Raw genomic sequence first — 288358 nt, forward strand, 5'->3', positions numbered from 1 at the left:
AGGTGGTAACTGAACAAGTGGTTTCCTGCTCAAGCTCTGCCCAGAGAGAGAGAGAGAGAGAGAGAGAGAGAGAGAGAGAGAGAGAGAGAGAGAGACGAAGGACAACAGATCAGGAGGGGAGAACGAGAGAGAGGGGCGAATCAAAAACGTGGATCACAAACGCAGGATTAATTTCTCGGTAGAGCTGCACGACGCCACCTCCTTCAGTACAATCACAAGGTGGCCTTGTCCCTCCTGCTCCCTTACCGTCGACGTCGAGGACGACCTCAGGGCTCATCCTTCGTCATACAAGTCCCACTTCTCTCTCTCCCCCCCTTGATCCAATCTCCTCTGTTAACAGAGGCTATTGATCCTCAGGGAGTCACACGTCACGGCAATATGACCTCCGCCTGTTAACAGATACAGGGAGATATCAGGGGCGATAAGGTATCAGTCCTGCCGAGGCCTAGGGTTAGGAAGGATACGGTGCTAAGCTGGTGGCGTCGCGCGAGCCCAAGGCCCAACAGGTGACGCGTCCCTGCGGGCAGGGTCTACTAAATATAGATCGCATGTGGCTACGTAATCACGTACTGGATTACGTAAATGACCTGATAATCACACACACACACACACACACACACACACACACACACACACGAAGTTACGTCATCAGAACCTCCTGCTGATATTCACCACACAGTCCACTAGGGCGGCTCCAAATGGTGCCCCTCGAGGACATGACGCAGCTGGTGGACAGAACGCAGAGCAGACGGTGCTGCGTCGGGCGCCGGGTGATGGCAATATCTCTAGGTCAGGACCAAATGATGTAACCACTGCGCAGTTTTCTGGCACACATCCTCGTCTCGTATTTCTGACGTAGTTAATAACTATCTTCTTTTTAAAGCTATTACTTCATAGCTTGTGATATCTTCATAAACAGTTTGAATTGTTTATAGATAGAGTTAATGGTATAGGCAAAGGGAATGAACAACTATATAGAAGTGTGAGACGAAACTTATAGAATAAAGTATCCTTAAAGGATTGTGTGAAATCGATGAACCAGTTGCGGTCTGAGGGATAAATGTTTAAGGGTTTAAGATACTGGCAGTGAGTGGAGACGAGAAATGTTTTAGGATTTAAGGTACTGGCAGTAAGTGGAGACGAAAAGTGCCCTACTGAGGATTTTAAGTGACTGAAAGAGCTGAGTTTAAGGGAACGGTAGACTAGGGTTTAAGGGAACGTTACCCTTAGGGTCTAGTTTCAAGTGTGAGTTTTAGTACCTCAAATATGAGGTCTTAGGTTCCCTCAAGTATGAGGTCTTAGGTTGCCTCAAGTATGAGGTCTTAGGCTCCCTCTAGTATGAGGTCTCAGGGAGTACAATGCTCCATTTTCTATCATGCATTTCTGAAGCTATGTTGTTGATCTTCGACCTTGGATGAGGAGGCAAAAAAAAAAAAAAAAGAAAATCAGGAAGTGAAAAAGATATATTTTTGGGCGAAACTGTTTCACTCTGAATTCTTTTTTTCTCGAAAATTTCTGCGCTTAAACAGGCGAAGTAATTCCAAAAATGACAGTGTTGCCCTTTTTTATATGATTCCTTGGATGCAATGGCAGTTTGCGTAGTTGGAATGAGTTAAAAAAAAATTTTCTTCTGGCACCCGGCCATTTCCCGTGTGTGTGTGTGTGTGTGTGTGTGTGTGTGTCCCATTTCTAAACACAGGAAAAGCTTTCTTCTCAGTTTTCTCATTGAAGAAGACTATGCAGTGTGTAACGTTTGGAGAACAGCGTCAACTAAGTGTATAATAACTCCTCCATCGAGAGAGAGAGAGAGAGAGAGAGAGAGAGAGAGAGAGAGAGAGAGATACATTTTTGAGCCCGAAACCATATAGATATCCCATGCGAATCTACAGACACCATTTGATCCTATTGGGAATAGCTCATGATTCGCTCTGAACCAGAGAGTTTGGTGGCCAATTAATCTGAACTATGTCTTAAGGGACGCACACTGTTCGAACTGGGGTAAGGCCAATATTCTAATAACGATAAATGATATCTTTATCTTTATTAAAGACAGACAACCCTCGATGGGGTCGTGACAAAGCCCCTGGAGTAAACAAAAACAGGATGGGATTTACCGGAACGTGTGTGTGGGTGTGTGTGTGTGTGGGTGTGTGTGTGTTGGTGTGTGTGGGTGTGTGTGTGTGTGGCTATGAGTACTGGGTGTCCTGCAGGCCGGCTCTCGCTCGGGAGGATCCGCTCCCGGCTGCGAGGGAAGTGAAGCCCAAGGAGAAACAAAAAAAAAGGACGTCCTTGCTTTGTGTCCTTTGATGGAATGATATTACGTGACTTATGATGTGGAAGCCATGATATGGTCGACTCTCCTTGTGTGTGAATGTGTGGTAATTTACATACATTACATCTTCACTTTCGTTACTTTCTATCTTAACTTTCGTTGTTGTGGTTAACATTATCCAGTGTGTCTTCTTCATTGCAGTACGGACGCTCCTCTGGATGCCGGAGTTAACAAGAGGAGGTTCGCTACAAGCCAGGTGTTTCGTCCTTAGATCACGAACTCCAGTATCAGTAAGTATCAGTAACATTATCAGCATCAGTATCAGTAATAAGTAACAGTATCAGTAACATTATCAGTATGAGTCTCATTCAGTATCATTATCAGTACCAGTATCGGTATCAGTAGCATTACCAGTATCAGTAACATTACCAGTATCAGTACCAGTATCAGTATCAGTAACATTACCAGTATCAGTACCAGTATCAGTATCAGTACCAGGATCAGTATCAGTAACGTTATCAGTCTCAGTATCAGTAACATTACCAGTATCAGTACCAGTATCAGTAACATTACCAGTATAAGTATCAGTATCAGTAACATTACCAGTATCAGTACCAGTATCAGTAAGTATCCACTTACATTTACATCAGGTGTTGTATGGTCCCCGTGCATCATCATATCCACATACAGATGTCATATTAGCCTCTCCCTCCACCCTCCTTATTGGCTCTGACTCTTGGTTGTTTTTAAGTACCTTGCCTGAGTCTCTTCTTCTAAGATCATCCCTCAGTGTCGCGTCAAAGATCCCCTGGTCTGTCTTTCTCTGGTGTCTTTCCCATGAATATCATTTCTTTTTCTCCTTCCTTTCCCATCCAGTCTCTATCTTTTCGTCTTTTGCATTTGTTTGTTTATATAATTCTTGAAGTTACCTCCACCAAAAATCGGTGAGTCTGAGTACAAAAATGGACACTGTGAAATGGTATTGGCACAAATGTTCTTACCAAATCTCATAGATTGACTCGTTTAATGTTTGACTATTCCCCTAAGGTCACAGGTCGCCTAGGTCATATCGTAATGATGTTTACGATGATTGGGTCAAATGTGTACGAGAGTCGTTTGGGTCCACACACTTCCGAAACATTTAAGACTTCCTTTGACTTCCTCTGTGTGTGTGTGTGTGTGTGTGTGTGTGTGTGTGTGTGTGTGTTGATGGGGATATTGCCACAGTCATTCTTCTGTCAGCGTATTCAACTCATCTAGTAATGCTCAGGCAAACTCAACTTCTCATATGAGGGAGGGAAAGTTCATTTAAAAAGTTCGCGTAGCTGACCATGACGCATTCATGGGCCGGCTAAGGCCGAATCCGCATATGTTCGAATCCTGGTCAAGGCAATCGGTCCACAGTCAAGCCAGCCGTTCATCCTTCTGTAGGGGCTGGTTGATGAACTGGGTGTACAGTCATTCCCAATCTATCAAAAGATCGCTAGTTTTATAAACGTGCTAAACGAACACAAGGGGAAAAATGACCCTACAATAATTCTATACCTATCATTGGCTATGGAGACATAGCCAAGCTATAGACACTTAAAAAACACCAAAAAAAAAACCTTTTTTTGTCATTAAGAATATGTGAGCATCCGTAATAGACTCCGAACCCAAAACCTGTTCTCTTTATGACCCCTCAAAGTGTCGGTTCGAGTCCCACCGCTGACCCGTCTGAACCTTTCATTACAGTAATCATTTGTTTCCGCGTCGTGGTCCACGGCTCCGCTTGTACTGCCGGGGTCAGGATGTAGATGTGAGGGGATGTGGGTGCGTGTGTGTACGTGAGAAGGAAAGTGTGTGCATAGATACGTGTGTGTGTGTTTGTGTGTATGGGTATCTGTGTGTGTAATGATATCAGTAATGATGATAATGATAATAGTAATGATAATGATAATAATAATGATATGATGATAATAATGATAATAATGATAATGATAATAATGATGATAATAATAATGATAATAATGATAATAATAATGAAATAATAATAATAATAATAATAATAATAATAATAATAATAATAATAATAATGATAATAATAATAATAATGATAATAATGATGATAACGAATGGAGTAGACTAGACCAAGAAATACTCAATGCAGACAAACTACACCAGTTGAAGAAGGTTGTATGATAGTTGCCAACGTTCAAGAGACGAGGTCTCTACGAGTGTAAACCTCCCTTACCCGTACGGTACAAGCAGGTAATTACAGGCGTGTGTGTGGAGGGTCGTCGTGCCTCAGTCTCCTACACCTCCCAGCCCTGCCAGAGGGTGTATTAACGAATCAGTTAGTCAGGGTAACTCCACATCACGTGTATTACACTGTGACGAGAACACAGACACACACACACACGCGTTGATAACACACTGGTACCAGAAGTTGGTGATGAAGCCCATTTGGGAGGTGGTCTTGCCCCTCAACCTAAATGCGTTGATGACACTGGCTGGTTTGGAGGGAGAGGGGGTGCAGGTGATGAGAGGAAATGACCTTTCGTGACCTCTTTCTATCTCCCCCCCGGGGCAATACCCGTGCGGTGCCCCTCCATCCAACTAAACGCTTGAAGGGGAGGGGGATGGGGAGGGAAGATTACGTGGAGGGGTTCTGCAGTAGAGGGGTTGAGATGGGAATGGATGGTCGGGTTAGGGGGTGTGGGTTGAACAAGGGAAGGCAGCAGTGGAGGGTAAGATTATGGGGAAGTGGAAATGGGATGGAGGGGTGAGGTGAGGTGAGGGAGGGAGGATGAAGCTTATGGAAGGGTAGTTATAGATGGTGTGTGGAATGGGCTGTGGAAAAGGTTAAGAACCACGGACTCAAGCAGCGGGTCGAGTTATGGAGCGGTGGTAGGTGTGTGTGTGTGTGTGTATGTGTGTGTGTGTGTGTGTGTGTAGTGAGGTGTGGGGAGGGAAGGATTGCTGGGAGCTTATTGCCGTTGGTTGACACCCTCACAGCGGCAGAGGTCGGTAGTTTGAAGTAAGGAGGAGGCACAGAGGTAGGAGTGGAACTCGAGCAAAGGTTGGAGTGAGACTCAGGCAAAGGTGGAGTAGGAGCTCAGGCAAAGGAGGAGTAGGAGCTCAGGCAAAGGTGGAGTAGGAGTTCAGGCAAAGGTGGAGTAGGAGACTCAGGCAAAGGTGGAGTAGGAGCTCAGGCAAAGGTGGAGTAGGAGCTCAGGCAAAGGTGGAGTAGGAGCTCAGGCAAGGGTGGAGTGGGACTCACGCGAAGAACAGACTCAGGTGATACACGCTTGACTCGACTCGACTCGACTCATGCAGAGCCCATCGCTGGCCCCCAGCCAGGAAGGGAAGCTACCCGGGCACGAGGGCAATTAGGAAATAGATGGTGGATAAAATAGAAAATGGGCGGGAGGACTAACAGAAAAAGGGTGGTGGGGGGATGATGATCAATGAAAAAGAAAAAAAAAGACTTGGGCGTCGAACGGTCAGTGTTGGAGGGGATTTAGGGGCGTGGTGGAGGAGGAAAGTGAATCCTGAGGTAATGGCATGGGTGATGATTCCCTAAAGAGTTGTTAAGTAGCCTCGTTAGAGTGGAAATGGAGTACGTCGTACGCTAAATGACCAGCGCTAAGGTCAAAGTACCGCATGAATAAAAACTACAAAGCGAATTTGGCCTATAACATGGAAGAAGTTTCTCTCTCTCTCTCTCTCTCTCTCTCTCTCTCTCTCTCTCTCTCTCTCTCTCTCTCTCTCTGAACAGCCAGGCATAAAGTCTTGCTTGACACGTTTGCCTCGTCGTAACAGCATATCATCCTCGCTCGACTTCCATCATCATCATCATCCATTCAGAAACACACGCAAGGGGGTTTCGAATCTTGATAGCAAAACCACCAGGGCAAGGTTTAGGAATGAGTTAGTGGTTGCCTCAGTTGGGGGGTGTACACACACACACACACACACACACACACACACACACACACTCCTCATCTGTGGATGCCATTGGTCGCGTGTCAACATCGTCTTCCTGGTCTAGGGTTCAACCTCACTTGGATTTTAGACTGCCTTCGATTCTCGCAGTACGAGACGCTTTTTTTTTTCTAGCATTTCGGTCGTGAACTTAGTTTTCCGTGGGTCAATATGGTATTGTGTTTTCTCTTTAAGTGTCATATTTGATAAGATTCATGTTCTTTGCTGGTCGTTGTCGACATAATAGGGGTCTATCGTTTTTTTTTTTTAAGCCTATATTCGGATATCTACTTTAAATACCTTACAGATTACACACATCATTTTAAGAGCATTGATTCCACTTTCTCTTTCGTTTCAATCATTAAGGAGAAAACAGAAGAAGTCAGCCAAACACATTGCTGTACAAACTCGTCTTGTCCGGAGGAACAATGGAATTGAAAAAAGAATTGGAGTTGTCAGAATTAGCGTCCTTTTTCCTCCTCGCTTGCAAAGGGAGACGTATGTGTGCACATTCACAGTAAATCACCCTTCTCCCTTTGTTCTGTCGTAGCCTTCACAATGAACTTCATACAGCTCATCTAGTGTAGGGGAAAATCCTCAGTCTTGCATTACCTGGAGGGCGAATTATAACAGGCAGTCTCTCTCTCTCTCTCTCTCCTCCAGCTGCTGCGACAAGAGAAGCTCCTGCCAAGACAAATTAATCTCCCTGATGGTATGTCTTTCCCTGTAGAAGGTCTGTCGTCCTCAGGAGTCGCCAGGTTCTCTTCTTCAGAAGGGTTAGCAGGCGTGACTAACTGTGGGAAAATGCCTTGTCGAGCAGGCTTCGAGGAAACACCAGCTGAATATGGTGCGACTTGGTGACGATGGGTGGCTGAACAACGACACTGGATGTGGTAGTAGCTTCGTATGACGTGTGTTAGAGACGGTAATGAGTGATGATGATGAGTGGCAGTGGTTGACGAAGTTAACGTTAAGGAACGCTGGGAGTGGTGGCTCAGTAGTGAGTTAATGGTTTGTGTTCAGTAGAAGCTGTAGGTGTTTGAGGCTGATGAGCAACCAGTACGTGGTCGTGTTGGTACCAGTAGCGACGGTGGGTGTTGCTTGATAATATGGTCGTCACAGCTGACGTGGTTCTCGGTACACAAGGGGATGGATTGTAGTGGTTTCTGTAGCGGTAATCCTGAAGGTGTGGACGAAGTTACGATGGACGTTAGGCTGGGAAGCCTTTGTGTACAGTGTTGCGGTCTTGATCAACACTTCGAGCCAGCGTTGGTTGGCTAAATCCTACTATTACTACTATTGCTACTACTACTACTATAACCATGTTCCTACTACTACTACTACTATTACTACTACTACTACTACTACTACGACTGCTACTGCTACTGCTACTACTACTACTCAGCCATTATCATGGTACCACCCAGCACCAGCAGGAGCGAGTGGTGACCGTCCATGCTTCCCCTGCGACAGGAAGTGGCCCTGGGGGAGTGCCAGTGTATCTGCCCGTCACCCGCCACGCTAGTCAGCAGGGTCACAGAGTGGTCACCTACTTCCCCTCCTCTACAATCCCTCACCCTTTTCCCACCCCCTAGTACACTCCCCTTCTTCTTCCTGCCTCCCTCCCTCCCAGGCACCTAGTGACCTGTGGATGACCAGGAAGTTGTTTGTTGTGGGAGGCGACCTGTGTGGCTAAGAAGCCCCCTTGCCTGGGTTCTGGGAGCCAGTCACTTGGATTCTGGATCTTGTTGTATATATATATATAAAGTATAGTAATATCCATATATTTAACTTCCAGAGTTTAGTCTCAATATCTCGAGGTTTATACTTGCAGTATAACAACTCAATGCACCATATATTAACAGTCATCAGGAAACATTGCAAGTCTTTCTCGCTCAGTCTTAAGAGAACACAGTCGCTGGTGCAGTGTGTGAGTGTGTGTGTGTGTGTGTGTGTGTGTGTGTGTGTGTGTGTGTGTGTGTGAGTGTGTGTGAAGCCCTGTGAAGACGTGCATCAGTTTGAGTCACTGTGTGTACGCAGACGCGCCCCTCGTCTAGCACGGTGCACGAGTGAGTGATTGGAAGTTAGTCATGAAGATATGATGAGTAAGTGTTATGGTGTGGATATGTGTGTGTGTGTGTGTGTGTGTGTGTGTGTGTGTGTGTCACTAGCCAAGTGGGTTGGTTAAGCGTCCTGTCCAAAACTAAGGTTGGCGGAGTGGAGTGAAGGAGGGGATACTTTACGACGGTCATGGGCGTCGTCCTCGTCGTCGTAAACAGATACACAGCAACGTAAACTGTTACGTCTTCCCGCACCTCTCCATCGTTGCTTAAGTGATACTCGCGTCTCCTCACCCCCTTCCTGTGGTCGCATCTCTTCACCTTGTCTCCCATTACTTCTCTTCCTTCAGTGTTATCATTCTCTCCCAACTCGCTGTCTCATTCTTCCTACCCTCCCTCTCTTCTTTGTCTCTGGTTCAGCGTTGCAAAGAGAGAGAGAACAAAAGAGCAAAAGCTTGCTATAGAGAAGAGCTCAGCTCAACAGAGGAAGCAACAGATCGTCTTTATGAAAACAATAGAGAGGTTAAGACAAAGACAAATTAATATCTCGACAGAAAAACAAAAGAAAGGCGACTGAAGGAAAACAGCGCAAAGTATTAGAAACAACAGATACTTATCCAAAGCAACAGAGCGCAAACACAACTTTAACAAAGACAACTTCTAACAACCATACATACCTCTGAACAACAACAACAACACACCTTGAACAACAACAGGATTACAAATTAATGAAAACAACTTCATTCTCAGAATCAGTTTACTTGGCTCAAGGGACGGGAACACGCCTCGCAAAGAGAAGAAACACACGTAGATAAAAACAACAGTGCAACTCGATTACAAAAATGAAAGGAGAGCAAACTTCGACAGAAACAAAAGCTTATCATGCCAAAGACAAAGTCTACCACGGTCATAGGAAGAGGACTTCCCCCTAGTAAACAAAAGATCACCTCCAGTGGGAAAACAACACCTTGGCAAAAGCGGTGAATCATCTCGCCAAAACAATAGCGTACCTTGCATGTAAGATGTCGTACTTGCCCTTGGCATAATTACTCTCGGACTTGTGGGTGGCGTGGGTGTAGGGTGGCTGGGGTCGAGTGGCGTGAGCGGCTGGGTGTGAGTGGTTAGGGGAGGAGTGTTTCACGTCTCGTCCTCTGTCTCCTGTTGGTCGCATATCACATCGGAATCTTAGAGGACCTCCCTTCGCTGATGATCCTTCGTCGGGGCGTCCGTATGACATAGGTACGAACTTAATACTGGCTTTGGAACACACAATACTCCCTCAGCGTAAGCTGGCAACCTCCTACAGGTAATTAGGGGTCCAGAGGATCTGTGCGTGTGCTGGCTTGGCTTCCTTCCGTCTGATACCGCCAGTCAGTCCCTTGCGAGCGTATCGGTCACGCCCGTAACCTCCCTCACTGCCCTCCTGACGTCCCCAGCTACCACCAGCCCACATCATAGCCTCTTCCTCCTCCTAGTATTATAAGGCCGACTGTAATGACAATCAATATGAGCTGCTGTCGGGGCGTCGTGTGTCCACACTTTACAAAGGTTCTGCAAATTATTTTCCTTTATTTTGGGTTTTTAGGATGGAAGGAAATTGGATGGGAATTTGGACATGGGGAGATATGGTAGATAGAGGATATAGAAGCATAGTGTAGGTTTTACTGAACTGTTTGACTCAGTGGTTTGTTGGATGCGTTTAGAGAGAGAAAAAAATGAACTGGGTTCGGTATTGTTTTCGGAACAAGTATTGCTTTGGGTGTTATAGACTGCACGACACTTGGTGCTGTGAGTTATGTTATGTTGTGTGTGTGTGTGTGTGGGTAGATGAGCGAATGACACATGGCCTCCAGTGACTGAAACACATTTCACTGAGGCACCAACAGAACAGACGGGCAACTGTACTGAAAGATCTTTCACCACAGCAGGCCTCTGTCATGAGCTATGGGTGTCTCTCACGATACACACTGCCGTATAGACAAAAGACCCGGGGTCTTTCAAGGTCAACAGTTGATGTAGGACCACTGAAGGGTTAGGTTGAGATCCGTCTTGCACTGGCTGACTGGAGGAGGTGGTGAACAAGAGAAAGAACAATAGGATGTTAAAGTCGATCTGATTTCATGAAGGGAGACTTTGTACACGATTGTGATCAAGGTAACCCTCCTATGGATATCTCATTTATGTGAAATGGAAAATAGATTTTAGAAATATAAACAGAGCGATGCTCTCCTCGGCGCCCCGTCTATATAGGGTGACTAACGAAACAGGTATCACAGCTCAGCACCTGAGGTAGACCACAGCTCAGCACACAGCGGGAGGGGACGCCATAACATTGCTTCCTCAGGCACTTCTTGGGGTGTTTGCCTTTGCCACCTCGCTGAGGACGGCTGGACTCCGCCACACGTGCACCTGCTGAGTACAGATGGTTCTAAGGAACGAGAGCACTTGGCTTACGAGGAATCTTGCCTTCATGCTGTACATTTTCCTTTCGTTTTCATCTTTTCTTTCGTCTTTGATTTTTTGGTTTTTTTTTCCCAAAATGTTGATTTTTGTTGGCGCTTCGTTTGCTTTTGTGTTATTTGTTCTGTTTCTTGATTTTTTTCTGTTCTTGTTATTTTTTGGTTTTTATGTCCATGTTCTTCGTTGTTATCCAAATGGTCTTCCTCTTCTTGTTTTTTTGTTGGTAATAATGCTCTAGTTCTTGCATTTATTATTGTAATTGTTAAAGTTCTTGTCTTTGTTTTGTTCATATCAGTGTTCTTGTTTTTTGCTTTTGCCATTTCCTTCCATGTTGTTGCTGTTTTTGTCTTTTGTAGTTATTTATGTTCATCTCTACCGTAATTATTTTTCTTGTACGTTTTGTTTTTGTTCGTTCTTTGCTTGGTCTTGTTTTTATTTTATACCTCTTGTACTAACATTCATCTTCTATCCCATCTCATTTTCTCCTTCATTCATCTAATCATTTTTCGTTCACGTATTCATTCCTTTCTCCTTCAGTCTTCTGTATTTCTGTTCCTCTCGTCTGCAGGCCACACCCTCAAAGAAGCACTATGGCCACAGCAGTCTTCGCTGTGTCGTCTTCTCGTAGGGTCTCTCCGCCACAGACGACGCAGTGTTTGTCGATGTTATCCAACCTTCCCTCTTGGGTTTGAGCTACGGACACAGCATGAGCGATACCTTATTACTTCTGTTTCGTCTTTCTGTCTACCGAGCGACCAAATGATCAAGTGCCACTGGATCTTTGGGGCTGAGGACACTCAGGTGTATTACTGTAGGTGTACCAGAAGGTATACGGCAAGTGGGAGGTGGAGGAGGATGAGTGTGAGGGAGGGTAAGTGGAATGCCACGGTGGTACGAGCAAGTGAGAGGGGTGGAAAAACGTGAGGAATGTGTATGTATATACTGATGATGCAGCCGTCATGCATCTGTGAGGCGGCGGAAAGAGAAGATAATAGGCGAGCAAAAACCGAAAACGTAAGAGTGTGAAGTAATAGTATTGCTCGGTATTTTTTAATAGATTTTTTCTAGTGCTTTCATCACGCTCTCACGTAGCCTACGCTTCTTAAGACAGAAAAAAAAACTAATCTTTATAGCCTCTCTCTTCATATGACAAGATATTTTTTTTTTCACTTCATAGCCCCTCTCTTCATTTGACAGATTTTTTCTTTTCGCAGATGGAATGAGTTTTTATCCCCTCTTTTGTACTTGTTCAACAAACTTAAGGCAACATTCTATTAAGCGTTCAGACGAGTTCGTTAAAATCATTTTCGACAGACTCATAAAGCTAACCCATCCAGAGGGGCGAAGACTGAGCGGTACTCTGTAAAGGTGAGGAATATTGGGGTCATTAGTGTGTTACACCTCAGCTGTTAACTTCAGATTTATTACCAATGAAAGTAGAAAGAAAATAATTAAGAAGAAAAAAAAAGGGGGGGGGGGTCAGATATTGGCCACTTAAACCACCTCAAGTCGCTTGTAAATCTTACCCTCCTTCTAACTCGACAAAAAAAAAAAATCAATTTTTTTTCCCTCCATCCAGGTAAAGATGGACGAGGTAAGGTAAGGTAGGTCTCAGCAAACCCATGAGGGAGAGGAAATCATATATTCTTACTCTTTATCTCAAATATTTCCTCGTTCTGCTTCGTGGATCACTAAGATAATATAGGAACATTACGTCACATTTCAACCAGTGTTGTCAGGTGATAGTGACAGACTTTTTAACTGACTGTTTCTTAGACAGTGCGCCTTCTGGGGCAGGGATGACCTCAGTGTAGTATGAGTGGTTTGGGAATGTCTTAGGAGTAAAGTCAGGGGTTGGTGAGAGGACAAGAGCAAAGGAAGGAGTAGTACTACTCCTGAAGCAGAGGTTGTGGGAGTATGTGATAGAGTGTAAGAAAGTAAACTCTAGATTGATATATACTGGTGGCAGCGAGACACTGCAGGGGATGTGACACTGTCCTCAGTGCATTGCAGGAGCTTGTTGGCAGTAGAGACACTGCAGGGGAGGGACACTGACCTTAGTGCATTGCAGGGGCTTGTTGGCAGTAGAGACACTGCAGGGGAGGGACACTGACCTTAGTGCATTGCAGGGGCTTGTTGGCAGTAGAGACACTGCAGGGGAGGGACACTGACCTTAGTGCATTGCAGGGGCTTGTTGGCAGTAGAGACACTGCAGGGGAGGGGACACTGTACTCAGTGCATTGCAGGGGCTTGTTGGCAGTAGAGACACTGTAGGGGAGAGGACACTGTCCTCAGTGCATTGCAGGGGCTTATTGGCAGTAGAGACACTGCAGGGGAGGGACACTGACCTCAGTGCATTGCAGGGGCTTAGTGGCAGTAGAGACACTGCAGGGGAGGGACACTGACCTCAGTGCACTGCAGTGGCTTGGTGGCAACTGAGACGCCGCTGGGGAGCACTGACTCAAGTTACGAGTGAGGGGCAGTCTGGGGGCTATGCTTGATGTCATCATGATTCATTTGTCTGGTGGAGTGCCTGACTGTTTGTTGAGCCCGTCTGCCTTCATCGTCTCAATACATGTGTGTGTGTGTGTGTGTGTGTGTGTGTGTGTGTGTGTGTGTGTGTGTGTGTGTTTGATCATAATAACGTTATTAATGCTAATTGCTATTAACGGTTCACTGAATTAAGTGCAGCTAAAGACTGATAAATGTAGAGAAAATGCACACAGTATAAACATTAGCGATGTAAAACGAGTGCAAGGGTTAGATAGAGAGTCTGTGAACACACACACACACACACACACACACACACACACACACAGTGGGCTGACAGTGTACTTGTTAAGGGTGTTCAAAAGTGCATGCAGTGGGTCTGTTCCTGTAGTGGTCTGTTCGAACTGATATGAGCTTGATGAAGTTGTGTTAACGAACTGCTACTAGGTAAACAAGGGATGATGAAGTAATGTATATATGTGATTTTGTGTATGTGTTTGTGTGTGTGTCCATGTGCCTGTCTATCTCTCTATAAACCATTATTATCAATTCTTTCTCATTGATAAGTCTATCACACAGTACAAGCTCTCAAAGAGCTTGTTCGATTCAGCTCCCTTAAGTATAGCCATAGATAGTCAGATGTCATCTGTTTTTCTGTGCTTTTCAATTTGGCGCCCAGCTAGCGTGAGGAGTGAGTGCATCCGGCACTACACCGACACCCAGGCCTTGGTGAGGAGGGCGTGTGTAAGCCACTGGTCTGAAATGACACCGCTCTCGGAACTCTGACTCACAAGCTCGAGTGGGTTGACTTCATCTGTCAGACCTGTGAGAGCTGTGTATCTAAGGCAAAGAAGGCTGCTCTGTGCTGTGTGCTTGAAATACGAAAGTGTTCACTTTTATATTTGTATATCTGTCCTCTGTCTCTCTCTCTCTTTATATTTCTTTCTTTTCTTTCAAACTATTCGCCATTTCCCGCGTTAGCGAGGTAGCGGTAAGAACAGAGGGCTGGGCCTTTGAGGGAATATCCTCACCTGGCCCCCTTCTCTGTTCCTTCTTTTGGAAAATCAAGAAAAAAAGAGAGGGGAGGATTCCAGCCACCCGCTCCCTCCCCTTTTAGTCGCCTTCTACGACACGCAGGGAATACGTGGGAAGTATTCTTTCTCCCCTGTCCCCAGGGATATATATATATATATATATATATATATATATATATATATATATATATATATATATATATATATATATATATATATATATGGTGACTCTAAACTTGTTAAAAAAGGTCAAATCTTTCCTGGTGATTTACTTCAACGACCATTTAAGGTAAAATACAACTGCCTTTTCCTCCATTTCGAACCATCTTCCGTATAATTACCGGCTAGTTAACTCATCTCAAACACACCCCGTGGAGCCCTACCCCCGCGAGGCCCCAGGTCCGACATCACAAATTACATGACAAATATCGGTGGAGGCGCCCCATTCACACCGATGGGTAGCAAGTACCCAGCCTCTTGTCCCCGATACCTACCGATCTCCGTCCCGATACTTGCTGATCTTTTCCCCCGATACTGTCTATTAGAGGAGGAAGCGAGCAAGATGTGGTAAGAGATAAGAACAGATAAAAGGCGTGTAGGCCTACCAAAACCCGCTCCCCTGGTAAAGAAAACTGGAGGATTCCTCCGAAGTGGCTTCTCTTTGTCTGAGACCCGCTCTCTTGTTTGCGGCCTCGGTTATCAGAGCTGGGGGAATTAGAAGGCTATTCTACCTATTATTGTTCGCCTGTTTTAGGATTTTTCTCTCTCGTTTTGAGAATTCTTTTCTCAAGGTAGTCGCCGCTGATGTGGAGGGTCGCCGCTGGTGTAGAGGGTCGGTTGTAGTAGTTCGGGCGATTTTCGAGGGTGAGGGAGGTGGAGTCGCGTATTTCGTTTGAAGTGGTAGGTGGTAGGGGGCGTTGTCGTCGTCGTCGTCTTTGGCGATCGTCTGCTCCTCTTTCGTTCTCTGATGGGAAGAAATATCTCTCTGCGAACGGTGGAGATGTACTCGTTCTCTGGAATTTTTTTTCTTTAAAGGGAGACTTGCTATGGAGCAGGAACATTCCCTTACTTATTTTCTACAGACACGTTACTTACGTAATCACATGCTTTTTCGAAATGCCCCGCCTACCGAAATGTACAAATGATTATATTTTTGGAAGAAAATCCCAATAGGGCTTTACGACAGAACAGCAATTTTGTACTCACTATAACTCACCTGTCCACACATACACATACACACTGCGTCACAGACCGTGGTTCACACAAGGCCCCGCCAGGGTTCGAATCCAGCGTGCGACAGTTGGTCCACAGTCAACCCAGCTGTTCATTCGTCCCACGGGGTTGGTCGATGAATGAGTACTTGGCTTAGGCTACTGTGTGTGTGTGTGTGTGTGTGTGTGTGTGTGTGTGTGTGTGTGTGTGAATAATGGCAGGGTACACGTACGTGGACAAAATGTGTAAAACTCCTTCCATCCAGAGTTTGTTAACCATATATTGATATTCTTCCGGTGGTTACGAAAGAAGATCCACATAAACAATGAAGAAAACCCATTTCACATGTGAATCGAAGTTCTGGAGATTCTTCCATAGTTTGCTTTCGTTGTGGACGAAGACATTGACATCTTGTATGTCTGCAGACATTGCACTTACGGCATTAAGACAACGTCCAAGACATCAGTGAACCTCTAGGAAGCGAATGTACTTGTGACATCTCAGTTCATAGGCAAATATCAAGATCGAGTTGGTCTTCATACCCTCCGCAAGACGGATGGGATGGTCTTCGTCACTGACCACTACTCAGACGTCGTGCAAGAAGCGTCACAGTAGGTTGCTGGCTGGTCAGAGTGATGGTCTTCGTCACTGACCACTACTCAGGCGTCGTGCAAGAAGCGGCACAATAGGTTGCTGGCTGGTCAGAGTGAAGGAGCCTGGAGGATGTTCCTTTCAAGAAACACATACAGAAATAAGCGAAAGTTAACCGGTCCTTATGGGCTACCAGTACTACGTGACCTTCCTGCTGGAGGAACAAGGGTTCCTATCACTGTGCCAGAACGGTGCTTGGATAATGGAGACGCGAAGGAGGCTCTCCATGACGATAGGGAGCGAGTTGGTCGCTTGTTGCTCTGGTAGACTGTAGATAGAACTGCAAAGTATTCTGATCGTAGACTCAACGGGAACATCTAATGATGTTAAAAGGACCATAAAGTAATAAAAGGACTCCCAGTCTACCACCACGTCAATAGAGTAATAAAAGAACTATATGTATACTCCCAATCTACAACCATGTCAATAAAGTAATAAAAGAACTATATGTATACTCCCAATCTACAACCACGTCAATAAATTACATTTCTTCAGCAGACTTCTGTCACCTACAACCACAATATCATCTCACCTCGTCTTCAGCAAGAGGCAGTAAAAACCCCCTTCCTCAGACTCCCGTATAGAGGGAATGCCTACCTACCACCCACCGCTAATTACTCTCTTCCTCTAAGCCTACCTCTCGCGACACTAAAATCCCAACCTCTCATATATTAACCAAGTCAGTGCGATCATATAGGCCGATAAAAAGCTATTACTGTCCGAGGTACGAGGAGATGATAGGGAAGATAAGCCTTCTGCTCTGGGACAGATGAGGCATCTAAAGTTACCCAAGCGGATCGGCGGGAGGTCCTCAAGCTCCGTCTACCTGGATTCTTCTCCGCTATAGAAAACGGCGAGTGGGTTTTTTACCATGATGATGGATAGAGAGATCGATCGATAAGAGACTGTGTAGTGTAGGACGCTACAGGAGGAATGTTAAATATTCATCGGTAGGTAAGGTTACACATTCAGTAGGACTCACGCATGTGTTAGTTGTTATGCATCATATCTTAAGGGGGGCGAGATTGACAGGTATTTTAAGGTTGTTATGTGGAAGATCATCTATCAATCGATGAGGCGTTTCAGAAGCGTCCTTTAATGTGGATTAGTCTGCAGACGAAGGGATAGATCGCGTATAGATGATTGGCACATTAAGATAGATTGTTATAGCCTCTTGCTTGACACCAGTTATTGAAAGGGGAGAGGACGGGTTCGACGCTTATTGTGACAGGTCATGGTGCTGCTCAGGTCTATGGAAGTGGCCCCAAGTAGCGAGGAAGAGCAAACAGAGGTGAGGAACACCTCGCGAGCAAGCAGGACCTTCCGTCTGGAATTGCCTCTCAGGATACATCACCTGACCTGGCTTACCTAGATGATGAAGTCCTTATCACAGGTGATGAATATGAGGCCACATGAAGGAAATGCAATGCTTCTAAGGTCTATGCTTTCAATATACTTTTAGGGGTTCTGTCTTGATGTGATCAAATACGTATGACACTCATTCTGCGAAAGCACGAGGAAAGAAGATCATCTTATGAACCTGCATCTAATGGCTGGATAATTGTGCAAGTCTACAGCTGATATTAAGCTGATTTAAATCACTTTCATTCTGCTCGAGATCAAAGCAAAGAGTGAGATGAATAGTCATAGAGATGAAGGCTAGTGCTGCCACTCCCACGAGCCATTCTCTTTAGCAAAGAAAACGTCTATACCATGTTTGGTAACCATCATACTGGGCAGCTTTTTAGTATGACTTTGAATGTCCCTCGTGAAGATAATACCACCATTAATTCATTCCCTGAAGCAAACCTGACGACGTACAAGTGCAATATATCGTAGGATAACATTCCATCACAGAACCACATATTAAGGCTCGAAGCTTTGAAAATCTATGGTTTCCGATGGCGTTGAAGATAAAGTCTAATTACAAGGGTAAGGCCGAAGATGCTAGCCTTCGGGGAAAAGAAAATCACCAGGTTGTTGCCATGAATTAATCAATGATTAATGAGATGTGTTTCATGGATTTCTGGAAGACGACTGAGGATTGCTTGATATTATTGATGCTTGGGTAATTGGTTCTTTATAATGATGGTATTTTGGGGGTGGGGGGGTTTCTAGTGTATCTACGAACATTTCCTTTTGCCACCCGGAACGTGTATGGAGAAGGAAGACTGCGTATGAAGCTGTCAGTAGAGGGCAAGAGGAAAAGAGGAAGAGGAAGGGATGGAGAAAGAGGAGGTGCCACGAGAACAGAAGGAGAGAGAGAGAGAGAGAGAGAGAGAGAGAGAGAGAGAGAGAGAGAGAGAGAGAGAGAGAGAGCTCAGGGGTGATAGGGAGGCAAGAGATGGAGGGAAGTGGAGGGAGGTGGGTGAGGAGGAGGAGGAGGAGAGTGAAGGCATCACGCCTCAAGCAGAAGCAAGAGACCATTAACAGCGTCACACGTCCGTCCCACCGGGCCATAATGACAGTCCACGTAACTACCTGCACGAGACCCCTCGGACGACAGCCGCCCCGAAGCCTCTCCGATGACCTCGAAAAGAAGATTTCCCGCAGGGAGGACCAGCGCTACACTCACCGTGTCCACCCACTCTTGTGTCTCGCCTGGTACTCTGGTTATCATTTCTTCATCAGGTCTTATCGGGAGACAGAATCTTATAATGGCTGGTGGTCTGTTAACAGGTATGGCGTGATCGGGGACCCAGGTCCTGACCATCTACCATATGGCGAACCTTGGATGACCATTGGACGCCCTATGTCCAACAGGAGGCATTACTAGAGAAGCACCAAGGCTTGGTCGTGAGAGGGATGTGGTCTTAACATCTGGAAATCCTGTTAGGATCACACCCACTCGTGGCTCATCTATTGTGAGGGTTATTTTATAGCCTTATACCCTAAAAAATAACTATAAGACCAGGGTTATAGGAATACCATAACCCTGGAAAGATACTAAATGTTATAATTTCAACTAAAAAGTTATATACCAGATTGGTGATGAGGCAAGTCACAAATGGTCGGTCCATGACCCATGTTCTTCAGGCACGTGAGTCGCCTGGGGCAGCCTTGGGTACCCCAGCTGCTACCATGCCTCCGTTGGACAGACGCCGGTACGAGTCCCAAGCTCCCGTCTTATAGACCGCCCGTCTGGAGGAAACTTACACCAAGAAATTGCCCAGTGACGCCAAGAAACTGTCTAGCGATCTCTCTGACTATGATCATCGGATGTCGTCTCATAAGCGATCTCTCAGACCATATAAGACTATATAGTCATTGTGTGTCGTCTCATGAGCGATCTCTCTATGATCATCGGATGTCGTCGCATAAGCGATCTCTCTGACCATATAAGACTATATAGTCATTGTGTGTCGTCTCATGAGCGATCTCTCTGACTGTATAAGACTGTGTGATCATCGGGTGTCGTCTCATAATTTTAGCAAAGCGGTTATCAAACACGCCTCTGACGGTGCTTAGGACATTTCCTTAGCATACAACACGGGCGAAGTGCCAAGAGCTCACACGAGCTAGGAGGCAATATGCACATCACGAAATGCCTCCGTACGAAGGACAACTACGACAGTATTGCGATGGTCACTGTCGGCTTCCTCAGCACGTTAGCTGAGTCATTACTAACGTGGTTGATTTCATTATCCCGCGACCTGGAGCCTGGTGTCTCATCCCAGCCCGGGATAACCTTGGGATGAGACAGCAAGTGGTCACTGGGTCTGTGAGCAGTGGACATTTCGGGACTCTCTATATCCCCTTTTGCACCACCGTAGCAGCAAAAAGAACTCAGAATCGGTCACAGCCTTTTCAAGATGCTCACTCGTACCCTCTCCTTCCTGCACTTTGCGCTCCAAATTTATCCCTAAACATCAGTTCAACGCGAAAACTCTAAACTGAGTCGAATCTTGATTTTATAGTATCATTTAAAGGAGAACATGTACAGAATATACCATCCAGAATTTCCTGATATAGAGATGTATTCTGGAGCTTCCAAAGGCTGACACCACGTCCCATCTGAACGGCTCTGGCATGACCCTAGTGGTACGTGCACTGCTGCTAGCGAACCGCCACTGCTCAAGTGCACACGAAAATGAGGGAAAGGCAGAGGCTTAAATGGTACACCCGACCAAGATTTCGAAGGTCCACCGCCGCTCCTCAAGACGCAGCCATAGGAGCAGCGCACACGTTAATAGATCCTTAAATAACTCCAACGAGCAGCTGGCGAGGGAAGGCAAGGAGGGAGGAGTGACCCCCGAGGGCTCGACCAGCCGCCCTGACGCACCAGACGCTCGCCACGCTCAAGGGAATGATAGTACTCGGAGAAATGGAGAGGGACAGACGGTAGACAGGGGAGCGCCCCGGGCAGACAGGCCAGGCTCGTACGGAACAGACGACCGCTAACGGTCTGTGTGTGTGTGTGTGTGAGTGGGGACGGACGGGTGGAAGGCTCACATGAAAGGTCGTATAGAAATGACTGATAATGAATTTTCTTTGTAAAAAAAGAATGTGAATGGAATGGGGATTTTTATGAGGAACTGGCTCGCTTGGGCAGGTCTATCCGACGGTGCATCAGGGCAGTTCAAGGTGTGGATGGTTCTTCCATTGTTGGTCTGTACCAGAGCGTCCTACCATGTGGATATATTATCGTATGTAAGAAGCTATCGTAAGAATGAAGGGGAGTTTAGGGCGCATGTTTCAACCGCGAATCCCTCTACAAACAGTGATTTTAAACGACCTCCCCCATCAGCAAGGGCGTTACTTATACTACAGAGAACATTGGATCTCTTTTCCAACATATGCTCGAAGATGGCTTCTGTGTCCTATCGTGAAATATGAATATAACACGTAAGGAATTTGATTCCTCTTTAATCCCATTGGGTCATAAGCTCATCGGCTGTACGGAGATGGAACAGGAGATCGCCAGATCGCGTAGACGTGCACTAGAAAAATTCGCCCGATCATGGAGACGCTTTACTCATCGATACAAGCTGGGGTGTACAAAGTATTCGACCCTGGAAAAGTATATATCAATCCTTGGTAATGTCACACTTCAGAGGAATGCACTGGAGAGGAGTAGCTTAGCTTAAAACCATCACAGAAAGGGACTGCGTATCATACACTTTAAAGGTATACTTAACTCATAGATCACCGAACGTATCTGAGCGTCTCGAACAGCTCCTGTACACACACTAGCGTTCCTCATTTTCGAAACTGGGGGATGAGACGGGAGGGGGGACGACGTGACGTCTCATTCAGTGAGTCACGTCATAATCGGTCACAGCACCGTGATCATTCTACCCAGCGAACGGAGTAATGTTCTTCGTGGAAAGTATTGACGACCAGTCATCTCAACGCCTTTCATGGTGTTGAGCGTGTGTGTGTGTGTGGGGGGGGAGACACGCGCTACGCATCCACACCTCAGTCCTCGAAGTTGGAGTGATGAAAGAACTAGCAGTACAAGGACTCGTTTGTTTTCCATCTAGAGATAATTTCCTTGTTATCACCACGAAGGAAGGGTGTCAGAGATGTCAAAATAGGCTGTCAAAGGACGGGAGAAGTATCTCCATACCAGCAAAAAGTATATAACGTGGAAGGATACTTTAAGGTCGAATGTCGAATATATAACAGAGGCTTAATGTTGGAGGGGTACGTCAGAGACGCTCAGCGCTGTGATAACTGACACGTCAGATGCAAATCGTCAAATAATTGCAAGGCGACGGAGGGAAAGTACCAAGTATACGAGGCAAGACTTGACTACACTGAGATGATTCAGACTCTCCCATGTGACGGTCGCGGGAGGTTGGAGAGGCGTACGAGGGAAAGGTCTTATATTATATAGTGTAACATGGAGACATATGGCTGCGTCTGGGAAGGGTCGTGGCATACGACTGCACGAGATTCGTTGAAGAGAAGGATGATCATAGGAAAATGAAGCCCGAACGTAAAAATTTAATATGACGTTAAACCTGAGATGTCTGAAACCCTTTTTATCTCTATATCTCCAAGCAATGATTATTTAGATAGGTCTGTAAAGAAGAGTTATGAAGTGTTTGTTTTCCTTTAGCGTCTGTATTTCATTGTTTCTCATCGGTCGACATGATAACGTTCTGTTCGATATAACGAATAATAATCCTCACTCTGAAACACTTCAATATGACCCAACTGCAGACTAAGAAATATTATGGTATCCGTAAATCTATCACATTAGCCTCTTAAATAAGTAGAATGGTCGATATGGGACAAAATAAACATCATAATAGATTAATTTTTGACATGGCATTTTGTCAAGGTAAACATTATGACACCCATCCCACACAGGCTAACACACAGGGAAAGTTCTTTAGCCATAAGAGAATATATAAGAAGGTTTTACATTATACATGAGTACACATTACAAATTCTGAGACTATGACAGATATTTTTACATTATACATGAGTACACATTACAAATTCTGAGACTATGACAGATATTTGGCGAAGTCTATCATTGTTCGTTCTCCTCCCGACATCACTCTACAATCAGAGGGCATAATGGCACAGAAAGGGTCATTCTTGAAATTGTTTTGGGTGTCCTCAAACCCAGCAATCAACGCACGTTTTCGTTGTCCGCAGACCCAAACACGGGTCCAAGATGCCCATAGGGTCAACCATGAGGCCAGGTTGCTTAGAGGACCAGGTAATGTGGCTAAATTGTCCAAGAGGCCCAAAATTTGGAAGCCTGCAGAACCGTATTGGAAGCCAGGATGACCACAACACGAAACAGGAGGCTAGGATGCCCACAGAACCAAACAGAAGGCTAGGATACCCACAGGACCAAACAGGAGGCTAGGATGCCTACAGGAGCAAACAGGAGGCCATGATGCCTACAGGACCAAACAGGAAGCTAGGATGCCCACAGGATCAAACAGGAAGCTAGGATGCCCACAGGATCAAAAGGAGGCTAGGATGCCCACAGGATCAAACAGGAGGCCATGATGCCTACAGGAGCAAACAGGAGGCCACGCTGATATGGGCTGACTGTGATAGCCGAAGGGTGGTGTACAAGGGCGTAAGATCCTGCTGGGCGAGTGTGCGGTAAGTGTGGTGTCGGCGGCTGAGAGGTGTGGTTTTGGAAGGGTGGGTTCCCCAAGGTGATGTATTGTCCACTGGAGCCCACGCGGTCGCCTCTGACTTGTGAGAGGTAGTTAGTAGCTGGGCACAGACCTTTTTTTCTTCTTCTCTCCTCTCGATTTCTTCTTCTTCTTCTTCTTCTTCTTCTTCTTCTTCTTCTTCTTCTTCTTCTTCTTCTTCTTCTTCGTGTCTTCAGAGGCGTGACGTGTTACTGCTGAAATGGCTTGAGAATTACGTACCCTCGAAGTGGGGATGTTTAGGTATGACTTGGTAGTGACTGCAAGACTTGATTACTCGATCACCTGAATGTAGGTTCAGAGCACCGACCTTAACCTCAGGAGCCTTACAGAGCGTTGAACACACACACACACACACACACACACACACACACACACACACAGGACGGAGAACACGTGCGCGGACCCAAACTACATCCCTATTGTCGTGCTTCTTCAGCCGCTCCTTCAGCTTGTTAGAGGCCTCTCAATGGCGGATAATTGGACAGTGTTAACAATCGTATTCTGCCGCCGAGGAGAACCGGCGAACGTTTGGGCTTAGAGTCAATATATTTTCGTTGGGGATCAGACGGTGGTTCTATAACAGATGCTGAACAGGAGGTCTGTCCGTCGTGTGTGAGTGTGTAATGTGACTTTGGACAGTTGCAATTGTTGCTCCGCATTGTTATCAGTATGACTTTCTCTGTCTTTAGGATGACTTTTGTTTCACTTAGCCTATCTCAAGAAGACGAACTACAGTGTGGATGTAGTTGAAGCATCGAAACGTAAATGGGGAAAAAGACTTTGGTGTCAAAATCTTCCATGACCCAACAGCCAGATAAACATCGCGCCGAAGCGGTAAGAATAAATGCAAAGGAAATTCAGTGGCATTGGAATTCACCCCTGATTAGATTAAACACTTTATAATTCACTGGTGCGTCCCCACGTGGAGTATTGCGTTCAGCTGGATCGCTCGACATGGAAAGAAGAAAAAAAAGACAGACTGGAGGCAGTACATCGGTGAGCTACCAAGACGATTCCAGGAGTGAGAAATATTTGCTGCTAGAGCCGTCTGGAAGGCCAAACCATGCGTAGATTATGTAACAGAAGGATCGATCACACAGGTGTTGTGATACAGGTATTGGAAAGTGTTGGAAGCCTCGAAAACCTTCATCTCAGTGGATACTGAAGGTTAGATTTGTCGGATTTTATCCCTCGTTGTACCTCAATTCTATCAACAGGATTTGATTCACTTAAAGGAATTGTTGAAAAGTAACAACACACAGACATAATCTAAAGTGAGCAAGTACTTCACTTCAAGTCTACGACCTCCATCGTTTGTGTGGCCTCCGTAGACGAAAGAATATCTCATGGTGTCAGCTGTCTTATCATCTCTGCTACTCTTGCTGTACGAAACTTTATCTTTCTAATTTCCGCTTTCACAGACAGCCTCGATGGGACCCAGTGATCAAATGCTGTTTGTTTTCCTTCGTACACACGTACTGTGTTTTGTATCGTAAAACATAAGTGATAAAATGTATCGTTTAACCACGAGGGACAAGCCTGCTTTGTTATCTCGTTTATGATCAGTGCCAACCAAACAAATCCCGTAACGGATCTCCGAAGTTCGAAGCGTCTGCTCGAGAATTCGACCCTAAAGAGTGTTATGAAGCACAATACGAAGCTGTATCGAGCACTGTTACACTGAGGAAGTGTCTGGCAAGACCGGGAGCTCTCTCTCTCTCTCTCTCTCTCTCTCTCTCTCTCTCTCTCTCTCTCTCTCTCTCTCTCTCTCTCCAGGGAGCCGTGGGCATGTTGGGTCTGTTCTCCGGTGTTGAGTGTACGTGATATATCTCACACGTCTTCCTCTTCCTCCGCTGACCAACTGAGGATCGCCAGTTTTGTGCTATACTCGAGCGAGATCGCAACGGAACCATTGTGTATGCCGGTGCCACCTGTAGAATAACAGAACCTCTTCGTCAGACGCTTTGCCTAACTGGGATCCTCTTCGTCCTTCGGTAGATTTAGTTCCAATATATATATATATATATATATATATATATATATATATATATATATATATATATATATATATCATATAACATACAAACCTCCAACAGCCAGGATCGAACCCAGGGCCCTCGGCTTAATTGCATGTGCCATGTTATGAAACGTCAGTATAAAAATGTCAGAAAACCGACTGATACCATCATAATTACTCGTTCACACACACACACACACACACACACACACACACACACACACACACACACACACAGAACAAAGTCGTACTGAAAATCATTTCAATTGTATATGATTCGTGTGTAAGGGTTCGCTAAGACTCAACTTGAAACAGGCTCTTATCAGTGACAGCCCATTCTTGGATGTGCCATTCCTGGCACAGGTTGGCCCATGTGTGTGCTCGGGGTGCCATTAACGGCACAGGTCGGCCCATTTGTGTGCTCTGGGTGCCATTAACGGCACAGATAGGTCCGTGTGTGTATGTCTGTGTACGTATGGGCTGCTTTTGGATGGATCCTCGTGCTGCGGACGATGTGGAATGATAGAAATGAACAAACTGTGGGATACTCGAAGGCTGTGTGCTGCGTACGTGAACCAGATGGGAGGGCTGGCGAGGCCTGACCCATCTCTTGGGAGACTCTTGCTTCAGTACTGAGGTGGGCCGCGTCCGGTGCTTCTTAAGTCCACCCTCTGTTTATACTTCCTCAGGGACTGTAGCTCTCGTGTTGGTGATGAAGTGGTGGAGCTCTGGTGTTGGTGATGACTGATGGAGTTCTGGTGTGGGTGATGACTGATGGAGTTCTGGTGTTGGTGATGACTGATGGAGTTATGGTGTTGGTGATGACTGATGGAGTTCTGGTGTTGGCGATGACTGGTGGAGTTCTGGTGTTGGTGATGACTGATGGAGTTCTGGTGTTGGTGATGACTGCTGGAGCTCTGGTGTGGGTGATGACTGTTGGAGACTTCGTCTCTGGTGCGCGTGGTATGTGTTATAGCAGACCAGAACCATTGGCCTCCCCTGATAGCATTATCTTTATTGCCTCAGTCGACATTGCACCGAAATACCTCTCCATACTGACGATCGTCCTGGGAAAAGAGGACAGCAGGGTCTCCTCTCCGGGGATAGGACGTGTTTCACGCAACGGGAATTAGGTTGGAGCATAACTCCATGCATCAGCTTCACTTGAAACGGTGGCGTTTCACATCGCTCTCTAGAATCATTCTAGATCTTTGAGGATGATATCAATTCCTTGTCGTACAGTATCATTACTGAGAGCCATCATCCTCGCATTGTTCTCGATGCTGATTAGCGAGGTTGTGGAAATGTAACACCACAAACAGTAGTCGTAATCATCCTAGATTCCTTTTATGGAGATTAGAATCCTTCTTAAACGTTAGGATTTTGACGCTAGGTGTTTGTGTACGTCGCAACACTTGACTAAAGTCTTATGGAACGTCTTGAAATTACTGTACCCTTACAAAAATTGAGCTCAGCAAGGTAGGACGTTTGGTTTCATGTATTTGGTCGTCAGCCTTTGATCCTTTAACGCTACAATGATGTGAGGTTAAAATGATTCGTAAGAGACCTATATAAAACACTTATAGGTATTTATGTCCCCCTCTGTCAGCCACAAGCTACTCCTGCAAGTGTTTCGGAAGCCGTTGAGGAGGAACTGGTCGGTCGAGAGGCATCGTAGATCAGTTTGGTCATCTTGCCATCAAGTCTTTTAGAGTTCGAGATCTTTTGACACTCCACGTCCAGCACTCACGTCCTGAACCCACATTGAATGGAGGAGGAGCGCTCTAAGGCGTGTTCTTGACGCCAAACCAATTGCACTTGCGATGACCTCATCCTTTATCTAATGCTCATTCATTCACTCAAGGCAACAGTTTCAAAGTTCAATGATCTCTTTTCTGTTGTAGAGGAGTCATAAGTTACCCAACCATATGGAGGATCTGATCGCTTCTGATTGAGTCTATTACTAGTAAAACCTTTTCTTTTTAAGGAAGTATTAAGATGACGCAAATTTGATATATAAAAATCCTCTCGATGATGCTGTACTACGAAAAGTTAACCTATTATAAAAGACGTAAAGTTAATAAATATGGAGCCAAGTAAACAAATTATAACAGGTAGAGTATTTTATTGCGGTACATTTGGATATATATATATTCATATATATATATAAATATGTGTAATTCTTTTAACACTGAATAGTCTATGTACAATCTTATATACATAATTACAGGAAAGTAACATTGAACACATCAAAGACTTACTGTAGTATACGGTACGTGACTCGTAATTAATGAACATACTGATGCAGTGGACGTGCATTCCATTATTCAAAGGTTGAATAATGGATGAACGTAAGACATTAGACATTAACTACAATAACTGGCAAATGAAGCAGAAATTGTACACAAACTCAGCCTCTTCGTAAACAATACAATAGACTGTAATTCCGGGACATTGACGTTGCGTTCGTACTCTCAGAGTGGCTCACAAATGCATCAAATGAGAACATGAAAGGGAAACAGAATGTGTGTGAGTCTTTTCTCACCGTAACTATAGGCGTTCGTACTCTCAGAGTGGCTCACAAATGAATCAAATGAGAACATGAAAGGGAAACAGAATGTGTGTGAGTCTTTTCTCACCGTAACTATAGGCGTTCGTACTCTCAGAGTGGCTCACAAATGCATCAAATGAGAACATGAAAGGGAAACAGAACGTGTGTTAGTCTCTTCTCACTGTATTTATTAACTTACTCACAGGCACTGTGTTACCCAGCCTAGAGTACGACTCACAATGAACTGAATCAGGAAAAGTAGACTCACAAGTCCACCATGTGTCTCCTGAGTGGACTTGTGCTTCATGAGAGTTCGTGATGTTTACAAAGACTTCAATACTGTATAGGTTTTTCTTTGAACACAGTATAGCTACAAATGTCTCAACGCTAAAATTGTGCATGTATTCTAGCACATTATATATATATATATATATATATATATATATATATATATATATATATATATATATATATATATATATATACATATATATATATATATATATATATATATATATATATATATATATGCTAAAAATCGACGCTCTTCTACCTTGAGTAAACTAATCTAAGCAATGCCACGTTTGTATACCTGACTATCACCTTATAACCAAGGAAAGGATATGAACTAGCAGTGGGATACTAGCTGTTAGTGCAAAGGTCAGGCTTAAAACTAGCCCACAAAAAAGTTATGAAAACGTCAGCAATATATTGATAACTATATGTGCCATACAACATGACCTTTCTTCAATCACTTGACTTACATCTCTTCCTTGAATCGTTAAGAGTCAATTAAGGATAAACTTAAGAAATTCTTATACGATGTAGACAAGTATAAGAACTAATTTCGACACTTCATCATTCAAGAGTGATAATAAAAATGATAAAACTAGTTGGAACAAACATTTATATATATTTTTTTTTTATTTAGTTCCTGGTGATGAACGTAATTGTACCACTGACTGTCCTAGCCATACAATGACAGTCACTTAAGAGTGAGAAGAAGTTGTTCTGAGAAGTGACTGGCTGACTTGGTTTATAAATGTCGTGGTTAACTGACCCTTGCACATGAACAGGCAATCCTCGCCAAGACTGGATGCGAAAGCTGGCATGATAATCTAGCGTTCGTGAATGTTAGTCTTTCATCCACACACACAGGGTCCAAAGCCCTTGAGAACCCCACACACTCCACCAACTCACCCCCTCCTCACCGCGGGGCCTGGGGTTCAGAGGGCGTTGTGTGAGAGGGTAAAGCTACTACACACAGCAGCCTCGTTGATGCCACTTGTATGGGTCCTCTATCGAGGTGAGGAGGTTGTGGTGAGGGTAGGGAGAGAAAAAGAGGGACTCCATTCACATATTTTAGCATAAATCTGGCGATCGACACAAGAAAAGAGAGCGTTGTTTGTACTGGTTAGCGTTTCTCATCCTAATTACTAATTGGTTATGACTTAGAGGTTGACTATCATAGAAATCAGAGCACTAGACACCTAGGCTATTTATGAACAGGTCTCGAGAATATATTTGGTGCGCTAATACATATATACGAGAGGCTGAGGGCGACCTGAAGTTGGTCTTGAGAAGGACGCTCGACCTCGCCGTATAAGATGCAGAGGTTGGAGGGACTAGGGGAGGTAATAGATAGGGAATGGGTGAAAAGGAGGATAAAAAAGGGGGGAAGTAGGAATGTTGAATTCCAAGATATTAGCTACCATCTCTATATTCACAAAGTTCCCTACCCTCCGCTCTCTGGGATCAACGCCGTTCCGTAGAAACACGCACCAAGTGGAATAGGAAGCCCCTTGGCAGGTCGGGGCCTGCGCCACGCATAACCCCTCATCAGAGACTCTAGACAATAAGGTGTTAAACTGTCGCCTCTCTTAAAGTGGTGATCATCGGCCTCCCGAAGATAAAGAGAGCTTCCTTCCTCCACCAGCGCGCCGCTCCTGCACGACCATGATGTGTTGTGTAATGGAGCAGCACGGAGGGCTCGTATACCCGGGTCACGATACGCGGGAGGCGGGCCAGGCAGGCAGCGGGAGGAGGGGTTGCAAAGCGAAGGGAAGGGAGGGCGACATTGGACTGGAGGTGAGTGTCGAGTGACGAGTATTCCTCCAGTAGACGAGAGAGAGTATAACAAAGAGACTCTGAGGCTTAGGACGTGAGTCAGGGGTGTGGAAGTAGAGACAACACACAATAACGAAAGAGAGATAATGTTTGTATTGTGTTGACCGCAAGGGGGAGGGATGTCAGAGGGACAAAGGCTGTTGTTATGAGGGATGAAAGGGACTTACTATCCCATGATCCACTGCAATGGGTCACTGGCCCATGATCTACCTATCATGGGTTACTGACCCATGACCTATAGCACCTGCTTTGAGACACTCGTCTCCCCCTAACAATGACCGTAAACTACCTGTAGGTAAACCACCATTTCTCATTCCCTTACCCCCATGCAACTGTAACGCCAGTTAAAACTCTTGAGTCTTCTTCACCTCCACACACCCTTGCCACCGCGCGGAGCAATCAGCCCATCTGCGCCCCGCCTGTGACCTTTAGTTGGGGGAGGGCTGTGCCACCATGACGGGGCGGGGCCGGGGCCGGGTTAGGGTGGGATGGCTTCCCATGACGCCGAGTATACTTAGCGCCCCCTTGTGTACCAGGTCGCCGGAACTCACACTGAAGGAGGAGGAGGAGGAGGAGGACGAGGAACCGTTGTACCTTTTTCCCCCTCCAAGTTCAGGGTCACATATTGTTCAAGGTGGTGCCACCGGTGCCTGACCCGGTGACCTCTGGTGACCCGTGGCACGGAAAAATTCAATGTTTTGCGGGAGTGTTTTTTTCCCCTCCTTGCGCACTTTGGTATATTACGACTTAATTCGTTGTTCACAGTTTCATCTGCGTACAACACAGCACCAGAAAAAAATCACATTTTCTTCTTCAGCACTACGCACGTCCATTGTGAAGCGTATGAGCATCTCATACCTGCGTAAGACGCATCAGAAACCACCCCTTGACTCCTCTCCACAGGGTTCGGTACGAGGAACTAACCTCACTCTGAGCTATGACCTGCAACAAGGGAGAGGGACACATTAGAACACTGAACAGGTGGTGGAAACAAGGGAAACTTTACTCCATCAGCCTAGTGTTCATAGATGTTCATTTTACAATGAATAACGTCGCTCAAACGGCCATATAACCAACAATATAACGAAGGAAACACTGAGGAAGAGAACTTACTCTAATCTTTGGCATCAAAACATCGGCTTCAGTAAACGGGCTCAGATGTAGAAGCAGTTCTCGTAGTTCCGACAACATGTTCTTCTAATCGGTAAAGGAGGTGGACGGGATTCTCCCTTTTGACCTCCACACGTTACCGTGGTGGCTGTGGAGGTGGAGACGGAGGTGGATGTGGATGAACACGTGGTGGTGCTTGTAGCACAATCAGCGGAGGAGCTGGTGTGGTTCTCCGGGGGAGACGATAGCGTCGGCAGGGATTTGCTCTTCGCTGTGGAGGTCGCGGTGTTCAGTATGGTTCTGGGAACCGGCGTAGGAGGCATAGCTGTAGTTTTGGTGACTGAACTTACGGTTGTGATTTTAGTCGTCGGCGGAGTCGGTGGCTTCGAGGTGACGATTGAAGGGATGGGAAGTTCTGCGGTGCCCTTTTTCTCTAATGATTGTACGGCACAAGAGAGAGGAGAGGTCTTCGTGGGCGAGGGCGTTGGGGATGCCATGGGCGAGGACGCTGATGACACTCCCGAAGAAGAGGAGGCATCGGAGCATTCACTGACGTTCGAGGACGAGCTTTCTCTCGAAGACACACTGGAGGTTGACGACATACTACCGTGGGATGAGATGCTGAGAGCTGATGAGACACTGGAGGCTGAGATGAGGCTGCCGATGGTTGTGTTGTGTTCCTCGTGCTCTGACTCGGTGTCAGTGCTCGACTGGTCCAGACTGCGTCGCCACGATAGCTGGAAGGAGAAGAGACGTGAAATGAAGACACCATATCGTCAAATGTCAGATTACTGTCAAGGAATTTCAAGTCTTTCAAGAGAGGATCTTTTCCTAGCTTATATATTTTACTTACTCTGGACTTGAGGCTGAGGGCGTAGTTAACATTGCGGCGGAGGACGAAGGCCATATTGGCCCTGGCCGCCCTGGGCCATTCGCTCTGCACCAGCAGCGGACATTCGTCCGGCTGAAGCGGACGATCGCTGTAGGGGTTCTTGTTAACTTCATGCACCGTGTAGTGTTTGGGGTTGTCCTTATTGCTGTAGCAGTTCAGAAGGAGCTGGACCAACTCCTCTGCCGTGGTGCGGTAGGACACCAGCAGCGACTTGTACTGCGACTGTTGGGAAGAGAAAGGGAGAGGAGCTCTAGTAACAGAGGTGATGGTAATAGAGACTAGGTCTTCGAGTACCAAGGTTTATCATGCTTACATATCAACGTAAAACTGATCAGGTTAATGAATGCCGTCACTCACCCCAGCCATCAAGATCGAGTCGTGTACTCGTAGGAGACCACCCCGTCGCACGCCCACGCTGAAGCGCGCCTCCCCTCGTGGGCGGCACTGCTGTAACTCAGCGGGGCAGGCGTGGTCCTCCAACACAAGCAGGCGCCGGGCAGGGGCGCCGCCCCCGGGGGTTCGCACCACCACTTCCATCGTCAGGAAGAACAAGTTGGGGTCGCGGTGTCGTAATCGGAACTTGGCCAGGAGCATGATGATCAACTGACGACAAGTGGTGGTCGATGACAAGCTCACCGTCTTGTACTCGATGTCGGGCCGTAACGAACGAAGGTACACCTTCACGGGCGTCTGCAGGAGGAGACGAGGAACAAAGTAAGTTAGAGATGCGGACGTAACTTGGTGTATACAACCGACTATACACACAACAGATAGGAAAGATAGCGAGGTTAAGACAGACTGTAAGGTACCTATAGAAGGGTCAGTGTTCCTTTATATACTAGCATTAGAGAAATAGAAGCAGCTGCTATGCAGAGGGATTCATAAGGTTGATGTTGTCAATAACGAGCAGTAAAACAATGTATATAACCATGGTACTTGTGTGTGTGTGTGTGTGTGTGTAAATAGTAGACAAAGCCCCCTCCCCTATCCACTATACCCCAGATCCATGACCCGGCTCGGGGTACCAGCGAGGCTCGGGAACCCAGAGGGGCGTGTTGCGTCTACGGCCCGAGCCCACGCTGCGTCTGCCCCAGTAGCCGCGGGTGGTCGGAGGTCACGCCAGGAATGCCGGGTCACGTGACAAAAAAGTGGAGGTCGGGAAGGTTATTTGGAGGTCGGAGGTCGCGTCGCTCCGGGCACTGCTTCTGGGCACTGGCAGGAGGCAGCAGTGACGGGGAGGGTATGAGGGGTGTGTGGGGGGTTCCCTCCAGTGGCAGGAGGGAGTAGGTAAAGGCAGGAAACAGGGGGAGGAGGAGGAGGAGGAGGGGCGGCGGCGAAGCACGAACTATTTCCCCCAGGTGGGGCAGAACAGGTTCAGGGGCATTTTTCGAAAGCATCGGGGACAAGATGACACTCAGCAGCAGAGGACACTGCTCACTCGTCCTGTCCCAGGCGATCCAGCAAGCTCTCTTCGTGTCCCAACGGGTTCCTGACGCGAAGACATCTGTCGCAGCAGGAGGCAACATCTTTACAGTTTCCCCTCGGTTTGATCTGTACTCCGGTGACGTAAGTCTTTGTGTGCCCGCTATCCTTAATCGTAAGGAACTTATGACTTTATTCTCTTAAGCAGCGGAGGACTAAGAGATTTTGTTCATTATTTAGATGACTTTCATTAGCTTCTACACTCTTCCGATCTGACGTTTACTCGACTTTGAGATTTTCTACTCTGTTGCCTCAAGTCGCACTACACATTGTACTTTATAGACTGGCTGAATGAATTGGCTAAATTGAATAAGATTGAGGAAACCTTATTCTTCATCATGGGTTTCAAATGACTGTTCATATATTTCAATCGCCTGTTGTAGACAGTTTACTGATGGTCTTGACATACGATGCAATCATTTTTACTCGGCTTTTCTAAGTAGATCACATAGTGTACAACTTGTGAGAAAATTCACACAGTGTGCAACTTGTGACATATTTCACATAATGTGCAACTTGTGACACAATTCACATAATGTGCAACTTGTGACACAGTTCACATAGTGTGCAGCATTTAACACAGTTCACACTGTGTAAAGCATGTAACAAAGTTCACACAGTGTGCAGCTTGTAACACAGTTCACATAAGTGTGCGACTTGTAACACAGTTCACATAGTGTGGACTTGTAACACAGTTCACATAGTGTGGAACTTGTAACACAGTTCACATAGTGTACATCATGTAACAAAGTTCACATAGTGTGCAGCTTGTAACACAGTTCATCTACTGTAGGTCAGTCCTTGTCAAGTGTTGGCTTATACCATTTCCTTGTAATGTTAGTCACTGGGGCAAGTCTCTGTACCTTCTGTGCACTCTGGATCGTCTTTAGCGTAGGGTTGCGCGGTATACTCCATGCTCTTGCGGCCAAAAAAAGGAGTTATCTAGTATATCTAGTTATCTAGTCCATAAGTTATCTAGTATATCTAGGTATCTAGATGGTAGTTATCTGGTATATCAGCCCGCACCCCCAAATATGATCCCTACCCTTGTCAATCCTCCAGCTCCCCAGATCAATCTTTGAGGTACCCAACACTCATCCCTCCCCACTGCAAGTCATCCCTGTAACGCTATCCACACCTCACCCGAAGCCGATTCCAGGATTCGAACCCCCTCCCAACACCTGCTACCCAAGCCACCTCAGACCTTACTCCAGCCGCCAGCTCCCCCCAGACACCTACCCGACCCCACCCCACGACATCACCCCCCGAACACCTCAACCTTCCTTCCCTCCCCTCGCCTCCACCACTCCATCTGCCCGCCTTTGTATCCCTTGATTGCCTGATTTTCCGCTGGTGAGTGATTCAGGGTTGTAAGCCCAGCTCTCCCTCCCTCTCTCTCTCTCCCTCTGACATCGCCGCCAACACCATCTGCTGACGACAGGTGGTGAGGTAGGGCCACGCCCGCGTGCCACACGCTGGTGTTGAAGGTCATCAGGCATGCATCACACTCCTCAGAGCCAGTCATAAAGGACCTCAAAACTGTACTGCGTTTGAGAATCGTCTGAATTAACGCCATGATCGCAGTACGTCACCACTTCCTGGTGCAAGTGACAGTACTACGTGTGTGTTTGAGAGAGAGAGAGAGAGAGAGAGAGAGAGAGAGAGAGAGAGAGAGAGAGAGAGAGAGAGAGAGAGAGAGAGAGAGAACCAAATGTGGCTACACTGGCTACCCCCATCCCCGCCAGAAGCGCACCTTTCGCCATAAGGTCAACAGATAGCACGGCTGTGGTCGCCAAAGTCCAGGGTAGTCTGTCCTTACGGGAATAACAGGAAATTTCTTAACAGAAAACGGCCTTTAGGGTCAGCGACACGTCATGATGTATACAACCTCAGCACACAACACTGTCCACCACTTGTATGCATATCACAAACTGGGAGCCACTGCGGAGGGGGGGGGGGGGTGTGGCCCCCTCGCACCTCGTTTTCTTCGAGTGTGCTTATGAGACCGTGAAGACAATCCCCACTGTCTTGTATTTTTCTCATAGGGTCAAAGGTGAAGATTAAGTGACAGATTTCACCTCTTTTCATCCCACTAGGAAAATGGAAGAATGGGTTTAATTACTTGGAAGAGAACTTTAAATTCTTTTTTTCATAAGTAGAGCGAAGAGTAAGATTGTCTCTTTGCTTTCTTGTGGGACGCGGAAACACAACGAGTAGACCTCGGGTCATCGACCAGAATTGCGAGAGAAAGATAAAATATTGACGACACTGTTGGAGTGGAAGAGAAAATGGACGTGGGGATATCTATCTATCTCTCTGCTTACCTCACACACACACACACACACACACACACACACACACATTTCCAAGCTGGGCTAAAGGGTGGGACCTGTGTTCTTAACCAAGAGGAAATCATACCACGAACACCGAGCTAAAGTGGGCGTGAGTGGGTAGGCGTGGGTGAGTGTATGTGCGGGTTTGTTTTCTCAGCGTATGGGTGTGTAGGCATGTGCCTTATTAACATGGGCTTCGGAGCGCGGCTGGATGCGGGTGAGACCTCGGAGAACGAGTGGGCGCGAGTGTATTTACCCATAGACGTTGAGCAGGTTAGTGGGTGCATGTTGTTTCGCTGGTCAGTGTGGGCGGGTGGGTAGGTAAGCGGGCATTGTACCTAATGGGCGTGGACGAGGAACGTGTTTATAATCTCGTGGGCTACGGCAGGTGTGCGAGAGAGAGGAGAAGGTGTTTTATCCAGGTGGGCGAGGTCTGGAAAGTGTCTCACGAGATAAGCTTTGCGCATCTAGCGCGAACTTCTACACTGCTGTAACGAGACATGAAAGATCTTAAGACAAACTGGGTGGAAAGGATATGTGCATCACCCCTCCCACAGTGAAGAGGTGAACCCTTTCTTACAGACTCATCCCCCTCTCACTTACAATGAGAAATCTGCCACAACGGCAGCTTTCACAGAGACGGTCAACCTTTCCTTCGTCGTAAATCAGAATTGAGGTGGTCAAGATGAACGGAGCCGATCACAAGTAGGTTTCAAGAGCCAGAAGCCACGGATGAGGAAAAAATGAAGCAGGAGGGAATATATAGGAATGGCAGGGGTCAGTACTTCATCTGTAACACCTACTCTTCGTGTCTAGCAGTGTGACGTTCCCTTTAGATGTACTGGCATTAGATAAAAGAAATAGATGGTTGAGAAAAAAAAATCAAGTTGGGATGATTTAGGAAGGAAAAAAGAGTTGAGGAATTGAGTAAAAATATAGGTGTTTTCTCATAGTTATTAGGCATGTCTGGTATGCTAACACTGGAGGATATGGTCTATACTACGTCTATCCTGATGGCTGAGGTGAGGTCCATTCAGGACACGGGTGTTGGCGGCTTATACCTTGGGTGTGGCCAGTTTACAATACATCATCACTTCACACAAAACTGAGAATAACACTGATGTACGAGTGGCAGATTTGACTCGGTAAATCAAAGGCTCCGTTTTCGATTGCTCCAGTGCCAAGAAAACGGCAGAAGACATGCGTTAGGCTGAAGACCTAGAGAGGGGATGTGACTTTCAAAACCAAAGTATGAGAGCCTCACCAGTGTCTCCTCTCGACCTGCAACTCAGGGAGGGGCGTGGCAGTTCTCTCTCTCTCTCTCTCTCTCTCTCTCTCTCTCTCTCTCTCTCTCTCTCTCTCTCTCTCTCTCTCTCTCTCTCTACAGCTGGGATTAGTTATGGTCGTAGTGGTCTGTCAGTTCCAGTCTTCCATGACTTTCAACAGTTTCCTCTATTTGGTCACTCCATACAGGGCAACCTGTGAACAGAGTATCTCTCTTTGCTCGAAGCCCATAATCACCTCTCAACATTTCCATGGGATATTCCTCTCAAATCACCCTATGAATGTAGATCTCATTAGGTAACCTGGTCACCACGTCTAACAAGCATTATAGGAAACAAGCCCCTTTAGTTCCGAGGCTGTCCCTTGCCTTTCGCTAGGAGCAGACTGCGAGAGACCAACTCCTGATCGGCCGAGATGTGGGTCTAGGGCGCAGGCGTGGTGCTGGAGGTCTCTGGCGAAAGTTAACTAGAGTGGTGTGTGTGTGTGTGTGTGTGTGTGTGTACAGCGGCCGCTCACGGGGCGGTGGGCCTCACTCGGCTACCAAAACTGTGGGACGTGCCACCTCTTGTTACCTACTGTTGCAGGTGCAAGAGCACTTGAATGTGCTCATCTATGGCCTTTACAATGATTCAACTTGAGTCCAGAAATCTACACAAGAAAAGTACGTGGTTTATTGAGAGGATTGCATGTGACGACAGCTTTTAATCAAGCTTCCCTGGATACAATAGTATTGTGTGAATAAGGTACCTCGTTCAGGTCAGGACAAGTGACTAGAGGGGAGTGTGGTCGTCCCGTATCCGGAGGCCTAATTCTGCTAGGGGAGCGCCGTCAGGAACTGAGATGGTGCTGGTACAGGGCAGGAAACCCATTTACTTAAGCGTAGGGACAACTGACCTCCTTCAATGACCTGTATCTTCCAAGAAGACTCGGTCCTCCAATATTTATCTATCCCGTATAGTCAGTTAACACAGCCTGTTGGGGATGGTACTGTTAAGACACGATTTCCTCATGTCCCCAGTGCTTGAGAACTGGCATTCGTAACCCAAGGGCTCGATTAAGGAGAAGGCCGTTTCATAATGGTTATTCTAGGGGACTGAGACAACTCAACAATTTATATTGGTACCCTCTGGGGTGGGGTGTCGTCAGGAATGGATGAAGGCGAGCAAGTATGAATATGTACATGTATACATATGTGTATGTGAAAGGATGAATCTTTCTTTGTTACCTGGTGCTAACTTGGTAATGTGGGGAACGGAGATAATTGTAGTTTAATGTTCCCATTCTTTAGGGAAAAGGCTAATGAAGGATGGAAGAGCACAGTAACAACATAATGAATAGTTGAATAAAGATGGGGGTAAAAGGGAGAGAGAATGACCAGGAAATATTGGAGATTCATAAAACATGGGGAAGTACACACGTAAAGAAAACTTAAGGAAAATGGAAGGAAAATGGTATGGAGGGACATTTGACAAGGAATACGCGAATGAAAACAACAGTGCGTACGTTGTCCTTATACGTACGCAGTCCATATACGTACGCAGTCCATACGGAAGATTTAATTCAATGCCAAGTTTTGAAAGATGGAAAAGTAACAGGAGTATATGGAACACAGATAGAGCGATTACATTGCTAACATGGCCAGAAAAAAGTCATACAAGAACACATTAAGGAGTGATTGATGAATAGAAAACAGAAGTGTATCACACAAGAAGCACTGTTGAGGTGTGAACAAGCAGTGTTGGAAAGAGTGAACTTCAATGTAGGAAAACCAGTAAAAAATTAGGAAAATAGGGGAAGCTCCTCCTTCGAGGATACGAGAAGGAAAATTTAAACTCTGGCAACTTCGACACTCACCGTCTGCTGCTCGGTGAGGGACGTGGTGGAGGAGCACCTGGACGACAGCCTCCCTGTGGCCAGGGAAGAGAAGCTCAAGGTGGAGTGGAGGCTGATGGTGTCCGGTGAGGGGAAATTCTTGAGGGTCATGCCCCCTTTGAGGGACATGGTGTCCGACAGAGCTTCATCCTTCAGGGACATGGTGTCTGGGGACACGAGGTCGTTGCTGCCCTTGAGGGTCAGCTCGGGCGAGGAAGGGAGGTCACCCTTTAGGCTCATGGTGTCGGGGCTCACACTCGAGCCCCGACAGCTGAGGTCGGAAGACGCTCGACCCAAGGACGAGGTGGACCGGTATGTCACGTGCTTCAACATAGTCGTGATCTGAGGAGAAATAAGGAAAAAACTACGAGTTAAAAATGCTGTCGTGGTTGGGTAATTACGTGGTCTTTAAGGCTATCAACTGCCAGGGTCCATTCACCTTTATCCCCGACTCTAACCAATCCTAAAACACCTCACGATGATCCAGTCACACTTTGAAAAGCCTAACTCATCAATCAACAACGAAGGTCATGAACTTTCAAGTTATAACAGTCTTGAATGCCTCCCTCAGGTGTTCTAACAGTCTTGAACGCCTCCTTCAGGTGTTCTAACAGTCTTGAACGCCTCCTTCAGGTGTTCAAGATAATTCTGAGATCGTATACACTCGTATTCTATGTATATAGCTCATGTTGGCCTGTGACGACCACCCTCTCCATGACAATGCTTCTCCTACAGTGTTCTTCATCTCGAATCTCGTATCATACTTAAAGAGGGAGAGATAAAGATGCTCAGTGAGCTTTGATCCTCCAAATGCAATTCTAACCCATATCATTTAGTCTGGTGACGGGAGTTGCAAGACCTTTGACGCTGACAGATACAGAAGATCAGTGGCATCCTGGCACATAAATGAACACTAACGATAGAAACTGAATCCATTGGAAAAAAAAAAGGAAACAAAAATTCTTCTGGTGCACTTCCTTTATCCTTTTTTTTATTTAAAAGAAATATTAATGGAGTAGAAGTGCAGTCAGACTCTGCATTAATTTGGGTAGAGGAATACAAGAGTATTTTGTGGAAAAGCGAAGGCGCTGGTATGGCCCATGAAACATGTCATGAAATGGATCTTTCAGAGAACAGTCATCAGTGTCACTACTTACTACGTGTGTGAAAATAAGAGTAAACGAAAGAGAAACTTGAAGAGGAACTGGACAGACAGGATGAAGATCGTGGTGCCGACAGATGTAAGGGCGTTGGAAAGACATATTTATGTATTGCAGGAAGAGCAATGGGCGAGAGCTGCAGCTTCGTCTAGTACGCAAGTTCAAGGGAAACTTGCCACAAATGGCGAGTGGAATGTTGCTGAGGTAAAACAAGAGTGTTGAGGAGGAAACATTATAAGTTAGCGAGGACGGCCCCCTCCTGGCTGGCATGACAGGGTAGAAAACACTGAGGATGCATACTCTAGGGAGAGAGAGAGAGAGAGAGAGAGAGAGAGAGAGAGAGAGAGAGTATAACTATGCATTTGGAATGTCTTGCAAGAAGGCATTTCTTGGCCAGTAAGCTACCGAAAAATAGTGCCCCAGTGGAACACCAGGCTTTGAAAACAAAATAGCACTAGTTCAGTCGAAAGGCGCCTCCAATTACAAATCTTGCACATCTAGAGCTTAAAATCCTAAGACATTATCTACCAAGATGAGTATCTAAAACGTGCACCAGACCAATCAGGGAGTGATGGTTACGTAAGCCTATGGTCTGTGGCCTCCAACAACCTGACTGAACACAGGAGCAACACGATAGCTCGATCTCAGGTCGAGCTGTAGAAGTGGAGGACCTCCGGAGGAACCATTGCGAGGTAGGGGTAAAGGGTCACCTTCTACGGTCAGGGTTCTCTGTCTGTCCCTTGTTTTCCCCGTCTGCCGGGGCGATTAAGGTCCTCTTCCTACCCTGCCTGTTGGGAGGACCGACCCACCCCCCGCCTTCCCCGTATACAGGGGACAGGAAAGGTCCCGTGCCTCCCCGCCTATGAGGGCGATCTAAGCCCCCTGTGTCTCCCTGTATACTGGGGCCACCAGGGTCTTCTCGTGTCCTCACTTTCTGAGAACGACCAAGGAAAGACAAATACAGCTTTTCTTCTTTATTATTATTCTCTCTCTCTCTCTCTCTCTCTCTCTCTCTCTCTCTCTCTCTCTCTCTCTCTCTCTCTCTCTCTTACTCCCGATTCAGTTACTATTTATTTGCCTCTCATTTATCGATCTACTTTCCTTATTATACCTTTGCCTGTGTCTATCTGTTACACACAAAAGCACACACGTACACGCCACTATAGGCAGGGACCAAGACAAGATTAATTTTAAAGATGATATTCTACTTATAACTTTTTTCTTCATCATTTACTTAAAATGTAAAACGCTCTAACCAGTCACAAAAACCTGCTTGGTTTGGGGTTAGGATCCCATATAGGAATAAGAAGCCACTACAAAAAATAGATGCATTCATGTATGCAATATGTGTGTGTGTGTGTGTGTGTGTGTGTGTGTGTGTGTGTGTGTGTGTGTGTGTGTGTGTGTGAAAACAGAAAGACAGGTTAACAACAGGTATGAGAATCGGTTTATGTATCCTGTGCACTTCAGTTATCCACATGGCCTTTAGAAGTTCAAGTTAATACTCATGACAACATCACTCACAACAATCCTGAGAAGACAGAATGGAGTCACGAACCAAACTTTCAAATACACTGGGCGAGAACGATCACCCTAAAGCTCTCTCACGATTAACATTACATGACACTTTGCACCTTGATACAAATGACTGTATATACTGTATATACACGCCCACCGCACCAATACAGCCACGGGGTTATATCACCAATATTCACGAGTGTACGTAAACTCACCAGTTTTCATAGCATCACATTACTGATACACACACACACACACGCGCGTCTTGCTGTATCCAAAAAAAGGAGGTGGTGGCTTGGGCACTACATCCACACGATAGATTTCACTGTTCAACTAAATCTTTCACTGTAGGACCCCAGTAAACAGGGGTCCTGGGATGAGTCAGTCACAAACCACACACTGGCTGGGACGCGTACGTTCACCCGCCCAAAGGTCGCAGCGTATACTGAAGCTGACGTTTTCCTTCCCATCCCCGTGGCTTGGTGCGCGGGTCTGAGCAGTTGCCAGAGAGTCGTATACCCAATTTCTAATTAACTCCTCACAGTTCGGGAAGAATGGACGTGACGATCATCGCAAAAGAGACTTTTGATATTAGCTTCAAAGGTGAGGGTTTAGAATTAGAAGGTCACGTCGACTTTGATGGTATTAAAAAGCAATATGAAATGTCTCCATATGAACTATATCTGAGCTCGGTTCCCTACGCACCTCCCGGCTCACTGATTGGCTAAATTCACGAAGTTATGAGCTTGGACGCTTGCTATTGGCTGGCGAATACTATGAACTTCAGAGTTGTAGAAGGAGAATGCAGGAAAATAACACTGATATGAGTATGGGGGGAGGATATCCAACCCGGATTTAGGTGGATTTGATGTGAGGAAACGTAGACAAAAATACGCAGAAAATCTTGCTAATATGTGAGGAACAGTGGCGAGCGTCACTTGTGAACGATACATATATGAATAAAGCCAACGTGGACAATAGTGGAGTTTGGGTCAAGGTACTTTTGAGGTTGAGGACGATGATAAACTTCCTACAAGGTAAAGGACACACACACACACACACACACACACACACACGTCTCATCGTCTGAACTACGTATCACTTCTCATCGGAATTTATTAGAAACTGAATACCACAGTTGTCAGTCCCCCTACCACTCTGGTATAGTGTGTTCGTGTGTCCCCGTCCGTCTACCTACGTCCATCAGGATTGGGAGAAAGGGTTTCCCTCCTGAAAGGCTCCTACACGCATACAACTTACCTTTCAAACACCCCAGTATTTGCTTCAGAACTTCAGCCTCTCTAGACTGCTTTATCAACGCTTTTCTCAAAACTTCAGCATCCATTCCCTCATCTTTACTTGCCGACCTTTCATCTTTCCCTCTCGCACCCTGAGTCTCTCACAAGCCCAAAGAAATTGTACCTATTTTCATATGTTTTCAGCCCCTAACATGATTATCCGAATCTCTGTACACTACCTACCCCCCCAGTTCCCTCGCAAGTCAAGCACTGGTACATTAAACCATACAGCCACCCAACGTCCCCAGCTCTCTTCCATCTTGCTACAGTTCAACACGCCTGTAAACTGCCTCACCCACCTCCCCCTCCCACGATTTTATCTATACAGACACTAAATGTCCACTGTGACGCAACGTATCCTCATCACTCTCCAGTTTCATCTCCCCCTCCCCATACCACTCACTCGTTCCCCTCCCTACTTGTCTTAACACTTGGCCAGCTCTTTATCTACAAGTCCTTGGCTTCCATCAACATCCTTTGTCTATGTGAACCCTGGACACAGTGAAGACTCCCTTCCTGTCAGTCTGCTAGTACCATATATTTCCTAGTTAAAATGATGGCGCTTTAGCTCCCATCCCACAGTTCACCCCACTCCCAACACTCACCAAGACCCAAGTGCTGTACATTTAGAATCATCTTTAACAACTGAAGGGTTTAAAGTTGTTTTTTTATGGTTAGTGGTTTGAACTTGACCTTAATGTCCCCGGCAGTTACGTACTCTAAAACCTAAATATCACAACTATTGTCCCCGTCCATATATTCAGCATAGGTCATTCATTTCAGACTCTCATTGCATGGGTAAAATCCATGTACCTCCTCGCCTTCCTGCTATCCCCAAGACCCTTGCAATAACTTCATCAGTCGCGGGAGCTTAACCGCACCGCATCATTTCCATCGGATGTTACTGAAGATGGAAAGGCTGTCATATCTCTATATACCCAAGGAACCCTTGAGTGAGCCTTATTAACTAGTTCTCTCGTGTGAATCTCACGGCACCCAAGCCTTGAGTTAGATAGCTGACGGCGTAAAGAAACATAAGAAGTGATTCTGATAAGACTCCATGAGGATAAATACGAATGAACGAATGAAATTAGTTATATTAAACAACACAGCATCACGAACTCGTTCTTTTATGAAGGATGATTTCACTGTAGCTTTCCCTTTGGTGTGTCTCATGGTTGGAGTGTCTCTGCAGACTAGGCAGGGAAGGAGTCCACTGCTAACCATCTGGGTCAGGGTGAGTGCTGGACGTCTTATATACGTGACGCACAGAGTAACAGACAACAACATATCAGACCCACTCGACATTATTGATACTCGCTACAACCGTGGGTAGTCATGCTGATTCACTTCACTCGAGGCGTCCTCTACGGGAAAGACATCTCTTGGACGACACTCCGCTCGGAGATTTCCCATCCTTTTGACTCACGTTGAGTCATCACTTTGCTACAGATTCATACGGTGAGGCTGCCACGTCACAGCGACCATCGTCGGCTGCTGCTGCTGCTTCGATCCTCAGATCATCTGATGCTAAGGCAGGCGCCCCCCCCCAGAGGCCATCCGCTGTTGTCATGGTGACCGAAGGGGGTCATCCATTCCCGTAGCGACGACCAAAGAGCCCTCCGCTGTGGCCAAGATGACTAAAGAGACATCCAATGGTGTCGGGATGACCAAGGAGTCATCCATTCCTCTCGCAGCGACCCGGAAGTCATCCGCTGTGGCCAAGATGACTAAAGAGACATCCAGTGGTGTCGGGACGACCAAGGAGTCATCCGTTCCTCTCACATCGACCAGGAAGTCATCCACTTCTGCTGCGACAACCAGGAAAATCATGACCCTCAAGACATCTACCATGACGATCCACGAGCCATTTGCCGCTTTACGAAGATCTTTTACTGCTACCACGACAGTCCACTGCTCACCTATTGCTGCTTCGACGGCCCTGATATCACCTACAAACCAAGTATAATTTCCGTAGTTACCCGTCTTCTATTATCAGGACGATCTAGGAAACATTTACAGCTGTTGCGACGTCAATCCTAAGATAATGACTCTCCAGGAGTTGTCTGGTTCGACCGCAGTGTCTCTTGCTGTCGTGAATATTGGATCAGGAACTGGTTCTACGTTGCCTCTGACTACTCTCTTAACATTTTCCCTTCGAACTGTAAATCAGAATAATTCTAATCAAGTCACTGATCTGAAATCGAGTCAAACCACCAGTCGTGATGGGTGATCACCGATAAATGTAAAATAGAGGAGGTAACAGGACCACGAGCACCTTGAGGGACAAGCATGAAGGAGCTGGTACTCTGGTAAGGGTGAGGGTGACTGATGGATACCATTACCTGTTTGTGGCACGAGAAGGGAGCTTGACACTCGTTGGGCCTGGCCTCTTATCTCATTTCCCTCATTCACATTTCATTTTTGAACAGTGAGAGTCTTATTTACTTCCTCTTGGTTCAACTCGCTCCAAGAGGCCACAACTCTTAATGCTGAAGAATAGCTTCCTCACACGCATGATTTGTTCAGTCGTGCCATCTTGTTAGGAAACTCCTTCTAGTCTTCTGTTCCACGTCAACATCGTCCTTCTTATAGTGTGTGCAGATCGAAGCTTTCCGTCTCTCTCTTCACATCTCACTTTTCCCTCTCTCTTTACCGTGTCTCTCTTCACATCTCACTTTTCCCTCTCTCTTTACATCTCACTCTGTCCATATTTCTGATTGTTAGAAACGTGGATTCCTTTGCACGCTCTTCAGCAGATCTCATTGACTCCTGAGATTAAGAAACCCAACTATTGCGGCCTGTTCCAGCTTTCTAGTTCAAGCGTGGATCAGTCGGCTGGGTTTTTTTTTCGTTCAGTTCCAGGTGGCTGACCAAGTGACCATACCCCGGTATAGGGTTGCTGGGTGGATGGGCATGTGGCATCACTGTTTAAAAAAAAACTCTACGGGATTCAAACAGTTGTATATCATCCGGGAGTAATGATGAAGCTGATGCTTTAGCCACATTTGCACATGGTAAAAAGGTCGTTGAAATAACACTGGGTAGTCTGTCTTAAAACTGTGATTAGAAAGGAACTAACAGTTCCAACTGAAGTAGATAGACGTGTGCCAATAGCCATTGGTAGACCCATTTTCCATCACTATTGAATAATCCAAGAACAACCCATGTATAGTTAGTAGATTACAAGAACTTGTTAGTGCCAAACTATAGTAACAAAGTAGCAGTTTTCCCTTTACGTCTTACCACAGAATCCATTTCCTTCGTTGTCTTGAATCCACCCTGACTTATATCCAATTTCATCATCGCCCAGACCTGTTAACTAACTTAACCTGTAACCTATTGGCCTACACACATGACCATGGGCGATATGCCAATGTCATCAGTTGTGTCTGAAAACTTGAACCTGATGGTATTATCTACTATCGACTGTGACTCGACCTGAGATCTGTTATCTACTATCGACTGTGACTCGACCTGAGATCTGTTATCTACTATCGACTGTGACTCGACCTGAGATCTGTTGTATATATGTAAGATAAAGATATATTACTTTACAGTTCAAAATCTTGCGTGTTCTTTTGATCGGCCGGCAATCAGACCTTCGCCAGTACTTCTGTCCGTATCGTGCGCCTATCAGATGGCCATCAGACGATGGGTCGAGGGGAAGGAAAGGGAGCGAACAGACTACCTCTGTCCTTACGTGGCGGTAGGAACAACCCCGGAACTGTTCACTAAGGGGAGGCCGAAGAGAGGAAGGCAAACGAGAAGGGGCGAGAGTGAGAAAGAGGGGGGGATTTCTGTAGACACGTTCTGCCCCAAGTAGCTCCGATGAGTGGGCTAAGAATGGTAGTGCTGTGCACTCAATCTTGGACGATTAGACTCGCCACTCCCTCACCCTCTCTCTCGAAGAAGGAGGAGGGGGAGGAGAGGGACGGTCGACGAACCAGGACTCGCCTCTAAGTTTAGCTCGTGGTTCAGCTAGAGAGTTACCTGATTTCTGAAGTCTAGATACAATGTAGGGATGACAGTGTACGTGGCATCTACTACCCCTACATGTGTAGGTACAGAGATAGTGTACGTGTTAAGAACTTACAATAATAGCTTAAGAATTGCTTTTGATAAAGGAGGAGGATGTAATAATAACTTTCGTTATTTTTGTTTATTTATTCATAAATGTGGGTATGTGTTTTATATATATGTGTGTGTGTGTGTGTGTTTATATGTATGTGTTCGAGCTGATATTTGCGTATGAATATGTCTGTTTCTGTACGAGTGTAATATGCTTTTAAGTTTAGGTTTATATGTAAGTGAACTTGTAATGAGAGTGTGAATTGATGCTGAAAAAATACGTACAGATACACGATAGGAGGACACTGAATCCCCGGATGTGAACTGTTCTTAGAGGACAGGTTAGTGGGGCTCTTCCTCCACTCCATCCTTGTGGACTTCCTTATCCTCATTCCCCCCTTTGTCTCCATGCCATGATCTGATTCTTTGTCTCCTTCGTCTTTCCTTCTTATTGTCGTCTCCCGTCTAACCCCTCTCTCCCTCTCTCTTCAGCTTCCGTCCGTCTTTACTGCACTTTTCCCCTTCCTCCCAACGCACATCAACACCTCCTTCAGATCGCACCTGATGCTGAACGATCATCAAAACGATACTCATGGCAGAAACATGCAAAGTTTCACTTTGAAATTACCTGGGTGGGCACCAAAGGCCTAGTGTGTGGCTAGGATGATGCCTAAGAGTAAAAGATTTACAGTAGAATACTTGAGCCTCTCTCATTATCAGTCAATGTGTAAATGAAGTTTTTTAGAATGATATTGAAGGTACCAAACTAAGCGCTTGTGTTCTAAGGTACTAGAGGGATGCTTGTTTATTAAGTCACCATCGTGGGTGCCTGTACAGTGAGGTACCACTGTGAGGAACCTCTGTACCGAGGTGCCACTGTGAGGGCCCTGTGTACTGAGGTACCAGTGTGAGGGTCCTGTGTACTGAGGTACCATTGTGAAGGCCCTGTGTATACTGAGGTAGCACTGTGAGGGCCCTGTGTACTGAGGTACCACTGTGAGGGTCCTGTGTATGCTGAGGTAACACTGTGAGGGTCCTGTGTACTGAGGTACCATTGTGAAGGCCCTGTGTATACTGAGGTAACACTGTGAGGGCCTTGTGTTCTGAGGCACTATAGTGAGTGTCTGTGAAATGAGGTCTCACAGGGCGTCTTGTGAACTAAGGTACACCACTGTGGGTGTCTGTGTACTGAGGCACCAGAGGATGGGGTTGCCTATTAACCGAGATACACACTTGAGTGTTTATGTACAGGGGTATACCGTAATGAGTGCCTGGGAACCTACATGTTGACTGAGACTGTGGCGGAACCAGTGACCGTGTTCCCGAGCAGAGAAAGGCACCCTGGCATTTAAACACTCGCCTCAGGTGCCACGATGGCTTACTCTGGCACTGTAGGTGATGATGGGGGAAAGAAAGAAGCACCTCTTCACTCCTAAGACCCGTGCGTGTTTACGTGTCCACACTGTGACACGAGAGAATGGGTTTAAAGGCACCTTCCCTCCCCCGTCATGAGTACCCGTCATGAGTATTACCCGACGACGTAGATTGACGCGGTAAATGCCATAATGAGAGAGGGTCTCTGTGCCGGTGCTGCAAACAGTGGGTGGTGAGAACCTTTGTCAGCAGTTGCATGACTGCCTCACTAATGACCGATGCAAATTTAATTGTCTAATGAAGTAATGATGCTGTAGTAATTAAGTCATTAATCACCCCCCCAAATGTAGTTTGACGTTTTGGCTCGGAATAATAATCTAATAACTTCAGATTTCTTTATTTTTTTTAAGTTCTCTTTGTCGGTCCAGTTCATTAATGAATGTTTAGAGTAATAACATATTCACAGCTAGAGAGATGCAAAGAACTGTCCCATTTACGTAATGTTATACTTGCCAGTTACAAGTCAATGGCAGGATTCAATTCCACACCTCGAGTCGGGAGGATATGAAAGACTCAGCCACGGATAACGTGCAACGATACCTTAATTACACCGTCCCTGTGTAAGTTTAACGATCTTATCCCCGTTGCTCAGACGTATGGGTTATAATGACCAGGGCAACCGTCGACCCACATACATGCTTAAACTAACAAGAACAACGACCTGGAGAAACATCATCTTCCTCGCTTGTATGACAGAGGAACAAGATTGACTTCCTTGTGAGATGCGGAGGGAGCGAAGCCGCGAGCGGCAGTGAGGAGCTGACTTACATATTGGACCAGCGTGTCAGACTGCGTCCCATGGAGCTGGTGGCAATGTTGCGCAGTGCTTACAGCACCGTCCACGATCGTGTGGTATATATTCAGCGAGATGCCTACACTGCCATCGCCAGGAATTTACTTTTGAATTGTTACGTAAAACATTAAGTATCAAGACGACCACAATTCACCAGTGCGAACTGTAGAACTTTAATATTGTTTCTTACATTTGTAGAAATGGACAGGATTTTGCTGGTACGTGATGCATATCAACACCAGTTGGTAATGATATGTCGAAGACATAATCATCAAAACTCGCATTCCTTGCTACAATTTATGATTACCTCATGTCTATTGGGGATATAACGTAGAGTACACTAATTAAACTGCATTTAACGAGGTCCCATTCTGAAGGGATGGTTAGTAAGATTCCAATTAACATGTCACGAGAACTGACACCCTCCCAAGATAACAGTCATTATTTTACATTTATATATACTTAAGATCTGATGAGCTGCTGAGGAACAGTTAGGGTTTTCAAGCAGGCGAAGAACGTGTCTCTTGTCTGAACGAGCTGCGGGTCTTGCGACAGGCGCCAGGGGGCTCTTCACCGCTATTCTGATAATTGTCACTGCTGGTCTATTGTCTGGGGTACTGAGTGTGAACTGTTATAATTCACAGGATCCCCTCACGTTGCCAGGTACGTGTGAAACAGTGGCGCCGCCCCCGCCCCCCTTGGTGGGTGTCCAGAAGCTCCTGTGGGAGATATACACACGAGTCATACTACCCAGTGGACGATGGGATCAGCAAGTGGGTCACTCCCTCATCACGGGTCCCCAAGAATTGGTTTCCACAAGATGGGGAAAAGCTTCAGTCTAGTCCTCCCCACCAGACAGTTTTAAAGTTCGATGCTCCCCACTGAAATGCTCCTGAAGGGAGAGATCCCCACTGTGTAGTATACTTCGCTGGGAAACTTTCCCTTCGGAGGATACTCCACAGGAACACATCCTACCAGACGACTCACCACTGGAGCAATCCCAGTGGCTGTTTTCTCTACGGAAACCCCTGCACCATACAGATCACTGCATAATACTTTTTTCAGTGTATAATTTCCAGTTGCATAGCTGCTAGAGATGTCCTTACAGACCAATTCCTCTCCTCCAAGGACTGTTCCCTTACTATTGTATGCCCGTGTTCACTCATCTCTCTCCCTGGACACTATTACTTCACTCTATTTTCCTCTCGCCTACCTGCCCTCTACAACCTCCTCTCTGAGTCATTAACCTGCAACCTTTTCCTCCATAACCTTACCTCTTTCGTCTATCCTTATTCCTCCTCTTACCATATACTATCCCATATAACTTTTGTATCTTCTGACCTGTGCTGTACCAATTCACTTTACCCCCCTTTTTCAACCATTTGCCTCACCATCCTCTACCCCACTGTACCCTCCTCTCGTCCTATGAACTTAATCAACACCTGTGGTCGAAGCGAAGTCAGCCATCGATGGGCCACACTGGTTGGCAGGGACCTCCTTAAGCCACCGACGCTCCTCAAGTGCATTTAGCACCTACCTGACGCCTCCGTTGCCCCTCAAGATCCTCCTGATAAAGGCCATTGAGTGGATGGCTCGTTGTTCATATAGCCCCTGGGCTGTGAAGGTCTGCATTGTTTGTGGATGGAGTTGGAGGAAGGACAGAGGAGAATGTAAAGGTGGATAAATGAGACGATGAGTGATGGCTGTAAAGCATATAGATAGGATAACGATGGAACGAACCATTTTTACGTAGCGGGGGTGTTCCTTACTTGTGTCGTGAACCCAGGTGTTCTGTGGTGAGGAGAGATAGAGCAGGGAGAACGAAGATGAAGTGAAGAAACATTCGAGGAATACAAATTGGGATTACTGTGTGGCGATGGATTACAGTATAGTGAACTTTGACCTCAACTCAAGCTGATTCATGGATTGATTTTCCCTATTCACTGTTCGTGATGATTATATAGATTATGAGATCATATGAGATCAGTGAAAGATAACTTGCCGGTATGAGAAACATCGAGGGACTGACTTTCATCTGAGGCCGAGTGTTGAGGTGGGGAATATGTGTGGTGGTGGTGGTGGTGGTAGAGGATGTGGTAGTGTCAGCGAAGAACAAAGGACAGAAAGGGACGCCTTTTGTCAGCACAGATTTTGGGTATTGTTATCAGCTACTGTGGTGCTGTAACATGGAGGTTACAGCCAACCCGAAGCTGAGGGCCAATGCTTCACCGTAAGTTTCAAGATCCTGACGAGAGACTGTGGTGTTGACAGATTAGTGCTGGACGGAGAGCGGAAGGGAAGGATGAGACTCAGGAAACAGGAGAGGAAGAGGATGAAGGGATAAAACGATTTAGGAAGTAGGAAGTGACAACCGTGGGGTAAGTATGGGGGAGAGACCTGGTTCCTCGGGGTATGGTGGAGTATGGTGGAGTGTCCGATGGTGATGGTAAGGAGACTGGTAGGAGTGGGAGAGACTTGGCTTGACGGTCTGTTGGTTAGTGATGGGCTGGCGGTCTGCCGGAGATGGGCACGGGTTCCCGGTGATGGTTGTAAATGGATGAGGTTGATAGACGTCGACTGTGGTTGTGGCGGTAGCTCTGTGCTACAGGAGCTAACGGGAATGATGGTGGCAGTAAGGGAGAAAAGAAAGGGCAGGTGGTGGTGGTGGTGAAAGAGGGTGGGTAGGTTGGGGTCGCAACCCTACAATACCTTACCACCCCTCCCTCACCTCCGGATCCGTCGACGACAATAAATAATACGACCACAGTATTTACCAGTTCCATTTCCTTCAGCCCGACCCGTTAATGACCTGTTTACCAGTCCTTCATCATGTACTGACCGGGATTTGACATTGTCTCCTCCTGGGGGAGAGGCACGTCTTTGTGTGCGCACGGTGGCGAACGGGGGACCTGCAGACATTAAATCGAATTCCTTGATAAATTTCACGCAGTCACGATCCGTCGTGTGACCAATTTTCATTCGATGATAGACACCCCCTGGCGGGTAATGTCGCTCATCATTCGCTCTAAAGACAATGGGATTTCCAATGCGTTAATCGCCCTTTATTCGGGGGATTTCCTTCGCGAACTCCTACCCTGTGTCAAAGTGGGGGAGAGAGGGGTGTGTTCGATCCCACATTGTTTAGAGTTCGCCACACGCACACACGGACACACATCCTGTTTACCGTTGACCACTGACGACGGAAAAGGAAACGGATTTGAAATCCCTTGATTGTCTGGTGTTGTAACTATTGGTCTGCACCGTTAGGAACAAAGACTACGACACTCAGTACTCTCAGACATCTATTACTGTCCCCGTGTGTGTGTGTTGCCTCGCCGTCACGGCTCATAATCATATCTCATACCTCGTGGAAGACTCCGGGTATATATTATCTAACTTCATGATCCCATGCAGCTCACGTGAGAATGCCGGTCTTGAATTACTTCGACGTGTGAGAGCAGACGTTACTGAGGGGCCCCAGTGTCGCTCACCTCTTTATATACCGTGATGAGAACAAACCGGTTGCAATGATGAGGGAGGCAGAGAACAAACGAGAGTTACCATGATTAGGAGGGAGAACAAACTTGCAATGATGAGGGAGGGAGAGAACAAACGAGAGTTACCATGATTAGGAGGGAGAACAAACCGGTTGCGATGATGAGGGAGGGAGAGAACAAACAAACTGCTCTCGGAATCACGGAAAGCTTAGAGTCACAACGACCTTTTGGGGTGGAAATTAGGGAGAACCAGATGTATACTGACTTTGCTTGACTTTGCTTTGGCCATGAGTGAGGTTTCTCCAAGGCTCTGATCCTCCCTTCTCAGGGTCTCTCCCTGACATCTCTCCGCTCGTAGCGAATGATCTCTCCCTGACCTAACTTCTTATCATAGGATCTGCCCTTGACTCTGCTTCTCTCATCAGAAGGCATCTCCTTTTGATCTTCATTCTCCAATCACAGAGTCTCTCCTTGACCTAGGTGGTGTCCGTCCCCTACAGGCAGTGCAAGACCTCCCTCCCCTACAGGCAGTGCAAGACCTCCCTCCCCTACAGGCAGTGCAAGACCTCCCTCCCCTACAGGCAATGTATTGCAGTAAACAGGAGCATGTTATTCTGGCCACCGTTATCACCTTAGGGTTCAGAGCTCGACTTCGTTTAGAGATCGTGACAAATAAGTGTGTGTCTCCGGGCCATGCTGACAGATTTGACTTAACTGAGATTCTCATCTGATTTTATCTGTTCCCTTTAATACAAACGACGATTAGGTATGATATAAATGGCATCAACTGAAAGCTGATGGAAATAGATAAAGTCTGGGAATAATCACACACACACACACGCACACGCACACACACACACACACACACACACACACACATACACTTGTATATACACGTACTTTCGAACATAAACATATACACAGCAACCACTTGCACTAGCTTATTCACTCCTACTAGTCTAGCCTCCACATACATAGACTCATCCTCCACATAGTCCACATGCACCGGCCCATCTTCTACATTGCATTAACCCATAATCCACAGAGCACCATCCACTCCTACAGGATGACTCTACCCAAGTCATGGTTCACTTGGCCATACCAACACAGGGCTGGCTGCTCGATCCTCACCTCATGATCAGAGTCCCAGAAATGTTATCCTTGTGACCCTTCTCGCCCCGCCGGGGGCCACATGTGGACAGGAAGTCCCACACCTACTGGGCACGATCCTCCTCCTCCTCCTCCTCCTCCTTCCCTACCACACTGGTATCACCTCTCCCTCAACACCTTCTTTCCCTCCCAACCTCCAGGGCAAAAATACCCCCACAAGTCGGCCGCACAGGTGCACCAGAAGGCGTCGGAAGGGGTTGTAGTCGCTGTGGCAGGGGTGATAAGGGCTCTTCTTTGTTCCCAGGGGAGCACAGCCAGACCAGTGGCCCTGCTCTATATAGCTGAGGTGATGCCTGTGGTCATGCCAGCTGGAATGTATTCACAGGTGCAGTTAAGTTTAATTTCAGGTGATGAAATTCTCATAGATTTTTATGGAGGAGTGGCTGATGTATTGATGCACGATATATATATATATATATTCTTACACATTCGCTATTTCCCACGATAGCGACGTAGCGTTAAGAACAGAGGACTGAGCCTTCTTTTGGAAGTCAAATCTGGAGGGGAGGATTTCCAACCCCACGCTCCCTCCCCTTTCAGTCGCCTTTTACGATCCACAGGGAATACGCGGGAAGTATTCTTTTCCCCTATCCCCAGGGATCTATATATATATATATATATATATATATATATATATATATATATATATATATATATATATATATATATATATATATATGTAAAATTCATACTTCGCTGTTTCCCAGCGACAGCCAGGTAGCGTTAGCAACGGACGACTGGGCCATAGAAGAAATGTATTCACTTAGCTCCTTCCTTTATTCCTTCTTTTGGAATGTAATAATACAGGAGGGTAAGATTCTCCTAGCTTATAGGAACACCTTGTTTGATCTAATAGACTGGATCCACCATCCGTATGTAGCTTTATCATCGCTAGCTAACTGATGTGTCTTGTGACCAATTGGCAGAAGAAAGATTAAGCTTGGATGATGACAAGCTTAGTTTAAGCTTTCCATTTATAGAAAAGTACACATCTGTGATAATCCAAATTGATTATGGTACTCCATCTCTACTGGAATTATGGTATTTATTCCACCTCCAAATTCCCAGGAATAAGAATTATGTGTGGATAAACCTGAAATGGGACAATAATTCTGCTTCAGCCACTCTGGTCACAAATCCCCTAATACGATTAATTTAGTAACGCTTACTGACCTCAGTTTCAGAAATTAATGAAGGTTTTGGGACAATTCATCCAATGAATAAACCTGGCTAAACTCGCCATAGACTCAGCCTCCCCTGCTGGGCCCTCACACTGCCACAGGCAGTCCTGGTTGGAGAAAGGGGACAAGTGGACACTGCGGGTGTCCTAAAGGGTACAAATTAAGGACATTAGGACTCCATGGTCCTCCGGGTTAAGGCGAGGAATAGGTGGGTAAAGTCTGGCTCAGCGGGAGGTAGGGAGGAGATGGCGCTCCAGATGATAGGCTACACTTACCTGAGTTGCCCCTGTCTCTCTCTCTCTCTTCCTGTCTCCCTCCTTCCCTCCCTCCCTCCCTCCCTCCCTCCCTCCCTCCCTCCCTCCCTCCCTCCCTCCTTCCCTCCCTCCCTCCCTTTACCTCCCTCTCTCCCTTCCTCCCTCCCTTCCTTCTCCTATCCTCCCTTTGCCTTCTTCTCTCCCTTCCTCCCCTTGCGTCCAGAGAACGAGGTCTTCGCTGAATTTCCCCTGCGTATTCCCCTGTGGGCCAGAGATCCTCTAACCCCCTCATGTGGTTCGTGGACGAGATGGCGAATCCCTCTACACACCCCCTACCCTTCCGTATGGTCTCTGGGTAGGATGGTAAATCCCTCAACACCTATGTGTCGTCCTTGGTCCAGATGGTGGCTCCATTCCTTCCTCCCACGAGGGATTACTTCTATTTTTTTTTTTCGACACTCGTTAGAATAAAGCTTGTCTTACAGAAAGCTTAGATTAGCGTGTCTACCGAGCTTAAAGCCTTGAAGCGTATCTTTGACGAGATACGTGGAACTGTATCAGATGCGAGATATATATATATATATATATATATATATATATATATATATATATATATATATATATATATATATATATATATAGATAGATAGATAGAGAGATAGATAGATAGATAGATAGATAGATAGATAGATAGATAGATAGATAGATAGATAAATAGATACTGAACAGCTAGACAAAGAAATAAATTCCCCTTCCCTTGCTGGATGCCAAGTTGCCTTTGACCTCCCAAATTCATGGGAATAAATCTAACAAATTGACATCAAACAACAGAAGAAACTCCCCCAACAAACCATCAGCCACACATCACGAAGTGTAGCATTCAACCCTCCTCCACCTTCGAGTAGTTTTGTAAACGTATTCAGAGCTCAGGACAGCGACTTCTGCAGCGTAGGCCACAGGATCGAGTCTCGATCTTGGAACAGGTGTTCGTACATCAATCAAGGAGAGGAACATTATGACTTTCATCTGTGGACTCCATCATCTCCTCCACCTTTTCCTCACATCTTCAATCCTCTTTCTCTTTCCTCCCTTTGTCACCCCCCTCGTCTTTCCCTACTCCCATTTCTATCCACCTTTCTCTCTCTCCCATCCTCCCACTTCCTGATTCTTTTATCAGCCTCTCTCCCTCCGCCAATACCTGTACACACAAGGAAATGTGGAGACTTAAATCATCACACATCCTTGCCATGTATAGCCTATGGTAGGGGATAATGTATTATATATATCAGGGAAAACCAAGGATGTGAACGAATCCCATCTGGCGGTGGGTTTGGGTCGCCATACCACCCAATAAATCACTTTCAACACCTTATTTACCCAGGGCATTAGAAGTATAAAGGGATCTAACCCTACATACACAAGAGGTCAGGTAGAAAGCTAAGCCTTTATATAGGCTTAGGCTTAGGTGGAAAGTATCTATAGTTTTTGTTTATGTTTTTCTCTTGATGCGAAACGAGGAGACGTATTTTTGTTGACTTCGCTATTATTTTCTTGCATTTTCTTTAAGTGTGTGTGTGTGTGTGTGTGTGTGTGTGTGTGTGTGTAGCACCAAGGCAACACGAGGTCAGGGGTCAGAGGGAGGTGATCTTACGTGCCATCACGTTACGCCGCCTCGAGGGAGGGAAAGGGTGCTGGATAGACTCTGTTGGGGGAGGGAGGGAAGGAGGCGCGTCTCACACCGGGAGGAGTGCGGAGGCCAAATGCTAAGGTGATGACCCTGAACTGTACCTGACCCCTAGACTATGACACTTACAGGTCAAGTGCTCTTTTGAGGCGAGATATAAGGTATATATATATATATATATATATATATATATATATATATATATATATATATATATATATATATATATATATATATACGTGCAATAAACTCGAGGAAAGATGAAACACGGTAAGCATATCGTGTCTCATTTACCCTTCGAGATTATCAGCAAATATTAGATTACGCGTATCACTGTGACCCACTGCAATATGTGTGTGTATGTATGTATGTGTGTGTGTGTGTGTGTGTGTGTGTGTGTGTGTGTGTGTGTGTGTGTGTGTATGCTGAAAGATTCTATCACTGGTAAGATTAAGGTTAAAAAAAAAAAGAGAGGAGCTTTGTGAGTAAGCTTGTCTTTCCCTAAGCCAGTCAGTATTTGCATCAGAACTTATTCTCAGTGATGATTGAATCCTTGGACGAATACGTGTATATATAATTCACTTCACACGGAAAGAACACCGATTCAGACAGACCAGAAGAACAGAGAAAAAACATCGCAAAGAAGTCAGAGAAGAACAGCGAAAGAACATCGCAAAAAAGTCAGAGAAGAAGAGCGAAAGAACATCGCAAAAAAAGAATTCAGAGAACTTCTTCTTCTCCCTCAAGAGTTGACCTCAGTCAGTGTTCTTCATTAATCTCCCCCTCTGGCTGTCCGACCATCCATGTCCACTGAGACACAAAAACTCGCCAGACATCTTCCCTTCTAGCAGGAGCAGCTGATGCAGACGGGAGCTGGTCATTCCCGTGTGGCCCCGAAAGAGAAGGGGGGAAAAATGGAATGTGGTTCGCGGGAGTAGAAAGGTCCATTTGGTGATTCCCATGAGACAGGAGGAGTTGTAGCAGCAACAGAAGCATCTCCATCTACCACACATCTTGCCTTGTGCCTCACATACTGGTTTAACCCTCCCCTCGTGACTCGGGAAATGAGGAAGAAAGAAAACGTAACATGTGATGATAAATAGTAAGAAAAAGGAAAAGGGGTGACGACCATGAAGACAATAGTTGTAAGTGCATCAAGAAGTGACTGTGTCACGATTCTTAGATTTAAGAAGCTACTTGTAAAAGAAACTTGAGGAGACAAGGAGGAGAGAAATGAAGAACCTCTAGTTACTGTAAACGAGGAAAGAAAAAGGGAAGAAAGATGATCCCTGTCTTCCGCAAGTGCTGAAGGAGACTGGCGCAGCTCAAGATGGAGACAGAACCAATACACTGCCTTAAACACGGCAGGACGTGAAACTAATCAAGGGAACGCGGAATGAAAAGAATACGACGTGTGCAACACATGAGACAGGCGGGGTTGGTGATGGGAAGGTGGGGCAGTACTTGGAGCCTACTGCACCCACACCAGGTAGCCTATAAGGTCTACAGGCAGGTTATCAGAGATCGAACTGACTACTATGTACTTTCGCCATTGTGAAACACAGTTTTCCACTTGATTTTTCTTTTCAAGTCTTGATATACGTGGAATGATCGCCCAGATGGCGTATCCTTGAAACTGATGGTACCACTGTATATTTCGTCTCCCCAAGTTCATCATCGAACTGCGTAAAAATGGAACTGTAGAACAAATTAGAATAAGTTTTTGAATCTGTGGTTACCTTCCAGTTCTTACGTGCCATTCGCACGTTAGGTCCATCTACAGACTGGTGCCAGTGACTTTAGAGTTGGGACCTCGGTGTAACAAAAGAATAGTGATGGCACATTACACTAAATTGGTTATTTTTATCGAAGTTTAGGGGGTGTCAAAGAGGTACCGGGAACCATCGTGCACCCACAGTGTCAGGATTGTAGACACTCCATCCCTCTTACCATCTCAAAGCATGTACTATAAACCTTTCCTTTATTTTGATCCTATTCCTGACACTCTTTATCAAGATATTTTATTCTTTCTCTTTAGCAATACTCTATTTCTTATCGTAGCTGCTATAACTTGACCCCTTTTGAAAGAGTAGTTATTTTTCTCCATTTTCCCCTCTAAATCTCCTTCTATTCCCCTTTTCATTATATCTTTATCCCCCTCTTTTCTCTCAAGGCCTATCCTCAGTGAGGACATCCCCCCCTTTTCTCTCAAGGCCTATCCTCAGTGAGGACTTTTTTTTACCCTGGCCTGGGAGCCTTCACAAACAAAAAGAACAAAAAAAAAAAAATTAAACTGATTCCATATAGTTGGACTAAGTGTACATAGATACAAGAACTAATGTTCCCACAAGACGTCTTAAGTGGCTTAAACATCATGTTATACACCATTACCTAAGCAATGGCCCCCCAGACCTCCCCATCTCCTGCTGGTGATAAGGATATAGAAAGAAAGTACAACATGAGATAACGTATCACCTCTGCTTCTTCTGATAATGGATGGGGAGAGGAGATGAGTACCACGATACTATCTCTTGCCGATGGAAACATGAGAGAACACACTGTGTCTCTGCTTCTAATAACTGTGGTCAACGAGATGAGCAACATGGTAATAAGTGTGATAAGGGATTCGTGGAATGCCCAGCGGTTGAGGGGTTGGATCTTATACAGGGCGGATCTTAACATGTGTCTTGACATCCGGGAAATGTTGCTTCCCTTAATACCACCCTTGAGTACATGCCAGACCCAGGCATCTGTTAGGGAAGGATGTATTGTATTGTTGGCTCTGCTGGAAAGAAAGAGAGAGAGAAAGAAAATGAGTTCCATTTCGTTGGTTAATTTATATTATGATGAAATCTTTTATTGTTTTTCAGGAAAAGAAACAAACATTGAATTTAGAAAAAATGCACCATCCATTGCTTTGTTAGACCAGTGCATCATTGCTGTGCCAGAAGTAAACCTTGAAATGATAACCCTTTCTGATGATCGTATTGATGATGATATGAACTAGGTGACTAGATCGATGCTTGCACCATGACTATAGCCCAGTTGCACCGTTAGCATGACCCATTTTCACCACTAGTATGAAGCCTTTGCACCACTAGTGTCAGCCAGTTACACCGCTGGTGTGAACCCGTTGCATCACTAGTAACAGCCAATTACACCACTGGGTATAAAACTAGACTGTTCAGCCCTTAGTGGGTCGTGACAACACTGTTGCCCTGTACGGTCCTTATGGATCAGTCTGGTGTTCCTGTTGGATTTTACTTCAGTGGGGGTTGGTTCCTGTTGGATTTTGCTTCAGTGGGGGGTTGATTGGTTCCTGTTGGATTTTGCTTCAGTGGAGGGTTGGTTCCTGTTGGATTTTGCTTCAGTGTGAGGTTGATTGGTTCCTGTTGGATTTTGCTTCAGTGGGAGGTTGGTTCCTGTTTGGGTTTTTACTTTAGTGAGGGGTTGGTTCCTGTTGGATTTTTCTTCAGTGGGGGGTTGGTTGGTTCCTGTTGGATTTTGCTTCAGTGGAGGGTTGGTTCCTGTTGGATTTTGCTTCAGTGGAGGGTTGGTTGATTCCCGTTGGAATTTTGTTTATGCTCTATATCGTTTCAAGCAAGTTTCTATTCACAGAATCTCATGGAACATGTTCACCATTTTGACCTCTTTTTTTCCCCCTTCAGTAATTGTCTTAAGATAATAAGATAACGGAATTATTATCTATTAAGATAACGACATGAAAAAGTAACTGAAATTCATCACTTTCGTATCATATTCATCATCATTGCTCCTGGAAAAGGTGGCTGGAAATCCTGTAAAAAGGTGGCTGGAAATCCTGGAGAAGGTGGCTGGAAATCCTGGAGAAGGTGGCTGGAAATCCTGTAAAAAGGTGGCTGGAAATCCTGGAGAAGGTGGCTGGAAATCCTGTAAAAAGGTGCCTAGAAATCCTGGAAAAGGTGGCTGGAAATCCTGTAAAAAGGTGCCTAGAAATCCTGGAAAAGGTGGCTGGAAATCCTGGAAAAGGTGGCTGGAAATCCTGGAAAAGGTGGCTGGAAATCCTGGATAAGTGGCTGGAAATCCTGGATAAGAGGCTGAAAATCCTGGATGAGTTCGCTGGAAATCGTGGAAAAGGTAAATCCTGGGGAAGTCGCTGGAAATCCTGGAAAAGGTGGCTGGAAACCAAAATTTGTCTGGAATTCAATTCATCCATGCTTGAGGCATTCTGTAATGAATTTTCCAGGTGACACAGGCGTATATATGTGTGTGTTGTGTGTGTGTGTGTGTGTGTGTGTGTGTGTGTGTGTGTGTGTGTGTGTGTGTGTGTGTGGTCTCCTCGTTCTTGCAGCGTTCTCATAATCCCTGAGGCGGATCGATGACTTACAAATGGCGGGTGTAAATCCCAGTCGGATTTCTCGTGGTAATAAGGTTCCTGGGGCGATTATTCCCCCCCTCCTCACTCTCTCTCTCTCTCTCTCTCTCTCTCTCTCTCTCTCTCTCTCTCTCTCTCTCTCTCTCTCTCTCTCTCTCTCTCTCTCTCACGTCAGATCCCTTTGTCAAGAAGAACGTGGCTGGCTGAGTCTTTTGGATTGTTCGAGCGACCAGAGAGAGAGAGAGAGAGAGAGAGAGAGAGGAGCTTACTCGAAGAGAGAGAGAGACAGCAAGATGTGGTGGTGATGCTGTATCGTAACGTATGCTCACAATAACTGGCATCTTGTACAGTGACGAGTTTACGAGAGATGACAGAGAAGTAGGAACTATGAGGCGAATACATGGTCTGTTATGAGAAGGAATGAGACTTATTGGGCAGAGAGATCGATGACCCTGACCTTAGAGTAGGGGGAAGGGTGGGTAAGGTATCTTGTGGGTCATGCTAATTTGGGGCCAGTCGATAGTTGAAGATGATCATCCTAGGTGAGTTTGTACTCCTACTCTTGTCTAACATCCTCTTCTTAGCTTCTAGACGGAAGTCTACAATAGCAGCAGTGTGTACCCTGTTATTTCCAATTAGATATGTGGTAAGTGCCTTATCTATCTACTCTTGTTTATGTCTTGTTTCACGAGTGGGTTAATAGACACTAAAGGAACGACAACAGTTAAGAACGGGTTGCTGGCTGGTAGTTCACACTGCCAGAGTCATAATGACACAGCAGCTGAGCGCTTCCTGGGGTATTAGATGATTCCCTGATACGTACGCCAGCATGGGTTGCAACCTTTTGACTGAGCACGTCTGAGAGCACAATCATAGATCGATCATCTAGTTCGGGGTAACTTTTTTAGACTGCTTGGCGCATGAAACGCCTCTGTTGTGGTGACTACCAGAAGAAGAAGAAGAAGAAGAAGAAGAAGAAGAAGAAGAAGCTTAGTAAATTGCAAGTGCTGGACAAGATCTCTATGAATATATCTAATCATATACGAACCTCGTAATTGTCTCTTCGGATCATCTGCGTCAGTCGCATCCACCACTTTTCAGGGGATGCGTCGCGGGAAGCTATGCGAAGACCCAGTTGGCGAAGGCGACAGCCATCACCCCTGTAGATCACTCGCTCGCTCGATCCTTAGCGACTTGTGTTCCCCCCTCCCAGGAAGACTCCTTTGCAGAAGACAAAACGGAAAATCAAGTGAGCCTTGTAGACTTTCCCCCGAGCGACATCGTACCCTTCTTGACAAGTCTACGTTGACGAATCAGAGACGTTCGTATCCATACCCGAATTCTGATTTGCAGTTGGCGTTCGTCCAGGCCATTTTGCATACCCGATTGTGATGTTAAACCCGTTTCTAACAACTGGATTTATGTTATTATCATAGTCTTAATGGCCTTTATTGTTATTGCTATCATTCGTATTATCTTACTGTCATTATTTTTTTTTTTTTTTTTTTATTATAATTATCTTAAACCGTTCAACCCCACCCAACCATCCTGCCCACCTACCCCCTCCCCTCCCCTCCCATTGTTCCGCTTATGATCCCGCCCCACCTCACCCACCCCACCCACCCACCATCCAGCAGAGCCGCCCGCCCCCCACACAGAGCCCCCCACCACCCACCATCTAGCTCAGCCGCCCACCCTACCCTCCAGGCACTCAGACGCCGTTCACCTCCTCCCCTGTGGTATGTGGGCTGCAGGTGGCAGGAAGAACAGCGTGGGTCCTCCCGCTTCCTGCCCTCCCCTCTCTCTCTCTCTCTCTCTCTCTCTCTCTCTCTCTCTCTCTCTCTCTCTCTCTCTCTCTCTCTCTCTCTCTCTGTGGCGGCAGCGCTTAGTGAGTTCGCATTTCCAGTGGTTGTGGAGTGTCACTCCTTTTCCTGGCTCGCCCACACATAGGGTCCCCCCCCAGCTCTCAGTCCACAAATACATATCAATCCTTAGATATATGTCTTCCTCCACACCAAAACACACACACACACACACACACACACACACACTCGTTATCAGCCCGACAGGAAGAGCGATATGAGATCAGGACACATTCAAAGGGGTCCTAACTCTCCATCTGAACCTTGTACACCTCGCACACCCCGAAGATGCCCTTGTACCGACAGCCTTGTGCTGGTTCTGACAGCTCTACCACACTGACAAGAGAGCTAGATATGTCTGCCATTAGAAAGATCGACACAGTGAATTACCTGAGGCGTTCGTCTTGACGGGAGGGGTACGTGTGTACTGTCCTCATGCAACACAGCGAACACTGTGTGCTGTTTGGTGTATAGTGTTCTTCGTCAGTCGGTGTCTCAAAGGAAGGCAGGTATCCCATTCTGTTCGTATTTCAACGTAGAGTTGATTATATGAATATCTACCACACATTTTGGTAAGATAAGGATGACTAGCTCTCTAACTACCATTAATGTGACTATTATATATATATATATATATATATATATATATATATATATATATATATATATATATATATATATATATATATTTACCCCCGTACACTTGTCTTGCTGGACAGCATCATCACTACGGAAAAATACCTGTATGACAACATTTGCATGGCAGCATTTGCATGATAACACCTGCAGGGCATACACTAACAGACTAACATCTGCTCACAGTGGGAATTCAAAACATCCCATATTTAAACCATTCGCGAATGAATATATGTACAAAGGCATTCGAAACTTAACGGTTCTGTTGTACCCTCCCTCCTGCCTTATGTTTCTCTATGAAGGTCGTGATAGATTAGATTAGATTACTTCACCGTGTTGTCACACATATATTAAATATCTATATATATTTACGTTCCCTTGGCTTTGTATGATGTGTCGCTGACGTCAGATATATAAGCGTCTAGACACTAATGATGTGTCGCTGACGTCAGATATATAAGCGTCTAGACACCAGTGGTCACAGGAACGAAGTAAGGAATGCGATTGCATATTCCGATGATTAAAGATGTTCACATTGCATTTTGGACGTGAGTTGCGCCACTGATCGTCACAAACCCTCAGATTCAAAGCCTTATTGTTTTGGGTGACGCGTACTGTAGGCAAAGCGACGGTTTATAAATACATATTTGTGAAATAAGCTCGATCAAAGTCCCATCAAGGCTGCCAGGGTAAGTTACACGAGGCTTCAATAGTTTCTGTTCGTTTATTAGACCTGTTTCACAAATCATTATGCAATAGAACCCCATATTCTACCTCATTTTTAATACGTTGCTCACTCCAGGGCATACAGGCGTATGTTCGAAACAGGAATTTCACAGTTTTTTTCGTAACAGTAGTTGAGGCTACAAAATACGCTACAAAATATTATACTAATCTCACTCATTAACTAATTAGTTAATGTTAGAATGTAGATGTAAATGTAGAATGACATTGAATTGAAATTTGTTTCAGGTATGAATAGTTTGCAAGAGTGACCCGTATAAATGTTTTCATTTTCTTTTAAGGAGAATTAGAATGTCAGAAAACGTATCAGTGAAGGACCTTGTGAGGGGGGACCTCATCAACGTGTCCGCGGCAGCTAATCTCGCCTTCAATGAACAGGTAAGTAAAACCTTAACCATTAGGGAAATTATTCATGAAATACATGGCTTTATAGTAGATAGTAAATTAAGATAATTACAGAATAACGCGTTTCTGCCGTGTCAGTGATAGAAAGAATTGAGACATGCATCAGTGATAACATCTTAGGGACTGCTCATTAAACACGAGAATGTATCGAAGTCATGTATGGCAAACACTTGACAAACCGTTTGACCAGTTGTTTACTCTGACCTACATAGACAGACGGAGGTTTACAGCAGATCGATGGATGATGGCATCACGTCAGTGGTAAATCCAACAACATTAACACCTTCCTGAAGCCCCACTCATACCTCCCACCCTCCTGAATCCTCTTTTATAACCTTATTACAACAGGATACAACTCGACAACTTCCACACACACCGTCACCTGTCATTATCTCTCTTACCCATACAGGTTAAGGCTCTCATCAAGTCAGGGCGTCAGGTGTACCACTTCGCGTTCGGCCAGTCACCATTCCCTCCTCCGGCGTGCCTGAAGGAGGCGTTGCAGGAGTTCGCCCATGCCCACGAGTACCTCCCCATGGTCGGTAAGTGACAGAGAGAGAGAGAGAGAGAGAGAGAGAGAGAGAGAGAGAGAGAGAGAGAGAGAGAGAGAGAGAGAGACAGAGAGGAGTTAGATCCTATTTTTTTTCAGACGTGTTGCATTCTAAAGTTTTTCCTCTTATTATTTTCTAGCAAGTATATCATCTTACCCCAGGCATCCCGGAGCTGCGCGAGGAGTTGGCGAAGTTCCACGCGCGGTACGACAACCTCTCCCTGAACAGCGACAACTTCGTGGTGGCCCCCGGCAGCAAGATACTGATCTATCTCGTTATGACCATTTTCGCAGGAGGTGAGGCTCTCCATAGCACGTCATTTCACATTAAAAATCATCTCAGCTCCGCGAGAGTCGATGTACGAATCCGACAAGGATGTTCAGGAGTTAGGGAGGAGATAAGGAGTTCGTCTTGGGGGATTTTGAGAGGCCCTTTAACCTATCTTTGTAATGCTAGAAGCAGCTTCACCTGCTCGATGTTATAACTTGTGCCGCGTTTTCGGAGAATATATATATATATATATATATATATATATATATATATATATATATATATATATATATATATATATATATATATATATATTCCTATGAGTCCACGGGGAAAATGAAACACGAAAAGTTCCCAAGTGCACTTTCGTGTAATAATCACATCATCAGGGGAGACACAAGAGAGAAATATAACAGTCAGTTGATATACATCGAAGAGACGAAGCTAGGACGCCATTTGGATATATATATATATCCCCTCGTCAGTATTGGAGGCATGGTTTAATGTACCTTCTTTTTTTCCTCTTCCTTTTTTTTCCTCATTTCTCTCCAGTAATCGTAACTGAGGGACACCGCTCTTAAGGCAGGTGATTGATCTGAAACTGGGCAGTTTATTTCCCCACACCCTGTTAGCCGTTCGCTTTCATTCATTATTCTTCTATTTAAATCTGAAATTGTAATGTTGTCACCATTCATGGGGTGGTGAGTGCTAATGTCAAGTTCTAGTTTTTAATGCAGGTTTTAAAAAGCTTTTTACGAGTTTTTGGAGCGTTAAAAAAAAAAAACGCTTTTACGAGGATCACAAATGGTTGCTTTTGTTTCTTTCAGTCGTCAGCTTAAGCAAAGCATATTTTCGAAGACTTTTTACCTCAGGGGCATGTCACCCACCGCGCTAAAAGAAAACCCGACACTCCTGGGGAAGAGGCTATTATACCTTGGCTACAGTAGCTCGAATTAGAGTAATCTTTAACGTAGGTTTTCTTGGTCAAGTGGAAATCATGTCAAAGAATCCTTCCCCTAACGCGCAGCTGAGTTGGGTCAAGCACTAACAAGGGTATTATCTGAAACTTTATATCTTTTCTATGTAGTAATTTTCTCTGACCTTCTCACCTAGAAAAGTTTGCTTTATCTTGGACCCCAAAATGTATTTTTTTTTTTTGATAATTACGGAAACTTTGAGGAATAAACTGTTCTACTGTGGAATAAACTTGTTTTTAGAATGACATGAGTCGAAGTCATGGACAGATTCTACTTTCGATGTGTGTCACCAGATGTCTCTCTCGTCGTCCCCCTCTCTCAGATATCCTCCTGCCGAGCCCAGCCTGGACTACGTACGTCCCCCAGTCCCGCCTGGCAGGGAAGGAGCCGTGGATCCTGCAGACGCAACAGGCCCAGGGCTGGAAGCTCACGCCGGAGACGCTGGAGGAGGCGGTGGCGGGGAAGGGAGGGTCCTCGTGGAAACTCCTCATCCTCACAAATCCTGGCAACCCAAGTGAGTTATAAATCCCCTTGTAAACACACACACACACACACACACACACACACACACACACACACACACACACACCTACGTGTTTTCCCCAACTTCTACAAAACTCTTCCTTTAAGAAGTATATCTTCTTTGATATATATATATATATATATATATATATATATATATATATATATATATATATATATATATATATATATATATATATAACACCCATTTACCTATCCAACTACCCACTCAATCTTCTATAGAGTTTAAGTAAAAAAGGTGCACGCGCATGAGCGTCGGAAATAGTGTAGTAGAATATAACAGAACCATGTTTATATAAAGAGAAAATATCCGTTTAATACTTTCATTTCCTGGTCTTGTGTTGGTAATTGGTATCTTTTGATTCGAAATACACACGACTGAATATCAGAGCAGTGATCAGGTTTGCCAATCCACTGAAACCATAGTGTATTCTCAGAATCTCTCTCAATCGTACAAACTAGAGAAGATAATGACTGTGTCTGAAAACACATGAGATCAGAATGTCTTCAGGTGGTGATCTGTCGACGAATTCTTATCATTACCTGTGACAGATCTGTTCTCATCATGTATATGGAATTTGATGGTATTATTGGCGTATACAATATGCATTTTGCTCTTTCAACAGGTGGCGCGTGTTACACTGACGAGGAGCTGGAAGCCCTGAGGTATGTGCGTGTTGGGAGGAGCCGTCTGTCTCACAGTACGCTGGGCCGTTGGGATGTTAGGTGCCTCTTGTGTCTAAGTTGACATCAGAAGGCGATGTGTGTGTGTGTGTGTGATGTGGGTCTGTGTACATCAGCTATGTCTGTCCTGGGTGTGTGGTACATGCAGATAACACGGGTCTCTCCAAGATCTGTTCTGTGGACGTCAGTAATGAGTGTCCAAAGTGTGTTCTGTGCACGTCAGTAAAGTCTGTCCAAAGTGTGTTCTGTGCACGTCAATAGAGTTTGTCTGAAGTGTGTTCTGTGCACGTCAGTAGAGTCTGTCCAAAGTGTGTTATGTGCACGTCAGTAGAGTCTATCCAAAGTGTGTTCTGTGCACGTCAGTAGAGACTGTCCAAAGTGTGTTCTGTGCACGTCAGAAAAGTCTGTCCAAAGTGTGTTCTGTGCACGTCAGTAGAGACTGTCCAAAGTGTGTTCTGTGCACGTCAGTAGAGTCTGTCCAAAGTGTGTTCTGTGCACGTCAGTAAAGTCTGTCCAAAGTGTGTTCTGTGCACGTCAGTAGAGATTGTCTGAAGTGTGTTCTTTGCACGTCAGTAGAGTTTGTCTGAAGTGTATTCTGTGCACGTCAGTAGAGTCTGTCCAAAGTGTGTTCTGTGCACGTCAGTAAAGTCTGTCCAAAGTGTGTTCTGTGCACGTCAATAGAGTTTGTCTGAAGTGTGTTCTGTGCACGTCAGTAAAGTCTGTCCAAAGTGTGTTCTGTGCACGTCAGTAGAGTCTATCCAAAGTGTGTTCTGTGCACGTCAGTAGAGTGTGTTCCAGATGTGTGCTGTGTGATATATAAGTCTTGCACGACGTGTTATCTCAGAGTCAGTCCCAAATAATACTTTTGTCAGTCTCAATTTACATCTCCCCTCTCGTAAGTTCGTGTTATACACGTCAGGTGTTGGATGCAGGGTTTCCGTTAATGGCATCTGGTGTGTTGTATCAGCCTCCCGTCCCTATCCACACCTCCCTCTCATCAGGTATAAGACCCACAATTGTTGTGAAAGACAGAAGAAAAAAGAAAAGAATCCTGGTGTATAAAAATCTGTTTGCATCACACTAAGTTTAAGAACCTGTTTGATGCCACTCTTGCATGACCCCAAGTAACTGTCTTTTTCTATTGCATGTATGTAGAGAAGGAAATTGGATAAAAACTTGAGTAGGCTCACTTGTTTGGTTTTCCCATGCGTCTGGCAGCGTGGTGTGTCGACAACGCAGGGTTATCGTACTGAGTGACGAAATCTACGCCCGTCTCACCTTCAGCAGGAGACATGCATCTATGGCGAAGGTAAGTAAGATTGTGCATGTGTGTGTGTGTGTGTGTGTGTGTGTGTGTGTGTGTGTGTGTGTGTGAAAACACATGATACTGTACTATACTAGACGATAGTATAGAAGCTGGATATTTAGGGCAGGAATAAGAAGACTCCTTCAACAAGATAAGAAATTATTTTCGTGAACACTTGAACTCACTTAAAATGGGTAGAAGCTATGGGTAGCGTATACAAGGTCTAGTCATGAGACCACTTCTTATCTTGAGTTACACGTAGATAACAGAGGTGAATTTCATATCTAGAGGTGCTTGCAAGTGATCCTTAAGTCACGAGAGAAGTAAGGGTATGACGAGAAGTGCATCTTCATGCAAAGGGGCTGAGGCAATCCTGTTCTGATACATGGTCGAAAGATGTTCAGCTTAGATTCGAATGAGGTTGTGGGTAATAAGACACAATAAGGTGATGAAGATGGGACTTCATAGAACCAGACCTCAGTACGAAGGTAATGTAGAAGACACTAGCTTAAACTGAGCTTGTATGTGGAGGAGACTCGAGGAGGGTAGCAGCTTGTACTGAGTCTGTATTTGGAAACGACTCGAGGGGTCGAGGCTGTGTCCAATCTCTCTCACCAGAACACCACGTCAGACCAATCATCAAGGAGGCAAAAAGTGTGTTAGGAGGAGATTGTAGGACTGCACTTAATTACGTGGATAAGATGTTCAACAACCTATTTACAATGTATATTAGACCTAAATCAGAGCCTGGTTGTCAGAGTTGGCCATCTCACTAAGATAAATACAAGGAGCTAATAGAGGAAGTCCAAAGGAGGGCAAAGATGATGATATCTGATATATGAAAGTTGAATAACAGGAAGAGATTAGAGGCGATAAATTTGCCCATTGTGAAAAAAGGAAACACGATAACTTTATGATTGTAAGCCAAGTGGATTAATGGAGTTGACAGTCAAGAGTTCTAGGAGGAAGATGTAAAGATAGAGTAACCAGAGATCATGACAAGAATTTAAGTAAGAAAAGAAATGAAGATATATTTTTGTGGTATAAGAACAGCGGATGACTTGGATGAAATGTGTGATAGAACTTTGGATGCTGAATGTATACGAAAGTTTATAAAAAGTTGTATCATAACAGAGAAAGCTGGAGATGGGGTCTCAGGAGTGTAGAAATCTCTCCTTATACTATGCAAATAGGTAGACACACACACACACACACACACACACACACACACACACACACACACACACACACACACACACACACACATAAATCGACGTTGTAAGTTTATGAACAAACTGTAAAGTCACTGAAGATAATAGCTTAAAGTGAAGTTAAATATATATTTAATTTACAACAGAAACAAAAAAGGATCATGAATATAAAATCTGATTACTCATAAACCCTTGAGAGTTGCTTATGAGAAAGTCTTATGTTGTTTGAGAAGTGACGGTAGACCATTCACGGTAGACATGTCTGACCTGCAGTCGTCGTCACGATGCTCATACATACATCCTCCTCCTCCTTCTCCTCCTCCTGCAGCACTACCCTGAGGGAACCATCCTTACCAGCGGCTTCAGCAAGTGTGCGTCAGCGGGCGGCTGGAGACTCGGTTACGCCCACTTTCCGACCGCCCTACGCTCACTGATGGCGGTCGTCATCAGCGCAGCCTCCCACACCTACACCTGCGCCCCGGCCCCCATGCAGTACGCAGTGGCTAAGGTGGGTGGGTGTGAGCTGGGAGTGCGTGCGAGTGTAAGGATTGCGTCGAGAGCGTAGGCTTTAAGGTCGTAGGCGAGTGAGAGCAGGGACAGGGTACTTGGAGAAAGGCAGATTGACTCTGTCCTCTGTGGCTGACGGAGAGAGAGAGAGAGAGAGAGAGAGAGAGAGAGAGAGAGAGAGAGAGAGAGAGAGAGAGAGAGAGAGAGGTTGTCCCATCGTGTTACCTTGGCTGGCAACAAGTTTGCAGCGAGGGAGTTTGGTTAGTGTTGTTAGCAGTAGATTTGAATATCATTCCCCAAACATCTTGAGGGAAATATATTGTGTTTCCTGTGTCTTCCTGTTATTCCCAGTCCTCTCCAGTTAATCATGGTTTCAAGCCTGTTCCTTCAATCTTAGACTTGAGACTTGGTGGGCATGTACTTTACTCAATACGTCAAAATACCTCTCTTTAGATATTTCAAAGGATTTTAAGGGGCTAAAGGTAAATCAGTACCTTAAATTACTTTTCTTGCAGTTACTGTCACTTGAGATGAAACACTGTATACCCATTTCTCTCCAGTGGGAGTAAATCCAACCCAGACCCTCACATGTTCGCCAAACAGAACTACTGTTTTTCTCCTCCTCACATCTAGCCTTACGTAGACCAGACCGCTAACGTGGATATACCTCTCTCTTTCTATCATCACAGGTTCTACGGGAAAACTTCGATGAGTTGGATCAATACATGAGGGACTGTGCCACGGTGTTGGAGGCCGTGGGCAACTACTGCCACAGGTAATGTGTTCTACTCACATGTTGCAAGTTTTGTCAATAAGGCTCACATTGCTGGAATGCCATCGACACTTCATCCCCCCTCCACACCACCTGTTATTTGATCGTTCGGTTGGTGGTTGCTGGTAATTACCATTCCTTCATCAATAGTCGTCTTCTTTGCCGTCCATATTGTACACAAAGTTGAATTTTCCTGTTCTCCCAAAAGCTACACACGGCACTTATTACACCAGTTTGCTTTCGCTGACTAGGAAAATTTCTCGTCACGTTAACCTTAATGCAGAGAAGATACCTTTGAACTTAAAGAGAGAAGAAAAAAAAAAGAATCTTGACTACCAAGTTTCTCATAAGCGTTTTTGAGATTATGACAAAGTCGGTCTGTAGAGGTGACACAGTCTAAGATGACGGGAGGGTTAAGACAGTGAGTCAGTGCATCAAGGGGGAGTCGTGGTATACACGAATTTTGATATGTGATCTCCTGCTTGTCTCATAGCTAAGACGTGTGAGGAGCACATAGCTCTCTGGTCTACCCCTAGAGTGTCTCTCTCTCTCTCTCTCTCTCTCTCTCTCTCTCTCTCTCTCTCTCTCTCTCTCTCTCTCTCTCTCTCTGTCAGTGTGGATCAGGATGTGAGACGGCATTTGAGTCACTAGGCCTCACCGTGTGGTGAAATCAGTACGTACACTAGATACATTGACTATCAAAGCTAAAAGATGTGTACAGTTTTATGGTCGTTTTAGATAAGCGGTAAAGAGGAACCATGTTATCGGAGCCCTGGACGCGATGTTGGTTTGTCTCATGACTTTGATACGCACACAAAAAAAGATTCGATGAAGAAGACTCACATTTCTTGAAGAAAATGTCAATAAGTATTTCTTCGTTATCTGCATCACAGGAACTTGAATGATGCTCTTTCATCAATTACATATGTCAAGGAACATTTTAGCCTAGATCCTGCCAACTTCTTCTTCCCCTTGGTCATCTTCCTCTTCCTCCTCCTCCTCCTCCTCCTCCTCATCCTCCTCCTCATCCTCCTCCTCTTCCTCCTTCTCCTCTTCCTCCTCCTCTTCCCACAAGTGCTCCTCCTCTTCCTCCTCATCCTCCTCCTCATCCTCCTCCTCTTCCTCCTCCTCTTCCCACAAGTGTGACATAACCTGTCATTGTTTTCTGTCGTATTTCACATTCCCAGTAGCGTTCACCTGCTTTTCAGCAGCTCTTCGCTCCTCCAGCTTCACACACGTCTTCAGGGCTTTTCCGCGCACCTTAGTGTATCTCCCCTCACCTTCCTTAACCCTCATTAACAGCGTATTGTATAAAGGAGCGAGTCGGTGATAGAGAAGAGGAAGACGGTATCTCTGTTGGCCTCGACAAGGCAGCCTCACCCTGTCGCATCCTATAATTAAGAGCAGCACACACACACACACACCTGCCCGTCGAGGGCGTCGGGGCAACAGACCCTCCTGATAGCCTCAGCGAACTCATTATTCATCTCTTCTTCCTCGTGAAGTTGTTACATAGACGCTAAGACACGACGCTTGTTATCTTGAACGGGTGATTGCGTTACAGGATTAATGGAATTTTCAGTAATTCTCATTTCATCGATAATCATCGCTTTCATCATCCTGGAAGGTTACATCATCACTTGAATAAGTTTAAAGAAGTTAGTTTAGGATTCCTGAATATTACGTGTGAGTAGATCTTCCCTCTATAGATATTCGTCAGTGATATTCGTGAAGTGAATATCTGCGTCTCGCGGGGTTCGAGATCATCAAGCAATTCTTATCTCCAAATACCTCTGATAGATATTTACTGGGCGAACGTCATGAAACATTCTTCGTATCGTATTTTTTTTTTTGATATTCTGTGTGACATTTCAATGAGACTCCGTAGCTCTGGTCAGGTGTACATATATTACTATCTCTTTTTTCCCCCAAAAAGAACGTCCGCCTGTAGTGATTTTCTTAATATAAGTTCAAGAAACCTGCTTCACCCACTTATCTGGAACCAATGATTACACTGGAAAGATTATGACAGGTCCTGGGTGTCTGGTGAGAGGCTTACACAAGAGTTAAACAGCTTCAGTTGATGTTATTAAGTCTTACGAAAGCATCTCTGATACTTTGATAAATGGAGAAATTATCAACGACATGCAGTAATTTGTGGGTCCGATTTATTTTTTTTCCCCCTCGAGGTCATTTAACTTCTTTAAAGGTTTTCTGTTACAGTCACGAGTTTATATTTCTGTCATATAAACATCTTTATCATATCAACATCTTTGTGTGTGTGTGTGTGTGTGTGTGTGTGTGTGTGTGTGTGTGTGAGTGTGTATGTGTGGGTGTGGAAAGTGAGTGTTCATACCATGCAAAGTGTTAGTTAATGTGATCACACTCCCGGAAGCGTTCGCAGCTGACGGTCGCACACCCACTAATCTCAGAAGGGAACGAGTCCACAGTACCTTATGCCACCCCACACCCAAGATAACCATTACTCTAGGTGATCCCTGAGTACAACAGGTAGTGACTCACTTCAGTTTCCATGGTGTGCCATCTGCTGCTAAGTCCACTCTCAGATATCTAAACCACATCACTTCCTCCAATTTTTCTCCATTCAAACTTACATCCCAATCAACTTGTCCCTCAACCCTCGCTCTTATTCACATTTACTCTCAACTTTCTCCTTTCTTACACTTTTTCCAAACTCTGTCACCAACTTCTGCAGTTTCTCACTTGAATCAGCTACCAGTGCTGTACCATCAGCATACAACATCCAGTTGCAATTTTTCTGTCGTCTCGAGCGCTATCGCTCGTGGTTTCTTTCCTAGGAGCAAAGTTGATGCGTGTTTTGAAGGCTGTGAGGAGGGGACAAGACCATTTGGAAATCATGAAGTGATGACCCACCCTTTAAGAACCGGAGCAGGAATCATGTGAGGAGTTCTCCTTCCATGTTCTTCATCGGTGGAAAGGAAAGGGCAGCATGGCTGGAAAACGAAGAACAGCATCCCCCAGATGTCACACAGGGAGAAGAAGTGAACCCCCGGACATTTACGGTGCCGTCGATAAGGCAAGGTGGTCGTCATGACCGGAGTAGGAAACGTTAGGTGAGGAGAGAGAGAGAGAGAGAGAGAGAGAGAGAGAGAGAGAGAGAGAGAGAGAGAGAGAGAGAGCCGTTTCCCCAAAGAGGACTCTCACGGGTTATTACGCGGTCGTTAGGCTTTTGTCTGTGTCAGGCATACAGACCTGCCTGCCTCACCACCTAGCCTAGGGTATCTAGAAACCCCGGGACCTGAGTGCAAGGCAGGAGTCATATGCGGGATACGGGTGGAGACCAGGTCATGATGGAAGGGGTTACGTGCCACGAGAGAGGGGTACCAGTGAGTGCAGTGGATGATAGGGGATGTCATGAGGGGTTGTTAGCCCTGTGACCTCTTGTGACACACACACACACACACACACACACACACACACACACACACACACACACACACACACACAGATCATCGGCCCGAATCCTAGAGTTAAGCGTCAGTTTCCATATGCCCCTATGTATGGTGAGGAGGGGTTGTATGGTAACTTCAGAGATTCGAAATCTCTTTAAGTACAATCGAGTCTGGCTTCTCATACCCTTTAGGGCCTCCGCCATAACACGGGCCAACTGCGGGCACCTAGCCTGTGGGATGATCACCCAGTGTCCCTGTGAGGGGGACGAGTGTTCGCATAGACCTGTTACTTCATCACCTTCGTCGACTTTAGGTTGGCAGAACCTGCGTATCTCAATGGGCTATACGTGTTGGACCCAGGCGCCCAGAATATATAAGTCGTATAATAACCAGGAAGTAACTTGAGATATAGTGAGTTGATAGATGATTTTGGAGGCGCGTGATCCGTAAGTAGTGTGATTTGACATATATAGGAACCCATTCTGATGCCATATCATCTCTTAAAGATGAATGCTCCATTATTTGCTGTGTATATTCATATGGAGAATATCTGAAGGCTAACCCCATTCGTATGTCATGTTTTCACTTCCATATTAAGAATGGTATAGCATGTTCTTCCCTGAGATCTTTGTGTGTGTTCTTTTGTACGTAATCCCATATATAGCTTGTCGGAGGTCGTGTTTCATATGTCATTTCTGTCATGCACACCCCCCTCCTCTTCGCCTCACCTTCCTTCAGCAACAGTAAAGTCTCGTGTAATCTTTATCTCTGCATCCAGTGAACCAAGTCAGATTATCTCTTATTGAATTATTAGTAAAAAGTCGATACTAATCGTATTGTTCAAGTGAATGTTGGAGGAATGAGCCTAGTTGATATAAAAAGGTAATTGGTTGGTACGTCGCCCAGCTCTTGCAGGCATAAGATCGCCAGTTTGAAAGTCCACAGTTCAGTTTCTTTCACCCTTAACTTCAGGGGGGAAAAATCTTTACCGTGTTGTACCTAAAGGTCATTGGGGCCCACCTCGTTGAAAAATGCAATTTCCATTCTTTCCCTTTGTTTGGCTGGCCGTATTTTTATGATTAAAGATCTTAACTTCAGTTTCCACTTCACCACATTTGGCTACCCATATTTTTTTCGAAGTGATTTGATGTTATTTGCGTAATATTTTTTTCCCTACGTTTCCACTTGGTCACAGTTGATAGGTGAACGGGTTTTTCCTCCCTTTGAATGTGACATTAAACTTATGAAATATTTTCTTGTAAGCCATTCAACTTTCCTTTCCAACCACATTTGGAAGGAGAGTGTAATTCTTTCCTTGGTCATCATGATTGAAGCATTTTTGATTATATATATATATATATATATATATATATATATATATATATATATATATATATATATATATATATATATACCAAATGACGTCCAGGCTACGTTTCTTCGTTGTATATCAACTGACTTATATTTCTTTCTTGTATCTCCCCTGATGATGTGACCATTACACGAAAGTGCACTTGGGAACTTATCGTGTTTGATTTCCCCGTGGATAAAAAAGGAATATACATATATATATATAGATATATATATATATATATAGATTCATGTTCCGTATAGGGACTTGTGTAGTGTGACCCATCTAAGACAGTATTATCTCTATAAATTTCCTTCTTCTCTCCCAGCTGCCAAGTACTGTACTTCCCTGCTTGTCATGTGACATTCCTCTGGTGGAGAAAGGTGAATGGATGCCTTCCTGAGTTATAAAAAAAGACAGGTTCAGTCACTCCACACTCGACAGCTTTCTGAAAAAGGAGATGACGTCCGGAAAGATGAAGCTGTTTCGAGGCTTTGGAGGATCACTGTGGCCTCTCCAGCATGGAACTTACTTTCACTGAGTGTTCGATCCGGTTATTAGAGTATAATTGAAGCAGAGACGTGTATATAGGTATAAGTGCACACGCGCGCAAACAGGATCTTAGATGCGAGCAAAGAGGCAGAGAGGGAGTCGGTACAATTTGTTCTTAGAGTGTTGATGTTTCTTGATGATGTTTCGTCAACACAAAAGGGATTCAGTGTTTTGTAAGTGCGCTTAAGTTATACATTTGCAGCCGAAGAGTAACATTAGAATGAATATAGGTGAATGAAGGTAGAGAGTGCATGTATATAAGCGAGGTGACGTTAGCGTAAGGGGAACAGAAGACGGAACTATAGAGGAAAAATCTTCACTTGGCTCTATCCATTGTTCCTTCTTTTGGAATTTAATACAGGACGGAAGGATTTCTACCTTCCCACAACCGCCCTTAGTCGCCTTCTACTACACACAGGTGATGGATGAAAAGAACGTTCATATCGATCTGTTGGAGGCGAAATGTTATGTAGAAACGAGTGCGTGTGAGCATTCCATGCACGGGGCTCCGTATGACCAGTCCTCACTTCCCGGTGAAGAGGTCAGTGTCTGCTGTATGTGAAGACCGACCTCAGCACTCTCCTCCACGCCTTTGACATTCAGGAACCAGTTCCGTGCGTGCGGCGAAACTCGCCTCTTGCTTTCAGAAATACTTTAAAGCTTTTGCTTGTAAGGTACCTTGGGTGATGAATGTTTATCTAATCTTGGTGAGAAAGTTATCTTCAAACATGTTAGGAGGTAATGGGACGTTGAAAGTATGCATGTGTCTGACAAAGGCTATATCCACTTTCGCCACTTTTGAAAACCTCATATATATATATATATATATATATATATATATATATATATATATATATATATATATATATATATATATATATATATATGATGAGGAGAAAGGTAATGAGGTGAGTGGATGTAGAAAAAGACGATTACAGAGAGAGATCTGACAAAATGACCAAAGTACTGCACACAATGGTAGTCTGTCGCAGCTTTTCACAGTTTGAGCAACACAGATTTGAGCTAACTTCTCCTCATACGAGAGCAGCGTCGGCAGATAAAAGAGGTTGACTCATTAGTCATTATGATTTCGACTTGCTTGTTCAAGATTTGCGACATGACCTCCCATTTGACTGTTAGGCACGAGGCGATTTTGACATCAGAATGATCATTGAATTCCTTCATATTGTACTTCTTGGTGCTGAAAGGCATTCATCAGCTGCAGGTACACTAACCTCAGGTTTATAGAGCAAGTGTCTTTCTCTCTCTCTTTCTCTCTATCTCTTGCACGATTACATGACCAAGTCTTTCACACACCGTCGGGACCTGATTTCATCCCTTCTCCAGCTATGACGAGGTAGATTATACATCTTTTTTTCCACCAGCCTGAATGTGTTAGTTACACACCATCGTCCCGCCCACAGGGAACTAGCCAGCGTGGGCGTGGGTGGCTGCAAAAGCGAGGCAGGGTACTACTTCCTCCCAGACTTTGAGGTGGTGAGGGAGGGCCTGCGTGCTCGGGGACCCGCTAATGGTACTCACATGACACAGTCCATGCTGGAGGAGGCTAATGTAGCGGTAGGTTCTGTGTGCTCCGTGTTGGTAGTGTGTGTGTGTGTGTGTGTGTGTGTGTGTGTGTGTGTGTGTGTGTGTGTGTGTGTGTGTACAATTAATGTTTGTGCGTTACGGGAAGAGAGTCATACTCTCGAATTGGTCTCCGTTTATTAACTTTGTGATTATCTACTTTGTCTTTTCTCTTATGATACACATGTGTACATATTCCTATGAGTCCATGGGGAAAATGAAACACGATAAGTTCCCAGGTGCACTTTCGTGTAATAATCACATCATCAGGGGAGACATGTGTACATGTGTGTATCTCTTTATGTTATAGTGGATGGAGGGAGTGATGCCTGTGGTGCTGTGGTCGATGCGGTGAATGGTGCTGGTTGCGATAGGTGATGAACGATGAGTTGAGTGGTAGATGTTGATGGATGGTATATGTGGCGCCTGGTGTGGCTTTGGCGTGTTGCATGGTGGTGATGTATGGTCACGAGTGGTATTTGTGGTGGATGGATGACACATGTGTTTGGTTGTTATGCATGGTAGGTGGTGACGGATGATGCAGATGCGGGTATCATAGGTGATGGATGAATGAGTAGTCAGCCACTAATGTATTATATCACATCCAGTCCACCTGTTACCAGTCCTTGGGAAGGTGAGGATTTTTCACCCGAGCCGTTTGAATTCATGCCAGTTTAGAACTCAGGGAAACACGACGTCCCAGGATTATCATAAGATAATGCTTTATACTGTTCAGTAGATTGCTTTGTTTTGGAGAAAGTGACGAATATAACTGAGATCTTTACCGATCTATTAAAAGGATAGTTTGAGCTGTATTTATGAGATAGACAGGAGTAGATCTCTCATATCGATTGTTTTTACTGATAGGTGCACTTCGAGCTCATCAGTGTCTTCATCTTAAGTCATTCAGAGCGTCTTGAATGTGGTGTTGTCAGTGATCTAGCCACACAATAATCCTGTGACATCTATAACTCTGATTTAACCTAGTTAATCAAGGGGGAAAATCGGCTTAGGGTAGGGAAGCGTTAGCGCCATTTACATCACTTCTGAGGGAACCCTGCCATCAAATTCTTTCTCTCACATGGTCATAGGAACATGCTTTATATTCACATATATAACTGGCAAATTTGGTTTTGGTTACGTTTCAGGGCGTGAGAGGAAAGTCTCGCAAAACCTTTAGACAGCCACGACTGTGCGAAATAACACATGACAACCTTTTAATGTCAGGTCGAGAGGAGATAATAAGCTCGGATTTAACCCCAAGACCAAACTCGAGAGCTGTTAACTGATCTTACTGATAACATTCCCCAGGGATAAAGGTTGAGAAGGGGGAGGGTGCTCCTCTTCTAGGAAGAGCCCCTGTTACTGTAATGTGTCTTGACCATCCGAAGAATTTAAGACTAACCTTGTTGTCACTTACACTGGAAAGGCTCTCCCTTTTACAGCCTCATTGGTTTAATAATGTTGATGGAAGTCCATAATGGATATATGAGTAAAGTCAGCTTTCCAGGACCGATCACTTGAACCTTTGCATACAGCTCAGTGTTCAAGAACAGGTTTAAATACATTCTTTTTTCTTAGTTTCCTGTCTTCTTTCATTTGAACACTCTGATTTTTACAGGTTTGTAAGAACGTGTCTTTCCTGAAATGCGTGAGTACGTGTATGTATGCCTTGCTAGTATAGCCATGTATACATAAGCACATATTCGTGAATGTCCACAGACTCATAGAGTGACACACATACACACACACACACACACACACACACACACACACACACACACACACACACACACACAGTTATATAAAGAACGTCTTCGTTCACCAGCTGATGTCTGCTCATGACTTCCTCCGACCACTGGAGGAGCTCACTACCCGCTTCTGCTTCGTCTGTTTCGACGGGGCCGAAGCCCTGCGAGCCCTTAAGGATCATCCCTCGCAGGAGAACCTCTCCGACGACTTCCTCCGCCAGCACTGCCTCCCCATCGTCAAAGGCATCCAGAGCCTGAGACAGTGGGTCCTGAAGCACCGTGAGCAGTGAGAGTGGGATGGACGGAGCCCGGCGAGAGAGGAGGAGGAGGTATGGAACAGCTAAGGTTGGGTCAGAGCAGAGGAGGAGGAGGAGGAAGAAGGTTGGTGTAGGAAGTCAAGATGGAGAAGAGTGTGTCCAGGCCAGGGGAACAGGCAGTAGTCTAGATGACTTTTGATTAATCAGTCGGCCTCAAACTACGCTAAATGTCACTACCCATATTATTATCAACATAAAGTCAATAATCAAATTATATATATATATATATATATATATATATATATATATATATATATATATATATATATATATATATATATATATTTCAAACCAGATTTAATTTAGCTTCAGATGGAATGTCCAGAGTGGCCAAAGCCGGAAGCAGATAATATATATCATTGTACCAGAAGGAACCAAGGACCCCAAGTGGGATGTGTGGCAACTACCTCAACGCGCGAAATAGTCGTACCCGAATCTTGCGTACGGATAGACAACACACCGTTTCTTTACCTCACTCGTACAGTATCGAGGTAACTAAATAAGGAAAGTATGTTAGGGGAAGACTGGGAGTTTTTGACTATTGATCCGAATCCAGCAAAGAGCGAACAAACAGGAGGCTGAGTCTGTCTCCAAAGAATGATTATACTTCAAAAGTATGTGTTCTCGTCCCCCTCCTGTTTTCACCGAGTCTTGATGGTCTCAGGGGGAAGAAAAGAGAGGAAAAGATCTCGCCGGAGAACAGGATGACTTTCACTCATCACCTGCCCTTAGCAGCAAAGCAAAAGTCGAAGGAGTTTCACCACCATGGGGGCTGCCGTCAGCAGCAGTAGCCTTGACCCTACTGGACACCTTTGTCAGGGGTGACTGGTGTGCCACGCCACCGTCACTGCATGACCCAGTTTCCGCTCGAGCTGCTACACACACACACACACACACACACACACACACACACACGTATCATTCGGTAGTGCCTTCCGACGCAGAATCACAATGAGATTCACATAACAATAACGCTGTCAATTGGCTCCGTCGTTCGTGAGTAGCGAGAGCGATGCCTCGTTCTCGCGTTCCGGGACCAGACCAGACCAACGAGTCATTGGTGTGAGTCATGTGTGTGTATGTGTGTGTGACATGAGCAGTGAGTGAGTTTTACTCTACCGTGCCAATCTCTTGTCGTGTAAGTGGCTTTATAACGGTGTCAATATTAGCTTTTGCGTTCATGACAGATTCAGGGAAGCCTTTGACACGGGGATGATAGAGACCAGCTTAGATCTTTATGGACGACCTTAGTACGAAGTATAATATCATACCTTCAGGTGCGTGTAGGTACAGTATACTGTATCGTCCCTGTTGTAAAAGAAATAAAAGTAAATACTGATGTGAATAAAAGATGTTTTGGGAAATTCATTTGTTTTCTTTTCAGTTAAATATAAGGCAAAATAATATAGTTAAGGTTATAATATATCGTTATGGCAGGAGTATATCGTTAAGACTAGTATATTGTTGAGTCAGGCGTATATAGTTAGGCAGTAGTATATCTTTAAGGCCATAGTATATCGTTAGGGCCGTAGTATGCCGTTAAGGCAGGAGTATATATCATTAAGTCTTTGGTATATCTTTAAAGGCCAGGGTTTATCTTTTAATCTGAACTACATCGTTCCTGATATGATGTAGTGCTACAGGAAGACGCGAGTTCCTAGTAAAAGTGTCGTGTGCGTAGTGATTCCGTCCGCCAGTTTCGCCCCCACCAGGAAAACAGGAGGATGTTGCTGCTACAAAACATAATGTGTATAAGTGTAAAATTTTTTTCTTCTTCTTCTGCCATGTGAAGCTCTGGTGTCGGGTGAGCCCTCGCTGAAGGGAAGAGGAAGAATGGCATTATCAATACTCCAGGTTCAAGTCTATGAATAGTATCAGTTAGTCTCAGAGAGCACGCTTTCGTAGAATTGGAATTTATAGTACTTTGTTCTCATGGTCAAGTGAGAAGCTTGTGTCATAAACGCACTTATGTGTTACCTGACCTGCAGTATATTCATGGATCGTGGCTGCTATGATTTACTCACGTTTTACCTGACCTGCAGTAAATTCATGGATTGTGGTTGCCATAAATTTACTCATATTTCACCTGACTTGCAGTGAATTTATGGTTCGTGGTTGCTATAAACTTACTCATATTTTACCTGACCTGCAGTAAATTCATGGATCGTGGTTGCTATAGATTTACTCATATTTTACCTGACCTGCAGTGAATTTATGTTTCGTGGCTGCTATAATTTACTCACGTTTTACCTGACCTGCAGTAAATTCATGAATCGTGGCTCCTATAAATTCATTGGGACTTACGACATTACACCTACTGGTGGAGGCAAGTGTAAGAGGGTTTGATCAACCTTATGAGACGGGGATGGAATAGAAATGGTGTCTTTTGTCTTTCTCGATCCCACGTCTGAGGCGTTGCACGAGAGGGTGGAAGAAAAAACAACGTAACCCAAGTCATGATGCTCACGCTCGGCTGGCGCGGCGTTGGTTCATGCACGACCCCCACAACACCGTTCGGTCGTGAGACCCACACAAGCGTATCAATATCCGCATGGCACCTCTGGCCACATTCTGAGCGGGTGTGGGTGTGTGCAAATCTGTGGTTCAGTGCCAGTTCGCGTAGCCGTCTGGAGGGAATGTACAAGCGACGTTTTGCTCTTCAATCTTTGGCTTCATACCGCACCCATGTCATTGTATGTACGAAAATATATATGTATAACGTGATTGGAATGCTTGTTTAGTTCCATATATATAGGAGAGAGAACACACACACACACACACACACACACACACACATATAGCTTTGGCTGAGTTGTCTCAGGGAGATTACAGTCGTCTACCTTTCCTTGCTACTGGAAGTAGTGCAGCCTTTGGCTGTGTCACACCAGGACTCTTCCTATGGAATTTGGCGCAAGGATAATGATGACTGAATGAGATATCATTGGTTCGAATCGTGGTCGCTCAGGCAGCCGTTATTTAAGATAATCATGTCGCATTTTAATTCATGTATGTCTCCTCATTCCCATAACGGGTAAATTCATATATGATTAGATTAGAATCACTTGATCAATATAGCATTTTTTTTCTCAAGAGTTTCTGCGAATAGAACTGAAGGGGGAAAAAAAGTTGTCCTAATTATAATGCCTGATTGCTATTATCTCACTAAACTTCACTCGCTTTCATGTAGATAATCATAACTGAGATATATTAATAGCTTTTGGCAACAGATAAACCAATAAACCGTTCATTATCATAATGATTTCCGTTAGACACACACACACACACACACGAGACACGATCATTTATCTTCATTTTACTTTTTAATGTACGACAGGCAGCGCTGTCTTCATAATGTACGCCTGGCAGCGCTGTCTAGGTCAAACAAGGCAACAAGGCATTCCGTATTTTGCCGCGTAATCTTCCCACAGTTGCTGTGCTGTTGTGCACCGCACACCACCTTCCCCCGTCCTCATAGTCGAAAGCAACAAGTATTGAACTACGACAGGTGATTAAAAGTCTAGCGATGATCATTAGATGTCGATGATTAAATGTTTAACGATAATTATTTGTCCAGTTATTAGTTACGGAGAATTTGAGGGGGGGTAGGCTATGATGGGAAATAGAAGAGAAAGACAAGTGGAATGAAGCACAAGGCATGAAGGAAGGAATGATGATGATGGGGAAGGAAGAGAAAAGAAGGAGGAGGAAGAGGAGAAGGTGGTGGGAGGCGGTGCGTCCGCGCGCGCAGCAGCCATTCGCTCACCAGGTGTTGGTTGGCTCGCTAGCTACGGCCGCGTTGAAGTCTCTCGCGCCAGTTGAGTGGTGGGAGGCGCTGTGGGCGGACCTGCGTTGCAGCACTCACTGCTGTACATTTCCAACGCTCAGCCGCCCGCAACGCTCCAGCCCAGCGCTAGCTTTGGCACCCACCCACCTTCCATTACGAGTGTTAGCTTTCGAGTTTACCGTGAGAAAATAACTGGTAACTTTCCTAGTGAACTTGAGTGACGCGTTTAGACGAGAGATGAATTGCTTCCATACGTTGTGACCGTGTTGGGCTTTGCCCTAGCAACTGTGCATGACGGAAAACAAGTCCTGCAGGATGCTTATTTTCGTATATAAAGCGCCACTAAGTGTGGTGGGTGTGCCTTCTAAGAACGAGTGGAAGCCAGCATGATATAAAGCAACTAGTGATGAACATTTGAAGTTGTCCGAAATAAGGTGACAGAGTTCTAATTTACAACATTAATTATGGTGATGGGAATGTATTAGTAACTCAGACTCGCGTTTTAGTTACGTTCTAGAAAAATTAACGTATTTTTTTTCGTCATTTGTACGAGATAATGCAGGTGAAATATTAGATTTCCACGAGCGAACTGTAGAGGGAATACGTAGAGGATAAAGTGATCACACAGACCAACTATAGGAAAAGATATGTCACTGGAACCATCAACCAGAGGAAAAGAAAGTAGCACGGAACAGTAGAGGAAGTGGAACGTGAGGTTGTGGACGTGTCGGGTAAAAGCTGTCAGCCACCCACCCATCCACCCGGCCTGCCGCTCCCCACCCCCGCCCTCTGGCCGGAAGCACCCGTAATCCATCACTAAGACCCACTGCCAGCCTCCCCACCTCTCCCTCTCCCCAGCAAAGCAGACTGAACACCCCCACCTCTCCATCTCCCCAGCAAAGCAGACAACACATGACGTTATTTTTTCTATCATCTTTCATAAATTATTTTTCATCTTCATAATCAAGATCCGGATATATCTCTTTATGTATAATTTTGCTCTGTTATTTACGACTTAAGATGATAAGAATAAGCCTTAGGTCGACCTTACTCCTCGTGTATTCATTTGAGCTAGAGTAATTCATTATTCAAATACAATTTCAGCAGGTTTTTCAATATCTACCAACATCCTAATACCAAAGATTATCCTCTGAAACCTTTATTCTACTTTTCAAAATTTATCTACAACCTCACACCTCAGATATCTCTTTTGGAATCTATCTCAACATCTTATACCTCAGGTTATCCTCTGGATTATCTATTCTACGTTTCAAAACCTCAGGTTATCCTCTGGATTATCTATTCTACGTTTCAAAACCTCAGGTTATCCTCTGGATTATCTATTCTACGTTTCAAAACCTCAGGTTATCCTCTGAATTATCTATTCTACGTTTCAACACTTATCTACATCCTCAAACCTCAGGTTGGTCTTTGGATTCTTTACTCTACACTCCCACTCTACGAACCTTGGCCACATGTAGCGTTTCACGGTCTAGATCATCTTTTGTTCCACACACGAAGGTGCATCCAGCCATCACCTGCCGCCAGTAATTACTGATGTCCTTCTTCCGCCGGCGGCGCCTCCACCTCGATGTACATGTGTGTGTGTGTGTGTGTGTGTGTGTGTGTGTGTGTGTAGTGGTGGAAGTAGAAGCCCTCCCCTCGCCCGTCTCGCAGCCGCTTCTTTTCACTCCTCATATGTGCGAGTCATCCATCAGATGCACCGTATGTGCCTCCTTTGTTGTATAGTTGATCCTTCGGTGTGCTTCGTCACCTTCCTGTCACTGACGGAGGCGTAGGAGGGGAGTCAAGGTCTACAGGTAATTCTATTCATGACCTCATGGATGGCGTCCGCTCTCTCGCGGGGTGATTCTTCGTAATACTGTCCTACATTTGGCTGTACAATTATCTGAATTATTCATCATTGTCTCGATTAATCACCATCCTCTCGCTATCATTAGTGTAATCATTACCATTACCTTATCCACTTTCGTCCTCTTTATCAATCTTTCCTTCTTGTTTTCCTTACTTCTATATTGATATCAACCGTTATCATCAACCTCAGTCATACACCCTTATCATCACTATCATCATCGTTATCACTTCATCACTATCAGTGGTATCAGCAATTGATTCTTCCTCGTTTTCATCACCATCACTGTAAATTACAATCCTGTATCATTCGATCGAGATGAAACATGACTTTATATATATATATATATATTTTTTTTTCCCGTCAGCGTGATACAGAATGACCAAAAAATCTTCCTTTGCAGGAACATATGTTTATGTGTGCGTGTGTGTGTTTGTGTGAACATGTAACTAACCCGTGAATACCAGTAGACCTTCTCGTGCCATATAGAGTTACTGGAACCGAAGACTTGGAGTCTATGAAGAGGAATTGATTTATCATTGATCGACGATCATTTTTTGATTATACGGGATTATAATCATAATAATTGATCGGTACGATTTGAGGACAAGTTGTACGTAGGGATTAGTGATAATTCTTTGGATGTGCACAGCAAGGACATCTGTTCTCGTATGATAAATGACTTAGATGCCCATATACTCTGTCTGTGCGTTCGACGCTCTGATCTAGAAACAGAAAACGAAGTTGGCATATGTTAGGTGGACTCCTTGAGACAATCGGACACCACAGAGTCAAGGCTGAGGCCACCGCTATATTACGTAAGCGATGACTCCATCTGCAGCCTCCACTAGACGCAAGTGTGGCCAGGGCTTACATGATGCAGATGGGGGTCAAATCCATCCGTGGACAGTAGTATAAAAGAGGAGCAGTACTTTGGGAGTGAGACTCAGAAAAAGGAATATCATTCCTCGAAACTGTCTTGGTCCAATTGGCCGTCCAGCCACGATCACCACCACAATTACCACAACCACCACCACTACTACTACCACAACTACCACCACTACTCCTTCTACCAGTAACAAGTCCTGCTGTCAAGATGATTTCTTCACTGGAAAAGACCGGTAAGTGTGTTTTCAATTTTTATCTTGAGATGGTGTGGCGACTCGATCCTTTTTTCATCTGCTTCTGATCCCATTATATTTGTCTTCCCATCTTCTTTACTTTGACATTTCTTATTGTTTGACTTGTCTCATTTATTGTAAGTTCTTCCTATTCTTCCATTTCTTTGTCTTAATCCGGTTCTCTTTTTTATTAGTTAGTCTTTTGTTTTTTTAAGTTTCTGCTCCGGTGCCTCCTGTTCCCGTCTGGTCTTTTTTTTCCCCAGTTAAAGCCTTTTTTTTTTTTATTTATTTTACAGCTTACAATTACCTGCAATGAATATGCAGATTGAGCACATAACCTTTCACACACACACGCACACACACACACACACACACACACACACACACACACACACACACACACACACACACACACACTGGGAAACACACAAACACATATTTATATTCAATCACCCAAGTGTTCATGCACGAACAGCCACCACACACACACACACACACACACACACACACACACACACACACACACACACACACATACACACACACACACACACTGGGAAACACACAAACACATATTTATATTCAATCACCCAAGTGTTCATGCACGAACAGCCACCCCACACACACACACACACACACACACACACACACACACACACACACACACACACACACACATTGTACTTAGCCTCTCGCTAGAGTTCCAGGAGAAGTACAGAGGTTTATAACCTGTCCGCTGGCAAATATTAGCATCACATTTAAAAACATAAGGAAATGCACGGTAAGCTGTTCACATCGAACAATGACCTAGATTTAGCATATGCCTCTCAGGTTTGGTCACCACATTTTGAGATGAACCAAGAGCTAATAGAGAAGGTCAAAAGGAGGGCATCACAGGTGATTTAAAGCAAGGAGGTTGGGGGGGGGGGGGTAAGAAGCAATAGATTTTTCCACCATGGAAGAGAGAAGAGTAAGGAGTGACTTGATCGCTTTTTTTTTTTATTTTTTTCTCCGGTTTGTTTATGTTTACTGTGAACAGAACTATGAAAGATGCATGGAACAAATATGGCTCATAACACAAAATTAAGCTCTCTCTCTCTCTCTCTCTCTCTCTCTCTCTCTCTCTCTCTCTCTCTCTCTCTCTCTCTCTCTCTCTTTACACATAACACCCCCCACCGCCTCAGCATGTACCCTTCTCTCCCCCTCACAACATACCTGCTTACCTCACTCACACACACACACACACACACACACACACACACACACACACACACACACACACACACACACAGCCTCACACTCTCACAATCTCCTAACTGCCTGTAAATAGGGTGTATACGACTCGTTCACTCGCCGCGTGAGCCGCAAAATACGCCAGAGAGAAATATAGAAAACCCAGGCGGTATATTCACGCCGTCTTTGGCCACCAGGCGGAGATGATGCCTAGCCAACCATCTGACACTCCCAAGGTCTCGAGGGAGCCATTTGCTCTTAATGACAAGGTGCGAGTCTTCCCCTCCATTGCCCGTGGTATGGTCTCGACGGTCTTGTATTTCAGTGTGTGTGTGTGTTTGTGTGTGTGTGTGTGGTGGCGGTTCGTGCATGAACACTTGGCTGATTGAATATAAATATGTGTTTGTGTTTCCCAGTGTGTGTGTGTGTGTGTGTGTGTGTGTGTGTGTGTCTAGGTGTGTGACAGTGTAGATTTAGAAAGAAAGTCATTTTTCAACTGTATTATTTACACGTTGGTGTACATAATGAAGACCAATGCAGCAGGAACTTTGTAATGCGTGAAATATCCCTTGGCTGTCTCTTCAGTTTATGATACGCTCTTAGCCGACCGTAAGGAATCAGGCCGGAATATCATCAAAGCCGATTTTTGTATTTTACAGAACGTGAATAACAACTTTATCTTCATCTTACGATGGGTTGGTTCCTCTTATTTCGATCCCACACTCCTCGTATGTATCCTGTCTCCTTTAAATGATCGTGAACACGCGACATTAGCCTTTATAACACTACGAAATAAGGCTCATAAAACCTCAGTGGTAAAGAGGATCAAGGAGCCTTCAAGGTTACAATGAGTTCCTTATGGAGTTTTGCTCAAGACATTAACATCACGTGCCGGATGGTCACGCACGAAGGTGTCCCAGCTATAAGAATGACCTTTAGTGACTCGGACAACTGAGTCTGTTATTGGTAGATGATGCCTTGGCGTTGCTAGTGACAACGTAGGCATCGTGCTCTGGTGAGAATGTTGGCGGATCTCAGCCGCAATGGGCCGGACACCAACGTAATTTGATGTGAATGACTCAACTACGGATGGTTCATTATGTCTCATTAGGATTTGCGTTGAACAGAGGGATGTTTTGTTTTATGTACATATAATTGTTGTAATTACTGTTGCCTAAAAGACTCGGTGACAGTGGAGACCAGGTGACTGGTGACTCTTTGCAGACCTGGCGACACCTGAGACTAGGCGACCAGTAACTGACTCTCTGCAAACCAGGAGAGACCTGCGACCCGTGACGTAGCCAAGACCTGGAGACACCCGACACCAGGCGATCATTGCGACGGCCGAGGTTCCCACCGTGGCGGCCTAGATATCAGTCACAAATTCGATCCACCTGGAACTGGTTTTCTGATCTGGAAACCCCGTTGAAGTATGAGATTCAAGATTCCATTAAGGTTCTCCGGTGCAAGCAGGTTTTATTCACATTCATATACCACCAATCCCTAACTTATGTAACTCTGTGTTGTAATCAAAGACGACGAACGTATTGAAGAGGTTAAATGGCATTTTTTTTTTTCCTTTTTTTGTCGTATGAGTAAATTTTTTTTTAGAAAAGACTGACTTTCCCTCATAGTTTGAGAACTATCAGTTCTTTGGGCTCGACTGAACTGGTTCAAGCTATCTCATTTTTCTACACCTCCACTAGCTGTTGTCCAGTGTAGTGGTGTATTCCCTCCAATCTTGTGTAATGATACAGACAGTACACTGGGAAAGCAATGTGTATCGCCAGTAATACATAGTGGTACTCTTCGTTAAATGCGTGGATTAAAGACATTAATTGAAGTAGTGTGTGCGTGTATGGCTGTGGGTGTGTAAGACGATGGGTTTTCGGGGATATAGCTGTACACTAATGCTGCTTCCCGGTCCTCAACCTCTCCTGAGTGCTGCAGAAGCCTCGTATTGTTAGAAAAAGGACTCCTAGGGCAGTCCCTACGGCAGGTCTTGAGAAAGCATATATAAGTATAACGTAAATGAGATCACCCCGTAGGACATCTAGTTATCTGTGTCGACTCAGCTTCCATGAAAAAATAATTCTTGCGAAAAACCTGCTTATCCTCGAGGCTACAGATAACCTCCCACCAGAGAAACCTGATGTTCACTCAGTCAAGATGCGATAGATTTCCAGATTGACAAGGCCTTTTAAACCACACATAGGCCATTTGAGACACCCCCTACCCCCAGAATCACTATGGTGGAAAACTGATGGATATTAGACTCAAGGTATTTCGTAAAAGAGATTTTCTATCGTCAAATGAGCCACTGAATAGGAAATGCTGTGCGAGATACTGCTACGCCTGTAGCACGAAGGCATCTGGAAAACGCAAGGGTCTTCAGTTCCCCCCAGACGCTGGGAGGAGTCCCGTTGGTCGTGGAGAGTGTGATGCTCCCGCGTGTGAGAGGGTGGGGGATCCTGTCCTTTGTGGTCGTCTGTCCTCCCACGCCTGGTACTTTTAAACTCATTGAATCCTCCTCCCCTTCCCTTCCTAAAGGACTTGCCGTCCTCGCCCTCCTTTGAAAGAGTCTAGGGTGTTCCTAAGACCCCACATAGTAAGTCGCAAGATTCCCTTACCTTTAGCTTATGCATTGGCAGGTGTGTGTGTGTGTGTGTGTGTGTGTGTGTGTGTGTGTGTGTGTGTGTGTGTGTTTCCTCAGAGCAGATCTTGCGTTCACTAGTGATGGACTGTGGTAGATCGGTCATTGTAAATGGTTCGGCTCCTCAAGTCTTCGTGCTTCACCCCTACCGCTCTCCAGCCTCTGCCCCACAGCCGTGAGCCGTCTTACTGTTGTTTGGCTTTACTGCTCTCGTTTGCTCATTGCGAGTGGCCGATTTTATGCCGTGTGTGTGTGTGTGTGTGTGTGTGTGTGAGTGTGTGTGTGTGTGTGAGTGTAGCCTCAAGGAAAATGAAACACGAGAATTCGAGCACTTTCGTCAGTGATTTACAATTTCAAGGAAACAGTGACAGTGATATATGTACGAATATATATGTATATATATATATATATATATATATATATATATATATATATATATATATATATTATATATATATATATATATGTGTGTGTGTGTGTGTGTGTGTGTTTGCGTCTTTTGTAGGTACAGCATGCATTTCATACAGACAATTAAGTGAATCCTTTAAGTTAAAAGGAAGAATTGATGATCAGTCTATACAACAGACCGTAGGGGATTGGGGGGGGGGGGGGTGGGGGGTTAAGGGAATCCCAGCATTCAATCGTTCAGTTTCACTTAAGAGCGCTCACACCCGCTCATGGATCGGCTAACGCGGCGACGCATTGTGGAACGAACGAAACGAGTTCGTCCAGAGGATTCCGTTGGGCGGTCACTGACTTTTCCCGGGCTTAGGGCGGGAGCCAGAGGAAGCCTGCCCATGTTATCGTACCGAATATACTTTTATTTTTGTAACGCATCGTCTACCCCGTGTCATGCTCTTGGATCTCACACTGGTGTTGAAGGAGGATCAAAATGCCGCTATAAAAGAGACGTTTATGTTCTGTGGGGGAACGCTGAGAGAGATGTAGTTACGTGAGATCGTACCTTATATACATCTATACATATGTATATATGTATCGCTACCTGCCGCTCAAATCCCAGCCGCCCGTATTGTACAGTTAGCGGCGCGCCACAACCTGTGGCCCGCCGCAACCTGCGGCCCGCCGCAACCTGCGGCCCGCGAGATTACAACCTTTCTACCGGGTATGCGGTGGTCTCTAGCTTGAACTAAAGGCTTGCCATCTTCCGTGAATACCTAGCGAGTCTTTCCCCTCCTGCCTCCCTCTTCTTCTTCTTCTTCTTTACCTCCCTAGTCATCTCTCGCGCCGAGCTAATTGAGCGAGACTTTCAGCAATGCGTGCCATCACATTATGTCCCTTGTCACGCGAGCTCAGTGAAGGCTGAAGAGCGAGCTATCTGTACGTGCAAATTATCGCGTTTGTAACTTTTACGCTGGTCCTCCAGCTACTATCGACCCAATAGGATTATGGGTTATACTCGATGCTATTATCTCCCTTAGATGGAGGGTTGTGCCTATAGATACGATCATCTCTAGTATTATCTGAGTGAGACCTATGACTATACTTTAACATCTTCCTTTCTTAATGATTTGTGGCCCAGTGAAATAAGGTATACGCTCGCCTCATCTTACTAAAATGAAAAACGGGGAAACTTGCTACATGACTGAGGGAAACTGTAAACTAGGAAAGACCAATACTTTCCTTTTTTTTGTATTTGTTTAAGTGAGCTTCTTTGACGGGTCGAGATAAAACTGAATGAAGTTTGCACTTTCTTTTCCGTATTCAGAGCAAGTATACAGACGGCACAGTGAGGGGGGGGAAAAAAGCAAAAAAGGATCTTGAAAGTTATTTTAGGACATTCCCTTGGGTGTAGAGAGCAGGCGTTCCACACGACCTAGTTGCATTGGCATTTGTCAGGTCGTCATGTACCCTGTAGGGGATGTAGAAACTCGAACAGAAAAAAAAACTTTCTCGATGTTTTGACGAGAGAGAGGGAGAGAGAGAGAGAGAGAGAGAGAGAGAGAGAGAGAGAGAGAGAGAGAGAGAGAGAGAGAGAGAGAGCTCCGCTTTAATGACCACGAGTGAGAAGCTATTTGATGAGATCCATACACAAAAAAACACACATAGATTAATCCACACGTCCCGCTGTTCTCAATTTATGTTTGGTTTCTCGATTTTTTTTTCCTTCGTCCATTAACCTATAGATGGAGAAGCCTATATCTTTTTCTATATCTTTTTTTCCCCCCTTACGTTGACCTACAGATGGAGTAGTGTATAATCGTTTCTCTTTTTTGTTTTCTTCGTCCATTAACCTACAGTTGGAGTAGTGGAGATATAAGTCCTCATGTTGCCTTTTTTTTTTTTTCAACCCCTTTGCTTGTCTCGTAAAACTCTCTCTCTCTCTCTCTCTCTCTCTCTCTCTCTCTCTCTCTATACATATATATATATATATATATATATATATATATATATATATATATATATATATATATATATATATATATTTATATATCCAGAGCATGTGGCGTTTGTGTCGCTCCTGTGGCATTCTCTACGTTAAGTTTGAATTTGCGTTTGTAAATCTTCAAGAACACGCAGTCACTGTCGAGAAACTATTCTAATCTGACTATTTCTTTATATATATATATATATATATCATTTTACAACACTTAAGTTTGCATTCGGAGAGTTGTGGAGGAGGGTAGGAGTCATGCAAGGGGTTAAAAACAACTAGGTGTGCTTTGAGAGCAACTGGTTACTGGGGGGTAAAAAACACCTTCGTCGAGTGTAGCAAGAAGGTTGCTTAAAGTACTTTGTACCCGTCCCAGCGCTGATGTAAGGCTGTGAAACTTAAAGAGAATGTAGGTCAAGCTAAGTGAACAAAAGATAAAGATATTATGAGAGCAGTAGATGATTTGTGTTGTATATATTTGGAATTTGGTATAATTAGAGACAATGGTACGAGGTCGAGTGGTTCAGTGAGGGAAGTCATACAAAGGGAAATAGATGAAAACTGTTTTGTATGAAGAATTAGAGAGTATGGATGATAGGTGGATGATAGGTACACAGAGGAGAGGAAGACCTCAGGGGAGGTGGATGGGTAGATGTGAGAATTGAATTAGTAAAGGGAAACAATCAGCAACTGCATGCAATAAAATCGCTTTCTGTATGGAAGCTACATGTATGTAGAATTTGGCCTTGACTGATGAAGTGCCTTAGCATGTGCAGCGAAGAAGTAATAAGCATTTCTTGATAGAGGTGTTTAAACCTCTGTGTCCCCCATAAACACACTAGACACTGGGTTGAGAATGTGTGTTAGCGATGTTCCGATGGCTTTACGTACACCCGATCCACCCAGTGAAGAATGGATGATCGAGAGAGGTTTCCCTCCATCTCCTGGGTCGTCTCTGTGAGGCCAAGCCACTGAGCGTGGGTAACTTAGAGGCGGTGGTCGCGTTCACCGCTGAGTGAGGTTACCTCATCCGCAACTACACCGTGGAGAAAAAAAAAGAAGAAAAATAGGGCTGGTTTCAAGGGTACTTGATCCCATCTTAAGAGCTACATATAAAATCTTCCGGGTTGAGTCTTGGTGGTTTTCACCATGAGTTATCAAAGTTCAGACGTTTTCTGAAGCGTTTGATTTGATGTTTGTTTTCGTAATGCTCGCTCCTGAGGAGGGAGGTGATTGAATGGGGGAGGAAGAAGGGTCATAGTTACGACGATTTCACTAATGTCGAATGAGTGAGTGTTCCAGCTGTTCACGGATGTCGATAGAAATTCAAATAATGTTCTCATAACGAACGTTGTAATTACTCTGTTTCATCTTCTTTTTTCTTCTTGCTTTAGGGGAATGGTGACTTCATTCTCCTGTGGGCCAAAGCATCCATATTTCTATATATTTTCTGGATGAGATGGCAACCCTAGCCCCTAACCTGAGCCAGGTACCCATTTAATCGACCAACCCATAGGGATGGATGAACAGCTGAGTTGACTGTGGACCAACTGCCGCAACCAGAATTCGAACTTTTTTTTTGGTGCACCCGACCCTGAGCGACCCCCGTGGATGCAACCCGGTCAGGAACGCTAATCGATACACCACGGAGACCCCAACACATGCAGACATGTTACTGAGAATAACGCAACCTTTACGTGGTATTAATAGTAAGTGAAAATATGACTCTCATACGTAAAGGTCATATTTTTTTGGACCTCAGTTTACCAACGTCTGGCATCTTCCGTATGACTCACGGCTGTATGATCACAGCAGCGTTGTGTTCATTGTCTTGACCGACGTACGCTCCCAGGGGCGTAGTTTGGCAGCTGGTCTTAACTACCTACGCGAGGGTTGAGGTTCGTGTCACACAGATGCTCAAAATCTCAGTGCTACTCTTCTCTGTACGTCAGGACTGATGGAAGGTACGAAGATGCTGTATTGTCAATATCTAGAGAGGCAATGTGGAGACTCGGTTATAGATAAAGAAGGCGATTGGACGACGTGGTAATATGAAGGGGAGAAAGGAATGAATAGAGGATTTAGAGGGAGATAAATGTAATAGAAGTGGTATTTAGGAAATTCAAATGGAATTGAACCCCTTACAGCATAAGAGATGCGACAAGATAATGGAAAAAATTGATTATATTATTTTCTTGCTATGCGTCGGGACATTTTGCCTCAACACAGCAGATGTGTTGTTGTCGCCAGTGATATTAGTGTCACATATAGTCATAAAATAGAATTAATACCCAAATAAAAGACACACAAGAGAAGTCTTTCTTTTGTTTGGCTCATCCATTAACTACAAGAGGTAGACAAAAAGATCTTTTATAGAGTAGCAAAAGTATTCGCTCAGGGATTAAAGAAGTCTGTGGTAAGACATTTTACGGTGAAAGGTACGGGGCTGGGCAGTGACGGGGGATTGATATGCCACACGGCACTGCACCAGTGATTAGCATTCTGCATAGACAGCAACAAGGATGTTTATACAACGTGATCGAGTGGCGGTGATGAGCATTACGCATCACAGTATCGTAGCTACAACGGCATTCGCGCATACACAGCACCTTGACAGGTGGTCAGAATACAGATCTGTAGATGCAAGCGGTCGAATTCATCCCTGTTATCATTATTCATTATCATCGCCTTTATCAGTAACGATGGAGACACGACGATGATAATGATAATTATGATAACCATCGTCTACACCACTACCATTAACTCCACCACCGCCACCACCGCCGCCACCATCATCATCATTGTCTCCATCACCACCACCGCCGCCACCATCATCATCATCGTCTCCATCACCACCACTAACTCCACCACCACCACCGCCTTCATCATCATCATCGTCTCCACCACCACCACTAACTCCACCACCACCTTCGCCGCTGCCACTACCACCACCACCACCCACCACTACCACCACTCGGGCTATCCCTCCACCGTCATGCATAGTCACCACCACAATCACCCACGCCACAACCAGTTTAACAACCCAATCACCACAACTGGAGGCGCTGGTGTCTAAACAGCCACCCGAAGTCTACCACACCACCGACATTGTTAACCACGAGTCTAGAATATGGCTGGGGCGCCCCTGACCGTAATCTACAGTGGTTTCCCCCGAGGGTCCTTGAGGGCCGCCTTTGCAACGCAGGATTAGCATGTTTTGAAGCAGTGTTTTGCAAGGCTTGTGTTCCCCCCGTCTCGTATTACACCTTTGCTGTCGCATTTCTTCCACTTGCTCGACTGCTGGGATCCTGGTTTACTCGTTTGTGTTGAGAGGGGGGTCGTTTCTAGGCACATAAAGACACCTAGTCACACTCTTTCATGTACTCAAGCACGTATAATGCACACACAAGCACATATACACACACCAGACGCAACCTTGTATTCCCATGCATTCACGGTCAGGCTTAGATATAAGTGGCAGAGGATCATTGCTTTCCATCAATTTTTTTTCCAGTCGCCATGGCCAGTAGGGTCTGGGCGGGAGTTGCATTAGAGAGCTGGCGTTGGTGTGCGCGCCTTGCGTAACGGGAATCAGTGGTATCGAGGCCTTCGATCTTCGCTGGGCGTTGTGCACGCCAGGTGTCATCCTTGACTCCTGGAAGGTTGTTTTTGAATATGGTCGGATGGGGAACTGAGTATCTGGTCATGAAAGATTTTTTTTCCTTCTTGGACCAGGTGGAAACTTCGACCTTCAACTGATCTAAGTAGGAAAATACACACCACACATACACACACTCAACACTTCAATGCAGCTTACACAATTTCTTTAAGATATCAATTTCATTTCTAGTGTTATGCATCTCTTCATCCAAAGTGTTTCCACTAAGGAGGTCATCCACTGAGCAGGCAAGACTGGGCTGGGAAAGGATCAGGTGTTGTTAGAAGTGGGACAGGGAATAGCTGGTGTAATCCTCTGACCCCTTCAGGTGTATCATTTCACGATGATTTGGACAATATTACCTTGACCCACTGTGTAAACTCCACTGTGTAAGCCACGGTACGATACACGACAGAACACTGAAGTCATTACGGTATTTATATGTCACTCTGACTCGGAGGAAGGCAAACCATTTTAAATTCAAGTCAGATGATTATCTTCTATATAGGCCAGAACCTTCGAATCCTGAACCTTCGAATCCTGAAACCTTCGAACCTTAAAACTAAGGCCTCCTATGAGGCTGTACAAGAACCATTAGTAACTTTATGAAATCAGTTCGAGACGATATCTTACCCTTATCTTCAACCACTTGTCAACACCGAGCCTTGAAGTTAAATGACTGAGGCGTGGATCCATTGGGTCTACTGTAGGGGTTTTAGCATTTCATGAGACGATATTAAAGTCATTTTGATTCATATCCTGAAAGTACTGAATCTGAAACATTGCTAAAGTTTCATTGCTGAAGGCCCTACGGTTTAAAAAAAAACGTATTAAAACCTCCCCTTTGAAGACGACCCTGAGGCTAAAACCGTGTTATGTTCTCCTATAGAGATAAGCGAAACATCCCAATTAGAGAAAAGAATAGAACAACCATCTCATGATTCCAGTTTGCACTATGTCACGGTTCGTTATGCACCGGCCATTTACGACTCGTTACCGCCCATATGTTTCGCTCAGTATCAAGGATCATAGTTTAATTGTACGGCATCTGTCAGTCAGACGTCACGGTGCGGGGCAATTCAGTGTCAACTGGCCGTTAGAGCACTGAGACAAAGAGGGCGTGAAGAGGAGTCGAGAGAGGGTACTAAATTGGTGGGCTATGGAAACCAGTGTTGCTGATCAGGGACACCAGTCCGCTTGAAACTTTAGGTTTTTTTGTGTGGTTATTTTATTGATATAGGACGGGTTCCACACACACACACACACACAGAGGCGTGATGGATGAATGGATGAGAGTGATTGAGGACGTGGTAAATGTAGACAATAAGTCTAAATTTAAGGAAGTGTATGATAGTATATGATAGTGAAGAATGTTCAAGAGATGAGGTCCTATGAGTATAGAACTCCCTCCCCATACAGTACAAATAGGTAATTACCCACACACACACACACAAACACAAACACACACACACACACACACACACACACACACACACACACACACACACAACGACAAACGCACTAAACTAAGAATGAATAATATTTTTTGAACAAATCTTCACTCAGATCTTTGATAGATCTTTGTAACGTTATTTCTCTTCTTTTTGTGAAAAATCTATCTCGAATATTTTTTAACCAACGCAATACAATCATGATTATCTCTGTTTCCTTCTCTCTCCATCTTTGCACTTTATTCACACGCACTGCATCATCTTCAGTTACTATCTGTTAACTGTTCTTCACGAACTGTATTACCGTAATCTTCGTGACGATGTGTGAAGATAATCACGTGTCTTCACAGAGAGATGTATATAAAATATAATCGTGCGGCTGGCAGAGTAGTGGCTGGCAACCTCTTCTGGCACTAAACATCGCTTCCCCAAACTCTCTACCAGCACATCCGGACGTAGGAATGGCGCCACAGACAGTGGTCGGTAGGCAGATGACTGCTGCCTCATTAATCTTGTGGATGGCGTGTTGGGAATGAGTGAGTGAGGTAGGGTAGGGTAGGTGGGTGAATGGGTGCTGGCGAACGACTGGGCCTCTCTGACTCCTGTGGCGGGTCAGGTACACAATTATATCACTTTCCCACACTCTCTCTCTCTCCCTCCCTCCCTCCCTACTAACCAGATTTTGCTGGTTCAGTCTCTCTCTCTCTCTCTCTCTCACACACACACACACACACACACACACACACACACACAGACGACAGCTAACTATACCGTCAAATGATGTTTGATTCATCCTGCTGACCTGGGCTCAGACAGACGGAGGTGAAAGCGAGTTTGTCAGTTATGCAACCCCAGAACTCCTTTTACGGGGGTAACTCTGCACCTTCAAGGCTGCGCTCCATGAGGGAGCAGGGTGAAGTGGGTTCCTTCGAAGGTCGGGCAGCTAGTCGACAACGACGCTATTCTCCTTTTCCGTCGTCTGCTGATGAAAAGGCCCCTTCGAAGGGCAGTGATTCCCCGCTCTCGCGGTCGAACCTCTACCAAGAGGAGTCAGAAGCTTCGTAATGGAGTCAGAAGCAACGCGATGGCTTCGTAATGGGACGTGTTACAATAACGGTATAATTACGTTCACTGGCACAGAAGAGCTAAAGTTAGAACTAGCATTTATAGCTATTATCTTAAGAGTTAGAATCAGGGTCTGTGTGTGTGTGTGTGTGTGTGTGTACTTGTGTCTCTGTGTGTAAGGCGTATGTATGCGAGTTCACACGTAAATGTACGTTTATGTTAGGGAACCCAAGGCACTTGTTCGTAAGCTGCGTTCGACATGTATCAGTCAGTCATGAGGCTTCGTTCGGGTCCGAATGTCTCGAACAGGTGGCGAGGCTTTGCTTGAGGAAGTGGATCACCGAATCGCACACAGATTCACCTGTCTGGCCAGGAGCAAGTGCAGGTTACGGTGCTCAATGAAGCGGGCATAATCCACTGGCCTCAACCATTAAGTTTTCATTTGATGTAAACAGCAGAATTTCTGTATCAGTGAGGTAACATATATATATATATATATATATATATATATATATATATATATATATATATATATATATATATATATATATATATATATCAATGCTGATGTATGCATTGTGGATATATGTATATATAAATCGATAGATAGATAGATAGGTAGAGATACAGATATATGGATGGATAGATGGATAAGGCTGTGTGGAGCTAGGTGGATGTGTCGGAAATGAAATGTTTTAAGGACAATATGTGGTGTGAGGTGGTTTGATCAATTTAGTAATAAGGGTAAGAGAGAGGTGTGGTAATAAGAAGACTGTGGTTGAGAGAGCTGAAGAGAGTGTGCTGAAATGGTTTGGACATATGGAGAGAATGAGTGAGGAAAGGTTGACAAAGAGGATATATATGTCAGAAGTGGAGGGAATAAGGAGAACAAGGAAGACCCGATTGGAAATGGAAGGATAGAGTGAACAAGATTTTGAGTGATTAGGGCCTGAACGTGCAGTACGTTGAAAGGCATGTACAGGATAGAGTGAATTAGAACGATATGGTATACAGGGGTCGACGTGCTGTGAATGAACTGAACCAGAGCATGTGAAGCGACTCTGTGAACCCATGGAAAGGTCTGTGGGGCCTAGTTGTGCATAGGGAACTGTGGTTTCGGTGTATTACACATGGCACCTAGGGAATGGATGTGAACTGTTGTTGCCTTTCTTCTATTCATGGCGGTAACTCGCTAACGCGGGAAACGGCGAATAACTAGGACTTTATATATATATATATATATACTGTACGTACATATATACCACAGTAGAGTTATTCAGTCTTGCGGTACGACACTCACACCACCTGTGCGTGGGTGGGAGTGTGGTCATTGCTAACGGGAGGGAGGGAGGGAGGGAGGCAAGGTGTGTGTGGAGGAGGTGCAGCCGTCAGCCACGGCGCGCCGGCGAGACCCGCTCGTTCAACAGCCAGGAAGATTTACTGTGGGAGAACGAGATCTGCGTAGTGGTCGTTATGATTGGCGGAAACTAACAGTAAGAGTAACTGAAGGTTAAATTGTTGAATATTGCTTGTGGTTAGGTTCCTGCTACTTTGATAGAGAGACTCGCGTACATAAGATGTCGGTGGATATATATATATATATATATATATATATATATATATATATATTTATTTATTTTATTTATTATACTTTGTCGCTGTCTCCCGCGTTTGCGAGGTAGCGCAAGGAAACAGACGAAAGAAATGGCCCAACCCCCCCTCATACACATGTATATACATATATATATATATATATATGTATATATATATATATATATATATATATATATATATATATATATATATATATATATATATATATATATATATACACACACACACACACACACACACACACACACACACACACTGTTTGGGGAAAACTATTATTATTTTGGAAAACGATCATATATGATGCTCTTTCCCTTCATTCACAGCTATCCAGGTTTCCCTATACAAGCACCTAGGGTGGGTGAGGGCTTGTTTGGTTGGGCAACGTCGGGGGCGAACAGGGAATAGAGGTGGTGGAATGACATAGGTGGATGGAAGGGTCGTTGATAGGATGGAGGAAATGTAGAGAGAGAGGAGATGGAGGAGACAAGACTGGTTGAATGGTATGGTCCAGATGGGACGTGGTGAAGTCTTACACATATTGTGCTAAGACGTTCACAGCTGAATCAGTTTTTTTCCTGGTCACTCACTATACCTAACTCCTTCTCTCCTCCCCACTAGTCCGTCTGGTAACTCATCACCACTACCCCTCTTTAACCTCGCCCGTACCACCCATTCTTATTGATCTAGTCACTCCAGATGACCTTCCTTGGTCACTCAGCAGTGCTGGAGCTCTTCTTAATACCTGTAGGATTACTGTAGGTGGCGACACCGTTCACAGTATACTTCGTGTTGCGGTAGATGAGAGACTCGATCTCCACGATTATTGGTACGGTTTGTGACGACACAGAGCTCAGTGTTGATTAATGTTCCGGTCGCTGACGACGACTCGGGAGTTCCATTTAACTAACGTTACGATGAAGTGATGCCATTGAGCTATATTACTCGCTTTTTTAATTGATTAATACGCCGGTAGACCGAGAGTACAGGAGTCTAATTAATCATTGTAGCGTTACGTCGAGCGATGGATGACACAGGGCCGCCACACACCCCAACCTCATGTTTACCATGACGACCCATTTCCACTGAACCCCAAGGAAGAAACTGGTATATGAAAGCAGTATCGGGGCGGGGGGGTTCACGGTCTAGAAAGCAGAGAGAACAGAAATCGCTGATAGAAATGAACCGCTTCGGGAGGTAAGCTAACGTGCGCATCCAGAATGTTTGAAGTGGATAAGGTTGGTGTGGGAGGAGGAGAGGAGGGGGGAAGCAGCAGCAGCAGCTCCCTCTGTCATACTGATTCACGATTCGATTAATAAGACGAATCACAAGACACCACACACTGGATGTACTCATTGTTCATGCCTGGTCGGCCGGAGTGTGTGTGTGTGTGTGTAACTTCAGCAGGTTTTTTGATGGTGTCTTGCACTAGTTTCAGTATCTTTGAGGGGAACTCAAAGGCACTGAAACACTGAAATATTATTGACGTCTCTTTGATTTGATCAGTGTGGTTTTTCCTCGTTATATTACTAAACTGTCTCGTTTTTCCTTCAGTTATTTTCGTTTCCTGTTTTTCATGAATGTTAAACGTGCGATTACCACACCGTCTCTCAGTTTCTCCTTCGTTTCGTAATTTCGTAAGTGATTTTTGATACTTATCTCTTTCTTGAATGTTTTCGAAGCGTTCCTTGGAGCTGTAGAACAAGCTGGGTGTACTCAAGTCCTTCACTCTACTCAGCGAGTGTTCGTGGACAACTTCGATGGGTATATTCTTAGTATTCTGTGAGTGTGCGTTCTCACTACAGCCCTCGCTGGGTTATGGAGTTGATCATACTACGTTTGAACCTTGTCCTCATTATTTCCATATCAATCAGTCTCTTCCTTATCTACATATACCATTTACTCCTTCGATCCTGATTACTTTATTTCTCAGTTCCATAATTCTACTCATTTATTTAACTGCAGACATCTTTATCGGTAATTGATTTTCTGTTTTGTGTCGTATACGTGACGATAGACCTTGTCTGTCGTATTGATGCCTATACGCCAAGTGTTCTTGGCGTTCTTGGAGGAGCAGTTCCCAGGAGAGAACACACAGTTGGTACGGGGAGTTACGAAATGTCATTTCTTGTCCACCCGTCAGATATCTTCTTTTTTCCCTCCTCACCCCCGGGGGATTAGCCTTGGCTTCTGTGTGGTTCATCACAGCAACAGTGAGGGGTGGAGGAGGGTGGAGAGGTAAGGGGAGGGGTGTGGTGTGAATAGGGAGTGAGGAGTGAGGGTGTAGGAGGAGGAGGAAGGGATGGAGACGAAGAGTCCAGAGTTAGGGTGTAGGAGGAGGAGGAGGAAGGGATGGAGACGAAGAGTCCAGAGTGAGGATGTAGGAGGAGGAGGAGGAGGAAGGGATGGAGACGAAGAGTCCAAAGTTAGGGTGTAGGAGGAGGAGGAGGAAGGGATGGAGACGAAGAGTCCAGAGTGAGGGTGTAGGAGGAGGAGGAGGAGGAAGGGATGGAGACGAAGAGTCCAGAGTGAGGGTGTAGGAGGAGGAGGAGGAAGGTATGGAGGCGGAGTCCAGAGGTCCTCTTGGTACAGACGGGAACGTAGAACAAAGACGTATTCACCTCCTGTCTCTTTTTTTTGTGTGTGTTACCTTTTTTGGGGGACCGATCGAGCGATGGGAAAATACAATAGAAAATGGAACATGATGAAATGATAGAATGATTATGAATGATTATAGGTAATTAACGTGAGGTAACGTGTCTTCTATAGACGTTACTGGCGCGGATGATTATAAATTATTTCCAGCGACTATCATGCCCTCTCGTCTGTGTGATCAGTGTGATGAACGAATGTTCCATGAGCAAGATAAGAACATAGACCTATAATCCATTATGGCTCACTCCAAGAAGGCAATACGCAAGACATGTAGATATAGAAGCAACTGCAGCTGTATTTATTGTGTTCGCACACACACACACACACACACACACACACACACACACACACACACACACACACACACACATATATCTATCTGATTCTCCATTTATCTCATGACACCTTTTATGATTCTTTTTTATTTTTTGCTTCATTTATCATTTTCTTGACTTCCTCTTCTAATGGTGTTAACTTCATATTCTTTTTCTCGATAATTTCCAATAATGTCTCCACACTTTTTGTTCTCTGGTGATTCATCCTTTTTGTCTCTTTATGTTCGTCTTAAAGGGTCTAGTCTCAGTTGCTTGGTCTCGACACTTTCCCCTGTCTGGATCCGTTGCTGATTAGAATCAAATATGAAATTGAGAAACTTTAGCCCACTTGATATTGTGTGGTGTGTTTTCCATCAGGCCTTCCTTAGACTGGCACACTGGTTCAGTTATCTGGACTCATTTCTCTGCTCTCTCTCTCTCTCTCTCTTATGGATCTTTATCATCTTTGTCTCAGACAATGGTAAAGGTCATAAATTATTCCCCCAAAGACTGAATATAATGACAATAATGTAGCTTATTGGCACAGAGAACATTGGAAATCACATTAGTTGCCTTTTGGATATAAGATCTTTTGCTGTCTCTAATCTACCCCCACCGATGCTTCATCATGGTGATTCGTATATACCTTTGCTCCCTCTCTCCTCACGTCAGCAACTCACCATTTCATTGCCTGCGTATCCTTTAAAAGGAACCTCTTAATAGTCTTTCTGTACTGGTGTTGAGAACACTCCTGTGCGTTCTATTTGAAACCTGATATCTTCTACTCCCAGCTGCTATTAAACTCCTATTGGCACATTTAACTTTATATCCCAAAGTTCTGTTAGATTTGTCATTTAGGAGCTCCTTCACTCTCCGCTACCCTCCTTTTCACCCTCTTCTCTTACTCGTACATAACTGGCGTTTGGAAACTGCAGACTTCACGCCAAAATCTTAGAAATATGAATATAGTCAAATCTTTTCTGCATTATTTGCTGATCAGCCGTGTATGTGTGTGTGTGTGTGTGTGTGTGTGTGTGTGTGTGTGTGTGTGTGTGTTTCAACACCCCTTTGGGAGACCCGTGCAGATACCATTTTGAAACCTCGGCCACATGCTGTCACGAACGCCACCGAGATCTTAAGATAACATCGAGCATTTGTAAGTTGCACCTCTTTGTACCGTGTGTCTCGACGTGTGTTGTGAAAGTGTGTGTAGAGTGATAACGCTGACCGTGGAAAAACTGAGGTGAATACTCATGAAACGACACCTTCTTATCTCCCATCTCTCTCGTGGCATGTCATTGTTCGACTCGCTGGCCAATAGTTTGCGTTAGTCATTTTCTTTCTTCATGTTCCTTAAGAAAAACCCCTTCTCTTTGTACGATGGTTGGATTTGAACGATAGCCCACTTCCACCAGCCTCCTCTCCCTTGTGCCCTGGGCTTAGGATACCTATGTGTGGTAAGCTGGCCTCACCACCTCTCGCTGGGGCTCAGAAGGGGAGGAGGAGATTCGTGGATTATTTCATATGAAAGTTATAGTTCATAATTCCTTTGTCAGGTCCCGTTTTCACATATAGCTTCAGTGGTATTCGTTTTGTATCAAATTATCCGATACTTTGATGAAATTTGGCACATTACATTGTCTTCATTGAGACGTCACATTTTGTATTATAAGCTGTCTCACAAACACATCACAAGAGGGATAAAGATATGTCTTGAACTGAAGCAGTAATATGGTAGAAAACGAGGCCAACACACGTATATGTTTTTCATTCTCTACCTTCTAACATCACAACTAGAACTTGCCGTCTACTAGAAACTCAAACTCTATACAAGGTCGAGAATCTTGAGCTAAGAAATAGCTATATATTCTCTTCACGAGTCGGAGATACGCAAGACTTGAACATCTGTCTACGTAGAAACTGGGCGATGCATAAGCATTGGAAACATATGCTTTGACGTCACTCTCCCTAACGTAACCATCTGTTGGAGGTCAGAGATCACAAGAGTCACGCCTCTCACGAGAGAAGGAGATAAAGAGAGAGAGAGGGAAAGAGAGATATTACCAAAGAAGGCGTCTCAGTTAGAGTCACACGCGCCCTGTGAGCTACTGCCGTGGAAGCCCTTGAGAAACGTTCCTTGCTCTGCCAATAGTGGGGACTGGTGAGGTCAGACGGGCATGTACTTGCTGGCTGGTGAGGCCAGGTCACCATAGGGCCTCAGGTATCGAGAGACGGGGGATCGGGGAACCCTACAAGACCCGTAGAGGATCGGAGGTATCAACTGAGAGTCCGCCTCCCCGTTGTACAGCTGTCAGTGATGAAGCCTTTATAACCTGTGGATGACCTAAAGCATCAAGGGAGAACTCCCAGGTACTCCTGGTGACTGGTATGGCTGGCTAGACCTGTCAAGGGCCTCAGGTATCCACAGACAGGTCTAAGGGAAGGTGTCACCGCGAGTGGCGAGCGCCGTTGCTGGCGCCGGCCGTGTGAGCGTGGCGGAAGATTTAGTTACTGGAGGTGGAAATGTGATGGGGGGGAAAGTAGAACCGGAACAGTTTTGTTGCCGAGCGGGGTCACGATGTGAGCAATAGTGGTCATGGAGCAGCAGCAACAGCTGCTACTGCGGCTGCTGCTACTGCTGCTGCAATAACTGTAGAACAAAAAATATAAAAGAAATACAGAAGCAGAAGCAATGATAGTCTTTATGGCGTGGGGGAGAAAGCAGTAGCAGTGGCGACAGCAGGGCTAGAAATGATAGCGTTCGCGGCAGTAAGCGGCAACAGGAAGAACAGAGTGTCGGTAACAGAGGAAGTTGCAGCAACAGAGACAGACGTTCGAAGTATATGATGTAGAGAAGTTGACGCACATAGACACAAGAATAAGAGCAACGCATATCCTGCAGCGAAGCCATTGTTTCTGGAACAATAGTCGATATTTTCTTCTTACACAGGATGTGTTTTTTTTGTGCCCCTTTGTTATGTCACCTCTCTACTCCACCCTCTTATACTGAGCAGACGTATCACATGCTCACCAAGACTGCTCCTCAACACAGCGCCGGGTGCATATCGTCTGTCAACATCAATACTAACTCTACGGAAAATATGCCTCATTACCTCACAGCGACTTCAACCACCCTACTTTATTTCCCACCGAAAAAAAACGCATCATATCTTAAACTCGATCTGTGATTTCTAACGCTGGAGAACTGGGTAACAGATACTATGACGACTATAGGGAGCGTGGTCTACGATTGTGGCGTTCAATCCAAGGTCGATGCATTGTGAGCTGCTGCTATGCACCTGCAGACAAATCCTCAGGCAAGAACACGCCTCATAAGCGTAATAACAGGTCTGGCTCTGGACCGTAATCTCAGAGGTAATTTCTTTCTCAAGGAGGCGTAAAAAGCGCTCTCTAGTCTCACTACAAAAAAAAAAAAAAAAAGGCTCCTGTTCTCTGGGTTCCTTTAGACGGGAGAAGGATGGAATAAATGATGAACTGGAGAAATACAGAGAGAAAGAAGTAATTCCCCTCTGCCTTACGATGGTCTTATGATTTATGTGTGGCCACTGATAGACCAACAACGAACCAGCTGTGGACCACATCCAGGACCACATCACCTCAGGCCGGATGGACCATCCTTGACCCTCTGGAACTCTGAACTCTCAGGGATGTGTTGAGACAGAGAAGTTTGGTGTTTGAGTTTCACTCAGGTAGTGGAGGATATCCACTAGAGCAGTGTGTTCCACTGGATAAAAAGAAAAGAAAATATCTTTCCAGAGGAGGAACTCTTGCCCTGGAATTGTTCAGGTGGGGAATGGGTCCATTAAAGTGATTTTACGTTCAGTTATTTCACCGTTCAAGGATTGGCTCAGCTCGGGAGCTGTTCGGGTAAGGAATGAACTCAGTTCCTGAATGTTCTTCTGAGATTCATATAACTAATCTGTGAGAAAACTGTTCAGCTAACTTAGACAAAGAACAAATCCGTCCTATCATTAGATTGTGTATGGTAATTTGTTCCCCATCCCTCATGATGGATCTGAAATAACACCACTCAGTACAGTAAATATAAATGGCATAACTTTAACTTGTAGTGTTGGAAAAAAAAAAAAAACCCACCCACGATGCGCAAATAGCCAAGTCTACCGCAGAGAAAATGAGAGTTCTGTTTACATCCCGTATGTTGTTTTTACCTCCTATGTGACCAGTCGCTCTGCTTATTGAAGAATGTGGTCCACTCTTATATAGAGGAGTACTGCTTTCATACCTGGTGACATCCCGCTCCTTCATGCTTACTGAGCAAAAGAATCATTAAGTCCAGAGCATACCAACTCAACAACTCTCCCAGATCTGACCTCGAAAGATGTCATTACCCACTTTGCCATACGCTTCTGTGTTAGTTCACTTTTCCCTCCCCGGTTGATATAGGGTAGGTTTCTGGTCCCGACAGCTGACTGGCGTATGTTCTCCAGCCATAAGCTAGACCACGTAATACCCAACAAGCTACTATGTCCCTTGGTTACTGCTTGGCCATTGGTGAGGGGCAGTTGTGGCGAATGTCACTCTAGAAAGCGAAGCTTTGGGTCTCTTTACCTCCCTCCTCCCATCTCATGTCTTTCATCACAATGGCTACCCACTCCTTTGCAAAAGACAAAATACCCTCGTTCTCTACTCTTCTTCAGCTGTTATATTCTGTTTTCTGAAGTCTCCTCTTCTTTAGCCTCTTTCTTGTTTTAATTAAAGCCTTGGTAATGATTTTCTTCCATGACTTGAGCCTCGAAATAAGAATATAGATATCTTAAACCCATGTAATGGACACAGAGTGATACTTCTATCTTCCTTGTTGTCTTAGCAACTCCAGCTCATGAAAGCAGATCTTAATTCTTTTTTTTATCTATTTTTTTCCATTATAAGAAAAACCCACAGGGCAGAAAGCTGAATATAATAATCAAACAAAGCGACGAGTGAGATGTGGCTGGCCATAAAGTTTCGTTCTATCTTCGTGGCCATCTTGAGTACCAGTTCCTCTGTGGTTGTGGAACCTGTTCTCCAGGCATTATGTTAGGATTATACAAAGATCCATGTCGCTTCGATATTCAGTCTCTTATAGAACTAACACCCCGGGGCCACAATCACACAATCTCTGGGCTGTCATTAGACGAATATTGATACAGTGTGTGAAGTGTGTAAATTCCTTTACCGACTATCGAGTAAAACTGGGTGAGTTAGGCGGGCTAGCGTTTGTGAGAATTCAAAAAGGGTTTAAAAGAATATCTGTCGACTCCACATCTATATCATTAAGAGAAATTGATCTAGTGAGAGTCTAGTTTATAGATGACTTCTTCTTCTTCTAACCCACGATATTGCAGTGTGTTATTAACTTTGAGTTCTGCTTATTAAGATCATTAGAAAATCGGATGGTATCACAGTGAGCGAATGTGTATCATTAATAGAGAGTAGGAGATTCGAGAGAAGCATCACTTGCGCCTTGATGAAAATGTGTATATGTGTGTGCGAGTCTACCAAACGCTGCATTAAATGATGTGTGTCTCTTTCCCTCGTTTTCGATATCACTGTCTCGTACATTCTACGTTGGTGAATTACTCTTTGCCTCTCGAGAGTTCACGAACTATCCATTCAACGCTTTGTAGACCATTTTACTCAGTACAAGTTTTTGTAAGTATTCATGATCCTCTTTGTGTGTCATGGCTATATCATCTACGCTTTCCATGTTCATGTAAGATTTAACCATCTGTTCTTCCTTACGCTTTTCGAGTGTTCAGATTCGATTATTCTGTGAGATTACGAATAATGTTCGATAGTAAGTTTATTGCATGCGACATAATCATGTCACCGACCATTAACTAAGTGGGTTTAGAATGGAGGGAGATTTCCTTTTTTTTTTTGCTCTTCGTTTTCTTAAAGATCGTCTCGCGATAGGAGCCAGGCTGGCGTTGTAACAGACCCCGAAATTAAGTAGGAACCACCATATCACCATCCCTCGAGGCTGCTGTTGCTGACGTGCAAGCGGAAAACGTTGATAATAAGACGACTTTTAAGAAGGTTTTGGTCACATAGCAACGGGGCGTCCACCACCTAGCGGCCATTTGTCGAACTGTAACCTCACGGGGAGAGAGAGAGAGAGAGAGAGAGAGAGAGAGAGAGAGAGAGAGAGAGAGAGAGAGAGAGAGAGAGACTTAGGAACAAACAAAAGAAGGCGGGGGCCAGAATGATGACGCGCGCTCTGAGCTGTCGGAACAAAACACAAGAAACAAGAGAATGTTTCGGGGAAACACAAGACAAAAGCCGATTGTTTGGCGTTGAGTGAAAGTCAAGCGGGAATGCCGGCGAACTCCATTAACTGTCCATACTGTTAGATGTTGTTTTTTATGTGTCTGTCATGGCCGAGGGACGCACACAAGGCGAGGCTTCAACCTCAGCCCTTGCGAATGAGGACGCCCTCGACAGCCGTGAGGTTGTTGTGAGGTGAGAGAGAGAGAGAGAGAGAGAGAGAGAGAGAGAGAGAGAGAGAGAGAGAGAGAGAGAGAGAGTATACACATACGTATATTTCGCATGTAAAAGCCTGGTTAATCTTGGTATGGGGGTAAGTAGGAAGAAAAAATATAACAGGAGAGATGGATAACATGTTATCACTCTAGAAATGGAATGAAGAGGATAATTTCAAAAAACTTTAGGTATGTGAAGATGTAGTGTATAGATGCCTTTACAAATAACGGGGTTCTTTCAAGGCTTGTGGAGAATGGCCAAACGCACATGACTCAAACAGCAGGTGAGAGGGAGTGAGGATATGTGACACTGAGGGTAAAGGCATGAAAGATTATAGACCAAGAAAGACATGAAGAGATTGGGTGACTAAGATGGGTAATCAAGGGTCTTACCACACGGGGATTCCAGGTGTATGACTGAGGTTGGTATGCAGCGATCCTTTTGTGTTCGAAGGTGGATGACTGAAGGAGGGTGAGCGACTCAGTGGGCGAAGCGTATTATTGTTAACTTCACCTTCACATAATCTGGTCTTACTCTACTCGCATGGCAGAGTCAAGCTACGTGCCCGTGACCCCACTCGAAGCGAACGGGAAAGAAATTAAACGCAAGACAGAAGAAAAGAAATTAATCGACAGACAACATATCTTGTTGATGGAGACTCTCGTATTCTCAATGGTTCGTTTCCTCCTCCTCCTTTTTTTCTTTCCTCATCGACCTGTCCTCCGCCTCACCACCACCGCTCTGCCTCTCCGTTTCCAAGGGTCAAGACCGTAACGGGGGAGGTGTGGTGTGCATACCTCACTCCCTCCACACTAGGAAGCTCCCCTGACCTGCTGTAAGGCTTCCACCAGGTGCGTTGGGGGTAGGGATACAGGGGGCGGGGGGCTGTTGGTGTGTGTGTGTGTGTGTGTGTGAAGAGAGAGAGAGAGAGAGAGAGAGAGAGAGAGAGAGAGAGAGAGAGAGAGAGAGAGAGAGAGAGAGAGAGAGAGAGAGGACAGCAGTGCGCGAAAGAGAAAACTTAGAAAATGAATGAAAGTTTAAAAGGTTGAAGAGGTCTTCGATAATCCAGTCTTGTAGATGAGGGAGCTCCCATCGTGAGGCACATTCCATCTTTACAATCTACATCTACAAACACCCGAGGACCACTGGTTAATTTCGGGTCTACACACACCCTAGGACCTCTGGTTAATTTCAGGTCTACACACACCCGGGGACCTCTGGTTAATTTCAGGTCTACACACACCCGAGGACCTGTGGTTAATTTCAGGTCTACACACACCCGGGGACCTCTGGTTAATTTCGGGTCTACACACACCCGGGGACCTCTGGTTAATTTCAGGTCTACGCACACCCAGGGACCTCTGGTTAATTTCAGGTCTACACACACCCTAGGACCTCTGGTTAATTTTAGGTCTACACACACCCGGGGACCACTGGTTAATTTCGGGTCTACACACACCCTAGGACCTCTGGTTAATTTCAGGTCTACACACACCCGGGGACCTCTGGTTAATTTCAGGTCTACACACACCCGAGGACCACTGGTTAATTTCAGGTCTACACACACCCGGGGACCTCTGGTTAATTTCTTTATTGCGTTTTCTGTCGTATCCCATTCTCTTTTTTCGCTCGGTATGGCCAGCCATGACCTGGGGCATGTTGTTGCTCATCCAATGCCACTCATCATCAGAAAGCTAAGTTATGATAATTCTCGTCATCCTCATTATTCATTTACATCATTATTCATTGGTTCTCGAGTCACAAGACTGTTTTCGAAGGCATCACGTTTCTGGTTTATCCAAACCGTTCCTAGTACAAATACTGCGTCACAAAAATCATTGGCGTTACAGATATAACAATTGGTGTATACAAGTCGCCTTCGGTACAACCCAGTACAAAAACCAGCCTCATACGTATGGTATGGACACCAACACCGGCACCACCACCTCCACCACAACACTTGCATACTAATCACTCGCTTTAGAAATTCCCCCCAAAGGAGCTGGTGCTTTGTGTCACTTCCATGTTCCCTCCTCACGACTCTCCAATTCCAAGTAGCTCTTGCTGGTCAGACTCTCTGTCATCATTTACTTGGTGTAGGGAATACCAGTGTGTTGTTGATCAGTCTAGCTATTTATTGCCTGCTAGTCATCGCAGCCTATACAGTATCATAGCCACTGCTAAGGTTATATATCTTTTTTTCCTGCAGCCAATAAATTATGTCCTTAAGTATGAATTCTGTTCATATGACGAGTGAGAATGATACACAAACACAAGAAGCTCTTAATAGTATACCTCGTTCGCACTCGATTCTAACATCCCGTATTTATCGCCAATAGATCTCCCACTTGGTGATATTATCGCTAGTCAACGCTGAGAATAATATAACGTAGGTGAATGATATAACGTAGAAGTGTGCAGGGAACCAATTTGAGACACGTGTCTTCAAGCCTTTCACACCCAATACATCTCTCTCTCTCTCGAGTGTCATTCGTATTAGATGGTGTCAGACGCACATTACTGCCACATTCGACAAAGCGATGTTACCGGAGAAGGGAAAGTCACACTGCAGTAAGTTCCTCTGGGTTGGGATAATTGCTACCATTGGTAGAAAGTCACGCCACTCCCCCTTCTAAATGCTTAGAGAGACCCGTTTTCTAAATACTAGGCACCCGTCTGGAGGGCCACCACAATGGGAACGCCAGGAGGCGCCCCAGGATGTGTGAGGAGGTAAACTACTCAGGAATTGAAGAGGAATTAGGCCTCATCATATGGCCAGTCAACTGCTGATTTATCGTTTTATTGCTCTCATTAATCTGTGATGTTTACGTCCGGCTGAAGAATAAGCTCGCCACAAAGTCTGGTGTCGAGACTCAGCAGTGAGATTGTCGAAGTTATAATCGTGTTGGGTAATTGTATCCCTTTAAACGAACACACACACACACACACACACACACACACACACACACACACACACACACACACACACACACACCTACGCTGGATGTCCACTTCGTATATCAATCCAAAACTAGAATATGCTTCGTAGCTTTGTTCATCGCATTTATGAAAGCACAGGACACTAATAGAGGAGGTCAAGAGGAGAGCAGACAAGATAGATAGCACCAGAATTAAGAGAGTTTATTCGCTGTGAGAGTTTAGAGGTTATAGATACGTCCACCGTGGAAGAGAGAAGAGTAAAGGGTGACCTTATCACAACCCTGTGTCTGAAAACCAGGTTAATGTAACTGAGAGTGACCAGTTCTTCTCGTAAGATGCAAAGACAGAATATCCAGAAGCCATAACATGAAATTAAGCGAAAGAAGTGATAGAAAAGATATAGAAAAAGTTCCTTTTATTGTACAGGAATAGTGAATGAACAGAATAAGTTGAGTGATGAAATAGGTAATGCTGACTGTATACATATGTCCAAAAAGGTCGAGCGCTTAGGTTCGAATCCTGGTTGCGGTAGTTGGTCCACAGTCAACCTAGCTGTTCATCCACCCGTAAGGGTTGGTCGATAGAATGAGTACCTGGCTTAGGTTAGGATATATATATATATATATATATATATATATATATATATATATATATATATATATATATATATATATATGTATGTATGTATGTATGTGTATATATATGGCGTTAATGGGATGGCCTTGATCATGGCCTCAGCTCAAGTACTGGGGCCCTACGAGTGTAGAAGTCCCTCCCGTATAGTACAAATAAGCAACCACACACACACACACACACACTTATTATAAGCTAGGATGCGTATATATGTGTCTGTATACGTAAAGGTAAGACCTGGTATTTAATAAGGCTAAGAGGCGAGTGTAATACTCCCTCCTCGTAACACACAAAGAGTAATCACACACGTGCTAGTCAAGGCTGCCATGACCCTTGTGGTCTCCCATGTTCTCCGTCCACCACTGAAGGTGGAGGAGGAGGAGGAGGACTAGGAGGAGGAGGAGAAGAGCGGTGTTCCAGTGGCGTCGTCCCGGATCATCGCCGTAGTAGAGGTGGCATCAGGCAACATACAGCTATTGACCACCTGGCTCACGTGCAAGTCTGGGAGGTCTGGTGGGGTAGGATGACGTCCTCAGAGTCTTAGTTAGCCATTGTCCACATACTCGCTCCGGCCGGGGGAGTTACGCTTTGGCTTAGCACTGGGTGAGGTGAAGTAGCTCTCCAGAGACGGTATGACACGTCCTCGATTGCGTGTATACACACACACACACACACACACACACACACACACACACACACACACACACACACACACACACACACTCGTCCTTAAGCTTGTCTTGATTCATTTTATTCATACCTGGAGTGAGTCCTTCCCTCCCTCCGTAGTTATTAATATTTTTTCTCCACAGCCGTGTGACCATATTGGGGTCTCTCATATGTTCGTATGATAATGTAGGAAATGGATTAGTCTGGATGGTGAGGATGTAAGAAAAAAACAAAACAACAACTGTTGCTTGGGTAAGGCTTTTTATATGACCAGACACCATCCTCATAGTAGGCAACAGTGGGTTGAATCCCCTAACGAAGTCGTCATACGTAAACATACCCCTCCCCCCCAATTCTTATTGTTTCCATCGCGAGAGAACAGAACCACACATCCCCCCCACACACAAACCCTACCCTAAAGATCGAACTGGCAGTAGTTAGCAACGTGGAGAAGAGCTTCAGCAATTTTCCAAATACAGTGTCAAGTCGATAATTCCCTAATGCTATTACCTGAAGCCCCTTGGGTGCTGGTGCCACGACCACAGCCTAGCTTCCTGGCTGGCTGCTCCCTCCCTCCCTCAGTGGTGCCACACGTCAGGCACCGGCTGGTTCTCACTCTGGTTCGGCGTGCGTTGCGAAATCCCCACAGGAGGAGGAGAGGAGAGAAAAAAGAGATAGTTTGATTTTCAACTGTTACTTTGCCCGGCTGCAAGCACGGATTAGGGCTGTCTCCTGTGTGTGCTGTGTGTGTGTGTGTGTGTACACACAGCACCTAGCCCTTGGTGACGGAGAGGATAATTTTACGAGTGGGAGCGAACCGCGCGCTTGACAGATGTAATAGCTACTGAGTCGGATGACCTGATATTGCCCGAGAAGGTGAGGTGTTCTGGTGTGCAAGTGTATGACCCCAGGTGACGAGTCTGGTTCACTTATGGCAGTGTGTGTGTGTGTGTGTGTGTGTGTGTGTGTGTGTGTGTGTGTGTGTGTCAGTTATATCACCAAATTTGCGTCTCGTCTCCATTTGTCTACCAAACCCCAAACGGGAGGATACACAAATGGGTTGGCTGTGAACCTACCACTCTTATCTGGAGATCGAACCCGGGAACGCTCAATAAGTGGGTCGCCCAGCTAACCACGACACGACGGAGGCTCTTGTGTGTGTGTGTGTAATTATTTATTTGCACTGTTCGTGGATTGATTGAGTTCCTCCACTCGTGGAGCTCCATCTCTTGAACTTTCTCCGCTATCATACTTTTTTTTGGGTTTCTGTATACTTTCGGTATTTACCATTTGTGTGTGTGTGTGTGTGTGTGTGTGTGTGTGTGTGTGTGTGTGTGTGTGTGTGTAGCAATTTGTAGTTACCTATTTGCACTGCAGGGGAGGGAGTTCTATTCTCGTAGAGCCTCCAGTATGTAGTGACCTATTTGCACTGTAGGGGAGGGGGTTCTACTCTCGTAGAACCTCATCCTATGAAGTTTCTTTATCATCATACAACATTTTAGATATGGTGTTTGCATTGATATTATTTCCCCCATTCCATTCATCCACCCCTCTTATGCTATGAAAGTACGTATTTACATTATCCTTTTCTTTTTTCATCCAACTATGTCCTCTGGATGTGTCATCCCTTCCCTACATCTTTCAAAAAATAGAAAATTGTTTTTTATCTCCCATACATCCATCTGGTTTAAGGTATGGATGGTCGGCATCAACGACCAGGTATACACGCTTGTCTGTCCTGCACTCTGGAAGGGATGAGTTAATCGACCCTTTTGGTCAAACGAGACGCGAGGGTGTGGTGGAGAGGCAACACCTCACCAGGAAGAATGACTCAGAGTCTCTCTCTCTCTCTCTCTCTCTCTCTCTCTCTCTCTCTCTCTCTCTCTCTCTCTCTCTCTCTCTCTCTCTCTCTTCTCTCTCTCCAAAGTATGTAAGACAATGGCATGACGTCGACAGGGTGATCACTGATGAGAGCCAGATGAAGGAAGGAGGGGCGGCGGAGGGGGAGGTCTATTTTCTCGTAATGAATTTCATGTTTCGTCGCTGACGAGACACTTTCATCCAGTCGATAATGACACGCCCGCTGGACTGATGGGAGAATAAGTGTTGAGGTTGATGGAGAGAAGGGTCCAGACAGTGCTGCTCACCCACATGATCACACACACACACATACACACACACACACACACACACACACACACACACACACACACACACACATAAAATACCAGAAAGCCGCAGAGAGAGAGAGAGAGAGAGAGAGAGAGAGAGAGAGAGAGAGAGAGAGAGAGAGTTGGCACACACTCCGTCGAGAGTTCCCTCTCTGGACAGAAGAAAGATGATCTTGATTGCCTCCAGTTCGACAGGAGAATTAAACCCTATGTCTCATATATTTACCAACTTTTCAGTGCTTGAAGATCTTCGAAAGGTATTCTGGTGTGAGGTATATATATATATATATATATATATATATATATATATATATATATATATATATATATATATATCACTACACGTATAACCCAGGCTGGTAGGAATGTACGTGGTTTTCTCTTCATCTTTTTAAGAGAAAATGCTGAATTTCTGGTCATTCGACACAGGTGTTCTAGTTTTCAAAAGTTATTGACCATTGCTGTGACACTGGTCGGTTCTTATCATCTCATCAAAATTTTGTGCGGGTTTTTCCTGACCAATTTTTTTTTTTGATACTTTGTACCCAAGCGCACACACACACACACACACACACACACACACACACACACACACACACACACACACACACACACACACACACACCTCCATACCCCACTCACCTCCTCAGCAACCTCAGAGATTCGTAAACACTCACAAGCGAAACAGGTGTCGTAAAGCAATCATTTAGTGGCGGGGGCTCGAGCCTGCTGGCTGGTGGCCTGGCTCTACTTACCTACCCACCCATCCACCCACCCACCCACCTACCCACCCACCGACCTAACCGCCCACCCACCCACCCAGCCGCCCAGCTATCGGCCAGTCTCTCAAACTAATGGGATCTGCCAGCTTGGTCGTGACTTGTAAGGCAGCAAGAGAGAGGTTTCGCGCCCGAGAGGTTTACCTCGGGATGTTTTTCTTGAGATCCGTGGCGCGCGCGCGCGCGCGAGAGAGAGAGAGAGGGAGAGAGAGAGAGAGAGAGAGAGAGAGAGAGAGAGAGAGAGAGGCTGGCTGCCTCTTGGTTTGGCACGATAGAGACGATGATGTTATCCTTATGAGACGGGGAGACTGGATGTTAGTGGGTTGGTAACCTGAGGGAGAAGGGAGGGAGGCGGAGGGGGATTTGGCTAGCTTCGTTGGTGGATTGGTGGGGGGGATTAGTTAGCTTCGTTGGTGGATTAGGGGCGATTTGTTAGCCTCCTTGGTGGATTGGGGGGAGGGGATTGGTTAGCTTCCTTGGTGGATTGGGGGATTAGTTAGCTTCGATGGTGGACTGGGGGATTGGTTAGCTTCGTTGGTGGATTGGGGGAATTGGTTAGCTTCGTTGGGGGATTGGGGGATTGGTTAGCTTCGTTGGTAGATTAGGGTTGATTTCTTAGCTTCCTTGGTGGATTAGCGGGATTGGTTAGCTTCGTTGGTGGGTTGGGGGATTGGTTAGCTTCGTTGGTAGATTAGAGGGATTGGTTAGCTTCGTTGGTGGATTGGAGGGATTGGTTAGCTTCGTTGGTGGATTGGAGGGATCGGTCAGCTTCGTCGGTGGATTGGTTATCTGGTTTTTAAAAGACTTATCGACTGTGAAGACTTTATTCGAAGACCACGCACACACTCTCGCTGCTGATGAGGTAACTCTGATGATGAAGAAGGCATGACTGATGTGGTCTCTCTGAAGAGAGCATTTCGACAGTCCTAGCCACATTCGACGTCATTACTGGGAGGCGAGTCTCCCCTTCTCGAATATGGAACGAACACAATCATTGAGGAAGACAGTGATCACGATGAAGGGCGGGTGGGTAGTGACGAGGTGCGTCATCATCATCATCATCATCATCATCATCATCATCATGGGCAATGATCACGGACGGGGAGCGATGAACCTCCATCCCGAACAAGGACGTAGTCAATTCCTATTGTTCAGTTTCCTCTTTTTTGGTTTCATATATATTCGTTCCTCCCTACCGCCCTACGCTGGACCACTGGGGCGTCGCTCACACACACACACACACACACGGTAGCAGCCGTCAGAGTTTCCGGGGTCCGTGACGACACATCCGGTCAATGAATGAACAGCCCTCAGGACCTAGCCCTCAGGACCTAGCCCTTAGGACACAGCCCTCAGGACAAACATTGTCTATCCCACGAACTGCTCACTTGCCTCCTACACTGGGTGATACAGGAGCATCCTATGAACTCAAAGACCTAAGGATAGGTAGTAATGGATACGTAGATGGCTTGGTGGATAGATCTATACATTCATGTCGTATGCGTTGTATAGACACGTAATGAAGCACATATACTGAAAGTTGGTGGAGAGTTAACTGGGTAGATGGGTAGATGATTTGTAAGGTCGTTTAGATATGGGTTAATTGATAAATAGACAGATATAATGAAGAAAGATATATATTATATAGATAGGTCGATAGTAATTTATATATGTTTCCGATTTGCAAACTCAAATACATACGACTAAAGACGCATGGGAGGTACACAGATACATAAGTGCTTACATATATCTCTATATATGCATGCGAACATAGGCACAATCCATATAGGCTTATATACATAAACACACAATTTACATATATTATCACATACATTCATACACTCGTATAAAGATAGGAACATGTAAAAGAGACAAAGTAATGGTTCATGAGCACCGGTTCATGAGCACTGGTTCATGAGCACTGGTTCATGAGCCCTGGCTCATGAGCTATGGTTCATGAGCTCCGAACCACCATGGTTATGCTAAGTTTGTCATAGTATGACGTTGGGCATCGAGCATGGATAGCCACCAAATCTTTTAGAGGGAAAGATGTAACTGGATCAAATGAAAAAAAAAGGACAAATAAAAGGCCTCTTTCACATCACATCACATCACATTGCTTGAAAGAAAACGCAGACATTATTGTAAAATGTCTCGAATAATTCTGGAAACGTTTAGCGACAGCAATAACCTTGATTTGGTAGCGGAATGGTCATTGTCACCGTGGATCGAACAAGCTTTGACAAAGACACGAAGGTAAACGAGGATGTTTCTGGCGAAAACATGAAGTGAGACCCGGTACGCTGGTATTGGAACGTCTTTTCTTACCACTTGTTTTAGGGCATCTCTTTTTACCTTCAGAGGCAGACGAGAGAGTAAATGAGGAGCGCAAATGAAGTGAGAGCTAGAAGAAGAGAGAAGGGATGAGGTACTGGTAAATTGGAAGATAACTGAGATACAGGAAACATAGGAGAGAGAGAGAGAGAGAGAGAGAGAGAGAGAGAGAGAGAGAGAGAGAGAGAGAGAGAGAGTAGATAGTCGAGACGATACAGTAAGACTCAAAGACAGTCAGTTTCAAGAAGCAGCTGGTATTCTGAGAGCCGCAAGACAGTATACGAGGAGCTGGTATAGTCAAAATCACAGGGAGGAACACTAGTAATGAAGAGGCAGTGAGTGTTTGAGGGCCACTGGAAGAGCGTAGAGGAGGCAGGTGGAGAGAACCAGAGATGGTGGGAGTACAAGGAGCTAGAGGAAGGGAGGTCATGAAGGCCAACAGACAGCTCAAGGATTAGAAGATATTGGGTGTGCTGGAGAAACTTCACGGGGCTGCTTAGTACAAATCAGGGTGGCTACTTTTTCTCGGGTTATAACTCTCCTACCAAGGGTGGGTCAGAGTGACCCCCACCAGACCGTTCGGAACAGGTCAGGGTGACCTCCCCAGGCCGCCAGGGTCAAGTTAAGGCGACCCTCCGGGCAATACACGTCATGCTGGCCAAGGCCACAGGAAGAATAATGACACGGGTCTCGCATCGCAACAATGGGGCAGGCGTGGGGGTCTGGTTCACGTGAAGGATAACACGTCAGGGCTGATGGTCATAACACCAGAGGGCGTGGATACCGACCGGTCCATGTGAGGAATGGCGTAAAATGGCAATGACTATGAACCCTGGTTCAAAAACACATACATGTCATTTTACGTACACAAATACATGACTATGAACCCTGGTCAAAAACACATACATGTCATTTTACGTGCACAAATACATGACTATGAACCCTGGTTCAAAAACACATACATGTCATTTTACGTGCACAAATACATGACTATCGCTCCTCATTGCCCAAGAAAACTTTCCTGGTTAGATATAGTTTAACTGCCGCCAGAAAAACTAGTAGTAGTAAACTGAGAAGTACCAAAACGTTGAAAATATAAGGAAATATAAAGCATATGCAGGTCACCTGTACCCACTGGTAGATCAAAGATCATGAATGGGCTTTAGATTGATGTGTTTCAGGAGGACGCCCCGATTGTGTATCAAGGAGACTGAAACCGCTCCAAAACAATAGACAAAAGGATGTTTCTTTTGCATTGCAAGAAAAATAACCCCAATTAGTACACATGTACGAATGGAGCTAAAAGAGTTCGTTTGCGTCATTTCCTTCCTGGTTAGTTCGTCTATCAAATAACTGAATTCCGGGTCTCGTAAAATCTGTGACTCGACCCACATCACTCAAACTGCCGACCCTTTCCGTGTCCTCTGCCCTGGAATCATCATTTTTATTTGTCCCCTCAATGCACGCCCGTGCTCTCACTCCGGGACCATTGGCCTCTCTACAGACATATATGAAGTCTGTTGGGGATGAGAGAGCTTGGGAAGTGAGTCAGTTGTTGTTCGCTGATGATACAGCACTGGTGGCTGATTCATGTGAGAAACTGCAGAAGCTGGTGACTGAGTTTGGTAAAGTGTGTGGAAGAAGAAAGTTAAGAGTAAATGGGAATAAGAGCAAGGTTATTAGGTACAGTAGGGGTGAGGGTCAAGTCAATTGGGAGGTGAGTTTGAATGGAGAAAAACTGGAGGAAGTGAAGTGTTTTAGATATCTGGGAGTGGATCTGTCAGCGGATGGAACCATGGAAGCGGAAGTGGATCATAGGGTGGGGGAGGGGGCGAAAATTTTGGGAGCCTTGAAAAATGTGTGGAAGTCGAGAACATTATCTCGGAAAGCAAAAATGGGTATGTTTGAAGGAATAGTGGTTCCAACAATGTTGTATGGTTGCGAGGCGTGGGCTATGGATAGAGATGTGCGCAGGAGGATGGATGTGCTGGAAATGAGATGTTTGAGGACAATGTGTGGTGTGAGGTGGTTTGATCGAGTAAGTAACGTAAGGGTAAGAGAGATGTGTGGAAATAAAAAGAGCGTGGTTGAGAGAGCAGAAGAGGGTGTTTTGAAATGGTTTGGGCACATGGAGAGAATGAGTGAGGAAAGATTGACCAAGAGGATATATGTGTCGGAGGTGGAGGGAACGAGGAGAAGAGGGAGACCAAATTGGAGGTGGAAAGATGGAGTGAAAAAGATTTTGTGTGATCGGGGCCTGAACATGCAGGAGGGTGAAAGGAGGGCAAGGAATAGAGTGAATTGGAGCCATGTGGTATACAGGGGTTGACGTGCTGTCAGTGGATTGAATCAAGGCATGTGAAGCGTCTGGGGTAAACCATGGAAAGCTGTGTAGGTATGTATATTTGCGTGTGTGGACGTGTGTATGTACATGTGTATGGGGGGGGGGGGGGGTTGGGCCATTTCTTTCGTCTGTTTCCTTGCGCTACCTCGCAAACGCGGGAGACAGCGACAAAGTATAAAAAAAAAAAAAAAAAAAAAATATATATATATATATATATATATATATATATATATATGTATATGTAGATAGATCGATAGATACACTGGCCCATTCCACTGGCCCGGATCTTCGGTAGGACCATCCATCTTTCACACAGTGTATACAAAAGGCACCCTTGCCCGTCCAGGCTAGTGGGTACTACCTCCTCTTTCCCTCCGCCGCCTGTACCCGAGATAGCGTCGAATCCTGATTCACTCAAGGAGGCCTGAAGGGTTTCCAGTGACTCTGCACTCCTGCCTTTACAATGGACGTAGTATGACATGTACTACTCATCTGTTGCAGGATCTTCGAGGCTCTTGTCAGAGGCAGTTTCTTAGACGCTTGTTGGAGATGCCCCCGAAAAACCGGTTGGGTTTTTTTTTTTTCAGAGTCTGCGCTCGTTGGGTACACATTTGGAAATCTGGTTCACAGTTCACATGTATATTTCTTGGGTACATAGTTGGAGAAATTTGGTTTGCAATTACGAATCGTAAAGATCTGCTGAGATGAGGCTTGAATGAATTTTGACAAGGTGTGGTATGCGAGTGTAACAACGAACTTATCTTTTTTTTCGTGGGTCTTGACTATATTTGTCACCATTGCTTTTCTCTTTTCTAGAGAGTTTGAACTTCAGGCTTGATTAACCAATTCTATTTAAACTTAGGTCACTGTTGTTTTGTTTTTTTGGTGCAGCTTCGAGACTGTACTCCAGTCAGCAGGCAGGATAATGATGCATTCCTTTATCACATGAAGTTCTTGGACGATACTGGACTCCCTTTCTGTTCGGTGACGTTGTGTGAACTCTCCAAAGGTGTCTTCATCCGCAGTGTCCTCCCCACATGCAGTCTGGTACACCAACCAACCCAGACCTTGTACACATACAGACTACGTTTATATGGATATATATGTAAACACTGGCTTGCTCTAAACAGACGAAACAGAATGTCTTCCTCAGCATAGATACCCACCATCACCTTCTTAACTTGTACGTGACACACATAAATGCAGTCTTCATCCTTACATTACCCTGACTGATCCACAACTGCCACTCAGCGAGGCACAGGACACTAGGTATCACATAACACACACGAGCCACAGTCACTCCCTCACCACCACAGTCATCAGCACACAGGCCACAGACACACTCAAGGTCCTTAGAGCCCTCACAGGCATCAGCCCCAGGCTAGAAAAGGAGTTTCTGAGAGTCCTCTTTAAAACAAGACATCTGCTCTGTTCTACACCATGCCTCACCGGCCTGGTCCTCCCTCCGCCCTTTCAGATATGAATTTAAAAGATAATTTCAAACTGCACAAAAGTGAGGACTCAAAATAACCTCCGGCAATTAACAAGACCAACAAATGGTGTGAACGTAATCCCAGCTCAAAATGCTCGGCTCCCAATCTTGTGCAAAAGCACTAACACACTCACACCTAAGCCACTCCTTCCACATCCACCCACCTTCATGCAGAGATGAAAATTTAACCCCAGGCTCACACTTCAGCCACGGTTCACTCACACATCCCCCTCACCCTTACCCACCCCAATAACAATCACACTGACAGAACGAACATACACCGGAATGACTTGGTAAACACAAAGCAACTACTTTCCCAACCAAGCTGTAAACCCCATCACCATCAAACGCACACTCATGTGAAAATGCTGTTCCCCAAGACAGGCACGAGTTACACTTTCTCCTTTGCGCTTTGGACACCATCCATCACTTCATTACAAACATCGATTCAACTTAGATCGCGACCCCGTCATGCCCAAGATCCACAATAAAGAGACGGTGTATCTCTTCCTGAATTATCCTGCACTCACCCATCCAGGCAAACACACATCACCACACATCGTGATCTTTTGTTCCATTCTGTTGACGTGGTTTGCTTCCTGAGCGCTGCAATATTCCTATAAGAGGGGTCCTGGTACAGGATATATATGTATATATGTATATATATATATATATATATATATATATATATATATATATATATATATATATATATATATATATGAGTATCACTTGATCGCTGTTTCCAGTGATTTCGAGGTAGTGCCAGGAACCGAAAAAGACACGGCCTCATTCACCCACGTCCACTCTCTACCTGTCACTTATAATACACCGAGACCAGAGCACCTTATTCGAACACAAGTTCTCGCAGATGTTTCCGTCTGAGATCAGAACAGATTCTTACGTTTTCCACATTCACTGAAGCATTCGTTTGTCCTCAGTTCATATGAAGATTTTCTTTTTGCCTTATGAACCCCCGAGAGGCGAGGCGCCGTGCGTTTGGTTCATTAATACTAATCATGGACTGTGACATAGCACATGATCTGGAACATTAGAAAACTTCCCGCTTTCTTTTTTGGCTCGACCCAGAAATGTCAGAGTTAATTCGCAGACGATATTATGTTTTATTTCAGTGTGATGCATCGCTGGATTGTTCATGTCATATGTTCAGTCGTCAGGTGAGGCGAGGTGCGAAACAGATCATCACAGGCGAGGCGCTCATGGTAATGGTGAGGTGAGGTAGAGGATAGAAGTGCGTATGAGGCTTGATGTGGTAGGGGAGTTGTGGAAGCCACCTTAGGTTCCACTCAGCCCCGTTCTTCGTGGTTTATAGAGAATTCCCACAGCCAGAATGTCGTCTCGTTTATCGTCTTCTTCTTCTCCCTGATGTGTTTTTGTTCCTCTCCCTCCCGATGTGTTTTTGTTGAGGGCCTATAGGGGAACAACTAATGACCACCACGGACCTTTTTTTTCTCTCCTTTTTTTTTTTAACCGGGGCGTTTACTATGGCCGTGCCTGTCACAGCTAAGGACTTGTGAATGATGGCCAGTCATTACGGACCCGCTCTTCACTGGAGGCTACCTTACGTACACGAATATCATAGCCAGTGACCGCGTACCCCTTCACTGGAGGCTACCTTACGTACACGAATATCATAGCCAGTGATCGCCTACCCCTTCACTGGAGGCTGCTCATCGGGCATGTATATCATAGCCAGTGGCCACGAACGGCTTCATTGGTGGTTTCCTGTCGTAAGACTGCGCCTCGCATACCATTTAGTGGTGGTATACAGTCCATGATGCTGTGCACCTCCGGTAAATGTGACTTCTCGTAGTGCGCTACCCCGGATGCTGCGTTCTTGTTGTATAGTCCCAGATATTGGTACTCTCCATGGTATATAGTCTTAGATATTTGACTGTGCATGACGTATAGACTTAGATATTGTGACTCTCCATGATATACGGCCCCAGATCTTTAACTCTGCATGACGTATAGACTTAGATTTTGTGACTCTCCATGATGTACGGCCCCAGATCTTTAACTCTGCATGACGTTTAGACTTAGATATTGTGACTCTCCATGATGTACGGCCCCAGATCTTTAACTCTGCATGACGTATAGACTTAGATATTGTGACTCTCCATGATGTATGGCCCCAGATCTTTAACTGTACATGACGTATAGACTCAGATATTGTGACTCTCCACGGTGTATAGTCCCAGATACTGTCTCTCCCCACGGTGCATTGCCCAACCTACTGCAACTGGTGCCTGGTGATGTGTGCCTCGTTCATTGGTGTCGCTGTTACAAAATCGATCTCTTTAGCGCGACCTCACCGCCGCCATGAGAGACTGAACCCGTATCGCCATTGTCTGTTCTGACGTACGATATTCATGTTTATATTACCATATGAGGGTATCCAGCAGGAACAATGTCCTATTTATTTTAATGATTATACTTAGTGACCGTCTCCCGCGTTAGCGAGGTAGCGCAAGGAAACAGACGAAAGAATGGTCCAACCCACCCACATACACATGTATATACATAAACGCCCACACAGGTACATATTCATATTCATACATTTTAACGTATACATATATATACATAGACATATATACATATGTACATATTCATACTTGCTGCATTCATCCATTCTTGTCGCCAATTCCACCACACATGAAATGTCACCCTCCCTTCCCCCCGCGCGCGCGCGAGGTAGCGCTAGGAAAAGACAACAAAGGCCATATTCGTTCACACTCAGTCTTTAGCTGTCATGTGTAATCCATCGAAACCACAGCTCCCTTTCCACATCCAGGCCCCCACAAAACTTTCCATGGTTTACCCCAGAGGCTTCACATGCCCTGGTTCAGTCCACTGACAGCACGTCGACCCTGGTATACCACATCGTTCCTATATATATATATGCACAGCTTTTATTCTGATTATATCTCTAAGATATGAGTGACCTAGAAAACGTGCTGATATATTTTTTTTCCTGGGATGAAACGTGCCATCATTCGCGGCGTCCAACTTGACCATTTCATGAACCGGTTTAATCAAGAGAAATTTGAAGGCTATTTTTTTTGTGTGAGTGACTTAACGCATAGTCTCTCGTCAGCAGTGGCAAGTGCGAGTGGCCAAGTTGCTGGAGAAATCGAACGAAAACGCTTGGAAAACGGTGATGGATTGAGATTGTCATCGACAGGGCAGGAATGAAACGCAAAAAGACGCACGAGACTTGACGAGCTAGTTAGAAAGCAAGCCAGGCCCGAAATCAACAGAGGCTATCCAAGTCTCTGGTGATTAGCCTGAGGTGAGGCGAGATAAGGGAGCAAGAAATGGTGAGGGAGAATTTGCTTTTGGGGGTATGAGGAAGACCTTGTGAACTGGTTCTGACCTAAATTCTATCATATCACTCATCATGCCCGATCTTCTCTTACCTCCCGTAGTGTCCGACATGTTTGGGTTCATTTTCTGTCGTGAATTCTTCATTGGTTAAAGTCAGAGTCGAGTGATAACACTTGATACTCATCTGGGTTGTCGACCAGTCGAGCTTGACATCCTCCGCTAATGGATCACCTGTCAACGCATGACACATGGATCGCCTGTCAACGCATGACACATGGATCGCCTGTCAGCGCATGGCACATGGATCGCCTGTCAACGCATGACACATGGATCGCCTGTCAACGCATGACACATGCATAAGCACCTCCTTCCATGGCTACATGATCGGTTGGCTTGTAGCTCCCTCTGCGTGCCCAGCCGCCTGCGTCGGCCGCTGGGGTCGAAGTCATGACGACTATTTTTTTTCCGGGGTAACACACTGCCTCAGTGTATCTACCCCAAGTCATCTGTCGGTTTCGCGTTTGTGGGTCGATGACCCCCATGCCCTAAGCGTTGGGATAAAACCACACATTACGTATGTTGATCTAATGTATATCTAATCCCAAGAAACTCGACGGAATAAGAGATAATGACACATTTGAGTTCACCACTGAGTTCTCAGAGAGATACGATCTGTGGACGAAGTCTCGGTGCTGTCCTCTTCTGGTGCTCTGTTATCACATCACAGGGTTCTGCTATCATGTCTGTGCTCTGCTCTCACGGTGTTCTACTATCATCGTGCTCCACCATCACACTGTTCTCTGCTACCATGGTGCTCTCAGGTCATATACGTTTCTCACATGTCTGTTCATTTGTCTACTTCATTTACGGGCGTAATGGACACACATAACATCAAAAGACATCATCCTTTTTCGTCCCATTTTCATATCAATCATATGTCAGTGTCATTTACTTCTGTTTGCTAAACCTCAAGTATTTCTGATGCAGATGTGATAGATTTCTCAGGCTTTCGGTACGAGTAAGAGAATATTTCTCGGGCATTTGGGAGGAGTAAGAGACAGCTCGGAGGAAAAAAAAAAAAAAAAGACATTCTGACCTACTGACCCACTGCTAGGGATGACCCACAAGCCCAACTTCATTTTACATTTGCATATTAAGCTTCTTATTTTCGTGGTCATATGATTCATATATATACACACACACACACACACACACACACACCCGCTGCTTCAGAAGCCATGAACCACAGTGGTTGTTCGAAGAAGTGGATTGACTCTGCTGGCGTATCCGGGGCTTCGAGGCCAGGCTTCGGTACTTCACTGGTTAGATACCGGATATTTAGAGGGAAAATTACCGGCACATTTGACATTAAGTTATCATAGGATCTCTAAAAACACGAGAGGTTTTGTGAAGACTTTTTCTCTTTCAGACGACGAGGGGTTTGACATCATAATACCCGGGGTTTCAGGACCACGTAGCCGGGGTGCTTCAGGGACGACTGGAAGAGCCTTATGTATAATTCATGAAGGATCTTTGGCTAAGTACTCGGCCTTTGGGACCGTTCTGTTCTCAGAGGACAACCTGAAGGTTGGGTGACCGAGGGAGCATTAGTGGCCAGGCGAAAGGAGAGGAGAAAAATAGACCCAGATGAAATAAATCTCTGGACAGAAAACTTTATATAAATGGTGCTCATCATAAAGAAACAAAAACGCACATACGTCCACAGTTTTACATACACACACACACACACACACACACAGACTGGAATAAGCTAGGGTGTGCATGTGTACGTGTAGACTAAACGATGATATGTGTACAAGGCTAAGAGGTGGGGCAACGCGAGTGTAAAACTAACTTTCTCCCCCTTAACACACAAGTAGTAATCACCATGAGACGCCTGAACACATCTCTATAACCAGATCCTTCGAACACCTGCAGTGATATGAATAATTCCCTCAAACCCATTGCTAAAGGAGCTCAAAATGAGGAATGACTTGTATCATAGGAATGAAAAAACACACATGGGAGTGTAAGGATCAGTTCGAAACCCTGAAACATCTGCTATATAATCAGGCGTGCTCTATATAGCATTTATTCCTCATTCAGCATCCTCGATATGGGACATTATATCACGAATAGGAATTATAGATTCAACATGTCTATGGATATCTGCCATGCTAGAGAGTGACACTAACTCTCTAACCTCTGGTGATTTCCTTGACATATATATCTATCCACAGTGAGTCGTGATGCCATCGACGGTCTCAGACGTCACCAGTGAACACCTCAACATTCCTGAACTGATTCATTATCATAGAGTTGGCTCTCTCTCTCTCTCTCTCTCTCTCTCTCTCTCTCTCTCTCTCTCTCTCTCTCTCTCTCCCAAGATCATTTATACCTTCATTCTCTCAAGCCTCTGCCATTCGTAGGGTGAATCTTCATCCATCCCCCTCAAAGGGACATTTTTCTCTCCTCACACTTGGACAGGTGCAGCGCACGCATTTCTCTTAGCCCCAGTGGCGAAAAATCAGTTCATGGATTGCCTCGCACTACGTCCTCACCTCCGACCTTCCTTCCTCCTTCCCCCCCCCCCCGTGAGCATCAAGTGTTCAATCCCATCTCAGCGTCAGTGGTCAGTGGTCTTTAGAGATTCAGGTACTAAGGAATCCATCTATTTTGAGTTTAGATGCTCCATTCGCTTATTCCATGACTTGTCACCAATGAACTGTCGAAGTCCTGTACATGCGAAACGTTGCTCTTATGATCGTGTCTGTATGATTTACTCCAAATATTACCCATGGACTCATTTCGACTGTTCTTATCATCATGTCTCTTATCATGGGATCATGTCTAATCTCTCATGGACTGGTCCGTGTACTTGTCTCTGTCTAAGAAAGATATTTATGACCACTGTATTAATTCTTATCCAGAGGACGATTGGAATTTATCCTTCAGTGTTTTTCTCATCGATATCAAAATTCTCAGTAACGTTTTCCAATCCATCTCTTTCTCTTTTGACCAACATGTCCATCAACATCACCTACAATTTTAGTAGTACTTCCTGCCATTCTTTTACGAGGTTCTTCTCTTCTTTTTACTTTACTTGGGGAGCATAAACTTGTACAACATATACCCCATCATTACCAAGCGTCTATCTTAATTGCTACCATTCGTTCATTTATAGAACAGGTACTTGGATTCTTTCTAAGCGAGTTCAGGACTCACAACTAGATCCAGTATAGATGAACAGGATCTTTAACTCTACTTTCTTTGGTTATAGGAGAGCTGCCGCCATCAGTCAAGATGTCTTATATGGGTATGAGCCAGCACATTGACTTCGACAACCTCCCCGACCCCAACACTCGCTACGAGCTGCTGGAAGTCATCGGTGAGGGAACCTACGGGGAGGTCTTCGCTGCCAAGGATCATGATACAGGTGAGGAGCTTGTCGCTGCATACAGATGTGGAGGGGAAGAGGAGGAGTGATTACACACACACACACACACACACACACACAGTATAACTAGACAGTAAAACAGAATACCTTCCTATAGGTGTACTTACAACTACAATTTTCCGCCAGGTAGGGCTGGCGGGTAGAGCTCACCACAGGTAAATTCAGGGTTATGAATAAAGGGAGTTGTGTACGTTGTGCGTTATGAAGTGTTATGTGTGAGAGGGGAAGAATGCGTCTTTGTGGACGGAATGCCAGTTACGCATGCGTACGTGAGCCAGGAAGGAAAGGACAACACGCTGGGTCAGGGAGGAGGAACTTGACAGGCGATGCAGTGCAAGCTCACTGCGTTCGTTCGCCGTCATCAACCCTTCCAATACCCAGGAGGTAAGTACCTCCTTAGTCGGGGAGAGAGAGAGAGAGAGAGAGAGAGAGAGAGAGAGAGAGAGAGAGAGAGAGAGAGAGACTCTGACCAAGTTCTCCCCCTGTTTCAGACACTCAAGTAGCCATCAAGATCATGGAGAACATCGGGGAGAACCTGGAGGAGATCGAGGAGGAGTACCTGATCCTGCGAGACCTGAGCCTCCACCCGAACCTCCCGGCCTTCCACGGCATCTTCCTGAGGAGGGGCAGCAAGCAGGAGGAGGACCAGGCCTGGCTCGTTATGGAGGTGAGGAGGTGGAGGAGGAGGGGAACTGGACAACGGAAGGGAGGAGGGTATGAGGGTATATCTATACTGGGGTAAGAACAGGTCCCTTTTTTTTGAGAATTGGGGAAGTAAGGTACGTTTCGGGTCCCCCTTTTTTGTGGGGGGGATTGGGGTAGTAAGAGGAAGTTTCTGTGAGAGCAGAGGAAGAGTTCGGGGAAAAATTCAGGGACTTAAAGTAAGGAGGAAGTGAGGGGATGTTACCCCGATGGGAGAGAGGTGGGGGAAGATGGCCGAAGGACGTGGCTTCTCCTTCTCGGGTGGCGAAGCCTGACAGAAGAGACCTCTACCGGGTGTTGTGCCAAGGTCCTGGCAGACCCCTGGATAATGGTGTGTGTAGCGCTACGTTCTCCCCATTATAATTGCCTTGTTCTTTTACCTAGTTCCCTCCTCTCGCTCGAGGATTTGAAATTGAATCTGTAGGATTTGGGGGATTCTCACTCTCTCTCTCTCTCTCTCTCTCTCTCTCTCTCTCTCTGTGATTCAGAGATTTCTCTTCCGTGTCATAGCCTTGAATGCCCCCCCCAACCTACCCAAACCCAGGTAGCTGAAATGGTTCGTTGACTCTCATGTCAGTGTCTGTCTGTCTGTGTCCCTCTCTCCTCACGACAGTATTGTGTCTGTTGTTATGTCTCCCGCTTCCTCCTACCGATATATATATATATATATATATATATATATATATATATATATATATATATATATATATATATATCTTATGAATATCTCTATCTCTCCATCTCTCGTGCACACTTCGTAGCAAGTTAAGTCTTTTTCTGAATCGCTTTGTTTCCCCTTTACTAGTAATCTACCTTTCACTGAATACTCGTCAGAAATCCGTTTCCCCACCTTCCTTTTCCCTCACTAATCCTTAGTTACATTTTGTCTGCGATCACTTTGTCTTCTCTCCTTTTTCCAGCTGTGTCCTCGAGGGTCCGTGACGGACCTGGTGCAGGCGCTGATCAAGCGAGGCCAGCGACTGACGGAGCCCCAGCTGGGTTACATCCTGAAGGAGACCATTGACGTAAGTGTTGGACGACAACCCGTTTGGTGAGGTTTGGTGGCAGAGTGTGGGACAACCCTCCCTCACCACCCTCCGCCACTGGTATGGTTGATGGAAAGTCCTTTGCTTACTTTTGTGGTTGAGGGAGGTGGGGGTTTGGCCACTCGCATGTTGTGGTTGGGAGTGTTGACAGCTCTCCCTGTGTGGTTGTTAAGAGCTGACAACTCGCCTTGGTGTGGTTGGCAGAGTGTTGGCACCCTATCTGATGGAACTGGTTGAAGGGGTTGGTGGGAAGGTGAATCCACTTGGTTAATTAGGCGGGTCTGTGTGTCGTTGGTTGATTTCTTCACAAGTACTTAAAGTAGAACGAGGTGATGGAAGGTGACTGACGATGCACTTGGGAGAATGAGTACTTACTTACGAGCACCTAATATATAGGCAGGGCGAGCGCGTAGTGCTCACCTCTCAAAAAAGAGAAATCTAGAGTTACGAAGAACGAGTCTTTTGAGGTACGTGTTGTCAGTGTGTAAGATAGAGAGACTGTACGTATGTTTATGGACTGAATGCCAGCAGCCCTCGTGTGGATGAGGCAGGAAGAACAGGGAGTAACCTGGGCTGTAGGAGTAAAACTTGACAGCCACTGAAGTGCCTTCTCACTTCCCAGCCGTCACTAACCCTCTCCCGATGACAGGGGGAGTCGTAGCGGTAATATGACTCCCTGGTCGGTGTCTGCCTGCCACCTACTACTTAGAGAGAGAGAGAGAGAGAGAGAGAGAGAGAGAGAGAGAGAGAGAGAGAGAGAGAGAGAGGGAGAGAGAGAGGAACGTAGGCCAAAGGGGGCCACGCCACGTAGGAGACAATGACTCTTGCCTTATCCTTGTGTCAGCTCAGTGAAGCAAGAAGCACGAAGCCAAGAGTGTGGATCTAGATCAAGGAAAGCTTCATCCAAAGTCTATTGAAGCAGCAAAACACACTGATAGCGGAAATGGATATCACGACCAGGAAATGTTGAAGAAATCAACAAGAAAATCCATAAACATGATCTCTCCTGGCTAGAATTTCTTTCTTTTTTTCTGTTCTTCCGTTCATGAAATTTATTTTTCACATGACTCAAAATGTGTATGATATGGGACAGCTTCCATCACGTCCCTACTAAGTGAGGCACTGGTGACGCTAAAGTACCTTCTGTAGAGAAAGGGTCGATGTTGCGTTTTGTCTCCATCATTTTCTTTTTTTTCTTATCAAACCAGTGAACGTGTAGTTCTCTCCCTCACCTTTTCTTATCAATAAGTTGAGTTCGTCTGTCGTAAAGTACTGCTCGTGTCAGAGTGTGTTAGAGGATAGAGTGTCATAGTCAAAGTGTGTGTCAGTGTTTCATTTTTTGGTTAAAAGTGTATTGGAAACTTTGTTTGGGGTACTGAGTGGATCAGGGAGTTGTTTGCGACTGAAATTGTGTGTGTGTGTGTGTGTGTGCGTTTCAAAAGGTCTGGCAAGTGTCAGAGGCAACTGCCTTGTGGCAAACTACGTCTGGGAGCAGATGTGAGGGTTTTAAACCCACTGGGACAAGAGCATCAGGCTTGTGTCCGTGTGTTGCTTTGAGGCGGAAAGTAGAACAGGGGGAGAGAGAGAGAGAGAGAGAGAGAGAGAGAGAGAGAGAGAGAGAGAGAGAGAGAGAGAGAGATGCTTTACACCAGGCAGGATGTTGCATCACCGTGTGTTTGTGTGTGTGTGTGTGGATCTAATGACCCATGGAAGAGTAACCTCATGAGGGTCCAAGAGAAAGTTTTATCTCACGAGGTCATGACAGGAGGTCGCCAAGGTCTTGAGAGGGTGTCGTCACATGGCACTTACCCCTAAAAGGTCCCCCCAGATGGCACTGGGTCACTTGGCTGCTCTGAATATTGCCAAATTTTCCTAGACTGAAGATAGTAAGAGAATATACCCGTGTGTCTATCAAGAAATGACGATTAATGAATAGACACGAAGCAAAGATGTGATTTGCTAAAGCTCTGTGATCATAAAAGTGTGGGTCAAGTTGTCCACTTGGATAAGTGTAAAGTGGTGAAGAATCTTGAGGAACCTGTTATAAGGGATGGGATGTATGTGTTCGTAAGTGATTGTAGCATCAGAGCGTAGACCGTCTCACACCTCTACGTCTTGTATCAATATGGTTCATTAAGATTAATAGAAAGATAGAGAGATATGGCAATCAATCTCATTATCAACGCCTCTCATCATTTCCATAGAGTTGATCACCTTCATAATGTGTGTGTGTGTGTGTGTGTGTGTGTGTGTGTTCTCCTGGACCCTCCCTGTCACCGGCCGTCTAACTCAAGCACTTCATGGACAGATGACTTTCAGAGTATATTCGCCCTGTGGCTGACTGGCTAACTGGCTGGCTGGTTGGCTGGCAGCTCATGTGACATCTGTCGCCCAGATTTTAATGGGCTCTTGGGGGAACTTCCCTGGCAGGAACCCACCTCCGTAATCGTCAGGTTCCCGTCGATGTTCTCCCACACACCACCGGAAGACGAACTGTTGCTCCTCCAGAGACTTCACAGTCGCCAATCCTGTCCATCTCCATCTATTCCTTGAGGATGGCGATTCTCTCTCCTATATACCCCTCAATCGTCTGTGACTCTAAGAACCACTTCTCTATGTTGTAGCCCGAGTGGCACATCTGTCTCCCTTTCACTGTGTGATATTCATTGTGAACTCTGCAGTCAAGGGATTGACTCATAAACGATATGACTCTATGTGTAAATCGCATCTGAGTTAATTAAGTTATATGAGCTCAAAACGTTGGAGGGCAATTCTGGGAGTGTCTGAACTGATCCGTTCTCACGATGTTCTCTTTTCCCCTCCCCCCACCACGGACTGTGCCGCTGGGCCACAGGATGGAGGGAGGGGAGGGCTTATAGGCTTGTACAGGTCTCAAAGCCTGGTGATAATGTTGTGGATTCAGCGATCCTGGGGACGTGCCAGTTTCCTGGAGGGTGGTAGGGTAGGTGTGGTAAGGGAGGGGAACCGCGCCACGTCTCTACCTCAAAACCACCGCTTAAAAACTTAGATATAAACATAGGGCTTAGCTCTGTATGACACAAGGTGACTATGATCTGTTTGTTTTGGATTTATTGAGAAATGTAATCACTGGAGATTATGGTATAATGCTTACTTTGTCCTTGTGGATGGTGGGTTGGGTGGTTGATTACGATATCTGCTTTAAGGCCAGTCATCTACCAGGGCTATCAAAGGTATTGTCATTTTGTAGCCAATTGAAGTAGATGAGATAATTCTAACACCATATGCATTCTCCCTGCATCCATGGCCTATGAGCCTTGGGAGGGTGAAAGATATGGTAATGGAATGGTATTCTGAGAATCTGATTTAACATTTTTTCGTATTTACTCATTTCGCTTGGAGTATGTACAGAAGTCTGTGCTCTCTCTCTCTCTCTCTCTCTCTCTCTCTCTCTCTCTCTCTCTCTCTCTCTCTCTCTCTCTCTCTCTCTCTCACCAGGAAGTGTGAGAGCAGTGACGTTAGAGGCGAGCTGGGGGGATGGGGGAGGGGGTGGGGGGAGAAGGGATGGGAGAGGAAGCCCCACCAACGCGTCCTCTCTCCCTCCACTGATTATTCTTGGGTTTGACTTCGACCACCTGGTCACCGACACAGCTGCACCCACACACCCCCTGAACACTCCCACACACCTGGACGCTGCCACACCCCTGCACACTTCCATACCCCTCACCACACACATACACACACACACACACACACACACACACACACACGCCACTTTAGACACAGTTCAAGGTGTCACTGGAGGTAGATAAAGTGCAAAGGGAATGGGGTGGAGTGCAAATGTCATACTTGTCCTTAAGACCAGAGACCAGGAAGTCTGGTTCGTAGAATACTGGGAAATATAATCCTAAAGCCAAGTTATGATTACATAGAAGAGAGACACTACTCTCCCATTGAGATAGAACAGATCCAGGAGAGGAGGAAAGGTGTCCCTGAACGAACTCCATAGACTTTTATGGTAGAGTGAGCTCCCTATCTGGACCACAGCGAAGTATACAAGTCCCTCCCGTAGTAAAAAGTAAGTAACTACTCCTGTAGTCAAGTAACTTTACTGACCACAGAGGTGGGTCGTCCCTGCCAAGTACACGAACTTCACAGAAGGCGGTTTGATCCAACTTTCGAAGCGTTCGTGACTTTTTTTCTTTTGATCAGTATGCCAGCCTCCACAGCTTAGCTTTCACCGTGGAGATCCATTTTCCATGAAGCCGGAGAGCTATATTTGGAGTATCGCTGTGGCCCGACTTTCTGAAGCTTCTCTTTATGAACCACCAGACAGAGACCCAGGGTGGAGCGGGTGGAGTGAGTACGTTCCTCAGTCTCTCCTAACAAACAAACATGGAACTGAAAGGTTAACAGCTGAACTATCCGATGTCTCTGCTTGTTTCCTCCTCCTCCTCCTCCTCCTCCTATGTCCAGCTGCTCGTCTTTTTTTTTCTTCTAATTTCCTTTTCTCTTTCGTACCCAGTCTTCTCCACTTTCTCTCCAGGTTTTTCGCGTAGAGAACCAGTTCATCTAAGATCGTATCAGTCTTTCTACTCAGCCGATGTGTACTTCTCGTAGAGAAATACCAGTTTCAGAATTAGTACACCCGCATTTCATACCATTTCTGAAACTTTCAGAAGACTTTCATCGCGACTTTGCTCACTCTGATTTATATTTCTCCTGACTCTCGCTGGTGCAGGCAATGGCCTACCTGCACCAGAACAGATGTATGCATCGTGACATCAAGGGACACAACATCCTCCTCACGGACCAGGGCAACATCAAGCTGGTCGACTTCGGCGTCAGCTCCCACCTGGCCTCCACCTGGGGAAGACGGAACACCTCCGTCGGTACCCCGTACTGGATGGCTCCTGAGGTATGTAACCCCCTAATCTTCCTCCCTCTCTCTCTCTCTCAGCTCCTGAATGACCCTGGCGTTTGGTGCACCTTGGTTGGATGATTGCCGGAGGTAGGTAATCAATACTAGATGGTCCTGGAGGTGCACATACATCTCTGGATGGCTACAGAGGAAGGTTAATCCCTTCTAAGTGTTTCCAAAGATGGGTATTCCCTCCTGCGTGGCTCCAGACAATGGTGCTCCTCCTTGATTATCCCAAAGGTAAGAATCCATCACTGAGCTTGACTGGAGCCAGTGATCCCCAATTGGCTGTAGATTTATGTAGAAATTCTTTATAGCTCCTGAAGTAGACTGCCTCCAGTGGATGGCTTTTGAAATATCTTAGTTAATAAATGTCTGTAGCTAGATATTCTGAAATACATAACTCTGGGGAGAAGTACCCCATTTCTCGATGACCCCAGAGGTAGAGAACCCTGTGGGTAACTAACCTCCAGACCTTTTCATTGAACTCTAAACTCTACAGACACTCTCACTGACCCAGCCTATATCTCCGTTAATCCTTTTTTTGTCTTAATTTTGCTCAACGAGAATGAATTCTCCCGACAGGTGATCGCCTGTGAGCAGCAGCTGGACTACAGTTACGACGTGCGCTGTGATGTATGGTCACTGGGCATCACGGCCATAGAGCTGGCGGACGGGGAGCCTCCACTCTCGGACATCCATCCCATGAGAGCCTTGTTTCAGGTACGTCCGAGTACTAAGGTGTGCTGTTTCAGGTCGCTAAGTACTGCCGACTCAGGTGAGTTCAGACCCCAAAGTTATTGTAGGGAGAGATACACCCAGACCTCATGTTACTGTCGGTGGAGGTAGGTTCAGACCTCATGTTACTGTAGGTAGATGTAGGTTCAGACCTCATGTTATTGTAGGTAGAGGTAGGTTCAGACCTCAGATTATTGTAGGTAGAGGTAGGTCCAGACCTCAGGTTACTGTAGGGAGAATTACATGGGCCGACGGCCAGTTTCTGAATCAACTAAATTTGACATCTTACCCCAGTCTGGTTCCCCTATAGCTTATTCTACCATGTTGAGTACATCCAGTGCATTTTTCTGCTATAACATCCAGTAAATTGATCCTCTTTGTCTGTTTGGATGTTCAGATCCCGAGAAACCCACCACCAACCGTGGACCGCCCAGTGGAGTGGTCTTCCGAGTTCAACGACTTCATAGGCGAGTGTCTGATCAAGGATTTCGAGCAGCGAGCCGGTGCCAAGGAGCTGCTCCAGCATCCGTTTATCAAGGCAGTACCTAACAACCCAGAAGAGGTGAGGAGTGATGATGGGGTGGCGAGAGAGAGGTGATTGTGTAGGTTGAAGGGAGATAGTCGGCGAGGAGATTTTGGGGTGTGGTGGTGAGGTACCTCCTATGTGCTGCTCACAGGAGGTAGGGGCGGTAAAGGGATCGGAGAGGTGTTAAGATGTGAGTTAAGGAATTAAAGAGGTTCTTCTGAGGGATGGAGGAGACTGAGATGTTGGGGGGAGGGAGCTGTTTCCGCTCTCTAATAGGACTTTAAAAAAGGGGGAAATTTTAGACCAAAATTTACGTTAAAACAGATGAGAAAGACATAAAAAGACGTCTCAAAAATGGTGGTAATACTGTTACTTTAAGGATCATATGCAATATACCTTTTGACCCAGTTTAATGACCGTATCTACACAGAGATGCTCTTCCCTTCGACCGAACGTAGATTCTCCGGAGGTTGGTAACCTTACCTCACTGTGATCTTACTTTCCCTCCATCTTGCAGATCCGTCGCCAGCTGACGCTGCTGCAAGATGACCTGAGGAAGAGGAACCAGCTGGTGCAGAAGGAGCCTGAGACGACCATCAAGGGCGGGGCTTTGAAGGCTGATAGGAAGACCAAGAGAACCCCTTTGTGGATGGACGACTTGGCCTGCCTCGAGAAGCTGACGGAGGTAAGAATGAAGTCCTCAAAGCCGTAAACTGCAGGAAACTTTGACGCTCTTTACTGAGGCAACCGGTCGGCTGTGTCTGCCTAAAGCCGACGGTGCCAGGAAGATGTTTATACGCTAAAATGATTCTGGCACCTTCCAGACACATGTCGCTTTTATACACTAACATCACTATACGTGAATATTATACTGTGATAGTACATCAAAGTCTCAATGTTCATATTATACCCCAGATTAACGTAGTTGGTGGTAGATCCTTCTGATTAGGACAGACAAATGTCCTACTTGTCGCAGGGCCAGCGACAGTAATCCAGTTATCTGAGACATATCCTCGGTGTGTGCTAGTGCACAGTCTATCCAGTGGGTAGCTCCGGGGGTTTACCTTGCAATCTCATGAAGCTGTGTGCCTTACCAGGCTCTGCATAGTGGCTCAGAAGCTTCGTGGGTAAAGGAGAGTGCGGGTTAGTGGTGTTGTGATATGCTTATGATGGTTTAGGGGATTATTTGGGTTGTCCTTTACTTTTTCTTTCTTCCAGTATCTTCCTCTCTCTCTCTTTCTCTCTCTCCCTATCCAAAATCTTTCTCTCACTCCGTGTTCACAAGAGCATTCAAAGAGCATATAAGAGATGCGACGTAATGCGACGTATCCACCACCCCAAGTGACCTTCCTCTTACACCTGCAGGAGGTCATTGTGGAGCATCTCTGTCGCCGGTACCAGACGGACCAGATCTACACCTACATGGGGGACATTCTCATCGCTGTCAACCCCTTCAAGGAAATCGGTGTCTATGGCGATAAGGTGAGGAATCATGTTCCATTTTCATTCGTCAGTTTGGAAGTTAAAGTCTTACATTACTCCAAACCATTTTCTTTTTGCTGTTTTTTTTTTTTTACGTCAGTTTTCCCTTCCAAATCTCAGCAAATGACAATCTTAGACTTAGCCTCTTTCCCCTTCGCCAGCAGTCGTGACTCAAATGCCACCTTGTCTCCAACACCCCGCAGGAGTCACGCTTGCACCGGGGGATGGTGAAGAGCGAGAACCCGCCTCACATCTTCGCCATGGCCGACAACGCTTACCACTGCATGCTGCACCAGAAACAGCAGCAGTGCATCGTTATCTCCGGCGAGTCTGGGGCAGGGAAAACCGAAAGCGCCAATTTCCTCCTCAAACAACTGGTCACCCTGGGCAAGGTACGTGATCCACTGGAGCAAACCGTAGAGAAAATGGGTCGTGCTTGAGAACACACGAAAGAATATTTTCTTGATTTTCACTATAATTAGGCCAACAGATCCCCCCCCCCCCCTCTATCTAACGTCAGTAAGGTAACTACCTTAAAAAGTGAAAGATTAGTTTCTTAATTTTATCTATAATAAGGCCAAATGACTCTCGTCATTAAGATAACCATCTTAAAAAGCGAAGGATTATTTTCTTAATTTAGCAATATTAAGGCCAATAGACTCTCTCTCTCTCTCTCTCTCTCTCTCTCTCTCTCTCTCTCTCTCTCTCTCTCTCCATCGAACGTCATTAAGGCAACTAGCAAAGCGAAATGATGGTGTTGATAAACCACATCGCTGGCACACCTTTTAGCTTTCCACTATCCGTCATTACAGCACTTAACTCACACCCTCTGTTTGGTTCTACCAACAGGCGCCCAACAGGAACCTTGAGGACAAGATCCTGCAGGTGAATCCCATCATGGAGTCCTTCGGTAACGCTAAGACGGGCATCAACGACAACTCCTCCCGCTTTGGCAAGTACCTGGAGCTGACGTACACCAGGCTGGGCAAGATCACTGGAGCTAAGATCTCCGTTTACCTCTTGGAACAGTCGAGGGTCGTCCACCAGGCAGAGTGAGTTCGCATGGTGTTTGGTGTCAATGTTTCGTCCTTTTTCTGTGACTAAATAAACATCAGCTGCCTCAAGTGGTGGTTCAAGGTAGAGTGATTAGATCCTCTTCTGTCATAAAGTCCTTTTTTTGGATAAAGGTTTACATCCAGTTGGTCCTCTTAGCTCCTTTCTGAACTGTTCACACTTTTCTCTCTCTGAACCTTTGTCCCCACTAACTCTATAACTCTGCATTCCTTCCTGCTCGAACCTCTCCCACTCTTTCTCTATCCATATTAACCTTTTTCATCAACATCCCTCCTGAACCTTCTTTTTCCTCCCATCCATCCCATCTGAACCGCTCAATCACTCAACTCACAAAACCTCCTCTCATTCTTCCTTCATCTACCTTCTATTTTTCCCTCACACTCCTCATCTCCATCTCTACCACCCTCTTCTTCTTATCCTCCTCCTCTCTCAACCTCCTTCGTCTTCTGTTGCAGGGAGGAGCAGAACTTCCACATCTTCTACTACCTTCACGACGGCCTGGAGGCCGAGGACAAGCTGCTCCAATACTGCCTGGACAAGAGCAAGAGGGACAAGCACCGCTACCTGGCCGGAGCAAACTGGAGCAAGACCAGGAGCGAGGTGAGGGAAGTGAGAGCAGGGGAGGGGAGTTAGGACGGGAAGAGGTGTAGGCTTAGGGGAGGGGAGTTAGGATGGGAAGAGGTGTAGGTTCAGGGGAGGGGAGTAAGGACAAGGGAGAGGAGTAAGGACAGAGAGAGGATTGAGAACAGGGAAGGGTAGAGGGCAATTAAGGGAAACCTGATTAAATCAAGTTTGTTACATGTACGATGCAGGTAAAGCATGATGGTTAATAGCTTAACGAAGCAGACTTGTACAAATGAATATAGTGAGAGAGACGCTCTAGGGAAGTAGAGGGGAAGTTAATACATCGTGCTTCCATCTATTACGCTATCTCTATCCTTATCTTCCACACCATATCTCCATCCACCAGGCCAACGTGCAAATGTTCAACAAGGTGGTTGACGGCTTCAAGTCGCTGGGCTTTAGGGACGATGAGCTAGACTCTGTGTATAGGATCCTCGCCTCCATCATCAACCTTGGAGACGTCGACTTCTACCAGACCATCGACAAGGACAACATGGAGCAAGCGGCCGTCAAGAATGTCGAGCAGATCAAAGTTGGTGAGGAGCTCGTAGAATTACCCCAGTCTTAGTGTACTTATTTCAGTCAGTTCTTAGTGTCAGAAACACCCAGGACTGAGTGGCGTATGGCCACATGATACTGAAGATCGAACATAAGGTATCATACCGTAATACACGATGGAACTCAGACCCCAACACATATTCAAGCTTCCCATTTACCTCCTCAGTGTCGGAACTGCTGGGAATCGACCCGGCGGACCTGACGGAGGCGCTGACGTCGAACAGTGTTGTGACGAAGGGAGAGATCATCACCAGGAACAACACGGTGGAGGAGGCCGTCTCCACCAGAGACGCCATGGCCAAGGCTATGTATGGACGTCTCTTCGACTGGATCGTCAATAACATCAACCGCCTCCTCTCCTTCTGCAGGATTGTCTAGTAAGTTCCTCCGAGATCCCGTTAGCTTTCAGGAGTAAATCGTATCTTTACCTGTCCATCCATCTGTCTGCTCGTCTGTCTCTTCATATTTGACGTATGTTACAAATTCTGGCTTAAACATACGCACCCTAATCATCCCTAATTCCTTAACTACGTGTTCCAGCGGGGAGAGCTTAGCCGTGGGTCTCCTCGATATCTTCGGCTTTGAGAACTTCGAGGTGAACTCCTTCGAGCAGCTGTGTATCAACATCGCCAACGAGCAGATCCAGTACTTCTTCAACCAACACATCTTCACCTGGGAGCAGCAGGAGTACATGGCTGAGGGTATTGAGGTGAGGATAAGCGTCGTATTGTGAGGGGTAAGGTTTGTAGGCATGAGCTGCGTAGGTGAGGGCGTCGCAGTCATGATTGTGAGGGAGTGAGCACGACGGCCGGTGAGTGTTTGTCTATTGTGGTTCGTCGGGTGTTGGTTTATGACCGAAGTACGACTGTTACGAGATAGCTGAGTATGAATGAAAGATGAGGAGTGAAATGTAGAGTAGGTGATTGATTTGGTATTCATATAATTTCGATTTTGATTAGATTCAATGATAGACCATAACTCATACTCACACAACCAGAAAAGATGTAATGGGCAATGAGGCTTCAGTCCTCTCCCGAGTCCCACTCTGCTTCATGTCTACCCAGGTGCATTGCAAAGATGTTAGTTGTGAAGTCATGCACATTTGCATAAAGAGAAACCGTGCAGATATGACTCATTCTACTGCTCCACATTTCTCTTTTCTCTTACCGCAAGCTGTTGGTGTTTCGTGGCTAAAACACTACTTTACCAAAAGGATAACCAACTCACTCCCTCACATGCCAAACATACTTGCTTCACGTGCACACACCTGCCTGACACCTCTCGCTACCCTACAGGTGGACATTGTGGAGTTCGCCGACAACCGGCCCGTGCTGGACATGTTCCTGGCCAAGCCTATGGGTCTTCTGGCACTGCTTGACGAAGAGAGTCGCTTCCCCAAGGCCACCGACCAGTCCCTCGTCGGTAGGTATCTCCCCAAACCTTTCCCCACGAGTGATAATGGTCACACTGGCAGAGCAAAGTATAAGGCAGGTCATAACCATGTGTTTATGGGACAACTTATATCCCAGGTCACACTTGTGGGGTCAGGGGGTAATTGTCACATCACAGGTCACACTTGTGGGGTTAGGGGGTAATTGTCACACGACAGGTCACACTTTTAGGGTTAGGGGATAATTGTCACATCACAGGTCATCACTTGTAGAGTCATGGCCCCGCTCATGAATTTGTTTACGTGTGGCGTAAATAGAAGAATTGTCATGGAATCAGTTGATCAATCTAAGGAGATAAAGTGATAAGCTAAGCTGTTATCTTGAGTAATAGGAAGATAACATTAGTAATCTTGCGAAATTCCTTCCTACCCCCGACAGAGAAGTTCCATAACAACATCAAGTCCCCGTACTACATCAAGCCTAAGGCTCAGGGTCTGGACTTCACCATCCGCCACTTCGCCGGGAAGGTCTCCTACGACACACTTCACTTCCTCGAGAAGAACAAGAACTTCCTCCCCACTGAGGTTATCCAGCTTCTCAGACAGAGCTCCCACGATATCATCAGGTGAGCCGTCAGGATGGGAGCGGGTGAGGCAGGAGTTGAGGTGCAGAGGTGAGGAGAGAGTGACACGTTGAGGGCTGAGGAGATGAATGTTAAGCTTGAGTTATGAGGAGTGTTAAGGACCGTAGTAGATAAAGGCTGAAGGCAGTGACAAGGTGAAGGGTGGTGAGCTGCGGTGGTCAGAGATGCTAAAGTTATGGTTAGTGATCGTCAGAAGTGTAGGGTGGAGTGGGGAAGGGCTGTTGTGAACTGCAATTATGTGTCATTTTAAGTTCAGGTCCGACATGTCCATTGTTTGTTTGTGTGATGCAGGTATCACATTACTGGTACGCCCAGCTGATGCAGCTGTGTGTGTGTGTGTGTGTGTGTGTGTGTGTGTGTGTGTGTTTTACTACCTAAAATCCTCCATATAATCAGTGACAGCTGACCACCGTCTGTGCCTTCGTCAGGTTCCTCTTCCAATGTCCGCTGACGAAGACGGGCAACCTGTACTACGCCACGCCCCGCACCTCCCCACGCAGCACCCTCACTAACAAACAGCCCAAGTCCTTCGTGGGCAGCACTAAGGTAGAGTATCTATGAGGAACTGCCTGTAGGAGGAGGCAGTGTTAAGTCGCCCGTATAGGTAACGCCACCATAGCAAGAGGACACCCATACAAGTGAGGTTACCATAGTAGATGACAATGACAACCTTATGAGTGAGAACACGAGATTAGAGGATTTATACGACTGTAAACACAAGAGTCGAGAGAGAGAGAGCACCTGTCGTAGGAACTCTCTATGGAAGAATCTATGTTAGGATAACCATCTCGCATCTAGCAGTGAATGAATACATTCATCTCATCCTTTTATCAAGAACTTCTCTCATGAGATCAAGCTACGCTCTGGTGTATTATCATAGCTCACCAAATCCACTGGCGCCTCACCATCACCGACCACAAGCCATAGATCCTCAACACACACACAGCAACACCGCAAACACTCACTGTAACCCTAGTATACAACGTCTCCCGGAGATGCTGGTGGCATCAACATATTTCTTTTCTCTTGGTATCATCAGGTCACTTTCCCTATGCAAATCCTGTTCGGCGCAAGGGGACGTTATTAACCCCTTTACCAACATTGCTATACTGGAGGATCACAGTAAATTCATAATCGCATTTCAGCAGCTTCAGATCCAGGTTTAAGTAAGGAGCATTTGATTAACCACACATAAATGATGCTCCTTTTTTCTCCCTCAATGGAGAGTGCTAAATCTACTACAATTATTCTATTGCAGGGAGTATCACTCGTAAACTTCTTTAAAGTTTTTAAGGATTTTTTGTAGTTAAATAAACCCCTACCAGATGAAGGGAGAAAATATACCGTAGATATTTCTCTAACACCCATTAGCTCAACACCATCCATACTCTCTGAAGGAGAATTATATCCCCTTTGCGCTATCTTCTTCGCCAGACGCAGTACGACAGCCGGGGCCTGGCCTCGCAGACGAAGGCGCAGCAGACAGTAGCCACTTACTTCAGGTACTCCCTCATGGACCTCCTGCAGAAGATGGTGAACGGCACCCCACACTTCGTCAGGTGCATTAAGCCCAATGACGATAAGGCTCCCAACAACTTCGACAATAAAAAGGTTAGCCCACAGCATCGCAACAGCTACGAGTATACTGCATGCGAAGGTGTTTATGCAACACATAAATATGCTTCAAAGGCTTTTTAACTCTTGAGCCTTTTTCTTCATGATTTCACAGCAATGGGAGGGCCATTAAATGATACATAGTGTTAGTACCTACACCAATTGTCCCATGTCACTCACCTCGTCTCACTGTGGCCAGGTGCAACGGCAGCTCAGGTACGCCGGTGTGATGGAGACGGTCAGAATACGACAACACGGCTTCTCCCATCGCATTCCCTTCGCCGAGTTTCTCCGCAGGTCGGTAGATGGTGCTGATGACCATAGCCACTGTAGGTCGTCTGTTTATCAGTATTATTATTATTATTATCATTATTAATATTGTTATTATTATGAATAGCATTTCTATTTCATTCTTTCATAATTAATTCTTTTGGAGACGTAGCCTCAAAGCAGGATGAAGGAATATGTTCATATGGTGAGGGAGGGAATGGCAGTGTTAGGTATCAAGGTAGGGCTCATGTTGAAGGTGGCTAGTTACGTGTCATAGTAGCAGGCACCAGCGAAGTGTTTGGGTTCAGAAGCTTCAGGTTGTCCGGTTCGTTTTCGGTGGTGGGATAGCTCACGTAGTGACGGATTTCCGATGATAACGTGGTGTATTATGGACGTGGGATGCTGCCACCACCCCCATGGATGACGGTATACACAAAGGTCGTGCATGACCAGCACTTGTTCCTGGCTACGTCGGTAAGTTCGTGAATTCGAATCCTGCCTGACGGTGTTCATTAGGTTCACATGCAGCGCCATAGCACGTATGAACCGACTCCCGAATCCCGAGTCCCCCAACTCCCAACCAGTGTTGATCGGTTGACTGAAGGGAGCAGTTGTGTTGTGTCTTGTGGTGTGATAATGGTTCTATTCACGAGAAAACTTGTCCATCTAGCTACGCAGGAACACGAGAGCAGGTCTGTGTTTAAGATGATCACCTGTTTTGCCTCACGAGTTTAGAAAATGGATGTAAATGTGTGTGGTGTGTGTGTGTGTGTAACTACTCGAACTGTTAGCGGAGGAAGTTTTACACTCGGGGAGGCCCCAGTCTTTTCAAGGGTGTGTGTGTCTGGGTTTTATTCATGGACACTACTGATCCCCAGTCAGTGTCTTGTACTGTGGGGGTAATGTGTGTTATTCGCGCAAATTTTCTGACAAAATAAAGTGTATTAAAGCTGTTAGAAAATGGGAACTGCATCATGCCATGAGTTTATGTGACCACGGTATACGTCATGTAAACATCCAGACGATCACACCAGATACGTCAACAAGCATCCAATCAAAACTATTGGAATCGCCAAGTAAAGAGATTACGTTTATACACAGACAATAGAAACATTTCTCCTGGTCTTTCCGTCGTCTTGCGTTGGGTCTCTGTGATCCTACAGCCGCTTCTCTCCCCCAGGCCACTCGTCTGTATGTTTCCTCCCCACCCTCAGGTACTGCTTCCTGGCCTTCAGTTTCGATGAGCGAGTCATCGCCTCCAAGGAGAACTGTCGCTTACTGCTGCTCCGCCTGAAGATGGACGGCTGGGCCCTGGGCAAGACTAAGGTGTTCCTCAAGTACTACCACGTCGAGTACCTCACCAAGATGTATGAGAAGCAGGTGAGGTCGGTGTTTGTTCGGCTGTGGGCAATAGGTGAGTGAAATCATGGATGATTCTGATGAGGAAACTGAGTTAAAAGGAAGTGGGGTTGATAGCTAAGCCGACGCTGGAATATAGGCTGGGTTTCAGGTCAAAACTTCTGCAGGGGGAGTAAAACTAAGGCCACAAGTCATGTCAGAAACATAGAGAGAGAATGATCTATCAGTTACAATTATGTTACACTCTTGACGCTAGTTATAGCCAATGTCACACTGAAAGCACTATGTAAACCACATCTTTCAACCAGAATCCGTACCACTCTTTTATAACAAACTTGACCCGCATGAAGCCCTGTGAATACAACACAAACACCTCACCACATTAAACCCTTAACACAAGTGCCTCATCCCATCAGACCCACGACACAAATCCCTCGCCATTAATTACAGTCATTTCGTGGCAGATCCGTCGGATCATCCAGGTACAGGCGTGTGTGAGGAGGTGGCTCGCAAAGATCCGATATCAGAAGCAGAGGTGGGCCATCGCTCGTTCCGTCGTCACGCTCCAGAGGTGAGTGTGTCCGCAGGCTTTACTACGAGGACGGTGGCTGCGCTGCTTCGCCGTCACCACCACCAGATCATTTCATCACCCTGTATAGTGCTAACGGGAGGGAGGTCTTTGTAGATGAGTGGGACTTTTTAGATTACTGAAAAGCATCTTTTTCTTCCCTCTAAGACACGTCTGCTTGTTTGCAAGACTATTCTGTTACTCTCTAAAAGTTTATTGCATCAAGTCTGTCTTGCATTCGAATATCCATATTCAGAACCGTTGTCCTCCTTGTGAAAATAAGTCTGGCTCTCGTGCAACACAAGTGCGACGTCTGAGAATACTTGTTCAGCCATTGAGATCATCTTCTTTCCCCACCGCAGGTACGCCCGAGGGTGGATCATTAGGAAGAAGTACCAGGAAGACACCGCCAAGAAGCTCCAAGACGCTGCGAAGAAACCTAAAAAAGCTCCCGCGCCGCCACCACCCGACAAGAGGAAGCTCGAACACCAGGACTCGGGTAAGTCTCCATAAGCTTTGGTTCTGCCAAGGGCGTGGATGACGCGCGGGAGGAGTGGTAAAGATGTGATCATGGAAGAAAATGGGACTCTTTGGAAGGCATGGGTCATAGGTTTGGCCAGGTGTAAGTCCTGTGGAGACATTCAGATCAGTTTATCATCTGTTAGCCAAGGATGGATTAGCTGCGAGTCAAGTGTGATCAGGTATGAGGCATGTGTCAGTAGTCTACGTGAGAGACATCATTCAGGTATGGATCTGTCGTAAGGCGAGTACAGATCAGGTTTTTGAGGGGAGATGTGTGTCCATTGTGCTTCAGGTGAACATCCAGTAAGGGTGGTGCTCTTTTACATATCTCTAGGTGACGTATGTAGGGCTCCTGGGAGTAGCCTTATGATCGTGACTCTCAAAGTGCTCCTGAGAACTTCATCAGTTCCCTGCCATGTCTGAGCCAACAGAGCTTTCTAGACTGTGTATATGCCTTGCTCAGAGCCCCCAGGAGATGTGTTTAGATCTGTCTAGTGCTGGCACTTGTTTCCTTTAGGTCAGTGGATGAAGGCCAAGATGATAGGAGCCATGGGAGCGCAGTCCTCCTTGGAGCAAGAGGACAAAGTGTCCTCACCCAAGGTGTCCTCACCCAAAGGGCCTTCATCCAAGGTGTCCTCACCCAAAGGGCCCTCGTCCAAGGTGTCCTCGCCCAAACAGTCCCCACCCAAGGTGGCCTCGCCCGACGATAAGGGATGGAAAGCGATGCGTCAGGTCTCCCAGGACAGCAACAAGGCACTGAAGGACGCCTTGAAGGACGGGGATCTGACGGAGGAGGAGGCTGCCATTATCATCCAGTCTCGTAAGATGACATCCAACAAATGTTTGGGGTCTACACCCGATCACCCTCAGCCTGTGAGAGTGCTTGTGGGGAAAGGCCAATTGAGGCCATCCTCTAAAGCCTTTCCCTACCCTCTACGTATATCCTTAGAGCATAGCCTTTGATCCCTTTGCATCTAAGCTGTAAGACTGAGCAAACGGAAGAAGATCTTTATCCCCTCCTGGCTCGCTCAAGTCATCACCTCTTCCATTGGTCTCGAAGTAGTGACTCGATTCGTACCTTTCCTTGCCCGTACTATGTCGACAATTCATTGCATCCCCAAGCATGTAGCCTTGTATCCTGTGCACATTTCGTCACTACATCTGCAGTGATGGACACCTACGTCCTCAGTGGATTTTTGGCGGTGGTCGCTAGCTTGTGGTACCTGCATGCAGACGTACGATTCCCGTGGAGTACTTCAGCACAAATTCCCTTTTTTTTTCGACCTCGTTGTCACCTGTTGGTCTTGTAGCATGCCGGAACCTTTCGACTGTAAGGACCATAGAGTCTCATGAGACTGTACCCTACCTTGTAGGTAGCCTGCCACAGCTGTAGTTATATTTTAGCGAGCACCCCAGCCTATCGAAACAGTCCCTTGCTGGAGATGTCTCTGTCGACCATTCTGCATCCAAGAACCTTTGAGTGTCCAGATTTGTAGCCCAAGGGACCTGTAATGATTATCTACTCTGTACCCAGCATGTTGAACCTGTTACTCGTAGGAACTGTAGTTTAGAAAGATTCAGCTCCTGCCGTATGTGATCAACATCCACTTAGCTGGTGGTTTAGTTACCAGCACCTGTTTGTTAGTGTAGAAACACCTGTTTTGGTTCCCATATGATGATCAAAAGATGCATCTCACCAGCTGGCTAGGAGCTAAGAGCCAAAATAATTCATCCCGATAACAAACGCCTGCCAAATGTTGATGTAGTTATTGTATTTGCCTCCTGTATCCTCATTATTTGCAGTTCGCGTTGTATTTATGTATATTTCTTCTTCATTTTCGAGCTTTCATTAGTGAATTTCATTTTTTCTCCTTCCTTTTTCTCATAATCATTCCTTTCGTCTACTTTGCATTTGAGATTTTGTCTATACATCTCTTCATTACCTAATTCAATCCTTTGATTTTTTCTTTTAATTTCTGTTTCTCTCTCATTACGTCATCACATACATTGTTTTCATCTTCTCTGGCCTTGTTCTTTATGATTCTTAATTGGTTTTACTTTTTTTCATATTTCCTTACTCATGTCTTTAGCTTCTGCTCTTACCAGCCTCTATTCTTTATCATTCCATCTTATTCCCTTTAAAGATCCTATCTTTTCCAACTCTCTCAGCTTCATTTCCCATTAAAGTCTTTCTCCACATTTCATTTTCTAAATTTCTTCCAAGTTGCTCTTCCTCTTTCTTATGTACATTACATTTCTTGTGCCAGGTCCTTGCGTGTGTGTCTTGTATACCCTTTTTGTTCTTCTCTCTCTTTCTGTTTTCTTCTTCCCAGTTCTTCCCCTTGTTCATTCTCCAGTTTTCCTCCCTGATCTTTACGCCCTCCTTGGCTGTCTTTCATGTTCCTAACTCTGCTATGTTCTTATTTCCATTATCTCTCTTTCTGATGATTTTTCTCACGTTTCCGGAGTTACATTTAAGTCTCCTTCTCATTTTAGTTTGTTATTATCCTTAGCTTTATCTTCCCTGTCTCTTAACACTTTCTTTCTGATTATTCTTATCTTCTTTTACATCTACTTTCTACTTTCTGTCTACGGGTGTATTATTCTCCAGCACTTCTGTCTACCATCGCGTACATCTCCCCGTCCCTCTGTCTCTGTCTGCCTCTCTCTCTCTCTGTAATCTTTTGCTTCTCCCTTATTTCCAACGTTATTTTCACCCATACCCCTCACTCTGCCTCACCCCTCACACCTTGTGTTGCAGATTTCCGAGGCTTCCGTGCCCGACAGGAGTGGGGTCCAGCGTTGGAGGAGAGGCTGAGCAGGCTGGTGGAGAAACACATCGACAACGCGGAGGAGGCGTCCCAGGCATTGCAGGTAATGTTGGAGAGGAATAGTCACTGGTAGCTTGGGAGAGTGAAGGCAGGTGGTGATGGGGGTGGTAGTAGTGATAATGGTGGTGATGGGGTGGTAGTAGTGATAGTGGTGGTGATGGGTGTGGTAGTAGTGATAGTGGTGGTGATGGGGTGGTAGTAGTGATAGTGGTGGTGATGGGTGTGGTAGTAGTGATAGTGATGGTGATGGTGATGGTAGTAGTGATAGTGGTGGTGATGAGGAGGAGGATAGTGGTGGCTATGATTTGTGAGGATTGATGGTGAGGTGATCGTGTCGATGGTGATGTAGTGGTGGTTGGTGGTGTATAGTGGCTGTGATGGTGAAATGGTTAGGAGTTATGACAGTAACTGGTTAGAACGGAGATGGATAATGGTAGATGAAGAAACTGTGATGGATTTATGGGAATTATTTCTTGATACAGGGACACGAGGCCTGTGGTCGTGGGTCAACCTGACAGCCGAAATGCAAAACAGGAGTAGAATGAACCAATGCTTTAGAACTTCCTGGTCATAACGTTCATAGGTCTCGTTTCATTTATACTCGAAACCTCATCTCATTACCAGAGCCATGAATATTAATCAGACCTTTTTTGAATGACCTGTCTGCTTGTGTATGTAACTACGTATTTGTCCAGCACGGGAAGGGAGGGTGTGGTTTCCACACACATGGGGGCCCCATCTCTTGAACATTTTTTTCTATTCCATAAGTTTTCAGTATTTTGTATGTTAAAAGTTCATAATTTAAACGCCTCAGTTCATTTAATTCATCCACTACTCTTACACCGTGCGTGTGTGGGTGTGTGTGTGTGTGTGTGTGTGTGACTAAGCCAACACTTAACGAAGGGCCTTCGACACCTCGCAGGACGAAGGTCTCACCGCTGACGAGGCCGCGATCATCATCCAGAAGTTCTGGGGTCGACACAAGAAGAGGAAGGAGAAAGAGGTGGTCCCGGAGAAACAGGTGGTTAAGGACAGCGGTCGTTACACCAACAGCAAGCGAATGACTGACCTCATCATGTTTTCTCAGAATGTAAGGAAGATCCCGTTTTCTAACGCTTCAAGAAGATCTATGATGTTCCAGCAAGTGGATTTTCTTGGTCCTTCATAGTTTTTGGCTCTGTGTTTGTTGGCATTGTCCATAGGGCCATATTCGCCTGCTTTTAGTGTTCGATATTGATGGTTGAAATGATGATGGGAAGATAATTACGTAATTAGCGTTATCTATTATCTATTCCGTCTCACTCTCTAACAGTCTCGAACACCTACCACAACATGTGCCTCTCTTCTATATACTTTCACCTTTCCTTCAGGTACACATGAATAACCAGGAGGCTCACAAGTACCTGAGGCGCCACAAGGCTGGTGTCCGCTTGGAGGAGGTTCGCGACCCGCCCAAGGACTACCGTCGACCCAAGGGCTTCAACCAGATCCCACAGATGATGCACGACCAGCGGAAGAGAGCGGCGCCCCAGCCAGTAAGTGGGAGCTAAGGACTGTGTGGGGAGGGCTGCTGGAGAAGAGAGTTGGTTGAAGTGAATGAGTGCGTAGGGGAGGTTTATGTGTTGGAGGAAGAGGAAATGTGTGAGAGGAAAAGAGAGAGACTGTGTGTGTGTGTGTGTGTGTGTGTGTGTGTGGCCTTGTAGTTAACCCTGTATCGTAAAGAGTTCAAAAAGCAAGGAAGATGCATAAGAGGAAAAAAAATTGCATATTGGAGTAGACTGTGGAGAGATGAAACGTCGGAGGTTTAAAGTGTGAGGGACGTAGGATAGAGTGATGACAGCAGCGGATGGAGGAATAATTGTTATCTAAAACTCGTGTAGTCTATTTTGATAAAAAAAAAAAAGACAGAAAGATAAAGTTATCTTGTGAATTGTGTTTCACTGTTCTTCTCTGTCAACATCCACACTTTGGTTCCACCCTTCAGCTTATGTATGGTCCCCATTCGCTTGCTCATACTTTCCCTGCCAGTCTCTTTCCAACCAGCATGATACCTTCAAACTGCATCCACATTATAGAGCTCATGTAATCCCTGCACACTACATCTTATCCCTCTGCATCCTACCACTGTACACCCCGTCCTACTCTTGTATACTTTATCATACCCCAGTACATCCCATCCTACCCATTTATTATCCATCTTACCTCTGCACACCCCATCTCACCCTTGTACACCCGATCTGTGTACCACATAAGTGTCCATTCATGTTCCATTCTACCTCTGTACAGCCTATCCTACCCCTATACACCCCGTCGTACCTCTGCACACCCCATCCTCACCCTTTCAACACCCATCCTACTACCCCTGTGCATCCCATCCTACCCCTGTACACCCCGTCCTACCCCTATACACCCCATCCTACCCTTGTACACCCCATCCTCACCCTGTACACCCCATCCTCACCCTTGTGCACCCCATCCTCACCCTTGTGCACCCCATCCTCACCCTTGTACACCCCATCCTCACCCTTGTGCACCCCATCCTCACCCTTGTACACCCCATCCTCACCCTGTACACCCGGTTCTCCCCCATTCCAAAGACTTGTTGACTCCCCGGCACAGACCACACAGGCACACAGCTCATTCCCTCCCTCAGCAGCCCACTATAGTGTTATCATCTCTCCGCAGCCAGGCAGCGGCGGCAACTCCAGGCCAGTCATCAAGATCACCTCCACCGACAACGTCTCCAACTACTACGACTTCCTGCAGGAGGAGATGCGCAGGTACGTCACCTGAAGACTTGCTGGTGTTGGTTTTCCCAGAGTAGGATTCGTACGGGAAAGAGACTCTGTTTTGGTTCACCTTGGGATCTGTGTGTGGGATGGGAATCATTTTGCATAGGATCAGATTCGTTTATGAGAGATGTTTGACTTGTTTCAGCTCGAGATGTTATCAGAAGGAAAGACTTTCCGTTTAAGGTTCACTTCGTGAGGCCTGCAGACGTATTATTTCTTTTAGTAAAGGTTTGAATTTATTCATATTTGCGAGAGCAAATATACACAACAAACAGAGAAACCCACACACGCATACACTAGGCGTAGGCTGGGTGTGTGTGGGTGTGTGAGTGTGTGTATACATGTGCATAGGAGTAAATTGGTTTACATATACACAAGGTTCAGAGACGGGGCAACCCGAGTGTAAAACTCTCCCAACATATCAAATCCTAATCGTGTACATGATAGGGTAAATCATCACATGGTACACATACAAGGTTGAGAGACATGAATGACAGAATTACAAAGACATGAATGACTGTATCGGCAGAAGCAAACTATTAGAAGGGAGTTTATCAGTTTTACCCTCAGTTCTTCTGATGATTTAAACCTTCCCAGCTGTGAGTGCGACAAACTTGGCCATATTAGTTATGTTCTTTGTTGCAGCACATGCATGAACGGGTCTTCTAACCCCCTTCCTGAGACCTCCTATCCACTGGTAATTCCCTTTCACTTATTTCTCTCTCTCTTTCTCTCCTGGCAACTGCAGCATCTTCTCTCCTCTACTAGTAAGAACACCCTGGCCTTGAGACTTGAATGAGTACGTCAGCCCCTTCAGACTGTGTTTCCCTAAATGCCTTTGATACTCTGATAATATTATATTTTCTCTCGCCTCTCCTCCCTCCCTCGCAGGAATGAAACCACCCTCCTTCCTCCCCCCAACGCGATATGTACATTCTTATCCTTAACAGACCATCCACCTTAGTGGTAGGGGAGGAGCATGTCAGTTAGAATACCTTTGGAAAAGCCTTCCATCCACCTTAGTGGTAGGGGAGGAGCATGTCAGTTAGAATACCTTTGGAAAAGCCTTTCATCCACCTTAGGGGTAGGGGAGGAGCATGTCAGTTAGAGTACCTTTGGGAAAGCCTTCTCTTCCCTCCCGACTAACAACACCTTACCTTCTAGTGCTACACCGGAGTTTAACCCTGACACGCCTTGGGATGCTCCTCTGGCCTCGAAAATCCACCATTCCAGCCATCGGCGGAGGTCAGTTCAGGTCGAAGTAAGAGTTGTTGACGCTGCTGTAACCAGAGGCTAGCTAGCCACGCATTAGGCTCCTCTCTTGTCCTGGGACTAACTCCACACTTTCTCTCTACACCTGTTGGGGTCTTCAGGTGACCCACCTCCTCCTCCTCCTCCTCCGCCGCCGCCGTTATAAACTGTAACTCATCTCGCCTGCTGTGAGGTGCAGGACGCAAATCTTATACGGTAATGTTAATTCTTTTGGCTCGTTGTGTCCTGACGACTGTAGGTCATAAGTTAGTCATACGATAATGTTGATTCTTTTCGTTCTACGCGTCCCTTCGCATCGCTATCGAATGGAGCAGAGGACGTTTTTTTTTGGAGTATTTAACATCAAATGTATTCCTAGGAGTGTCTTGTTCCGAATGTCATCTTACAGTAACCGTTATCTGTACCGATTGGATCCCCTTGTGAATACATGATGTGGCACTGGCATACATCGTTCCAAATTCATCTCTTGACATATGGGTTATCTTTCCCCCGTTACTGCATGGTTCACACTCATGTCAACGACCATCATTTACAGCTTTCCAGAAATGTATTGCTTCATCGGCGTGTCTCGAGTTTACGTATAACATGTTGTGGAAGTAACACGAAAAGCAAAACTCTTCTTGAAGTAGATGTCACACGGGGGATAATGCCAGCTTCAAAGAGCCATTAATCACATTGTCATGAAGTGGAATACGAGTCACACTTGCATGATACTTTACAAATTCACATTTGGAACTTCTAGGGCCTCGCCTGTTAAAATCCTATAGCGTTTCATCCTTATGAAAAGATACATTGCTAATGGAAGATGTCTTTTCCTATTCTTGTTCTTTTTCGACTGTGTTCTGGCTGAACAGTGCAGGCTATGTTCACACAGCAGCACCAGCTGCACCCAAGGTGGTGTCCCATAGCATATCTTCACATGCTTCTTGCTCACCCTTTCCCTGTATGATATTTATGTGACATGTGCACTGTAGAATTTGTGTTGCTTATACCTTGGTATTTGGTTTTAGATGTACGCACATAAGCACTGTATTGTATTTGAAATGTACTGTTATGTTTATGTAGATAAAAAGGTATTTGAACTCAATATGCTGAAATAGTGCTTGAACAACGTCCCCTTACTTAGTACATGCAAGGTCCTTCGACAGAGAGAATTCGAACCTTTTGCGCTCTGTCTGTCACAGGTTCGAATCCTCCTTGATGAAGGATAATATATATATATATATATATATATATATATATTGTACATGTGTGTATAGGTTTAGTGGTATGAATACATATATATATTAAGAAACAAACTGCAATTATGTTGAAAGAGTTGGACATGTGAAAACACATTTAACTATACACATTAATGAAAATCTGATATGGTAAAGAAAAAAATTTATTGACGTGACAAAATATTTATCTTTTCTCCATTGTGTTTGTTATACAGTGCAGCTGAGCAGGCAGGGGTGAAGGTCGACCTCCGGCAGGAGAAGCTGCAGAAGGTCAAGGAGGGTCTCAAGACGCAGAACATGGTCAATGAGGAGGAGTCAGAGGAGAAGCTGAGGCAGTGGAAGGGCGCCGTGGCTGTTGGGGCTGGCGTGCCCCCACCGGAGTGGAGGTCAGCACCCTAGGGCGTCTGTGGCTCTTACCTGCAGTAGTAGGTGGTGTTAGCTGAGGGAGGTGATGTGGCTGAACCCATTTGTGGTGGCGTTTAGCTAAGCCAGGTGGTGCTGGTCGCTCCTCATCTCTCAGGCGATGGTGGTAGTGGCATGCACTGTAGGGTGAAAGTGTAGAGGTCAGTAGGTGTACTGGGAAGCATACTATAGAGGAAGTTAAATCAGATCCAACGACTCGTTAACCTAGATTCACATTTACTGGCAATGGCCTTAGCCTCTTAAATGATTCGTTTATTCTTATAATCGGGGAGGGTTGTTCGATCGGCAAATACAACTGAAGTGCAAGACGCTTTTCCCAGCTGTGGTGGTAAGTTGCCAGACACATATGGATACATGGTGGACTTGATCATCTAGGAATGTCAATGAAGTCGGGAACCATTAAACCTTCATATAACTCATACCATCCCTTGTCGGTTCCTCATTTGAGGTACAGACTAGCGTAGTTAGATTATATTAGCCAAAATAGTCAATTTCTTGTGTAACTTTAGATGCTTCTTGAAGTATTCCTTCACCTACACCTTAGACTTATCAGCTGGACTAATACATACCCTCATCTACACAGGAGAATGGTCACACAGAGTTTATACATACCCTCACTTACATAGGGGACTAATAACCTGGATTAATGCATACCCCCTCATCTCCACAGGGAGCGTGGCACCTCCACCACCAACATGCAAGCGGCGTCGGAGCTCCGCCAGATGCTGCGCTCCAACCCCACGCCGCCCCCTAACAGACAAGCGCCCCAGCCGCCGCCACCTGTACACAACCAACCCAAACCATCACACAAACCCTCGCATAACCACGCTCCTCCTCCGCCACCGGTCAGGGAGGACGATGACTCGGGACCTTTCAACTTCAAGCAGTTTCTCAGAAAGACGACCTACGCGCCCACCGACACCATTAGGAAGAGGCAGCTCAAGAGAGATGGTGTTCAAGGGTACGGATCCGAGTATCAGATGTAGTCGCCTCTCCCTTGAACGCGCTTGGATCCTATACGTCGGTGATGAGAAGCGATCCGACTGGAATGGGTGTCTGAACCTGTCCAGTGGTGGACGTTGAGCGCAGAGACCGAAAAGGAGATCTGAGTTTGTACAGTATTGGAATTTTTTTTCATTTTTTTTTTTTAATCACTAGAGAATTCTGACGTAGGAACCTCTGGAGTAGAGTGAAATAACTTCAGACAACGACCGAATTTATTAAACAAATATGTATCTTTATTCTACATTATGCATGCAAAGTGGAGGTGAATAATTAAGGCCACACATTGCAGGCAATAGATAGTCATGGTAATATGTCGCTTTTTTAGTTTAAGAAATAGTGCGCGATGATCAAATTAAGTTTATGTTCAGCCGTGGCAATGGGGAAAATTGCTGTAGTTTCATTCGGTTAATTTGAGGTCATGAACTAAACTGTAAAGTATGGATATCATGAGGTTCCACATTCATTGTTCTCTAGTGCCCTCAGTGAGTTATATGAATGAAAGTATACGTGCACACTACATGACAGGCCCCGACCCCTTTTTTTTAGAGTAGGATCCAAAGTTCATGATACGAAAATGCCTCGATTTTGTGCGAAGTAACCGATTTCTACGAGTTAAAAATATTACCCGAGGACATACGGAATCAAACGTGTAGGACAGATTCTCGACAAAACTATAGCAAGAGTGTAAATGTTAGCAATGTGTCCCTTTGAATCTGGGTGTATATAGACCTAGCGGCTTAAGAGGACCTCATCTGCGGATTAGGAAGGAAGCTGGACCACTGGGGGTATATATATATTTTATATATATATTTTATATATATATATATTTTATATATATATATATTTTATATATATATATATATTTTATATATATATATATTTTATATATATATATATATATATTTTATATATATATATTATATATATATATATTTTATATATATATATTTTATATATATATATATATATATATATATATATATATACACGTAGGTGGCAGCAGACGACGGACCTGTACATAAACTGTGAGGCGGGAGTTGGAAGTAGGTGTCACTTGAGTGGGTGTCTGGCCGCTACACGGGGGAGAAACACCTCTTTTTTTTTCCTCCCCTATGCTAGTCATTTGTCCTCGAGCGGTGGGCACACTCTCCTCTTCAGTTCTGTTATTTCCTTAAAATCTCCCATCTCGATCTTCGTCAACACGTTGGTCGTTACCAGGCGGTGGCAGGGGAAGAAGCCTCCCCCCCCCCACCACAACTTCGAGTGTTGTCACCGTGGCAGCGTCTAAGACGAAGAGGCTCCAACTTCGAGTGCTGTCAGCGTGGCAACGTCTAAGAGGAAGAAGCTCCTACTTCGAGTGCTGTCACCGTTTCAGCCTCTACGAGGAAGAAGCCATAACTCCCGGGTTCTCTAGCAGCGACTAAGACGAAGGAGCCCTCAGCTTCGAGTGCCGTCACTGTGGCAGCGACTAAGAAGCTCCTTACTTCGAGTGCTGTCACCATGGCAGCGACTAAGACGAAGGAGCCCTCAACTTTGAGCTCTGTCACCGTGGCAGCATCTAAAAGAAGAGATGAATCTTGTGAAGACATTCGAGTGTTTGCTACTACTAGGATCATTCATTATAGTCAATGGATTCACTGTATTTATTAATCATTACGATACCAGTTCATGGTGTCTGATGACTGGGAATACAATCCCCCCCAAAACCATTACGTTGTACTGCTATCACAAGTGCATGTTAGGCCGATTTCCACCCACCTCAAAACCGTATCATCTCTTGACACGCTCTGAAGATTTTTCACTAAAGCTGTCAACGAACTTTTGTTAATATTCATTTATAGTCATACCAAGATCTGAGACAAACCTTCGCAGTTCATTAAATAACACGTTATATTACACTGGCTTTTTTATTCTAATATCACGCTTGAGCTGTCATACTAGATTGAAAATCTTTGTAACAGTTCATTAAGATGGATGCAAATATTACATATATAAATGTACTATACCTACCACTACGATACACACATTTATTTTCTTCCATACATGCTTGCCGTTTCCCACATGAGTGAGGTAACATTAAGAATATAGGACTGAGCTTGAGAGGAAAAATGTACCCGCCTGACTCCTTGCTCAGTTCCTTTTTTGGAAAGTAATACAAGAGGGGAGGATTTCGAGGCCCCCCCCATCACACACACACACACACGTGCTCCACTTCCAGTCGTTTAAGTTTCTAAATATCGTTCAGCGTTCCGGGCCTTCCACAGTACTTCATTAGCATTCCAAGCCTACTCACTACATCTCATTTAAGATCCCACAAAACTCACATTGCCATGTTTAGTGTCTGGAAGCCGTTGGTGCCGGTTTATTTAATCTAATTGCTTCAGAATCTCTTGCTCCCCTTCACAATACATTTGTTCGAACGCACACGTCTGTCTTCAGAGGCGTTCGAGCTCCCTGAGAACACCCCAGTCCAGGTCTTCGTTGTCGTCCTCCAGCAAGTCAGCGTTGCGGTCGTGGGTCTTCTGGGAGCGAGCCTTCTGGTAGCGACACCTGGGGTCCAGACCGTCGAACACTCCGAACCTAAGGAGAAATGTAGCGTCAGACACGTGTGTGTGTGTGTTGGGCAGACATCACCAGACCCATTTACTCCATCCTCAGGAGGAGCAAATCATTAAGCATCCCTTCCTCTCCGACGTTGACGGCACAACTGTGTAAACATCTCACACACCCCAGCCCAAGAAGCATACATATTTCTCCCCATTCTTCGCATCGTATGTCTCTCCTACCATCTACAAGTCTCTGTCTCTACCCCCAACCTACGTCACCTTTTGTCTCCCACCCTCATACATAAACCCTCTCCCCCTCCACACAAATCTCGGTCCCTCGTCTCCCCCACTTCCACAAAAAAAAAACCCTCCCGCACACAGCGCATTTCCTCCGACATACAACATTCATCGCGGGAGTCAGAGGCTCGTACTTTCTTGGGCCGTAACTGCTGATCTTCTGCCTGCAACTCTGGAAGACTCGATCCTGTCGGAAGGTGCTCATGTTCTCCTCCTGATACTGTCGGAACATCAGCATCGTCACCATCTGGAAGAAGATATCATCACCAAACTGAAGAACACACCCAACCACCACCACATCCAAAAACATGTACACAATCGCTGGCTAACTTAAAGAGTGGGAAACGCTATCGCCATTTGGGAATGTGGATTCAACACTACCTGAATAAGGGCTGTGAATTCATGATGAACAATGACTTCAGTTGTTTCGGGTCCATATTCATATCATCCATGTTTCCTGATACGTTCGTTTGCTCACAGCTCACCATGAACTTTGCCCATCGCTTTAAAGACACACATAAAGCAAACCACATTATCAACATCCCTTATGTTAGGCCACAGAGAGGGAGTTCCAAGTAGCTGCTTTGAAATTCAGTCACAGTTAGGAAAACTGAATCAGACAGTTTGTAACGGGAGAACCTTACCAAATACCTTGTGGGAGCCAGATGCCATACCAAGATTGATCACAACCAGATTAACTTGCCAGACGTACAGTCACAACCACAAAAAACCCTGGTAATACAGTCACAATCACTAAAAACCTGGTAACACATAGTCACAACCATCAAACATTTGGTAATACACACAGTCACAGCCACGAAAGTCCTGGTAATACACACAGACATAACCACAAAAGAAATCTTGCCATACACACACTCAAAAACCCCAGAGCTTTGTTAGACACATCATGACGACAACCAAACACCTTGCGCCAGGTGCACACACACACACACACATACACATATCGTCACAACCGACAAACAACTTACCACATACACGACCAGAGATCTACCAACCACAGCATGGCTCACTAAAATCTCTATACACAAACTCTTTCCCAGCCTCACACCTCATCAGCCATTGTCTCACTGACACATGCCATTACACATCCCATTATCAACTGAACTGAATTAGACATAGACCTGTTATGAGCCAGAATGGAGGACCAAAAAAACGCTTTACCAACCACAGTATTAAAACACACTTAAACCCCACCATGACAGCCAAGCATAACGTACGAACTTCACTGTCGCAACCAGGGATCTTTTAGCAACCCAGATGTCACACCAGACGCACTTCACGATCTAGTGACTACGGGCAAACACGCTTCGTGAACCCCATCCTCAAAATCAAGCTAGACATGTTGGTTACACCATCATTACGAGGAACTACATCCCTCGAGCCACATTGCTTCAAAAGAAAGCGTCACTATCCTCACCATCAGATCTATATACTTCACCATCCTCACTGTACGAGGACCACCATATAATCATTATCACAAATATCCTTCACTATCACAGCCAGACACATCACCAACCACAATACCATAGACCGAACATCTCACTAACCTCACCACCACGAGCAGAGACACCTAGCCAACCCCACTATAAGCAAACCAGTCACCTGGCTAACCCCCATCCCAGCGAACGGACCCACTTTACCATGCCGAGCACCACGGCCGCCAGGTGGATGTCGAAGAGGCAGAAGACGAAGACGGTGGCGAGGGCCAGGCTGAACCAGAACAGCGTCAGGAGTCCGCTGGCACCCCTGCCTGCCAGGATAGTCGCCTCCCTCTTTGGCACGCCGAGGAACCAGAGACAACGAGCCAGCAAGCGACACAGCCGCCCGTCGCGTCCAACCTGAAGCACAGACGTAGAAAAAACAGATAAATTCACGAGTCTTTTTAAAAGACATCAAGAGGAAAAATGCTTCATACGAGCTCAATTTTCATCAGAAAATGAAACAGATGAAATATAAGCATGATAGCTAATAAAGACCACTGATACATCTGTTATTCTTTAGCAAACTAACTTTTTACAAAACCTGAATAATAAATGAATTCAACAACATAACATACGAGATCGCCCTCATTTCAGCCAGATTCACCGGCTATAAACAATGATGCGAGGATAAAAAAGGAAGACGTAATAGCAACTTGGGTAAAAGCTTTGCGGCTGAAGAATGGTAGAACACTGGCACATAGATTACTTCCTGGTGCAGTAAATGCAAATACTATCAATGCTTTCAAACCAGTGCTAAACGGATACTTCATTTATATTTATCACTAAGTAATCCTGCTTCAAGAGGAACCATTTAACCCTCTCTTTCCCCGGGTACAGCCCTAATGCGATCGTTGTTAGAATGATTAGGAGCATTTTTCCGTTAATACATTCCTACAGAATTTCCACAGTAGTATGCTTTTCCCATACTACACGGTGCTTTTTACTTAATCTTTACCCTTGCTGGTAGTTGAGCCGGAGGGATAGGTGGGTGGGCGAGTAGGCATACTCTAAGTTCCTAACGTGTTTCTCAAACAAGATCTAGTTCGCTGAAGAGTAACAACAGCTGCTGCCTATTCGTTTGACTAAACCATTGTTCTGCATTAGTTCGAGATAACCATAGTCCTGCTACACTATCTACTGGAGCTATACCATGGAAAATAATGTTATACGGGAAGATAAAGTATTCTACAGCAGAGATCGTGTTCGTAGAGGCGGCGGTACATGGAAGTAACATAAGACAGACGTAAGACCTGATGGTCCATGACGAAGTTATCTACTAAAAGACGGCGGTAGTGTCCCGAGATCCTAATCTTACCCGTGACAGAAAGTAGACAGTTAAAGCAGACGTCACCTGGTTATCGGCGGCGAGATTGTGACAAGATTCTGAACACGGAGGTCGTCTGTTTACACGGACGATTAAGCCCAGAGGCGGATTTCTAGTGGGGTGGAGCGAGGCTGTTCTCTTGGTCTGTCTCGGACGCAGTGGTTGTGACGATTCTTTTTTTTTTTTCATATTTTGGAAGGAATCCGTTCGTATATCATAGAGTATATATGTTGAAAAGAGTCACAATTGAGCGCGCGATCAAGTATACTCCTATGAACCCACGGGGAAATGAAACGATAAGCTCCCAAGTGCACTTTAGTGTAATGATCACATCATTCTATCTAAAATCTAAGAAAAAATTAATATTTTTCCCGACCATATCCACGTTTGACATTGATTAAGTGACATTAATTCGACAGTGACAGAACAGCACAAAGTGAATTCCCACTGATGATGAGAATCATTTTTTCCCCACTGGAAGTCACATTCAGTCAATGGTCTAGCGTTACCAAGATCAGAAGTTTAGATACGGTAGATTCAATCTATATTCGATATATCAATTCAAGGAAGTTTTTTCAACTGTTCCACTGTCTAAATCATTACTCGACTCCCTTACTAAAATTCCTGAATAGTCACATGGGAGTTTAGAGAAGCTACTGGTCTAACACTATGGATGGTGGAAAAGATTGAGAGAAAATGGCATCTTAGCACACACTTAGATAAATTGGCTTTACAACGAATGCGTATAGTGAAAGCGCTATATTAACAAGTGAAAATGCTGATTTTATATATTAACACGTAAGAAATACAACAATAAATCATCATCAGTATCTTTTTTGCCTCATAACTAGAAGAATACTCGCGTCTTACAATAGAAGGGGAAGAAACATTTCATATTCATGAGTTCTAAAATATAATGTCAGAGATAATAAGTACACGGAGGGAAAGCTAGGTAATATGTGGTGTTGATTAGCGTAATACTATTTGAAACAGATAGGGAAATCAACAGAACCTATACAAGACTCGCTAAACTTGACACAAGTCTCGTATTTTACCAGAATTTTCAGTATTCATGTTGAAATGCACCAACGGCTCTGTTTTCACCTTCCTCGCGCCACTTAGCGAGAAATGGTCACTGAAGGAATAACTTGTGTGCAGTTAGAAGGTTTGCCCGCACTGGAGCAGGGTAGGTACACTTACTGGTCACATGAAATGAGATGGGTTACGTGCACTTGGACTGGTTACGTGTGGACTGGGACGGGTGTGTGTGTACTGGGATGGGCTATGTGTGCTGGGATGGGTTACGTACATTGGAATGGGTTAAACGTGCTAGGATCGGTTTGTGTGGAATGCGAACGCATACAACGCCCCTGAAATACTCGATGTGAAGACAAAAACCATAGATTCACGTACTTTTAGAATTATTTATTTATTTATTTTGCTTTGTCGCTGTCTCCAGGGTAAGCGAGGTAGCGCAAGGAAGCAGACGAAAGAATGGCCCAACCCGCCCACATACACATATATATACATACACGTCCACACACGCAAATATACATACCTATACATCTCAGTGTACACATATATATACACACACAGACATATACATATATACACATGTACATAATTCATACTGTCTGCCTTTATTTGTTCCCATCGCCACCTCGCCACACATGGAATAACAACCCCCTCCCCCCGCATGTGTGCGAGGTAGCGCTAGGAAAAGACACCAAAGGCCCCATTCGTTCACACTCAGTCTCTAGCTGTCATGTAATAATGCACCGAAACCACAGCTCCCTTTCCACATCCAGGCCCCACACAACTTTCCATGGTTTACCCCAGACGCTTCACATGCCCTGGTTCAATCCATTGACAGCACGTCGACCCCGGTATACCACATCGTTCCAATTCACTCCATTCCTTGCACGCCTTTCATCCTCCTGCATGTTCAGGCCTCGATCACTCACAATCTTTTTCACTCCATCTTTCCACCTCCAATTTGGTCTCCCACTTCTCCTCGTTCCCTCCACCCCTGACACATATATCCTCTTTGTCAATCTTTCCTCACTCATTCTCTCCATGTGACCAAACCATTTCAAAACACCCCCTTCTGCTCTCTCAACCACACTCTTTTTATTTCCACACATCCCTCTTACCCTTACATTACTTACTCGATCAAACCACCTCACACCACATATTGTCCTCAAACATCTCATTTCCAGCACATCCACCCTCCTGCGCACAACTCTATCCATGGCCCACGTCTCGCAACAATACAACATTGTTGGAACCACTATTCCTTCAAACATACCCATTTTTGCTTTCCGAGATAATGTTTTCAACTTCCAAACATTCTTCAAGGCTCCCAGAATTTTCGCCCCTTCCCCCACCCTATGATTCACTTCCGCTTCCATGATTCCATCCGCTGCCAGATCCACTCCCAGATATCTAAAACACTTTACTTCCTCCAGTTTTTCTCCATTCAAACTTACCTCCCAATTGACTTGACCCTCAACCCTACTGTACCTAATAACCTTGCTCTTATTCATATTTACTCTTAACTTTCTTCTTTCACACACTTTACCAAACTCAGTCACCAGCTTCTGCAGTTTCTCACATGAATCAGCCACCAGCCCTGTATCATCAGCGAACAACAACAGACCACTTCCCAAGCTCTCTCATCCACAACAGACTGCATACTTGCCCCTCTTTCCAAAACTCTTGCATTCACCTCCCTAACAACCCCATCCATAAACAAATTAAACAACCATGGAGACATCACACACCCCTGCCGCAAACCTACATTCACTGAAAACCAATCACTTTCCTCTCTTCCTACACGTACACATGCCTTACATCCTCGATGAAAACTTTTCACTGCTTCTAACAACTTGCCTCCCACACCATATATTCTTAAAACCTTCCACAAAGCATCTCTATCAACTCTATCATATGCCTTCTCCAGATCCATAAATGCTACATACAAATCCATTTGTTTTTCTAAGTATTTCTCACATACATTCTTCAAAGCAAACACCTGATCCACACATCCTCTACCACTTCTGAAACCACACTGCTCTTCCCCAATCTGATGCTCTGTACATGCCTTCACCCTCTCAATCAATACCCTCCCATATAATTTACCAGGAATACATAACAAACTTATACCTCTGTAATATGAGCGTTCACTCTTATCCCCTTTGCCTTTGTACAATGGCACTATGCAAGCATTCCGCCAATCCTTAGGCACCTCACCATGAATCATACATACATTAAATAACCTTACCAACCGGTCAACAATACAGTCACCCCTTTTTTAATAAATTCCACTGCAATACCATCCAAACCTGCTGCCTTGCCGGCTTTCATCTTCCGTAAAGCTTTTACTACCTCTTCTCTATTTACCAAACAATTTTCCCTAACCCTCTCACTTTGCACACCACCTCGACCAAAACACCCTATATCTGCCACTCTATCATCAAACACATTCAACAAACCTTCAAAATACTCACTCCATCTCCTTCTCACATCACCACTACTTGTTATCACCTCCCCATTAGCCCCCTTCACTGAAGTTCTCATTTGCTCCCTTGTCTTAAGCACTTTATTTACCTCCTTCCAAAACATCTTTTTATTCTCCCTGAAATTTAATGATACTCTCTCACCCCAACTCTCATTTGCCCTCTTTTTCACCTCTTGCACCTTTTTCTTGACCTCCTGCCTCTTTCTTTTATACCTCTCCCACTCATTTGCATTTTTTCCCTGCAAAAATCGTCCAAATGCCTCTCTCTTCTCTTTCACTAATAATCTCATTTCTTCATCCCACCACTCACTACCTTTTCTAATCAACCCGCCTCCCACGCTTCTCATGCCACAAGCATCTTTTACGCAAGCCATCACTGCTTCCCTAAATACATCCCATTCCGCCCCCACTCCCCTTACCTCCTTTGTTCTCACCTTTTTCCATTCTGTACTCAGTCTCTCCTGGTACTTCCTAACACAAGTCTCCTTCCCAAGCTCACTTACTCTCACCACTCTCTTCACCCCAACATTCTCTCTTCTTTTCTGAAAACCCCCACAAATCTTCACCTTCGTCTCCACAAGATAGTGATCAGACATCCCTCCAGTTGCACCTCTCAGCACATTAACATCCAAAAGTCTCTCTTTCGTGCGTCTATCAATTAACACGTAATCCAATAACGCTCTCTGGCCATCTCTCCTACTTACATACGTATACTTATGTATATCTCGCTTTTAAACCAGGTATTCCCAATCACCAGTCCTTTTTCAGCACTTGAATCTACAAGCTCTTCACCATTTCCATTTACAACACTGAACACTCCATGTATACCAATTATTCCCTCAACTACCACATTACTCACCTTTGCATTCAAATCACCCATCACTATAACCCGGTCTTGTGCATCAAAACCACTAGCACACTCATTCAGCTGTTCCCAAAACACTTGCCTCTCATGATCTTTCTTCTCATGCCCAGGTGCATATGCACCAATAATCACCCATCTCTCTCCATCAACTTTCAGTTTTACCCATATCAATCTAGAATTTACTTTCTTACACTCTATCACATACTCCCACAACTCCTGATTCAGGAGTAGTGCTACTCCTTCCCTTGCTCTTGTCCTCTCACTAACCCCTGACTTTACTCCCAAGACATTCCCAAACCACTCTTCCCCTTTACCCTTGAGCTTCGTTTCACTCAGAGCTAAAACATCCAGGTTCCTTTCCTCAAACATACTACCTTCCTCTCCTTTTTTTCTCATCTTGGTTACATCCACACACATTTAGACACCCCAGTCTGAGCCTTCAAGGAGGATGAGCACTCCTCGCGTGACTCCTTCTTCTGTTTCCCCTTTTAGAAAGTTAAAATACAAGGAGGGGAGGGTTTCTGGCCCCCCGCTCCCGTCCCCTTTAGTCGCCTTCTACGACACGTGAGGAATGCGTGGGAAGTATTCTTTCTCCCTCTTAAAATACCATCAGAAATAAGGTAAAGATGAAGGTTGGTGAACTCTTCACAGGATCATTATATGTAATATAAGTCCTTCATATACTTTTATACCTTATCTAAACTCGCATTTTCCCTGATCTTCACAGCCCTCCCCACTTTCGGCACATTTTTGGAGGATGAATTAGAACGATGTGGTATATAGGGATCGACGTGCTATCATTGGACTGAACCGGGCCATGTTAAAGAGGTCGGGATAAACCCTGAAAAGGTCTGTGGGGCCTAGTTGTGGATAGGGAGTCTGTGGGGCTTAGTTGTGGATAGGGAGTCTGTGGGGCTTAGTTGTGGATAGGGAGCTGTGGTGGCAGTGAATTACTCGAGAAGCTTAGAAAATTAGCTGTGAGCATATGAGGCCTTTCGTTGTCTGTTCCTAACGCTAAATCGCTGAGGTGGGGAACGATGAACGAGTATGACAGACATATAAATAGAAAATAAAGAATATAGACATTAATCACACAGACGTTCCTACCATTTCATAAATAATTTCTATCAATTTTCGCTTTTATTGTGATGTCAGCAAGAAGCTACGTTATGTACCGTATAGCTTCAAGGCTGCGCTTCAATCAGGAGCTGGGAAATGATGGACTCCTTTAGAATGATAAGGTTTTTAACGAGACTGTACTCATTTTCGTCCTATGACGAAGTTACAGACTCATCAAAGGAGGCTTTTTACAAGCGTTACATCCAGAAGGTGGTGGAGTTTGGTTATATATATGGCTGGCTACACATGTGGTAGGACTACTGTACAGTCAAAAATTTCCCTAAATCTACCGTTGCTGGTTGAAGTCGCGTCTCTGAACCCTGACACAGCAACTCGCCCAACAACGTGAAATACTTTCCCATAATCCTATTGAATCTATTCCGAGTGTTTTAGAGAATACGATCTGACCCCCTAAGCGTCCTGAATCGTTTACGAGCCAACGGTTGTTCAACGAGCAGTCGAACAGCTCGGAATGGAAGAGTGGTTCGCGTTCCTCGCTTCATCTCGAAGCAAGATTCGAAAAGTTCGTTGCACTAAGATTCACACTCATGGAAGATTCCCCCTAACCCCCCAAACCAGCCTAGGGAACCCAAATGCCATACCTTAATACCACAAAACAGACAGACACATGGGTATTAGCAGACACAAGATCTAAAACAAGTCAATCACCGTTTTGGTTGCTTCAATAAACAATTAACGTCTAATTCTGTGTATGTTTCACACACCTCCACCTCCCTCCGTCCTTGCCACACAAGGTTCTTACCTGAATAGCCACAAAGGCACTCCTAAGTATCCCATGACTGTCCTCCGACGATGTGTGTTGGTCATCCATCATGTCGTCTGCTTAATTTCACTACCGTCACCAAATGAGCCGGAGCTGATCGCCCGGAATACCCACTACCACCTGATCACTGCCTGGTCGAAATCACCGAAGCACTTTTGTTACACTTTGAGGTCGCCTTTAAGAAGGATGTTTGGACCACTACACTTAGAATTTTCAGGCAAAAAGTACCGAAATGTAGGAGGTGTTCACTGTTGCTACGGGGCGAGTGGCTGAGAGGGAGACAAAGGCCTGTATTGTTGTAGCAAAGATGCGAAACTTCTTTGACTAGTCTGTAACACTCCTCATCCTGTAACTGGCAACTCAGCATATACGCACACCCTAAAACATAACGTCCAACAGTTTATTTTGGCAGTCGACCGCGAGATGGCGTTGCTGTTGGTCATACCGTGTTGGTGGCGACATCTGTCTTGTTTATATTCTTAGGAACATTATTGCCCCTGCAGCTTATGAGCCATACAACCCATCACGAGTCTGATTTGAAGAAAAAAAATGCTTATTCTACGTAATATTAATCAGGTCCTAGTGGACACAGACGATATTCATCTCAAAACACTGGAGTAGTCCATGGCTATGTAGAGACGACGGGAAAGGACAGGGCAATGAGCAACCCGGGAGATTCTTCACTGTAATGTACACGCCACACCCTAGCCTTGGAACTGTCGCCAAGAGAACGTCCTCTGAGAATTTAATACTTCCTTTTTTCCCCTCTCTCTCATCTCAACCAACGTAACGTAGGACTAACTAGCTATGTCATGTTCAGCTCCCGTTTGTTCCCGTGATATTTATATGTGTTTCCATCACCTGGCTTCCTCCTCCTTCCCTCCCTCCCTCTATTTTTCTATATGTCATGAAGGTTGTCGTACGTATTGCTGAGGGGAGCGCTACGCCCGCGCTGTTTCATTTCTTTCGCTAGTGTTATTGTCTCGACGACTTACAGGCACAGAGCCAACATTAAAGACACACACACACACACACACACACACACACACACACACACACACACTCGGGAATCAATACGGCCCCGTACACGGGTCCTCTGGGCCGTATGGGTTCGGATCCTGGGTGCGGCTGTCGTCCCACACCCAATCCCAACTGTTCATCTTCCCCTCGGTGCTAGTCGATTAAGCTGGTGTGTGTGTGTGTGTGTGTGTGTGTGTGTGTGTGTGTGTGTGTGTATACACAGGAGTAAAAACATAATACAAATACACAAGATAAAGAGACCGCAATACGAGTGTAAAACTCTGTCCCCGTAATACAGAAATATGTATATTACACACATACATACACATACACATACACACACACACACACACACACACACACACACACAATGCCTTGCTAGCCTCCTAAACTTTTTTTTCCCGCAACTTGGAGAAACGCAAGACCTTGGTGACACTCCCCTTCGTAGACTTGACTAAGGCTTTCGACTTGGTCAACCATAACATCAACATAAAGCCAGCCATCGATCTGGGACTATGTGAGTGTCTCTTCTCGTGCCAGGCGGACTTCCTGACCGGGCGACACCAAACCTTCTGTTTTAGCGGAGCCACATCGATCTCACCGCTCTAACATGCGGTGTGCCACAGGGCGCCAAGCTGGGGCCCGCTCTGCTTCCTTGTCCTTATCAATGATGACCTGAAGGGCATAAACCACAGCTGGAAGTATGCAGACGACTCCCCCTCTGGCATTACTATCAACGACAACTCTCCTGACTTCAGTGCCCTTCAGCAGGTCATCAGCGACCTTCAGGAGTGAGGACTACGGCCGACGATGTCACCGACAACCACATCAAGACTTGGATTGATGCACATCAACTTATGAGCACTCAAACACCCTGTCCCCTAACATCATACCCCTGACATCCTCCTCCGGGTTGTTAAGAGACTTCGAACTTCATGATGTCACAATAGACGACGATTTAACCTTGAAGAGTCGTATGATCATTATCATCCAATCTTCCTCATACCCTCATACCGACTGTGTCTTCGCCAGCCGACTGAAATTACTAGGCGTCCCACCACGACAAGTCACGAACACTCTACTGTATCGGGGGTCAGACACTTTCAACTCCTTTTCGTTCTCTCTGATCCGACTTTGCCCATCTGTTGCCATCAGATTTTCTTCTCTTCTATCTTCCTCCCATAGTTCCTCTCACCCAAATTTCCTTCCATCCTTGGGAATCCTACACCTTACTCGCATGGTATTTTTCGCATCCTTGTCAATCCTGCTCCTTGTTCCCCCCCCCGACTATTAGGTTCTCCCCCACCCGTCTCTCCTTAACTTTCCCTGCCTCATTCTCTGGCTTCCTCTTGTTCGTTCCTCACCTCCTGACACTAAGTTTGTCATACTTTCACCACCTCTCACTAAACCTACTCCCATTTACACCAAATTCTCCCGTCTCTCCTTCTTTCTGTTAGCGTCATATGTCTCACTCTGACTAACCCTGTCCCTCTCAACACCTACTTCTCCTTCTCGCTCACCCCTTCTCGCTCACCCCTTCACTGTCGCTCACTCACCCCTTCACTTTCGCTCACTCAACCCTCCCTCTCTCCCTGCGTCCCCCTGATCCACTCATCACTAGCTACCTTCACCTGGGACCGACGAGCTCATAAAGCCAAAGATCGAGCAACCATCGATCCTATCTCATCAGCCAACCGCATCTGCTCATCCCTGGGAGTGAATTCCATCCGTACATCTCCATTAAAGTTGAAAAGTGTGTCGCCTTAGGGAAATATGGCAGTTAAACTCGCCCGTAAAATCTTTACGGCTCGGGTATAAGACGAGCTGACCCGAGGGTGAGACATCTGACCCCCCTCCTCCCAACATCTCCTTAGGACGAGGCCGCTCGGGTGGGTCTGGGTCACTCAGCGCCCACCCAAACCTCCCACCTCCTCCTTCCTCAGGGCCTCTCAGGACCCTCCAGCATACACTTAATTGATACGAGGGGTGGCTAATCCCCCCCTTGGAGTATTTAGGACAAGTTACGTCACCCTGAGGAAAAGGCATAATCTAGTAAAGCGTGTGGGAGACCCCCACTGGCAAACTGGTCTCCATGCCTCGTCTCCACAGCGGTCAATATCGGGTGCTGGAAACCACTAAAACCTCATGGAAAGTCCCCTGGAATTGCCCGCGGGTTCCCGGGAGACCGATTCGAGGCAGACCAGGAAGACGGGCATCGTGTGTTGTGGCTTCAATTTTTAACTAGTCCTTTCCGAGAGGTGCGCTCTGCGAGGAAGAAGGCCCCGCGCCCTTCGAAGGGCCGCTGGATAACGAGGGCGTTGCTGCCTGGAAGGGCGTCGCTGGAGCAAGTGGCTGGCGATCCCGGAGTTACGGCCTTCTTCGATGACACCGCGTCGCTTAATCAGGCGTTATGGTCACTGCTCTCTCTCTCCTCTCTCTCTCTCTCTCTCTCTCTCTCTCTCTCTCTCTCTCTCTCTCTCTCTCTCTCTCTCTCACCGCAGGCGCACCGCAGCCTTCCCCTCACCTGCATGCGAGCCACACACCTTCATAGGGGGGGGGGGTTAGGGAAATGGAAGAGGCAGTCGGGGAGATAGATATAGAAAGATAGATGGATATCAGAGAGAGAGAGAGAGAGAGAGAGAGAGAGAGAGAGAGAGAGAGAGAGAGAGAGAGAGAGAGAGAGAGAGAGAGAGAGAGAGAGAAGGGGAGGAAGGGACTCCTCGGTGGCAAATGAGGACCTTACGCGCTACTTCCAAATCATGAAAGTCCTTGACGTCATGACCGTGACATTCTGACACAGTCATACACACAGCATCAGCACACTCCTTAACCTGTGGTCCCAGCCGGTGGACGTGGTTGGCTGCTTAAGAACTGCGGGAGCTCCGTAGAAGGGGCTTCTGGAGCAGGAAGGTACGAAAAGGTATATATATATATATATATATATATATATATATATATATATATATATATATATATATATATGTATGTATCATCTATATCATCGAGCAGGTGTGTGTGTGTGTGTGTGTGTGTGTGTGTGTGTGTGTGTGTGTGTGTGTGTTCCTGTCCAGGTGCCCGCTTGAACAAATGACTCTTGGCCCCTTCTGCTTCTGTTTCCCCTTTCTTGATCATTTTCTCATCTTCTCCCTGTTATTTTACCATTCAGCTTGACGAATAGATTAATTCGGCCCGCAAGTTTCAGTGACAAAGGCTATCAACACGCTATACGATCGAAGGCAGACATTACTCAACAGTTAAATGAAACATATATGACAAGGCGTTATACAAAGAGGAGCAATCAGCTACTGAATATAGAGACAGAGTCAGGGATAACACTAGGGATATGCAGCAACTGGGACATCACACATACTCCACGAGAAGGGGTGCCATATCTTCAGTAACAGGAGATGACTGAGAGAGCTTATCTGTTACATCAAGCAAGGCATTGTTAAAAAAAAAAAACAGATGCCAAGAAGTGTAGCAATAATAAGAGTCAAGGATCTCTTCAGAAAAGCAGAGAGCAACATAGCCATGGACACACAGGGGAAACTAAACCACACCCCTAAGTTTATAGCTACACACGTATCCAGACGACAAAGACCAGTGAATAATGTTACTGTAATACCCACCTAGCGACATTAAATCGTAATCTGTTCGGTATCAATAGTTCAACATATTACTTCAAGGGGAGGTAACGACCACCACAGCTAACAGGAAGGACAAGTGGAATATATAAAATATAAATCGTATCCTGTTGAGGTTCCCTCTCCACACGTTAATAAAGAGGTGTATTACCCTTCAGTATACAATTCAGTACTCACAGTGTCTCATCACTGAGGCAAATGTGACGATAGATGTCTTGAAATTACTCAGCTTAGCTTGGAAAGTATCTGATTTCCATCCATAACTCATATCACTCACGAATAAGCTTCCATCACCCTTAGGTCTGCTTTGAGTATAATAGAATTACCTCTGACCTGATTTTCAAGACGGTGTTAGATAAGCTTAAAGAGAGCTTAATAAGTGTAAGCTTTCCGTAATTTCGCCTTTTATTGATTTCTATGGTGAGATTTTGGGTCAAGCTTTCATAAAAAGTTATACATATATTTCTGAATATGTATAGATACTTTTGTCTTGCCTTACGGTAGCTCAGAAGTGAGAAAGCTGACTACTCTCAAAAAAAAAAGCTTCAATATCAAACTGGGACACATTACTCACTCAAGCCTGAAGAGACAGAGACAGACGGTGTGGAAGACCGTGTGAGACATCTTCACCTTTAGCAGCTCAGTATGCCAGCCAAAGCTTGGAAATCCCCCTGAAATCTGAGAATCCCGAACCCTTCTCTTTCCCTCCTCACCCCAGAGACGCTGGACGACCTCCTCATCAAGTGGGCCATAACACATTCCGCCAAACGCAGGTTTGATGATGGCCGACTGTGTGTCCGATCCCCCGATTCTAATCATCCGAGAATTGAGTCTTATTGGGTAGATTTGCGAAAGCCTGTAGCGACCACAGCTAAACTCCTACACCACATTAGAGGTTAGACACCAGACTTTTGTGCCCAAAGTTACGAGAAATCACAAACGCACTCGTGTGGGACTATGTAGAGGGATATGGGTTTCGAGCAAGATGGAAAGACACACAGATATATATGGGTCGCATTACTTGGATAGGATCGAAGTACTTTGGAAATGGTTTCGTAATTCCTGTTAGTCAAAGAACAGTATTGGAATGTGTGGTAACTGTCAGGCGTGGAAGACAAAAAAAAAAAGGCCTTGTTGGATAAAAACGTGCTGAATTTGGGGCGCGGTGTGACGCCTGATCCTTCCTAGGTGGACGTGAATGTGAAAGTTTGTAGCAATTTAGGAAAAAGATGGAATGACGCGTGCGCGAAAGAGGGAACGACGCGTGTGCGAAAGAAGAAGTGGAGAAAGCGTATGAAAGCGTATGAAAGCGTCGAGACACAAAGGTCTTGCACAAAGCCCTGTGGAGGATGTATAGGTGGAATGGAAATGTAGTTAATGCAGTGATGAAATCTTAACTGGAGACGAAGACATATGGGCAAGTAGGGGGAAAAAAAAGAGGAAAGGTGGACGTGTCTTACATCACTCACAGAAATGGATATGAACTCGTGGGGAAGCGTTTGACTTCAGGCGAAGTACCGATCGCAGTGCTTGAAAGCAGCGCCAGAGATACGGTTGATAGATAATCTGCTTTGGATACGCGACTGACATTATCTACTCCTCCTTCTCATTGACGTATATAAGATTTAAAGTTATTTCCCTTTCGATAATCATAATCCAAAGGTTGTCTTCCAACACCTCACACAGCCACGAAAAGTGCCAACAGTCTATTAGATAGATGAGTGATAGATAGATTAACAGATAGATAGGTGGGGGTCACTTCCATCTGCTTTTCTGTCCCTTTTGAACCAGGACATATAAAACGTCCAGGGAAATCACCGAGTGGTCTTTGAGGCACGGCTGTGGACGGCAAGCTTCGATAGCGGTACATTGAAAGTGACAGCTAGGGAGTGGAGGTATGCAAATGAGGAGGCCACTCTTCGTTCGTTCCTGACGCTACCTCGCTGTGGTGGGAAAGGCAAATAGGTAGGGCGAAATAACAGGGGTTGTCAGCTTACCTGTGGCCGCTGGAAGAGTGAAGGGAGAGGAATGAGTGAGATGGCTCAAACGAAGCATAGAATCATCTTTATAGAAGTTCAACTTAAGTACTCTCTGTCTATCTGTTTATCTATCTTTCTATCGACCTATCTATCCATCTATCTATCTATCTATCTATCTATCTATCTATCTATCTATCTATCTCTCTCTCTCTCTTTCTTTCTCTCTCTCTCTCTCTCTCTCTCTCTCTCTCTCTCTCTCTCTTCTCTCTCTCTCTCTCTCTCTCTCTCTCTCTCTCTCTCTATATATATATATATATATATATATATATATATATATATATATATATATATATACATACATTTATATGTGTGTGTGTGTGTGTGTGTGTGTATGTGTGTGTGTGTGTGTGTGTGTGTGTGTGTGTGTGTGTGTGTGAATCCCCCGAAAAGATATTTCACAAAATCACAGCAGTGTAGTTCTTGGCAGGACATTCAATATCTAATTCTAAACCTCCAAAACACTAAGACAAAGTCACGGGGCAGAGGTGGTCCGTCATAATCTCTGCTCACAAGCATTGGATTTACCCACACACACACACACACACACAGAGGCGCGAGCCGCTCTAAGCCCCATCCGTTGCATCCCTGTATGACGCGGACGAGATGACCATCTTTAAGGTGTGGAGGTGTTGGCAGCGGAATAATGAACGGATAAGCGGCAACCAGACTGGTAAACCAGATGTCCAAGTTGATGGGGGCGACACTTGTGGCGAATGCTGTCCACACGTATCTGTCTGCCACTGTGGTACACCTCCCTGTAGCAGATGGCCAGCTGTGGTGGAGTATGTGTATATACCGTCATGTCTTTCGAGAGATGGCAATTTCTTGCGTAGATGTAGTCTTTCGATGAGGCTTATAAGGTGGATGAGAAGGTTCTGAAACATATAGATGCTCCCTCTCGTCTGTGGAATTACAGGCACTTCGAACCTTTAAGTTGGTGTTCGTCCGTCGATTTACAAGGCCCACAACGTAGTTCGTATTCATGTACGTACGTTCCGCTCGCAGGCTTTATAACGTAAATGTCGATGTCTTGTGTGCAAGGGAAAATAACACTTAGGTTCGTAAAAGGTTAGAGAATCAGTCGTTGCTGCGCTGTTCGACCATCCGAAGAGACTTCGCTGGGGAGACCCGACCTCCTCCTTGGCAACGCTTTGAGTCAGTCAGTCATAGCGATAGAGAATAAACACCGCCTTCGTCCAGAGCACCTACAAGGGGAGGGAAAGGGAATCCAAAACCTTTAAACCATAGAAACTGTCGGCCTGATCTTATACAAGTAACGTGGGCAGTCAGCGCAGAAGTCGTAGCAACAACAGAAAACCAAACTTGAGGCAGAGCCCAGAATTCTACCCTCCTCCCCCCACCCACCACCATGACCTACGCACCTCATGCCCTTAACGCCAGAGGAATTTTTCATGCCTCTTCGATCCCCATCAGCTCTGCCGTGATGACCTCCAAGCACCCCGGAAGGTGGTGCTGCTGTCAAGTGGCCGCCTGGGAACGCCAGGGCCGTGTTCTGGAAATAATAAAACGGAATATCGCATGCAGGCTGCTCCTGCGCCCGAGGGCTGTCGCTGCTTTATGAGATTAGTAAGAATGATTACATAGATATAGTTCTTTTTCATACCAAGGGCATCACGACAGCGGAATCAGAGGACGTTCATAGGTATGTGCGAGGATCGGGGGTGGTTTTGGGTGTGAGGAGATACTGCACGTGAGGTGAGGGTGGTTTGGGTGTGAGGAGATACTGCACGTGAGGTGAGGGTGGTGAGTGTGTGAGGAGATACTGCACGTGAGGTGAGGGTGGTGAGGGTGTGAGGAGATACTGCACGTGAGGTGAGGGTGGTGAGGGTGTGAGGAGATACTGCACGTGAGGTGAGGGTGGTGAGGGTGTGTGGAGATACTGCACGTGAGGCGAGGGTGGTGAGGGTGTGAGGAGATACGGCACGTGAGGATCGGGGGTGGTGAGGGTGTGTGGAGATACTGCACGTGAGGATCGGGGGTGGTGAGGGTGTGTGGAGATACTGCACGCGAGGTGAGGGTGGTGAGGGTGTGTGGAGATACTGCACGCGAGGTGAGGGTGGTGAGGGTGTGTCAGTAAGCGGATATGAGTAGCCATGAGGGAGAGACGAGCAGCTAAGCACACCCACACTCATACACACACACACACACACACTTCTGGACTTGGTGAGACGCGTGGTCGAAGCGCCTCGAACGCACATCCTGGTGTACCTGAAGGCTCCGCTTAGGGGCCGGGATGAGCAGTATTTCTCTTTGCATAGCAAACTGACTCACCCGGGACGACCTGCATTCAGGTAATTAGTATGGTCACCTCGGGTCGGTTATTTCGACTTTAGACTCGTCGACTGCTCTGATTATTAAGGCCATCTTGGTGAAGGTCTGGCCACAATTCGAACCCCCCCCCCAAAAAAAAAACATATCTGAACACCATTTCCAAATGTAGAGTGTAAGTCTAACACCATATATGACCCTTACGTTCATTTCAGTAGTTCGTTTATAACTGTGCTATTGGACTCTTGACTCGTACGTTCATTAAGGTCGTGTACTTCAAAGTTACAAACATTCGAGGGAAAAAAAAAGACTGTATCAAAGATTAACTGTATGTTGAAGACTGTCTATTACGCGTTAACTGTGAACGGGAGGAGAAATTTGCCAGTTCTTTACATTAGTAGAAAATGAACGAGGCAAAGTTGTTGGAACGTTTTACTACAGGGTGATCAGAGCGAGGGGATGAGGTGTTAGACACAGGTGAGGGGAGGCAGAGGCATGGAGGGACACAAGTGAGGGGAGACACTGGTGTAGGGAGACGCTATTGAGGGGAGACACAGAGCATTGGGGGGGGGAGGGACAAGTGAGGGAAGATGCTGGTGGAGGGAGACACAAGTGAGGGGAAACAAGTGAGGGGAGACACTGGTGTAGTGAGACACAAGGGAGGGGAAAACTGGCGTAGGGAGACACAGAAGACGGGAGATAAACAAGGGGAAAAATGAGAGGAAACACAGCTGATATAAAACGCATACACAAGGAGACGTAGGAGAAGAGAGATAAAGAAGAGAGATTCAGAAGAAGGAAGGAAGGAAGGAGTTAGGGTGGGGAAAGAGGGGTTAAACAGGGAAGTATAAGTGAGGGGGGTAACACACGTAAGGAGAGCCAGATAAGGGGAGACAAGAGGGGTGAGACACAAGTGAGTGTTGACACAGATTAGGGGAGAGGCAGGTGAGAGGACACGCGTATGAGGGAGCCAAACAGATAAGACACGGTCAAAAGGAAGACAACAGTGGAGGAAAGATAAACGAGGGGGAACACTTAATTGGAAGGCCAGGCGAGGAACTACACATGCGAGAGGAGTGACAGGAGAGGGGCGAGACAGGAGGGAGAGGAGACGCGGGAGAGGGGTGATGTTGCTGCCATGGGAGAGACACAGTTGAGGATGGGGGGGGACGATACAGAAGGGAGAGGCGAGACAGGTTCCTTGGGAAACGTGGGTTTAAAAAAGGACGGAGGTGAAGGGAGAAACATGAGGCGAAATACATGCAAGGAGAGAGACGTATGAGGAGAGAAGTGAGTGTGAGGGAACGTGGGGGAGGTGGAGACGATCAAGTGCAAACATGCTTATCGGTAAAATGCTGAGAGACATGTGAGGGGGATGTGAGGTGAGGGAAGGTGTGTGTGGTGAGGGAAGGTATGTGTGGTGAGGGAAGGTGTGTGTGGTGAGGGAAGGTGTGTGTGGTGAAGGAAGATGCGTGTGTGTGGTGAGGGAAGGTATGTGTGGTGAAGGAAGATGCGTGTGTGTGGTGAGGGAAGGTGTGTGTGGTGAGGGAAGGTGTGTGTGGTGAGAGAAGGTGTGTGTGGTGAGGGAAGATGTGTGTGTGGTGAGGGAAGGTGTGTGTGGTGAGGGAAGGTGTGTGTAGTGAGAGGAGGTGTGTGTAGTGAGGGAAGGTGTGTATAGTGAGGGAAGGTGTGTGTAGTGAGGGAAGGTGTGTGTAGTGAGGGAAGGTGTGTGTAGTGAGGGAAGGTGTGTGTAGTGAGGGAAGGTGTGTGTGGTGAGGGAAGGTGTGTGTAGTGAGGGAAGGTGTATGTAGTGAGGGAAGGTGTGTGTGGTGAGGGAAGGTACTGGTGCTGTGGAATACTAATGCAGGTTGACGGGTGAGGGGAGAGAGGTAAGAAGAGACAATAGTGAGGAGAGACGCCTCTTGGGGTAGACGGGGGTGAAGGAGAGGAGTGAGGTGGGGGTGGGTGAGACACCCCGAGAGATAGAGACATGTCAGAGTGGACAAGCTAAGGCCACACTAGTCAGGATGGATCATGTGAGGGGATATGCAAGCAAGGGGAGAACAGACGACATGAGGTGTAAATAAGGGGAGATATTGACGAAGTGAGATTTACGAGTGGAGACATGAGGGGGAGGATCCACCTGGGGAGCACGCAAGTAGAGCGAGACACAGGTGAGGGCAGACACCTGCTCCCTCACACCGCCTCCATTACCATCACCTCAAAAATGTGTACAAATATTCCGCGTGGCTAAATTAGTTTCCCGGGCGCTTGCTTGGGGTCACCTTTGTCCCGCACCACGCCCAAACGCCCGCGGTCACCGCTAATGATCTCCCGCATCATTAATTTGCCACTCCTGTCGTTTGCACGCCCGTCCCAGGGGTCGGGCTAGTGTATGGGCGTGCGCGGGAGCTCTGGGGCGGGTGGTGTTAGTCAACGTGCTGCTGCCGCCCATACCACCCTCGGCTTCGTGTGTCCTGCAGAGCAGGTCGGAGCCACCCACACCACACGATCAGGTCAGGTCAGAGCCACCCACACCCCACGATCAGGTCAGGTCAGAGCCACCCACACCCCACCAAAAGATAAGGTCAGAGCACATCAAAAGGGCAGGTCAGAACACGAATAGATAGATTGACATGTAAACACACATATATCTATCAACGTGTATGTGAGACAGATGGACCCATATACTGCAACCTCTTCTACCTGATCAGACCACAGCTATGCACAACTTGGGTCCCCTGTCGGTGTGCACCTCACTCCCTTTCTCCTGCTGAGGCTTGCCGGAGCTAGGATGAAGGAAGCCAAGGGTAGCAACACAGCCACAGCTAGGATGAAGGGAGACAAGGGCAGCAACACAGCCACTCCTAGGATGAAGGAAGCCAAGGGCAGCAACACAGCCACAGCTAGGATGAAGGAAGCCAAGGGCAGCAACACAGACACAGCTAGGATGAAGGAAGCCAAGGGCAGCGACACAGCCACAGCTAGGATGAAGGGAGACAAGGGCAGCAACACAGACACAGCTCAGGTGATGGGCGCGACGGGCAGCGACACAGCACTACCACCACTGACTCTATCATGACGTTGAACGCACTCACGACTGTTCGTTTTCGTCAAACACCGATGCTCTGACGTTTGAGAAAACTTTACGACTCTCGCATCTCGGCAAGAAAACCTCTTTCTCATTCCCAGCGTCAGAGTGAATGATGACAAAAAATATCACCCGAGGATGATAACGGAAGGGTATCTAATTACATTTATCATCCGTTGCTTTTACGTGAACGTTAAATCACTTTGCGGAGGAACGCTTTACGATAATTCTCTCGAGGTCGTCTCCTTCGTGAAGAACTGGGTCGAGGCATTGGACCCGCAGCTGACGGGTGGCACAAAACCCCCCCAGGAGCAATGACCGCTCCACGTACAGGAGAACCTGGGAAATATCAGTGTAGTTTATCTTTACTGGGACGTACCACGTACGGAGGAGCTTACGTCTTTAGGAAAAGTGATGGGGATTTTGTCGAAGTGGACTTGTATGTACCCTGGACGATTCAAGGGTGAGGGAATAGGAATATAAAAGAACATCTATACTGGGAGACACAGAAAAGTGGTGATTACGGGTGAGAAGCGATACAGATGACATCTCTCGAGGAGAGATATAGTTGGGATGTTACAGAAGCGAACGAGAAATAGATATTCATAAATGGGGGAGATATGGATTGGGTGTTGAGGGAGTTGCTGGGGAGACGCACAGGTAAATGGAGAGATAAGCAGGGACCAACATAAGTAAGGGGGAATACAGATGGGGAGTTATATGAGAGAAGAGACTACTGGAATTGCAGCTGATGGCATTGAGGGCACACAAGTGAACGTACATATCAACAAGGAGAGACGCAAGTGCGGAAAATTCGAAGGGGAGGTCGAAGGAGGAGGGAGGTTTGATGTAACTGTTGTGACCCCCGAACGCCAGAGAACCAACGAAAGAAAAACAAAAGAAAGCAGGCCACCCAATGAGGACAGACAGAGATCACTAGAAGATTCACACACCTACAGACACCTCATTCATTAGGAACGTGAGGGGAAACAGGCAGAGGGGAAAAAAGGTAGTTACCCCCGTGACAAATGATGCCAAGAGTCGCGATCTGCCCTCTGAGGATGACAGTTAAAAGGGGAGACACCTGCCCCGACCCCTCACGTGCGATAAGCCAGCAAGGGGACCAGCATGAGGAAGAAGGAAAAAAATATGGCCATGGTTCGCTCCTGCATTATAGAGAAATGAGGATTTTAATTGTGTCCGGGAGAACTACTTTTAGAAGAGGCCATAGACGAACAGAGAACGGAAGGGAGGAGAGAAAGAAGGGGTAGTGTTAAGAGGATAAAATAAATGGGATAAGAGAGAGAGAGAGAGAGAAAAGGAGAGAAGAGAATGGAGGAAGGAATGGAGGCAGAGAGCAGAGAGAGAGAATTTATGGATGGGAGAGAAGGGTGGGAAAGAGAAGAGAAGACAGGACCAGTAGAACGCCGCCCTACAGGTAGTTGGGGATGGCCCTTAAGGTAGGGTGAACAACGCCTCAAGAAAAACGGTTGGAGGCCGAAGGAGGAGGAGGAGGAGGTGGAGGAGCGATGCTAGAGGGGTAAAGAAGAGAAATGGAAGAGGGAGAGAGAGAGAGAGAGAGAGAGAGAGAGAGAGAGAGAGAGAGAGAGAGAGAGAGAGAGAGAGAGAGAGAGAGAGTTCATACATCCGGCACTTCCTTCAAAATATCGGCTCACTATAAGAACCAAGAAAGTCATTACACACACACAAAAGCCATGTGTCTGGGTGCCATTGAGTGAAAGCTGTTGACACTTTCCTTCTCTTTTTTTTTGTGCATATTGCTCCGGCTTTTTGTATAAGACTTCACCACATTTTCCGCATGCAGAAGGTACACTCCTGCTGGTGTGGGTTTTGCGCCGTCATGCGCGCACTGACATTCACCAGACATAGAGCCCAGGTCCTCAGAAGAAAATCGAAGACACTGTTAACACAGTGACGGAGCGGTGGTGCGGAGTTCATTCCTCCATGATGGGGGTGTGGTGACCGGAGTCTTATGTGAAAGACTCGAACTTGTCTAGTGCGTTGCTTCGAAATGATTCTTCTTCTGAGCAAAGAGAGTCTTCTCTCCTGCTATATCCAGGTAGTGTTCGTCCACAACTGTCTACCATAAGTCATCCTTATATCTGAAGTACATATAAACCTATGTCATCACATATATGTAATCCCCAATTTTTAGAGAATGGGAAGAGGAGTTCTTCTAACATGGGGACCTCCCAATCTCTTAAGCTTTCTCAACATTTCTTTTTGATGACCAGATAACCCAGTCGTGGGCCTAATCAGGCCTCCTGTTGTCTCTGTCTCTCACATGTGAACTCACGTAAACTTAAATTTGAACTTCCGTATACGGTCGACATTTGCACACTACCTTCACTTGAATGTCTTCATTCCCACACACCAGTCTGGTGGCACGAACATCCTTGTTGACCGTCTTTTCTAACACGTTCCTTGCTTGGTTCCATGACCTCTGGTTGCTTCGTAATTTCTCTCATTTGGGTCTCCCCTCACGTGGGTCATTTCTCAATGTTTCCTTCCCTCACCTAAATATCCTCTGTCTGTGTTGGCTTCACCCGTTTTTCCCCTTTCCACCTTTCCTTATCTGCATCTCTCCTGCTCACTCTCTCCTCTCACGCTTTCCCCCCCCCCCCCTTTTCTCTCCTCTCCTGCCCATCTATACACCTGTGGCTCCCTTCACCCACTATACCCTTCTAACAGGTTCTCTGTCCCCTCACGTGTCCCTCTCGTGGGTCGTCCCTCCTCCACCCTCACATGCCCTCTCGTTCCTCGCCACAGCAGCTGGGGGACAGGAGCCGACTTGTTGGCGTCACCTTCCCGTAACCCAGGAGACACCGGGCTCAACTTCCACGGTAGTGAGAGATGTATTCAACGTGGTAATATGTGGGGAAATGTCCTTTGTGTTCACGGGTGAAAGACTTCCCTCCGTCAGAGGGGGGGGGTCGGTCGGTCTTTTCCCCAAGGATAGCGTGCACTTTATTCATCTCTGGTGCTCAGCTGGGCGGGATGTGGCTCTTTCAATAGGGGGAAGAATTGGCTGGATGACTAACTGGCTGGACGCGTGTGGGTCGGCGCTACACACACACACACACACACACACACACACACACACACACACACACATGTATAACGTCCTTTCTGGAGAATCTTCGACAATCGGTTTAAAAAGGCGTGAATCGTCGTCCCAAGGGAATAAACAGGAAAATCTCTCGTGTACATAGTAAACACGCTCACTCATGAATGTAGAGAAGAGAAATCTATTTATTCTCGAGGCGGAGATATTCAATTCCTCGCTTTTGATGAAATACGCACGAGTTTTATATTTTTCTGATGGCCAAAGAATTGCGATTACTTTTTTTATAGCCGAGATGGCAGAGGCACCTGAACGAACGCCATCTTACCAGTGCTATATATATATATATATATATATATATATATATATATGTATATATATATATATATATATATATATATATATATATATATATATATATATATATATATATATATATATACTTTTAAAGTACCGCAGAAAACAAAATTCGAAATGATATGCAATCTACGATCATTCACCTATGTCCTATAAAGTCCCATCTCAATAACCTTTTAGTTCCACAACTGGACAGTCATGTCCAGATTTCTCCTCGTGTGAGATGCCACCACACGCAGAAGAACCGGACGTGCTCCATCGTGTCAGCGCCAGAGCACCAGCGTGCGGTGGAGCACCAGTCACCGTGAAACTAAAAGAGAGAGATTGAAAGGGGCGCTATTGATGCTCGTGTCAATGGCTGAATCATCATCTTCTTCCTTCAGTCACCCTCGCTCTTTCCCGTGCCACAGCTCTCTTTTTTTCTATCCTCACCTTTTTCTCTTTCTTTCTCTTCTTCTTCTTCTTCTTCTTCTTCTTCTCCTTTGTCTCTATCTGTCCGCGATGGGTGATCCGCCCTCAGACTACCTTTTGGCAATATTTTGTCATTGGTATACTCTCTCTCTCTCTCTCTCTCTCTCTCTCTCTCTCTCTCTCTCTCTCTCTCTCTATCGATCTATCCCCGTCTACCTATTACCACTCACCTCGTCCCACCTCGACCCGCCGTTCTGGAGGTAGACTTCGTATACGATTAGTGCCCGTGGCTCTCATCTGCACTGCTGTGTAGCCACACACTCACACACACACACACACACACTCACACTCTCCGTGCACCGACCTCAGTGCCACCCCAGCTAGACTTGATGACCAGACATCGTCTTGGTGACTAAACCCAGTCGCGTAGCTGTGCTCACAGACGATGTTCATACCGAAGCACCTTCTCCTTAGCACCCCCGCGGGAAAATCTCGGACAGTGATTGTAATATTTTATGGTTCGGCGTCAAATCTCATCTGGGATGCATGTCACCGAGCTGCGTGTAATTCTGTCAGCTATATTAATGAATGGATTATGTCTGTCGTGTCTATTGACATGTGGTGATCACATCAGGGAATAAATCATCATAGTTTTGTCACAGTTTCGCTGATATCTGTGAACCCATACCGAGCAATGTCATCGGTTCAGGCTTATGAACGTTCAACACTGGCTGTTCTCTCCTCCTCCTCCTCCTCCTCCTCTGTATGAACATTACAGCGCTTGTTGATACAGGAGTTGACAGTATGTTCGTCAGTGTCTGTCTATCATTTGCAAGGACTTCCTGCTAAGAAAGAGTCCTGGTGTTATCCAACGACCGTCTTTTCATAGGTTTCTGCACCCTAAGGATGCACTACGTCCAGTATCAGGGAAATGTGGACGCCCTTTGAGTTCTTTGGTGTTGGTGTGTACTCCCAGTGATACAGCCGAGCCAAAATGACTTTTCAAACGAGGTATATCCTCGAGGTTCCGGTAATACCTATATATATATATATATATATATATATATATATATATATATATATAAATATATGATTATGCATACGCTTTGGACTCACTAATATTCTCCATATTCCCTTCCTGTTCAGCAATTACAAATGAAGACCAGCAAACTGTGAGCGACCACCGCTAACCACAGAGGCTGGCATCGCCCACCACTGATTCATTTCGACATTTTACACACGAAGTGGCAAAAATAAAAAAAAGAAATACACGAATCTAGTCAATCGCTCTAATATGCATATCGCCTCATGTTCATTTTGCACTTGATCATCCTCGTGAGTTTTAATGTATGCCAAGCGAGGAGGTCCGGGTGCAAAGGATGGTGGTGGGGAACACATCCACCCCGTGCATTTCATGGTTGTGTGACACTCACGGTGGTGGTCGACACGGTAGATGAAGGCCAGGACTCTAAGGCTACGTACCGATAACAGAGAGGGTATCTTTAGTAGTAAACTACATACGACACTTTGGGGGAGGCCAAAATGAGACTCAGGTGCTTAGACAATTGCCGTGATGGGAGGCGCCCCTTAGTAATCCACGAGTGGCATGTGTTTTATGCCTTTCCCCTGTGTGTGGCAGACATTGATTGCCGCCAGTCGTCCCTGCGTGTCCCACTTGAGCAAGTCTGTAAACAAAGACGCTTGACGACCGCACTAAAGCCTACGGAACTGTCTGTTTCTACAGGTAAATCATAGTGACAGACGGCAACATTTTGTCTAGGTCCCCTTGTAAGTAGATGCAATCCTTAGCCTTTCATTCTCTTCATGATCTTGCCATCATCCGTAGATATAAACAGATTCGAGTCTAAGTTATTCCAAACAAGTCATTTGTTTTAAAAAAAAAGTAATGATTTTAGAACAGGACCTTGGGGCAAACACCACTAGTGACTTAAACCCATTTCGTGAAGGGTGTCCCTAACATGCGTCCTGTGTTCCACTCCATTAAGGTAGTGTTTCATTCATTACAGGAGTTTCCCCTTAAATCCATGCACGAAGATCCACTTTCTATAGAGCCTCCTATGTGCTGTGGTGTGTGTGTGTGTGTGTGTGTGTGTGTGTGTGGACAAGCGTATCCGAAGCATGGAAAGTGGACTGCTTGACTTATGGGATCATTTCCTTTGACAGCAAGGATCTTCCTTCACTGGTGTTTCCCTGGGCGACCGTGACCAGTCGATCTTCATACGACACGCACACGGTCATTAACACTACCCTCTCTCACACACACACACACACACACACACACACACACACACACACACACACACACTGTGCGTGACCCGCCAGACTATAGGGAGTGATAGATCAGGGGAGACCATGGTGCCATACTAATATATATATATATATATATATATATATATATATATATATATATTTTCCCTGGGGATAGGGGAGAAAGAATACTTCCCACGTATTCCCTGCGTGTCGTAGAAGGCGACTAAAAGGGAAGGGAGCGGGGGGCTGGAAATCCTCCCCTCTCGTTTTTTTTTTTTTTTTTTTTTTTTTTTTCCAAAAGAAGGAACAGAGAAGAGGTCCAGGTGAGGATATTCCCTCAAAGGCCCAGTCCTCTGTTCTTAACGCTACCTCGCTATCGCGGGAAATAGCGAATAGTATGAAAAAAAAAAAAAAAAAAAAAAATATATATATATATATATATATATATATATATATATATATATATATATATATATATATATATATATATATATATTCTCTTACGATGAATAATGAGTGAGATTCTAACCATGACTCATATGATTACTGATAAGGGAGGAGTAGACAGTCAAGTGACTGGTGTGGTTTAATCAGGTTTGGACTGCTGGTGACTGATAATGACACACACATACAGTCACCTCATTGACAGGTGGATGAGGATGAAGAAATCAGTCATAGACTTATCCATGACTGACTGTCACACTGAAGTCATGGCCTAGGGAAGACGCTTGACTGATGATGGAGCAGCAGAATGAGTGAACTGTCATTTTGGTGACTTAGGTCGTTAATGAATGAGGGAGTCACGGCTCGTCTGCTGATTACTAATGAATGAGAGCGAGGTGGTAGTGTGGTGCTGCCTACCTGCACACACACACACACACACACACATACACACACACACACACACACACACACACACACACACACACACACACACACACACACACACACACCTAGACCCACACACACACACACACACCTTCCGGGAAGAGGATCTCGTTTTATTTTCCAGTGTTTGTTTTTTTAAGTCTCATTTGACAATCTGTGCCAAGGGGAATATCTGATTACCCTGTCTGAGTGTCAGGTGAAGAAAGAATATGATTTAGTCTGATTTTCCTTTTTTTTTTTTCTTTTTTTTACTCCAGGATTAACATGAACACCTAAGGCACGACATGAGGAACCCATAAACAGTTGGTACTATGAAAAGAAAATTGACTTGTGAAGGGAACCAATGTTTTGTTTGGGAGGTGAGTGTCCGACTAACTATAGATGAAAAGCTCTTACAGACATAACACACACACACACACACACACACACACACACACACACACACACATGAATATAAGAATGAATATATGTACGTATGTATGTGAATGTATGTGTGTGTGTGTGTGTGTGTGTGTGTGTGTGTGTGTGTGTGTGTGTGTGTGTGTGTGTGTATGAGTATGTGTGTGAGTGTGTGTGTGTGTGTGTGTGTGTGTGTATTAGTATGTGTGTGTGTGTGTGTGTGTATTAGTGTGTGTGTGTGTGTGTGTGTGTGTGTGTGTGTGTGTGTGTGTGTGTGTGTGTGTGTGTGTGTGTGTGTGTGTGCGCGCCGGTAAAACCGCAAGGGATTGGAAAACACAAAGTGTCAAGCTCATTGGTGTACAATCACATCCTCAACACTGGTTACAGATAGACATAAACGGAATACAATATACCAGCAGGCACTGAGCAGGTCCGGCAAATGAGTTAAGAAACAGGCGAGAGAGTAAGGGCACAGGTCATCCTTAGGTTAGAGGTTTAGGTTAACCTCTGTTCTGAGGGAGAGAGAGAGGTGAGGTCGTCGAGGGTAACCTGTGCCCTGATCCCTTCACCTGTTTCTTGAAGTATGAATCATAACGAATTGTTCTGTAAAACTTCTTTTACAATGTAGGTTGAATTGGCTCATGTGTTTATCCACAGTATAAAAGTAAGTATCCAGCCCTACCATGATCTTAAGCTATTTCATCATTAATTACCTAGTTACTATTATGGCCCACCAAATTATGTAATTAGTTAACTGTGTATTTTGTGCCAACTGCTCTTTTTTCATTTATCTATCCATTGATCAACACTTACATATTGAGAAATCATCATATAAGAAAATGAGTTCGTGCTTGGGGGACGAAGACGAAGCGATCTGAAGGTGACTTCGAACAGGAAAATGATACCCGTTGATGGGGTGGTGACAGAGACGAGGAAATCTAGAATAAAGGAGTATAAAGACGACATACTCATGGGGTAAGCGACACACCAAGTCAACACAGAGACATGATGGGATGTTGTATGTACAGGAGAGAGAGAGAGAGAGAGAGAGAGAGAGAGAGAGAGAGAGAGAGAGAGAGAGAGAGAGAGAGAGAGAGAAGGGAGAGAGAGAGAGAAGGGAGAGAGAGAGAGAAGGGAGAGAGAGAGAGAGAGAGAAGAGAGAGAGAGAGAGAGAGAGAGAGAGAGAGAGAGAGAGAGAGAGAGAGAGAGAGAGAGAGAGAGAGAGAGAGAGAGAGAGAGAGAGAGAGAGAGAGAGACCACATACCTGAGGACGAGATGAGAAAGCCATATGCCCGTAATGACTGATATGAACAACAGTGAAGCCACATGTAAACCTTATCGTCATGAAATGTAGGCATTACGAAGACAATGAGATGTACAGACCTGGTTGGAGAAGCGGTGAAGAGGATTTGATGTCTGTATTTCCAATGTAATGTGTTCTGGGTAGGTTGCTATGATGGCTTTGTAATGCACCTGACTCTGAGGTAAAATAGTGAGTTTGTTGGTAACGAAGGTGTGAGAGGTGTGCTGTGGTACCGACCTAACGAAGGTGTGCTAAGCGTGTTGTGAGTTTGGTCAACGAGGGTGTGAGGACTGGGTGTGTGTGTGTGGTCAACGAGGGTGTGAGGACTGGGTGTGTGTGTGTGGTCAACGAGGGTGTGAGTACTGGGTGTGTTGTGGGTCTGGGCAACGCGGGTGTGAGAACCGAGTGTGTTTTGGGGGGGTTTGTTTACTCTCTGAGGAGGGAGTGTACCTGGGGCGCGGGGCGGCGTCGAGCCTTGGTATGATGTTTATTGATTAATCCATATCATTGTCACTAACTAACAGAGATGGGGGCGCAAACCACACAAATCAGCAATATGAAACACGCCTCTATTCCCCCCTCTCGCAGGGGCTCCTTTGTGAGTATCGCCATCAAGCCAACGGACCTAATAACGCTAAATTAACTCCCAGCTCGAGACCTGGTGGACAGAGAGACTCCCGAGACGGCGACCAATTTCTGCCCCAGTGGCCACCGTCTCGCAAGGGTTATTCTCGGGTGGTGTGTGAGGCGGCGGGTTGCGCGCCTCTCGCCCACGGCGGGGACTATCATGGGACAATAATAAATCACAGAGTAAGAGCAAAGACGCCCCGGGATATTTGACACTTGCCCGCCCAACGAGAACACAATGTGGGGACTCGGCCGGTGTGCCGTGCCCGGAAAAATGGCCCGAATATTCTCATGTCGCTCTTTTTCCCCACCTCATTTTTTCCCTCCCTCTCTCTCTCCCCCACACCTTATGTTTATTAGAATGTCTGCTTGGAGGGTGGCTCGGGAGGAGGGGTGTGCGTTGTGTGGGAGGAGAAGGAAGTGGCTGAACCTTGAAGTGATTGGACGAAGTGGCACTACAGGACATTGGCCTGGGTTCTTGTGAGTGGCAGAAGACCCAAATAGATAAGATGTCGCTGGGGTAAATTACTGAGGGCGCTCTTTTTCGCGGATCTATCATCAGGGATCGACTGTTATTTAGACTTACGAAGGGTATTTGTTATTTAGGATGCGCATCAAGATTCAGTGCCGGAGTTCATTGTTTAGAATGAATTGCTCCGATTTTGGCCTCAGAAATCGTTGTCAGTATTAGATTTAACGATACATCTCGCAGGATTTATTCCTCAAATTAATCATGAAGATGCAGAGTAATTTATTAATCAGGTTAATCTTTCCAGATCATGGTAGTCTTTACAATTAGAATCGCATATTATAGTTTTATGCAGACCAATGGCTATGGCGAATGCACTAACAAGGTGGGGGCTGTATTTCGTAAGCACCTCCCTGACATATCTAAAATTGAAGTGGGGAATCATATTTGCAGGACAGATCGGACTATTTTGCTCCGCTTGTAAGGAGGAAAGCCGAAGAAAATTTCTCGTTATGTTGCTCTTTCAGTCGAGTTGACTGCGAGTTGCTGCTGCTGCTGCTGCAGTTTGATCCACATCAACCCAGTATAACCACAGGAGGTGAGGGGGAAAAGCACAGACTGACGATTGCTTATATACGACAGCAAACAAATCATAGAACAAAGTTTCTTAGCCTTAGAGAGTCATACATAATCACCTGAATAATCGAGCAATACCACCCACTACACACACAACACAGAGACACATTAATCGCATCGATAGAGCAAAGGCTGGTTACCCGAAACGAAACATAAAGACACCATTTGATTTCTTGTGATATCAAGTGGCTTTACCTCGCAAATGATCGTAACTTCCCACCCTAAGAAAGAGGTACGTTCAATGGCCTCCAAGAGAGGCGTATGAGAATTCTGGTGACCCTAACTCCCACAAGGAACCATCTCCTCCCATCCCAAGTGCACGTAAGGTAGCGGAGGCCGCATACAGACTCCCGCTGGCTGTAAGGACACGTAGCGTAGCAGAGGCTGCATACAGACTCCCGTTGGCTGTAAAGACACGTAGTGTAGCGGAGGCCGCATACAGACTCCCGCTGGCTGTAAGGACACGTAGCGTAGCAGAGGCTGCATACAGACTCCCGCTGGCTGTAAGGACACGTAGTGTATCGGAGGCCGAATACAGACTCCCGCCAGGTGTGCGTTCGAGTGTTAACTTCCAGGAACTGTATGACAATGACGTTGCTCCTCTTGCGTCACCTGAAGGCGCCCTCCACCCCACACCGCAAGTCTAAAGTCAAATCCAACGTAAGAATTTCTCTCAACATGACGGAATGTCGTGTGGATTCGTTGCTGTGTTTTCTCCTCTCCAGCTTGGGTGAAGGTGAAGATTACATTGTCGAAGGTGACGATTACTTTATCATGGATGAAGATTACATTATCGTTGAAGGTGAACCCTGTTTCTTGATCATGGTCACTTAATGCAAGTGAATGTGAAGTCCAGACAATATCACGATGGGTTAGTACAGGTGAAGATGAGTCGATTTACAATACTCATGGCTTACGTGAAGGTGAGAAGGAGTACAAAGCTCGTAGCTTGGGTGAAAGTGAGTCATATTGGAAGATATATAGCATATGAGAACATGAGGGAATACTGTAATAAAATGGAAGCGTAGGTGATGCTGAAAATAAGATCAGGTGAAGGTGAAACAGAGCAAGGAACCTGGGTAGAACAGGTGAAAGTGACACACACACACACACACACACACACACACACACACACACACACACACACCAAAGCCTCTCCCTCCAACATCTTCCTGCCTCCAACTCTCCCCCAGCGCCTGTCCCCCTTTCATCCCCCCCTCCCACCGTCCATCCCTCCCCCTGTCTTTAATAATGTCAAACCACATATTTTCCCTTCCTAAAGAATGCCGAGTGAGCATCATAAAGGTGCAGACTTGCTGGGCAGGAGGAGAGGGGACTGGGGGGGAAAGAGAGAGAGAGAGAGAGAGAGAGAGAGAGAGAGAGAGAGAGAGAGAGAGAGAGAGAGAGAGAGAGAGAGTCTTGGGTAGGGGGGGGAGAGAGGAGGAGGAGAGAAAACACAAAGAGATGAACTCAAGAGAGATGCCTGTAAATCTTACAGGTTGCTAAGGAGATGAAAATGATGTCAGTCTTGGACTTGAAGAAATATGGTGAGTCTCTTCTTTGATACAATCTATGGCACTGCTCTCACCTCCTCAAGTCTAGTAGTATGAAGGTGAACCAATAAGCAATCTTTCTTTCATCTACGTTGCTGTTATCAACTTCTCCAATTGGTAGATCATCCCATGGTTAACCATCTTCCTGAAGGCAGAGTAGTTCGCCTCATTCGAAGCACAATGTTCGCCAACGAGTTTTAGGACCGTCATACGAAGGGGGTAACTTGATTTTAGACCATGAGTTTCAAGCTACAGACGCTCATTTTCTGTTGTAGATGTATTTCCTGTCGTAATATCATCTGCAAATTTCGACAACCTACAGTGCAGTCCATCAACTGTATTCAGACAGAGAACTGGTCCAAAAATTGATCCCTGTGGCACACCACTTTATAGGTGCAAACATGTGGATGGACTTCCGTGGTGTAGCGTCCAGAGTCGAGTGCATACGTTCGAATCCTGGTTGCGGCAGTCGGTCCACAGTCAACACAGCTGTTCATCCACCCTTAGTGGTTTGTCCATAAAATGGGCACCTGGCTCAGGCTGAGGTCTATATATATGTATAGCATGAATACATGTATAGATGCCCCACAACATCTTTAAAACATTTGATAAGGTGATTCACAAGTCTTTGCTTACAACACTCTCTCCTCTAGACTTCTCTGCTCCTCTCTGTTCTGTGATAACGAGTCTTCGTCCTGGTGTTTCCATTCGTTGATGGAGCGACATCTCCCTCTTACTCCATCAAGTGCAGTGTCCCCCATAGAACTTTGTCCTATCGCCTGTCCTCTTTGTTTCCCTTTCTAGAAGTTTTTTTTTTCCTCCAACCTCCAACGCTTTTACGCCCACACTTCCACTCAACACACATCATTTCACCTGCCTCAACTCCCTCACTCCAATAGACGTTCTTTATCAAGTATTGGGCCTAATTTGTCTCTTAACTCTGACCTGTGCAACATCAAGGAATTTCTAACCAATATATATATATATATATATATATATCTTTTTCTTTTATACTATTCGCCATTTCCCGCGTTAGCGAGGTAGCGTTAAGAACAGAGGACTGGGCCTTTGAGGGAATATCCTCACCTGGCCCCCTTCTCTGTTCCTTCTTTTGGAAAAAAAAAAATGATAGGGGAGGATTTCCAGCCCTACGCTCCCAATATATATATATTATCTTGACTACCCCAGGAATCCCTTCTGTCAGCTAATGGAGCTCTCGCAGTATGCAGATCCCGGCGTGACCACAAGTCGTACGATGCGGTGATGTTGTATGTGTGCGTGTGTCAGGAGTGTTAGGTATTTGAGCAGTAACTGTTCGGTGTCTTCACTGTGGTACTTGCATCATGGTAGTGATATGTTGGAACCTCATTTGTAGTCCTGGAGTCATGGGTGGTTTACAGAGCACAGACGAGAAAGTGTAATTCTCATATGTCTGGGGGAGTGAAGTTTCTGACGGTTGAATATCTGGTGGAGTGGCGTGTTTGAGACTGGGTTGGGTGGACGGTTGTTTAATGCTTTTGAGGGAGTCATTTTGGTGGGTATATATTTTGTCATTTTTGTGCTTTTGGTAGAAGTGGGATGAGGGGGGGAGTGTGAGTATAGCTGAAGTGTGAGGTATGTGGTCAAGTTTTCATTTCTAGTTGGCTGCCCTTTGTTGATTAGGAAGTGTTTAGGACGAGAAGGATCTAATGACGTGATATTTGCGTAGGTACATACTCACAGAACAAACTTACGATATACACACACACATACACACACAGACACACAGACACACACACACACACACACACACACACACACACACACATACGCACATAAGAGCACACCCATCCGTAAATACTATTTAATTTCCTGTGTACGTAACTTTATTTTTACTTTCTATTCACGAGGGAAACCGGCGGTGAAAGTTTCCCCAATACCCGACCAACATGTAGCTAGCCCAGAGGGAGGGCGACACAGCATCGTCCTAAGATCGTTAGCGATGGCCCGGAATATTTCCAAAATGCAAGATCACTGGCGGAGTCTCGCGTCTTGAGGTATATATCAAGCCGCCCCTGGGTCATGGAAATGATCCAAGAGGTCTGTGCTTTGACGCAAACATCTACAGGGTTCAGAGTAGTGGAGGAAATGCATGACTAAGGGATCGAGTAACTCACTATTTCGCGAGTTTCTGATGTCTTCCGATAGCATAAACAGCCTCGAAAGAATAGGGAGGATGAAAAGATGTTTTGGAAGGCGGTAAATAACGTGAGTAGGACAAAAGAGAAAATGGGAATATCGGTGAACGGGGCAAGGTTTGTTTCTGTTTCAATTCCTTTGGTATTCCTTTGTCTCCTTTGTACATACTTTTTCTAGTAGTGTTTTTCTAGCCTGATTTAGACAGAGTTGCCTAACTAAACCGAGACTCTTCGTTTCTAAGTTTGTTATCTATTCTTAAGGTAATCTTTCGAAGTATCAGATTTCGGACTTGGGATTCCATAGCCTGCAGAAGGGGGGAAAAAAAATCTAAAGCATGCAGAACCTGAAGCTATCAATCGGGGAGGCTTTTCCCCTCCTCCTCTTCTGTAGCTGACCCAGAGTCACCAGCATGTCCAGCTGATGTCCTCCACGTTCATTCTTCTCTCGAAGCACCGCCGGCCGCTGCAATAACGGAGCAGGGCGGCTCTTTCCGTGAAAGCCCCCAGATCGAGGTGAACGCTCCCCAGTCCGGCGTTAAGCAGGTATTAACTCCTGAAGAGCCTGTTAACGCGAAGTGACCCAGGTAACGCGGGTAACACACTAGCAATCGCCCCCACACACTCACACGCTGACCTCCCAGATTTTTCGTCCCAATCAGGGTCGTACGTTACGGTAAGAACTCTGTTGGGAAATCAAGCAGGCTTGTGGGTAGGGCGAGGGGCCCGTGATGGCACCAGGAGGCGCGGGCAGGCCCTCGTCGCCCGGGTGAGTGAGGGAGGCATGTTCCTGACCCAGGGCAAGGCAGAGGTTTCGGGAGGTGCTGGAAAGGGCAGAACAGAAAGGGAAAAGCTGTGAGGCTTAAAGGAAGGAGAAAAAGAGAAAAAAGGATGGGAGAGACTGTGATGATTGTCCTGGAAGGGAGGCAAGAGATGAGAAGACGAAAGGATGGGTTGGGAGTGGAAAAGGATGGGGAGTACGTGACGAATGGATACTATCACACAGAGGGACGGGAAGAAGGGAGAGGGAGATTAGAGAGCAGGGAGAAAGAATGAGGATGCTGAGACACAGAATTGGAAAAGAAAAAGCAAAAAGAAGAAAACTACAGGCCTTTCTCCACTTAGTACGTGCCTTCGGTGGAATCAAACAGTGCAGGAGGGACTTCACACCCCATAGCAATTGTGCTCAACGAACACCAGAACTGCTGAAGTGGAGGGTTGAACGGTGGGCGGTGGTAGCCAGGTTAGGGCGAGGAGTATGGTAATCCAATTAGGTCTGATAATCTGTTGCAGCGAGGATGAAAAGCGCGAAACATTTGAAAAGGAAAGGAGATTTATGACCATAAATCATATATGATCTCGGGTTTCATTGATATTGAACGAGTTTCTCTCCTGCATAGTATGTTGAAGCAAGGTTCCCTTGTGGAGTTTAGTACTGATTGTCACAGTGAGCCATCCAGCTATGAAAGACACGTTCTTTTGAGGCATTCCAAAAGAACTCACTCCATGAAAATAGGATGTCAACTGGTTTTCTCGATTTTCCTTCAATCGACCTACAAAAAAGGAACACTTTATGGCATCGAGATACACCGAAACGTATCCTTCAGAAAAGGAGGTTCAAACTCAGTGCTCCTCTCGAAGCACGGGTTCCTTCACTTAGAGATAAGCGAACGCGCTTATAGCCAGTGGTGACTCGAGTTTCAGATGCGACTGAGAAAAATATCACTGGAAAATATCGAATCAATCTTATAGAAATCTGAAGTTTGTTGATGTGAATGAGTCACCCTTGTAAAGAAGGAGGGATTTAGAACGAGGGTATTTGAGCGTTCCGAAACATCGGATGGTCATCAGATACATGAAAACATTAGAAAAAGAAAGAATTAGACTATCTTTAAAGGCTGTTATCCCATTTTCTCATTGTGGTCCACCGTTTTCGCTTAGATGATAAAGACTCCTTCAAGGAGCAACTCTTCGTCCTTCAAGGAGCAACTCTTCCTCCTTCAAGGAGCAACTCTTCGTCCTTCAAGGAGCAACCCTTCCTCCTTCAAGGAGCAACTCTTCGTCCTTCAAGGAGCAACTCTTCATCCTTCAAGGAGCAACTCTTAGTCCTTCAAGGAACAACTCTTCGTCCTTCAAGGAGCAACTCTTCGTCCTTCAAGGAGCAACTCTTCGTCCTTCTAGAAGCAACTCTTCGTCCTTCAAGGAACAACTTTCGTCCTTCAAGGAGCAACTCTTCGTCCTTCAAGGAGCAACTCCTCGTCCTTCAAGGAGCAACTCTTCGTCCTTCAAGGAGCAACTCTTCGTCCTTCAAGGAGCAACTCTTCGTCCTTCAAGGAGCAACTCTTCGTCCTTCAAGGAGCAACTCTTCGTCCTTCAAGGAGCAACTCTTCTTCGTCGTTCTCTGTGAAATACATTCGGTAACTCGTTCAGCGCATCGCTACAGCAGGTGATCCGTCAGAGCGAGCAACTCCCACTGGCGGGCGGTAGGGGAGAGCTCTTAATGACCGGCACCTGCGAACCCCATCCGGCACCTGGGAGCCCCAGCCGGTACCTGGGAGCCCCAGTCGACACCTGGGAGCCCCAGCCGACACCTGGGAGCCCCAGTCGACACCTGGGAGCCCCAGCCGGCACCTGGGAGCCCCAGTCGGCACCAGGGAGCCCCAGCCGACACCTGGGAGCCCCAGCCGACACCTGGGAGCCCCAGCCGACACCTGGGAGCCCCAGCCGACACCTGGGAGCCCCAGCCGGCACCAGGGAGCCCCAGCCGACACCTGGGAGCCCCAGCCGGTACCTGGGAACCCCAGCCGACACTAGGGAGCCCCAGCCGACACCTGGGAGCCCCAGTCGACACCTGGGAGCCCCAGTCGACACCTGGGAGCCCCAGTCGACACCTGGGAGCCCCAGTCGACACCTGGGAGCCCCAGTCGACACCTGGGAGCCCCAGTCGACACCTGGGAGCCCCAGTCGACACCTGGGAGCCCCAGTCGACACCTGGGAGCCCCAGTCGACACCTGGGAGCCCCAGTCGACACCTGGGAGCCCCAGTCGACACCTGGGAGCCCCAGTCGACACCTGGGAGCCCCAGTCGACACCTGGGAGCCCCAGTCGACACCTGGGAGCCCCAGTCGACACCTGGGAGCCCCAGTCGACACCTGGGAGCCCCAGTCGACACCTGGGAGCCCCAGTCGACACCTGGGAGCCCCAGTCGACACCTGGGAGCCCCAGTCGACACCTGGGAGCCCCAGTCGACACCTGGGAGCCCCAGTCGACACCTGGGAGCCCCAGCCGGTACCTGGGAGCCCCAGTCGACACCTGGGAGCCCCAGTCGACACCTGGGAGCCCCAGTCGACACCTGGGAGCCCCAGTCGACACCTGGGAGCCCCAGTCGACACCTGGGAGCCCCAGTCGACACCTGGGAGCCCCAGTCGACACCTGGGAGCCCCAGTCGACACCTGGGAGCCCCAGTCGACACCTGGGAGCCCCAGTCGACACCTGGGAGCCCCAGTCGACACCTGGGAGCCCCAGTCGACACCTGGGAGCCCCAGTCGACACCTGGGAGCCCCAGTCGACACCTGGGAGCCCCAGTCGACACCTGGGAGCCCCAGTCGACACCTGGGAGCCCCAGTCGACACCTGGGAGCCCCAGTCGACACCTGGGAGCCCCAGTCGACACCTGGGAGCCCCAGTCGACACCTGGGAGCCCCAGTCGACACCTGGGAGCCCCAGTCGACACCTGGGAGCCCCAGTCGACACCTGGGAGCCCCAGTCGACACCTGGGAGCCCCAGTCGACACCTGGGAGCCCCAGTCGACACCTGGGAGCCCCAGTCGACACCTGGGAGCCCCAGTCGACACCTGGGAGCCCCAGTCGACACCTGGGAGCCCCAGTCGACACCTGGGAGCCCCAGTCGACACCTGGGAGCCCCAGTCGACACCTGGGAGCCCCAGTCGACACCTGGGAGCCCCAGCCGGTACCTGGGAGCCCCAGTCGACACCTGGGAGCCCCAGTCGACACCTGGGAGCCCCAGTCGACACCTGGGAGCCCCAGTCGACACCTGGGAGCCCCAGTCGACACCTGGGAGCCCCAGTCGACACCTGGGAGCCCCAGTCGACACCTGGGAGCCCCAGTCGACACCTGGGAGCCCCAGTCGACACCTGGGAGCCCCAGTCGACACCTGGGAGCCCCAGTCGACACCTGGGAGCCCCAGTCGACACCTGGGAGCCCCAGTCGACACCTGGGAGCCCCAGTCGACACCTGGGAGCCCCAGTCGACACCTGGGAGCCCCAGTCGACACCTGGGAGCCCCAGTCGACACCTGGGAGCCCCAGTCGACACCTGGGAGCCCCAGTCGACACCTGGGAGCCCCAGTCGACACCTGGGAGCCCCAGTCGACACCTGGGAGCCCCAGTCGACACCTGGGAGCCCCAGTCGACACCTGGGAGCCCCAGTCGACACCTGGGAGCCCCAGTCGACACCTGGGAGCCCCAGTCGACACCTGGGAGCCCCAGTCGACACCTGGGAGCCCCAGTCGACACCTGGGAGCCCCAGTCGACACCTGGGAGCCCCAGTCGACACCTGGGAGCCCCAGTCGACACCTGGGAGCCCCAGTCGACACCTGGGAGCCCCAGTCGACACCTGGGAGCCCCAGTCGACACCTGGGAGCCCCAGTCGACACCTGGGAGCCCCAGTCGACACCTGGGAGCCCCAGTCGACACCTGGGAGCCCCAGCCGGTACCTGGGAGCCCCAGTCGACACCTGGGAGCCCCAGTCGACACCTGGGAGCCCCAGTCGACACCTGGGAGCCCCAGTCGACACCTGGGAGCCCCAGTCGACACCTGGGAGCCCCAGTCGACACCTGGGAGCCCCAGCCGGTACCTGGGAGCCCCAGTCGACACCTGGGAGCCCCAGCCGGTACCTGGGAGCCCCAGTCGACACCTGGGAGCCCCAGTCGACACCTGGGAGCCCCAGTCGACACCTGGGAGCCCCAGCCGGTACCTGGGAGCCCCAGTCGACACCTGGGAGCCCCAGTCGACACCTGGGAGCCCCAGTCGACACCTGGGAGCCCCAGTCGACACCTGGGAGCCCCAGTCGACACCTGGGAGCCCCAGTCGACACCTGGGAGCCCCAGTCGACACCTGGGAGCCCCAGTCGACACCTGGGAGCCCCAGCCGGTACCTGGGAGCCCCAGTCGACACCTGGGAGCCCCAGTCGACACCTGGGAGCCCCAGTCGACACCTGGGAGCCCCAGCCGGTACCTGGGAGCCCCAGTCGACACCTGGGAGCCCCAGTCGACACCTGGGAGCCCCAGTCGACACCTGGGAGCCCCAGTCGACACCTGGGAGCCCCAGTCGACACCTGGGAGCCCCAGTCGACACCTGGGAGCCCCAGTCGACACCTGGGAGCCCCAGTCGACACCTGGGAGCCCCAGTCGACACCTGGGAGCCCCAGTCGACACCTGGGAGCCCCAGTCGACACCTGGGAGCCCCAGCCGGTACCTGGGAGCCCCAGTCGACACCTGGGAGCCCCAGTCGACACCTGGGAGCCCCAGTCGACACCTGGGAGCCCCAGTCGACACCTGGGAGCCCCAGTCGACACCTGGGAGCCCCAGTCGACACCTGGGAGCCCCAGTCGACACCTGGGAGCCCCAGTCGACACCTGGGAGCCCCAGTCGACACCTGGGAGCCCCAGCCGGTACCTGGGAGCCCCAGTCGACACCTGGGAGCCCCAGTCGACACCTGGGAGCCCCAGTCGACACCTGGGAGCCCCAGTCGACACCTGGGAGCCCCAGTCGACACCTGGGAGCCCCAGTCGACACCTGGGAGCCCCAGCCGGTACCTGGGAGCCCCAGTCGACACCTGGGAGCCCCAGTCGACACCTGGGAGCCCCAGTCGACACCTGGGAGCCCCAGTCGACACCTGGGAGCCCCAGTCGACACCTGGGAGCCCCAGTCGACACCTGGGAGCCCCAGTCGACACCTGGGAGCCCCAGTCGACACCTGGGAGCCCCAGTCGACACCTGGGAGCCCCAGTCGACACCTGGGAGCCCCAGTCGACACCTGGGAGCCCCAGTCGACACCTGGGAGCCCCAGTCGACACCTGGGAGCCCCAGTCGACACCTGGGAGCCCCAGTCGACACCTGGGAGCCCCAGTCGACACCTGGGAGCCCCAGTCGACACCTGGGAGCCCCAGTCGACACCTGGGAGCCCCAGTCGACACCTGGGAGCCCCAGTCGACACCTGGGAGCCCCAGTCGACACCTGGGAGCCCCAGTCGACACCTGGGAGCCCCAGTCGACACCTGGGAGCCCCAGTCGACACCTGGGAGCCCCAGTCGACACCTGGGAGCCCCAGTCGACACCTGGGAGCCCCAGTCGACACCTGGGAGCCCCAGTCGACACCTGGGAGCCCCAGTCGACACCTGGGAGCCCCAGTCGACACCTGGGAGCCCCAGTCGACACCTGGGAGCCCCAGTCGACACCTGGGAGCCCCAGTCGACACCTGGGAGCCCCAGTCGACACCTGGGAGCCCCAGTCGACACCTGGGAGCCCCAGTCGACACCTGGGAGCCCCAGTCGACACCTGGGAGCCCCAGTCGACACCTGGGAGCCCCAGTCGACACCTGGGAGCCCCAGTCGACACCTGGGAGCCCCAGCCGGTACCTGGGAGCCCCAGTCGACACCTGGGAGCCCCAGTCGACACCTGGGAGCCCCAGTCGACACCTGGGAGCCCCAGTCGACACCTGGGAGCCCCAGTCGACACCTGGGAGCCCCAGTCGACACCTGGGAGCCCCAGTCGACACCTGGGAGCCCCAGTCGACACCTGGGAGCCCCAGTCGACACCTGGGAGCCCCAGTCGACACCTGGGAGCCCCAGTCGACACCTGGGAGCCCCAGTCGACACCTGGGAGCCCCAGTCGACACCTGGGAGCCCCAGTCGACACCTGGGAGCCCCAGTCGACACCTGGGAGCCCCAGTCGACACCTGGGAGCCCCAGTCGACACCTGGGAGCCCCAGTCGACACCTGGGAGCCCCAGTCGACACCTGGGAGCCCCAGTCGACACCTGGGAGCCCCAGTCGACACCTGGGAGCCCCAGTCGACACCTGGGAGCCCCAGTCGACACCTGGGAGCCCCAGTCGACACCTGGGAGCCCCAGTCGACACCTGGGAGCCCCAGTCGACACCTGGGAGCCCCAGTCGACACCTGGGAGCCCCAGTCGACACCTGGGAGCCCCAGTCGACACCTGGGAGCCCCAGTCGACACCTGGGAGCCCCAGTCGACACCTGGGAGCCCCAGTCGACACCTGGGAGCCCCAGTCGACACCTGGGAGCCCCAGTCGACACCTGGGAGCCCCAGTCGACACCTGGGAGCCCCAGCCGGTACCTGGGAGCCCCAGTCGACACCTGGGAGCCCCAGTCGACACCTGGGAGCCCCAGTCGACACCTGGGAGCCCCAGCCGGTACCTGGGAGCCCCAGTCGACACCTGGGAGCCCCAGTCGACACCTGGGAGCCCCAGTCGACACCTGGGAGCCCCAGTCGACACCTGGGAGCCCCAGTCGACACCTGGGAGCCCCAGTCGACACCTGGGAGCCCCAGTCGACACCTGGGAGCCCCAGCCGGTACCTGGGAGCCCCAGTCGACACCTGGGAGCCCCAGTCGACACCTGGGAGCCCCAGTCGACACCTGGGAGCCCCAGTCGACACCTGGGAGCCCCAGTCGACACCTGGGAGCCCCAGTCGACACCTGGGAGCCCCAGCCGGTACCTGGGAGCCCCAGTCGACACCTGGGAGCCCCAGTCGACACCTGGGAGCCCCAGTCGACACCTGGGAGCCCCAGTCGACACCTGGGAGCCCCAGTCGACACCTGGGAGCCCCAGTCGACACCTGGGAGCCCCAGTCGACACCTGGGAGCCCCAGTCGACACCTGGGAGCCCCAGTCGACACCTGGGAGCCCCAGTCGACACCTGGGAGCCCCAGTCGACACCTGGGAGCCCCAGTCGACACCTGGGAGCCCCAGTCGACACCTGGGAGCCCCAGTCGACACCTGGGAGCCCCAGTCGACACCTGGGAGCCCCAGTCGACACCTGGGAGCCCCAGTCGACACCTGGGAGCCCCAGTCGACACCTGGGAGCCCCAGTCGACACCTGGGAGCCCCAGTCGACACCTGGGAGCCCCAGTCGACACCTGGGAGCCCCAGTCGACACCTGGGAGCCCCAGTCGACACCTGGGAGCCCCAGTCGACACCTGGGAGCCCCAGTCGACACCTGGGAGCCCCAGTCGACACCTGGGAGCCCCAGTCGACACCTGGGAGCCCCAGTCGACACCTGGGAGCCCCAGTCGACACCTGGGAGCCCCAGTCGACACCTGGGAGCCCCAGTCGACACCTGGGAGCCCCAGTCGACACCTGGGAGCCCCAGTCGACACCTGGGAGCCCCAGTCGACACCTGGGAGCCCCAGTCGACACCTGGGAGCCCCAGTCGACACCTGGGAGCCCCAGTCGACACCTGGGAGCCCCAGTCGACACCTGGGAGCCCCAGTCGACACCTGGGAGCCCCAGTCGACACCTGGGAGCCCCAGTCGACACCTGGGAGCCCCAGTCGACACCTGGGAGCCCCAGTCGACACCTGGGAGCCCCAGTCGACACCTGGGAGCCCCAGTCGACACCTGGGAGCCCCAGTCGACACCTGGGAGCCCCAGTCGACACCTGGGAGCCCCAGTCGACACCTGGGAGCCCCAGTCGACACCTGGGAGCCCCAGTCGACACCTGGGAGCCCCAGTCGACACCTGGGAGCCCCAGTCGACACCTGGGAGCCCCAGTCGACACCTGGGAGCCCCAGTCGACACCTGGGAGCCCCAGTCGACACCTGGGAGCCCCAGTCGACACCTGGGAGCCCCAGTCGACACCTGGGAGCCCCAGTCGACACCTGGGAGCCCCAGTCGACACCTGGGAGCCCCAGTCGACACCTGGGAGCCCCAGTCGACACCTGGGAGCCCCAGTCGACACCTGGGAGCCCCAGTCGACACCTGGGAGCCCCAGTCGACACCTGGGAGCCCCAGTCGACACCTGGGAGCCCCAGTCGACACCTGGGAGCCCCAGTCGACACCTGGGAGCCCCAGTCGACACCTGGGAGCCCCAGTCGACACCTGGGAGCCCCAGTCGACACCTGGGAGCCCCAGTCGACACCTGGGAGCCCCAGTCGACACCTGGGAGCCCCAGTCGACACCTGGGAGCCCCAGTCGACACCTGGGAGCCCCAGTCGACACCTGGGAGCCCCAGTCGACACCTGGGAGCCCCAGTCGACACCTGGGAGCCCCAGTCGACACCTGGGAGCCCCAGTCGACACCTGGGAGCCCCAGTCGACACCTGGGAGCCCCAGTCGACACCTGGGAGCCCCAGTCGACACCTGGGAGCCCCAGTCGACACCTGGGAGCCCCAGTCGACACCTGGGAGCCCCAGTCGACACCTGGGAGCCCCAGTCGACACCTGGGAGCCCCAGTCGACACCTGGGAGCCCCAGTCGACACCTGGGAGCCCCAGTCGACACCTGGGAGCCCCAGTCGACACCTGGGAGCCCCAGTCGACACCTGGGAGCCCCAGTCGACACCTGGGAGCCCCAGTCGACACCTGGGAGCCCCAGTCGACACCTGGGAGCCCCAGTCGACACCTGGGAGCCCCAGTCGACACCTGGGAGCCCCAGTCGACACCTGGGAGCCCCAGTCGACACCTGGGAGCCCCAGTCGACACCTGGGAGCCCCAGTCGACACCTGGGAGCCCCAGTCGACACCTGGGAGCCCCAGTCGACACCTGGGAGCCCCAGTCGACACCTGGGAGCCCCAGTCGACACCTGGGAGCCCCAGTCGACACCTGGGAGCCCCAGTCGACACCTGGGAGCCCCAGTCGACACCTGGGAGCCCCAGTCGACACCTGGGAGCCCCAGTCGACACCTGGGAGCCCCAGTCGACACCTGGGAGCCCCAGTCGACACCTGGGAGCCCCAGTCGACACCTGGGAGCCCCAGTCGACACCTGGGAGCCCCAGTCGACACCTGGGAGCCCCAGTCGACACCTGGGAGCCCCAGTCGACACCTGGGAGCCCCAGTCGACACCTGGGAGCCCCAGTCGACACCTGGGAGCCCCAGTCGACACCTGGGAGCCCCAGTCGACACCTGGGAGCCCCAGTCGACACCTGGGAGCCCCAGTCGACACCTGGGAGCCCCAGTCGACACCTGGGAGCCCCAGTCGACACCTGGGAGCCCCAGTCGACACCTGGGAGCCCCAGTCGACACCTGGGAGCCCCAGTCGACACCTGGGAGCCCCAGCCGGTACCTGGGAGCCCCAGTCGACACCTGGGAGCCCCAGTCGACACCTGGGAGCCCCAGTCTCTCGAAAGTCAGTCCATAAACCTCCAGTCACTTACTTGTGTCCACATTTATCTCCTGATCCTCCCAGTCGCCGTCATCTGCCTCTTAATCGTTTGGTTAATCAATGAGTAATCAGTCGACGACTGATTAATCAACAGGTTGTCCACATGTCGTGGCGCCAATCACCTCTAGACCTCATTCGTGGCTCGACAGCCTTGAGCCATCGGATCACTGAGGGTTGGTTGACGCATTTGATTATCGGTCCCGCTGGCAAGTGAGCAGATGTGCGTCACTGGCGTGTACCACCGTAACTCCGTCACGGGTGCTTGTGTACCATTATGTGTATCTATGTATGTACGTCAAGTATACATGTGTACCTCCGTCACGAGTATCTGTCTATCCATTTCTGCCCAGTGTACCTGCATATCTCTGTCATGTGTACCTGCGTACCTAAGTCATGTGTACCTCCGTACCTTACCTCCAACATGTAAAACTATCTGTTCAACCCATAATTGTTCAACCCATTTGTTCAACCCATGATTGGTTGTTTATGCTTCAGGCCTATCAACAACCAGGGTCTTTATGGACCGTGAACGTCAAGTTACGTCCAGCAACCAAAATGATCTTTAACACCTTCTTCAGATGGTTCGAAGACATACACATACACTTCCACCGTGGAAGTGACCTTCGCTTTCAAGAAATGTTCCACTACTGCTCCTAATACTCTATAGATATCTTACTCCACATCTGACTCACAAACAATAAAGTCTACGGACGTGTCAACATATATTTCATTTCTACAGAAATTGAATGCACTTGCAAACCCATACACCACGATCGGAAAAAATCTACGGGTTTCACTATCAAAACGAAATGTTGGCTATAATGGCAACACACATCTTGTTGATAAAAAAGGTCAACTTATCAAATTACTTTTCAATAACATTAAAAAAATCACCAGATTTATTAGGTCAAATGTGACTAAAACAATGAAGAAAAAAAAATCCAACGGATTTTCTCATGCAATTTTGACAGTAAATTGATTGCAACGATTATAGAAAGTAACAGTTACACCAGTTTGTGTAAAGTTCGTCTTAATCCAAAGCATAACGGCCCCTGATCGTATGGCTGATGAGGTGGTGTTTTCGGTTGTGTGAATCAGGTGTGAACCTAATTCCAAAATGGCATGATTATATAAGAGAATTTCCCACCTCCTTCCATGATGATTTGAGGAAGTGGGTCAGCCAGGATGACCTTCCATCAAGCCCTTGTTATGGGCTGTGCGTCAGCCTTGGAGGGTCTTCATCAGGGTCCTGTTATGGCCTGTGCGTCGCCAGCCAGGATGGTGTCCATCCGGGTCTCGATACAGGCTGTGGTGGAAGGCACGAGGATAGTTCTCTGTGCCAATGAGGCAAGTGCTACATTTACCACTTTGTGAAGTCAGAGACTTCGTCAAGACCTGGAAAGTTGAGAGGGACGACTGTCGTTCGTTCTGCCGTGCTCTCGTGAACGCACGGGGCTCCCCCTGCGTGAGAAATGATGTCCACGAGTTTGTTTAGGCACTGAGGACACGGTGTTAGCTCCTACTAGATGGAGACGCCACTCACTCAAGCACCGAAGTTGGCCAGGTCATGCTAAGACGGAGCGCCCTGGTAGCCTACATCTGGAGGCGTATCAAGGTTACTAAAGAGATAAGGGCGTCCTATTATCCCTGATTTTTTTTTATCTTTTAGCATAACACGAGGTCTCATGTAATCGGGTCGTCCTCCTCCAGTCGTGCACTAGGCCTCTTACGTACCCGGAGTCAACACGCAGTGGCCTCTAGTCCCTCCACCGATGAATTATGGTGTGGTCGTCCGCTATAGACGGCCCTCTCGACCACTGAATGAATGCCTCCCATTCTCCGCCACTGGGGATCCTGAGGCCCCATTATCCTTGTCACTTTTACCAGCGATATGTCAAGGGCGTCAAGAGGGAGGCCTTCCTTGACATACGACACCTCTTGAGGCGCCTGCCCTCCGTCGCCGCTATCGCTGCAATACATCATCCTCGCAATGTTTACGATAGAAAGGAGAAGGCAGGGGGAAGGAGCGGTGGATGGGAAGGGTAGAGAGAGAAGGGGACGGGGAGTTGTTGGAAGATGGGATGTTAAAGGAAGGGGGAGGCCAAGTGGAATGGTAAAGTGTGAGGTGGGGAGCTTCGAGGGAAGGCTCACACAGAGAAAGGTAACAGTATTAGGGGAGTGTGGAAGAGAGAGAGAGAGACAGAGATAAAATGAAGGGAAAGGAAGGAGTAGATAGATGAGAGAGGTATCGTATAGCAAGGGAAGCGAAGAAGAGCAAAAAAAATGGCAAGAAGCAGAGTGGGAGAAGAGGAGGGAGGTGAGAGCGGTCAGAAGTAGGGGAAGAGTGGAACAACAGCTCTTAGTTGAGGGAGGGTGGAGAGGGGAGGAACGTGTGAGAGAGAGAGAGAGAGAGAGAGAGAGAGAGAGAGAGAGAGATAGGGAGGGAGGGCACTGCTGGGCCAATGGTGGTGATGAACACCGTGCTTACTGGACCTCGGATGATGGGGGTTTAATTCCGGCCAATTATGGAGTTATTTGTGCCGTTGGGTGTATTTTGTTCTCCCCTTTTATGGCAAAAGTTAAAATGCTGTCGGGCACGTCATTGGGCCGGATCTATTTTACTACGTGCTAAACGCTGGTAGTTTTTGGATCCGTTAAAGGGATTGCCTGTGAGGGGAGAGGAAAACGAGGGATGAGAGAGAGAGATGGAGGGATGAGAGAGAGATGGAGAGAGAGAGAGAGAGAGAGAGAGAGAGAGAGAGAGAGAGAGAGAGAGAGAGAGAGAGAGAGAGAGAGAGAGAGAGAGAGAGAGACTCGGAGGACGGTCAGGAAGAGTAAAGACACATGGGTGATTATTAGGATGACTAAAAGAAGAGATTATGGGGTGAGGGAGGGATCATGATCTCTCTCCCCGTCCATCTTTCTCTCTCAATCATGACGTTGCTACCATTACCCCCTAATCGACAAGTAACCTTTTGACCACTGTGCTCTCGTGAGCTGTAGGTATGAGCACCTGCCACCAAGGGGTGGGCTACTGACTCGTGTCTGGCTCGCTCCCGCTTCCCTTAGTTTCTATAGGGTAGAAGAGCCACACGAGGATTGATCTGTATGACACCTCCTTCCTCCTCTGAACTACGCAGCTGTGCCACTCCATTCATTCTCTCATTCTTCGTCTTCCTACAGACTTTCTACAAATCTTTAACCCACGATGGCCATGTATATATATATATATATATATATATATATATATATATATATATATATATATATATATATATGAGGGGAGGTGTAGTGAATGAGACAGGTACAGAATGAGAAGATATACGCTCGTAGTGGAGATGAACAAATGGATATTATAAGGTAGGAATAGAAGCAAGGATGCCTAAATAAACAGATGAGAAAGAGGGAAGTGTAAGGACATGAAACGAAGGAGGAGGGAGTGTGGAGAACGTGAGGAGTGAGGGTTGAGAGTCCAGGACGTTGTCCCAGCAACCAGTCTCACGACTCATGAATGTTCACACAATCTACATCGTCTGGAAGCAACATCCCTCACTCCTTCCATCAAAAGAATATACGCATTTCATAAAGGCTAACTTAGATTTTGGCCATTGATTTAGATATGATTATTTCTAAACAGATCGGTCCCTAGAATCGCTCATCGACTGGTTTAAGCTCATAATCTTTCCCTTCGAGAGAATTTAACATATGAGAAAATGACCAACGGATATAAATGCACAATACAAATTGATTATTTCGAAGCCATACTTCAGTCAGATCCTTATCGACTCAAGTTCATAGATACTGCATACTCAAAGCAATTTTACCTCAATTATATAGACAAGATACAGACATGATGAGATCACTAAGACGTCTCTGGTCCCGTTCAACAATCCCATGGCTTTGCTTCACATAGGATCATCCTCCCTCTAGACGTTTCTTTTACTAATCCGAATTTTGCCAGAATGATGGATTCGGGCGGGCGAGGCCCATCCTCGACCCTCACCGTCTAACACAGGCAGGGCGAGGCCCATCCTCGACCCTCACCGTCTAACACAGGCAATCATCAGCGCTGTCCATCAGCTGGAAGACGTGGATTATGACGAGGTTCTTCATATAACCTCCCAGTTCCCTCTAGCTTTCTTAGGGGAGACGTGGCAAGTATTTCAGTGCCACTGCATTGTTATGATTTAGGGTGACACCAACATAGGACGTGGTTATGGTAGTGCCATCATGGTAATTCTATACCCATGGTATTTCCAGCATGGACGTGTCACGTCCATCTGCACGTCTTGTGCAGCGCGACGGCACAAGAGTCTGAGCAAAATGGAAATGGTACTCAAAGATATGATGAATCAGAACAACAGGGTGAATCATGACCTCTGACCTCCAGGATCCAAGAATATACCGAGTGGCTCATATCCTAGTGGTCAAGCCCCCCTGAGATATGATCAGGCGAGGGAATTAAACCAGCGAAGCTGAAACAAAACCAGGTAACTATACCAGTGTCTATGACGGACCAAGAGAAGGATCATGTATAGCCGATTTATTCAAGAGGTCTAAATCATTCATTCCTCATTGCCAGGAGTACTGGATCTGTCGATGCTAGGCCAAGCAAGAGAGTTAAACTTTGTAGAACCGATTAAGGAAAGGAATTGAAGCCTACAACCTCACCCCCCCCCCCAAAAAAAAAACAACAACTAAAGACTTAAAATACGATCATCTATGATTTTCAGAACAAGTAGTCTGTACAGAACAAAGACAACGCTGTCTATAAACGGGACAAACGAGACGAACAAAATCCGGTAAACTCCGTTAAGCGATGGGAAACCAAACCTGTAGATTCGAGGAAATAAGAATACCAGTCTCCTTCGAATCCAGAACGCAGAAGAACGCGTTAACACGGCGAACGAAGAGAGATCGAATCGCTCATCAGTACACCCGATGAGTAGAGAGAGAGAGAGAGAGAGAGAGAGAGAGAGAGAGAGAGAGAGAGAGAGAGAGAGAGAGGAGAGAGAGAGAGAGGAGAGAGAGAGAGAGAGAGAGAGAGAGAGAGAGAGAGAGAGAGAGAGAGAGAGAGAGAGAGAGAGAGAGAGAGAGAGAGAGAGAGAGAGGCTGGCGACCACATACATCACCGACCAACATAGCCAGCCACCCATACCATGTCATTTACGATGAAGCCAAGGAGGGAGATGAGCCCTCGGAGGCTGTTAATTCTCATTGTTGCACCACGCCATCGCCAGGCAATCAGCGAAGAAGCTTTTATGTATACGTATTACTTTTCTCTCTCTAAACAAAGGCTTAGAGTGACAATGACTGTAATAAATCATCATCTAGATATTCATCGCCTCTGCCGTGGCGCGAAGTCCATCACTGGCCACCAAACTTAAGGGCGACTCCGCCAACGATGGAGATGAAACCAACTGGCATATGTGTTCCAGCCTTCTACACTCTGAGACGAGATGATGAATCGAAGTCTACTTCTTTTGTAAAAGATATTGAAAGTAAGATTTTCTCTCGGGGATAGCTATAAGCTATATCTAAATCCCAAGTGTTAAGGGCTCAATATAACCATCGTCCGTTGTATGACTGTATTAATCAAATCCATAAGACGATCAGAGGTGTTTTATGATGAGAAATTGAAGATACGTGATCACTGGGAAGGACTCGGCACCAGCTTATAGCCTGAGCCTAAGAGTAATCTGGAATGTTAAAGAAGGTAATGATGCCTCCAGTCTCCAGGGGTGTTGGGGTGAGGACAGGCGAAGTTGGGGATATTACGTTGAGGAAAAAGATGAAGGTAGGGGAGAGATGTGGTGAGAAGTGTGGGAGGAATAGGCCAAAGAACAGCGATCTTAAAGAAAATGAAAAATTCGATTAAATACAACGTAAGATCCAGTCAAGAAACGTTCCAGAAAATGATAATATGATAATAATGATAATTATAGATAATGATATTGATAATGATAATAATGATGATAATGATAATAATGATAATGATAATAATAATGATAATAATAATAATAATAATAATAATAATAATAATAATAATAATAATAATAATAATAATAATAATAATAATAATGATAATAATGATGATAATGATAATAATGATGATAATGATAATAATAAGTAATAATAATAATAATAATAATAATAATATTAATAATAATAATAATAATAATAATAATGATAATAACAATGACGATAACAATAATGATAATAATAAGAACAATAATAATAATAATAATAACAATAATGATAATAATAATAATGATAAATAGTAATGATAACACCTGAACACTGAGCCGTAGCCGATATCTAGTTTAACACACAGTCGGATATTAGCATTGCTTAATTAAAGTGTCATCGGGCGAGAGGCGGTCCTCCCTTTCGTTCCCCCTTCCATCTGTCGATACCCTCCCTGCAGTCCCCTCCCCTTCGTTTCCCTCCCTGCATCCCTCTCTTCCGTCCCCCTTCCATCCGTCGAGACCCTCCCTGCAATTCCTCCCTTTCATTTCCCTCTTCCATCCGTCGCTACCCTCCTTGCACTCCCCCTTCCTTCTCTTCCCATCCCTCCTATCTCTACCTTCCCTTCGCTCCACCATCCCACCGTACATCTACTCCCTGTAGTCCTCCCCTGTTCTCCCTTCCTGCTTTTCTTCCCTACCCCCTCAGCGCTGATACCCCCTCTCCCTTCCAGCACCCTCTCCTCAGCACCTACCGTGACGTTCAGCCAAGTTGTTTTCCCCCAGCGACACAGTGATGCAGCATAGTAAATGGTGGTCCTGTTTTTCTCATCCCGAGTCTTCATCATCTCTCCTCCTCCTCGCATTTGCACCGAGCCGCCGACAACTCCTAGGACCACAAGGTCCCCAGGGACTCTCTTCCTCTTCCTCACCTCCTCCTCCTCCTCCTCCTCTCCTCCTCCTCCTCCTCCTCCTCCTCCTCCTCCTCCTCCTCCTCTTCCTCTTCCTCCTTTCCTTCCTCCTCTTCAGTCTACGTATCTAGATGTATATGATCTTCAGGGATCACAATGCCTCTCCAAGACACACTCACCTCCCTATTCACTGTAATTATCTAAAAGTAATTTTTCCACTATCGCCTAATGCTTACAATAACCTCCAGGTAAAGAAATGTTTTAGCATAGGATAACTGGCTGTACTTTCGTTTATATGTCACAGTCATAAGTCTTTCTACATTTATAAATCTAGCTTCATTGTACATACAGATGCTACCTTAGCATTTCTTGCGTTTTCCAATAGACACATTAGCAATGACAAGAATTTTAGCAAGAGTTAGTCGATTGGTTCACCGGAGGAGAGTTTCGAACCAGGGTTCATGGAACACAAAAGCAAGAGGGTATATATCTCTCTCACGACGAACGCTACCTAGCCAGTCAGATGTTGAAGCGAGTGTTGTCACGATCGTGGCCACGCGTTTCCTGGTTTCCCCAAGATGATTCTTATGAGTTTATGAAACAAATGAACAAGTGAGTTTCGAGACTCGATCCTGAGCACTACTCACCCTTGAGACTCCAACTCAACGGTGCTCATCCCCTCCGCCTCACCAACACCTCAGCTAGGGTTACCTCAGCTCTCTCTCTCTCGCTCGCTCGTCCTCCGTCCTCGAGTCCGCTTACGTTAATACTTTTCCACATAACCCACGCGTTTTTCCTTCAATCTTTGCTTCTGCTCTACTATTCCCTCACCACACGTGATCCTCCGTCCCTCCTCCTCCTCCCTCTTGCTTCCTTCCTGGAAGATATACTCTCCCTCCCTCCCTCCTCTTACCCAAGACCTTCTTGTCATCACCATCATCATCACTGCCAGCATCCTCTTGTTGTTAGCTGCCGGCCTCACACCACACACACTTCACCCACCCACTGCTCATCCCCAAGCGTCTCATTACACACTGACTCACCCACGTTAGTGAGGTCCTCTCTCTCTCTCTCTCTCTCTCTCTCTCTCTCTCTCTCTCTCTCTCTCTCTCTCTCTCTCTCTCTCTCTCTCTCTCCTCCCTATCCACCAAGCAGCACCTCATCCCCACGATGCATTCCGACCTCCACACACACCCCCCCATCTCGAGCCATCTCGAAGGCATCTCCTTTCTTCTTTCTTAAAGTCCTCCATTTCCAACTTTGTCTCTCCCTCCCCTTCAAGTCCATCCCCCATATCAATATACCCCCTCCCCCCCTTCCTACCCCTTCAACTCACTCTCCTCGTCTCCTCTCCGTCCCTCCAGGACCCCGCCACTGTATGACGTTATGCCCGCCGCGAGATTGTCTTGGTAAACTAGCCCTGGGAGGCAGCGGTGTTTTAAGCGTACATCGCTGGAGATAGCGACATGGAAAGGTCATAAAGGGAGTTTATGGTGTTTGTCCAGTAAGAGAAAGGCCCCAATGATAAGTAAGACCCGACGGAATGGGTGCATTTGTAGCGCGCTTATCTCAGATGACGAGCGTTATCTTTGCTGCTATCTTGTCCGCCATCTTCCCCACCAGGCCGCCCCAAACCCCACCCCCCGGAGACAAGCAGACTTAACTGCTTAGCCCGAGCAGGGAGTAAATTGATTGCACGGGAAAATATGATCCTTATTTTCGTGGTATTAGCCGTGGCTGAGGTTGTTTTATTGCCTGAGGGGATATGGCTAGCAACCCCAGAGACTACGGTGAAGGGATGTATCTCTCTGGGGGTGAGGAGAGACCAAAACCCCCACTCCATCTCCCTTGACATCACATTGCCTTCTTTTTTTTCCCCCCTCCGTGTCTAATTTTCGCGTTGATACGTTTGTTTTCTTGTGATGAATGGTAATGGAGGCAAGGAACTCTTGTGACGGATGGCACGGGTACCATGGAGGTGGGGTTGGGGTCTCTCTCTCTCTCTCTCTCTCTCTCTCTGTATATTACACACACACACACACACACACACACACACACACACACACACACACACACACACACACACATATATATATATCTTTCTTTCTTTCATACTATTCGCCATTTCCCGCATTAGCGAGGTAGCGTTGAGAACAGAGGACTGGGCCCTTGAGGGAATATCCTCACCTGGGCCCCTTCGGAGACACAAAACTGTTTCGTCATCCTCCAGAGCTTCTTGGAGCCATCTCTCTCTCTCTCCCTCTCCCTCCGTGACCTAGTTAACCCCTTGCCTCTCTCCCTAAATAGAAAATAAAAAAACCAGTGGATGAAAGTAAGCCAATGTAATCAGACGTCTGACCCACCCGCAACCCTACTACCTCTGTCATCTGCTACACAACATTACTCCCTCGCCATCCACGAGTCTTTCCTGTGTCAGCCTCCTCCTCCTCATCCTCCTCCTCTTCCTCCTCCTCCGCCTCCATCATCACAACAACAGCGACATCAAGAAGGCAACGAGCAACACGTAAGGGGGGCGGGCCTCTGGCCTTCCTCCCACCAGCCTTCCCAAATTATCTTGAGTAGATTAAAACAACCCGACTGTCAGCGGAGAAACATAAAGACACAGGCGGGAGCCCGCTCTGTCAGCCTCCGTCTCTCACGGCGGCTCCCTCCCTCCCTCTTCCCTCCCTCCTCCCTCCCACCTACTCATCCTCCCCATCCCACTTGGGTCTAATCCTACCCACTCCTTCCCCTCCACCACTCCTACTCCACATCCAATCCCTCTTAAACTCACACCTTACTCACCTATCCCTCTCACCGTCCACCATACTCTCTCTCTCTCTCTCTCTCTCTCTCTCTCTCTCTCTCTCTCTCTCTCTCTCTCTCTCTCTCCCTGCCCCTTCCGTCACTCATCCCCTTCCCTTTACTTTACTCAACCTTCATCGCTTCCCTCTCCACCCACCAACTCTTGCCCCATACCTTCCCCATCCAGCCACCCGTCTCCTCCCGGCCCTACAGTTCTTCCTCCTCCTCCTCCTCCTCCTCCTCCCTCCTCCCGCCACTCACGGCTCCCCGGACCCGGTACGAAGTCAAGCGTCCGGAAAACAGTCCACGAGAGGGTTGTCGAGAGCCCCCTCAGCGAGACCCCTCGACGGATCGTTCTCCTTCACTGACCTACGACCCTGTGTGTGTGTGTGTGTGTGTGTGTGTGTGTGTGTGTGTGTGTGTGTGTGTGTGTGCGCGCGCGCGCGCGCGCGTGTGTGTGTGTGTGTGTGTAACCTTTTACCAAGAGAACAAGAATTCTGTTGAGGATCTAGAAGTAACCGTATTAAACACAGTCTTTAGGGGGCAAATACTAGAGAAAATAAAGGACTGACTTTCGGTGTAATAGTGTAATCTTTATGGCTCTTCCCACCTTTATTTTGTGGCCATTTTTTTCTTCTATGACACATTTGAGGCCATAAAAGACGACTGAGGCAACTTCAAGTGATATCGTGATATTCAGCATCTGATGACGCTCTGAAGTTAGCTCAGACGAGGAGGCTGAAGCGAGGCGCACGACAGGTGAGTAACATGCACAACGTACCGTAAAGGAAGGGTGTTCAAGGCTCTCCACTCACCCTCCACATTCCGAAGTCACTCTCCGAGGTTATTAATGGCACTGTGACTTGATACCGTGATTGTTGCTAATTACCTTCCACCCGGATGGGAAAGAAATGACGGTGGACGCAACAGCCTCTCATCTTACGACGGCATGATCGACAAACATTGCCACGATGAATGACTTCCAAACCTTCGCATAGGCTTTGGCTTCGACAAGACCTTGGGGTGGTTGTGTGTAAGTGTTTGTTTGTGTGTGTGTGTGTGTGTGTGTGTGTGTGTGTGTGTGTGTGTGTGTGTGTGTGTGTGTGTCTGTGTGTGCGAACATACTGAGGAAACACACTCAGGGTGCTCGGGCGATATGAAGGCGAGGTCGTAATCTCATTTACGGTTACGGATGCTCGACCTACCTACCTACCTCGGCTTTCAACGAAGCTCGAAAAGGAGCTGGTGTCGCGAACAAGGGAAGCAGATGGACCACAGGGAGCCAAACAGAAGGAATAACCAGCTGATGAAGAATGAATACAACGCTTATGAGTAGAAAAAAGGCACGGATTGTGTTGAGTTGAAATCTGGATTTCTTCTGGGTCTGAAAACGGGTTCTCGAGAGGAGGTCTCCTTCCAACCTCTCTGAAGGACATAGTGTCCCTCCCCAACACACGTAAAGATATTCTGTGAACTCGGGAGACGAAAATCCCAGCCACCGAGCTTGTTTACACTGCCTTAATGGCGGGCGGCAGGCAAAACAGTGGCGGTGTTGTAGGAGCGACGCCTGGTATTGTAAACAGCTTGCAGAAACAACAGGTGTGGGGGGAGGCCCGGTTCATACCTCTGCTCTTCCTCCCTCCCCTGCACGCCTCCCCTTCCCCTCCTCTCTCCCATACCCATCCTCCTTCCTCTCCCGTCCTCACTCTTCCTCTCTCTCTTCTCCTCTCTTTCTTTCATCCTTTCTCTTTCCCCTATCCCTCTTTCCTTCCTCTCGTTCCTCTCCCCTTTTCTTCCCCTCTCCTCTTCTTCCCTCTCCCTTCCCTTTGCCCCCTAGATAAGCTACAGAGGTTGACCGAGTGACTAGTGCTTGCACCTCACCCTTCCTCCGGTATTTCTAACCCTCTTTCTTTTTTGAGGAAGAGGTAAAAATGGAATGGACTTAGTAATCTCTTCCATTTTGCTGTATAATTCATCCCCCTCCCCTTTCACCACTTCCCCTCCCTCGGACGTAGTCGATGGGTAAGTTGATACTGAATGTGATTCACAATGGCCCAAGGGATCACATCCTCTCTCAAGGCATCTTCCACGAGTCTGTATGCCATCATCGATCCAGCGGCGGAGCCAAAGAAAGCATAGCGCTTTCTAACACTAAGGGCGTCTCGTGTGGACGAAGCCTCGTGTGTGTCTTGGCATCGAGCGGTAGCTAATGTCTTCTGGGTGTAGAGTCATCTTCGTGGGTCATTTCTAGAGAGGACGCCTTCATGACTATGTATCACTGAGCAGCCATTTCACCATTCCACTAATTCGGTAGATGGGAAAGTGAGTTAAGTTACAGCCTAGCTTAACACTCTCAGATAACGTCAAGTGAGCTGCAGTCTGGGATACGGCGATTCAAAAGACGTGGAGTTACAGCTTAACATGACACTGCTAGATAACATCAACGATGCTTTTAACCACTAAAGGGCTCTCCGATCCTCCACAAGAGCGTTAGATCCCACGAATTGGAACCTTCGGACTGCAGGGACATCGATGAATATTCAGCCACGGTTGAACTGATCAAGTAAGAGAGGGAGAGAATAAGAGCACTGTTGATATGTGGAGTTTTTTTTTTCTACACCATGAAGCTCTGGAACTCTTTATACCCCTTATGTCTCTCCTAACAACTATAACCAGATTATATTGTTTCTCTTTACACCCCTTCTGTCTCTCCTAACAACTATAACCAAATTATATTTTTCTCTTTACACCCCTTATGTCTCTCCTAACAACTATAACCAGATTACATTTTTCTCTTTATACCCCTTATGTCTCTCCTAACAACCACAACCACATTATAAGTTTCCCATTTTCTCCGATACTTCTAAAACTTTCATCCTTCTTCACTTCTTCTCTATGTGGACTTCATATTCGTGACTGGACCCTCCATCATGAAAGAGAAACATTAATACACTGAATTCATTTATGCTAGACCAACGTAGTTTTGAAGCTGGTGGTAAATGATTGAGAGGGGCGAATAAAGACGACTAAGCCACAGATGATTCAGGAAGTCCAGTCGTGTTGTGGCGACCCTCAGTAGTGGCAGGAACCACGCGTCGCAGGAGTGCTGACACTGGTGGGAGAGGACGGCGAAGGAGGGTTAAGCTACAGAGACACGAGTGGTGGTAGAGCATGGCAGAGTGAGGACTGAGCAGCAGTGCTAGCATCAGTGGTAGAGTATGGTCATGAGAGTTGAGCAGTGGTAGAATATGGGAGAGTGAGGGTTTTGGGTAGTGGTAGCGTCAGTGGTAGACTATGGTAGAGTAGGGACTTGGCATTGTTGGCTCCATTGGTAGTACACCACAGACCAAAAGATTCAGGTAAGATTCCTCCGTCAGTGGAAGTAAAGTGAAGGAAGAGGATCCCCCTCATCCAGCATGACGCGAGTGGAATCTCCTCACACCACATACTCCAGCAACACATAATACAATATTTTAGAAGGAAAATACTACGAGCTACGTATCTGCTGGAATGACTTGGACGAAGTTTCGTGATAATACTGCGTGTCGCCATTATCAAATGATGAGGGAGCGGAATATCGGACGAGTACAGGGTGTTAGCGCTGTGCCTACCAGTGCCCATCCCTCCCCCACACCAAGGGTCCAATTTCCACTTATTAGTCATGATCGCCCATTTCTGATGCAGCTGACATGGCTCCCATCCTTCATCTTTAACGCCTCTGGTGTTATATTTCACGATGGATATTTCCCCCTCCTCCCGCAACCTTCAGATTATGACGGACTTATTACACTCTGGCCTGAGCTGGATCTTTGGTTATTGGTGATAATGCATGTCTCAATCTGCGCTTCCTTTGCTTCGTTCGTTATTTTGAATCTTGTATATTCGAGTCTTTCCATTGTTTCGTTCCTGGTTTCCTGTATTCAGTTGCTGACATCTCAATCTGAGCTTCATTTGCTTCGTTCGTTATTTTGAATCTGTTGTTGGAATCTTTTCATTGTTTTGTTACTGTTTTTTTTCAGTTTCTGATGTAATTATTGCTTCATTTTCTTATTTTGGTTCGATGTTTCGATGCACTGTTCACAACCTCATAATTAGCTTTTCCCCTCCATGGCTGCTTCATTTTGTGTCACTCGCTGGTGTCACTGCTTCATTTTCGTTGTTCCATTTGCCTCGCTTACAGTCTCGCTAACTTAGCTCTTGTTTTCTGCTCGTCTCGTTGCATTCTCTCGTTATTCATTATTCCTTCGTGTCCCAAGCGTTGCTCTGCGTTTTGCCCCTTCTTTTTTCCGTATGTGCCAGCATATCTAGGCAGCAGAATTCAACAGAAAACCTGCTCCGGCACATTCAAGTCAGAAGAAAAATGCTGATTCGATTGTTTTCATCCTCTTTTTTGCATTTCTACTAATCGTCTCCTAATTTCTCTCCCCCCTTTTTTTGAATGACTACGGAATCCTTTTACCGATACCGTGATTCGAAAGATGAAGTCATTTTTTTTCCACCTCAGAGAGCGCTAGTTCTGACGAACGTATGCTCCTGAAATATAGGCAGTAGAAGACCAGTCGTATATCACCTTTACTGAGGGCCATGATGGGAGACTGGACTTCGAAGACCACCCACGCCAGGACACCTGACTTCGAATTCTACATCAGGAGACTCGACTTCGAATACCATAATGAGGGACCCAACTTCGAAAGCCACACTGGGAGACCCCCCCGACCTCGAAAGCCACGCTGGAAGACCCCGACCTCGATGGCCACACTGGGAGACCACAGTCTCGAAAGCCACGCTGGGATAACCCGACTTCGAAGACTATGCTGTAGGACCCGACTTCGAAAGCCACGCTGAAAGACCAGACTTCGAACGCCATACATGGAGATCGGACCTCGAAAGCCACGTCTGGGAGACTCGAGACTTCGAAGTGATGAGAGGAAAGTGAAGATGAAAATACGGAAAAGAGAAGAAATCATTGTACAAACTCGTTGCTAGTGTTGGCTTCTAGTTCTTTATGAGGGACCGTTGTTGGTGGGCAGTGTAAGTGGTTCGTTGGCTGGTGGTGGTAAGGAAGACACAAACCTAAATGGGATCCCTGACACAAATCATCATGATACATCACATCCCGACCCTCCTCAAGGATGAGTTCAATAACTAAACGTCCAATCGAGAGCATTAGATCATCTGAATGACGATTCGACTCTATACTTCACGAAATATATAAACATACAGTTTCCTGAAGCCAATTATTGAAAATCCATTGGAATACCCAATTAAAACATCTCACTTCTCAACTGATTGAACAGTCAATGAAATGCTTGAACATTCTCCCATCCCCTCTGTGTTCCACAGACACTTTTTGACCCAAGGGTCTGGTCATACATTTCAGTTGTCTGCCTTGTTGAACATCAGACTGAATGTTCAACTAAAATGACCAACGGTACATCCAGTCAATACATTCAATTGAATGTAAGTGTGGGCATTAACCTTCACATTCAGTTCGTCAACTTCCACCACATAACGTGACCGACCGAAGTACCTTCTCTTACATGTCCTACTCTGAGACATCCTGCCTAAGACATTCTGAGATATTTCGAGTCATGAAGACACATTTTTAAGTGTCCTAAGACATTCTGAGACATCTTAAGACATTCTGAGGCATCCTGAGATATTATGAGACATTCTAAGACATTTTGAAACATCCTGGGACAAAGGGAGACATTAAAACATCCTGGGACAATTGGAGACATTTTGAGACATCCTCTGAGACATATTTTAAGTGTCCTAAGACATTCTGAGATATCTTAAGACATTCTAAGGCATCCTGAGATATTATGAGACATTCTAAGACATTTTGAAACATACTGGGACAATGGGAGACATTAAAACATCCTGAGACAATTGGAGACATTTTGAGACAGACATCCTCGGAGACATACGGAGAAATTGTGAGATTTCTGAGACCTTGTGATGCGTCCAACAAATAAACACACGCGATTCAGTCGATGACAAGTCTGGCGTTCACGGGAGCGCCGACTGACTCACTTTCACAATGAACATGACATAATTTTTGCATTTACTTTTAATAGTGGAGGCTGGTCAGAAAACACTTTTGTAATTAAAGATGTTAATTTTGATATTAAATTCAAAAGCACTCTGGAATTCATTCCGAAAACAATTAGGATATTGCTGGTGCTTTTAATTTCCAATGTTTAGTACATGATGTGAAAATTAAATCTCATTTCATCGTCAGCTGGATGAGAGAGTTCATATCAATCGTCACAAATTCTAAATGGTAATTGATTCTGTGACGATCTCCCATTATTTAGTTCTAAATGACAGCTATGATTTAGATGATCTTCCATCATTCATTTCTAAATGTGACTGATTTTGAGATGATCTCCCATCAGCTCTAAATGGTAATTCTAAATGGTAATTCTAAATGGTAATTGATTTTGTGACGATCTCCCATTATTTACTTCTAAATGACAGTGATGATTTAGATGATCTCCCATCATTCATTTCTAAATGTGACTGATTTTGAGATGATCTCCCATCAGTTCTAAATTCAGACTCTGATTTTGAGATGGTCTCCCATAATTCCTTCTAAACGTAACTGGCTTTGAGATCATCTCCCATCATTGAGTTCTAAACGACACTGAATTTGAAATGATCTCCCAACATTCACTTCGAAATCATTATGAATTTGGGGTGACCTGAAATCATTCGGTCATTCATCTTTGGACCCCAGGGATCCATTCTATCCTTCAGAAATATCAAGGAGGAGTCCCATAGGACTTTGACAACCTACACACCTATGCCTGACCCTGTATGACAGACACATACACTCCCAACTGTCCTGTCCTGTTCCTACTACAATGAGGGTCATGCTGTCGAATGACCATGTCTTGGCCTCCCTTTATCTGTCCCTACCATGAACTCCCCAAGTGCTCCCCGCTGATGTTATGAACGGTAGGCGAATGAGGGAAATAATGAGGTGTCTCGTAAGGATTGAGAACGACAACAATAGCACCATCCTTCCTCCTCAACTATCCCTATCAACACCTTCTCTTCCTCCTCCTCCTCGTCCGCCTCCGCCTCCTCCTCTCTTAGGCAGGTCGGTGTCTGACAGCGTTCGGCCCGGACAGCCATGATGTCCCTCACACATAATGACGATTTAAACTCAGGGATGACAACCATATCATCTTTTCAGTTGTTGGTGGCGTCTACTCCTCACGAGTATAGAAGTCCATCCCAATAGAACACAAACAGATGATAGCACACACACACACACACACACACACACACACACACACACACACACACACACACACACACACACCACACACACACACGCGCGCGCGCGGGGGGTGGCACTGTGCCATAAGGGAGGGATGGTGTACGATGGCACTACGGGCTATGTAATGCTCCGGGTAATAGCGATGAACGAGGAATGTTTGGCTGTATTTTTTCGAGATGATGGTCGTAATTTCCGCAATGTTAAAAACAAATGTCCATTTCCACAAAAAGTTTGTGATTTTTATATGTCTGTACACGTACATATATATGTACACCATCATAGACATGCATTTGTGCGTATATATATATATATATATATATATATATATATATATATATATATATATATATATATATATATGAACGTGATTGAACTGTATCTGAATACTGAAAATATGGTGAAAATCCATGCAATATAGATACTGGGGTTATAATGAAGAGTGTGTTAAACACGAAGCCTAAACCTAGCAACTTGATGTAGGTTGACATTCAGTTTACTAATTGCCGATGACGTTAACGAGGGTTTAGAATAGGGCTGTTCGTTCAAGTGGTTCTGTACGAGGTCGTCTGGGCTCGAGGCAGTTGTCGAGTCGAACTGCAACTCGGGGACGAGGGATCTAAGAAAGCACGGTGATGGTGGCGGAGTAGTACTAACTTCTTCTCGAGGAGTTCAAGTGTGTGGTAAGGGATCAGTGTGTTGAGTGTTGAGGTGGGGAAGGCCTGGGTGAGTGTGGGAAGTACAAGAGATGTGTGTTCATGCCTTTTTTTGAGTCAGGGTGCACGGAGTGCAGGTGGTGTCTCGAGTAAAGACATCGAGACGGAAGCTGGGAAGAGAGAGAGAGAGAGAGAGAGAGAGAGAGAGAGAGAGAGAGAGAGAGAGAGAGAGAGAGAGAGAGAGAGAGAGAGAGAGAGAGAGAGAGAGAGTTGGCATAATTCAACAAAGGCTACACACGTCTTTTCGTCATCAGGAGAGAGAGACACACACAGAAAAAAGAAGCACGAAATTATCTGGTCTCGACTGGTGGACATCTTGATGGCTCATCCTCCTGGGAGTGGGGTGAGCTGTTTAACCCGCCTGGCGTTTACCATTCGCCAGGAGCTTGGGGGAGCACCGGTGGCCGAGACGCCTCATCACATTACCGCCTCTTTGGAAAACTGTCGGGGTCTCCCCCAGCTCGACGTGGACCAGGTGTTCCTAATGGGACAAATTGTCTGGAAAGAATTAGATCCAACCCAATTGCTGCTGGGCCCGAGGACCCCTCTGGATGAAGTCAATCAAATCAAGAAGTAAAAACCCGGACGGCCTGACACATTTCTGTTACCTCTGGGTGGCATTTGTTGCCGCTGTTTTGCGTCAGTTGGTTTTTTTTTTACTTAACCCAACTTTTTTTTTGAGCGAGAGAAGATAGAAGTGTTCGCGTGTGTCTTAGTATCGTTAGATCAATATTCTGGGTGACTTTGGCCGCTCGAACTTCCCCAAATGAGGAAATATTGATTGAGAGACATACTGATCGAATGCCTGGAATTACTGAAATCTTCGAGAAGTTGAAGGTTTAGTCAATTGTCTATGCAGGTTTAGCCGAGAGACGATGCCGTCACCTGAGTATACGAGGGAGTTCTCACTCGTAACCTCACTGGTGAGGTCACACACCCTCACAGGGAGGAGTGAGATCACTCACGGAGGATACAGTCAACAACGTATGACAGGCTGTTCGCACCGGACAAGCTCACTCGACCCAGAGGAGGCTACTCCCTTCAAAACACTCTCACATAGGGAGTGGTGTTCGCCCAACCTGTTCCTATACCCACGCACGCTGGTTCGCTCTACCTTCAAAACATATGGCAGAGCACACCTGGCTGGCATACTGATCAGACCACGCCAACTGGCCTCACTCCTACACTCTGTACACACCCGGTCAAACCAAATAAAAGAAACGATTTCTGTGACAAGCGTATTCGACCACTCCCAGGTCCCCCAGGTGGCGTGGGTGTTCATCTCCTCCCAGCCAGAGTATGCGAAGTTCACTATTCAGACTACTCATGGTGACAACGCTTGTCCTGGGATGGTAGTCCTTCGTCTCAACGTGTGTGTGTGTGTGTGAGTGTGTAGGATCAAGATACTCATTTCTGAGTCAACTGGCTCTCCAAGACTCAAAGATCCTAAGTCTGAACGCCTCTGTCTCTGTAGGATAGAAGACACTGAAGGCTGAACCACCTGGTTCAACAGTATACAGAAACACAAGTCTAACTCACCTGGTTCAACTGTATACAGAGAAGCAAAACTCAGTCCTTTGTGACAGGAGAATATCATAAATTTTATACCATCCCATGCACTGAATATCCCTCCGTTAGAATATTATAATACTTGGTAGAATAGTGAGGTAATTACGTAGTTCAGGTGACCTATCTTCACCTGGATAGGAATGTAAGGTATATTCTCTCATATCAAACCACCTGACACCCTCTCTTCTTACTCTTTGATCCTTTAACCTGTCTGACCAATGGGGCCTCTGTCTCCCCGCTGCACCTACTGTGGGCAAAATTATCTCTTTACCCCTGGCGAGGTGCTGGAATATACACCAAAGCTTGGAGTATCTTGCGTCATCTTCGCTGTCAGATGTGAGCATATTTTCTCTACGGCAACAGTGCGGATACAAGTAAACTATTCGGGTGGGGGGTGACGACACGTGAGACTGCGCCGTGACAAAATATTGGATGTGTAATATGAGAACTGAGAGAGAGAGAGAGAGGCGAGAGAACTCTAACGAGAAAGGATTACCCTCCGAGGTTGAGGGATTGGCCAGGGGATGAGGTTCTTGAAGGCGTCATAGAGGAGGAGGAGGAGGAGGAAGAGGAAGACGACGGCGATGTGGCTGTGTTTGTCGGGGGGCCAAGAGACCTTTTACCGACAGACGGATGAAGATGGAAGTCATGACCTCCTTTCCAAGAAGAGCAAATCTGTGGAACTCTCCTCCTCCTCCTCCTCCTCCTCCTCCTCTTCCTCTTCTTCCCTTTTTCTTTAAAGATCTTCTCCTCTTCCTGTAGGCTTTCTACTTATAAACGCCAGGTCTATAGACACCTAAGAAACTCTGATTAATACTTTTCATTCTCTTTTCTTTACCCAATTTACCTTTCAGCCGAGATGGCCATGATCTGGGCATCTACTGCCTGTGACATGTAGGTCACTATAAGACGACCCACATAACGCAATACTGGGAGGATATGGAAAACCTTGAGGTCCTCACTGCTTCCAGAAGATCAGAAAATAGAGAACGAAAGCGATTCTCTGCAAACATCATACCCACATAAGTTGTTACTATAGGGTGCTGATAGGGATAACATCCAAGTATGGTACTTATCAAAGCTATACACGTGCATATATTGCACATCAGATGAGACCATCCAAGTCATCAGGAATGAATCACAAGATGAATTAATCAAAGACTCCAGTGACTGACGTCACGACTTGCGTCTGAGAACACACCTAGACAACAGTCCCAAGACGTAAGATACGTAAAGTAGTAGCCAAACTGGTCGAAGCATTGGATGCTAAAGGAGAGAGAGGTCTTTTCTCCCTCACTACTCACCCAGGAGTACATGTAGCCTGTCCCAGCACGGTGCTTGGATAGCGTCTCGTTGGCAGAGCCAAGAGAATACTGGTCGAAAACCCGGCTGCAGCATCGCAGACACAGGTGGGAGAGGACCTGGTGAGTGTAAATGGCACGGTATCAAGCACCACCTTCTGGAAATGCCAAAGATGTACCCTATCTCATCCTGGGTTAGTTTTCGTCTTATTTAACACGACATGAGCCGTTACTTTGATGCAAATGTGGTTAACGATGTATTCATTATCGAACGTGTGACCTCTTGTATAAGTATATAAGTCCATTACCTTAGCAATCTGGGCTGTACTCTCTACCCAGTATGGAAATGGAGAGTCTCAAGGTTTCTTTAAAAGATATAATATATATACCTTCCCTTAAATAGGCTATATATATTCTAATGTCCTTCTCTATGAAGGTGATGCATCTAAAGACATTAATATTTCATGTTGCACTCATTCATTGTCTTGGTATGAGGTTATACGCATCGGTGACCTCAAAACCTTGAAAAGTTTTCCCTCTGACATCTCCTCTCTATATGTTGCAGGTGAGGATTGAAAAAAAAAAAATTAGAAAATAGATCTATTTTCACCCGTCTTTGAGGACTTGCAAAAGAGGAAAAAGTCTTTTGAAAAACATGAGAATTCCTCTGGCTTAACAGCAGACATTCTTACGTCAATCAACAAAGTTTCCGAATTGATTACTTAATCAGGCAATGGAAGGTCAGCAGTCATTAACTGGGTCACACAAGGTAACTCATTAACGAGACAGATCATCTGGATTAAGTAGTTCTTCGTGGTAAGCATCGACACGTACCGAGGTGTCCGAAGCTAAGAGGACCACCTCGTGGGAGATACACCAAGACACCGGCGATTCCTGAAGGCGAGATATTTTGACGTGATTCTGAGGGGAGGCGAAGAACGTTGATTGCATTTCCCCGAGGCCACAACGTCCCGTATGTACGGGAAAGAAAATGGGTAAAGAAATGATAAAGAGGGACACCTCAGCTTCGTACGGATGGGAGAGAAGAGGGTCTCCGTGTTCACGCGGTCTCCTCCGTTGAGTGGAAAGAGGAATAAGACTGAATTTTGGGAGAGAGAGAGAGAGAGAGAGAGAGAGAGAGAGAGAGAGAGAGAGAGAGAGAGAGAGAGAGAGAGAGAGAGAGGAGCTGTGTTGAGGGTAGTTAAAAGAGGGGACCAAAGTAAACTGCAGGTGAAGAAAAAGTTAATGGGGTGAAAGGTTGAGGGGAGAGGGAAGACCAGCGGGCGTGTGAGACAGGTGCACGGGTGGACGGTCCTTGTGTGGACGGGTAGAGAGAGAGAGAGAGAGAGAGAGAGAGAGAGAGAGAGAGAGAGAGAGAGAGAGAGAGAGAGAGAGAGAGAGAGAGAGAGAGAGAGAGAGAGAGAGAGAGAGAGAGAGAGAGAGAGAGAGAGAGAGAGAGAGAGAGAGAGAGAGAGAGAGAGAGAGAGAGAGAGAGAGAGATGAGGTATGAGGACGGGAGTGCAGGAGGGAGTGTAGAAGTGAGTGTGAAAAAAGGGTGCAGGAGTAGCATGCAGAGGGTGTAGAAGGTGTAAAAGAGGTCATAGAGCAGGTATAGGAGAGGTGTGTAGATAAGGTGTAGGAGGCAGCATAAGACAGGTGTAGGAGAGGTGTGTAGATGAGGTGTTGGAGGTAGCATGTGACAGGTGTATAGTAAGGGTGTGGGAGATAGCTCAACACAGGTGTGGGAAAGAGTGTAAACGCGATGCAGGAGAACTGTGTAGAAAAGGTGTAAGGGAGGAGCATAGGACGGGTGTAGGAGAGAGTACATTTGAAGTGTAGGAGATAGCAGAGGACAAGTGTAGGAAAAGATTTAGGTGAGGTGTAGGAGCGAGCATGGGGCAGGTGTAAGAGAGGGTGTGGGCTGTGGGTGTAGGAGAGCATGGGTTCGTATGTAGAGAGCGAGAAGGAGAAGGAGGAGGAGGAGGAGGAGGTGGTTGGAGGGTGGGGGATAGTCCCGTGGGCGGCCTGGATCATTTAGCTGGTAAGTGACGGTGCCTACTGGCGCGCACACACGCCCGCCACGCCTTCCCACACTCCTTCATGTCTTCCCGTTGCTCTTCATTACCACGTGCCGCTGTCCACCGCCGCGCGAGGAGCGGCCGCCCCACACGCTCTGGCCCTGCGTCACGCGCGTCCTTCACTAGGACGTCTGGCTGGCGGTTAGCTGGGGCGTAGAGGGACGGCCGGAGCTCCGAAGTGCTCCTCCTCCTACCCTCGGGGGACTGGTAAGTAAGCGCTCATCGCTGATAGATCCTTAAAATCTTAAAAGTCAACCATTTCCACTCAACTTAACTCGCTTCTCTTGCTTGGGAATTTTGAGCTTGGACAAGGGCAAGAGAAGATATATACATGCCTCTCCTGGAGCCACACATCTCGACCCTTAGTTCTCGAGACGGTGGGGGCTAAAATTGAGTCCTCCAGCCCGGTGTGGGGTAAGACAGTCGACCGCGTTGAGGGAGATCTCGCGTATTCTCAGGAGTTATTAAAAGTTGCTCATTCTGTATTCAGGTTTTGTTTCGCTGGGACCCAAGAGTCAGTGTCCTCAGCTGCCCACCACAGACAGACGCTGGGAGGTAGGGGGCTCAGGAGAGGGGATGGGGGGGGGAGATAACAGTGGAAGGGGATGGTCGTGTTGTGCTGGTGGTGGAGGGGTGAGTTGTGGTGGTGAGGAGCGGTGGAGAGGGAGTGTTGTTGGTTCTGGTTGGTGTAGGAGGATAGTGGTCCTTGCGATGGTTAATGGCAGAAGGCAGTAGTGGTGGAGGAGGAGGAGGGTAATGGCGTTAGTGGCAAGGGGTAGTGCTGGGTGGTGGGGAGAGGCAGTGGCGGTTGTGGTTGGTGGAGGAGGCAGGGTAGTGGCGGTAGTGCTTGACGATGGAGAAGGGTAGTGGAGCGATTTGGATGAGAGGAGTGAGATGCGAGGAGTGAGATAAACTGAGAGAGAGAGAGAGAGAGAGAGAGAGAGAGAGAGAGAGAGAGAGAGAGAGAGAGAGAGAGAGAGAGAGAGAGAGAGAGAGAGAGAGTGTATGTACCATTTAACCGGACGACCTGCGAAGGAAAAGAGCCGTCGTCGTACTGCCTAACCTGAGCAGCGGCCCCCGCTGGCCGCTGACCCAACTGATGAGCGTATAGCAACAGCTGCAGAGAGTCTTGACCAGAGATGCGGGGAGCCATCACAACTGCTGCAGAACGAGCGGTGACGACAGCTTCAGAAGCCGTGACAACTTTAGAGAACCTGTGATAGCGGCTACAGAGAACCGTGACAACGGTTTCAAGAGAACCGTGACAAACGGACTTCGGGAAGCCGTCAATAACAGAGAGTCGTGACCTGGACTTTGCAGAAGCATCGCATTAGCTGTCCTCTCCACCACCGTCCAGGGCTTAAGCGGACATTTCATTCCACTAATGCACGAGCTCCGGAGGAAGAAACAGACGAATTTTGATCCCACTGCTCTTTTCTTTCCCCCCCGGACGATGAAATCACATGTATTCCAAACTTTTCGTGTTTACTAGATGAAATTAGGGCGCATATGTTGTGGAAACGATCTCACTAAAACATCTGTATTTCACGGGATATCCAGCTAGCAGAATGGACAAAAAAAAGGGGGAAAAATATTAACTTGGCCGACACTCTAATTCGACAAAGTAATATGGATGACACTGCTTCGAAACCCGGGACACATTTGTGGTGGCAAGAACAGCTGGTTCTCCTAGACGGTATGGCTGGCTCTCTCTCTCTCTCTCTCTCTCTCTCTCTCTCTCTCTCTCTCTCTCTCTCTCTCTCTCTCTCTCTCTTCTCTCGCCCACGCTCAGGGGAGTTATTGCTCGAGGAGCGCTAATGTCCGGACGATAGTCCAGCCTTGTGGGGAGCCCCCGAGTCTTCCATAGTGGTCCTGAGTCTTTGTATCTGATACTTCCTGTGTGTGTGTGTGTGTGTGTGTGTGTGTGTGTGTGTGTGTGTGTGTGTGTGTGTGTGTGTCTGAAGACCAAGAAGTCTTCAGCGTAAACTCCTGAGGTTTGGGTCTGGTGCTCGCTACGTATATAGGTACATATCAATATACATAAGACAATATGACGATCACGCTAGTCCGTGGTAATGTTGCGAAGGGGTAATCGCTCTTTAGTAGGAGTTCAGATAATCTAGTCTGTTGAAACTTTACTATACATCACATGTTTCACGGAGGAAAATTCCACCTCATCAAGTGTAAACAATTCAAAAAGGAGCGAAAGTGTGCGTGATATGCGAAGAGTGGTATATGGGCGTGTGAGAAAGGGGAGTGAGTGGTGAGGAGAGGAGAAACGTATATGGACGTCTTCTGCTGGGGAAAAATGCGAGTGACTAGGAGGTGTACAAGAGAAAGCAACAGATCAAGGGGATAGTTCAAGGGTCGAAAAAAGAGAGGGAAAGTGAGAGTTAGACAAAGAGAGTATCAGCAAACATAAGGGACAATAAGAAAATGCTTTGGAAGGAAGTAAAATGCGCAAGGAGAAAAGGAGAGCAAATGCGAGGATCGGTGGAGGAGAAACTTGGGGAAGTGGTAACCTCTCCGGTTCACTCTCCTCTCACCTTACTCATTCCCTTCCTTTTTCCCCTCACGTCTGAATGCCTTCTTATCCTCCTTTTCTTCTCTCTAACCATCATCTCTTTATTCTTCTCCCTCAATCCCTCAGCCTTCCTTTCCTTTCTTTTGTTCTCCCATCTGTTCTCATCTATTACCTTCCCTCTTCCTCCTCGTCCTTCTCTTCCTCCGCCTCCTTCCCATCCCAGTTGCTGGCTAGCGGCAGTAGTGAGGTTGTAAGAGGATACCTTGTTTACGCGGCCCTTCCTTCATGCTTTATGCACCCCAGGAATTGTGTTACGGATCCCGTTGAGCCAAGGTCTCGTCTCCTCCGGGTTCTGTCACGGGCGGCGAGCCCTTGGACGGGAAAAGGTTCAAGGGTTTTACAATATGCCAGCCAGCCACCCAGCCAGCCCACTTTGCAATTAGGCTCATGGGTTCAATGGGCATAGGCTCGTATGAGGCTCAGAGGCCACTCCTCACACACTGGCTCGTACTTGTTCCTATTCCTAATAAGAAAACGGTAATCGTCATGTTCTACGTACATTAACTATGGTTATCCTCAACGCATTCTTCTATATAATAAAAACCTCATCCTCTTCTCCTCCATATCAGCCACACAAGTTTGGCTTCCTCGACGCCAAAGAACTATAATGCTTCCATTTTCCACGTTGGCTTTGCTGTTTAGGATGAATTTTTTGACGTTTGAGGATCCAATCAATGGCGAAAGTCCACATCAAGGTCGGGAAAAAGAGAGAAAAGTGAGAGTATTTACGAATTTTTGGAGGAAGTGAAAAACTTGTCTTTTAAAAAGTGTCTGGTCATAGTTGCTGGCAAAGACATGATAGGGTAGAGAGTTCCAAAGCTTCGAGGTGTAGGAGAAGAAACAGGCATCAAAACGGCCCACCCCTGAGTTGCCAACGGCCACATAGTGTTTTTAACATCTGATGTTTCCGATTTTCTTTTACACCTCTCTTACGATCCTGTCTTTCATTTACCCTTCATGTCATCTGCCTCCGCATTCCTCTCTCCTCCCCTCTTTTCCCATCTCTCTCTCTCTCTCTCTCTCTCTCTCTCTCTCTCTCTCTCTCTCTCTCTCTCTCTCTCTCACCAGAAATCTCGACCCTTTAGCGAGACTATTCTCAGCACTTGAATCGCTTCCTAAGACAACTCAAAGCACTCGATTTTGTCTCCTTTTCTTCCTCCCTTCCGCTTCTATTTACATTTACGTTTACATAAACTACCCGCCTGTATCTGGAATCTACTCGAGGTTCCTCCACCTCCCGACACACTCCCCGGGTCATGTTCCCTCACCTCCCCACCTGAGCTTTTCCACAGCGTTACAGAATAAGCTTAGGGGTGTTGTTGTAGGGGTGAAGGAAGGAAGGAAGGCAGGAAGGTAGGTTCCAGTGTGCCCATCACTGCCTTCCCTTCCCTCAGAACTCCGACGGTGTTGCTGTAGGAGTGAAGGAAGTAAGGAAGGAAGGTAGGTTCCAGTGTGCCCATCACTGATCTCCCTTCCCTCAGAACTCCGACGGTGTTGCTGTAGGGGTGAAGGAAGGAAGGAAGGAAGGAAGGAAGGAAGGTTCCAGTGTGCCCATCACTGCTTTCCCTTCCCTCAGAACTCCGACGGTGTTGCTGTAGGGGTGAAGGAAGGAAGGAAGGAGGGAAAGTTCCAGTGTGTCCATCACTGCTTTCCTTTCCCTCAGAACTCCGACGGTGTTGCTGTAGGGGTGAAGGAAGGAAGGAAGGAGGGAAGGTTCCAGTGTGTCCATCACTGCATTCCCTTCCCTCAGAACTCCGACGCCCTATAACCAACAGCACTCATCTATCCGAGGGAGCGGTGCGCCAGTCCTTCGGTATCCTGGTCCCCAGCTCACAGCTGGGTCATCAAAGGCACTCAGTGTAAGGTAAATTGCCTAAGGTTTCGTCCTGCTCGGGGCGCCATCCACGGGTCCCTCACGTTTCCAGGGAGAACCCTGACAACAGAGTTACTAAAGCCTGCCGAAATTCGACAATTCCTTGAGTTCCGTCAGTCGCTTCCTTTCACATATTTTCCCTCGCCTGTTTTCTGTTCTTGTTTTACCAATAGCCTTCATTTTTTCCTCATCTCTTTTTTGGTGTTTATAGCACCCAGTTGCTCCATCTGGTTGGCTAGTTGCTAGATCATTTGATAGGATGATTATCTGAGATGTCTTCATTATTGGTAGTGTAAAATATACACGTTTTTCCCTCCCTCTTTGACTCCGTTTTTGTCACTCATGTTTCACTGGTGATCTACATGTGTAACCTATACGGTCTACAGTTAACACTACGGTCTACAGTAACCTATACAGTCTACAGTTAACACTTCAGTCTACAGTTAACCGTATCTTGACGTCCACCTTCCACCTCTTGTTCTATACCCAGGATACACAAGAACGATACGATCAAGAGGCCTCCCCCTCCTTTCTACAGTACCTTTCCCAGGACGCCCAGGGACGTACATTTCCTACCCATACTGTTGGTTTACATGTCATAATGCTTAACGTCTCTATCCTTGTCTCATCATTTTTATTTTCTTTATGTTTCGTTTCTTCATTTCTCTCTTTAATCTCTCTTCTCTATCCTACCATATATTCTTTTTATCCTCCTTTCTTCATCCCCATCACGTCTGAAGACTTTCGCGCTTCCATTTTCTTACTAGTTCTCTCTCTCTCTCTCTCTCTCTCTCTCTCTCTCTCTCTCTCTCTCTCTCTCTCTCTCTCTCTCTCTCTCTCTCTCTCTCTTCCTTACTGCGTATGTACGTCTCTTGCCCTTTCTTTCTTTCTTTCTCTCCTATTTATCTTCTCTTTCCACCTATTCACCCTTTTACTACAAATCCATCTACCTCGCCTCCTCCTCCTCCTCCTCCATCATCTTCCTTCTCTTCCACCTCTACCTCCTCCACCTCCACCTCCACCTCCTCCTCCTCCACCTCTACATCTACTCTCCCCACACTCCCCTCCCGCTGCCCGCTCTCCCCCGTGCCTCTCACGCCGACACATTAGTCACGGGGTTCTAGTTACAACCCTCAATTACATGTTGCATTAGTTGGGGCAGGTGGAGAAGCTCTCGGATATTCAGTCGAGTCTGGATCCACGTGTGGTGCTGGGTTATTCGGTTGGGTCTGGATCCATGTGTGAGTCAGGGTTATTCAGTTGGATCTGGATCTATGGGTAAGTCAGGGTTATTCAGTTGGGTTTGGATCCATGTGTGGGTCAGGGTTATTCAGTTGGGTCTGGATCTATGGGTAAGTCGGGGTTATTCAGTTGGGTTTGGATCCATGTGTGGGTCAGGGTTATTCAGTTGGGTCTGGATCTATGGGTAAGTCGGGGTTATTCAGTTGGGTCTGGATCCATGTGTGAGTCAGGGTTATTCAGTTGGATCTGGATCTATGGGTAAGTCAGGGTTATTCAGTTGGGTTTGGATCCATGTGTGGGTCAGGGTTATTCAGTCGGGAATGGGACCACGTACGCTTCTGGGATATGCAGTAGGGTCTAAATCCACTTCGCGAGGGCTGTTTCTAAAGCTATCATGTTTACTCACAGGGGAAGAAGAGTAGTAGGAGGAAGAATAAGACAGAAAGATGAGGAAAAGAGAAGAGGAGTAGCGATGAGGATGGGAGGAAGGGAGAGAGAGAGAGGAAGGAAGGGTAGAGGAAAGGGTCCGGCGGGTAGGGGGCATTTATATTGGACATCTAATGGCTGGAGTAGTGGCGGCCTTCCGGATCATGTGAGCTGAAGTGGTCAGCGGGGCTTGCTGGGCTGGGGCGTTGCTCGCCCGTCTCTGGCTCCTGGTGTGGCTAAGCGAGGCACCCAGCCCATCCTCCTACTCGATCGACGTAAGTTTTACTCGTCCCTTATTTTGAGAGAGAGAGAGTGAGAAAAGGGGGGCGGGAGGGAGATTGAGGATTCTTAGTGACTGATATGACTCTCTTATCTCTAACGATAACATCCTCTCCTCTCCTGATATGCTGTGTTGCGTCAGTGTATCGATATGTCACTTCTTAGGCCAGGTCGGTTCACTGTTCTTTTCGTATTCCATCCGGCGTCAGTTTACGGCTCCTTTTTCGTGTTTCATACACTTATCTGCATTCTGAGAGACCTCCTCCCTATTGTCATTTCATTTATAGTCGACGTGTGTATCTCGCTGTGCTTCACGAACTATGTCTCCCAGAGGTAACGTCCTCTCTCGCACACAGCGTACATGAAAGCCATCTCGATGGTGGACCTCGAGAACGAAAATACAGAGGAACCTGCAGCAGCTGGCGAGGCTCTCCCGCTTGGGGACACGAGCAGAAGTGCCTCTTTATGTCAAGGTGCTGAATGATGCTGTGTCATCTTCCTCCCTAATGTCGCTGTTTCTTGTCCCAGAAACAAGGACGAGAGTAATGGCAGGGATTGAGCACGTACGTTGATTTACTGCGAGGGGTACGATGTCTCGATCTTAGATGAGGAGTGTCTCATCCGACACTGAGGAGGATAGTATGAAGCCAGATGTACAGGAGAAAGCTAGACGTGCTGATGCTGGTCTCTCTCTCTCTCTCTCTCTCTCTCTCTCTCTCTCTCTCTCTCTCTCTCTCTCTCTCTCTCAGCTCCCTAGACCTGTACTACCTCAGGCGCTCCCTTCTAAGAGGATAATGATCCAGCCCCGTCTCTCAGGAAGGCAGCAGACATTACGAATTATACCACCCTTCACCTCTCGCCGTCTGCAAGATCCAAGCAACACACGTAGCAAACTTCATTTTCCTCCGTCCATGACTCTTCTTCAACGAGGGAGAGTTCGAGCTCTTTTTACATTCTCCAGGGTTGCTGGACTGACAGAGGAGAAAAAGGAAAAATAGCGAAGGATAGATAGAAAGAGTGATAGAATGAAGAAAATGGTCTATCTTCATATCTTTCTTTGGAGGTTTAGTGTGCAGAAGCAGAGTCCGAACCCCTGTCCTCATGTAAGTTAATTTACAAGAGGACAAGGTGGAGGAGGGAGCAAGGCACCAGGGCATCTTACTCATGCCCCGTGCTGTAAGAAGCAGCGCTCATGATACACTGTCAGCCTTCCCTTAATGTAAGGGGGGGCAGTCAGTGTGGCGAGGGGTTGTGTGGTAATGGGGGTAGTATAAATGAGACGGTTGTTTGGTAAAGGGGTAATATGATTACTGGTTGTGTGGTGAGGGGGTTTGTGTGATGGTGATGAGGAATGTGTTTCTAAAGGGATCAGAAGTAGAAGGAGTTGTGTAGTAGGGGTATGAATGATGAGAGGGTGGCTTGGTGAAGAGGTTGCGTGGTGTGGTGAGGAGAAGGATCCAAGAGAAAGGGACACAAACTCGAGGGTAAAGACGAGGAGTTAAGTGTAGGAAGAAGGAAGTGAGGGAGAAGCAACGAAGGAGGAGAGAGAGAGAGAGAGAGAGAGAGAGAGAGAGAGAGAGAGAGAGAGAGAGAGAGAGAGAGAGAGAACGGAATATCGGGTCTGGACGGACACGTTCGTAATATAAAATGAGGAAGTTTTGATCGATGATAAGCCGGCCGCTGGCATACTTATCACCCGCCCGCTCCCCTGCTCCTCTCCCCTGCTGATCTCCCCTGTTCCCCTCCCCAACTGCTCTCCCCTGTTTCTCTCCTCTGCTCCTCTCCCCTACTGCTCTCTCCTCTGCTCCTCTCCTTCCTCCTGCTCTCTTCCATGCTCTCTTCCCTCACTGCACTCCCCTTTTGACGTCTCCTCTGCTGCACACCCATGCTGCTCCTCCCTGCTGTATCTCCTGCTGGCCTCTTCCCCGAGCATTCTCCTACTGGTCTCTTCTGCTTTTCCCCCCCTACTGCCTGAACCTACGTTTTGGAGCATCCAATGTGGCTTAACTCTTCTAAGGGACATTTCTTTGGTTTTACTGATTCTCTTTTGTTTATACGTGGCTTAATTGCTCTCAGGACGCCTTCTTCATCGTGGCATAGTTCTATCAGTGGTACTTCTCTTGTGACTCCCTGGAGTGTTTTGAGGATGTAACTGCGGGACATTATTCTGTGGCTTAGATTTGTTTCTGTGCTTTATTTTCTCTTATGATTTTTGTTGGCTCTGTATGTCGTTGTGTTAAGGATTTTCGATCCGCTTTTGTGGTTTAGCTATTGTTATAAGTCCTTTTCTTATAGTTTAAGTTGTCTTTATGTGCACATATATCGTTTTTTCAAGGCATTTCTATCCGCTTTTGTGGTCCAACTGCTGTTATGGGTCATTTTCTTATAGTTCAACTATAGCTTTTTTCTTTAGCCTTGTAGCTTTATAGACCATCTTTTTTAGTCGCTTTATTGGAATGGTCTGTGTATGGTCTAATATAAAGCTTTATTCCAGGGAATCTTTCACATGTAGATATCTACAGTTGAAATTGCTATCTAATTGTCAATTGGCTTTGTATGGCCAGATCTGGTTGTTGGGGTGGATTCATGTGTGGCTTCGTGTATATCTGGTGCCTTTAGCTACGTTCAGTCCTTCATCGCGAGCCAGTTGACCTGTTACGGGCTTGTGTCTGAAGAGTTAGACTTATGCAATGGGATTCTTCACATGATCTGCTCCTGTGTTGCCTGTTGTCGCAACTGGCTCATTGTAGCTTCATTTCCATGGCTCATGTGATGGCAGACGTCATCACATACCGGTCTGCGTGTGTTCCTCCCTGGTATAGTTCCCTTCTTGCTTTCCTCTTCGTGGCAGAGGCCAGGAGATAATGAGTGAATCTCTCATAAATCACTAGATTCAGATCCTTTGCTTTTATGTAACCTGGAGATTTTCTAATTTAAGGAGGTTTCAAACATTCATCAGTCGTGTATAACTTGGGGTTCTTTTATTTCATGAGGTTTCAAACATTCATCAGTAGTGTATAACTTTATTCTCTATCGACCTTTGTGTTTCTTCTCATTGACGTGTTCACGAACGCCTCATCCTCAGCATAGATGAGGACAATGGGATATCACGTCCTTCAGTAAGCAGAAAACTATGACAGTCCTTAAGAATACGTCTCTTTCTCTCTCTTCTCCAGCCAAGTAGGACCTCAGAACACCTTCACCAAACTCTTCCTCTACCCCACACCCGCTCAAGCACGAGGTTATATTCCTATCCCGCTGATCTCCGTCGAAACCTAGACGTATGAATGCCACATCTGCCGAGCCAGATTGGGGGAAAAATTTCCCCCTTAAAACCCTTTTGCATTCCGCTCAGTAGGACATAAATTTCTAGGCAGGCATGAGCTGTGGCGATACCCTGATTTATTGCACTTATTCCACCTCCGTTTTCTGTAGCCGCAATCCGTCATCGGTCTTAGCCTCACGCCCTATGTAAAACGAAACACAAGGTTCGCCTACGTTGCCAAGAGGGAGGGAGGGCCACCGACTCCACGCCGGCTGACATACTGTTTCCCTCTCTCCTGCTAGAGGACGGGATATGCTCACTGGTGAGTGTGTAGAGGAGAATGGCAAAAAGGAACTTTTCCTTGCGTAAAAGGAAGAAAACGTGCAAGGTCCTGATATTGCTTGATGTGTATTCGAAGTCTCTCTCTCTCTCTCTCTCTCTCTCTCTCTCTCTCTCTCTCTCTCTCTCTCTCTCTCTCTCTCTCTCTCTCTCTCTCTCTCGAGTATCGAATCCGGCAACCCAACAGTTCAGTGAACTAGTGAGGATAATGACCCCTCCCTCCCTAACATCATTTGCTGTGTCTCTCTCTGAGCTCGCTCCCCAATTTTCCTTTTTTTTTTATGTGAAATCTACATGGTGATCGAAACGTCACGTTCGAGATTCACTTGTTACCTGAGATTCGAGAGTCCCATGGACGACATATATCCCAGGTAACGTCTGTCAGGATAGGAGAACATCGGTCGAATGGCCTGGTCTGGTCTGCCTGCTTGTAAATGATCGTTTCCATCCTACTCATCGTTAGCTGATTTTCGAAGCAGGATGGCAAGCCTCCGTGAGGATCTATTCAGTGACTGTCGAATGGGTACGTCTTTACAGCTGGTGTTGCTAGTAAAATCCTGGAGTATTTTAGACTTTAACATCTCCATGAAGTGACAAAGGCCAATGACTATTCTTCTCTTTGTGCTAATGCTCTAAAGACATTGACCGGAGAACCACAGGAGGTATTGCCTGGAGAACCACAAGAGGTATTACCCGGAGAACCACAAGAGGTATTGCCCGGAGAACCACAAGAGGTATTGCCTGGAGAACCACAAGAGGTATTGCCTGGAGAACCACAAGAGGTACTGAAATCTATACACGATTCAGAGAGGGATTATAGAGGTACTAGATCCTCCTGTTTTCCTCACGGAAAGCCATTCAGGTGATGATGTCATACCTGGAGATCTTCCATAACAATAGATTCAATCTCCCACTATCACAGTTTTCCCGCCAAATCCTCATAAAGAGGAAAAATTGAGGGGCGCAGTCCAGCGCTAGGGGGTCAAACCACCACCTCCCCACCACCACCATCAGTGAATCGGTTACGGTAGGGGAATTTTTCAAGCGCTCAAATAAAGCCGTCGACGTAACGGCCAGCATCAATACCAGTGCCAGATTTCACGGAAATAGTTTATCCTGTTGAAAAAAAAGAGAATCGTGGCACACACACACACCACACACACACACACACACATACACACACCCACAAACAGACATGGCGGCCTCCAGCCAAGCCGAAGATACAGACGAGGGAATCGTGACATCGAAACCCAAACACGCAAAACCCCTCCTGAAGAATGAGACGAATTATTTACGTTTGAATAAGAGATTTGTGTGTGTCTTTCGCTCAAGATCTCACGGGGGAGGCGGGGGAGGAGGGATTCGAACAACTTGTTACGTATTAAGACCACGGACGAATCGTATAGGAAGGTGATCTACTCTGTAGAATAACGCCAGGAGGTGAACGTCTACTGTCGAATTTACAGGTATCGAATGAATGAAGAATGTACAGGTATCATGCAGAATGAATGAAGAATGTATACAAGTATCAAGCAGAATGAATGACGGATGTATATGTTTCATGTAGAGTGAATGTAGAATGTACAGGTATCATGTACAGTGAATGACGAATGTACAGGTATCGTGTATAATGAATGACGAATATAAAAATCTTTTTAAAATGAGGATATAAAGCGAGTGTGTCCCAGTTTGCTGCACGGTGCAGTGGGATCACCGGGTCAACACGATGTTCATTTCGTGACCATTTCCAGATATACTTGTCGTCGTGGAGCGAATGATCGACAACGCACTACGTTCGTGTCGCAACTGAACGCAGTCAACGACAGTATTACATAAAGACGAAGACGGTGCTTGCCTGCCACTGACGCAGACGAGCTTACGTTGAGGTCCAGGTTCAAGTTCGCATATGCCGTGTCCTCTATAGTTTTCGGACTAATTGGTTTCTGATTCCTTAATAGAATCGAGAAGTTTTTGCATAGGTTTGGATCTCTGATTTAGCGGGAGGATCTCTTGTCCCTCAAGAGACCAAAAGCAGCAAGGTTATCGAAGCGTTTACGCGCTTCTGGGGTTAAGGTGTTGATCCTACACCGAGCGACACTCGAGAACGTAGATGGATTTGGCCGTTCAAGGCATATATGCCGTAAAAAGTCTAACCTATCTGCACCCTTGAACGAGAGAGAGACATGATATAAGATGAAGTACAGCCATAAGAATCTGCATTTACCTTGTTGACCCAGCATGAGGGGAGGAGAGACGCTGCCGAAGCCAAGGAAGCGAAGCCTTCAGCATCCTCACACAGGCACTGACGTGACCCATACCCTTCCACCACATCACTGGAGAGGGACGTCCAGCCACCTCGAGACGTCAGAGTTCACACATACAAGCTCTGTCAGGGAGAAAAAGAAATGCAAGTGCATTAGTAGATTGTACGAATAGAGAGATATAATATGTACAAAAGGAAAGAGAAAAAAAGACCCCTAGATTACGAACCATGACAAATATTCTTAGACAAGTAGATTTATCGGATGTCCTGCGACTGTAAAGTGTCTCGCTGCCTTTATCTCGGACCTTAACGGCTCTGGCTTTGGTCGATGCAGCTGAGTCGTCTGAGAAATTCCCCGCGGAGGCAGAGCTCGTGAAGCAGGAGGACGCAGGTGGGACCATGCCGGCTGATGAGGGGCCAACATCCCAACGCTTTGTCTGGATCCTGATGACCAAGAAATTAAGGCCAAGTTTATCCCTATTGTTCAGCTTGGGCACATGACAGCGGCCGAGCTGGAGGGCCCCCAAGGGCGGAAAGTATGCAGAGGACCGTAGTGATTCTGGCCCTAAAGGGTCGAAGGGTTTTAAGAGGTTTTCGAGTCAATGTTCCTTCCGTTCTCCTGGATAGGAATTCGCTTGAAGGAGGCTAATGTGAGGCATATATTGTGAGGTGTTGGAGTGTGAGGCGTGTATTATGAGGAGCTATGGTGCAAGGCATATAGTTTGGGGTGTGGTGCGAGGCATAGATATAGTGAGGTGTTGTGGTGTGAGGCATATATCGTGAGGTGTTGTGAGGCATATACGGAGAGGTGTGGAGTTGTGAGGCATATATTGTGAGGAGTTGATAGTGAGGTATGTATATCAAGAGATGTGGTAATGTGTTTCGCACATCAATAAGGCCTCATGTGTGGCACGACACAAGCTTTTAACCCACTCCACCCCTTCCCATGACACTCTCCCCGCGCTGTGTATGACAAGGTAATTCCCTTTGTTACGTACATACTGCCAGTACCATTAAATGTCACGCATGACACGAGAGGCTGCCAATGTCACATCAAAATTCCCTGGCAATACACGGGATGATGATGGTCTTTGCATCATAAGAGGAATGTTCTTGATACCACATACCTAACATCCCATCTCGTGTCATATAGCATATATGTAAGTGGCAGTGGTGTCAAACACTACACGAGAGGATCTAATAGTGTCACAACCAAACCCCAAGTTGTTATCAGCGCCATGAGTGACACCGTGGTGTCACAGAACACGATGGGTGTCCTATGTGATTTCATAACCTTACCTAATGATGTGTGTTATACACGGGTGGCCAATAGTGTCACATCATAGTATTAGGGGTCAAAGGTGTAACATAACATCAATATCCCCAGTGTCACACATAGGGTATGAGGGAATCCATCCTGTCCCACGTAACGCGAGGAGAGAGAGAGAGGGGTAGAAGGGAGCCCTCAGCCCGCCCCATTGTTACCACTCAGTCGTATTAGTTACAAAAGCGACCCACCAGAGCAGTTGCGTCTTCCTTCTTGTGAGAGACGTTTAAGAATATTTCTCCTCCGGCATTTTTAAGGAAGTGGTTCCCCCTTCCTCCCTGAAGTCCTTTAGCTGACCGTCCTTTATTCAGTTAGGTTGTACTACAGCTGATGAGAAGACTCCACACACGCTCTCTCTCTCTCTCTCTCTCTCTCTCTCTCTCTCTCTCTCTCTCTCTCTCTCTCTCTCTCTCTCTCTCTCACACACACACACACACACACACACACACACACACACACACACAAACATTGTTTGTGAGGAGGAATCGAACAGTACAGGAAAGGAAGCTAGGACGTCTCTTCGATGTATATCAACTGACTGTTATATTTCTCTCTTGTGTCTCCCCTGATGATGTGATTATTACACGAAAGTGCACTTGGGAACTTTTCGTGTTTCATTTTCCCCGTGGACTCATAGGAATATCTTGATCACGCGCAAAATTGTGATCCTTTCCAACATATATATATATATATATATATATATATATATATATATATATATATATATATATATATATAGTGGCTCATGAAGGAGCGGTTGGTGTAACAACAAGGCTCATATGCAGGGTGGTCACGTGGGCTGTGCGCGGGCAGTGAGTGGCAGCGGACGTCCGACACTAGCAGCGCCAGGCAAATTGGGATGATGCTGTTATGAGGGATTTTTAACATTTATCGGTATTTCGTCCCGTGATCGAGAGAGAGAGAGAGAGGGCGGGGGAGAAAAATATACCCTCTCCATTTCACTGTGCAGTGCAGGATGCCCATCCTATAACGTTCACTGTCCGTCATGCATCACCGCCGGGCGCGCCACGCCGCCCCCCTCTCCAAAAAAAAAAAGTGTTAAACCAGTAACGATATTATGGTTCATTATTGTAGTCACGTTTCCCGCGCTCCATGACAGCTGACGGGCCTCCGGCCCAAATCCCCTCCTCCTCCTCCTCTCTCCACACACACACACACACCTCCCTCCTCCTCCTCCTCCCAACCCTACCGCACCTCCTCCTCCTCCTCCTCCTCCTCCTCCTCCTCCTCCTCCCAACCCTACCGCACCTCCTCCTCCTCCTCCTCCTCCTCCTCCTCATCCTCCTCCTCCTCTCCCTCCCAACCCTACCGCACCTCCTCCTCCTCCTCCTCCTCCGCCTTACCCTCCCCTTCCTCTCTTCCTTACCACCCTCCCTCCACCAATATCAGATATCAATATTTCACTCAACTTAAACGATGGATATTTTTTTTTTCATTCTTTTCCCCCCCTTCCCTACTCACCCATTTCCCCCCCCTTTCCCCCACCCATCCATTTTCCCCCCTCCTCCCCCACCCATCCATTTTCCCCCCTCCTTCCCTCACCCACCCATTTTTCCCCCCCTCCTTCCCTCACCCATCCATTTTCCCACCCTCCTTCCCTCACCCACCCATTTTTCCTCCCCTCCTCCCCCACCCATCCATTTTCCCCCCTCCTTCCCTCACCCACCCATTTTTCCCCCCCTCCTTCCCCCACCCACCCATTTTTCCTCACCCTCCTTCCCTCACCCACCCATTTTTCCCACCCTCCTTCCCTCACCCACCCATTTTTCCCACCCTCCTTCCCTCACCCACCCATTTTTCCCACCCTCCTTCCCTCACCCACCCATTTTTCCCACCCTCCTTCCCTCACCCACCCATTTTTCCCACCCTCCTTCCCTCACCCACCCATTTTTCCCACCCTCCTTCCCTCACCCACCCATTTTTCCCACCCTCCTTCCCTCACCCACCCATTTTTCCCACCCTCCTTCCCTCACCCACCCATTTTTCCCACCCTCCTTTCCTCACCCACCCATTTTTCCCACCCTCCTTCCCTCACCCACCCATTTTTCCCACCCTCCTTCCCTCACCCACCCATTTTTCCCACCCTCCTTCCCCCACCCACCCATTTTTCCCACCCTCCTTCCCTCACCCACCCATTTTTCCCACCCTCCTTCCCTCACCCACCCATTTTTCCCCCCTCATTCCCTCACCCATCCACCCACGTTGCCCACAATGAGAAGCCATTGGATCACATATTCCGTGGGTGACTCTCGTGGCTGTACACACACATCACGACCCAAGTGATGTGTGTAGTGAGGTTTGGCTTTGGTTTATCAATGTCTCTATTTATCATAGTCGTTTGGTGTTACCGGACTCCACTTGCTTGTGGTTTAGACCGCGAGGGGGGAATCGCCCGAGAGCGAGATTCTAATGTAACTGAGGGAATAGGAGTATAGTCTCATTGAGGAATATTTCTCACTCTAAAGTAGTCCACAATACCCTGATCCTGCGTGGAGCGCAGCCTTAAAGCTGCAGAGGAACCTCATGATAATAATGATGATAATGATAATGATAATAATAATAATAATAATAATAATAATAATAATAATAATAATGATAGTAATAATAATAATGATTATGATAATTATAATGATGATAATAATGATAATAATAATGATAATAATATTAATAATATTTATGATAATAATAATGATAATAATAATAATAATAATAATAATGATAATAATAATGATAATAATAATAATAATAATAATAATGATGATAATAATGACAATGATAATAATAATAATAATGATTATGATAATTATAATGATAATAATAATGATAATAATAATGATAATGATAATAATAATGATAACCTTAATGGTAACAATAATGATGATAATAATGATAATGATAATAATTCTAATAACATGCTCAGCAAAATAGGACCTGTATATACATGTATGTTCACAAATCAAACGAAGAAAATTCTTGAAGTAAATTGTACATTACGTGTTTAAGCTGTGATACGACACACGTGTGTACTGTACGCTGTACAGCCCTTGTACTGTACACTCGGCGTACACCACCCCCCGTATATAATGGACAGCATTGCCAATGGTCCATTTGCTGCCATCGTTGCCAAAGGCACCCAAAGTTACCAGTGGTGTCAAGGTCCCGTGTGAGCAGACGGCCTGGACAAGGTTATGATGCCTCCTGGACTGGGAAGATCGCCTGGGTCGACAGGGTTGGGGAAGATGTGTGACTCAACGAAAAAAGAAATGTTAAATCTTGTCTGAGCAGAGAATTTAACTAGTTACTTCGGGAGCTGCAGTGATACTAAGGGACTTAAAGGTATATATTTAACGGGTGTGAACGTTGGCAGTACTGCTATTCAGGGAATGGAGGGTTGGCACTGCAGCCAGTCAGAGACTGGAGGGGTTTCACTGTAGCCAGTCAGAAATTGGTGGGTTATCACTGTAGCCAGTGAGAAATTGGTGGGTTATCACTGTAGCCAGTCAGAAATTGGTGGGGTTTTCACTGTAGCCAGTCAGAAATTGGTGGATTTTCACTGTAGCCAGTCAGAAATTGGTGGGTTATCACTGTAGCCAGTCAGAAATTGGTGGGGTTTTCACTGTAGCCAGTCAGAAATTGGTGGATTTTCACTGTAGCCAGTCAGAAATTGGTGGGTACTCACTGTAGCCAGTCAGAAATTGGTGGGTTTTCACTGTAGCCAGTCAGAAATTGGTGGGTTTTCACTGTAGCCAGTCAGAAATTGGTGGGTTCTCACTGTAGCCAGTCAGAGACTGGAGGGGTTTCACTGTAGCCAGTCAGAAATTGGTGGGTTCTCACTGTAGCCAGTCAGAAATTGGTGGGTTTTCACTGTAGCCAGTCAGAAATTGGTGGGGTTTTCACTGTAGCCAGTCAGAAATTGGTGGGTTTTCACTGTAGCCAGTCAGAAATTGGTGGGGTTTTCACTGTAGCCAGTCAGAAATTGGTGGGGTTTTCACTGTAGCCAGTCCGAGATTGAAGATTCAGGAACCACAGTGTTGCCAGACAGGATCTGGGGACTCGGGCAACAGCTGGGGACACAGGCGACAGCTGGGGACTCAGGCAACAGCTGGGGACTCAGGCAGCAGCTGGGGACTCAGGCAGCAGCTGGGGACTCAGGCAGCAGCTGGGGACTCAGGCAACAGCTGATGAAGCAGACAACAGCTGGGGACTCAGGCAGCAGCTGGGGACTCAGGCAACAGCTGGGGACTCAGGCAACAGCTGGTGAATCAGACAACAGCTGGGGACTCAGGCAGCAGCTGGGGACACAGGCGACAGCTGGGGACTCAGGCAACAGCTGGGGACTCAGGCAACAGCCGATGAATGAGACAGCAGCTGGGGACTCAGGCAGCAGCTGGGGACTCAGGCAGCAGCTGGGGACTCAGGCAGCAGCTGGGGACTCAGGCAGCAGTTGGTGAATCAGATAGTAGCTGGGGACTCAGGCAGCAGCTGGGGACTCAGGCAACAGCTGGTGAATCAGATAGCAGCTGGGGACTCAGGCACCATCTGGGGGTCTCAGACAGCAGGTGGGGGTTGGGGCGCTAGGCAGGCAGCTGGGGAACTCAAACAATAGACGGGTACTCAGGCCAAGCATTGGTCCCGTATCGATCGTAGTTATGGACCATGAAGTAGAGAGAGAGAGAGAGAGAGAGAGAGAGAGAGAGAGAGAGAGAGAGAGAGAGAGAGAGAGAGAGAGAGAGAGAGAGAGAGAGAGAGAGAGAGCGTTAACGCATCTTAGTACAAGAGAGAGAGAGAGAGAGAGAGAGAGAGAGAGAGAGAGAGAGAGAGAGAGAGAGAGAGAGAGAGAGAGAGAGAGAGAGAGAGAGAGAGAGAACGTCAACACATCTTAGTACATGGCACAAATTCGTAGAATCCTCTAAACATCATGGGGTCAGGCAGGTCATGAGGTCAGCCAGGTCATGGGGTTAGCCAGGTCAATGGGGTTAGCCAGGTCAATGGGGTTAGCCAGGTCAATGGGGTTATCCAGGTCAATGGGGTTAGCCAGGTCAATGGGGTCAGCCACAGCCAATGCCATGGGGGTCAGCTAGCCATAACAGAACCCATGTCATGAATCAGCTAGCCACAGGTCAGCTGGAGAGTCTCAGGGTCAGCCAATATCCCCGAGGTCACACTCATCCATCCATAGGTCAGCCATACACGAATCACCTTTAGCTTACCCAACCATGAGGGGAGTGAGGAGGAGGAGGAGGAGAGAGGAGGGAGGGAGAAGGGGGGGAAAATATATAGGAACGAGACACCGTGATTTTATGATGGTTGTGTCAGCTGGCCTTTGAACCACCATCATCCCACGCCTTCGAAGAGCAAAATGGTTCATCATTACCGACTTCATTATTCAGAATCCGGAACACAGACAGCGAAGGTCATCGTATTAGAGTCGAGGCGACGGGCTGGGAGGTTCCCATCACGTATTGATGGCTTATTACGTCGTTTTCAAATCATTTCTGGATGTCCCGATTACTCGGCCTTTTTTTCCCTCGCGCTCCTGTGTAGTACCGGGAGAGGATGGCTTTTCCAAATGGCAGGCCAGCGAGCCATGTTATGTATAGTGTATAGATTGTGTGTGTGTGTGTGTGTGTGTGTGTGTGTGTGTGTGTGTGTGTGTGTGTGTGTACGTTCGATTATGCAGACTGTTAGGAGAAGAAATATTCCCTTAGTACCAATTAGTGTCAGCCAAGGTCTTGTCACTAATCCATCAAGTGTTGTGCAAGGAGCAATCGTCGCTCAAAAGATATACATTGAAAAAGGGTAGACAACATCTGAGATGAAAAATGAATTGCTGGGTTGTGATAGCAGGACGAGATCCCTAAGTGAGGTGGGCCAGGGGCTCTATCAAGTGTGGCCATCTTGACATTCCTGGGTCACTCTGACATTTAACAATAAAGCTAAAGATTTTTCTTTTCTTTTTTTTGTTTTTCACTAAATCATCAGAAAATGTGTGTCGAATAGAAAATGCTTTTCGAAGCAAATTGACTGAGTGATTCTGAGCGGGGTGGGGGAGAGTTTGACGTCCTCTAGCATTATGAGTTACGTCTCTCATTTCCGTAGTTGCCGTCAGGATACAGTCTGGGGTCTGTGTTAATTACAGGTTCATCAATATAATCATGTTTTCCGTATGTAGAATAATGTATGTTTTTCAGATTAATATGTGTAAGTGGATGTATGTAAACGTTAGAATACAATGATATGTTTACAGTTCTTTCATAACTGATAGTCTTAGAGGGACCCTTAGTGCGTGTTACGAATTTCCCTTAGCGTTTAGGATGAATAACTACAACTGTATGACCTCAGAAACCTTGCTACATTAGGGCCATACTACGGTTGCTCGTATCAATCTCATTCAACTACAGATGATGTTAAGGACTCAGTCTTTCTCCTCGCCTCCCACCCACGGTAACCAATTTCCACTGAAAAAAAAAACAGAAAAGGAATTAAGATTGAAAGTTAAGGTAGAAGACATGAGTTACCTGACTGACTCGCTGGGAGCAGGGTGGTGAGGGAGGGAGGGAGTTGGTGTGAGCTGGTGGCGGGTTGAAGACTTTGGTAGCCGGGCCACGCGCACTCCTTCAGACTTTTATTGGCCTCGACGCGGCTGACGAATTCAATAACAAGTCTGTGGGTCCTGAGTCGCCCCCTAACGACCAGGTGATGGCCACTCCTCACTTAGATCAGGTGCTTCATGGCTAGGTTTTGGGGGTTAGGGAGGGTGGCCCGAGTCGCTCCTGACTACCAGGTGATGGCCACTGGCCACTTAAGTGCTTCAAGCTGTGTGGGTCCTGAGCCGGCCCATAACTCCCTATTTAGATCGGGTGTTCCAGTCTGTGTGCGTCCTGAGTCGCCCCTAAACGACCAGGTGAAGGCCACTCCCCACTTAGGTCAGGTGGCGACGCTGTGTGGGTCCCACTCAGATGACGAGGTGAAGGCCACTTCCTACTTAGACCAGGTACCCCAAGCGGGAGGGTAAGGGTAGATAGAAACGTTCATGGGTCGGGTAGGGACTGTGGGTTCATATTGCCTGACCTGTGGGTCAAGGGAGGGATGGGCATATCTTGGTCAATTTTTGAACTTCACTTACGTTAACAAAAAGCCTATTTGGCAGAGCAAGTGCATAGCGTTCATCAGAGAAAAGCTTAGAATTAAGAATAAAGAGCAGTATGTTATATGTTGTCCAGTTTTATATGTAACATGGAGAAAGTCTGTGTTTGTGGACTGACTGACAACGACCCACGTGTATACATAATAGACAAACAGAAAGGGAAGCAACTTGAGCCAGAAAAGAGAGGAACTTGACAACCACTGCAGCACCCTCACTCACACGGACCTCATAAACCTAACGCATACCCTATGGGACCCCCTAGTGGTTCGTATGACCCTTACATAGACCCTTACATAGGTACGCATGTAGCCTACCTATCGTAGGTACTACGTTACTCACGCTGCTGAAGGAGGACCATGAACACACAGACAAAAGGCGGTGGGAAACGAACCTGTAGGGGGAGACATTCTAATGACAGAAGAAGTATCCATCCATCGAAGGAGCTAATTAGAAATGATTTTGGTGAGTAGCCATTATCACCCGGGGGGCGCCGCCCCCAGAGTGAAGGGGAGGAGCTAATACCTTCCTGTGTCTCTGATCGCCAAATGATCCACGCCAGCTGTCTTATTGGGCCTGGGAAACCTATCTTCCGTCCGTCTTGAACTTCCGATCTTCTCTCTCTCTCTCTCTCTCTCTCTCTCTCTCTCTCTCTCTCTCTCTCTCTCTCTCTCTTCCTGATCCTATTAATTTACCAACTCTCGTGGCATAGGCAAAACCCTTCACTGTACTTTCCCTTAACTCTGTCAATGTCTGGTATAACATTCGCATCAGCCATGGTTCCATTTCCTAATGCTTTCGAAATTTCCTCTAAGTTGAGAAGACTCCGATCTATCATCTAAATATATTTTGTTCCACGAGTTTGTCTTGCACAATCCCGTGGTCTACATGTTCGAATATACCTTAATGAACTCGAAAATCACGAGTGTCTTTTCTTTCATCTTGTATCAAATATTTACGCTCTATTGGAGTTGATAGATTGGTCTATCAACCTTTTCCTTCATGTATAAATTCACGTTAGTGGTCGTTTCTGATCATGTATTTAGTGATGAGTTCTTTTATCCTTTTAGTTCTTTTAGTTCTTTCACCTTGTATCAGATATTTACACTTTATTGGAGTGAGTTGATAGATTGGTCTATCAACCTTTTCCTTCATGTATGAATTCACCTTAGCGGTCGTTTCTGATCATCATGTATTTAGTCATGAGTCCTTTTATCCTTTTAGTTCACTTTTGAAAAGGGACTTTCATCGGGTGTGAATTCAAGCCAAGTGGTTTATAGTCTAATCGTTAGTTTAGAGTCTCCCTTGTGTACTGAGGTTCCGTCTGTCATTTCGAAACCGTCTGCCATTTCGCTCCTGTCCGCGTTTCGCCTCGTCAATAATGTCGCTGGTTTTGCTGCAGCCTGGTGCTGACCCCCTTCCTCCAGGGAAATGGCCTGAATTTCTACGTGATCCTGGAGATGAATTCTCTTTTAAGTCCATTGCTCCACTTATATCATTCTTCTCTATCTAGATATCTATAGCTGCAAGGGTCGTGATGCTGGTCAAACAATCTGTCATTTGATATTATTGACCGAGGGTTCGAGGTGCCTTCATTGGCTCTCAGGTGGTTTATATATCAACTTTATATTTTTGCTTGAGTTCTCTCATCTGAAGGTGGTTAATAATTTCTGGCTTCTAAAAACTGTGTGTGTGTGTGTGTGTGTGTGTGTGTGTGTGTGTGTGTGTGTGTGTGTGTGTGTGTGTGTGCGTTTGTTGGGGGGGAGGGCGAAGGGGGGGGGAGGGATCCCAATCACGTCGTTAATTTCTGAGAGATTCCATTTTCACTTTTTTTTTCCCCAGAGAGAGAGAGAGAGAGAGAGAGAGAGAGAGAGAGAGAGAGAGAGAGAGAGAGAGAGAGAGAGAGAGAGAGAGAGAGAGAGAGAGAGAGATGGAAAAGGAGATGGAAGAGGAGAAGATGGAGGAGGAGACACACACACAAAAAAAAAAAGGGTTGGTAAAGTTATGTTAGCGCGAGATGCAGGTCGGGCCTAGCAAAGGGGGGGGGAATAAGGAAGTGTAGCCGATGAAGAATGTCAAGTATTTCAATATCGCAAAGTGAGTCAGGAGAGACTGGATGTTTCTCCCTGAGGGCGGGTTGGGTTGATGCCGGAGCATGGGGGCTAGGCTTTAGGAGTCGAGTGGGGAAGGAGGAGGAGGAGGAGGAGGAGGCTACTTAGTCCTTTAATTAGGCTACGTGCAGGAAACGACAGGAGGGAAGGGATTTAGAGCCGATGGCTAGAAGTACTGCTGAGGGAGGGATTGGGTGGCGTCTAGATGGATGTTGCTGGGGTTAGTTGGGGAGTAACGTCATGGTGTTGTGTGTGGATGGGGAGGAAGGGATGGCATGGGTGCGATGGGATGGACACGAAAGAATAGATAGAAGGAAGGTAGCATAGGCAGAAAGGAAGGGATTGACCGTACGGCAGATTAATGAGGTATGTAGATAGATAGATAGATAGAGATAGAGATAGAGAGAGAGATAGAGAGAGAGAGAGAGAGAGAGAGAGAGAGAGAGAGAGAGAGAGAGAGAGAGAGAGAGAGAGAGAGAGAGAGAGAATTTTTCGTGAGCCCTCCACAATGAAAGATACGAGCATAAACGTGTGGAAAAAAGAGCTCTCGTAATCTTTATGTCATTCCCATGAACCTCAACCGTGAAAACCTCACGAGTCATAAAGGTATGAAAACACAGCAGATACACCTGTCAACAAAGATACCCTGATGTTTCATGGATTTTCCATCACAAACTTTGTTACTTATGGTCTCACGGTGAGGTCACCAGCAGCCACCCTTCCTGGTCCTAAGAACGGAGTTGAATTCCGTTCTTCAACGGTATATATACGACCAGCGTCTACCACCACTGCAGCTAGTCTTCCTACCTAATAATCACATCCACTAAAGCTAGATGACCCTTCACATACTTCTACTTTTAGGATATATCTCCCGTATATTTCAAATTGTACTATGTCTTTAACAGGTACACCTCTAATACATAATTCATGAACTGTAGACAACTGTTCTAAGAACTTTATTATAGCTATGTACCACCACCCTATACACTGCCATATCAAGACCTTTGAACATCTCTACTCCCGCCATCACCACTCACCAACATGAAGGCCAGGTACATACGTTCCATAACAATATTCATAGACTGATTTTATATACTCCTCAAAACACACCTCCTCCTTGCACTATCCATTTACTGATGTCAATCAAATCAGCTTTCCATAACAGAACATTGCCTCGAGCACCCAAAGCAAAGGAGAATCTAAGATCACCCATATACTGATTGGCTCAGGGATCTACCCTTCCCCCCTTCAAGCGAATCCCCTATAAGCATATGCTCTTCAAGCAGTCCATGCCTCACGGCCGGCAACGTGCTCAAGCAGAAACTGAAGTGGCCGTGTTTGTCAGCACTTAGAAATTACCGAGATCCTAAAGGGGCAAAGGCATGTCCCAGGAATCCTTGCTGGGGATGGTGGAGTTTCTATTGCCTTAGGACCCAGGTTCCTACCTCCACACAGACGCATACCTGAGGAAAGCTCAAGGAGGAGGAAACCCAAGAGGTGAATTGGAAGGCAAGAAATTCCTTATGCAGGACACACATACCAGAAGGGTAAAGAAAGTAACGTTGAATACTGTGACATAGATCTGTGGTAGTGGCTGGCGTCTGTACCACTCGACAACATGGGTTCTGGTGGTATCAAGGTATATACCATAGTAAAATTCTTTCACATCTTTATTGAAAAAACTCTATGGTCATGATATCACAAGAGGCTGGGTTACCCTGCTGTTGAACGTGTATTTATATCATGTTGGGATTGTGTGTTCCCCACAGTCATCTGGACTTCAGTGCATAGAAAGAAAAACTTAGTGGCCCAAGGTATCACTTGACACATATCAATAACCCGCAAACTCTACAGTGGAGTTCCCTATGGAGCAGTTCTATCTCTAACACTCATCATCGATCTTGTATATAACCTCAAAACGTCTTCCACAAACCATGATTGATAAGTCCTCTCATATGCATGTGACAAGCAACAACAAACATGGAGCATTACATCAGACAGTTAGAACACTGACACACTCAGACCAGAGTGTCTGCATCCCAACAGACATCCTCTTAACCCAGGACACACACGAGTCCATCCCTCATCCTCTGAATGGTGAGCCTTTCTCATCTAACAGAATTCCAGCCATATCAGGTATTACGTACGAAACACCTGACATTTGGTACCTACACCACAAATGTCAGCACAAAGGCCATAAGCTACCTAAACTCACTCAGAACATTTACTACCTCTAGTTTTGGATGAGGAAAGGAACGATTTAGCATCCCTTGCAAACAACACGTCCTTTAAGCCCCAAACTATGCCTCATTCGCCAGGTCAACCAACCTGTAAAAAACGAATGTAGCAAAGTTGCAAGCCACACAAAGCAAGGTCTTCGAAACATTCACTGTTTGCCTCGCGGCGACAAACGACCAAACTTTCATTTTGGAAGAAAGGCACTTGGACCTCATAATGCTCGGCACCCATTTCTTTGCAAGAGCTTTATACCCCTATCACCTAAACCACACTATGACCGATCCCAACAAAGATACAGAAATCTAACCCCCTGCTCCACAGTTCAGCAAACTTACTCACAGGCCTTCTCTACACAACAAACGTGACAGTGACTAAGGACATACACACAATACTGACTCGACAAGCTCTAAACCACCGCTTTCACAACCTAGGTCTAAATTTCATCTCACCAGACTATATACATCCATCTGAAACTACACTCCCCAGGAATGTACGAGTGACACTTTCTCTTTTCCGTTCTGGAGACCACCCGTCTCTATAATACTACAGATACAGATTTAAGATACCACGGTACCTCTCATACCCAGAATGTATTTTTTTTCCTCTTCTTGACCTTAACATCTTTTCATCGTATAAAAATGCTTTAACATTTTAATCTAAATGACACATTTGTGAAAAGGATTCATATTTCTTATTTCAACTGAACGAAAATTACATTTTTCATGACAGACGCTCACCACAAAACACGCGAAAGGAACACAAGGAATCTCACTCTGTTCTGAAGGGGTCTGGTTAAGTCTATCTCTCGTCTTGAGTCCAAAACACGAGTCTCCATCCTCAGTATAAGTGACTTTTCTCCCCGTTGTCTTCTTCCATTCCTCCCTCGCGCTCCATTTTCTTCGCTCCCATTTCGCATTCATTCCTCCTATCTCCATTCCGTCCATTCTTCCGTCACTCCCCAGTCTTCCCCCATAGATCCCTCCTTATACCATTTCTCTTTCGTCTCTCCCTCCTGTCCTCCCTCACCTCCTTCTTCCCATCAATTTCTCTATCATTCCCCTTCTCTTCCCTCCACTCCTCTATCTGTCCTTTTCTCTCCCATTCCTTCGTCGTTTCCTCTCTTCCCTCCCATCACTTCTTCGTTCCAATTTCTCCTTCCCTTCCTTTTCCTTCTGCCTCACCTTTCCCCTGCCCATTTCATCCTTCCTTATCCATCTTCTACCCCTTCATCACTCCATCCCTCATGTCCCTCTTTCTTCCCTTGTGATGCCTTCCTCATTCACATCCCTCCCTCCCTTGCCTAACTCAATCCCAACCTATCGCTGACTCCCTCAGTCCCCCTTAGCCATCCCTGACTGTCTCTCTCTCCCATTTCTAAAGGTCACTGAATATTTAAAGAACCTTTAGATTTTTATATGTCTCAACACATCTATCTCGCTTCCTCAAGGATAGTCTCCGTTACGGCGAAGGGAACCAGAAATTCTAGCAGCCCCGTGTATGGAGTGGATAGTTTTTTTTCACCTTTTGAAATAGCCCCTGGTTCGTAGATAGCCTTCAACTGCTGAAGTAGCCCTGTCCTGTGGAGGGCATGGTTCGCTACTGCTGAAGAAGCACCGCGGTGTGGAAGGCATGGCCTGCTACTGCAAAAATAGCCCTGAGGTGTGGAGGGCATGGTCTGCTACTACTGAAGAAGCCCCGAGGTGTAGGGGGCACTGTCTGTTACTCCTGAAGTAGTCCCAAGTAGTGGAGGGTATGGTCTGCTGCTGCTGAAGTAGTCTATACTCCACTTTCCAGAGGTTCACGTCTCTTAAGATGGAAGCAAATGTTTTTCATGTAAATATCTCCTAGAAAGTATCGTTGTTCCGTATGTACTTTCCGTGTAAGGTGAGAGTTGAACTTTATATTGTTACTGGCGAATTTGCGATGATTTTTAGGACTGCCTCCATTGCTGTCTTCTTAAAGAGACAAGCCCTTCCATTCCTAAGACTTCATAGAGGAACCATCGCTTCAGTGTATCTTCTTTTGTTGATCTGCCGAGAGAACAAAGTTCCCAGACAATAACTGAGGTTTTCTTGTTTATCATACCTGAGATCTCTGGAATAATGCCCGTGTCTCCATCATAAACACATGCATAATTAAACACCAAGGTCACAGACGCAAGACGAAAGTGCTGGTAACTCCGCCATATCATCTTCCCGCCAATTGCTCAAGGAAACTGTTTGTGTTTTGATTACTAAACTTCCCTCATCTCTGAACTGACAGTGGCAACCTCTGGCCAGCTGATGTCAAACATGGGAGTCAGTGTGAGGGGGAGGGGGAATGTCGAACGTGGAAAACCCCTTCTCATCACGGCCACAGATCCTGGTTACCATACTGACCTTCCTAATGCTAGTGCTCACGGCTCCTGCCTGGGATGAACCAGTGAGGATGGGGCCAAGACTGAGTTGTAAGAGAACACAGAAATGGCTCACCAGTCACCAGAAGTTTCTTCAACAACGACTTTCATATTCGGAAACGTCGTAGAAGTAATTTCAAGGTCATGTGGTACGTCGATAAATCCAGTTTGCATTTGAGAGTAGTGATGGAAATAGTAATTCTAATACTGTAGTTATTTTTATCTTGAAATCTATAGTTTGAGTTATTCAGTCCTTGAATCAGATTCGTAATGGCAGCAAAATTTATAAACTGAAGTTCAACACTGAATTATGTATATTTTTCATTACTGGCGCATCAAATTTCTTCTTTATCGTTTTTTCCTCAAGTATAGTGATTTCCTTCCAATAATTTTTCCTTTCTTCCAACATCAGCATCAAAAGAGAGTATGTCACAAAGACAACTAAGGCCACGAATTAAGTTACTTATCCCCGTCACAACATCCACTACATTCACCGGTCAAAGATGAGTTGTGAGAGTCGTTTTTTTTATTTCACTTACAAAGAGCAATGCAGCCATTTCCTACATCCTAAACTACAGGTATCCCCTTCATAGGAGAGTATGTCAGCTTCTGTAAAGTCGACACAACACAGTCTCCATAGATATATTTTTGAATATCTTATGATTTACTTCACCTCCAGTTTGTTCTTATGAATAAGCAGTATCTCTCTTGGTAGCGAGGCTACAGAACTGAGATAGTAAATAGTCCATGAACAGCACAGACTATGAACCAGTGACGTCAATGGGAAGTTTTAGGTTAATCCAATTCGTATCACACGAACACACACACAATATCAAGTCTTCGAACGTACTACATTCGATTATCACTAATGTATTACAAACAGACAGAATTACTTAGCCATATTCTATAAACATGAGGTCCACACTAGAGACTTACGAAATCACATTTTCACCTCAGGTTTAAAATGTCACTCACACATACGAAAGGCTTTATACATTTACCCATCCACATCTAAAGGGAACGAACGTCTACGGACATACATATGCATATTTCACTGCAATGACAAGAGGAAGGTCTACAGACATACATATGCATATTTCACTGCAATAACAGGAGGAAAGTCTACGGAGCTACGTACGCACATTTCACTACAATGTCAGGGCGAAAGTCTACGGAGAAACATAAGCATGTTTCACTATGATATTTAGACGAAACTCTACGGATATACCTATGCATATTTCACTACAATACGAAAACGTCTTTGATATTCAAGATTTGCATACTTTCCACAAGGCAACAGAGTTACTAAATCTACAATTTTCTGTATCCACAAGAACCTGCGGAATGTTGAGCCAACTGACATTTCACAAACACTAACTCCTCGAACCTACCAATCCTTATTTCGGGATAAAAAGAAAATGAAAACGAGGAAGTCTACGGTCCTATGGACCCGCATTTCAAAAAACACAGTGGGGTCAAAGAGCCCTACCCAATATCTTCATCTCTTTAAGAAAACATAAAATTCACGCTCCAATCGACCCATATTTCGCTGAGAGAGAGAGAAAAAAACAACAAACAGAGAACGAAAATCTATATATATATATATGTATTCATCCACCCACATTCTGCAAACATAGCCTCCTGTCATTGGCCTTCCCTCCCCATGTTTTCTGATATAACAAAACCCCAGTGGCTGCGTCATCAGAAAAGCAACTGAAGACCTACCTACGTCAATCTGTATCTCACAGAGAAAACGAACTGTTTATGGACTTTGGCTCCGTGCTGGGGAGGGGCAAACCCACGACCACTCTGATTATCTCGAGAGTACAATGAAGAAACGAGTCTCTGATTATCTCGAGAGTTCAATGAAGAAACGAGTCTTACGTGTTGAAGGATCGTATTCATGGGTGGGTTCTTGTTGACAGTGGGTGCTCGAAGGTCCACCTAGACTATATGGGGGATCGGTTACTATGGTTATTGTATGGTACATCCATAACACACTGTAGCCTTTCCATAACATATGGGAGATCAGTTAATATGGCTATTGTATGGTACATCCATAACACACTGTAGCCTTTCCATAACATATGGGAGATCAGTTACTATGGCTGTTGTATGGTACATCCATAACAAACTGTAGCCATTCCATAACATATGGGAGTTCAGTTAATATGGCTAATGTATGGTACATCCATAACACACTGTAGCCTTTCCATAACATATGGGAGATCAGTTGATATGGTTATTGTATGGTACATCTATAACACACTGTAGCCATTCCATAACATATGGGAGATCAGTTAATATGGCTATTGTATGGTACATCCATAACATACTGTAGCCTTTCCATAACATATGGGAGATCAGTTAATATGGCTAGTGTATGGTACATCCATAGCATACTGTAGCCATTCCTTAACGAATCCAGTCACGTAATGTGTTCGCAGTATGATAATCAATTATTGATATTCAACAAATAATCAACATTGTTGTATAAGATGTTCACAGATGCCGTTGCACTTAAACTCAGACCGGGTTCTACTAGACAGATCACAATAGCATGGATTTTCACCATTTCTGTTAAGCTTGCTATGAGTAACATTTTTCAGTCTTATATTCTTAAACTTTATCTCATGATAAATGTCTCTTCACGGTGTTTCACATATTCAAATACTTATCAGGTGGTTATAATAAATATATCTCTAATGATAAGTGTTACTTCACAATACCTTACGTATTCACATACTTATCAGATGGTTATAAAAGATACATCGAGTTGTGGGGGTCGTCTTTGTGTAAAACTCTCTTCCTCTGTTACGCAAAGAGGTTTTAACAAAGGATTATCCGAGTGTCACTAGGTTATTCCTGTCATATAGAGAGATCATCATCTTCCCACCAACTTACAGAACTCGTGCTGACCTTCTTCTTCCCACCAACAGACCATCCTCATCCCTAGTGGGTCAGGGTTCGTGTCCCACACCCTTTTTTCCAGAGGCAGTAATTTCTTTGATATACAATCTGGAATTATAAACACACCTGTTACTTGCTGAGATACACAATTACAACCACAACACTTTGGGAAGCTCTACGTTCTCCGAGGCTTAGGATACAGACGTCTCATATACACTTTCTTAAATATAGATCATCTTCGTCAACTAGGTGCATTCCTCGTTCCCTGTCGAGTCGACTGACCTCTTTTAGGGAATTATTATCAATTGGCCTAAGTGGAGATGGATCTGAAACACCGTCCACTGATTTAAGAGACGACGGAGACGGTGTACGGAGTGGAGAGAAGGAGGGTCACCAACGCACGCATTAAGAAGTGTTCCATAGGTGTATAACACAGGGAAAGGAGTTCTCCTCCTTCTCCATGATCGAGGTGAGGAGCTTTCCATCCATTAATCACTTGGTTATGTTCTTCATGCACTGTGGAGCCAGCCACAGCAAGGAGGATCTGTGCAAAGGGGAAGGTAATAAAAGGAGCATCTCCATTTCAACCTACTAAAGGCGGTGTAACAGTGGCCAGCCATGGCCTCTCGAGCGGTGATATATATAAATCTCATCACATACCGTCTCCCTAGAGATGTTCAACAGTACGCGGGAAGCGATACGAGAGAGAGAGAGAGAGAGAGAGAGAGAGAGAGAGAGAGAGAGAGAGAGAGAGAGAGAGAGAGATAAAAGTGTACAATGGATGGTGTCTGTTGTTGCTATTCATGCTCGCAACTTAAGAGTGATGCTGGGGTTTATCACAGTCAGACGCTGGCAGGGGAAACAGATGGCACGTACAGCCAGACGCAGTGAGACCCCCCAGACTTGAACCCCAGACAGTCAGCCAAAGTAAGACCCCAGGTTTATCCCCCCAGACAGTCCCAGGTTTATCCCCCCAGACAGTCAAATACAGTGAGTTCCCAGAGTTTCCACACACACACACACACACACACACACACACACACACACACACTAGCCTAAGCCAGGTAACCATTTATTTACCAGCCCCGAGGGGAGGATGAACACCTGGGTTGGGTGTGGGTTGACTGCCGCGCCCAGGATTCGAACCTATGCGAGTCCAATCCGGGGATGACCCATGTTGACTCATGATCAGTAACGCTAACCACTACACCACTCAGACCCGTGTGTGTGTGTGTGTGTGTGTGTGTGTGTGTGTGTGTGTGTGTGTGTCTTTACGTATGTGAAACACAAATGAATCACATGACAAAACAATACAAGCTGACATTATTGGGAATCCATTGCGATGGTAGATATAGCGATGATAGAGCTGTATGCCAGTGGACAACGATCGCGAGACCCACAACGGAGGATCTCCGCCGGGCATAGCCTCGTCTTACCCAAGACATCTTTACCAGAAAAAGGATAACCATCACAGAATTTGCATAAATTCCTCACAAAGAAAATGCCTCATCCCTCCCGAGGACCGTGGCACAGCGGCTGAATCCATGTTTGGCGAGCTATTGTGCTCTCTCTCTCTCTCTCTCTCTCTCTCTCTCTCTCTCTCTCTCTCTCTCTCTCTCTCTCTCTCTCTCTCGATCTCCCACCACAGATGGTGAACTCGCTTCTTTCTCTGTCCATCTCTAACTCTGGTCCACCACATCTCTAACCCTGGCCCCATCTTATCTCTAACTACCCCACCTCACCTCTCACTCTGCTCCACTTCACCTCTGCCTTCCCCCACCTTCCCACGACTTTCAAAGATCTTCTCCAGTGGCTAGACTTCCTTCCTTCCTGTAGCGCCTCAAGATAACACGACCTATTTCAGTATACGACCATTACTTTTTATAGCCCCCTTACCCTCCATGTCGACTCCCTTTTCTCCAGGTAAACCACCCTCTCTAGGAAGTTTCCCCGCAAGTGGAGGAGTGTGCGTACGAAAGTGAACCTCACTCCAACAGAAGGACTCTCCGTATGGGTAGATCTCTTGTTGTTTCAAGTAGATCTTCCTCCTTGCATGAGCCTCTCTGACTTCGATCTCACCCCGGAGGTAATACTCCTCCGCTGCCTTCGACTCCCAGTCTTGCCTCTGACAGACACATGTCTATTCGATCTCCCCAGTCCCAGAAGACACTAAGCCCCGCCTCGCCCCAGGTTGAACCTGCACCGGCAGGTATATTACCCAACCCTCCATTTCATCTCCATCTGCACGCAACCTCTTCCTCTCAATCGCTCTAGGTGTGCCGCCTCCCTCAGGTAAATCCACCTCCGTCAGTCGATCCCAGATAACCTCTTAGGTAGAACATCAGACTACTGGCAGGTGTGACCTTCAACCCACGAAGTAGTGCCCCATTTTTCCCCCTCTCACCCGACAGACTCCTACGAGGTAGACCTATTCCTCTCCTCGTCCCTTCCCATGTGGAAGAACCAGACTGGGGTAAGGCAGCATCCACCTCCCGTGCTGAGATTTCAATTAGAAAGTGATGCAAGTTTTAAAGTTAGTTGGCCATGTTAATTAACGAGACTATCTATATGCAAATGGAGGTCTTGTTCCGCGCGGCCGCTGTAAGCTGCCAAACACGACGTCTTTGTTGCGCTCCCCGCGACCTCCGCGACTACCTCTCGCTCTCCTCCGCGTCTGTCTTTCCTATACACGCCTCCCTCACCTCCCCTGCCCCCTGACGATTTCTCCTCTCTCTCTCTCTCTCTCTCTCTCTCTCTCTCTCTCTCTCTCTCTCTCTCTCTCTCTCTCTCTCTCCCTCATGTCAGCTATTGATATGAACGCTAACCCTAGTGCCTTATCCATCATGGTTGCCATATCTCTACTTCAAGTGTTACCGCATACCTCCCTCAGTTGCCACGCCCTCTGAGCCTATCATCTCTCACTCCACAGACACAGCACCTTCCTCAGGTCCCACGCCCTTTGCGGCAGTTATAGCTCACTCCCCCCCAGCTACACACACACACACACACACATACGCATACATGCACACACCTTCCTGAGCTGCCACGCCCTCTACAGCCATCATCTTCGACCTTACGTGCACCATCCTTAGATGCAACACCTACAACCATCATCTCTTACACGCATCTTCGTCAGGAACGAAGACTTTTGACATAACCAAAACTTTCCACCCGCGCGCCTTACTGACACGCTTTCCCGCCTCATGCTCCGCCATGAATTTCCCATCCTCTTATGCACCCATTCCTACTAGCATACGCCTCTCCCCTTCCTACTAGCATACGCCTATACCCTTTCCTCCTAGCATACGTCTACACCCCTTCCTACTAGCATACGCAAGCATCCCTTCCTACTAACATACGCCTTGCTCCTTCCTACTGGCATACGCCTCTCCCCTTCCTACTAACATACGCCTATACCCTTTCCTCCTAGCATACGTCTACACCCCTTCCTACTAGCATAAGTCTGAACCTCTTCCTACTAGCATACGCAAGCATCCCTTCCTACTAACATACGCCTTGCTCCTTCCTACTGGCATACGCCTACACCCCTTCCAATTAGCATACGTCTACACCTCTTCTTACCAGTATATGCCTGCACCCCTTTCTATCAGCATACACCTCACCCTTCCTATTAGAATATGTCTACACCTCTTCCTCCTAGCATACGCCTCACCTCTTCCTACAAGCATACGCCTGCACCTCTTCCATCCCCTGCACACCTTATGTTGCCGGGACTTTCACGACTCTTATCATTTAGAAAGGGCATGCACCTTTCCGCACCTATTTCCCCAATGACGATCTTCCTCCCTCTTCGCACGCTTACTTTCCACGCCAGCCGCTATCTCTCTCTCTCTCTCTCTCTCTCTCTCTCTCTCTCTCTCTCTCTCTCTCTCTCATATCAGTCACCCGCGCCCGCTCGCCTTAACCATTTCACTGACCCACTGGCGTTTGGGGACGTCCCATATAAAAGACCGATCCATAACAACGTCCTCGTACTCCCGTGTCAAATCAGTATGGAGTCGGTTTCCCCTAAAGGGACCATGAACCTTCCCTATGGTGCATGATCTAACAACCGTAATCCTCGCTTATCAGCACAGACAGTCTCTGCCTTATCATATGGCCCTTGATCTTTCGTCCAGGTTTAGCATTTCCCTTTTGAGATGACGTCCTGGAACCCCTCCCACGTCACTCGTGTCCTGACACTCGCTAGGGACTGTCACACTCTCGGTCCTGGCTTATGTTGCAGGAGTCCTTATGGCTTGGTATTAGCAAGTGTCTCGTTTCGGTGGCATTATACATTGCAGGTTGAGAGTGCCTGTGGATAGATTTGGGCAGACGTTCATCTGCTCCCGGTGTCGTCCCGCAAAGACGGTATGTTCTCTGGGGTTACGATAACCAAAATGTACACTGAAAGTCACTCTCTCTCTCTCTCTCTCTCTCTCTCTCTCTCTCTCTCTCTCTCTCTCTCTCTCTCTTGTACTATTCAAGAACTGATGACTGGGCAGACGTTCATCGGCTCCCGGTGTCGCCCCGCAAAGACGGTACGTTCTCTGGGGTTATGTTAACCAAAATGTACACTGAAAGTCACTCTCTCTCTCTCTCTCTCTCTCTCTCTCTCTCCTCTCTCTCTCTCTCTCTCTCTCTCTCTCTCTCTTGCACTATTCAAGAACTGATGATTGGGCAGACTTTCATCTGCTCCCGGTGTCGTCCCGCAAAGACGGTACGTTCTCTGGGGTTATGTTCACCAAAATGTACACTGAAAGTCACTTCTCTCTCTCTCTCTCTCTCTCTCTCTCTCTCTCTCTCTCTCTCTCTCTCTCTCTCTCTCTCTCTCTTCCTTGCATGAATCTCTTGCACTATTCAAGAGCGGATGATCAGAGCGAACATCTAACTGACTTACACATTAGGACTCTTGCAATATGAAGTCACTTTTCTTTCATACGGGCGACACTGTGTAGATTGGAAATTAATGATTAACTTAGCCGAAGAGAGGTAGAGAGGATCGATATCCTGAACAGAGCAATTTACTCAAAAACAAACCCAATTGTTCATCTTCCCTCTAAGACTAGTAGATAAGCGATTACCTGACGTAGGCTATGTGTGTGTGTGTGTGTGTGTGTGTGTGTGTGTGTGTGTGTGTGTGTGTGTGTGTGTGTTATGGGGAAAGAGTCTTACACTTGTGTTGCCCCGTCTTTCAAACTTGTATATGTGTACCATGTGTTCACTCCTATATGCACACACACACACACACACACACACACACACACACACACACACACACACACACACACCAGCCTTACTCATGTCCCTATTCATGGACCAGCCCCAGCAGGATGGTGAACAGCTGTGATTGCCTGTGGGCCGAATGTCCCTCCCAGGATTCGAACCCCTTCGAATCCTGACCTACGGCGAGCCCATAATGTAAGTCGGTACGCCACGGAAGCCCTCTCGTGTGTGTGTGTGTGGTCATGGTCAAGTGGCTACCCTCACAACCAGCCAGTGTTGACCTATGGCCAGATAATCTCGGGTCATTAGCAGTTGCCTCATTAATATTCACGGCCACAGGGTCGCGTCGGACGTATCACTGAGCCCTCCAACATCACCCAAATCCCACACACTTTTCCCACAACTTTCAGAATACATCATGGAGTTAGCAGGTTAATTATAAATTATTAGCAGGGTCATTTCACGAAGTTTGAGATCTACATAATCGTCGCTTGGAAAATACATAGATATATAGAGCTATATAAGCATAGAGAGAGAGAGGAGATATTAATAGATATATAGAGATACATAGATATTATAGAGCTTGTTCAAAACAGTCATTGTGAAGGGTGGGTTCTCTACCGCAGGCCTTCGCTACCTAATGCTTCGTCGTGGCTCGAAACGCGCGAGTCTAGTGATACCTTTACAGAGGAGAGCGTGTGTCAGACCTGCGGCTCACGAAGGTCGCGGTAAACTGCCTCGCCAGGCGTGCCACAGCCTCTCTCTCTCTCTCATGTACATTCTACACCATGTTTTCTTTCTGTGGATCCCAAGTCACGGACGAGATCATGCGTCAAGGGAAGGACTCAATTGAAGTATAAGGAAGGTTGATAAAAGGGAGAAAGAGGAGAAGAGGAAATGTTTTTTTCCAGGAATTTTAAATGAAGTGAAATATCTGTTGTTAGGAAAGACATGAGGGGATGTAGAAATTTCCAAAGCTTGGACGTATAGTGAGAGATACAGTTATCAAAACGGCCCACCCTTGAGTTTCCAATGGCCATACGATAATCATGTGACGCAGTAGTTTGCTGAGTAATTACGCGGTCCAGCCAAAGGTGGAAGCACGTTAGTAGTCAACGCACAGAAGCAAAAACCAAAGTTAGACCTTAAGAAGAGGAGGAAAGTGAGCGAGCATTGTGGAGTACGTAAGGAAATGGGGTGAAGTTGTGAGGTTAGTCTGGGAGAGTTGATAGGTCGGACTGCTTCATACTCAACTCCGTCTAGCTTTACAGTGCTGGTGATGAGAAGATTGACAAAGTCGAGGCTTATATATATCTAATACATCTTCCACGAACCCTCGAATTACATACTCTTTGTACAATAATGTATATTAGAACTTTAACGAGCGAATATTCCCCACTGAACATGGAACTGGATGATGTAGATTACGTTGGTGCACATGTTTAGGGTATGTGTGAGTGTGTTTTAGAATCTCTCAGATAGATATAGATATTTTGCAATCATGGAAATGTTTAAATTCATATTATGGTGAAAAACAATATATATATATCATGTGTAGCGGGGTGGAGACGAGAATGGATGAAAGCACCAAGTATGAATATGTATATGTGTATATATGTATATGTCTGTGTATGTATATGCATGTATACGTTGAAATGTATATGTATGTATATATGCGTGTATGGGCGATTATGTATATACATATGTACGTGGGAGGGTTGGGCCATTCCTCTTCTCTTTCCTTGCGCCACCTCGTTAACGCGGGAGACGGAGGTTACGTATGATATATAGAAAATAAAAAAGAAAAGAAAATTATATATATATATATATATATATATATATATATATATATATATATATATTGCTGATGGAGGGGGCTGAGAGTGGGTCATATATCGGTGCAGCTTCGTCCTTGTGGCTGCAATATAAATCAAACAACGTTAACTTAACTCTTTGTAAAATATAGCGAATTTTGCGCGTAATGAAATTGGTTGTTACTCCATGATTTGCTTGATATTCGGTGAAATTGCATAAATCTAACAATTTGGCAGGTATAGCCTCCCAAGCTTGCGTATTCTGTATTTCAAATAATTCAATACTAGATATTCGTTTGAAGTGTTGGGGGGTTGTGAGGGTGGGTTCGATTGGGGTGTGTGGGTAAGGGGTTGGGCGGAACCTAATCCTGGTCAACGCGTAAAGCAAACGGACAATAATGTTTAACGAAATCAAACCGTGTTATCATCTGCGTTAAGCAATTAACGGTTGGAGGGAGGGAGAAAAAAAATAGAAAAAAAATTGCTTTCCCGATATTTCATATACAATAATCAAAAAAACAATTTGTTCGTCCATCACGTGAGATTAAGGTTTTAGCATCAGACGAACGCGTGAGAGGATGGCTGGCTCTTTCGCGAACGCGCGCCAGCTTAAAAAGCTTCCTCATAAATTGCGTCTCATTACGCGGACGAAGCAGCCTTGTGGAGGGAACTCAGTCCTAATTTCAATGCTCATCTTTAGACGAGGCGCACCTCTTGAAACTCAGCGTGTATAGACGATCTTAAACCGACGCGTTGATGGATGAATATTTCTGGTCATATCAGATGATTCCGGAGGCCACGATCTCCGAGATTGACCTCGTATGATATATATATATATATATATATATATATATATATATATATATATATATATATATATATATATATATGTTTTGGACAATCACATGTTTACCAAATGGCGTCCTAGCTTCGTCTCTTCGATGTATATCAACTGACTGTTATATTTCTCTCTTCTGTCTACCCTGAAGATGTGATTATTACATGAAAGTGCACGTGGGAACTATTATATATATATATATAGTTATGTAGAGGCTGTGGAACATCCTGGGAGCGTGGGTTGCCCGGCAGGACAGACCGTCTCTCATCCTCCCAACTATGCAGCAAATTGTCCCTCCCTTTCTCTGTTTCGCATGTATCACTTCTGCCACTGCTCTCGCGAGCTGTAGGCGTGTGTCACAAACCCTATGAACTGGACCCACGGCACGCGCTCGGCCGCTGCTTCCTATAGCTTGTGTGTGGAAACAAAACACGCGAGAACTGACAGTTATGACATCCTTCCTTCTCTCTTCGTAGACCGAAGCTATGGAATCACCCATCGTCTCTCGTCTTTCCCTCTTCCTAGAACCTATCCATCCTCGAGACTCAGGTCCACAAGCACCTGAGGAGCTCAGAATAACCCTTACTACTTTGTCTCATAGTGTCGTCTTACTTTTCCTCAAAGATGCTCATTGCAATGATCGTGTCTGCTACTTGAACGAGACATGTTGCCACAGCTGCGTCTGAACGCCAGGAAATGTACAATGATCTTTTACTCTGATCTTTTGCAGAATAATTCGGAGTCTGGTGATCTTCCTTAACCATCGAATTTAGAAGTCTGAATACGAAGGAGTATTGGTTCACGAAGTTAGTAAGAATAGGGAATGATGAGACTGAAATTAAAGTAAAAAACTTACTTTAACCTAAATAAACAGAGACATATCGCATATGTAACATTATGTCTACGTTTAAGCTCGATTATGAAATATGCAATATACGTTATCTGGATTGAACTGTCCTGATGTTTTGTGAAGTAGATGTGAAGAATTAAGAGATTTCGATCTCTATTAAGTTCAGGGGAAAGAGTTAAAGACATGGGAGATAGTTCTCAAAGGAGTGCGAGAAATCAGTCTCTTAAAGCCCCCTGGGCGAAGACCCAAATGGCGCAAGAGCTATCGGGAGAGACCAGATGACCCGAGACATAAGGCAAGCGTCTTGGGATGTAGACTTGAATACCTCAAGAAAGACTTGAATACGCAGGCACACACAAGATTACCCCCGGGATCCGCCTTCCTGCGATTCAGAACATATGTTTGAATGTCTTGGAGCAACGACCCGGGTGCATGTGGGCTTAACACTGGATTGTAAGAAATAGAGTCGACTATCTTGGGACGTCGACTATCTCGGGACGCTGAACACCAGTGGTGAATAAGATACAAAGATCGAAAGATTCGAATATCGAGAGGCAATGATTCGAAGATCGAGAGAGGAAGACGATGACCACAATGAAATCGATATCAAGGAATACACGAGGACACCAAGAGGTTGAAAACCCAGGTTCTCCAACACCACCACCTGACGGGGATGTGAGCAGATGTGACACCTCCTGAAGACGCTTGTACTCCACTCCAAGAGTGAGGAACCTGACTCTCTGGATAGAGGCGATCTTTTCTTCCTTTATTATACGTTTGTCACAACCTTTCTGCATACTTAGGGTACAGATGACTGTACCTTCACTACAGATGTTTCCCAGGACTGTAATGGAACACTGTTCTTCTGTTCTTGAAGTGATGGGGATTTGCAATACTTCGCGAACTCACTGGATGTTCTGGTCTACCGCAAGAACAGAATAATTGAATCTTCTCTATCATGGATAAAGAACAGAATAATTGAGGCTCCTCCATTACGGATGTAGATCAAATTACATTTTCATAGATTACCAAAAATGGTGTCCTCATATACCAGTCTTTCGGGACAGATAACGAATATTATGGAGGTTTATTTTCGTCTTACCAAGTGATAAGAGCGAAAGAGAGCTTCATACACTCAGGTCTAATGTCTGGAGCCTATGGTTGTGTGTGTTGCATACACCCCCATCTAGTGATGTGTGTGTGTTTTTCTCATGTTGAAAGTACGAGTTGTAGAATATGTTGTTGGTACATGTTGTTGGTAAGTGCTCGTAGTAAAAGTTGTGTTGTTTGGTGTCTCTGTTACTCATCGCTGGTAGAAATTGTTGCTATCTGTTGTGATTGTTGTTACGTGTTGTATATGCGTGGTGTTGTCCTGTGGTGTTGGAAGGTGTTTAGTGCTTAAGTTATTGATACGTGTCTTCTTGGCATATGATACTATGTTGTTGGCAGGTGCTGTTGGTGGAAACTGCCACCAGATGATGCTGGTATACGTTGTTGGCAGGTGCTATCGATGGGTACTGCCACCACATGATTCGAGTACATATGATTGGCAATAGATGTTGATAGACATTGCCAACATATAATGCCGATGGATGTTATGAGATGGTCCTGCTCATAATCACTGCCAACGACCCAACGACTTAATGCTCATACACGTTGTTGGCAGGTGTTGTTGGTAAATGTTGCCACCAACTGAAACTGGGGCACCTGGTCGCGTGTGGCGTCGCTGATATTCCCAGTTTGACTGATGTATTCAGAGCGATTTCCACCTTCGTCAGTGAGAGTTTGTGATGATGAGGTGCGAGCCTCCCCTCACCCACCCCTCCTGCCGGGGCCATTGTGGAAGAAGCCGAAAAGAAAGATAAAACCTACATCATGAACGGTGATGAAACAGGAACTGGAAATGAATCTGGGTGAATAAATCCTTGAGAAAAAAAAGATAACTATATACGTGGATTGGATTCCAAACCCGGGGAGAAAAAAGAGGGAGGAAAGAGAGAGTCGATAGGGAGAGAAAACTGACTTTCGTAAAGATTTCCTCAGCGTTTGGTTGTCTGTGCGACGGTGGCGGGTCATCTGGACGAGTGGAGAGGTGATACAAATACCATGAGTGAAGGGAAGAACGTAGAGGATTGCAGTAACTTAAAAAGAAGACCTTGAAATACGCCATAGCTCGACATACATGGCTGATGAAGTTCAGCGTGAGTAAATGTAAAGTAATGACGATGGATCAAAGCGAAAGAAGGCCTCCATGTGACAGTACCAGGAAAGTCATAGGCTGCAGGAATTATACGTGAGGAAGACCAGGGAGTCAGCATTACCATCAACCCGTCGCCAGAGTCTCATCTTCGATATATAGTTAGAGAGACGAACTCATGCTGACATGTTAGAATTACATTCAAGTTCGTGGATAAGGACATATTCAGCAAAGTTAGGCATATCGTCATTAGGCCAAAATTAGATTATGCTCCTCAAGTTTGGTCACCGCACCACACCGTGGCCTGTATACCAGCTGGGACGACCTGAGGACACCCGACCACCCTGGTCTGTGTACTAGTTGATAGGATCTGAGACCATCCAACAACCCTGGTCTATGTACCACCTAGGGGGACCTAAGACCGCCTTACTACCCTAGGCCTGTGTACGAGCTGGGAAGACCATATGCTCCCCTTACCTCCCTACCTTGTGGAGCCGTAAGTTCAGAGGTTAATCGTGTTTTTCCTCGCCAGAGACAAGAAGGATAATTGTTTTTGGCGTTTGACGATGTGGTTCCTGCGGAGCAGTTTTTCTTCATTAGTAACATTGACTTTTAAGGGCCAAGGAGCCATTTCCTTCACTGTAACTCGCTCTACTCATTAAGGGCCATTCAGAAACGAGTGGAGACATAAATGGATATTGGCAGGCATGAAACTATGATACAGTTGAGGGAAAAGGCTTGAGTAACGGTGTGCTGAAGAGCTCATGTCTCCATATCATGATGGAATAATTGGTAAGGCTTTTCTACGAGTGGATCTATACTTTCCCTGACGCTGGTGTAGGGTCATCCACCCTACAAGATATAGCGAGTCGGGGATCCTCACTGTGAAACACACGAAGGGGAGAGGGTAGTTCTACAGCGAGTGACGTAAGAAGACGACAATGGTTGCTCCTCTACAAGACGAGAAGGTTCCCGCTCGCTACAGCCCATGTAGAGTGACGTAGCGTTCCGACACTCGAAGGGGGGCTTTTACAACAGCTGAAAGGCTACAACAACATGTGAAGGGAGCACCGTGATCTACGACAGCTGAAGGGTCGCAGGCTTTGCAACAGGTTATAACCCAAGTGTTTCACCACAGATGAAGGTCCACAACAGCAACGGATGAAGACCCCACGTATTCTACAACAGGTAGAGGCATCCCAGTCCCTTACAAGGCGAAGCTAACACGAGTGAAAGTAGAGACTGGCCTTACATGAGTCCCTTTCATGACCTGGGCTGGTGGGCTGGCACATATGTGCTGGTACAATGAAACGCATCCATGATGATCGTCATGTTGTGTTTATGGCCGAGAGTTAAGAGTGTGTGAGAGAGCATCTTAGAATACATGAATATATAGTACTTTCATACTTCATCGTCGTTTCTCGTATTCGCGAGGTAGCGCCAGTATCAGACGAAGAAAAGCCATATCCTCGCACATCCGTTATTCAGTTGTCGTGTGTAATGCACCGAAACCACAGCTCCTCCCTACACACAACTAGGCCCCACAGACCCTTTCACGGTTTATCCCAGACGCTTCACTGCTCTAGGTCAGTCCATTGACAGCATATCGACAGCAGTATACCATGCTGTTCCAATTCACTCAATCCCGTACATGCCTTTCACCCTCCTGTATGTTCAGGTCCCGATAGCTCAAAATCTTTGGATATATATATATATATATATATATATATATATATATATATATATATATATATATATATATATATATCTTTCTTTTTCTTTCATACTATTCGCCATTTCCCGCATTAGCGAGGTAGTGTTAAGAACATAGGACTGGGCCTTTGAGGGAATATCCTCACCAGGCCCCCTTCTCTGTTCCTTCCTTTGGAAAATTAAAAAAAAAAAAAAAAAAACGAGAGGGGAGGATTTCCAGCCACCCGCTCCCTCCTCTTTTAGTCGCCTTCTACGACACGCAGGGAACACGTGGGAAGTATTCTTTCTCCCCTATCCCCAGGGATAATATATATATATATATATATATATATATATATATATATATATATATATATATATATATATATATATATATATATATATATATAAATGTGTGGCGGGGTGACGACGAGAATGAATAAGGGCAGACAGTATGAATTATGTACATGTGTATATATGTATATGTCTGTGTGTGTATATGTATGTATACGTTGAGATGTATAGGTATGTATATGTGCGTGCGTGCACGTGTATGTATATACATGTCTGTTTCCTTGCGCTACCTTGCTAACGCGGGAGACAGTGACAAAGTATTATAGAATAAATATAAATAAATACATATGTATAGATAGATAGATAGATAGATAGATCTTACTTTCCATCACAAGTTTCTGTTACCAGAATCCCCATCCTTCACCCAGGGCCAACGAAACCATCAGTCACACCTCACTAATCTACCGGTGTGGAACAATTAAGTCCCGTCCAGTCACTTAACGACCATTAGCCCAGCCCCGAGGCGTCTGACCCCTGTCTTGAACCGGCCGGCAGGTCATAGGTCATACTGCCAATGTAGAGCCACTACATCTCTGCCAATTTATCGTAACTGTTATCATTATTATTATTATTATTATTATTATTATTATTATTATTATTATCATTGTTATTATTATTATTATTATTATTATTGTTATTATTATCATTATTATTATCATTATTATTATTATCATTATTATCATTATAATCGTTACTATTATCATTATGATTGTGTTTACTATGATTATCATTTCTATCATAATTATCATTTTCATCGTATTCATTATTATCATCATTAGCCAGGTGAATAGGGCCTACACATCCAACCCTGATGCTAGTCCCTGCCTTCACAGTGGCCTCTAAGCCGGCGCCACATATTCCCCTCCACACCTCACACAGTGTCGTGCCCTCATAGATGGTCTGGTCTGGTGGTCCTCATATGGTTCTCTAACTTCGCTTGAGGCTTGAATACAAACCTCACCTCACCGCCTCAGATAGACCCATGGTCTCCTGGTGGGGGATTACCATTTAATCGCATGTTTCTCGGATTAGTTCTTTAAGGTACCAGATAGCCAGTTTAGCTCTCAGGTAATTCAACTGCTCTCGGAGAAGTTTCACAGCCTGCTACATGGTGCATATAACCACCCCCGGAGATAGCTTTCTTCAGACTCCCCTGATAGTTGCTAGGGTTTCCCCCAGATAATCATACCAGTCATGGAATAGGTTACCAACTGATGAAACACACGATAAGTCCATTTCACATTCCTTCCTTGTTTGAGCCCAGAGGAAGAGCCAGTAGACCTAAGGTTCGGCCCTACGAATAATGACTTCTATCTTCGTCATCAACATCCCCAGAAAGTCTTCCGCACTCAGACACACGTTTGTACCCCTAGAATTCACACATCATGTATCACGATTTTCCCTTTCATAGTTTCCTAGTTCGTAAGCTCCTTGGGATTCTAGTGTTTCCCCGACGTTTAGATGGCCTTTTTGAACCCATACAAAGTTTTACTTAAGACTTACATGGTGCTTCTTACCTCCAGGTAGCTTCCTGAGGCCACTGTATTGACCCGGACAGTCCCCTCTCACCCCAAAGAGTTCCCCAACACCCAGACATTCCCTGCTGATCTCTAGGAGAGTTCCCAGTACCCACAGAGTCCCCGCTCACCTCTGGGAGAGTCCAGAGCAACCAGACAGTCTCCACTCACTTCTAAGAGAGTCCTCAGCTCCCAGATAGTCCCCACTCACTTCTAAGAGAGTCCTCAGCTCCCAGATATTCCCCACTCACTTCTGAGAGAGTCTCAGCACCCAGATAGTCCCCACTGACTTCTGAGAGAGTCCTCAGCACCCAGATAGTCTCCACTCACTTCTGAGAGAGTCCTTAGCACCCAGATAGTCCCCACTCACTTCTAAGAGAATCCTTAGCACCCAGATAGTCCCCGCTCACTTCTGAGAGAGTCCTCAGCACCCAAATAGTCCCCGCTCACTTCTGAGAGAGTCCGCAGCACCCAGACAGTCCCCACTCACTTCTGGGAGAGTCCTCAGCACCCAGACAGTTCCCCACTCACTTCTGAGACAGTCCCCACTCCCTTCTGAGAGAGTCCTCAGCACCCAGATAGTCCCCACTCACTTCTGAGAGAGTCCTCAGCACCCAGACAGTCCCCACTCACTTCTGAGAGAGTCCTCAGCACCCAGACAGTCCCCACTCACTTCTGAGAGAGTCCGCAGCACCCAGACAGCGTCGGCCGGTCGGTCCCCTACCATAAAGTGCTCCCCCTAGTGAACGTCGGTCCTCCAGTCGCCAATTATTAGACGTGATCGAGCCATTTATTCGCTCCAGTAAATAGGTTAGTCCTTCCCCTGGTGAGGGCTCGTGACTACACGACTCCCACACCCACACATCTACATGCTTACACCCATACCTGACCTGACGTTTACATATATATATATACATATACATATGTATATATATTATATTATTTTGCTTTGTCGCTGTCTCCCGCGTTTGCGAGGTAGCGCAAGGAAACAGACGAAAGAAATGGCCCAACCCACCCCCATACACATGTATATTCATACACGTCCACACACGCAAATATACATACCTATACATCTCAATGTACACATATATATACACACACAGACATATACATATATACAGATGTACATAATTCATACTGTCTGCCTTTATTTATTCCCATACATATATATATATATATATATATATATATATATATATATATATATATATATATATATATATATATATATACATAGTGAGTGTGTGTATATATTTCATTGGTATCTTTACATCCGTATGAGAATGAACACTTGCGTATCTCTATGTACGTGCAAGCAGGCCTTTACCTATAACTACCGATTGAGGCCGTGGCGCGCGTGTAGACGCTGCATCCCATGATTTCTGTGAAAAGTCCGGCCACACGAGGATTGATCGTTATAATACCTCCCCCCACCCTCTCTTGGAATAGAGAAGCTGGGCAATTGTCGTTCATTCTTTCGTCTCTCCCTCTCAATAAAACCTCTCCACCGTTAAGCGTCAGGTCCACAAACACTTAGATTAATATCATTCTTTTTATTTTGTGATTCATATTTTTTTCTACTCCCACCGAGATAACCTTGAATAGAGCCATGTCAGTTGCTGAATAGAAAAGATTAACGTGGACTGTGTCGTGAAATGCTGAATGTGTGTTCATCTTTGTCTCTGTGTAGGGCACATATGTGTCTCGTTGTGAGTAAATATACACTCATTACCATCAACCATTGTATGTACGTATGTATGTATGTGTATATGTAAGTAGTAGGTAAGTATGAATATGTACATCAATCAGTATGTGCTTATTTGAACCTCAACACCCATACTATACAACAAAGTGCACTTCAACACACATATACCAGTGTACACCTCCCCCCCCCCCAAACACACACATACCCCAGTGTGCATCCCTCCCACACACGTACCCCAAAGTGCATTTCCCCCACACACATACCCCAGTGTACCCAGTGTACCCCTTCCCCCACACACTTCCCCATGTAAACCCCCCCACACACGTACCCCAAAATTTTCAATTTCCCCCCACACTACCCCCGTGTCAACCCCCCACACCTACCCCAAAATGTTTCCCCCCCCCCAATACCCCTTCCCAGTTAACCCCCTTCCCCCACCAAAACCCCGGGGTCACCCCCCCACACAGGGACCCCAAAATGATTTCCCCCACCACAATACCCCAGTGGGGCACCCTCCCCACACACCCCAGTACCTGCCATTTCCTGCCACTTTACGGCCTGTCATCTCCTGCCACTTGCCAGCTGCCACTCTCCTTCAGCCAACTGCCACACCACGCCATCGGGGAACGAAGCTTAATTAGTCAAAGAATGATGAGGACCCAGTGATGGATGGCTGAGCTGAACTGGACTACCCACTAGGGTGGAGGTGGCAGTACACAGTACGTGGGGGATGAGAGCTAGTGGCATACATGGGTGGCGCAGTGGTATATGAGAGAGAGGCCAGAGGAGGGTAGCAAAGTGTACAGGGGTGGTTATAGATGGTGTATCATTATAATCCTTATTGGAATTATATTACCATTTATCATTATCATTAGTAGTAATAGTGGTATTATGGTTATCGTTGATATCATAATTATCATTATCATAATCATTATTATCATCATTATTGTTGCTATTGTTGTTGTTATCATCATTACTATGATAATGATAATGATGCAATGGCAAGACCCCTGTCTCAGGGTTCCTCCAGCTTCAAGACAATTACACTCCACGCAGGAGCAACGTAAGGTGGCTTCCTTTAAAACGAGAAGATCCTGGACGACACTATACTCTTATCTCGTTTGTGGACGCCTCTGATACAGCCTCATCGAAGGCTCTCTCTCGTTCGTGGCGTTGGCGGAGTCCGGTAACACACTACCGGTGCTGTGTACGTGTTCGTGGCCATGAGATGATGCAAAATGACAGTGAAGTAAACCTTTGGTTATACACTGTTAAGGTGTGGACAGTGGGACGCAAGGACAGCACTCGTTCCTTAAGTTGGAATGAACCAGAATATGCATATGTAGGGGAGGTACCTGAAGGGGGTGAGAGGAGGGTGGGCGATTATTTTCAAGGGAAGAGGGAGTAAGATTGTGTATACGCGTGGGGAGGTAACTCCTAAGGGGAGATGAGACCTGTATACTAACTTGGAAAGATATGGTAGTTTGAGAAAGACGAGGCAGCCTACGTGGCGAAACTTTTCCAAGTGGGGAGAAGAGAGAACATGTGGGGAGAAGATAGAACAAGTGGGGAGAAGATAGAACACGTGGGGTAGAAGATAGAACACGTGGGGTAGAAGATAGAACACGTGGGTAGACGATAGAAGACGTCGGGTAGACGATAGAACACGTGGGGAGAAGATAGAAGATATGGGGAGAAGATAGAACATATAGGGGGAGAAGAAGAAGAAGAGACAGTGCTGGGGGGTGTGAGGTATGGCTTGGGGAGCTATTGAGTGGCGAATCCATGGGGATGTTAGGGAGGTCATCATGGGTGGAGGAATGATAAACACGGACTTTGAGGTGGAAGCACTTCGTACTTTACGGGGTTGGTCCTGGTGGCGAGCTGACCTCCGCTCACGGCTCGCTGGTCCACTCCAGTGGTGGCTAATTAGTGCCGGATATCGAATAGGAATGAGAAATTAAGGCGTAGATGACCGTCCGTGGTGGTGGTGAGGAGGAGGCATGGGGAGAGAGAGGGGCAAGAACGGCCTGTGACCTCCTGGTGGGGAGGAGGAGATATACCAGTGGGTCAGGGGTGTAGGGGGGTGGAATGCCAGAGTTTGGAGGGGGGTTGGGGGGAGAAACTGGGGTGGGGGTTTAGGGAGAGGGGAGGGGGGGATGATCATTCATCTTCTGTGTAAACAAGGATGGGGAGAGGGAGTGGGAGAGGGGCGTTGCGATTAATTCATTTACATTGTAAACGATGCGAGGGGGGAAAAATAGGATTAATTCATTTACAGTGTAAACGGTGGTGATCAAGGTTAATTTATCTACAGTGTAAACAGAGAAGGTGGGGATGACCCATGTCCTTTGTAAATATGAAGAGGGTAAACCTACTGCATCCACTGTGTAAATCACAAGGTATGATTGACCCATTCACTAGGAAAATAGCACGTGATAGAAATTCATTTACCCATCGTGTAAATGGTGGGAGCAAAATTGCATTTATTCATACTGTAAACAGAGGGGAGATAGGGTCAAGCAATTTACCACAGCTTGAAGAATAGGATTCCTTTAATCACACCGTAAACAAGATGGCAATGGAGTGAGGTTAATTCTCCAAGACTGTGTAAATGTTGGGAAGTGGCTGTGAGTTTACTTACCTATGTAAATATTCGGTTAATTCGGTGTGGCCTTTATTTACCCTGTGTGTAAACGGAGCGCTAGGAGGACCTCCTCCCTCCAGTGTATATGACCAGTGGGCCATTGGTCGGAGGCGAAATGATGGACCGTTGTTGGTAAGGGAATGATCGCTCAGCATTGGGGACAGGAGAATTGGACCGGTGGTGGGACGGGTTTGGGGAACCATTGGTGGAGAGGGAGTGGTGGAGATGGTGGAGATGCATTGGTGGACCAGTGATGAGGGTGGAAGTGATGATGGACCAGCGATAGGGAGGATTGGTGGACCGGTGTCGTAGACCAGTAATGGGGCAGGTGGTGGACCAGTGGTAGTGAGGAAGGAGTAGTGGACCACAGGTGAAGGCAGGAGTTATGGACCACTGGTGTGGTAGAGGTGGTGGACCAGCAGTGGGGGCGGGAGTGAAGGACCAGTGGTGGAGTCAGGAGTGGTGGACCAGTCTTGTGGGATGGAGAAGGTGGAGTGGGTGGAGCAGTGGAGGGGGCGGGAGTGGGTGGAGCAAGTGAAGGGCGTGTGTGAGAGGGTGTGGGGGCGGCAGTGGGTGGGACAGATGTGGAAGGGGCGGAGATGGGCGTGTGTCAAAGAGTGTGGGAGGGCGGGAGTGGGCGGAGCAGAGGTAGAGGGCGGAGCAGCCGAGGGGACGGGTGAGGGGAGGGGGTTGGCCTTGGGTCGGGGGGCGGCTCTGATAGGGGAGGGGGACTAGTCCGGTGGAGGGAGAGGGGCATCCTTGGGTGGTTGGGGAGGGGAGGGAGTCGGGCGCTCCCCTCCCCGCCCTTGGGGGGGGGGAGTGTCAGCGGGTGCAGCAGCAGGCAAGAGTCCCACTCAGTACACTGCCAGTCACGGCCGCGAGAGGGTGTGTTGTGAGTCGCTCTCCCGCACACTCTCCCTCTGGCACTCTCTCCCACACGCACTCACACGCATTCCACCTCCCCACCACCTAACCTCCCTCAGCCCACACCTCACAGGACCCCTACTCGGTACTCAATAGTTTAACTAGTGTTGATAAAACCACCATCTCCCCCCCGAGGTCAAAGAGGAATAAACAAGAACTGAAATCACATGGATAAGATTACGTTCCTCAACTCTGCCGGGAAGTGCTATTGTCCCGCCCTACATGGAAACGTCACGAAGGAAACGATGACTGGAAACCAGTGCTAACTCCCTAGCCCCAGGATGACCAGACACCCAGGACAAGGGCCGCCTCCGACCCACGTGCTGGGCGTCCAGAACAAAATGGCGGAGACGGCGAACTTAACGCCTTGCTAGCTCTTCGCCGCCAGCCTCGATCTCACACCACCGGAGATTTGTCTTGTATGTTTTGCATGATGGCCGGGCGCTGTGTGTCGGTGGTCCTGGTGTGTGTGTGTGTGTATGTGTGTGTGTGTGTGTTCTTTGCGCCGCCGGTAGAGGGAGGGCGTCAAGGGGCATAGACGATGCAGGAGGGACACCACATGAGCAGGAGGTTCTTCGCGTCTCCGAAGAGAAAGAAAGGTCGAAGTGAGGCTGACCAGTGTAAAGACATTCGTGTATATGGGCCTCTATCTCTCTGTGTTGTCCTCTATCCTCCCTATCACCCCGTGTGTCTGGGATGGTCCCTCACTCCCCCGTACGTGACCAGAGGGATGCGGTGCTCTATCCACAGTCCGTTGTGGAGGCCGAAGAGATGGCCAGGTCCTTGGGCAAGGCAGGTGTTTAGGGATAGACCCCGAGCGAAAATGAATCCCACGAGACGATATGTCAATCCTGCCATGTATTGCACTCCAGCTCAAGTTACTCAGCCTAACGTAGTCCAATTGAACCTAACCTACGTTCGTCTTAACCTAGCATGTCTCAGGTAGGATAAGCCAAAAAAAACCTATCCTAACTTACTGTGAACCAGCTCAGCGTAAGGTGGCTCTTAAGTTAGCCTTGCCCAGTGTAGCCGGCGGACAGGTTCCCGAGCATAATAAGTCACAGTGATAGTGTTAGGGTCCTGGTCTCCCTTTCGGTAGTTAGTCCAGATTCTCCTCTCTGAAATCACACTGTTATGATATTCATCCCATGGGATCCTATTCCTCGGGGATTTGTCCCAGTCATTGAGTAGCTTAGGATTTACATCATCATCCTCCGCTCTCTCTCTCTCTCTGTCTCTCTCTCTCTCTCTCTCTCTCTCTCTCTCTCTCTCTCTCTCTCTCTCTCTCTCTCTCTCTCTTTATGTAACTAGTGATTTTCAAGTCGTGGGATTTTATCCTTGGTGATTCAGGCGACACATCTCACCCAAGTGAGCTATAGCCATCAGCATGATCAGTGTGGTGTCGGAAGGTAGATTAGCAAGGATCTCCAGACGTTCGGCCATAGCGAGGGAAAGAATGAGGAAAAAAGCATAACCCATCTTATCTGTACAAGTGTCGACAATCACTGTGTCTCACTCTCACTGCATCAGTTACGGTCAAAATTATTGTTTTCCTTAGATTAAAAAAAAAATAAAGATAAATAATCTCGTATTCCCAGATTTCCTTAGACAAAAAAAAGAAAATCCTCTTGTGTTCCCAGATGACAAGTTCATTCCAAGAACTAGTTACCCCCCCAGCAGGAAGAGATACATAATGGAGCTTGACACCTCAGGACCCGCCCGGAGGTGTGGTAATCGAGGGACATGAACAATTCAGGATGAATCACCTCCCCTTTTGGTCCTCTCTCACACGCCCCTCCCTGGCCTCATCCCCCACCTTGGCACCCTACCTTGGGTTATTATCTCCCCACCTCCTCCCCGCTAGCACCTCTCACCCACCCTAAGCAACACAAATAAACTGGATTTGCATTCCCGACATGCTCGGTGTGTTGACAGGAGTAAGATGTGCCAGTGGATGATGATATGGTCGCACTCCGCCTCTCCGTGTCGAGTGGGTTTAAGACACCAGCTCACAATATCAGTGTTTTATCATCCCTGTGAACGTGCAATCAACCCAGTAATGCAGTTAAAACCCTGGGTATACCCTTAATGTTCATCCTTATAGATACATAATATCACTACTGTGCAAAATGAAATGCTGGCGGAAGAAACTTGGGCCGACCCCCTTTCGTTTACCACGCGTCTTTCCTTTGATCATCCCCGATTCAACTTCACCGTCGTCTTTATATATACACATACCTGAACTAGTCACATTCCTTCGTGGGTCTGATAATTTTGGTTTAAATGGTCGACTCCATGTTGTGTTGACAGTGGCGATATTTTTGTTCCCTGTCAGATGGTGTGAAGTACCAGACGAATTATTTCCCTCTGTTGGCATATGTGTTGTACGAATAAGGAGATAGAACACGAGACGAACGCCGGGCGAATCATCATCTCCCTGTGGGTTAGTGACTTAGGTCTCCTAGTTCAATTGTAAGTCAGTCTGTATATGACTTGGGTCTCCTTGTAGAAAACGGCCTAGTTCAATTGTAAGTCTGTATATATATATATATATATATATATATATATATATATATATATATATATATATATATATATATATATATATATATAGGTCTATCAAAAGGGATCAACATAAGAGATATAAAAACCATGAATGAACTAAAATAAGAGAAAGACACTATTTGGTTTTCTAATTCGCCTATGTCGGGCTACAGTTACCGTCACTTTCGTCATATATATATATATATATATATATATATATATATATATATATATATATAAATCTGTCACTCTACACTCTGCTATCAGCAGTGTGTGTGTGTGTGTATGTGTGTGTGTGTGTGTGTAGTTCTACAACCTCAGTGTTTGTGTACAGTGATCGTAATCATCATATTCAGGTTATAATGATCGCATCTATCATATACGTATTGACACGTGACTGAGGTAAGTTCCTTGACTTAACAGGTGTAAAAGCATGTTTACCCACACCTTTCCCGGGGGCTCGAGGGCACTGCAGAACAGCTTTCACCTCCACCGAGACTGCGTCAGGCACCCACGCTCAACCCCCAAGGGCCTTAAAAAGATCAGATGTTTCCCATTTGCGATACACAACATGACGAGCTAATTGCCTGTAGTGAAGGTAGATTAGCATCTATCAAACGTATTTACTACGTAGAGCTGAATGGCCGGTAGACAGAGCTTTGATAGAGGGAGTGAATGATCGGTTTGCACATCGGTACGCGGCGAGGTGGTATATGTGAAGATAACCACTGAAGGAAAATAACTATTACATGTACTTGAACACAGTGCATAGACGAGGATTATTCAAAGGAGTGTGTTAGACAGAGCTATTCTATGAAGATGACCCATGTAGGTATGTGAGAAGAATACATATGTGGCTGCCTTAAGTTAGAATTGATAAGTAATTGCTATATCGAGAATACCTACGAAGGTAATTATTGCTATACAGAAGTGACCAGGTAACATCTCGACTTGGATCACTTCCATGTCAAGTCCAACGTGGCTTTTATCCATGGCCACCGAATCCTGTTTCAATCTACCGCAAACTTAGTCGACCCCCTTCGCTGACAGATGGTTAACACAGGTGGTCGCTAAACGAGCATCAACGGTATACAGAGTTGGCCACTATATGGCTGGCAACGCTATATAGAAGTGAACATTATATGGACGTTAACATTATACAGGGGTGATCGTTATATAAGTGGCAACGCTATACCCTGGGGTCTTCTATAGCGAATAAACCTACACCAATATACCTTTATAGGCCCCGTTGGATATGTCCCACTCCCGTTATGACCAAGCTAGCCGTAATTAAGAGGTGTACTTTACCACAGGCGATAGGATAAGTCCCTACGTCATTTTCACTATAAACAAAACACATTAAGAGCGCGACGGAGTCCAAAGACGAACATTGCTACGTATTGCCATATTCCTCCTCCACCTCCCAAGCAACCTCGAGTGAAAAACCACCATCACAGGAGTGTTTAGAAAAAGGATTCCTTGGATGGAGTGAATAGTTCATTAGCTAATCAGTGACGTGGGTGTGGCGCCCGTTGATTGGGACCCAAGACTGCCACTCGTCTGGTCGAAATTACTAGCCGCTGTCACACTCTCGTCGGGATCATAACACATTCCGAACCTATTTTCCAACCACTGAGACAAATCTATTTACCGTTGTGTACTGACCACTCAGGAGTCTAGGGTTTTGGTGGCCTTCTTGGCGGAATCACTTCTATATAAACTGGTAGATAATTGAATATATATATATATATATATATATATATATATATATATATATATATATATATATATATATATATATATATATATATATATATATATATATATTGCAGTAAGTCACAACGATGCGTGTGATCTAGTATTTGCTCTTAAGCACAAGGGAAAATTAAAGACGATAAGCCCCAAGTGCGCTTCAATTTTTCTCCCGTGGTTATCAGCATATATATATATATATATATATATATATATATATATATATATATATATATATATATATATATATGAGAATGAGAACCTAAGTTGCAAGGTGGACATTTCTATTTTGTATTCTGGGTTTTGGGTTTTTCACAGTCCATCATCAATAAGCTGTAACCATGACACAAGACCAGTTTGGACCCTTACTAGATACTCTATGCAGCTAAATACGACTAAGAATCACAATAACAAACAAATATTCGATAGAAAAGCTGTGATATTAAATCATGGATAATTCATTTGAAGCCCTCAACAGAAAACGAGAATAGTCTGAGAACGTGAAATTTATACGTCAAATGAAATTACATGACGCGAAAAAAAGGGGTGAATGATCATCATCAGAAGCCCTTAAACCAAACAAAGCTGACGTACATTTCTGTCGGCGAATGTCTAAACAACGGACACTGTAAGCTGTCGTGGGGAAGGGGAGTATGGAAAGCTTAAGGGGAAATCTAAACATGATATCAGCGCAAGACAAGTTAATCACTCAGCCTTGATTTCTCCTCCCATATCCGCAAGTGTATACATTGCACACTATAATCCCCTCATATGTTTCTATCTGGATAAACCATTTAGAACTTGATTCACATCTATAGCTGGTCTATATATCTATAGCTTTACCCCTTATAACTTAGACTCGTTGACTTGTATACTTTATACAGCTTGATTCCTAACAGGTCTTATGCGACTTTTGAGGATCGTTCGTAATGGACGAAGAAATTTGAAACGCCTGGCGCTAGACATGAAAATAAAGATGTACAACATTACACCATGGGATTCAATGTTCATACTGAGAATCCACGTTGCACGAGGGAAGTTTGATCGTTGTTTTGACTTGTAATTTCCTGTGTACCGAGATAGCGATAGGGACAAAGAACGACTCAGTGGCTCACACATCCGTCTACGAACTGTCATATATAATGCACGGAAACCAGAGTATCCGTGTCCATTGTTTAGCCCAGCAGACCTTTCCTTGGTTTACCCTGAACGGTTCATGTTCACTCGTTCAGTCCACTGATAGCATGCCGCTCCCTGTACACCACATCGCTCTAACTTCTTCTATTCTATGCACGCCTCTCACCCTCCTACATGATCAGGGCTACGATAACCCAAAGCGCTTTGCATTCCATATTAACATTTGATTCTCCGTCTTTCCCTCCATCTGATCCCTCCACTTCTGACAGATATATTTTCGAAGTGAGTCTCTCGTTACTCATCCTCTCCAAATGTCCAAACCATTTCAGCAAACCATGTTCATCTAATGATCATACTCAGTTTACTACCTCATTCCTCACTTATACTATCTTTCCTTACACGATTAGCCTTACTCACACCAAATGTCGTTATCAAGCATCGCCTTTCCTCCACATCCTCCTTTTTTCAGGTCTTTTGTATTTACGGCCCACGAGTCACACCCATACAGCACCGCTGGGACTATTGTACCATCAAACATGCCCATCTTTTCCCTCACAGACGCACTACTTTGGTAAACAGAGAAGCTCAAGAAAGAGCTATACTCTTTGCAATGTAAATTTTGTCATTACGTGGTTGTAAAGATGAAGATTTAAAGACAGATTGCCTCTTTTGTTTTTCTTTGTTCATTTGGTCGTGCATCATGTGTTGTGCATCGCATAACGGAATGATAAAGTTGGTTCTGTAACGTAAGGTTGAACAAGAACAGCATCCTGGCAAATAAGGACTCATCCAGTGGATGTAACTTTTGAACTGTTCTTCATTCATAGATGTTCCCCGGCATTTTCCGCGTCACTGAACAGACGAAGAAATGACTTCATCCCTTCACATCCACTCTCTAGCTGTAACTGTTACTGTAGCTTTCCTAACACCTCAACGCTTTGGAACTCTCTACTATAACCTGACAATGTTTAAAAGGCAGGCTTTTATATTCCTCCAAAAATTCGTAAATGCTTTCCCTTCATATCTGATGTTTCTCTTTCATTAACCTCTCCATATTTCAAATAAGGCCAGGCCTTGATATTGACTTTTGTCTGTGTCTGTAGCCTCCCACGTATGTATTTATATATATATATATATATATATATATATATATATATATATATATATATATATATATATATATATATATATATATATAAATTTTTTGTCACTTCATACTTAAGTCATTCGGCAAATAATGATATTTGCTGTAGGAATTTTAAGCACTCCTCTACTTCACCAAAAAGTGGGGGAAGCCTAATTGGCTATATAGTTATTAGAATAGTCATCATATTCAGTCTCATACCTTACCAATTACACCCATTTATATTAACATATAAATACGTGGAGGAAGAGATTAGCATCTTTTACGTGAAGCACAGTCTATTTATTTTCAATCATACGGATTATACTGATATATATATATATATATATATATATATATATATATATATATATATATATATATATATATATATATATATATATTATTCTTTTACTGCCGGTTGAATCCCCGTTATTCTTATTCCATTACGAGATTAATTGATCCACACAATTACAATTAGTTTATCATACCCTCGCGATATTCCCTTCGTGATATCGGGAGACATTTTCTCTTTCATTTCCTGTAAGTAGACCGATGCCGACCGACAGCTTGGTTCTCAATCATCTTGATTTATATCCAACGTTTAAGATATTCTTCGGGTGATTATATAGCTCCTTGTGTTGATTTGTCGATGCCGTGTTGGTCCTCACGCTGGCTGGCGTGGCCTGTGCAACACGGGGGCTGGGCAGGCAGATCTGAGCCTCACACACACACACACACACTGATGTAGATCTTGGGGAGACACATGCGCATCCTTATATACTAGTGCACCTCGAGTGGTATAGTGCTATCGATACGGAACTAGTCGAACGGTATTGAATCATAATTTCCCGTAAGAATTTACTCATAACCGTGACACGAAACCACTCAAACGGTAGATATCCAACGGCTCGATGGTGTACATGTTCTCCTCCCGCTTGCTTGCTCGCTGCGGAGGGTGGAGCACGCAGCCCTGTGGGACACCATGAGCAGGTACAGTGCTCCACTATGCTGCCTGGAAGGGGAGTGGAATGCGAGGAAGTTTACATGATAAGAGTACGTTCGTACTGGGATAAAGGGTCCGGTGTCATCCTCAATGATATGCTAGTGTTGCCTCCTCTTGAGTGATGATCTTTGCTTCGTTAAGGTGTGACTATGGCGACGACGGCAGGCGAGTGAGGGGGATCAAAAGACGAAACCATTCAATCCGACTCGTAGAGGTGGGCGTCAATGAACACGAGCGAAGCTCCACCGCTCTGAGAAGCATTGGTGAGACTGATTCATACACACACACACAAAATAGAAAAAAAAAAAACATGAACCACGACCCATAGCCATGGGCGATCTAAGCTAAGGGCTTGAACTTGCACCTGAGGAATACATGAATAAGAAAGTGAAGGTTGACAAGTGACAAGGAAGTCGCGTGAGGTGGCGCAGAGCGAGATCGCAAAATGGCCTTCCAGCTCTGCAAGATCGTGCATCTGGCCAAGTTCTTGCTGGTGTTCCACC

The 288358-nt window shown here is 46.3% G+C and overlaps 5 protein-coding genes across 16 annotated transcripts in view; 3 read left to right on the forward strand and 2 right to left on the reverse strand.

The window, feature by feature from the left end:
* The first annotated feature begins 2512 nt into the window (after positions 1-2512).
* LOC139757822 (aspartate aminotransferase-like) lies at positions 2513-82178 on the forward strand. 2 transcript variants are annotated; one of them, XM_071678704.1, is made up of 11 exons: positions 2513-2562; positions 64881-64977; positions 65414-65546; positions 65717-65851; positions 67125-67316; positions 67972-68011; positions 69248-69338; positions 70875-71054; positions 71743-71828; positions 78587-78740; positions 80575-82178. In XM_071678704.1, exons 2-11 carry the CDS (start codon positions 64891-64893, stop codon positions 80785-80787), a joined length of 1311 nt encoding a protein of 436 aa, XP_071534805.1. In that variant the 5' UTR covers positions 2513-2562; positions 64881-64890; the 3' UTR covers positions 80788-82178. The 2 variants fall into 2 exon arrangements, with proteins under 2 accessions (XP_071534805.1, XP_071534804.1); XM_071678703.1 differs by lacking the exon at positions 2513-2562 and adding an exon at positions 64433-64544.
* On the reverse strand, positions 27398-42047 carry LOC139757820 (uncharacterized). The gene is made up of 6 exons (XM_071678693.1): positions 41837-42047; positions 38926-39285; positions 32330-32662; positions 31934-32194; positions 31084-31817; positions 27398-30912 (listed from the first exon to the last, which is right to left on the reverse strand). Exons 2-5 carry the CDS (start codon positions 39274-39276, stop codon positions 31125-31127), a joined length of 1638 nt encoding a protein of 545 aa, XP_071534794.1. The 5' UTR covers positions 39277-39285; positions 41837-42047; the 3' UTR covers positions 27398-30912; positions 31084-31124.
* A 2439-nt stretch (positions 82179-84617) lies between the features above and the next one.
* Positions 84618-159660, forward strand: LOC139757821 (myosin-IIIb-like). 8 transcript variants are annotated; one of them, XM_071678694.1, is made up of 32 exons: positions 84619-84793; positions 86875-87592; positions 131119-131274; positions 131787-131962; positions 132918-133022; positions 137764-137940; positions 138529-138666; positions 139079-139243; positions 139725-139892; positions 140573-140689; positions 140893-141081; positions 141539-141741; positions 142219-142363; positions 142734-142923; positions 143112-143322; positions 143486-143654; positions 144241-144367; positions 144775-144961; positions 145408-145525; positions 146414-146590; positions 146793-146890; positions 148078-148243; positions 148687-148793; positions 149153-149289; positions 149830-150132; positions 152074-152186; positions 153066-153233; positions 153514-153678; positions 154829-154923; positions 156100-156180; positions 157643-157813; positions 158521-159660. In XM_071678694.1, exons 2-32 carry the CDS (start codon positions 87568-87570, stop codon positions 158834-158836), a joined length of 4863 nt encoding a protein of 1620 aa, XP_071534795.1. In that variant the 5' UTR covers positions 84619-84793; positions 86875-87567; the 3' UTR covers positions 158837-159660. The 8 variants fall into 8 exon arrangements, with proteins under 8 accessions (XP_071534801.1, XP_071534803.1, XP_071534795.1 ...); XM_071678695.1 differs by having other exon boundaries at positions 84625-84778; XM_071678696.1 differs by having other exon boundaries at positions 84634-84759.
* An 824-nt stretch (positions 159661-160484) lies between these two features.
* Positions 160485-171094, reverse strand: LOC139757823 (uncharacterized). Its single transcript, XM_071678705.1, has 4 exons — positions 170792-171094; positions 163360-163557; positions 161833-161945; positions 160485-161435 (listed from the first exon to the last, which is right to left on the reverse strand). The coding sequence occupies exons 1-4, from the start codon at positions 170861-170863 to the stop codon at positions 161291-161293; spliced, it is 528 nt and encodes a 175-aa protein (XP_071534806.1). The 5' UTR covers positions 170864-171094; the 3' UTR covers positions 160485-161290.
* A 109131-nt stretch (positions 171095-280225) lies between these two features.
* Positions 280226-288358, forward strand: part of LOC139757824 (lachesin-like) — a 257974-nt gene continuing 249841 nt past the window's right edge. The window contains exons 1-2 of one of the 4 annotated variants that reach the window (XM_071678708.1): positions 280226-280261; positions 287997-288358. The exon at positions 287997-288358 is cut by the window's right edge and continues 33 nt beyond it. In XM_071678708.1, coding sequence (XP_071534809.1) covers positions 288301-288358 — 58 coding nt within the window. In that variant the 5' untranslated portion in view covers positions 280226-280261; positions 287997-288300. Of the gene's footprint in view, positions 280379-280422; positions 280713-287996 lie in introns of those variants that run through there. The other 3 variants (XM_071678709.1, XM_071678706.1, XM_071678710.1) reach the window with 3 other exon arrangements.

This window comes from Panulirus ornatus, chromosome 28 (assembly GCF_036320965.1).
Source record: "Panulirus ornatus isolate Po-2019 chromosome 28, ASM3632096v1, whole genome shotgun sequence".
NCBI classification, from domain to species: Eukaryota; Metazoa; Arthropoda; class Malacostraca; order Decapoda; family Palinuridae; genus Panulirus; species Panulirus ornatus.

Bases quoted from the DNA above. Each gene is read 5' to 3' on its own strand.
- LOC139757820 (XM_071678693.1), bottom strand. From the start codon at position 39,276: ATGTTGAAGCACGTGACATACCGGTCCACCTCGTCCTTGGGTCGAGCG. The intron at 32,663-38,925 runs GTGAGTGTCGAA...CTCCTCCTGCAG, and splicing joins CCCTCACCGAGCAGCAGACG to ACGCCCGTGAAGGTGTACCT. The intron at 31,818-31,933 runs GTAAGTAAAATA...TTCTCCTTCCAG, and splicing joins CCCTCAGCCTCAAGTCCAGA to CTATCGTGGCGACGCAGTCT.
- LOC139757822 (XM_071678704.1), top strand. From the start codon at position 64,891: ATGTCAGAAAACGTATCAGTGAAGGACCTTGTGAGGGGGGACCTCATC. The intron at 64,978-65,413 runs GTAAGTAAAACC...TTACCCATACAG, and splicing joins ATCTCGCCTTCAATGAACAG to GTTAAGGCTCTCATCAAGTC. The intron at 69,339-70,874 runs GTAAGTAAGATT...CTCCTCCTGCAG, and splicing joins GACATGCATCTATGGCGAAG to CACTACCCTGAGGGAACCAT.
- LOC139757821 (XM_071678694.1), top strand. From the start codon at position 87,568: ATGATTTCTTCACTGGAAAAGACCG. The intron at 148,244-148,686 runs GTGAGGTCGGTG...ATTTCGTGGCAG, and splicing joins CCAAGATGTATGAGAAGCAG to ATCCGTCGGATCATCCAGGT. The intron at 157,814-158,520 runs GTCAGCACCCTA...TCATCTCCACAG, and splicing joins GTGCCCCCACCGGAGTGGAG to GGAGCGTGGCACCTCCACCA.
- LOC139757823 (XM_071678705.1), bottom strand. From the start codon at position 170,863: ATGATGGATGACCAACACACATCGTCGGAGGACAGTCATGGGATACTT. The intron at 161,946-163,359 runs GTAAAGTGGGTC...ATCTTCTTCCAG, and splicing joins CGGCCGTGGTGCTCGGCATG to ATGGTGACGATGCTGATGTT. The intron at 161,436-161,832 runs GTACGAGCCTCT...ATTTCTCCTTAG, and splicing joins AGCAGTTACGGCCCAAGAAA to GTTCGGAGTGTTCGACGGTC.